The 288,358-nt window shown below is 43.3% G+C and overlaps 2 protein-coding genes and 1 long non-coding RNA gene across 12 annotated transcripts; 2 read left to right on the top strand and 1 right to left on the bottom strand.

Moving 5' to 3' along the window:
• Nucleotides 1-103,476: 103,476 nt before the first annotated feature.
• LOC140846843 (uncharacterized) lies at nt 103,477-108,116 on the top strand. Its single transcript, XR_012126325.1, has 2 exons — nt 103,477-106,429; nt 106,699-108,116. It is a non-coding gene; the product is annotated as an uncharacterized lncRNA (long non-coding RNA).
• LOC108398747 (uncharacterized) lies at nt 106,421-286,594 on the bottom strand. Of its 9 annotated transcripts, XM_073224823.1 has the most exons (18): nt 285,611-286,594; nt 284,313-284,423; nt 283,694-283,814; nt 283,141-283,243; nt 282,704-282,793; nt 250,110-250,238; nt 234,085-234,247; nt 168,807-169,055; nt 167,387-167,449; nt 163,296-163,385; nt 162,985-163,107; nt 160,325-161,000; nt 151,553-151,794; nt 140,854-140,919; nt 120,228-120,373; nt 118,859-118,967; nt 112,145-118,003; nt 106,421-107,177 (listed from the first exon to the last, which is right to left on the bottom strand). In XM_073224823.1, exons 12-16 carry the CDS (start codon nt 160,334-160,336, stop codon nt 118,885-118,887), a joined length of 549 nt encoding a protein of 182 aa, XP_073080924.1. In that variant the 5' UTR covers nt 160,337-161,000; nt 162,985-163,107; nt 163,296-163,385; nt 167,387-167,449; nt 168,807-169,055; nt 234,085-234,247; nt 250,110-250,238; nt 282,704-282,793; nt 283,141-283,243; nt 283,694-283,814; nt 284,313-284,423; nt 285,611-286,594; the 3' UTR covers nt 106,421-107,177; nt 112,145-118,003; nt 118,859-118,884. The 9 variants fall into 9 exon arrangements, with proteins under 9 accessions (XP_073080924.1, XP_073080923.1, XP_073080920.1 ...); XM_073224822.1 differs by lacking the exons at nt 106,421-107,177; nt 112,145-118,003 and having other exon boundaries at nt 118,269-118,967; nt 160,924-161,000; nt 285,611-286,593; XM_073224819.1 differs by lacking the exons at nt 106,421-107,177; nt 112,145-118,003; nt 118,859-118,967; ... (9 more) ...; nt 250,110-250,238; nt 285,611-286,594 and adding exons at nt 270,150-272,301; nt 272,471-277,290; nt 279,160-279,293 and having other exon boundaries at nt 284,313-285,112.
• IRAK1BP1 (interleukin 1 receptor associated kinase 1 binding protein 1) lies at nt 254,299-279,023 on the top strand. 2 transcript variants are annotated; one of them, XM_073224813.1, is made up of 4 exons: nt 254,299-254,619; nt 260,458-260,523; nt 278,326-278,456; nt 278,561-279,023. In XM_073224813.1, the coding sequence occupies exons 1-4, from the start codon at nt 254,305-254,307 to the stop codon at nt 278,829-278,831; spliced, it is 783 nt and encodes a 260-aa protein (XP_073080914.1). In that variant the 5' UTR covers nt 254,299-254,304; the 3' UTR covers nt 278,832-279,023. The 2 variants fall into 2 exon arrangements, with proteins under 2 accessions (XP_073080914.1, XP_073080915.1); XM_073224814.1 differs by having other exon boundaries at nt 278,568-278,820.
• Nucleotides 286,595-288,358: the final 1,764 nt, after the last annotated feature.

Below are 288,358 nucleotides of genomic sequence, written 5' to 3'. Positions count from 1 at the left end.
CACTACTCAGACACAAAGGCACAGCAAGGTTAATTAACTAAGCAGAATAAAGTTTAACAGGTACTTATTTTTTACTGAATTAACTATTACCAACTTGAGATTTAAATATGTACTTATATATTTATAGTATGTATTAAATATATATTTACATTACATATTTTATATTATATATATATTAATATAAACTTAATTATTATATATTTAATTAAATCTCTGGTAGTTAATTCAACAAAAAAATAAGTATTCCTTAAACCCTATACTACATAATTAAACTTGCTGGGTCTTTGTTCCCTTACTTTTAAGACTGAGATATTAAGTGTCCACTAATTGCATTATTTTGAAGTTTAAATGAAATTACACATGTACTACACCCAAAATTGCAGTTGATTCATATATAACAGTTCAAAATATGTTAGCTCTTATTTTCTTATTATATTAATGTCCATATGTTATCATATTTTCAGTCATCTTATTTTACTAGGTAATCGTTAATAGCTGTCTATCTACCTAGGTATATAAATCCATATTTATGTGTTATATTTTGCACAATGCAAATATACCCTACGTATAATTCTATTCATTGCTTAAAGGACTTACTGGAATGTTTTTCTTTGGAATATAGAGAAAAGTCTGTTTATTTTATTACTGATTCAAGAAGACTCAAGTTGAAGGGTAGAATCAAGTTAAAATGCCAGAAAGATACTAGACTATGACATTCCTGCCCCATCCAGAACAGCTCCTGAAATAGCATAATAATTTTCTCCTTCTTTGTTGATACAATCCTTTTAATAAACCCATCAGGTAATAGGAAGAGAAACAGATGCCATTTGGGAAGGAAACTGAAAGAAAGGACTTTTTTAAAAAAGCACTATGATCCTCCCTTCAAAGAGTATTTACGAGAGCTGTTGAAGGGAACGGAACCTTCTGTTCCTGGGGGAGGGCACATCGGGGAAGGTGCATGTGTGTATTTCAGGTTTGCATCGACCAAGGGCCCATTATTACCAGCAGAGCCGAGTCCTGCTGCAAACCACATGCTGCTATTTAGGGCACTTTGCTTGTGTGCTCGAGGCCTCGGACCCGTCGTTCACTCCTCAGGGAGGGAGAGCTTGGGGGCAAAGGAAGCTCAGGTCACAATGAACTCACGCTGCTGGTGGTCTGTGCGTAGGGCGGGGATGGGGTTGGGCAGGAGCTTGCTAGACGTGGAGACAGCAGTACGGTAAGCATTTCAGATTTATTCTTTTGTTAAATCTTCTGCAGGAAAATCTTCTATCCTTGGTCTTTAAAATCATCCTAAGTTGTCTGAGCATCAACTGAAATTAAGCAATAAAACTGACTTCCTGAGTTTATTCAGGCAAAATCAAAGTGGCTACTAATTTCCCCAGGTTATTTACTATGTCTTTGTGCAAAGAGCGCTAGGCAACTATAATAAATGAATGTGCAGCTGCCTGTTTAGAAGGAAGAGGGCACAACCACTGCTGCCTACTAATTACCAGCCCAGGAGTTTAATTAAGATCTAATTGCTCATTTTAGCACCATATTGCCTTAATTCTCCTGCCAAAGAGGTCGATCCACAGATAGAGGAAACAGTGGGTCAGTCATCCATCTGGCCCTGGAACGTACCTTTTGAGGGGCTGTCAGAACACACAATATGGATTTACTAATATATTTTCCTATTATCTTTAGAAATAACATATTTTTGGAATAGATTTCTTGTGTCTCCCAATGATTCCATTCAATCCTCATTTAGATGAATGAAACTCTCTTAGAAAACACCTATTTGTAAAATTTGGAAATGTGCCAATATAGTTAACTGTTGACCCCTTTGTTTAATTCCTGACTCAAGATGGTCACTGTTTCCTGATATTCAGGCAAAAAGGCAGTCCTGCAGCAGATGTTATCTTCTGGGATCACAGCACAAATCCATAGCATTTCAGTCTTTGCCGTTTTTCACCAGTAGGAAAAAACTCTCAGGGGGCACAAGAACTTTGCTGGAGTGAAAAAGAGTCTCCTGCCCCCCCACCTTATCCTGATTCTCATTCATAATGGTGATTTATTTTAACAGCATTACATGGGTGTGCGGGAGTGAGGGAATTCCATTACCTGCAGAACAGGCTGTGTACCTTCCTTCTTGGGAGAATTTAGTCTGAGATACATATTCATGGAAGCATACCACGTGTTAGGGATCTTGACAGGGAAGCATACCACGCGTTAGGGATCTTGACAGGGAAGCATACCACGCGTTAGGGATCTTGACAGGGAAGCATACCACGCGTTAGGGATCTTGACAGGGAAGCATACCACGTGTTAGGGATCTTGACAGGGAAGCATACCACGTGTTAGGGATCTTGACAGGGAAGCATACCACGCGTTAGGGATCTTGCACGCAGCTCTCACTACTGTCTCTGACTAGTGGAGGTGACCGGTAGTTACTAAGAGAACTTGTACAACAAGCAGCTATATTCTGTACTGGTTAGAGGGGGTAGAGGTGGCAGGTGTGGGTCATACGTCAAGATCACTAACAGGTGATGCTTCAATGCAGATATAAAAATTTATTAAAGAAGGAATTCAGCCACTTAGGTGGCCCACAGGGCGGGCCTAGCAATGGTCATACTCTACAGTCCTCATGCAATCCCATAAAAAGGAGAATTATTTAAATGGTTGGGTCAGGGCTTCAGTGAGATTTCTAAATCCAAACATTATATTCATCAAAGTAAAAAAAAAAAAAACATGTGCATTAAAATTTTTATTTTGCCAAAACTCAAATCAAGTCATGCCAGATGATGGAGTTTGCTGTATATCATTTATAAATATCCGGAAGAAAAAATTGGAGATCAGGAAATTTGTGATTTCCAGGCTTTCCCATACAACTTTGTATGGAAAAAATCAATTAAGTTAATGAGGGTTAAGAAAAGCATAAGAAGAATTTGCAATCAAAGACCTTTCTGTAAAATTGCAAATAGTGGTGACTATAGCCCAGAGTCAGAAGACCGCTTTTTCTTTTATCAGTAACAGAAGCATCAACGAGTCCAGTCTTTAAAAACAGGTTGACGTCTGTGGGCTTTGTAGCATATAATTCTGTTTCACGCCTACTAAGGGCTTATGTTAGAAAGTCCCAAACAGCTCAGATAAATTAGACACATTAGGACAGATTTATACTGTGGTAATACTCTATCCCCAACCTCAGTGGCGTAGAATATAGAGTCTATTTCCAGACGTGTAAAGGGAACTGCAGGCTTGGAGCTCTCCCAGGTGCTGAACTCAGCGTGGCGGCTCAGACGCTAGGGCTCTCCGTTGACATGTGACCTTGACTCTTACCCTCAAGGGTAAGAGCAGAACTGGAGCACTGGGAGGGGTCTTATTCCCACCACAGAGAGGAAGTGGCACTGCTTCAGCTCACCTCTCATTGGCCGGAACAGCCACAGTCCCTTCTCACAGCAAAGGGACTGGAAAACGTAGGGGATAGACGGGATCTTAGGGGAGCATCAGTGTCTCTGTTGACCTAGGTCATTGGACATTTTAAGAACCAGCTTTGAGAAAGAGCAGAAGCTTTCCAATATTATCTTTCCCAAAGATTAATTACCAGATTTTGTGATGTATGGTAAGATTTGATTATGTAGGACTTACATTGTTGGCAGAAAACCAGAAAGAAAAAAAGGAGTGTAGTCAGACTTAAAAATCAGGCTCAACAGTTCTATTCCGGTCTTTACTGCCTCCCCCCTCTTAGCTGATTCTTCCTGTGTTCAGCCTCCACCGGAAGCGGCAGACCTAACGCTCCGAATGGGGGAGAAAGCGCCGCCCCCTCCGCCTCTGCCCTCTGCCGGCCCGGCCGCTCCCTCCCTCTCTCCCCCCCTCTACCCAAAGACTCCAGGCTCTCTTAAAGACAAAAATAATACATGCCATGATTTTCTCCTTCTGTCACTCTTTTACTTAAAATTTGCTTCCGCCTCATCACATTAAGAATGAGATGCTTCCTGTCATTCACAGGGCGACACTTTTTGTTCAGGTTTCCTAACTGGGAAATACAGAAAACAATCCTCAAATTGAGGGGAACATTTTTTTCTCTTCAATTTTCTCTTTAGATTAGAGAGTGATTCCAGTTGTTTCAGAATTCCCTGGCTGTATTTCATATTCACTGATGAGGTCACTGATCTGTGATTGACCCTAAGTGGGAACAACGTAAAATCACTTAGTAATAATAGTAATAATATAGCTATGGACAAGTGTGAAAGCATTAGACTAAGGTTATAAAAATGACACCAGTATTTTCTGACTTTACTTTTACTTCTGGGGTACAAGGTTATTCCTTTAACATTCCAGTGCAAGAAGCTGATGTACAATTCATGATTCTGACAGGCTTCACAGTGAACTATCAGTTTTCTCTAAAACAAACTCTGTTTCATGCTAACAAAATTGTATTTACTTTCACTGTGACTGGCAATCAACTCAAGATGTAAATGTCTCCTTTCATTAGATACCATAGGTTGATAATTTTTAATTTTTAATTATGACATCGAAAGAGTAAAGTATAGTCTAAGTGATAGATTTTCAAATATATGAAAAGACCTTCCCTATTCTCCATAGATCAGTCTCCATAGTGGACTGACTAGTAGTTCCCAAAAGATAAGTCTACCTAGAACTCAAGAATATGACTTTATTTGGAAAGCGTTTTTGCAGAATCAGCATCTCGAGACAAAGACACCCTGGATTGTGGTGGGCCCTGAGTCCAGCGGCAGGTGTATAGGAGAGGACATGGAGTCACACATGCATAGGGGGTCACATGGGGGCGGAGGCGGTCGGAGCCAGGCTACCACAGCAAGGACCGCTTGGTGCCACCCACCACCGGAGGCGGCAAGGCAGGATCCCTGGAGCACTGCAGGGGGTGCATCCTGCCAGCACTTGAATTTTGGACTGCTGGCCTCCAGAACTATGAAAAAATGAATTTCTGTTGCTTTAAGCCATGCAGAACACGGCAGTATGACAGCCCTGAGAGACTAACGAAGTCCCCTACAGATTCTGACCTTCAGAACGCATCTTCGCAGCTGACTGCGTGAGAAAGCTGTGCTTTATTATAAACACACATTTGGGAGGCTTGGCCAGAGCCGAGGAGTTAAAGAACAGCAGCATATGGCCTGGGCCTCGAACCCCTGGATGATTCAAAATGTTTTTCTGTCATGTATTTTTTATTAAAATAATGATGACAATTTTTAAATTTTATGCTAAAACCCCTTCTTTTCTCCTTATTAAACAAATGAATCCTCTTTGGGAAAGTGGAAAAACAAAAGAACAAAGAACAGAATACCAAAGTTCCATCACAGCAGTGGTTTGGAAATTAATTTTATAAATAAGATTAAAAAATGCAGCAAGGTGCATGTGCAAAACCACTCTCCCCATGATTTGAGGCCTATTTGATGGGAAACCACACAAGAAAATTCCTCACATTATGGTGAACTTCACTGCATCACATTTTTATCTCCCTGAGTATCTTTAAAGCCTTTGTAGAAATAAGAAGAAACAAGCTATGACCTTCTCTTAGAGAAACTTCTCCCACTCTTTGAAAAACAGAGCAGACAGCCACTAAAATATGACCCGCACTTATATGGTCAGGAAAACGCCGCCAGCCCGCGTTCCTCTGAGATGAGCTGAGGACGGATTTTCTAGGACCGCCTGGGGCCCGCGCCCTTGGCCGTGGGGGGAGCAGCCGCCCGCTACTCCCCTGACACCGGAGCTTCACCACGGACACTGGCGAGGCCTGGGGCTCGCGGACTTGCGTCTGAGCACCTCCGAGAGGTCGGTCCACCTGGCAGACGGGCCTGAAATCTCCCAGGAGCTTCTCCCCAGTGAGGACTGTGAACTGAAAGGGGCTCCAGCCGGGCGGGCGCACGACGAGCTTTTATTTTTAGCCATTAGGTTCAAGGTCCTTCAGAAACTTCCAGATTCTTTCACCATGAAATTCCAAAGAAGCTTTTTATGTGCTTTCAGAACGCATCGCAGATGAGAAACAGGAAAGCAACAGGCGGCAGGAGGGGCCGTCACTCACTCTGCGGTTACCCCCAAAAGGCTCCGGGCAGCTGCCGCGGGAGGGACGCACAGAACTGAGAAGCCACACCCCAGGCAGGAGTGGACACGTGCACGTTTCACATACAGATTATAGTGTTGTTAGGCAATAGCCTGAAAAGCATTTAAAGTATCTTAAAGTAAGACCATCGCAGTTAACTCTATGAAAAGTTTTTTAGAAAGTGACTATGAACCTATTTATTAGGAACATAGTTACCTTGTCATCCTTCCTTAACTTAGATAAATGGAATATAAAGAAAACCCATTAAAATTAGCTTGTTATTCAAAGTTACACTGAAAGACGAATTGTGGGCCATTAGTCACATATGACATCTCCCACTGTGCCGCAGAAAACCCCGTGTAATGTGTGGTGCTCATTCATTATCCCCTAAGAGCGTCACTTCAGGGGAACGGAAGGTCGGGGTCATTTCAGGTACTTGTAACACTGAGTAGTTGGGTGGAAGGTCCATATTGTCCCCAAATGAAACTGATACCAAGAGATTCAGTGAAGTTCAATTCTGAAGTGTCTTCTCTACTCTCCAGCATGGTGGCACTTTCCTGGTCTCTCAGTGTGATCTCGGGGGTGTTTGCCTTTCAGCCTCCAGAGTATGAATGACTGCATGGCAGCAGTGGCACCTGAGCGCTGGTCATGACTGGAGCAGGGACCCTGGCGATCACTGTCTCAACCTTAAAGCCATGGTTGGGCTATGCTGCTGACTCTGAACAGCTCGTGTAAAGCCTGTCCCAGTGTCCCCATCCTCAGAGTGGCTGGCCCACTTCACAGAAGGGTCCTGAGACTCCCACAGCAACGGGGCGTCACAGGGGGGAGCAGGAAAGCACAGGTAAGGGGCCCCTAGAGGAGAGGACGGGCCATCGATTCCAGAGTCTTTCAGGAAAGGAGCACCTGTGGAACAGGTATAATAACTTTTTAATTATTAAAAAGTGGCTGGATTTGTAGGAGGAAGGTAAGGATAGGAAATCATATGTGTTTCTCTAAACTCAGCTCTATTAAATCATATTCCCGTTACTTACCAGCTAACTGACTGTGGACAAATCACTCAACTCCTCTAAGACAGTTTTTCCTTACCCACAAAGTGACAGGTGACATATAAAGGGTGACGGTGGAAATATCAGTTCTTGGCACATGTTAAGCTCTATTTAAGTTCCTTCCATTTTGAAGCCATGTCAGGATCTGCAAGATGCGCGCACGTCGCTGCCTGTCTGTTACTGGGAACCCTGAGGGCATCTTAAACGCGGGGAGCAGGCAGGTTGACTGAACCTGTGACGCAAAGCGTTTTTCCCTTATTTCAGAGAAGTATTGGGAGGAAGTATGAAGGAGTGCATATCATTGCCAAGTTCTTTTTAAAAAAATAGCTCTGAAAAAATTCACAGAATTTTCCTATAAATAGGACACATCGGAGAATCATGTTGTGAAGATTAAAAGCATGACAGCGGAGCACCGAAGGCATATCGCTCTTGGTTTCTGTGATTAAAGGGAAAAACACTGCGTGGCCCCCAAAATTAATTTAGGGTGCCTTCTATGCCCTCAGGCATACGACAGAGTAAAGTGAGGTTGCCCACTTTAAAAATAGCAGCCGTTCTTGACTTCAATTTCTTCATGCTGGCTGCAATTTAGCTGTTTTTCCTTTAAGAGCTGTTCTAATTCAGGGAATTAATAAGCTTAGTATTTAAACCTGCCTGCCTTATAAATTCTGTTGCAGCTTTGTAGCGAATGTAGAACGCTAGCAAGATCTCTAAAAAAGAAGTTGAGAATTTCAGAGAGATGAAACCTTACATGGCACCTTATTTTTGAATTTTAAAATATTAAATCATCAGAAGAGATCTAATTTCCATTTTAATTCAACCTATCAATCTTTCTAAATTATATTTTTATATATGTTATACATACATATACATATATATATATAACAAAAATATATGTTTTGTATTGCATTGATATGTATTAGCACATCATGGTGCTAATGAGATTCTGATTCTTTAAAAGATAATTTCACTTTTCACATGTAATACATGTCAAAAAGAAAAAAGAAAAGATTGCAAAATCGGACTTCCATTCTTTAATTTATTCAGCAAGCATTTGCTGAATGGCTTCTCTTTGCAAGTCCCTCACCTATGCAAAAAACCTTACCATCTTATGGAAAAGCCATTAAATAAAGAGATAATAAAGCAATGAAAACATGACCGTCACAGGGAAGTGCCTCTGTCACGGGGCCGGAACCCTCGGCCAGGGAGGGAGGACCGGTGGGCGTCCAGAGACGGCTCCCCGGGCTCCGCGCTGCTCCCTGGCCACGGTGGGGAGGATGCTGCAGAGAGGGAGTCAGAGCAGCGTTTGCCCAAAGCAGGAGGCGTTAGGAAGCCGGGCTGGGCTGGAATACGAGCTAAGGGGTGGGAACGGCCGGCACCCAGGCCTCCTGGGAGGACCCTGGTCAAGCCTGCGTTGAATCCCTGGTGGGTGAGGGTCCCGGGTTCACTGTCGGGGGAGGTGCGCTGCAGAGACAAGACGGGCCCACACCCGCCCGTCCCTGCAGCTTGTATTCCCAGCGCCCACGCGCATCGGCCAGGAGAGGATCCTGGCACAGTGTGTTGGAAGGACAGAGAAGAGAATGAGACCCCCACCTACGACCCCTCAACTTAGCAAGATCCCTTTAACTGTGGGGACGACGGGAAGGAAAAGAAGATAGAGGCTGGAGGGGGATGGGAAAGAAGAGCAGCAGGTGGGGCGGGTGAGGGGAGGGGGCCGGTGGGTCTGCGGGCAGGACAGTGTCTGGAGCCCTGGACAGTCCCTCCGAGACCCCCCGTGTGCCACGCGGCGCCGAGCGGTCAGGCCCCGGAGCCGCAGGCAGCCACACCGACTGGGGGACGTGGTCGCTGTCGCACTGCAGACAGGACCCCAGGACTGAGATGTCCCAGGAGGGGGCAGTGACCCAGAAGGGGCTGAGGTTTCACCCACGAGATCATTAGGTTGAATTAAAGAAAATTAAGTTGATTCTGAGATTCGATATTTAATGATCATTGTATCGCTATCAGGATTTTGGGCTTAATCTGGGAGGTATAGAGGATTTACCAGCTTTAGTGTCACAGCTCTTGACAGAAGATCGTGATGGAGGCACGGTGAGAGGTTAGGCGGTGAGCACGGGTCCCTGTGAGCGGAGAGCTACGCTCCTTGTTGTCCACTAACGGGCCTTTACAAGTATCTTCCTGAGGTTGTTATTTTAATAAAACGATTTCAAGATTTGGAATCCTGAGCCCTGAGAGGCAGATCCTTACCCAGGGATTCTACTAAGAAGTGGATCTTGCAGTAAAGTCACCCTGGCCGGCCTAATTCCCTCGTGGCCGTGGGAGCAGTGAGAGAGGATGACCCTTCATTCACTCACACAGGCCCCTTTCCAGCACCGCACAGAGTGTGCGGGTGGGGCTGTGGGATCGTGTCAGGCTGTAGGCGAAGCCGCAGGGGGACAAAGAGGGAGGCGTCTTCATATCCACCGCTGGGATCTGACGTTCAAGCTAAGGTCCCACCCAAGTCCCAAGGTTAACAAATACGCAGCGGGACCTCAAACAGAAGGCCAGGAGGATAAGCACCCTACGATTACCACACAGGTGACTGATTCTTAATAACATAGAACTGAATTAATGTACTTCCTCCCTCAAATATTTATATGTCAGGTACTTTTCTAGGAATTAAGAAAACAAAAATCTCTGCTCTCATTCAGGCTTATGTTAAACTGGGAGAAACCAATAATAAACACATCACGTGGTAGGAAAGGTTCTGGAGAAAAACAGCGCAGGCAAGAAGGTAGAGTGCGGGAATGGGGCAGGGGTGCAGCTGCATTACGGCCGGGGTGGGCAGGGAGCGGTGCAGAAGGGAGAGCAGGCCGTAAAGACCCCAGGACAGCTTCAGGCCACCGGAAAACCAGTCTAAGCATCGTGCGCAGGTCCAGGCCGTCACACTGGGGGGACAGCAAGGGGACCGCGTGCACAGCCCAGACAGCAGTAGGATTTGAGCTGAAGGAGGTAACGAGGTGACCGGGTAAGGCCTTGGGGCCCAGTGAGGGCTCTGACCTTCACCCCGCAGGAGCAGGAAGCCCTGGTGTACAAAGGGTGCTGTCTTAATTTTAAAGCATCACTGTGAGACAGCGACAGGAACCCAGGTTAATCCCCACAGCACAGCCTCGCCCTTAATCCCAGCAAACCAACATTAACTCAGATGGCGGAGACCCTGCAGCCACAGGGCTGGGGTGGCGATCGGGCACCTGGCCTTAGGCATGTTTGTGATTTCCATCAGGCAGCCAAGTGCACGTGTCTCCTAGGCTGTTGGGTAACTGGAGTTCGGGGAGAAATCTGAAATGGGGATAAAAAGTGGGGCACCATTTGCACCGAGACAGTATTTAACGCCATTAAACTGGATGAGATCCCTTAGGGAGGAAGTTCACTTAAGGAAGAGAAGTGAGCTTCCAGGCACGCTAAGGGGTGGAAAGATGGAAAGAATCAGTAAAGGATGCAAGAGAGATGCACCAGTTACCGAAGAGGAAAACTAAATAGGTCAGTGTTCTTGGAGCGAGCTGACGAAAGCGTGGGGAGCATCGATCATGCCAAACGCTGCTGACAAGTCAAATGACTGAGGGCTTAGAATCGCACTGGAAAGTTTATTTGTGATCTAGACGATAAACGTATTGGCGGGTGGAAGCTAAAGCCCGAGGAGAGGACGTTTAAAAGAGGCCGGGAAGAGAGAAATCGTAAACACTCAGGAAACCAATGTGAGGGGTTCAGGGTTAAGAGAAGGTCATTCATATTCTGATTCTATGTTGCCAACACCTAAAATGTTGCAGGGTGGTGGGACTGACTGTGAGTGAGGGGAACGTCTCCACGGGCAGAATGGGACCCAGGACTCAGTGAAGGGCTGCCCAGTGCTACGCACAGCCAGCCTGCCCAAAGTGACACAGGGAGGGCAGAGGAGAAGGTCCCAGAGGCAGGAGGGTAGTTGGCTTGGAGGTGAGGCTGGGGGACGTTTCTCCCAAGGGCTTCTGTTTTCTCTGTAGAAAAGGCAGTAGTGTCATCTACTGAAAACAGGCGTGGGTCAGGAAGGACAGGGCTTTCACGTAAGCGAAAGGGTGACGGAGTGCGCTGCAGCTCCAGGCCCGCAGGCGGGAGTGAGGGGGCCAGCGGCTGTGTGCTCCTCCCCAGGAAAGCACCACAGAGGTTGGGTGTGCAGATCTGAGGTTTGGACCAGAGCGAAAAATGAGCTGAGGATAGGCAATGGGGTTCTTTTAATGATGAACCACAGAATGTACCTGGTAAAGAGGAAACTGCCAAAGAGAAATTGCTCCGGACTGAGATGGTCTAGGAGGACATCAGTCAGGACTCTTGCCATGGGGCAAGAGGTTGAGCTCAGCTCCCTGAGACGGGGGGTGGGATCCCAGGCTCCGGAGTGAGCCCGCGGGAATGTGCCAGGACACTGTGGGTGGGGCTGGTCAAAGGCACGTGTCTGGCACACTGAGTCACTCCTAAATTGGCGAATGTTTTTCTTTGTGGTTAAGCCATCTGTGTTTAACCAACCTAGGCTGGTCTCCTCCCACTGGAGATGGGGTGCCATTTTCCTCATGATCACATTTCAGAGATGGCAGCCAGGTCCTTACCCGGTCCTAAAACTGGTTAAGAGGCTGGGAGAGGATTTATGTACCTTTCAAAGAATTTGCAGTGAGAGATTTCTTAGGGAAATGGTGTAAGGAAAAGGAGGTCAGGGGCCGATCGTCAGGAAGAAGCCTGTCTGAAGATGAGTCGAGGTGAGGGGGGTGTTAGGGATGGTGATCAGCCGTGAGTGAAGAAGGTGCCCAGAGACGTGGAGGTAACACTGGGGTAGATGGATCACAGGTCTATTCTGCCAATTAACAACAGGTGTTGGCATTCTGGCAGGAGTTAGTAGGCAGCACAGGTCTTGGGGGCAGTGATACTACTTCCAACCAATGAAAGTGAGCTTTTCTGCTCCAAGAAGGAAAAGAGATGGTATGTCAGGGGCAGCCCTGGGTTGTGTGTAAGGCAATCTCACATGTGTTCCTATCGCCCCCTTTATCCTTCAGTGAATCCTTTGAGGCAAGCAAGCAAATTGAGCTTGTAACGCATGCCATGCTAAGTAAAGCTCAAGAAAGAGGGAAGAAAATCACCCTTTGGGGCACACATGCTGTGTATGAACAGATGTAGATATTTTCTTATGGTTCATCTCATTCGGTTTTCACAACTCTTAGAATTAAGTCCATGTTTATGGATGAAGAAAGTAAATCTGACACAGTTTTCAAATAGTTGCCTAACAGATTAATCCAACTCAGGTTTCTTTGTTTTAATGAATACCTCTTATCAGCAGTGCCACCGTGGAATCTGTCACTGTAACTGGGAGGCAGATGCTTTACTATAAAAAGACCAATAAACTTGGTCATTGACAACTTTCTTTTCTCTGGTGTGCTACTTCCATATTAAACTCTTCCAAATACACATTTTTCTTAATAAGTAATTTATGTCAGAGACAACCATTGTGTAGATTATTTTTCACTCCAGGAAGGGTTACTGCCCACATCCGGTAGAGATTTTAATACTAGCATAATGAATACTGATTTCCAACTGCTAGAGAGAATAGAATACCTAAGTAGCAGGTTTGTGAAAATACCCTTTTACTTAAAGCCCCACGTTTTAGTAAAATTGGCTACTCTGATATGCAACTTACCTCCACTTAAGGCATTTTCCCAGCCATTTCTAAAGATGGTGTATGTAGGTTACTCTCATTTTATGACAACTCTCTGAATCCACTGGAAAGATGTAGAGGAAAAAAAATGCATCTAGCCTGAACTTAAGTAGTAATTCTTTTGAAGCAAACACTGCATTCTCCATCTGAATTTTACAGCAATTGTCAATTCAAAGTGGTCCATTGGTATGATTATTATTTACAGGATTCTGATATTAGATTTGGAAATATTAATAAGTCTGTTTATATTAACTACAAATCTGTTTTAAGGCTTTTCCTTCAATATCAAATACCTCTCCAATTCAAATCACTCTGTGTTTTTATAGGTACTGTCTAAATATAATAGATGAATCATGTTAAAAAATCAAATTGGTTGACTCTATTGATTACTAGAGCATGAAAAAATATCAATGGCATGGTGGGCTCTAGAGAATTACTAAAATAAAGTGAATTCATATTGAAACACCCTAAAATCACATTCATTAAATTATGCACAAGCCCACTGTTTCAGTTTAAAGTGTGCAGTGAGTAATTTTCATGCTGTGAAGATTGCTGGACTTTCGGATGTGGTAGCCAGGCCTTAACGCTCTCCAGAAAAACGCTCTGAATTGCACGGATCCAGCCCAGGCGTTTAGGGACAGGAAAGCACTACACTTGCACACACCAGCTGACGCCCTCCGGCCCTGGACGCCTGTTCTGACCTCCTGGGCCCAAGAACTCCGTCCTCCCCGCTTGGACCAGAGTGCGGAGCAGCCAGCGGCCGGCATCTAGCGGGGCTCATCCCACGTGGACACTGCATCAGCTGCCACATTTGTCCTCGCTTCACTTCCTCTCTTTCAGAAAAGTGCATCACCACCACTCTGTGGGGATTTCATAAAAATCTGAAATGATCTTTGCCGAGTGCAAAGCGCCTGGAGGATGAGCAGCACGCCGAGTCCCCAAGGAGCCACAAAGGGACTTCATACCGTTATAGCTTTTTACTGACTGATGTTGATTTTTAGCTCTGTTTCCAAAAGTAATTATTTTTGCTTATGAGTTTATCCGTAATAGGAGCATTTACATAATATCAGCCTGACTGATCCGGAACCGCATCTCTCGGAATCATCCGCCCTGCACGGTTCCGGCTGGATCCGGCCCAGGAGAAGAGTGCGTGGGATCCGCACGGGGAGGCGGGGCGGGCCTCCTGCGGGCCTCCCTCCCTCCAGGCCATCCTCGTCGGAGGCAGGGCAAGTCACGCGTGGAGGCGCCGAGGGTCCAGGTCATCCTCACGCGAATTCCCTTCCCTGAACTCGCCTCACCTTCCAACTGTCGACCCTGCTGAACAGCAAGCAGCCTCCCAGGCCCTGGACGCGCCGGCTGTGAACCCACAGGGGCAATGACCCCGCACAGGCGACAGCTTTGCCCAGACCTCTACACCGACCCCCGCTGCCTCTGACCCCGGGGGCTGGGTGTTCTTTGTTCCCAGCCGCCCTGGAAGCTTTCACATGGCCCCCGTGCCGGTGCTGCAGGGCACCTGCCTGACGACTTACAATGACTGCGAAATAACCCTCCAGCCCCCTTCCGTGGGCCGCAGCTGTGTGCCCTCTATTCCCTGTAGTGAGTCCCTGACTGCCCGGTAGAGCGTTCTGTGTCCTTGCGACGCCTGACGGGTCTGTGGGGACATCCCCACTGCACTCAGCGGTACTTTGCTGCTGTTGTTTTTACCGGTGAGGTCGGTCCACACCGACCGCAGCCACTCAGCTCCGCCCCCTGCCTCCCTCCCCCCTGCGGCCTCTCTGCGTCTCTGCACCGCTACGCGAGCACCGTGAAGCCAGACTGGGTGCGTCCTGCTCCCCAGCGTGCCTCCTGCGCCTGCCATGTATCACCTTCGTCTCTCCTGCGACGATGAATTCTCATTAAATGACTTGAATTAGTGCTATAAAAAATGAAGTGATTTAATAATCAAATTCTTAAGACGATCTGTTTTCCTAATGAACATTCTGATGAAGTGTTTGAATCTGAGTTCCCCACAAGCTCCATCAGCCTCCTGGTAGTTAAATGTAACCCAGTGCTGTGTGAACAGAACACAATTTGCCTTCATTTACAAAAATATTCATTGCCTTCTTAAAATAATCAATAATGTGATTTTGTAAATAATCATAAGTCTGAATATTATATATACAAGACAAAATTTAAGCTGTCACTATGACTACAAATTACATTTGCTCTGTTTTCTTCGGAAAATGTCTGGCTTTCTTAAAATCCTTACTCTGTAGGTAATATAATAACCAGAAATAATATAATATTAACTGACTTTTAGGAAAACTTTAAGTCAGGAAAAGCATTTAATTTGGATGTTGCACTTATTAAATGAAAAAGCCTGGAACATGGATTCTTTTACCCTAAAATGTCACTTTGTGTATGCCCAAATGGTTTTTTAAAAAAAGCAATTTGTTATTTTCCAGAGGATTTAACGTTATCTTCAAGAAAGAACATCAGACAGAGTGTTACCTTTTTCTTGAGGCCAGGGGTGCTGACCTAAGAATTAGTAAGAACTTTAGCAGAAATGGGCACAATGGAAAGAATCCTAAAATTCTCAGGACAGTTTATCAATAACCCTTGTTTGTTAATGGTTATTATGGTGGTTCAGAGATACATATAAAGAGAGTGAGAGACTTATGGAATTGGTTCATGCTACTGCGGGTGCTGGTGAATCTGCTGGCAGGCTGGACACTCAGGGAAGACGTCTATGTTACAGTCTCGACACAGAATCTCTTGTTGGAGGAAGCTCAGATTTTGCTCTTGAGGTATCATCTGGTCGCATAAGATCTGCCCACATTCAGTAGGGTAGTCCCCTCTTCTTGAAGTCTACTGATTATGAATGTTAATCACATCTACACAATGCGTGCAAAACAATATCTAAACTATGTTGAACAAACTACTGGGCACCACAGTCTAGTCAAACTCACACATAAAACCAACTCATCTCTCTTGTAACTCATCTCTATCACGTGGCAGTAGCCACATATCAGGTGCTTGAACCAATGAAGTCAGCTAAAGATGAAGCAGTTCCCCAAACTCCTTATCTTCTTCCTGGCCTGCTCCAGTGCTGCCTCCGGGTCACCCTGCATCCCTGAGGGTCATTCAGCACTCCGGCTCCAGCCCTTCCTCCGACCCTCTGGGGTTCGTTCCTCTCGCCTCTGGATTCTCCTCGTAGTGGATCACATCACACTGACCACGGGGCCACTATCCCGACTTCAATAATCTGAACACCAAGGGAGTGGATGAGGTTCTGACTCTAAATGAAATGTGACATCTCCTGTCATCTTACTTGCAATTCTCACTGGGAACTAAAAAGAATGAAGACTTAAGACATGATTTCATATAACCTGGCTGCAACCCAGCATCTGCCCCTTCCTGTGGATGGACTTTTACAGCAGCTTCACTCATGAGGCAACCAAGATGTCCTTCAGCAGGGGAATGAAAAAACTCTGTCAGTATTTCAAAAAGTAGAGTATTACTTGGCACTAAAAAAAGAAATGAGCTCCAATCCTCAAAAAGACATGGGGACAATTTAAATGCATGTTACCAAGTGAAAGAAGCCAATCTGGAAAGGCTACAGACTGTACATGACATTCTGGACATTCTGGAAGAGGCTGACTGTGGAGATGCTACAGAACTCAGGGGCCGCCAGGGCCTGAGTGGGGGTCACACAAGCAGAGCACAGAGGGAACACCATCTGTGTGGGACCAGGATGGGAACAAGCCATCACACATTTGCCCAAACCCACAGAATGTGAGCCCCCCAGAGCGACCCTGGTGTGACCCGTGAGCACCGGTGATGGTGATGTGTCGGCGCGGGCTCATCAGTTCTAATCAGCGTCCCCCTCTGCCGGGCATGCTGCTCATGGGGGAGACTGTGCATGTTGGGGAGTGGGCAGAGAATATGGGAAATCTCTGTACTGTCCTCTCAGTTCCTCTGAAACCAGTAAGCCTTTTAGAAAGTGCCCGAGCAGGTTGCTGTCTGCCTGTCCGCCGAGATGCTTGCCCACATCAGCCTCCCCTGTTTCCGCATCACATTAATACCATTTCTTCCTCAGGGATTTTGCCAATCGCTGCCCCCTCTGTTTGGCATGCTCTTTTCCAGAATTCTAACCTTTTTTTCCTTCTAATCATTCGCATCTCATAAAATTCCGCAAATATGCCTCTGTCTAAAGGACTCCTTCCCTCCCAGACTGGTCGCTCATATTCCATGAACTCACTGGATGCACTGCTGGGTCTCTGCAAGTATTCTATTCATTTCCACTTGTCTGTCACCCCCCATCCCACCCTCTAGCCACAGTGATTATCAGTGAGCTGTGAGATTTTATCTTACTCACCACCTTCCCCTGTGGCCTAGGCAATGCTTGTTAACTAGAAGGTGTTTAAAAATATTGGTTGAATGAATCATCCGGCCAAGATTTCATTCTTGAAAAGCGGGAATATGGTATTAGCCAGTTTCAAATGGGGAATGAATAGAATGGACCACAAATGCCCCAAATTCCCACTGAATGTGGAGGAATTTTTGAGGAATATTAAAAATAATCATTCTCTGCCTCATTTTAATTTAATTAAAAATAGATCTTTGTGACCTGTAGGCTTATTTTGCTAATAATTTGAAACCTTTCATACAACTGTTAGAACTTGGAGCCAAGCCTACAGAAAATAATGATGTAGGCAAAATATATACGATTTGCCTTAAATTCCTCTTTGGTACCATTTTCTTATCTCCCTAGAACCACTCATCTTTTCACTCCAGTTCCCCTTGTTTTTATCGTAAGTGTTCTTTTCAGCAGTAGGAAATTCATCTAAAAAGTCCCTATATATACTCTTGACTTTGGAGTGTTTTTCCCTGTAGGAGAATAGGAAAGTGTTCCCCCTGGAGCATTACATGTTTATTTTTATTGTATATATTGTGTGTAACTGAAAGTAAAGTTTTAATTAGGTTTTATAAATATTATAAAATTATTCTTTATAAGACCTCTTCTGTGCCTATATGCCATTTAATGCCATAATGAATTCCTCTACTATTCAGAGATCACTGGAAGCTTTTACTGAGAGATTTGAAGCTGACCAGTTGGGAATCTAGGTATTAGACATTTCCTGTTAGGCAACGAGGTAGGGTGGCTGGCAAGGAAGGTGGAAAACAATTAGTAGGTACATGAAAACACTCGGCCCTTGACTAGAGCGGAATAGATTGAAGTTGACAATGCTGAGTGGTAAAATCACAAAGAAATGAAAATTTGGAAAGAGGAAAGGTATGGAACATATGTGCTTAAATATCCATAATGTCCATAGTTTATAAGTATTCACTAAAGTTCCAGGGGAGAGGCTTCCTAGAAACCTGGTGACCCCATGAGGGAGCACAGCATTCAGGGGACATGTCAGGGATGAGAGTGCCACCATCTCTTTTTTTACTTTCCTTTTTTATTTTGTTTTAAATCTGAAAATGCAGCGTTACAGTCAGTGTAGTGAGGGCCTCTCCTCCTCCGCGCTCACAGAGCGGCACATTTGCATTTTGAAAAACAATTACACAGAGAGGAGCCCAGAGACCCCTTGGCAGCACCCCTAGAGCAGGAACAGTGCAGCACTGACATTTAAGGCCGGAAACCACCGTGCGGACCCCACAGACCCATGGTCGCCAGCCGAGCCTGCTCTTCACAGCTGTGACCACTGGCTCTCACCCACCAACGAGGACTCTCCATGTTTAAAATGCAGCCCCCGTGATTCTAGCCACCAGGTTGGTTTGGAACCACTGTTCTAAATAAATGTTCGTAGTTTAGAGATTAAAACACCTGAGGAGTTACCTGATTTGGGTAAGAGACTTAGAACTGCTGACATCAGAACAGAGGATTACATACTAGACTCTGATTCTAACACGTGGGGTATTTGATGTGGCCTATCAGTCAGAAGTGCACGGATGGGGCAACCTGGTCCACGTGAGGGTGATGTTGGTCCTAAATCTGACCTATCTTGTGCTCCATCCAAGAGAGAATAGTCTGTCAAGCGTCCCAGTGTGGAGTCCTGGGTGTTGATCACCTAAAAAGGAGCTTCACCATCTAGTCCCTGGGACGGATGTTGTGGGATGGCATTTTGTGCTAGACTTCAAGTCAGTTATGTTCTGATAAATTTCAAGGTCTTTCCACTTTCTGGAACCTGCAGAACAGGAATGAATCTGGCCTTTTCCATCTGTCCTTTTGTGGTGCCTTTGTTCTGCATCAACATAGGTTCCAAAGTCCTAGGATTTCATTCTCACATTCTCCTTTTCAAAGGGACACTGACAGGAAATGAGATTCTTTATGCCAACACATCTTGAAAATCAAATGGCTTGGCCTCTGCCCTGCGCTGTTCAATCCAGAACAGAAATTGAGCAAATGCCACATAGATTCTCTGGACTTGGCTGTTGATACCCAGCTAAGGCTAAAGTCAGAAGCCACTGAACGACCCCTCTTTGGGGTCGGCACTCTAACCCAAGTCACTGCAGACAGTGCGGCAGTGCACCGGCCGGGGCTGCATTCCATGCCTCCCATGGTCCATCTGGTTTACTCAAGTCCATCCTGCTAGATCTTACTTAATAACAATGGTAAAGTAAAGTAGAATTCAATAGAGCCTAAAAGAACTTCAAGGATTGAAGAGATAAAGCAATATAAACCTTCCGAGTGCATGAATTCCCCTGTTCAGCTGAAAAGATGTTGAAGCAGTCTCTATCTGTTGTTTAAAAATACCCTCAAGTGTAAATTATGGGGCTGTTATAACACTTTTTCATTAAGAAGTTTTACTTCGGTATATGTACACACACACACACACACACACACACACACACACCCCTTCTTTCGTCAACGAGCAAGGCAGGCAGGTGAGTCTGGGGACCACCAGAGGAGGGCATGGGACAGCGCCGGGCAGGTCTCCCAGGGGGAGGGGCAGGACAAACGTCAGCGAGGATGGTGGGAGACAAGGGTCCCCAGGACGCCCGGGGTCTGGGCAGCCTCAGGCAAAGGAGCCCCAGGGCCCTCGCGGTCAGGAGGGACTCACACAAACGCCCACGTTTATTGACTCAGCTGATGGTTACTGAGCGCCTGCCATGCGCTGCTGCCAGGGACACGGGGGCCACCAAGGTCTCTGCTCTGATGGAGGCAGCCCCGTGGTGGAAGAGAAACATGCACAAATTAATCAAAATGTGAAGAAGGAAGAAGGGGAAAAATAAATCCATCTGTAATTTTAGAGATGCTCCCATGATGCTGAAGTGACCCCAGCCGGAAGGGCAGCGCCCTGGGGGGCTGCCCCGCGCGGAGGAAACTGCACTGCCGCCCAGCAGATGGTCCCCTCGCCCCGTCCCAGGCTGTGACCTCCCTGCTGCCAGAGGCACCACGGCCGGGACAGGGGTGCGCAGCGTTCGTCCTTGGCCATCTTGGGCGGTAAGCGCGGGGTCTGCGAGGTACATCGGGGCTGCGGGGCCTAAGGGGGTTCGTTCGCTGCATTGCTCTGACTGCTCCAGCCCACGAATAAACCAGAATTGGTTTACAGTGTTCAAGTCACCGGGCCTTTAGGCTGTTTTGCCCTGACGACTGCACGGATAAGGCTGCTAGGGTGTCCTGAGCCCTCCCCGCTGGTGCCCGCGCGTGTGAGTGTTGGGGGACACGTACGCGGGGAAGAGGATGGCGGAGCCGCTGGGCATCCCACCCACGGCAGGGTCAGTGGCTCCAGCACCCCGATAAATCCATTGTCCGTAGCAACTGGACATGCAGATGCTTTCAGTGTAGGGGAAGGGTCAACAGCGATTGTGTAATTCACAAAAGTTTGGACGACCTCAGAAAAGAGCGCAGGCAAGTCACGGTAATTTGTATGTTTTGATGAACAATATGCTCTTCTTTTTAGATGAAGGGCTTATTCTAGGAACGGGGAAAAAAACTCAACAAAAGCCGCCTTCCTCTGCGAGCAGGCCTCCACCTGTCAGCTGCCCGACCCCTGACCTCTCACCTCGCCTGGTCAGCAGCCCCGGGCGCGGTTTCCGAGGCACGTGGGCCGCGGCTAGGTGAGTTGGCTTCTCATCTTGCCAGTGCCACAGACAATTAATATACTATTTTCCTTATTTTTTTAACCTCTTCAGGACTTGGTTTACCCATAAATAAAATGAGAAGGTTTGACTAGAGTATCACTAAGTTCATTTCAACTCTAAAGTAACTTTAATATGATTTTTTAATATAGCATTCATATTCTCTCACTAATCCTACATGTAGTCTGCATTGAATTTTACAGGAATTAGTAAGTGGTAAATATTTGCAACTATGTTGAGTGTAACAAATTATCCGGTATGTTATTAGAAAAGCTCCAAGTTGTTTCTGTTAATTTTCCAGCTTGGATAATTATTCTTCATTTAGAGGACGGATTTTCATCTGCACATTCACCACTAATTCCATTATTGCCATCTTAATAAATCAGATTTACAGCCGGCGACGGCTGCTTTCAGGCGTTCATTTAAAGGGGTGACACACAGAGAACACACCCCGATCTGCGGCTAGGAGGCTAGGAGACACGCCGTGGTATCACGCTCCCTAGAGGCACCAGTGCTTAGGTATTTGCTATGAAAAAGAACTCCAATAATTTCAAAATGTTCTGTGACTGCAGGAACTGGAGCAGGAGCAGAGACAAAATTAAAATGCTACGTGAGATCCGAGAACTAGTTCACCCGAGGTGTCTGCTGCTGTTCACGTGCTTTTAGGCAGTAATGTCACGTTCACTATCTGCTTTGACTGGGTTTGACACCGGCCCTCGGACACTGAATGCACCCTTCAGATGTGACACAATAACGCAGAGTCTAGACAAAGTGAATGTATTTTAGAATAAAGAAAATATATATTTTCTATCCTCAGATCTTCATAAGGGAGTCATGAAGTCAGTCCCTCAATGACTGAGTGCCAACCTATAAATGTCTGCTTTTTGGAATCAGATAAAAGGATTTTCAGTCAATTTTCTCATTATTTTTTAATCTGAGGAAAAAAATATTAATTTAATGCATAATAAATGTCTTATAAGTATATCTCAATGTATAATAAATATCTCATCTAATGTATGCAATGTATATTGTATTGGTACCAGCACATATACACATATCTATCAAAATATATGTTCTATTAAAATATGAGAAACAAAACTATATTTTAGAGGCAGAATTTGTTAGAGAAACCCAAGAAATGCTCCATTGCCTTAATGCACATTAATGGTGAACGACCACCTTCCCATCCCAGAGCTGTTTGTGTGAGTCTCTTTGGGTCCCCAGATATGCAGCTAGAATGATACTCTATTTTAATGATGATTATGACAGTCTTTTTTTTTTAACTCCACTGATCCTAATTTCTTGAAGTCCTGGCTGCCTCTAGACAGCAAAATCATGGCTGGTCATTATTTCTTGGGCATAAAAGGTAAAAAAAAAAAAAACACTGTGGAAGTGGTGGGAGAGGAAAAGCAGGCGGCAGCAGCATCTCCTTGGCGGGCACGGGGGTGGGGGGGAGGGGGAGGTGGGGGGAGGGCTGGCAGCGCCTCAGGGACAGCTGAGGTTTGTGCGCTTGTCTTACTCCCTGCAGGGGCTGGGCGAGCAGCCCCGTGCTGCAGGCCAGCTGTCTCACGACGAAGGCGTCTCACACCCCTGTGGCAACAGAGCCTGCCAGCCAGTCCCGTTTGGCTCAGACTTTACTGCCCGGCAACAGTACTTTCCAAACAAACACAGAACTGAACCAAATTATTGTTATTTTCTTTTTTGACAGAAGTGTTCGACATGAAAGGGAAGCATTTCAGCCAAATTGAAAGTTATCAAAACACATAGTGATGTCCAGGAGGGAAAAGTAGAGAAGTAAAACCAAGACCAAAATGGCTTTTGAAGTTTTGTATGTTTCTGAACTGCTACAGAAAGAAAAGGCTAGAACAATGAGATCAAACTTGAACAGTGGAAAGAATAGGAGAAATAGCTCATACATGAAGAAAGTCAAGTGGTATCAATGGGGTCATAAGCTGAGATGTCAAAAAACATGTGTGGAAAAGATTCACAGGTACTTGATGCATTTGAAATTAAGAGCAAATTCAGTATGAAGAGGGGATCTCTTGGCTTCTGTGTGATACAAAAGACTCCTAAGTGACCTTTAGGCTTAAGAATCAAATAAAACTCGTAAATGACGTGCAGTGAGGGGGTGGTGTTACATGTGACACGTGCAAATAGACTATGATAGCCTGTTCTAGAAGTGGAACGTTGACCTCATGTGAAGATATATTGGTGACAGGAGACAGCTAGGTTTGTCTTTAGACATTCTGCTATTTCCAGGAGTCCTGTGAAGTTCTGGGGGTGGACAGGTTCTGCAGAAAGGACTAATTCCTTAAAACAAGGTCTCCCTTAAGCTTCATGACGGTTGGTTCTGTTGACAAAATAGAAATCTTTAAGATCCTTCTCTAGGAGGCCTCCCCAGAAAGCACCACCTACTGACTTTGCCCCCTCTCAAGTCTGAGAACTCAACACTCTTTAATCATGATCCCTCAGGAGTAACTCCAAGTTTTGCAAGGCCTGAAGCTTACACATTTGGGAGGGAGCGCTTTAAGGGAAAGAATGCACAATTATCAACGCGAAATGAAGTATAGGACCTCACGATAAAAGAGCTGTCCTGAGGTCTTACAGATACGCTTCATTAAACTCCGAGGTAAGTCAGCCCCATGGTGTAGCTCAAGGAAGCTAGATCCTTTACTCACTGTTACTATAAAAGGCGATGCAATGGAGCAAAATGCTATCCCAGAATTGTAGCTAACCCCTCAAAGCCAAGGGCAGGGGATGATAAATTCCCTAAATGCTGAGTTTCTAGATGCATTTGTGGAGCTTTACTAAGTTGGAGCCCCAGCGGCCAGGCCTCTCTGCCACTTTATCTCACACCCAAGTCTAACTTTCACAAGACTAGGACGGAGATGTATTACGGAGGTTCTTGGATGAAATTTACAGGACCAGAGAGTTCTGTGGGCTTCCTCACCACCCAGCCCGAGTGGAGGGGGATCCCAAAGGTTGGAGAGTCAGGAATCTTCTGTCCTGGCCTGGTCTGGCCTGTGCGTTACTGGAGGTGAGCACGGGCTTCCGAGGAGAGGCCCGTGTGTGTCCTCAGGAACTGGAGGCGTGAACGCAGACAGGGGTCACGTAGAACCGTCTTCGTCAGCAGCTGAAGGAGCTGCTCCATCGCTGCTCAGCAGGGCAAAGACACATGAGTTTTGGTGGCCCAGGAAGACTAGACTTTTTAATGCCTGAAAATGAAGGGTTTCAGTTTCTACTAAAGTGACCGTAAGGGTTCATCAAACATAAGGAAGGTCATAGATAAGGAAGGTCATAGTGAGAGAAAGATTGAATTCCTTCTTGTTTACACTCTGCGGAGTTCCCAGCATTCAACGAATTACACTTCCTTAGAAGTCACGTATTGATAAGTTATCTTACAATAGACTGGTAAATTCTTTGGAGGGAATTAAGTTTATGCTTGTTTATATTTCCTGTAGCAGTTGACACGCTGCCTCCAATATTGTGTGTGTTCCATAAACACTGTTACCTACTTACCTGCACTCCATTCACTGCTGACTGGGTGCCAAGGGGCTGAGGGGCAGTGTGAAGAGGACTGACTGGGCACAGACGCCCAGCTCATTTCCTGCGTCTAGTACCACTTGGCTAAAATGAAGACTCTTTCCCAGTTCCGAGAAGCCAGGATTTGCTCTGTTCCTTTCAGGCATTTTTACAGTCCTTAGCACAAGGGCTGCTCGCTCACAACACATCGACTGCTGCATAAGCAGCTCCCTGTGGAGTCTTGGCAGAACAGGAAAATGCCAGATTTCATAGACTTTCCCTGCATCTGACTCCTAGACACTGACTCTAAGCTGTTGTTGAGGAAGTTATGTCCCAGCTTTGAAATATCAGCTATCAGTTTTCCTAGAGTAACTTTCCTTACGTTTGATGACCCTTTAGGTCACTTTGTAGAAACTCTGAAATGTGACAGGATCTGTCATTTGAACCAATTCCTCGGCTTTCTCACCTAATGTGATTTCCTTTAATAATAGTTCAGTATTGTTTTGAGATGTTCAGCACATTTTAAAGCAAAATTTCAATGTCTTTATAATACCATTAAATTAAAATCATAAGAATCCCTGAACACATCAAAAGAAGGAGCTCAAACATCTGCAAAACATGACCTCAGGACATACTATTTAGTGAAGCCTGAGGGTCCCTTAGCCCCCGGACAGTTTTACCTAAATGTCTATCCCAAACCCTGCCATTTCCACCTATCTTTTAGAGTCTAATAGATTATACTTCTCATCAAAGCTGTACAGCCAATGTTTGGAATAGACTATTGGAACCCTAATAAATAATAACCACAGGAAATCTTACGTTATTTCTGGTACAGACACACTTCTGTGGAGACTGATTCACTCAGGGTCTGGTGACTCACATATAAACTGTGAAGAGGGTGCTCGCTTGGGCCTTTAAACAAAGGAATTCCCTGCACTTGAATGAGAACTTACTTTGGATACCCCCAAATTTAAGAAATCATAACTTCTTAGAACCAAAGCTGGTAATAATTTATAAAATATTTATAGACAACATTTTCTGCATTTGGGCCTCATTATATTCATCCCACTGAATTTTGCCGCCGAGTAGACTTAATCCTCCTGGCTCTTAGGTCCTGGGGCTTTGTGTTTGGGACGCGCTCACACCGAGTACGGCCCTGGCTCAGCTAGGCACGTCAGCTGAGAAGTGCATCTTCTGCCAAATGTCTAAGATCTTGTCTTCTGGCGGGTGATTGATATTGGCATCTTCTTAAAAATGGGGAAAAACTGGGAAAAATTTCTCCAGATTCAGATTACCAGTAAAGCCAGAGGCTTAACTCTCTAAGTACGTTCCTGCTCGATCAGCCCATCACACCGGCCAGCCACCGGACGTCTACTCTTCTCTTTCGGAAAACGGTGTAGCCAGTCTGGCTGGACAGAGCAGAGCCTTCCTTGCGCAGAGAGCCTTTGACTTGTCTGTCCCTATACTTCCCCTCCCTCCCGGTGTGAGAGCTTCTCTAGGGCATTTAAGCCCAGGGCCGCGGGGCTTCACAGGCCCTCAGAGGAGCCATCCCTCTGTTCCCCGTGGAAACTGGGGTCTCCCTCTTTTGTGTCCTTCCCGCCAATCCTGTCTCATCACTGAATGAAAGCTCTGAATGGCCAGGGCCCAGAGTCCTGAGCGCACACTCTCGTGCCCCTGGGGGTGCCCCCGGGGCATACTTTTCTCAAGGGAGGGGCACCAGGACCCTGTTTCTCCTGCCCCTCAGCACCCTTCCTCCAGGACGGGTCTTCCTTCACTTCCAAAATTCAGCAGTCATCCAATTAGATTTTGCAATGAGATATTTTGTATTAAAATAGTGCAACAAATACTAAACGTCTATAAAGAACGATCAGGATGTAGGTGACTAATGTTTAAGTAGCACTAAGGGGAGTAACATCTAAAACTTTCCACAATCCATTGAAGGTCAACTGTCTGAATATAAGATTATAAGCCTGTTTATATCTAACCTCTCATTTTTGGCATCTTCACGGAATGAAGGATGAGGAATCTATGGTTTTCCTCGAGAAGAGGTTATTTGAAGTCTCAATACATGAGATAGGGCTGCAAAGATACTCATCTATCATTACCGGAGTAACGCACCAGCTTTAAGATGATCACTTTGTCAAGTCCGCAAACTACAAAGGCTCCCTGACTTACGATGATTTGACTTGACAGCTTTTCAGTTTTATAATGGTGGGAAAGCGGTAAGCGTTCAGTGGAAAATGTACTTTGAACTTGGAATTTTGACCTTCTGTCTGTCTGACTAGGTGCAGGGGGAGCCGCTCTCCCGAGCTGGGTGGGGCAGCGAGCGCAGCGCCCGCCCGCCTCGCCCGCACTCAGGACCACCTGCGGTCTCTCCGCCGTCCCGTGTGGCGCTGTCCCCGCAGCATTCAGTTAGGGACCCGCGACAGTCAGCACTTGACTGGGGAACAGGCTCCGCGCGGGATGCCGCCCAGCTGCAGGCTGCACTGCGACGTGCGGTAGGTGGGGTGTATCGAATGCGCCTCCGACTTACGGTGGGTTTATCGGGGCGTGACCCCCCTGTAAGCGGAGGAAGACCTGCAGTGTTCACGCCCCTTGGGTTTGCACAGAGGCTGTCTCAACCTAGTGCAACGGCACACTCAGAAAGAACAGCCTCCTGTTGTCCACCCAGAGACTTGCTCCTGTTCTGCTAGAGACGGTGACCAGGCTTCTTAAGGCCAAACCTGTACCCAAGGTTCCCCCGAGCCACCAGCAGCTTATGGGTGCAGCCCTGTGATTTTCAGGGGTGCAGTCTTAGGACACACGGGAGCTATTCATCAACAATCGGTCAGTCGTTTCTCCTGACAGTAAATACTACATATGCTTCTTTTCAAAACCCAGGAAATGGACAGTCTTCAACAGTATGATAATCACAATGCTGCATCACGTCCACATTAATGTGCAAAGTGTAACAGTGCAGCCTAAGAATGAGGGAAAAGACGCAGGAGGTCCCGCCTAGACAGCCACCCGGGCCCCGAGAGCCAGAGGCAGCAGGTCACGCAGATGCCCATGCTCACTTCCAGCAGACGGACACAAGGACTGCCTCTAACAGAGGAACAGAAGTCAGGCTGGACGGTGAGGATGACTCCAAAACGCAACATAAACCGAAACGCAAGCACGTTAATGCGCATCTGGGGGTCGCGTCACCAGGGATGGCTCCTGCCCCGCTCCCCACCCTTCCCTGGCATGGAGCCCGGCTCCTCCCCTCAGGTGGGTGAGTCGGGGGGAGCTGGGAGGACCTGCCCGGCGACCCTTAGGACCTGCCCGGCGAGGAGGCCGCTCTCACTCTCCTTACAATCGCGCTGGTCGCAATAGTGTGGAACAACTGAAAACACTGTTTTTGTTATTACCCTGTCTTTAATATGGCTCCACATTTTACATGACTTGAAGCCTGAGAATAAAAATGAACCAAAAATTTTCAAAATTGTTTTGAAGAGCCATCAAAAAATGAGAGCTGACCGAGGAAGCCTAGCTTGCCTCCATGACTGGAGGATATTCTTATCAATAGAGAAGATGCCTTCCAACCACAGAATTCCTTTCCTATACTGTGTGTATGTATGTGTGTATATATATCTCAGTGCATCATTAAAATTACCCTGATATTAAACTAAGGTACACTTGAATATCAGGCATGAACCTGTGTTTTAAGAAAAAAAAGTAGCAAACAGTACACCAGTAATTGTTGAAACATGCTAAACACACTGATTCTCGTAATAACTCTGTGAGATAAGGACTATTATCTCCACTTGGTAGGTGAGAAAACTGAGACACAAAGATAGAACATCAAGTCACAGTTTGACGCCAGCCTTGAATCTGCCTCCAAAGTCCATAACTGCTAAAATAAATTCATTCCGTTATAAAATACATTGAGGCATGAATAAAAAAGAACCAGTGTAGGCTGACGCTCTGAATAGACTTGTAGATAGTGTGTGACACATCTCTGAGTACAGATCGCTCACTAGATTTAAAAAGAATAGTGATGCCAGTCACTCCCAACTGACTAGAATGACCACGTGGAAAAGCTCTTCGCAGAGTGAATGAACGAGGGATGCGAAATGAACTAAGGCGGCTTCACTCTTTCTACTTTATACATAAGATCTTACAGACACCAAGGGGCAAAGACCTGCTCCTTCTCTTTTCTCATTGTAGAAGGAGCCCGTGAGTACAATCCTATTCATTACTGCATGTATTTTCATATCAGATCTGTTCTTCATAGAAGAAAGGGTAGAACTTACTGTCCATTAAATTCTGGGATGACAAATATATATTCAAAATTTTATGCTTTTATTTTTGTTAATTTTAAGCTGCTATGACAGACCACAAAATAAATGAAGCAATACAAAAAATGTTATTGTATCAAGAATGCATATTTACATTGTTTAAAAACTGTGCAAATTTGGAAACAATAACTAGATTAATTTTTATCTAGAAATATTTCATTAGATAATCTGAATATCAAAGGCAGTGATAAATTGATTAATTTGTTTTCTAAGATATAAATGCACATTCTTACTAAAACAGAACACTCAAAAAATAATGTTCTGACAAACAGTTCTGATTCCTAATATTAATACTGATTAGCTGACTTTGTAAAACACTATTTCTTTACTCAAGGTTTTCAATATGAGGTGGGGAGTGAGACAATTATCTTAGGAAATGCAGAAAATGTCAGTGTTGCATTTAATATACTGGAAAAGCTCTTTTTAGAAAAATGATGCATGTCCTATGTTTTAGAGTTATCCTGCTTATCCACCTGATTCATTTGACTTTTGTTTTTCCTATATTTGATTCTGTTTTTATAATTATTATAAATATTCTCTATTTTGAGACATTGTTATCATACCTTCCTTTTCTTTCTTTCAGCATAGTTTTCTTTAGTTTTTAAAACAATGTATATACTGGTGTCTATAGGCATCTGACCTCTGACCTCTCTGTCCTCAAAGGTGATTTCTGGTGGTTTTCCCTGGATGCGTCACACTTGGCTGCTTATTTGCATCGTCTGAAAACTAGACATTTTAAGACAATAGCAACCTGGGACCGCTGTCCCTCCCCGCGCTCCCTGGGCCACATTTGCTTGTCTGCTCAGCGACTTGGAAGGAGCAGCTCCGACTCCAGCCCTTGCAGCCCGCAGCGTCGGCCGCTGCAGGAGTTCTGGGCCCGGTGGTGGGGGCCCTGAGCCTGATTCTCTGATGAACCTGCACTTGGTGTACAGTTCAGCTTGCTACTCTGAGAGAGCTGCCAGCTTCCTCTTATTTACCAAAATTTCATTGTTTTCCAGGCTACTTCTACGCTTGACCTTCCCCACACTCTGAATAAAGTCAGTTGCCTTGAAGAGAGCTTTGGGGCTGTTTCTGCGGCCTGCCCGGGACCCTGGGAAAAGCCGCAGAGCCGCTTCTTAGGGGCTGGAGACAAGGACCGGGGCCCACGTCTTCCAGGGATACCCCAGCTGAGCCGTGGGAGGAGGACGCTAGGGGCATAGCCCCTGATCTTCTCCGCTGTGGCCCCAGCAGGCCTCCCTGCCCTGCAGAAGAGCTGCAGTAAGACGGACCCGGGCCCAGTACACGGTGCCTCCCACACTTCAGTTAAGGTTTCCACCTACGCATTGGGGTTGTGCAGGGGAGGAGTGCCCCAGACTAGACTCCCGGGGCTGGTGCCTGGAATAGATCTTCCACAGCACGAAGGGTGTGGGGAAGGCAGGGAAGGAGGAACCTTGGTATTCTCTCCCTTCTGAGCAGATACTGCACCACCGGACTGGGAGCTGGGAGAGGGGAGCCCCACCTTCTTGGGCTCACCCCCTCCGAGTGGAGCTTCATCATGCTGAGTGGGCACCACAGATGCCACAGGTTTTCACCATCCTTGCTCAGACTTAGTAGGTGTTCCTGAATAAATGTATCTTTGTTCCCTAAGGATGTTTTCCAGGTATCTGGATGCATGGATGGATGAAGAGACAGATAGATGATTTTTATCAGAATAAAAGACTCCTTCATAAAGATAACGTACTTTGATGAGTGTTGGGAGATGAAATTAGTGCTCACTAATTTATTAAAAAAATAATTAAAAAGCAAACTGACCAAATAATTTATTCTGTTTTACAAAGCTTTACAAACTGAAAGAGTGAACTGCATTTTATGGCAACTCTTTACTAGCCTCTGCCAAAAATCTGTCCCATCACAAATGAAATGCCACTTGTCCAGCCGCCCGGAGGGGCACTCCTCAGCACCAGCATCTTAGAAGGAGCCACTCAGGGCAGGGCCAAGCATGGGTGGAACCGCTTGAAGTGCAAAACAGAGCGTCTATACATGTGTCAGCGCAGATCTAGGGGAGCAGGATAGTAAGGCCCCCTTTCGGCAGGAAGGTATCTGTGTCTGGGTGTCAGTATTTCCATAGGAGCCTGGAGTCAGACACACTGACAAAAACTGAACATGTTCTCCGAGATATTTTAAGAGCAAGTACATAATATCTGAGATCCTTAAATAAAAGGCTCTGTGTGCAACCCAGCCTGGTAAACTGTGGGCATTCCCCACTGTTTGCTGCTCAGATTTTACATTTTCAAGCAGGTTCATCTTTCAGGCTCCAGTTTAGGGCCAGTGGAAGAACTGGCACTCATGTGCCTGCGCCAGGGACCGCCTCAAACATTCAGCTGCCTTCTCTGAGGTTGTGCGCATGTGTGCATGTGCGTGTGCCTGTGTGAGTGCGTGTGCCTGTGTGCCTGTGTGTGTGTGCACGTGTGCACGTTTGCATTTTCACTAGTTTGTCTATATGTCCAGCTGGGGATTTCTCTTTATTCATCATGCTTCTAAGTATGTTTCTTCATTCTGAATAAAAAGTCTTTCATCAATTCTGTAAAATTCTTACCATCTCCTCTTCTTCATTCTAATTTCTCCTCCGAAGCTGAACACTCTATTATCTACAGCTCATCTCCAGATCTTATATCCATACTCCACTGCATGTTTCATTCTGGGTGACCTTCTCAGCTCTGTACCTTAGTTTATTTCTGCCTCTTCATCTGAGGTTAATCTGCTCTTTAACCCATCACTGAGCTTCCACCTTTAAGAATTTTATTTTTCATTTCCAGTTATATTGAGTCATTTTTCAAATCTGCCTTTTCTTTTTCACTTATCTTTAAGGCCATTATCCTCACTTTTCTCTCTAGTCATATTACCTCAAGTTATTGGGGTATCAATTCTCTTGTTATTGCATCTCTTAGATCTAAAAATTCATCAAATTGTTCATTTTTTAATTAGAATTTGGGGGCTTGCACTTGTGTTTACCAAGACTGTAAGCACAAATAGTTCAATCATTAAAAATTTAAAACCAACAACACAACCCCTGGTCCACTAAGGGACTGACAGCCGACGGGCTAGGCTTCCCCTGACCGCTAAGCCACGAGTGGCTCCGCTGTGCCGGATCTGAATTCTGACAGCCTTTGAGAATGTGCCGAAAGCAATAGCTCTTTTCTGTGCACATGCACAATCCAACAGAAAGAATTCAGGAGTATTCTAGGGACGCCGGTGGGGTCTGGGGGAGTCCATGACTATGGACAGTAAAGAACATTAGTCCATTTGCCTAATTGCACCACAATATCTGTGGTTAAGGAGTTTGCTTCTAAGGGAGGAATTAAGCTTTTAATTACTTTAATGTTTTATAATACATCCAAAAGGGGGGACCATTTTCAGAGATTTATAATTTGCAAAGACATTAAGGTGTGGAATTTAAAGGTGACCCCAAATATCAAAGGTCAGAAGCAGAGAGGCATGAAAATATTTTAAAACCCAAGTCTCGTTCAAGCTATAAAATTCATCCTCAATTTATATTAATGATATGATATTGGAGCTTTCATGGTAAAAAATAAATAATAAAATAAGAAAATGAGGAGATACTTTTCAGATCTTTTATCTGTCATTTCACATCTACTTGTCCATTCATATCCTACCATTATTTTTGAGTTCCTGCTCTTACATGGAAGGCATGCAATCATAAAACATCAGATTCTATGCTAAGACTGAATACAATCTTACTGAGTAGAAAAGCTTAGAGGTATTTATAACCATTGAAATAATAAAATAACATGTATGATTTCTAAGTTCTGTACTAAGTTCCTTTTATGCAACATATTTGCTAATCCTTAAAACAAGCCTAAGAGATACCTTCCCAGATATGACAGATGAGAAATCCAGGGAGAGAGGTTGACTTGCCCATGGATTCCAGATGGAAGGCTTTGGACTGAACACAGGCAGGGTGACCCTGGGGGTGGTCTTGAGACAGTAAAGGACCCTGCCCTCTTTGTATTTGCATTCACCCCTGACCCCAACCGCAAACGCCTGGGCACTCCGTAAAGGAGAGCTAGGCCATATGCCTCCCAAGTGGCACGCCTTACGGAACGGGGAGGGAGGGCGCTGCCCACAGAAGGAAGACGCGCATTCTGTCGGCTGCGCCTGCGCGTCCAGCCGCCTGGAACCCTCCGCCCATGTCACCCTTTTCCACTGACATCTAAAAGCCCTCCCCCACCTCTTCTAGCACAGCCGGTGTGAGCGCTCTTCCCTCTGGGCTCCAGAACAAGGACCGATAGAGCCTCGTGCAAAGCAAAGTGAAGCCCGACGCGGATTCTTCCTGCAGGCGCGGCTGAGGACCCGAGGGTGGTAACAGTTTGAGGGGAGGTTTTCTGGAACAGGTAACACCGTACCTGAGACTTGAAGAATGTGTAACATTTTGTGCAAACTGGGACTGGGGAGGAATGAAAGCCTACAAGTGAGAAAAAAGTCATGGCACATTTGGAAATTTCAAAATGATTCAACCTAGCTTCTCCAGATATGCAAGGTGAGGGATAGCAGGCACAGACCCCAGAGATCCGGGGGTCATGAAAGAAATCCTGAGCCTTGATGATGGGGTCGTTTAAATGCAAAGTGGAATCACACATGGACTTTATTTGGGGAGCGACATAATCAGAGCTTGGACAACAGATTAGAGGGAAGTCAGATAAATTTAGATGTCCTGGCAATAATCCAAGTGGGAGACAATATTGATTTAAATCCAGGTGGTCACTGTGCGGAAAAAGCTAAGCCAATCTGAGAACAAAAGAAGATGGATTGAACAAGACTTCTAATTTCTTGGATGCTGGAGTGGAAGAAAAGTACACAGTTGTGGCAGATGCTCAGTGTTCGGGCCTGAACAACCTGGAGAATGGCCGTGTCATTAACGAGGGACGGAACACCAGCAGAGGGCTGCATTTCTGAGGAATCTGGTGCTGTTTTCTGCATCGCGAACACACTGATTTAGATGAGTGGTCAGCTCGGGGAGGGCTGTGCGGTAGGGATCTGGGGAGGGAAGAGACGGGATTTGAAACGCAGACTGGAGACGCTGCAAACCAGAGACAGCAGAGCAGATGGATGAGATTGCAACAATGAGGCCTGAAATGAGATGCAAATTAGGCCCAGGACAGACACAGGGAGTAAAACACTTTGAAGGACAAAATGTGGAGAAGAGCCTGAAAAAAATGGGCTGAAAACAGAATATGGAAAACAGAGTTTCAGATCTGTTACTGCAACAACAAATGAACAACTAAAATGAGCAAAACTGAGAAGAGTTCTACTTTCTCTTATTCGTCATGAAAGCCAGTCGGGTGTTAACTGTTGCTCCAAGAGCACGCCACCCAAATCGCTACTGGCAGAGATGGGCTTAGGGAATAGGAGCAACCAGCTAAGGCGATGCTTTATTTCTTTCTGTGAAATAATTCTCCACTGAAAAGAGAAAACAGAAGCAAGCAGTGGGCTCCCCAAGAGAGAGGCACCGCGTCCACCTGCTGGACTGGGAGGCAGGCGCAGAGGGTCCGGAACAGGTGCAGCCTCAGAATACAAGGTGGGGCCTCCAAGCCTCAGGGGCAGTAGCACTTGTTATGACTTTAAAAAGTCAATTATTGACCCCTAATTCTGATCTTTATCTTCTTATGGGTCAGTGAACAGCTGTAAATCTGTGCTTAACAAAGAGCTCTTTCACTCTTAGAAAGCTGATATCAAAAAGCAAATTTATAGCAACTCCTGCTCACGTTTCCTTGGGGAGGGAGGCTGGAGTCTCCGGGTGCCTCTCTGCTTCCTCATTCACAGCTTCTTTTTCCCACATGGCTACACATTTTTCAAATAAATATTTGCACATCTGTTCCTTAGATAGCCAAAATAAGGAACCAACTGGCTAACGTGGGCTTTTAATATTTGGTAATTAAGACTTGATAAAAATGCTGTATTTTATCATAACCACTAATATAACAAATAATTATGCAGAAATTTGGAAATCTACAATTCTCTAAAACTAACTTGTGAGTTTAATTAAATTCCAACAGGTTTTAATGATTATTCAAGGCTAAGAGATTTACAAAACCCAAGAAGACAGCTTCAGACCACTTAGATGCTCTGAGAGGGCGAAGGCACTGAGGACAGAAGCACGGCTGCTGAGCCCGGCCATGCAGACCACGCCAGAGATTGTCCTCAGCCGAAGCAAGGACCGTGGTAGGAGGCAGGACTCGGGCCCCAGGGATTCGAGGTGAGTGGATCTGATCGGAGTCATTGCTAATGGCTGTCACTTTGGAGAAGTCTGCAGAGAGGTCATGCAAGGGCATATTGAAGACAGAATTCCTGAGGCATGTTTATGGGCTAATGGGCATAAGACCAGTGATTCAGGTGAAATTCTGTGAATTGTGCCACAAAAAATGTTTTCCCACTATTTACATATCCTTAAATACAGACATATTCATTTCTGTTAGTTACCAATGAACAATGTCTGTAGAGGCCCCGGTGGTCTTTCTCAGATTTTACCAAGATGCTGATTAAATTCCACAGTTACATGTACAGCTGGAGACGAAGTTGTCATCCACAGCTCCTGGACCCGTTCCCAGGGTCACTCCTCTGTCCATCCAACATTCATCCATTCAGCACATGCTTTGGTAGGTTCCCTGTGTGCAAGAAGTTAAACTAGGGCAGTCTTTCCACTGAGATACCTGAAGTCTGATCTCCTATCTCTCTACCTTCTTCTATTATGCTCTTAACTAATTCAGAATGTGAAAATAAACTACTAAACAGCAACGAAACACCATCTCTTGGGTGAATGTGTGAGTTCTTATGCCTTCTCCTTTGCTTCCACAGGCAGAAATTATAACAAAACAATAACTAGGTTAGAATAGAAATTTAACTTGTGAATAAAGCTAAGAGACAAAGCACAAACTGTGAAAAATGTTTATAACATATGGCACAATATGTGATATTCTTAAAAGATTTGAAAAATCAATTGGAAAAGAAAGATTCCCAGAATGGAAAAATGGATAAACAGGAACTTCTCCCCAAAATTCAAAAGCAGATGGTAATAAGATACATGTCCAACTCCTTACTAATCACAGATTAAACCATATGAGAAAAACATTTGTTTCCTTTTATATTGTCAATGATTAGAAAGAATATTAATACCCAGTATTGGTAAAATATTTAGAAACTGCCTCTTTCCTTTAATGCTAAGGAGAGGATCAACTGGAACAACCTCTTTGGAGGACACTGTTGAAAGCGTGTATTAAACATCACAATGTGAATTCTTTTGAACTCACTAATATCACTACTTAAGATGTTTTCTTAGGGAATTCATCAAAATTCTGTGCAGATGAGTTATGAATAGAAAAGTTCAGAGCTATGTTATTTATATTTGCAAAAAAACCTGGAAATACCTAAATGTCCTTCTTATAACAAGGAATTGGTTTAAGAGATTCTATTGTATGTTGATAATGGAATACTATACAACAATTTAAATTATCTCATAAAGGATATTGACACAAATATGCATGTTATATTCATTGGCGATATCATGCATTTAAGATACAGAGAGGTGTGTGTGTGTGTGTGGCACATTTGTACACAGATATGACACATGTATTTATATGCATATGGAGAAAGGGATTAATGACAATGATAACATTTTATGGATTTAAGTGGTATGATTACTGAGTTTTGACATTCTTCAAGATTTTATGCATTGAGCACATCATACCTTTGTAAAGTATGTGAAAGACTTCTCCACTGAAAAGAGAAAACAGAAGCAAGCAGGTGGGCTCCCTGAGAGAGAGACACCGCGTTCACCCACAGGACTAGGATTAGAATATAGACAACAGTTTGTATTGATATCACCAAACCTGCTGAGAGACCAGATCTGAGTTATTCCACCAGAAACAGAAATGATATAGATGTGATGTGAAAGAGATGCTATTGCTACAATGACAGTCATATTACAGTATGCAAATTTGTCAAACCAACGTCCTACTCCATAAATTTATACAATGTTATATGCCAGATGTATTTAAAAAGAAGGATCACCAAAACACAAAACCAGCAACAGCAAAGTGTTAACGCAGAAGGGGGCACTCTGTTCAGACTTGCCCCACTGCGGGATGGGTGCCAGGGGCAGGAAGGGGCCAGAGGGCTGCCACAGGACGAGCACCTGAGATGCCACCGAAGGAGCAGGCAGGCCGCCTCCCGTATGTGCACTAATCTCGGGTTAGAAAGAAACAAACGGGGGTCTGCCTCTAAGTGGGAGCAGTAAGTGCAGGGGCTTGGATCACAGAGACAAAGTAGGGCCGGCTGCTTCCAGTTGGTGACACCCACTGGGACGGGACAGACTGGGACCTAGAAGACGACACCCAAGAATCCATCTCACAATGTGGCCTGGCCCTCGGTCATGGGAAGGTAAAATATGCAGGTACCCCAGCTTTTACTATATGATGTTGAAAGAACAGAATAATAGGAAATCTTTTCCAACAGCCACCAAAACATAGGACAGTGTGGACGTACACCACACCAGGCACGGGAATGCAGCAGTGTGGTCACACTCTTTCCAAACTATGGTTAAAACTATATGCAATACCCTAAACTCCCAGTAAAACTTTTTCACAAAATTTGATGTAGTGATTATAAAATAAAAAGAAACTAAGATATAATGTGGGGGGTGGGGAAAGGGGAGGGCTTTGCAACACAGAGAAGACAAGAAGTGATTCTACAACATCTTACTATGCTGATGGACAGTGACTGTAATGGGGTTTGTGGGGGGTACTTGGGGTAGGGGAGAGCCTAGTAAACATAATGTTCTTCAAAAAAATAAAAATTAAAAAAATAAATAAATAAATAAGAACTGTGGAGGAGACCAGGATAAATAAGATGGTCCCTGGCTTCAATAAATAGCATGAATAGGAGACAAGTAGGTGAGAAGAAAGGAAAAAAACATACAACACTGTAATATAAATGCCTAGAAAGCTGCACAAGTGAATTCTACAGGCTTTTGCAAAGGTCGAATAAGGGAAGGGTTTCTGGAGAAGCAGCCTTTCAGAGTTGCTTGAAAAGACGGGTAGGATTTTTACTGGGAGCAATGGGGGCTCAGAATCCAACCGGAGGGAAAGTGTGCGGGAAGAAATGGAGGTGAGAAGGTAAGGGACTTATTTACCCGACGGCAAGGAACCTGGTGGAGCAGGAAAGCATCGCGAGCAACGAGGCCAGAAGTCGGGACCAGAATCTGGGGGCCTTACATTCGAGCTGTTTGGCAGGTGAGAGGAACAGGTCTTTGAACAAGAAACAGGCTGGAGTAGAGTTCCAGAAATAAAATGTATTATCACTTTAAGAAAAAAGAAACTAAGAACAACAAAGATAATTTTTAGGGGAAAAAAGAGAGAGATAGCTTTGCTTTACCAGAAGAAAAAACATGTTATGTAACTATAGTAATTAAAGCAGAATAATAGTGAAATATTATCAAGGCATGATTGAGGGTGTCCATGTAAACATGGGAATTTATTATATATTAAAAATGCATTTCAAAGCAATGAGGAAATTAGTGACTCTTTAGTACTTATCATAGTAAGAATGTTCTGTTCATGGACTCCCCACATCACCCTGGGCGCGCCTCCATGGAACAGGGTTTCTGAGCATTGCTAAGCATATCTTCTTGAATTATACACTTAGGAATTAAGAAAATAACACTGAGTTCACTGATTCACTGATCACACTGTCACATGCACTCAGTTTCATTCCTACCTGATCATTCAGTCCTATAAACTCCCGCTCCGTCTGGTGGAGGACAGCGGTGTCTGTATTCCAGAAGTCAGAGCCATCTCCGATCCGGAGTCCCGTCCACAAGTGCTCCTAAGGTATTTCCCTCCCTCCACTGCAGCACTGTTTCGGAAGATGGTCCCAAGTAGATCTGGGCAAGACTCAAAGGAAGACTACGGGTTCCTGCTGCTCAGTCCTTTGTGACAGGGCAGTGTGTCCGTTACTGTGGACTAAGGTCTGGACGTGAGTGAGGGCCATGCCTCCCTAGCTCAGAACTGACTTTTCCAGGTACAGAGAGAGACACGGTCTTGGAAGGGTGTCTACTGACTTTAGTTCTGGCATCCTCTCCTAGAGCTGCTTCTGGGTCAGAACCTTTGGCCTCTGCTCTGCTGCCACCTTCTCTTTGGTGAAGGGCACACCCGTCACTTGGCCTCTGACACTCTGATGTCTCATTTCCACCAAACCAGAGCCCACTGCAACGACAACAATCTCAGCCCTGTGCACTCAGCGCTCGGCCACTGTGATGAGCACCAGGCACGTGGTCCCTGCTGTCCCACTTACCCCACCCCTTCCTTCAGGAAGCACTCAGCATCTGTGGCTTTCTGCACACTAACTCACCACACTTATGTGCTGCATGCAAGTCCCTCCTTCCCTTCAGCCCAGGTGTGAGAGACTTCCACAACGGCGCGTGTCCTTTGCTCACTGGTGAATCCCAAGTGCTGGAATATTTCTAGACTATGGCTGCATCCAACAGATGTAAACTAATGACTAAAAGAATAGGTGAACACATACCTCAGCATACTGACAGCGGAAGGGTTCTCTGTGCCATCTCAATAGCACAGTTACACATGGGTGAGAGTCTCTCGTGACAAAGCCCCTCCATCAATCCTGTCTCCCTAAGGCCCCTTGCAAAGAATCACTGGTATTACATACTCTTTCAAGCTTCAGTGTGCCAGCATCGCCTCTAAGTTTTAGTCGTTAAACAACATAAATTTATTCCCTCTCAAATGCTCCACACCCTACATTAGGAAGCTGTCTGTGCAGTAAGGGACTGATTCTGCCCAAAGAATGGACTGGCTCCTGGGAGGTCATCTCTAAGCCTCGGAACGTCCTGCTTGGTAAGTGTCTTTGTGGACTTGGAGGCCCTGGACCGAGTGACCAGATAGTGATTTAAGATGGAGACCTTGGGCCTCGAGGTGTGGGCCTCTGCAGAGGCTAGACACCAAGGTCAGACATGTGGGCAGTCCACCATGCTTCTGAAGGTGTTTTTCTTCTCTTAATATTTAAGGCTTTGGAAAATCGTCTTTTGTGAATACATACCAACTGTGTCAGCTTTATGTGAACATCTTTAATGGGGTCCTTGTGTTTTCTGTTCAAATCACTCCTGGATATGTGTGTGTCTCTCTCCTTTGCACCTTGGGGCCAGGCAACTACCTGGAGGCCCAGGCACTTCCAGCAGATGGGGTTCACCCCTGAAACAGGGTGGAGCAGACAGCTCCCGGAGGCGGCCTCATTGGCAGGGGAGGGCCTCTTCACGGACCTGCCTCCATGCACCTCATTCCTGCCCCCTGCCTGACCCATCGGCTGGGCCCTGCTGCCTGGCAGACCCGTTTCCATTCCCTGCAGAGCTGACCTATGACCTGACTCTGCTCTTCTGCAACGACAACCCTCCCCTGCCCTGTCTGGGCAATTTCACCAGAATTTTCCTCCTCCGTGGTACAGCCCGCACAAACATGCAGTCCACTCCCAATCCACACGAAATGCCTCCTCCCAGCCCGCCTGAGGCTTGTGTCCCTCAAATGGGAAAATCAGAGTCAGAGCGGGTGTCCAGATAAACGACGCCTCTGGCTCTTCAACAAGAGACGCACCCGCAGTGACACGGGCACGCGTTTCTCCAAGGGAAGTGGGCGCCGTCTAGGAAGGATCGGCTAGTAAGTATGTCATTTGCTTATTTCACTTTTTAGAGCTTATTGTCCAGAGATGGTAGGCTTTGGCCAGACCCAGCCAAAGCTCTCAGACAAACACCAAAGCATGTGAAAACAGACGTGATGGTGATGTCTCGGAATATGAACTAACACTGAGAAAGAAAAACGAGACCACACAGCAAAACGCAAGCGGCACCCGACACCTACGAGCCTGTCAGATGCCCACGGCTCACCCACCTTCCCCCGCTGGGTGCAAGCGGCCTCAGCGCACAGCCTCAGACAAGCTCACTCTGAGGTCACCACAAAGTGAGGTATAAACAGTCTCTCACTTGGGCTCTGCTATCAGCGCATGTGAAACATCCCCCCTTTCCGTTGACACGAGTGACGGCTGCTCTTTATCAGTTACAGCTTCGCCCTTTAGCCCAGATAAGATCACTGACTTACCCGATCATAGAGCCACCTCAGCGTCCTGACAGCACCTGACCCAGGACGGAGACCCGCTTCCCTGGACTCTCCCCCGACTTACTCAGCAATCAGCCCCTGAATCCTAGAGTGACCCCTTTCTAACCTCCTGGTGCGGTGTTCACGGTTGCCCACGGGGTGTGTCTCCTTCACTGCAAGGCTAGTAGGGCCACCTGTTCAACAGGCGTGTTCCTGGTGGTCCTGGGCTGAAGGGCACTGATGCCATGGAACAGAAAAGAGTAGCTAAAATTCATGATTTTGGTTGATAACAGACATATCAATAAGATGTTACTGTGGTAACTAAATTAAAAAATATTTCACATATTGTATTGTTATTATTCTTACCTTTTCATGAGACACAATAATATATAAAAGGACCACAATGTAAGTATTATAAAAGGGAAAGTTAATCAGTCCCAAACCTCATTCCACCAATTATTTATAATTTTCCTTTGCTGCGCAGTAGCCCATATCCATATTCACGTATAAATTTAACTCTGTTATGCCTGACTTAGGTGAATGCACGTCAACATCTTCGAGAGAGTTGATCATATGTTCTTTATGAATTAAAACTCAGGAATTTTACTGTAATAGGTAAAATCTAATTGAGTCTAGATGCCTACATTGAACCCCACTTTCAGAGATTCTTTAATTTGGGTTCTTTAGAAAGACAATATGAAATCAGTTGCAATTAAAGACAGAATGACAGCAGTGTATGAATAATCCAATGTAAAGATGTGTAAGTTTCAATGAGTGACAGCAGACTGTTGATGCTAATTTCCAAATCCCTCTCATTAATGTCATAGTGAGAACTTTTGGCCAAAGGTGGCAGGGAAGTGTCTCCACTCGGCCTGAGCCGCTCCTCTGTGTGCCCACGTGGTGCCCTCCCCGTGTGCATGCAGGTGCTGTTTCCCTCTTTTACAGCCTTTATTAGTATTTTCAGAAAATCACCTGTCTCTGAATCTGCAACTGCACGGAGTGCCTCTAAAGGGCAGATAATCTTTTTGTCAATTGTAATCCTAAGGAGGTTTACCTCCCTTCAAAAATGCCCACCCCTGGGGCTTTTCTTTACAGCCCTAGAAATACCCAGCGTCGGAGTATCGACTTACGTCTGCTCCTTGGGTTTGAATCCCAGAATCACCTCCCCAGACACGCTTACAGACAAGTCAGCCTCAGTACTGACGGTCCTAGTGGCCCTTTGGTGACATATCACACCTTCACTTCCTTAAAATTTCTTCTTTAATAAAGAGTCAAAATGTCACCCAGTTTTTCAGCTCCATTTGAAATCCTTTGCATGGAGAAAATGAGTATTTGATAAAGTTCTCTAACAAACCCTCCTCCGATTAGAGGGCAATGTGTTTTTCCAAGTGGGCCCTGCCACCAGGTGTGCCCTCCGCAGGCTCCTGCGGGGCTGCTTGAAGCCGCCGCCTCGCTTCGGACACACCCCAGACGCCTTCTGTTCACCCAGATTCATTGTAACTCCTTCCCCCTGGCGTCTCCCGTTCACCTCTGGGAGTCAAGTTCGAGAGGCCCCTGGGCGCCGGCGAGGCCGGGAGGCTGTGCAGGACCCTGTGACCGTCACCGAGCGGGGCAGCCAGCACGCCCCCGCCTTCTGCCCGGCGGGCTCAGGGCCGGTTCCGGTGGGCGAGGCAGGGCCCGGGCTGCCACTTGTTTCAATCACATTTCCTGACTGTTCGGAGACCATGAAAGAAAACTCGGTTGGCAGATGTGGATAAATCTTGACATTGATTATCAGTTGTGTGCCTGGGACTTCCTTTTATAAGTCTCCTGAAAAGTCGAACACTGATCTTTCCAGCTAACTTGATTTTTGGTACATTGTCATCAATCAGTCACACAGATAATTGGCTTTTGCTTTTATAACAGTTCTAATATTCATGCGACTTTGAGGATGTCTTAGCCCACTTTTGTTCTGGCTTCTTTGCTCAACACCCAATAACGCGGCAAGACTCTAAGGCATAATTGTAAGAAGCTTAAAGTGAAAACTTCTCTAAACTAAAACACTGACAAAATTTTAAATCATAATAGGCACTTCATTATTTAAATATATGCCACATTAATAATACATTTTTTAAAAGTATCTGCCTGTAATGAGTATACACATACACAAATGCAGATTCTTTCATACATCAGCAACTACCTCTAATAGATGTTGTCCTCAAAAACTAACATTAACCAACAAATGTTCTGAAAGCCCTTGGAAGATTGAGTAGGTCTATATATTGTCCTTGTTCAAATCAAAACCTCATTTCACAGAAACTGTTATTTCTGTCATTTGCAGAATACTAATAAATTTTCCAAGGGCCTTTGGTAGCAAGGAGTTGCAAATCATTTTCTCATTATTTTAAACAAATCAAATTTCTAATTATGAAAATAGGATATACACAATTACATGACAGAAAAATCTGGTAGTTTGGGTAGAATTGGTATTTCATAAAAAGCCTTCAAGACTTTTTTTATACCATTAACTATGAGTAAGTAGTAAATTTGTAGGGGAACTGAGTCCAGATAAACTGGGGAGAGGAAATCTGATCATCTGGATTTTAGTTTCTCAAGGAAATGAGAAACACAGATAGGCATTTACCCTTGGAAAAATTTTATAGCAACTGGGAAAATGAGTTACCCCCATACTTTATTCCATTTATTCCCTAAATCTATGTAGTAAAAGTGTGTGCAATAGCTGTTAATGTGTAAATCCCATACATTTCACAGCCCAGTTCAATGTAGATGTTCCTTTATCCAGACTTACTAATATAGCTGCAGCTCCTTATACTGGTCATTGGGAAATCCAGGCTTCATAAGCCGAGGAAGAGAGACAGCAACACAGACGTACCTTAGACTAGATCCATGGATAGACACACACTGTGGCATGTCAACCACAGGCGAGCTCAAGATCAGAGGCACACAGAATTATTTCCTCTGCCCTTTGCCAAAATATACCTGCAGGTGTAGAGGCCATGGCCAGGCCACTCCAAAATGTGCCACGATGAGCTACTGATTACTTTGAATTAAAGCCATTGAAGAAACAGCTGGTGCAGGAGGGTTAGTTTGTGACCCCCCACCTCCACCCCTAAACCTCCCAGGAAACAGGCCCCTCGCTGCACCTGCACAAAGTCGTCCTTATCACCAGAGTCAGGAAATTGAGAGCTGAGAAGCCTGCATACACAAATCTTGCTACTTTTCACTAATTTACTGCCCCAGCCCAAATGTTCTTTAGAATCCCTTATGAACTAAAGCTCCCAAACAGAAGTTTTCTTTATCCCATCAATTCCACACAGATTTATTGTCTTTTGGTCTAGAATGTATAAAAGCTGCGTACCCCGGTCATTTCTTTAGGTCTGAATCAGATTATTAGGCCTCTATGTCCATGTAATTGAACTCTGCTTTTTGTTTTGTTAACCTGTCTCATATCAGTTTGTGTCTTGGAGAGCTAGAAGAACCTTGAAGGGTACAAGAAAATTTTTCCTTCCCAATACAGGAAATTTGGGTGAGGAGGTTGAAAACAGATAGAATAAGGTATGAAATGCACAATGGAGCAGACCGGGAGCCAAGATGGCGGCGTGAGTAGGACAGTGGGAATCTCCTCCCAAAAACATATATATTTTTGAAAATACAACAAATACAACTAATCCTAAAAGAGAGACCAGAAGACACAGGACAACAGCCAGACTACATCTACACCTGCGAGAACCCAGCACCTCGCGAAGGGGGTAAGATACAAACCCCGGCCCGGCGGGACCCAAGTGCCCTTCCCCCCGGCTCCCGGTGGGAGGAGAGGAGTCAGAGTGGGAGGGAGAGGGAGCCCAGGACTGCTGAGCACCCAGCCCCAGCCATCCGGACCAGAGCGCAGACACAGTGCATGTGTGGGGCCATGGATACCAGGGAAACAGGGGGGCAGGACCGGTGAGTGGATACCTGAGGCTGACGCCGGAGAACAAAGAAACGGGAGTGGCCATGTTTTTTTCCCCTCCTTTTTTTTTTTTTTTTTGTTGGCAAGTGTTTTTTGGAAGTCTTAAAGGGACAGGGACCCCCAAAACTAGGGAAACAGGGCAGCAAGACTGGTGAGCGGGTGCCTGAGACCAGCACCTGAGGACAAAGAAAATCGTGCATTTTTCTTTTTTTTTTTATTATTTATTTAATTTTTTTTTCTTTTGTTGTTGCTGTTGTTGTTTTGGTTTGGCGAGTGCTTTTTGGAAGTCTTAAAGGGGCAGGACAGGACACTTAGCCCAGAGGCAGGGAATCTGGGGATCTCTGGGCACTCTAACCCCCAGGGCAGCAGGGAGCACGGAGGCCCCTTACAGAGATAAACAGCGTCCCAGCCGCTCCCCCTCCAACGGGGCTCCACCATTTTGGAGGAGCAGCCCCAGCCAGGTCACGCCCACAGCAACAGCGGAGATAAACTCCATAGCAAACGGGCAGGTAGCAGAAGCCCTGTCTGCGCACAGCTGCCCAGCACAAGCCACTAGAGGTCGCTATTCTCCCAGGAGAGGAAGGCCACAAACCAACAAGAAGGGAAGCTCTTCCAGCTGTCACTAGTACCAGCTCTGCAAACTATCTCTATCACCATGAAAAGGCAAAACTACAGGCAGACAAAGATCACAGAGTCAACACCTGAGAAGGAGACAGACCTAACCAGTCTTCCTGAAAAAGAATTCAAAATAAAAATCATAAACATGCTGACAGAGATGCAGAGAAATATGCAAGAGCAATGGGATGAGATGCAGAGAAATATTCAAGAGCAATGGGATGAAGTCCAGAGGGAGATCACAGATGTCAGGAAGGAGATCACAGAAATGAAACAAACCCTGGAAGGATTTATAAGCAGAATGGATAAGATGCAAGAGGCCATTGAAGGAATAGAAACCAGAGAACAGGAACGCATAGAAGCTGACATAGAGAGAGATAAAAGGATCTCCAGGAATGAAACAACACTAAGAGAACTATGTGACCAATCCAAAAGGAACAATATCTCTATTATAGGGGTATCAGAAGAAGAAGAGAGAGGAAAAGGGATAGAAAGTGTCTTTGCTGAAAACTTCCCCAAACTGGGGAAGGAAATAATCAAATAGACCATGGAAATACACAGAACCCCAAACAGAAAGGATCCAAGGGGGACAACACCAAGACACATAATAATTAAAATGGCAAGGATCAAGGACAAGGAAAGAGTTTTAAAGGCAGCTAGAGAGAAAAAGGTCACCTGTAAAGGAAAACCCATCAGGCTATCATCAGACTTCTCGACAGAAACCCTACAGGCCAGAAGAGAATGGCATGATGTATTTAATGCAATGAAACAGAAGGGCCTTGAACCAAGGATACTGTATCCAGCACGACTATCATTTAAATATGATGGCGGGATTAAACAATTCTCAGACAAGCAAAAGCTGAGGGAATTTGCTTCCCACAAACCACCTCTACAGGGCATCTTACAGGGACTGCTCTAGATGGGAGCACTCCTAGAAAGAGCGCAGAACAAAACACCCAACATATGAAGAATGGAGGAGGAGGAATAAGAAGGGAGAGAAGAAAAGAATCTCCACACAGTGTATATAACAGCTCAATAAGCGAGCTAAGTGAGGCAGTAAGATACTAAAGAGGCTAACCTTGAACCTTTGGTAACCACGAATCTAAAGCCTGCAATGGCAATAAGTACACATCTCTCAATAGTCACCCTAAATGTAAATGGACTAAATGCACCAATCAAAAGACACAGAGTAATAGAATGGATAAAAAAGCAAGACCCATCTATATGCTGCTTACAAGAAACTCACCTTAAACCCAAAGACAAGCACAGACTAAAAGTCAAGGGATGGAAAAACATATTTCAGGCAAACAACAGCAAGAAGAAAGCAGGGGTTGCAGTACTAATATCAGACAAAATAGACTTCAAAACAAAGAAAGTAACAAGAGATAAAGAAGGACACTACATAATGATAAAGGGCTCAGTCCAACAAGAGGATATAACCATTCTAAATATATATGCACCCAACACAGGAGCACCAGCATTTGTGAAACAAATACTAACAGAACTAAAGAGGGAAATAGACTGCAATGCATTCATCTTAGGAGACTTCAACCCACCACTCACCCCAAAGGATAGATCCACCGGGCAGAAAATAAGTAAGGACACAGAGGCACTGAACAACACACTAGAACAGATGGACTGAATAGACATCTACAGAACTCTACATCCAAAAGCAACAGGATACACATTCTTCTCAAGTGCACATGGAACATTCTCCAGAATAGACCACATACTAGCCCACAAAAAGAGCCTCAGTAAATTCCAAAATATTGAAATTCTACCAACCAATTTTTCAGACCACAAAGGTATAAAACTAGAAATAAATTCTACAAGGAAAACAAAAAGGCTCACAAACACATGGAGGCTTAACAACATGCTTCTAAATAATCAATGGATCAACGAACAAATCAAAATAGAGACCAAGGAATATATAGAAACAAACGACAACAACAACACAAAGCCCCAACTTCTGTGGGACGCAGCGAAAGCAGTCTTAAGAGGAAAGTATATAGCGATCCAGGCCCACTTGAAGAAGGAAGAACAATCCCAAATGAATAGTCTAACATCACAATTATCAAAACTGGAAAAAGAAGAACAAATGAGGCCTAAAGTCAGCAGAAGGAGGGACATAATAAAGATCAGAGAAGAAATAAACAAAATTGAGAAGAATAAAACAATAGCAAAAATCAACGAAACCAAGAGCTGGTTCTTTGAGAAAATAAACAAAATAGATAAGCCTCTAGCCAAACTTATTAAGAGAAAAAGAGAATCAACACAAATCAACAGAATCAGAAATGAGAATGGAAAAATCACGACAGAGTCCACAGAAATACAAAGAATTATTAAAGACTACTATGAAAACCTATATGCCAACAAGCTGGAAAACCTAGAAGAAATGGACAACTTCCTAGAAAAATACAACCTCCCAAGACTGACCAAGGAAGAAACACAAAAGTTAAACAAACCAATTACAAGCAAAGAAATTGAAACGGTAATCAAAAAACTACCCAAGAACAAAACCCCGGGACTGGACGGATTTACCTCGGAATTTTATCAGACACACAGAGAAGACATAATACCCATTCTCCTTAAAGTGTTCCAAAAAATAGAAGAGGAGGGAATACTCCCAAACTCATTCTATGAAGCCAACATCACCCTAATACCAAAAGCAGGCAAAGACCCCACCAAAAAAGAGAATTACAGACCAATATCCCTGATGAATGTAGATGCAAAAATACTCAATAAAATATTAGCAAACAGAATTCAACAGTATATCAAAAGGATCATACACCATGACCAAGTGGGATTCATCCCAGGGATGCAAGGATGGGACAACATTCGAAAATCCATCAACATCATCCACCACAACAAAAAGAAAGACAAAAACCACATAATCATCTCCATAGATGCTGAAAAAGCATTTGACAAAATTCAACATCTATTCATGATAAAAACTCTCAGCAAAATGGAAATAGAGGGCAAGTACCTCAACATAATAAAGGCCATATATGATAAACCCACAGCCAGCATTATACTGAACAGCGAGAAGCTGAAAGCTTTTCCTCTGAGATCAGGAACTAGACAGGGATGCCCACTCTCCCCACTGTTATTCAACATAATACTGGAGGTCCTAGCCACGGCAATCAGACAAAACAAAGAAATACAAGGAATCCAGATTGGTAAAGAAGAAGTTAAACTGTCACTATTTGCAGATGATATGATATTGTACATAAAAAACCCTAAAGACTCCACTCCAAAACTACTAGAACTGATATCGGAATACAGCAAAGTTGCAGGGTACAAAATTAACACACAGAAATCTGTAGCTTTCCTATACACTAACAATGAACCAATAGAAAGAGAAATCAGGAAAACAATTCCATTCACAATTGCATCAAAAAGAATAAAATACCTAGGAATAAACCTAACCAAAGAAGTGAAAGACCTATACTCTGAAAACTACAAGTCACTCTTAAGAGAAATTAAAGGGAACACTAACAAATGGAAACTCATCCCATGCTCATGGCTAGGAAGACTTAATATCGTCAAAATGGCCATCCTGGCCAAAGTAATATACAGATTTGATGCAATCCCTATCAAATTACCAGCAACATTCTTCAATGAACTGGAACAAATAACTCAAAAATTCATATGGAAACACCAAAGACCCCAAATAGCCAAAGCAATCCTGAGAAAGAAGAATAAAGTAGGGGGGATCTCACTTCCCAACTTCAAACTCTACTGTAAAGCCATAGTAATCAAGACAATTTGGTACTGGCACAAGAACAGAGCCACAGACCAGTGGAACAGATTAGAGACTCCAGAAATTAACCCAAACATATATGGTCAATTAATATTTGATAAAGGAGCCATGGACATACAATGGCAAAATGACAATCTCTTCAACAGATGGTGCTGGCAAAACTGGACAGCTACATGTAGGAGAATGAAACTGGACCATTGTCTAACCCCATATACAAAGGTAAACTCAAAATGGATCAAAGACCTGAATGTAAGTCATGAAACCATTAAACTCTTGGAAAAAACATAGGCAAAAACCTCTTAGACATAAACATGAGTGCCCTCTTCTTGAACATATTTCCCCAGGCAAGGAAAACAACAGCAAAAATGAACAAGTGGGACTATATTAAGCTGAAAAGCTTCTGTACAGCAAAAGACACCATCAATAGAACAAAAAGGAACCCTACAGTATGGGAGAATATATTTGTAAATGACAGATCCGATAAAGGCTTGACGTCCAAAATATATAAAGAGCTCACATGCCTTAACAAACAAAAATCAAATAATCCAATTAAAAAATGGGCAGAGGAACTGAACAGACAGTTCTCCAAAAAAGAAATACAGATGGCCAACAGGCACATGAAAAGATGCTCCACATCGCTAGTTATCAGAGAAATGCAAATTAAAACTACAATGAGGTATCACCTCACACCAGTGAGGTGGCCATCCAAAGGATGGCTGCCATCCAAAAGACAAACAACAACAAATGTTGGAGAGGCTGTGGAGAAAGGGGAACCCTCCTACACTGCTGGTGGGAGTGTAAATTAGTTCAACCATTGTGGAAAGCAGTATGGAGGTTCATCAAAATGCTCAAAACAGACTTACCATTTGACCCAAGAATTCCACTCCTAGGAATTTACCCTAAGAACACAGCAATCAAGTTTGAGAAAGACAGATGCACCCCTATGTTAATCGCAGCACTATTTACAATAGCCAAGAATTGAAAGCAACCTAAATGTCCATTGGTAGATTAATGGATAAAGAAGATGTGGTACATATACACAATGGAATACTACTCAGCCATAAGAAGAAAACAAATCCTACCATTTGCAGCAACATGGATGGAACTAGAGGGTATTATGCTCAGTGAAATAAGCCAAGCGGAGAAAGAGAAATACCAAATGATTTCACTCATCTGTGGAGTATAAAACAAAGGAAAAACTGAAGGAACAAAACAGCGCAGACTCACAGAACCCAAGAATGGACTAACTGGTACCAAAGGGAAAGGGACTGGTTAGGATGGGTGGGTATGGAGGGATAAGGGTGGGGAAGGAGAAGGGGGGTGTTAAGATTAGCATGCATAATGGGGGGGGTGAGAGAAAGGGGAGGGCTGTACAACAGAGAGGACAAGTAGTGATTCTACAGCATTTTGCTATGCTGATAGACAGTGACTGTAAAGGGGTTTATAGGGGGGACCTGGTATAGGGGAGAGCCTAGTAAACATAGTATTCTTCATGTAAGGGTACATTAATGATAAAAAAAAAAGAAAGAAAGAAAGAAAAGGGGGATTACTCCCTGATAGAATAAAACTAACTGTAAATCAATGATTAATGCATGCTTTAAATATCCTTAATTTTGATCACTTAAAGGGTGTCAGATGATCAGCTATGGAGGTACATTTTTCTGATAATATTCCTTTCTCTTAAAAAAGAAAAAAGCAGTTCCTGTGTGGTGACCTCCAATGAGTTCTACACAATGGTATAAAGGGCATATCAAAGTGTGGGCAAAGGGTCTTTTTGTGTTTATACAGAGGATCAAAGCCTAATTGGGCTACCCAGAAAATGAACTAAGATACGATATGAAGAACTTCCAACATCAGCACTCTCTGGAAGAGTCATACCAGAAGATGATCATCAAAAAACCTTAACAAAGATCCAGGCAATGCTGCAGTTGTAGCTGCAGTCATCCCACCGGTTCCTGGTCTTGCCATGGGAATGAAGAAGGAGATATCTAAGCTGGCCTGTGCATACAGTAAAACAACAAATTTGACTGGATCTATATTGTTGGAACTCAACCAAGAATTAGAAGAAGTCCAAGTTGTAGCACTCCAAAATCTTGCAACTATAGACTATCTACTGTTAAAAGAACATATGGAATGTGAACAGTCCCCAGGAATGGGTTGTTTTAATTTGTCTGATTTCTCTCAGACTGTTCAGGTTCAGTTGGACAATATCCACCATATCATAGATAAATTTCACAAATGCCTAGGATGCCTAACTGGTTTTCTTGGCTTCTCTGGAGATGGCTGGTAATTATAGGTCTGCTTTGGTTATGTAACTGTATTCCTATTATGTTAATGTGTGTGTGCAATGTAATTAGTAGTTTAAAACCTATACATGCTGAAGTTACTCTACAAGAAGATATGTCAAAGAAATAATCAATCTTCCCATGTTTTCTTTCCTCTGCTACTTCTATAGCTTTTCTTCTTCCTTCCTAATTACAACCCTTAAACAGAATTCGTGCCTCATATCGAATTTATCGTGTATCATAATTCTTCCAAGTGGTAAAGATACCTCAAGACAAATGATGGGCATAGAAGCCACAGGGCATAAATCTGCAAAGAAGTAAAAAGCTAACCTTTTCAAAGAATATTGCTTCTCTCTCACTTACCAACTTTACATTTCCCTGTATGGCCCCAGAAGATGACTGGTTAGCCAGAGACGGGTAAGATTCCTCAAGGGAGGAACAACCTAAGACAGGCACAGTCGCAGGGGGTCCATCAGGTGAGAAATTGGGAATCAACAGAGGTGAGGCTTAGAACCTCACTCCCCCTGTTTTGAGAGAAATCTTCTGCATCCGTGGATGTTTTGCCACCCTTGTGTAGCTTGGATTAATACTTAGTCTATAGGCACACACATGATCATCTACATTTGCCCTCTTACAGCACTAAACTATGTTTTCTACCTTTATCTTGCATCTACCTACCACTTCAATATTTTATTAAAAATAATAATAGTAAGGGAGAAATGTGGGATTCACATATAAATCAAGTATGAAAATCATATTCATATTTGACCTGATGGTTTATAGTTCATAATGCGTGATCAAAACCAAAAGTTTCTGTGATGGCTGCCCTTGTACTGTTCACCATGTAACTTATTCACTATGTAAGAATTTGTTCACCATGTAAGAACTTGTTCGTTAGGCTTCAGAAGATTGGAGACTGACGAGAATTAGGCTTCGGGTGGATTAATGATTGTGCATTGAGTCCCCTATACAGAATTTTATTGTTGTTAACAACCATCTGATCAATAAATATGAGAGACACCCTGTCAAAAAAAAAAAAAAGAAATGCACAATGGAATTGCTAAATACAAATATTTCTATCACTCTCTACAGAAAAAATGGTCTTGGTAACTGATATAGGTTGTTACCTGCCCCCAGATATTTAGGGTTTCTTCGTATCTCAAGTGTCTGATGCACCCTAGATATGAGGCAATGCCTCCAGAGACTAATAGAATCACAAGGCTGGAAGAGACTTCTGTACTTTTTGACATATTCCAAAGCAAAAAGGGCCACTTTAAAATGATTGCTGTATATTGTTCTCTTGAAGATTTTTACAGATTATCATGTTTTGCCCTCAGTTGAATTTCAACGCCCAAATGTGGTTAACCCAAAATGTGTGTCAGAAACTTATACTTTCTCTGCTTGTGTTGAGTTTTTTTTTTACCATTTTGAGTTAAGATAGGAATAAAAAGATGATTATTTCCAAGTATAGTTAATGGACACAGCATTTCAGTTCTACTGCCTTATTTGATTCTTTCTGATTTGATAAAACTGATAGAAGATTTTTGAAACAAAATCTTTTTTTCTAATGGTAGCATAACTTATTTGTTGTAAATGCACATGCAGTAGAAATCAGTAATTAATAAAATTAAATACATATTTTTGAGTTCCTTTGTTCCAAACACTGTTAGGCACTTTTCTGATACTTGATTTAGAGTCTGGAAAGATAGACAAAAATCCATCAGCAATCACCAAACATAGTCAAATAAACAAATGTGGTAAGTATTGATTAAAATAGTAAAATCTAAAAAAGAATCAAACAATAACAATTTTAGCCCTAAGGGCTGGAGCTGTTGAGGATGCAGGTACTCGTTCATGAATGATGAGAACTGGTCTCAGAGGAAGGGCATCTAGTGCTGGAAAAATCCTCCAGGCAGTAATCAAACCAGACACGTGTGCCCTAAAGGCAGATCCCGGAGTCCCTGCCGCCGCCAAGCAGCCTGCTGCTCATGGAAGACAAGCTTTCTACTCCCAACTCCCAAAGCTGTGATGCCTCCACAAAACGGAACAGAACAGCCATAAACGTCAGCCTGGCATCTAGAAATGAACGTCCTTACATTTCATACACTAATCAGTGCTGAATAAAGAAACTGGCTGATCCCGAATAAACTGGCATCAATGTGCAGTTAGGTAAGTGCACCCAGCCACTGAGCATGATAAAGGTGGGACAGAAAATACCTGAACTAAGATTTCAGATATTCTCAGCAAAGGGTTTATAAACATCCTAGAAAAGAGGAATCGTGGACAAATTATTTTGCATTGCTGTGCATTATATATTATCAATAATCTATGTATCTAAACTAAGTGACAAAAGGGACTCTAATCCTTCAGGCGTTGTCACCCTTTCCTCGGTGTACCCTTTCCAGAGTGGCCTTTTCCCTGACCCCAGGAGTACAGACACCTCCACCCTGGACCCGGGCCAAGGGCCACACTACAGCGGGCAGGGTGGTGACCTGGCCCTGTGTTTGGACGCGTCGTGGGGCACACAGCTGCCACAGCGGCCCCGGGTCACGGCTCACCTCTGGACCTTGTCCGAGTGAGAAATTGTCCTCATTGTCTTTGAGCCACTGTTAGCTTGACTTTTCTGCCTCATACAGCCAAATATAATCCTCATTAATAAAATGTGTTCACGCGTATATACACAGATTAATATTTGTTCATGTATGTAGACAATTCTGTAACTATTTTTAATATATATATGTTTTGTTGATGTTCTTAGTGTGCTACAAATAGGAGCATAATTCCACTAGGTAAATCCAACCAGCATTTGCCATCAACACTGGTTGGGAGAAGATGGATTAAGTAAGCAGTGGTTCCCTATGACTAGGCTGGAATGACCCCCTGCTCACAACCCTGTGCTCTAGGGGACCCCGCAGAACACAAAGACACACACGTCCACACGTTCAAGTCAAGGACACAAACTTCCGCCCAGGGGTGTCTGCACCCCAGGAGGCCATGCTGCCCCGAGGACCCTCAACATTCCTCTTCTGGTCGACACTGGAACATTTCTCAACGTCTCTTGCCCTGTGCCCTCAAAATAAAAGGCGACTCTCAAACATCACGAATGTTCGTGAGGAACCCTACTGCGGAGCTAGGAGGGTCTAAGCGGCAGAGTGTTTAGGTGGTGGGGAAAAATACTTAATTCAGCATCAGTTCAACAGTTTCTTGCAAAACAATATTCCATTTCCCAGTTGTGCTAAGGGGTGTTTTCGTGTTTCTTTTCTATTCAGGAGTCTGCTCGCTTAAAGAACTAAAAATTCCCTCAGGTTTGGATAAACTGTCTTGACATCAGTTCTTCTCATTGCAACTAAATGGATATTGAGCACTCGAAATGGAAATAATTTTATTAAAATATTTAAAAATTTAAATAAATTTTTACATTAAGCTTTTGTATTTATTTAAATCATGTCTTTTAAAGATCAGTGTTTATTAAGGTGGAACTATTTCCATTCAGCAGAAATTAATAATTTTTAATATTATCAGCAAAATAACTCTTTTGAAAGCACATATAGTCTTAATTTTTGGATTTCTACATGTACTTTTATTTGCAAGACTAATGAAAAATACCTAAACATTTACACTTTAAATACAACTTCATTTTACCTCTTTTCAACATTTTCAGTAGAAAGATGGAAATAAAAATCGCCTGTACCAAACAGCTGACAATTTGCTGTTTTTCTAGTGTTCCTTTATAAGACCACTGTACACCTTTTTATTCTACTCTTTTCCCTTTATATCTGAGAACACTTTCTTACACTAATATTCATCAAGATCATTATTCTTAATGGCCACACCCAGGAATAGATTTACCACAGTTTATTACTATTTGTTGTTGGATAATTTTCCATTTTTAAATGAAAATGAATATTGCACAGGCCCCCCTCACATGTGCACACACGTAGGCACCTACATGCACCGTATCTGCTGATCATGTAACGCCGGTGGCGTTCGCCAGCCACAGTCGCACACACAGACCTCCCAGGGGCCAGACTCCCCGCTAAGCTTTGCGTGTTCTCCTACCTGCTCTTCACGCAATCCTTTGGGGTAAGTACTAGTTGTAGTTCCACTTTGTAAATGAGAAAACTGAGGGCGAGGGATTTCACGTCAGAGTCACCAAGTCACAGAATCGTAAGCTTTGAAATGCAAGTCCAGGAGGCCAGTACCAGGGCTTAGTCCCCTACACGCGGTGTCCGCAGTGTCTGCGCAAATCCGTACGGGCTAGTTTCCCCGGTGCGAATCCTTAGGAGTGGAACTGCCACGTCAGCCTCAGGCAGCCGGACCGCACGGCCTCACACTGTCAGGGGAGCAGAGTGCAGGCGAGCACACCGGGGCACCACGCCAGGGCACCACGTTTCACAGGCAATAATGGAGTGGAGGAGACAGGAAATGAGAGAGGACACGGGACAGGGAGGTGAGTGACACAGCGTGGGTCTCAGGAAATGAGAAATGTCAGGGAGCGAGTAGATGAAAAAGCAGTTTTAAGGATCAGCCGTCCAGGCCCCCCTCAGCAGCCCCCTCCAGCCGACTCCTGACAAGCGGTTCCCGGTCCAGAGCTCTCCCCACTTAGCTGAAACCAAGGGGAGATAAAAACATCAGTGCAAAGTAAGAAAGGATCAAAACAACTAAAATTAGGAGATCTTCAAAGACAGATGACACGACACAACGACCACTGTCATTCTAGATAAAGATCTTACTACTTTTTCTTTGCTTTTTTTAACAATCACCCACCCACTTCATTGATGCTCGTCTCTACAGTAAAACAGAGGACGTGGTTTTCAGAGAAGGCATTGGCAGAAAAGTGGGCATAAAGTACATTTTAGAAGCGCTTCCATGGTCTGAAGACAGAGATGAGATCCGACTCCGCTACAGTCTGCGCACTGCGACCGGAGGCGGGCAGTCAGGTCTGCGCCATTCTGCACCAACAGGGCTGGACAGAGACTCAGGCCGCACGGCAGGGCAGGGCCCCTTCATGCCGCGGGACACAGAAAACCTTGCTAGGACTTACTGAGCCTTTTGGGTGAAGAAAGCCCATTTTCTTAAGTGTTTAAAATGTCAGCAATTTAGCACAAACTACAATGTTGCAGTATAATGTTATAAGATAAACTCGTTTTCTTGGCAGATTTTCATTTCTGTCCCTTAAGGAGCCCCTGGGGACAGCAACGAAGCTCTGACAGGGAGGCTGGCGGTGTGAGAGCATGGCCGCTGCCAGGCTGTCCCTGGGCATTTGTTCTGGACACAAGGGCGAGAACAGAGCCAGAAAGGGCTTTGGAAACCCGTGGTTGGGGCAGAAGAGAGAAGAAATGAGGGGACTGGCCCGGGAGAGTCACTTTCTGTGAATCAAGGGAGACATTCAAAAGGAGACTTTGTTAAGTCCTGCTGAGGGAGACAAGATGAGACTCCTTTTCCTCCTGTCCTTACGGAACCTCCAGGGAAATAACTGCCTCTTTCTAATGCACATCGAATTGGATCTAGTCTCCGAACTGCTTTGAAGTGCAAAGCCACCTTTAAGACAGGACCAGAGAATGAAGAGAAGCAGCTGCCAGGGCCAGTCCCTTCCGGGCTGCATATGTCTGACAGAGTTGAGCTTATCTCCTTGCTACTGCAGACCAGGTTTCCATTTCAGCCATAGTAGAAACTTTAAATATCATGACTTTGCACAGTTTGCCTGGATAGATTTTCAAAAACAGGAACTAACACAGGGGCACCATTACATAACTAACTTCTGTGTTTACTTTAATAAAACTAAGGATTTTCATTTCTTAAATTCTTCCAGGATTTTCAAGGCCCAGGTTTTCTGTAATGTATCTTTTTAGGAAACACACAATAATTTAATGTATTCTGCTCGCCATGTTTATAGTGTCCAACTATTTCCCTTTTGTGGAAAATGTTTAATGTATCCTAAGTTGAATTATGGTAGATTCATTCTGTATTTTGTTCTGAGACATACTTAAACTTTTATTCTCATCAGTCTAGACTGTCAGGCATTTCATGACTGTCTGAGCACAAAGGGAAAAAAATGTCCTAGTTATTTGACACACTCTTGGCCCTACCATATTTTTGCACCTATTTGTTTCAGTAATGAAATCAATCTGCTATGCCTTAACCAACATAACTTCATAAAAAAAGCATTAGTCATGGTTTGACATTTTGCACAGGTTTTCAAACATTCTTTTATGTTTTGAACTGGTCATGTTAATCATTATTAAAAAACAAGGACTATGATATTGGTATGGAAAACTTAGGTTTATTAAGTACAAAAATATCAGTTTCATCGTAATTTCACTACACAAGTTTTCAAGGAACAGAGAATAACATCAAAAGCTACGGAGGTGTTCAGGTAGCTGGAGGCTGAGGCTGACGCCCTCCTGGCAGTGCGAACGCTGGGGGCCTGATGTGGAGTGGTGAGGTGACAGCCGGCTGGAGAAGGCGCACAACCAATGGGACAGCGGCGTGAGGTCAGCAGTAGAAAGCAGCAGAGAGGAGGGTGCGCCCTGGGGTCTGTGCCGACAAAGGGGGCACTCGTGGCGGCGAGTGCCACTGGACGCGCTGATTTAACGCTGACCTGGAAACCCAGTTCTGTTGCGTCCACAATGATTAACCAGTGCTCAGCCTCACGCTGAGATTCCAATGTCACCCCTGCTGATGCCAGTAAACTACGGAGAGGGTAGGTCTGGTGACAGGGGAGGCAGAGCCAGAGGGAGGGAACTCCCAAAGCAGTGCGGGACTGGGGGATTCGTGGTGGCGCCTGGAGGGACTGGGGCCGTGGTTTCCAACGGGGGCTACATTTTAGAATCACCTGCAATCACCTGGGCCATGCACAAGATAAACTGAACCTAAAACGTTGAGATGGGATGCAGCAATTACATTTTTTTTTTAAAAGCTCCTCACTGGGCAGTGAGGACAGGGACCTGGAGGCTCGCTGGCGTGGAGCGCGGATGTAGTAGGGGAAGGGGAGGCCTGCGGGGGCTCAACTTCCGACGGGGAGATTGCACAGCAGGACAAGGATTGATGAGCTGTTCTTATGGCCTCTTCATCCGCTGCCCACCTCTACGTGTGGATAGGTTTCCAATCAAAACAGCCATAGGTACGCATGGACCCTTGTTTTTGACATTTCCATTTTTAAATAGAGGAAAATACATTGGAAACCACAAAATTATGCTATCTGATAAACATTTCTCCTCCAAACTGGGTGTCTCATCAGTAGGTGCTCGATAATGTGGCCTGTTTATGCTGCTCATTTTTGATGTTCTTAAAAACCAAGAGTAACATTTGATCCTATTAAGTTAGAGAAAATATATAGGATTCTTTTAAATTAGTTCTCATTTCTTCAATGTAAAGGAAATATCTGTATAAAAAAGTATCTTGGTTTGCAAAAAATGTCCTGTAATAATATTTGTTTTGAATTAGATCTGTCTCAAAGTTCCTCTTAGAATCAGATCCCTACCAACTTCAGGTGACCCCCCCAGAGTGTGAATCAGGACAGGGCAGCAGCTGGGGCCCCTCAGCCCAAGGGGGTGGGGATGGGGTCCAAAGCCCGAGACGTGGGTGCCTGGGAATCTCCGGCATCTGTCTTGAGCTTATAGGAGTTAAACCATCTCCTGCTGTGGTTGTTACCGAGATCTGCTGTGCATTTACAGACATTTCCCCGTTTATCCTCCCATACTTCCTCTCCCTTCCCAGCCCAGGGGTCTCGCTTTCTGCTTCCTTCTCTCCAGCTGCTCCCGGTGAGACACGGGGTGACCTGCATTGTGAATGGGCCCGAGCTTCCTCTCCAGCCTCAGCCACTTGACCCCTTCCACTGCACATGCTGGGAGAGCAGGGGCTTCACCGTCCTGCGTGGCTCCCTCCTGGGTCACAGCCCTGACACAGGACCTCAGTGTAAACCAGCTGGTGCAGGAGGCAAGGGAGGCCACCTCCCATCTCGCTGCAGAAGCGGCCTCAGTGTCGAGAGCTGGGTCCCTCGGCAGACCAGCACATTCCGTATCTGAGAAAGCCTTCAGCTCTGGTCACCCTCATCTGAACTTCTTTTTTGTTACTTTATATTAAAGAACTGAAGCTTTAAGCACTCAGGAAGCCAACTCCATCCTTCGCAGACATGCATCAGCTGTCAAGGCAATGAAGCCGCAGCTCAGCGAACAGCCCTGTCTGTGGTCCAGCCAGCCTCCCCACGCTCACAGAGAATGAGCGCCGCTCATGTTGGTCAGGTCTACTCAGCACTGGTCTGAGCATCCTCGGGACTGGAAACTGGTCACAAATAATGACAGCCCCTTACAGAAGGGAATGAAGCAGGTGAGGGTGTCACTCCTGCAGTGGGCCCCAGGGTCTTTGCCCTACCTGCAGCATGCCCCACTTCTTCCCTAAAAACCTGCATTCAAAACAGCCAAAAATGAAAGTTAAAGAAAAACACATGTCTTTCCTCTCTTCAACTGCTCAACTCTCTTGGGGCAAATGAGAGGCAAGCCCAGGCCCTGCCCAGATGGCAGAACGAGCCAGCAGAAGCCGCCTCTTGTGTTCATGTCGGGTTCATGCTTTGGTGTTTGAGCCCAGGTCCCTGAGCATTTATGGACACAGCCAAGGAGAAACAGACACTACCCCAAGCAAAAGATATCTGGGGATAAAAAGTCAAAAGTTAAGCAAACACGCACACTTGTCTGCCCTTGTTACTATAGCACAGTCAGGAAATGGACGCGTTACTTTGGTTATGAACCTGAGAGAAGTTCAACAAGGCTTCACCATAGTAATGGGATTTGTTTTTCCTGAGGCAGAGGAGCATATTGAGCAAAATTATACCTTTTATTGGCAATGAGAAAAGCATTTAAGGATCAAAAATATTATAACCATATGCCCTTTAGCCAAAATTTCACTGTTGATACACTGACATGAAATCTTAATGCTGCCCACCCATTGATTCCCAAAGTCACCAAGAATTGAAAGAGGTGCCTGTTTGTCACACTTGTGGAATCGAGGATCTTAATGGGAATGGACAAAGCTTTGAAAACCTAATATCTCATGATTTTTAAAAGTTCACTTATGCCTGCTTAGCTCTTTGTCTCATTGTAAGACACAACCAAGCCACACACAGGAAGATCTGAACAGAATCAGGAACATCGGTGCTTAGTGTTTGGAAGGTTGTCCTTTACCTTTAGACTGAATTCAGGTTTACAACTCAGAGATTATTTATGAATTTTAGCTTTAATGTATTCGTCAGAAGTGTGCACCTATGATACCTCTTAATTTATGCACAATAATTACAGTCAACATTTACATGAAGCTTTCCATCTTCAAAGCCCATTACGCACATTGGGAAAATCATCATCTCAACACCCCTACGAGGAAGGAAACATTGTTATCTGTGTTTTACAGATAGGCAAACTGAAAGAGACAAGTCCTCCACGGGCACAATTAGAAGGAGCTTTAACTTGATGTGTGTGGTAGTTATGATGTATTTATATTCTGCTTTAGAATTTATGAAACTGAGAGAGCATGAAACTATTACCTTGAAAATGTCCTATACCTGATCCTCAATACTTGCTGCAAACGTACACACATATTCTCCAAATACAGCATGAAGTTTAAAAACCAGTTTGAGATGATGTATCTATATGCCAATCCAATTCCTTATTGTGTCCAGCCAGGTTCTCAGCTGCGCAAAGAGAAGGTTACTCATAAGCAGTGAGGCCTGTTGACAAGGGTCTCGCTTTTTGCACTTAGTCTACCAACTGTTAACATGTTCTTCTTGGTGTGTTTTTATGGGAAACTGAAGATGTTCGATGTTTTAAGAGCTCTCCTACCGAGACCCACTCACAAAGCATTTATATTGACGTCGACAAAGGACTATACAGCTTATATATAGTCCTCTGTAGTCTTACTATGACCTAAAGCACGTAAACACAGCTGCTTTCCAGCCCTGTTTGCTTATCAACATGGGATGCTCACAGACGTGGGGATGTTTAATCCATTGTTGTGACGCCGACACATGGATTTATGTTAAGATGCTGCGATTCACTGAAATGGCTGTTTTCAGAAATGTGGCTTTGGAGCCCAGACGGACATTAAATTGCAAGAACAGATCCCCCCTGACTTAAGAGCGGCTCCAATAAAGAGGTCCTCCTGCCGGTTTTATCAGAGTGCTGTCCCCAGGGAACACCTTTGAGGGGCACAGGAAACAGGCCAGGGCGGAGGCGGGGCTGAAATGGGGCGCAGGGGGGTGGAGACCGAGCATGGTGTGGCCTGGGGCTGGGGCGGCCCTCGGGAGCTGCTCTGGCCCAGAGCGCTAAGGCTTCCAGTCCCGGGGTCCCGGGTGCCCCTGGACAGAAGGTACCCCGGGTGGGACAGCCTCCCCCAGCTGCAGGGGAGCCCCCAGGCTGGGGCGGGGTCGGAGCTGAGCTGCCGGCGCCCGCCGGTGCCCACTGGTGCCCACCGCAGTGATGCGCGCGCTGCAGGGTAGGGGGCCGCCTCTGCTCAGACCCCCGCACTCGAAGGCAAAGCCGGTGCTCCAGCCCGACGCTCATCAGGCCCCGAGGGGGGCTGGGCGAGGAAGTGGGGATGAGGCGTGGACACGGGGGGACGGGGCACCGGAACTGTCCTGCGCACACCGGGCTGGACCCGCTCCGCCGCGGGGAGGGCACAGGTCACATGCCACCCGAGGGGCCCCCCACCCCGGGGCTGCGGGCCCAGCGGGCTGGAGCTGGAGCGAGTCCTTCCGCGACAGGTTCCCTGGGGGAAAATCCCACAAGGAGAAAAGCAAACCAAGCGTCAGGATCAAGCCGCACGGAGCACAGGGAGAGCCAGATGGAGCAGGGGGTCCTGGGGCTGCGACGCCGGAGGAGGCCCCCACGTGCCCATCGCTCCCCCTGTAGGCTTCACCCGGAATACGTGCCACCGGCGGCCCGGGAAGGAAGGCAGGTTGGAGCGCGCTCGTCCGAGAGCTCCGGGGGCGGGAGGGAGGCCGGATCGAGAGCCGCACGCCCTGTTTTACGGACGTTTCTCCGTCTGCCATCAAGTCTGCGGATAGATGCGGATGCCTGGGTAACATAAAGATAAATGACTCCGTTCCTTGGTCTCCCACAGGAGACGAAACTTCCCCATCCCACTGATAAGCCTTCTGCCATTTTCAAGCAGAATATTGACCATGAAGTCAGCAGAGAGGTTTCTGCGTTTGATTTTCTCAGAAATGTTAGACCTTTTAAGTTGCTTTGATAGAGTGAATGCTCTGAAGCTCAGTACAAAGAAAGCAATTGCTCAAAGAAGGCTTGAACTAAAGGATCAGTTTCAAGGTGTGTGTAAACGAGCTCCTGATGGTTTAAAGGGGTTGTTCCATTGGACCCGTTACAGGCTCTTACAGGGCTCAGAGAATTTCCTAAAGTAGGAAAGTATTTCAAACACTAGCTCCCATTAAACTGATGTAATTTTATTCAGTGCATCCGACCTCTGAGCTTGACAACGGCTCTTTGTAAGTAGAAGCTTAAAATGCCATCTGAGGCCTAAAACACGCGGTGTGTGGGTGTTACAAGAGCCCTGCGTCTCTGTGATGCGATCACTCTAGGGGGCCATCACTACCCGCAGGGACTTTGATCTGCGACGCGCTGTTCCTGGCAGGTTTCAGAAGGGCCTTCAGCACACTCAGACGTGAAGTTGATGTGTGCTCTTTGTGGAGAGTTTAGTGGACAGCAGACTGCGGTCAAAGGTCCTGCCCAGTGTGCCCCAGTTGGCCCTCTGGTTTCAAGCCTTACTCAGGAGCCTGAAACTGTAAGAGCCAGAGGACATTCCAGTTTGCAGGACCAGTGGGGCACATACAGTGGACCACAGATGCTAAGAATGAACTAAGGTGGCCGATGATGATTCGAAGATGCAGCAGGTTGGAGGAGTAGTGGATGCAAACTTTAAAGCAACATTCAGTAAAATGCTTATGCAAGTTTTGCTTTCTCCGTGATAACAAATCCTTGTCATGCAGTGAAAAACGATCCAGAGTCATACAATTTCCCAGCTGGAAGAGGCCTTCCCGAGGGTTTGTGCTCTTTGCTAATGCAGCAGCTGAAGTGCACGGCAGTAAACCAACCTGCCAGGGCAGCTCAGCTTTTGAAGGCTGGCTTGGAACTAGAAGCAGGTTTTCTAGAGCCATCCAGTCAGCGTAGCTCAGCGCTCCCCAGCCCCAGACCTGGGCCCTCACGGAAGAACTGCCTGGGAGGCTGTGACTACAAGGGAAGTAAGTCTTCAAGTTTGCTTTCTCTGAATCCCAGTCATGTGAATTTACTGGGATTGAAACATTATAAGCTGAGCAAGAATATACAGAGTTTATGATTTCTTACTGAAGAACGGATGCTCTTACTGGGGAAGGTCTCTGGAGTAAGCTCTCCCGCCGGATCCTCCTCTGTCCTCTCCCTGCAGCAGACGGGGAAGAGTCCACAATTCCCTGACATTCACGGTGTCACAAGCCAGGTCACGTCCCCTGCCGTGAGTCTGAGGGGGCTGTGCTGCCCCGGCACCGTGCTGGGCTGGGCTCTACCTCAGGCAGCTTCTCGCTCGGTCTCAGAGGCCTGAACCATTGCATAAGGGGGAACAACTCGACTCTATCAGCTGGCAGGGTTTCTGTGATAAGTGCCGCACACCAGCGGCCTCAACAGCAGGGACTCACTGTCTCACAGCTCTGCAGGAGGGAAGTCCCTGGTCAAGGTGCTGCCACGTCACTTCGATCGAGGGCCCTGAGGGGGAGTCTGCTCCCAGCCTCTCTCCTCAGCCTGTAGGCGGCTGTCTTCCCCGTGTCTCTGCACATCGTCTTCCCTGTGTGCTTCTCTGTGTCTGTATTTCCCCTTCTTTCAAGCACAGCAGCCATATTGGATTAGGGCCCATCCGAAAGATCTCATTTCAACTTCATTGAGAGATTCTTGTTTATGAAGATCCTATCTCCAAAAAAGGTTACATTCTGAGGTATTGGGAGTAATTAGGGCTTCAACATATGGATTTGGGGGACATTAAACCCACACAAAACCCGTAACAGCAGCTAAAGAGAGGTGCGATGGGGAGAGAGGACCAGCCTGAGCTCCACCTCTCCTCCCCCTCACCAGGGCTCCAGGGACACGAGAGGAAGACTTTCGGGGCCCTTCACACCTCAGCAGCCAGTGACAACCGCCAAGGGGCCCCGCCAGTACCATTCGGCGGCAGAATTGCCCTGAAATCCCAATACACAGAAGCCACAAGACGCAGCAAAATTCTTGTTGTCTTCTGTATGCCGTGTTTCTGGAGAAGTCGGTCACTGAATATATGAATGGCACACACCTCTGAGAGTCACCTCTCCACATGTCAGTAAACCTTTCAAAAGCCATTGTACAGAATCCTGGCAGCGACTGAACATGACTTCAGTGACAAGCCATCTCGGCCATCCGTGGCTGTGCTATGTATGAATAATTCCTGGACAGCTAGCTTTGTCCTAACAAGACTACTTTGCTAACACAGGAATGAAAAGAAGGTATTGATTTGATTCTCATCTTATCTATTATTTCTGCCCTGATGTGAGGAGTGTAAGTGGTCCGTGCCTGACCCAGTCACCAAGGAAGACACACACCCCGGCAGGAGCCTGGACAGCCAGGCACTGCTCTGCCATGACCAGCTAGGTGACAGCACACAAGTCGTCCAGCCTGCCGAGTCTTCACTTCCTCAGCGGTAAGAGGAATGACTGTATACTCTTTGCACCCGCTTCCAGGCTGACTCTGGCGTGCTGTGTTACCTGTCCGTGTTCCAGGAAGCAGAGCCAAGCTCTGGGGGAACCACACTAAGGGCGTGTCTGCGGTTCTCGGCACGACCAGAACGTGCGCAGGACCAGCTCTACTGGGAGCTCTGCCTAAACTCTACTGCAGTTTAGACTTTACAGTGAAGAAGTCCACACACTCAATAACCTGGCGTACTAGGACACTGTTTCCTAAACTACACATTTTGACATCTTCTCTTCTATAACTTCTCCGTGTAAGTGATGCTGAAAACTCCATTTGCATTTCACCAAATCACTTAGAACTCTTCAGAGATGAGCTTAAGTTGTGATTTTAGAAAACAAACTTGTAGCTAGTCAACAGTTAGGCCTCTTTTGATTCAAAAGACAGAAAACAATTCACACTGGCCTAATGAAAGGACTTCACTGGTTTAAGTGACAGAATGGTTCAGCGGGTGGGTTGGCTCCAGGCAAGGAGGGTTTCCGGGCTCAGATGCCATGCTGTCCAGACCCTGACCCCAGCCTGATCCCCTTCGTGTGGCTTCTTTCCCTGGGTCCACACGGTGGCAGGGAGGCGGCAAGGAGCTTCAGGCTTACATCCTTCCAGGCTCAAGACAGCAGGGAAGATGAAATATCTCTCCTCCAATATTTCCACAAACAAGTTTCCTTGCATCTCGCTGCCCTGGAGTCCCTCGCATGCCCGTTCCTACACCAGTCGCTGCACCTAGAGAACTGCATGCTCAGAGCAGATGGGCCTGATCTATACCCTCACCCGGGGAGCAGCTGGGGAGCCCTACCTGGGGCACCTGGCCTGACGCTGGGCGGCGACGACTGTGCAGAGCAACATCGGGGCGTCACAGCAGGAGGTAGGAGACTAGTTGGCAGCTCTGCCAGCATGGCATGGCCACTAAACCTTGGCCCGGGTGCCATGCAAAGGGGCACTGCAGGACGGGAGGCATCATGGAGGAGGCAGGGCTGGTCAGCCCATCTCCTGAGAGCCTGCTGTGCGTCCAACAGGGAGGTAGCGCCGAGGACAGGTGGGTGCGCTTGGTTGTGGGGATATATGGATGAGGCAGAAGCACTTGGATTTGGCACAGAAATGACAACATGAAAGAACTAAGAGAGACCACCTGCCCAAGACTGTCGCATGTGCCTTAAGATGGCACGTTTCTGTAATGCCACCACAGTCAGAATATAGGACCATTCCATCGGCCCAAAGCCCTCCCTGGTGCTTCCCTTTCACAGTCACACACCCCCTCCACTCCTACGTGTGTGTCAAAATTCATAGAACCATGCATCAGAAAGTCCAGTTTACTCAATATTAATTGAAAACAAAAAATAAATGCAAGACTGTCCTCCCCTACAAAAGCCAATAGCATTTTTCTAGACTCCACATCACATGTACTAAAATCAGAACCTTTGGCTTTGAGCCCAGACATCTGCATTTAAAAAGTAATTCTTGCCATGACAGGAGCCCTGACATCCACAGACACGGTCCATCTCCCTGCCGGCCTCCTCGAAGCACGGTGAGATCGCTGTGTGCAGGAGGGCTGGTTTTGTTTCCTTGAAGACGTCATCTGGCCCCGTTCAGACATGAGCTGGTGGTGACCATGCTCACCTGAGGGAAGCCACACGGGTGGTCACAGCGTGGCTGGATCTGCCCAGAACCGTCCTGCCCAGACGCCCGCTTCTGGGGGCCTCCCGTCAGGGCGATCAAACGGGTCTGCGGCGCGGCCCTCCCAGCACAGGCCCTGTTTCCTGAGTCGGGGCCTGTCCTGGGGCTTCTGTTTGTGTTTTCCTGCTGCACCGTCCGGGGCTTCCCGAGAGAACAACCTGGAAAAGATGCTGGAGCTCCGCCTGCCCGAGGGCTGTCCGTCCCTCCACTTGTTCGGTGATTTGGCCTTTGTACAAAATTCAAGGATGAAAATAATTTCCCTCCAGACCTGGAGTGCGTTCTCCACCGTCCTCCAGGACGTGCTGTGGCTTCTGCTTGGCACCCTTATTTTCTCCGCTTTCCAAAGGCCACCTGTTTTCTCCTCTGAGAGGTTCAGCCTCCGTCCTCGCCTCTGAGGTCACTCGGACGTTCCCCGGTGACGTGCCCAGCGGTGGGCCCTCACCCGTGCGCTCACCATGCCCCCTTGGCCCATGCACCCTCCTGCCGCCCTGGCAGCTGCCCTGACACGGTTCCCTTGCTGACTTCTGTCTGTTTCCTATGCTCCCCTTTTTGGAACCTCATGTAGTTTGGTGTCAGGACATTTTACTGATCCTCTGAAGTGCCATCTTTCCTCCTTCTGTGCCCTCCTCGGCCGCCGTCCACCCTGGCAAAGCTGGACTACAGCGTCCCTCAGCCTGCGTCACCCACCAATGTCCCTCCAAATGTTGTGATTGGTTTCCTGTTGCCTTTGTAAGACATTCCTCACACGTAGTAACCTGAAACAACACAAATTTACTGTCTCGCAGTGCGGGAGCTCAGAAGGCCAGCTCACGTCTCACAGAACTGAAATCAGGGGGCAGCAGGGATCCCGTCCTCTGGAGGGAAACCCACTTCCTGACGTCTCCCACCTTCTAGAGGCCGCCGGGACCCCTTCCTGCATCTCCAAGGCCGGCAGTGCTGAGTCTCTCTCTCTCTCTCTCTCTCTCTCTCTCTCTCTCTGCACAAACGTATGAAGGTTCTTTGCTTTTCAGGCGCCACGTGGTCAGACGGGGCGGCCTCGATATCCCAGAATCGTCCCCCCAGCCGGGATCCGTAGGGCAGCGCACCTCTGCCGAGTGGGCTGCAGACACGCCCCTGTGCGGGGCCGGGGTGCGGCGGGCACTGCAGATGTTGTTCCGCCTGTGCCGGCGCGTCCACTAGAAACTTACTGGACTCGCCTCCCCCCTGGTAGTCCTCTTCTGTTTTCTTCACGTCTGTTGTCTGGTGAACCGTTTCACATTATTTTATGATCATTTTCCCATGGTTCTGGGAGGGAGAGGAGGTAACCAGGTGAACGTGATTGGCGTCTTGGATCAGAAGCCTCCCCGGGGGTGTCTGCTGTCCACCGCATTTAAAAGCCACTGTTACCGAGGCTCTTGAGCACACGGACAAGAAAATGAAACTTTTTGAAAATGTATTTTCATAACTATGTGCATTATGCTTTGTTTTGTTCTCTGAATTTAAACTTTATTACAAATGGAGTCACTTTATTGAAGCTACTTAATTATAAGTAATACTGTTCCTTGAGCACAAGTCTTATCAAGTCTTCTGGTATATTTTGAAGTATTGTGAACACATTTTCATTTGAATGTTGACATACTGTATGTGTGTGTGTGTGTGTGTGTGTGGTGTGTGTGTGTGTAGATCTGTGTGTATGTGTTTAGGGGAGGTCATATGATATAGTGGTACCGATTATTTTGCTTGAAATACAAATATGTCTTTCAAAATAACTTTTAAATTTAGAGGGAAATAGGGTTTGTCATATAATAGTCCAACCTTAGAGTTTAATGATTTTAAGTTTTAAAATGATGCATTTTAAATTTGTTAGAAATACTGAATTTTCTGCAGTTCACTCAAACTTCAAAGGACTCTACTATCCTTACCAGATGCCATTATTTTAAAAATTGTATTCCATAGTACCCTAGATCCATGAGATTTGATAGCTCTTAAGAAAAAGTGTGTCCTATGGGCAAATAATTTGGGAAAATGACTCATTTTACTATACTTTTCCCCTGAATATTTACAAAGCACATTAAAATAAATTATATAGCAAAGCAAAACAAACACATTTTAAAAAACCTTTGATCAGCCTATAATATTCTAAATATACTTTTTTCAGTTTGAGGATCATCCCTTAACAGCTCCTGTGAAACTATCTCAGAAATGTAGTTTGAAAATGCTGTTACAGCCGTTGCCTCTAATTGTTTTGTGCTAAATAACTTGACTTTATCAAATACAAATGCAATCCAGGGAAAGATGACTGGGGCACAGTTCACAGCCAGAAGGGGACTGGAACCCGCGTGGAGGCACAGGGCGAGCTCGTCTGCCATCCTGTGCCTGGCCCGTCCCCAGCTGACACTCACGGGATGGCTTCAGTTCCCAGAGCTGTGCGTCTAAACGCTGGGCATGGACCTCCACAAGCTTTCCAGGGTCACTCTGTGGCCGAAGCACATTTTCCCTCTTCCTTCCTTGTATTCTAAGGAATGCTGGGATAGCATCGCGGTGTAAGAGCGGAGGAATGCGATGGGGCACAGAATGCTCTCCAGTTTGACCCTCACGTGCCAACAGCCCTCCTTTAGCTCAGCAAGAGTGCCAGCAGCCTCTCTCCCAGGCCACGTGGTGGAAATGGTTCATAAGCAGTGGCTTTTGTGTTTATTTGCACCTCTCATTATTTCAGAAAATACTTCATGAGATTTGCAAAAATACCTGTATTTTAACAAGATATTAACATGCATGTTATTTGTGGCCTACTATGCACCTTGATGGACCATGGTTTAGTGATGTATTTTCCAGAAACCAAATTGCACACATGGAATCTTGTCACTTAACAGGAGTCACACATCCAGTGGAAAAAATCAAATCAATTGCTTAAGAGAATTACAACTATTCTTTAAACTATAGGAAGGCGGAGTTTTATCCTGGGGGCTTTGTAAAAGGAACACTCCATGAGTTAGTTAACAGCATTCTCACAAGTCAACAAATGTCTTAGGGATCTTATAACACTATCAATGAAAGCTGATCTTACCACACTAGACATAAAAAAACAATTCTTTGTGCATGTGTGCAGGAAGGAGGTCGGGCTGTAGCTCAGTGCTAATTAGATGTCCAGCTCTTGGCTGACCCTGAAGAGGGCCAACAAATTCTGCTGAAGGTGGCAATTATTCCTCAAAGGGAACATGTATAAAGAGCACAGAGGAATGGTTCTCCTGTTCATGCAGGGCTCACACTAGGATCTGTTTCAGATCATTCCGCTCTGCTGCCTTTGAGCCTATACTCATAGGAACAGAAAAATGACGTTAACTAGCCAGGGTGTGATCTGAACCCTGAGCTGACTCCTCAGCTTCAGCCCATATTTCCTAGTCGCAGTTCTAAAGAGCACAAAGCAGGTTGTCACATGTCTCTAAAATGCGTAGAGATTTACCCACCAGGCTTAGCTCTATCGCCAACAGATGTAATTTTCCTGCAGGGTGGGAAGTCACACGCAAGAAGCCGAGAGGCGGGCTGGTTGAACACCCTGACGCAGCTCAGAGAGCGAGCCAGCGGCGGAGCTGGGACCTGAACCCGTGTCTGTCTGACTTCACACTCATGATCTTAGCCCTTGCGATGCGCTCAGAGATCCCACAGGGCTTGACCTCTGCACCTTTCCTCACAACAGAAGACTGGGAAAGGCACCGCAGAGAGAAGGAGCCTTCACACCTCCACAGCCAATCACTGCGGAGGCTCAGATGTTCAAACCCGCTCTGACACCGCAGGGTCACAAAGCGTCCTCTGCGTCTTATGAGCTGGTCTCTGCGTTGCGCTTCCAGGACAGCTCATCTGAGGCACCTTCTGAATCCCCGGGACGCTGGATTTTGCAGGAAGACCTGACCCTCCCTCTCACCGTGTTGCTCTCAGGTGGCATGTGTGACCCCCAGGCCCTCAGCCTTCTCCAGAGACAGGAGGCCTTGAGCTACTTCCATCTTTCTTTGTGCATTTTTTTTGTGTGGGTGATAAAGGATCAGGGTGGCTCTGCACCCTCCTCTGCCCCTCCGGTCCCCCTGGCATTCTCAGTGAGATGTCAGCGGAAAATCATACTCCTGCAATGGTGGGCACATAATTGAAATTCAGTGCAGCAGGGAGAAAATCAGATCGGGAGGCCTGTTTCCCTGCAGGCTCCTGATTAGGGTTTTGGCCCTGGGTCTGTACCGGTCAAGACGGGAGGAATTAGAAGACAGGAATGGGCTCTCTGAAGTGTTCGGGACTGAAATGACGACACCCCAAATCTGCACATCCGAGGCGGCCTGCCTGCCTCCACACATCCCTCAGCGCTGCTGCCCTTCTGATGTTCTTTTTGATGTCAGCCCTCCTTCAAAGCATCTGCAGCAAAAACATTCGAGGGTCAGACATACAGTGCTCAGAGGGATGTGAGAGCTTCTCAGGCACCCTTTTGTACCTCCGCGCAGGCGGATGCCCCCGCATCACCTTCACGCCGTTTCTCGCCTGATTTCCTCGGGCATACATGCTCACAGGAGGGAAGACTATCTACCCTTTTTTTGTGGGAAATTTGGCTTTAAAAGAACACATTCTCTTCAGACAAGCACAGGTCTGACATTAGCAAGAAAGAGGAAGTCTAATTTTCTCATTCATTGACTACAGCATAGACTGGAGCCCAAGCTTAAAATGTTTCTGAATGTTTTGAGGAAGGTAAAAAATAAAAAGAGACACTGTCAATCTTCTCTGCACCTGCATGTGATGCCCTGGTATAGTCAGAGATCTCTATAAAGAGAAAAGGGACTGGGAAGGGAAGAGGGTGGCATAAACTGGGAAGTTTGTAAAAACCTACGGAGTACAAGTAAAGTATCAATTCCTGCTTCCTAAATTGAAATTTCTGTTTTTTCCTTTTTTTTTTTTTTGGATACAATTAAGCTCCATAAAGAGAATGATAAATAACATGCAAAAGAAGGCAGTTTTTAATAAAGGGAAAATACTGTGTACCAGAGGCAGATATAAAGTTAATAAAAAATAATAACATTTTTATGTACTTAATATTCCTGTGTACTATAAATATGTATATATGATGCAATATATAATGGAAGGCAGTAATACGTAAAAAGACTTCTGACATTTGCATAATTTTTAGCTTATATTGCAAAGTCAGGAATCAAGAATCTGATAGGCAGCTCCCTGAAATCACTCAGGAGGTGGTATGGCAGCTGGGACATCTTAGAAGCACAATGTCCAACATTCAGTTTAAAAACTACCAGTAATACCAAGAAGCAGGACAAAGAGAAAAGCCAGATAATGGAAACAGAAATGAATTCAGATAATCCATGTACTGAAGTTACTAGACACAGGCTTTGAGATGACTGTGGTTAATACGTCACAGAGAAAAACATAATGAGCTGAAATAATTCACTGCAAAAACCAAAATATGTAGAGGAGAATAAACTAGAAATTCTAAAACTTAAAAATAAATCGATAGGATTTAAAAAGTCAATTCAGGGATTTATCACAGAAGATCAGACATAGCTGGAAAATAATTAGTAAGCATGAATATATGTCAATAGAAAACATTCCAGCTGAAACATAGAAGGTAAAATAATGGAAAATATGTAAAAAAGGATGAAGGCTAATATGTGGCACAATGAAAAGGTCATTAGAAAAAGGTCATACATATAGCTGGAGTTGCAGAAGTGAGAGAGAGCTCAAGGGAAGAAGCATTATTTGAAGACACAGTGGACCAAAATTCTTCAAAATGGACAGAAATAATTAGGGCATCAATTTAAGAAGGATGGGGAACCCTAAGCAAGATGAATAAAAAGAAAATCATACTTAGATATATCATAATAAAAATGTTTAAAAAATAAAATCTTACAAGCCACCAGATAACAACAAATCAGAGCAAAAACAAGACCGATGGCAACCAAGGAAACGGCGGCCAGCACACAGCAGAAGGGCGCCTTTAGTGAACGAAAACCACCAGCCACCTAAATGCTACACCCTGTGAAACCGTCCTTCCAGAAATAATGCGATCGAAATCTGAAATACATCGAAGAAACATCAAGGGGAAGTTTTTCACTAGAAAAAGTAATCTTAAATCAAGAGCAGAAATGCAGGCAAAATGAAAGAATCCCAGGAAGTATAAACACGTGGGTAAATGTAAAAGATCACTTACTGTTTAAAGACCAGCAGTGAACCTCCCAGGCACGAGTGTGTATGTAGGGCTGAAACACATGGAACATCATAGAAGACAAGAGAATAAATGCAGCTTACAGTCTAAAGGTCTAAGCATTGTCATAAAATAGAAAATACCAGATTATAGTCAACATTAGAAACCCAAGGATGAATGCTACCTATAATCTCTGGGATAACCATTACGAGGATCAGCAAAGAACACAGAACTAGAAAGATAGAACCGGTGTAAATGGAATAATACGAATCCTGGAGCACCACTGATTCCAGCCACACTGGAGTGACGAGTATCAGCTCCGCCCCATCTACCATGAACCACACGTACAGCTGCACCGGAACATACACCACTGTGCCAGGCGTCTGGATGACAAGCAGCACAGGGCTGTCAATTTTGAAAGACGGAAAGTGCACAGTATTAGCTCTGTTCACCCAGGATTTCTCCCTAGATTATTTCCAAATACGGCCCAGGAAAACACAGTCCAAACAGGTATCACTGAGAGGGAGAAACTAATCTTGTTTGGGGTGAAGCAGGTGGAGGTTGGGGGACACAGTAACATAGAAGAGGGATCCGTTAAGAAGAAATCCCAAAAGTTTTCAGCAAGGTTTCCTTAAGTCCTTCTTTTCTCCTCCAAGCTACAGGTGTGCAAGGCGACAGATGCGAACTAACACTTCACCAAACTGTGTACCCAACAACCAGTATGCGCTTATACATGCTCAGTCTCGTTAGCCATCAAGGAGTGACTCACGTTGCTGTTTCGGAGAAACTTCCAGCCCATAACGAGCAGTGAAGCTCTGACCACCCTCCACTCTAGTTTTACAGGGTCACTAGGGCCTTGTCCCGGAACAGGGCCTCACTAAAGGGAGGGAAAGAGGAAGAGGGGAGAGAATGGGGAAGGGGGCACAGGGAGTTCATGTAAGGCTCTTATCACTATGTTCATTCTTCCTTCTACCACTACCCATGAGGACCAGAGGCAGGTACTGGGTCAGGCACCAGGGACCCCGGGAAATGCCTGGGGGTGCGGTTCTCAGGCGGCGGGCACCCCGTGCAGCTGGTCACCGAGCTGCCACCTCCTGAACTCCCCCTAAGGCTCTGCCCACCAGCCTTCCAAAAGGGAGCCGCATGAACATCTCAGGCGCAGGGCTGCTCCCCCAAAGCACCGAGCTTTCCTGGCATCTTTCGGTCAAGTCTTGATCTTGCCTTTCCTTTTCTTTCCCTGAAGATCTGCAAGCCGGGGGACCGCCACCATCAGCTTTACCGGATGGCCTCACATTCCCGTGCACCCTGTCCCACCGCACTCGGTGTCAGAAAGCCGGTTCCCCGGTACTGCGAGCCAGGCACAGACGAAACTGCAGAGTGTTTAAGTCTATCTCCGGTGCCCTCCAGTCCCGTTTCAGGCTCTCTGTCCTCCACTGGGTCACAGCTGTGACGGGTCTCCTCACATCGCTCTGTCTTCCATCTCCCAACAGAACCTCACGAGGCTGCTGTATTTTCATCCCCATTTTAAGTCACCAAGCAGGAAGAAGGCAAGGAATAGCCCCGGGACACATCTTGAATCCGAGCTTCAAGCCCCGGTGTGGTCTGACCCTAGCGCTTTGCTGAGGTGACCTGCCCCTTCCATCTGGCCGCTCCCCTCCTGGCGCTCCCCTGGCCTGCTGCCCAGATGCCATCGATGCCCTACAAGGCACTTTCCTACCTTGACCTCTGAGCTAAAATCCAAATTCACCTAACATGCACTATGCCAAGCAACTGGCGGCACACCAAGCCCTGTGAGAACCACTTCCGGGCACAGGAACCAGTCTCTGCAGACGTCATCTGAGGGTTCAGGGGAAGCCTGGGGCTCTCTAACGTGAGCAGGACTTTGGGTTTACGGTGCACAGAGCTCGGCCCTCAAGGTTGCTGTGCAGATGTGACACTGGCCTCTGTGAGGTGACCCGACTGCACGGAGGACCCTCCTGCTTTGCACCCATCTCCCTCCTCTATCACAATTCCCTGCACATGCATGAGCTGCAGAAATTTTCAAAAGCCTCTACTGAGTGCCAGATGCCGCAGCGACATTTCCAGGCACTACAGCTTTACCCTGCCGCACCCTCGAGCCCTTTCTCTTCAGATGGCAGCTTTCAGATAGAGCTCCCAGGGGCAGACAGTCCCCCGCCATGCCTGCACCGTCAGCCCAGCCCCACTCACACATCTGCTTTGTGTTTGCTCACAGCACCAAGGCCTGGGGGCAAGCCATCCCGACCTCACGCTGCAACACTGCGAATTATCAAATGTCCTTTTCTGGTGGGGCCACTTTGTCTCACTGACACATTTTGACATTAGGTGATCAATGCTGTTGATTTCTGAAGCATATGTTTACAACGAAGGAATTAGAATTATTCATATATTCATGAAGATATAGGCTTTATAAAGTAGAATAACTCCCTGCACTACAAATTATGGTAATTATTCTAACTATAAAGAAAAACATGTAGTATTATTCCCCAAAACTGTCATGACAATTTAACTTTGTTTGTTATTTATTCACTCTTTAAGGAAAGGCACGTAATAGGGTGCATCAAAAAAATTCAAGCTCTGTCAGATTTCAAGTGGATGGTGTTGTCATACAGGGAAGTAGTCTTCTTAGTTTAAGACCATCAATTTAAAACACAAAATTTACTGTTAGACAACAGAGATTTACAGTGGTTTCATCAGAGAGATCTGCATATTTATCACTTCCTGAGGAGGAAAACATCTCATCTCATGTGAACGTGTGGGCTGGGGTCCCCGGGATCATGCCGCATGGCTCCAAAATATAAATAATTCTTTACAATTTCATGAGAGGTGAATTAATAGTAGAAAACATGATTTTTTCACAAGGAAACAGCAACCAAATAAGGATAAATTTTTCTGCGGTAGCAAACACTGTATGTGTGCATGCTTGCATATATCTTTGTGAGGGGTTTTTAGCTCATTATAGGTAGAATATCATGACTGTTTACTTTAGGTTCTAGAGATTTCTGCCAAGCAGAGGACCGTGGGGACCTTTCTATAGTTTATTTTAAGCATATCAGGATGTCGTTTTCAATGAAAGATATAGATACATATCCTTCCAAAATACATACATATCTCTGCAAACTCTGGGCTAAATTATTAGTTCCTTAAACTTTGACACATTTTAATCTTAGAGCAAATACAGTCTTTAATTAGAAAAGGAACTCTTCTCATATCGTATTTTAATTCCCTTTAAATATGATGGTCTCACATCACCTGTGGAGCGTCCTCAATTCAGCAACTCTTTCACCTACCCAGGGAAGGAGAATCTCGTGACTAGTTTCTGAATTCTGGAAGTTTCCACGACAAAAACAAATCATCTGCACATTTTATAACCAGATCCTGGCTTGTTATTTTTGTTCCTGTCACACTACTTGCAGTGGCTGTCTTTAATTTTTTAAATTAAAAGAAGAAGTACAAGGTTGGACATACAGTAGTCAGTGTATTTCAGCTGTGTAGGGTCCAGTTCTTTACCAGATGTCACGTCCATCCAGGTCACCCAGTGGCAGCCCTCTCTAGAATGTGTCAATCACTAAAAATATAATAGATATATTCACTGATGACCACTGTGATTAAATGCTATCAAAACAAAGAGGCTTTTATGAAACACACAAAAAAACACTGTTATAAAGAAAAAAAGAAATATGAATACACACACAGGAGGTCACAGAGGAAACATTTCAGTAAATCACCCTAACTTCTAATCTGGCTGAAGACCTTATATAAGAACCTCTTATAGGAAATAAAGTCGAATCCATGGAGAGGGTCAAAGATTCCATGAGATGCCCAAATTTGTCTCCTAAGTTCTGAAACAAACACTGAGGATCATCAGACTGGAAGATCCACTTGGCTAAGGTCTGGAAAAGCCAGCAGAGCTGCCTGGTGGTATCTGATGAAACTGAAACACTTACCAACATCTTCCATGAGATGATTCATCACAGTAAAGACAAAATGGCCACAGTATTAAACACTGATAGATAAAATATTCAAGGATAACAAAATATATCCTCATCCATAGCTAACATAATTCTGGAAAAGAGTGTAAAGGTACAGCATAGACTGAAACCCTGTTGGAGAAACACTTGAACATTTCAACTGAATTTTATATATTACTATCCCTCTGGGTGGTGTATATGTAAAAATTATAATATGCGTATATATGTAAAAATTATAATATGCTTATTTTCTGGAGGGTTGAAACATTCCCTTATTAAAACAGCCACCATGCAGATCGTAGTTAAAAGATACTGGATATCCCATTCCCCACGTGGAGCATCCTAACCAACCTCTCTGGTACAAGGGGACCATCTTCCCAGCACAGCTGCCCATGAGCTGTGCAAGCGTCTTCCCTTGCTCACTGTCTTTGTTACCGTGAAACCTTGGATTGATTCTGCAGTGTCTTTTCATCCCATAGATATTTCTGTTTTTCTCACTGTTGTTTGATATCTGTTGTCTGTAATTGTAAATGCTTGTATGTAGTCTCTGTTCAGATAGATGATTCAACAAAAACTCAAAGGCGAAAGCAGAATATAATCATGCTGATCAATAACCAAGCCAAAAATCGTACCTCCGCGAATAAACCTCACCGTAGAGAAGGTCCATAAACAAAGCCCATCTTCAAGGAGACTCAACCGCAGGGGAGCAGGTCTGATGACTGTGGTCTCACTCCAGCGGGCCGCGGGAGAGCCCAAAGTGTGCCGTGAATGAAAGACCCCCTGCGCTCTGGAGGATGCCTGACCTTCTGCTGCCAGGGTCGTAAGAGCAGCAGGAACCCGTTTGTAACTTGCTTGTTAAATGAATGACAGCCCTCTAAGTCATTATAAAAATTAAACACTTGTGCCAATTTTAAATGTGCTTAATCAACCACTTAAGACTCAGTTCAGGAAACATGGTTATTCCAGGCGATCGAACAACACAACCCTTCCCTTTTGGAAGGAAGACTCATTCCGGGGAGTGTGATTTTGAGCACCGGCCGTCAGCGTCTCACCCGAACAACCGCTCGTTACGTAAGGATGAGTCGCCCCTGCCTCTGACCCGCAGGGAAGTTAAGCGCTGACCGGCGTGCTTCCCAGGCGCCGTGTAGGGCTGACATGCTGCTCTGCTCAGACAGACAGCGCCTGACCAGCAGCCCCCCGCCCGAGAGAGCACCCGGTTCGGGGGTGTTTGTGTGAGACGCTGAACGGGGGCTTAGTCCTTTACAGGATATGGGTACATTTGTCAAAAGTCTACACAAAAATCTATGATTTTTATTATTTGTTAATTATACCTCAATTAAGAAGAAGAAAAAGTATTGGAAATAAAATTGCATAACCAAAATGAGGCAGGTGTTTAGAGTGGAGATGGAACTTGGAACCTATTTGGCCTCCCTCACACCCACATCGGCGGCCCCACATGGCCCCAAAATGCTATCAGTGATCCTCAGAACTTAGTTTGAAAACAGCTGCTATATACATGACAACTCAAGTAGGAAGTGGAAAACATGCTTTCAAATTCTCAAGTAATGGTAATTCCACTGATCTGGAGAGGCTTCACAAGCATGAACTGAAATGCTAGACAACACAGACGTGAAAGCGGGGAAGGGGCCCGAAGGCAGGGGCCCTGAGACATTTCTCACATCATCTGCACGTTAAAAATTCAAGGGTACCTGCTAAGCTGACCACATAAAACATATACGGTCTATTCCAGCAGAGGAAAGGAGAACAAGGGCGGTCTGGCGAGTCTCAGCCAAGGCGGGAAAGACGGAAGAGAAGCGACCGCACATCCCCGGGGCGCAGAGCCCGCCTGCAGCCTGCGCCCTCCTCGCTTCCCCGACGCTGCACATGGGCTGCCTGGGTCCGCGTGCCCGGGGCCCCTGCGCCAGGGAAACGGGCAGAGGCTACACATTTGGGCATTTATTTCAGAAAGCCAGTTTTTAAACACTTCCTGGCATACCTCTGTGCACAGTAAGTAGAAAACACAACTATTCACACTGAAAATAACAGCAGGAACATGGCTTAGTAACTGTAATATCTACTCAGACTGGCTCTGTATCCAAAAAAGCATTTTTGAGGGAATCGTTTAATAATAAAAGGAAGAATTCATGAAAGGCTGTAGCAGTCTTAAGTCTCTGCAGTGAACTACAGTTTTAGATACCTAGAATTTTATTTAAGTCTTGCAGACTGCTCTATCTAGCACGCAATTTGGAATGCTGGGAATTCAGAATTTTGATTTTGTTTGTGATAAAAAAAAAGCATTTGACCAATAGCCTTTGATGATCAGGGTAGAAAGGATGGACTGGCCACACAGAAAGTGAGACACAAGTGGCTTCACATGAGAAAACACTGTCAAAGGAAAGCTGCAACAAGACAGACGTGAGCATGACTCAGTCAAATGCTGTGTGACTTTTAGCTCTTAAGGAGTAGGAAATAAGTAAGCCCAACTGTCTACGGCTGTATCAGGTGGACAGGGCATAATAACAGCACACCTAAGGAAGTGCCGCTCACACGGTGCTGCGTCTGACATACACACAGGAGGTGTCTGACATACACACAGTAGGTGTCTGAAATGTTCCTTATGGACAGGGAGATAACAAACTTTGAGAGAAGGACGCCTGTTTTATTCCAGGTGCCATGTAGATGAGCATCATTCGGGAGCCCCAAACCATTACACTAACAGTCTATTTCAATCTGGTCCAAATGTGTACCAGTATATTTGTGCATTTCTTGTAATCTTAAAATCTCCATATTAGTAAAACAAATTTTTTAAATAAGTTAAAGAACATAAGAATCAAGGTAGTTAATCCATCACTAACTGTGAGTTCACAGCAAATATTTACCCCAAGTCCTATTTTAAATAGAACATTAAAACAGCTAGCTCTCTGAAATAAGCACTTCAGAATTAATTTAGTTATATCTGTGTGTCTCAGGTGCATGAGATATTGTGTATCCTTATTGTAACTTTCATCATGTGTGATCTACGCTGAATTCCATTACAAAGGGAACACTATTCACGCAACACCATTTTTCAAAGAAAAGAAGAGGTGAATCTGAACCCTGCCATTCTGACAAAAACAATTGTTTTTGAGACCCTCCTACTAGAGTCTGCAGTGAGGCAAAGAAGTAGAAATGATCTCTGACAATATTAATATTTTATTTGGAAATATTTGTCCTCAGTACCAGAAACATCTCTAACTCTAAGATTCCCTCTGTGCAGTTTTACAATAATTTAATGAAACCTAATGATGTATTAGAGAGGGTAGGAAAGCAAAGATATCCTCTATTGTATTCTATGCTGCCTTTAAAGCTACCAGTATCCTATCAAGTAGTCAAAGCTGAATTGGATCTCTAATAGGAATTTTTCTCCTGTTAACAAAAGCAATTGTTTAGTGTTTCCATTTAAATGTGGAACAAATCAGTGACACCATACAGCAAGGAGGAAGGACATGCTCACAAAGACACAGCTTTAAGTGACAGAAACCCGGTCTTGAGAGCCACGTGCACCAGCATGCGGGACGGGAGATGCCTCTGGCCATGCACCCACAGACGGGACGCTGCCCGCACTTGGTGTTGGACAGACATCTGAGATCTGCTCTAAACACCCTGACCTGGCCTGGATCCAGAATGTACCCATCACTCACTGCTCACTGTCAGGCAAGCCACTCTGCTGCTCCGAGCTTCTCCACGGAAACTGGGAGTTAATAAAACAAAAGGTGCCCAGAGGATTTCCCCAAAATGTGTTCCACAGAATACTAACTTCTTGTGGCATAAATAAATGCCAGGTGAAAACTACGTCCAACATTATGATTAAGAAATGTTAGTTTAAGCCTGTTTTATTTATTCCTGGGCTTCTCAAAGACTTCAGTATTCCAATATGACCTTTTAAGCCCCAAGAACACAGTACAGGAAGCAGCAGTTCCCAAACATACTTAATAAGGAACTTTTGTGTAACAGCCCTGAGTGGGCTAGCATTTTTCACAGCAGGCTTTAGGAATGTGCTGTAAGGAATTGTTCCTACCCATCTGAGAAGAGGAAAGCCTGTGGGATTAAGAACTCTTATTCCCGTAAAAGGGATTGTTTTCCTAAAATGGTGAAGCCAAATGCATGAATGCAATGAACATAAAATTTGCGGCTGTAACAGAAGCCCTAAGAGAACCCAGCAGGTAGCAGACTCGATGCAAGTCAGATTATCCCTGAGGAATCAAGGGACAAAGCAAGTTGTTGAATTTGTTTTTCTAGAATAACTCTGCAAATCCCAAGCATCTTGGGCTTGATTACTATGGCGATAGGCTGGCCATGAACCTAAGTTATACTGAAATCAATTCTTCTGGACATACGGCTAAGCTCTAAATGTACCAGCAGCTGATAAAAAATAAAATCTTGCTGCAACCCAGTTTAAATATATATATATACAGTTTGATTATCAAGCCATAGAGAGCAAAGTTTAATAGTCGATTCAGAAAGAAATAAATGTCACTAAAGTATAACTTCTGGCTCTGGGGAAAATCCTCTCCTTTCCTCCTCCCCCCAAAAAAGTATAGAACTACAAAAAAATACTGAAATCGTTTCAGGAATCTAGAAACTGATCAAACAATTTAACAATTTAAGAAGTTCTTATACAAGAAAAGCTAACAGAACTCCAAGTTGAGCCTGCAGCCTTGTTGACTGGACCAGCTCCCGCCATCCAGAATAGACCATATTCTAGGCCAGAGACAATTTTTGATAAATTTTAAAAGATTAAAATAATACAAAGTATATTTTCTACCCTTGATGGAATTAGAAATCAAAAGTATACAAACAAAAAAGGAAATTAACAAGTAACTGGAAATTAAACAATGTCCTAAATAACCATGAGTCAAAGAAGAAATGAAAAGGATAATTAGAAAATATTCTGAACTGAGTGAAAACAAAAATCCAACATATCAAAATTTCTGGGATGAAGCAAAGCCAGTGCTTGTATGGAGACTAAGAGCTTTAAACATTTATGTTAGGAAGAAAGAAAGATCTATTATAAGAAACTTGTAGAAGAGCAAATAAAATATGAAATAAACAGAGGAAAGATAGTAAGATTAGAGAAATTAAAGAATAAAGGAGAAACTAAGAGAAAATCAATGAAATCAAAAGTTGATTTCATGATAAGATTAAAAAAAGTATGAGATTAGGGAATTGCAAATTAAAACAACAATGAAATACCACCGCACACCTGTTAGAACGGCTAAAATCCAAAACACTGGCGACACAATATGCTGACAATAATGTGAAGCGACAGGAACTCTCATTTGCTGCTGGTGGGAATATAAAATGTCACTTAATACGTCACTCCCGAAGGCAGTTTGGCCGTGTCTCACACAGCTAAACATAGTCTTACCATACATATTGCGGCATAAACGACAGAATTTCCAGAATTTCCCCCCTGGCATTGGTTCATTTACATATCGATATGTGTTTACCACTGCAGAGCCTCCCGTCAATCTGGGGCAAGGGGAGGAGCTCTTCTCTCCTCCCCTCCAATCCTAGTACGTGATTGGTCTGGCGTCTGCCAGTCACCAAGGACCCGCCCATGGAGATCTTCCTGGAAGGGCCAGGCAGGAAGTAGAGAGCGGGCGGTGGCTGCAGAGCGGGAGCCGCCCCTGGAGGAGACCGTAGCAGGCCTAGCCAGGGAATTCGAGCAAACTGTGAGCAGTAAAAAAGGCCTTTCTCCCGACCCACCTTGGCCCTTGACTTATTTCGGTTTCAGCAATTTCAGGGGATTCACCCCAGACCAGGAGCACCCTTCCCGCCAGAGCTACACATACGATCTAACACTTACACTCCCAAGGGAGCTGAAGGTTCACGCCTGCCCAGAAGCCTGTACGCATGCTCCTAGCCGCGTCGTTCACGACTGAGTGGAATTGGGGGGAACCAAGAAACCCTCTGATAGGTGAATGGGTGTACAAATTCTGGTATAGCTGCACAATGGAAAATTATTCAGCAATATAAGAAATGAACTACCAAAACACAAAAGACATAGAAGAATTTTAATACAGATTGCTAAATGAACAAAGTCTGAAAAGACTACAGACGGTATGATTCCAATTATATGACATTCTGAAAAGGGCAAATCTGTGAAACGATTCTGTATGATGCTGATAGTATATGCATAACATTACGCAGCTGTCAAAAACCATAAAACATACAACACAGAGTGAACCCTAATGTAAACTGTGGGCTTTAGTTAATGTCAATGCATCAATATTAGTTCATCAATTATAAGGAATGTACCACAATTGCTGCATGATGCAATAATAAGAGAAAATTGTGAGTGTGGACACAGGGTACATGAGAACTCAATACTACCTCCTAATTTTCTTCTAAGTCTAAAAGAACTCTAAAAATTAAAGTCTATCAGTTAATGTAAAAAAAATTCACTGGCTTCTTCCATCATCAGCAAAAAAAAAATGATTATAGACCACGATCATGCTTCCCATTTCTCAAATGTCTAAGCCATTTGCTGGGTTTATCTAATCCCATAAATTAGTTGCTTCTCAGCTGAAAGATGCTATAGTCGTTCAGAGCAAGAGGACAGTTCTGACTGCAGCCGCCACCGCGACCCAAACACAGATGTCCCCGTACGAGCATTTTTATAAGATCACGCGTTCTGCCAAGTTGAGGATAGACTGGATTGAACCCATTCAATAGAGGGAGAGAAACGAAGCTGTGCTGCGACTGTCCAGGGGATACCGACAGCCTTCCTAGCATAGTGGTGGTGGCACAGAAGGAAAAAATAAACACGTGTGAAGTATGTAGGTTATATTCTATCACCTGGTATTTGATGGCACATGAAAATCAAAAAGGGGGGTTTCTAGAGTGATGGGTTCCTGGCCTGGGCTACGTGATGGACAGAATTAGCTTTCATAGTGGTCGTAAGGACTCTGAGATTCCTGGGAGATAGCCAAGTATAAATAACAGGAAATAGAGGTTTACAAGAACAGTAACACTGAGAGTTTCTTTACCTTTTATGTCAAGTATTCCATTTTCATCAAAGACCTAGAATCATGGTCTCATATATGCTCATCTTTTGATGCTTTAGGTCACATGAATCAAGCGTTTTAAGGGGAACATACAGGAAGTTTGAGGTGTATTGATGAATCCCACCTACTGGTTCTAACTGGGGATCATCCATAGAGAAGTCACATGAATGGGGGCAATCTGCTCAAGGAACATCCATTTGGAAGGTGTACCTCCACTTCCTTAGCTCGTTCCCGCTCTCTGTTCTATTTAACCATGGGAATGGCTTTTTGTAAACTAATTTTTTTTAACCCTGATCAATTTTTCTTTAATTCTCTGGTTAACATGCAAACTCAATATATCCTTCTGTTGAGCTGCACCAGCAGTTACTCACTGCTGACATGTGGCCCACTCCTGCTGGCTTCATACGTGTCCATGGAAGTAACTTCTTATAGAACAAGCTTGGTTACTGAGAAAAAACTATTTTCTCCCACCCACCAGGTGTTCAGTGAAATGATGTTTTGATGCACCTGCTACCAGGCAGATTTCTTAGAGAAATCATGCTTCTTTGCATTAAGAAAAGCAAAACCTCCCACCTTCCAATCAGACCTGGCTCAGTAAGTGTACTCAACTAAGCCCACAGGTATTTAGTCTCATATTTCAACATTTAAAGACTATAGGAGATGCCATCCAGCCAGAAACCTATTACCATCTTCTTTGAACACAGTTCTAATAGAAGTTGTTTCATTTCTCAAGAGACTGAAAATTTCCCCACCAAACCTTCAGGAGTCAGACTGATTAAAGATGGGGAATTTCCCTTATGTGAATCTCTCTATCCTCTCAGTTAAAACCAGGGACTCCCCAGAAATTTGAAACAACCTGTGTCAGGTGTTCTCTGTATAAGCGGAGTCAAGCAATGATCACGGTTCCCTACGTCACCTTCTTTCTCCTCCACCAGTTCTAAGTTTCGTCATCTCATTGCCCCCAGCACACATCCCGTGGGTAACCAGATGATCTACTGGGATTCTGAGAGCAAAATAGTAGAACTTCCATTTCTACTTAAATTTTTCTCATCTCTTTATGTTTGTGAAAGATTTTATAATGTACATAAGAACTCAGTAAAACATATATGGACACATATACTGGGAAATGGGGGGGGTTTCTTTTTTATACAAATACATATTTTTAAAAGTCTAGGGAGTGCTAGTCTAGGCTATTAAAATTGCCCTCCAGCCCCGTCTATAAATCACACTCCAACTCGACCATCTTTCACAGCTTCACTGGAGACGTGTGGAATCTCTAATCGCGGAGGTCTTTGTACAGCCGGTTCTGACACAGCGCCGGGGTCTGCAGCTTGAGGCCCCGAGCAGCCCGGCCCCCCTAAGCCCCAGCCTCAGCCCAGCCGTGCAGCCGCTCTCGGATGCCCTTCCGCCTGGTCAGACGTGTTCCTTCTACTCTGGGTATGTCCTCTGCTAGAAGTCTCCTGATACACACAGCCTACCCAGGTCCCAGTGCACAGAACTGAGATCTTTCTCCTGCCATTTGATTCCACAGCACAGCCGACTCTCCGAGCATTTACTCCCGAGTGCATTTGTGTGTGTGGCTGTCACTCTAAACTGTAAGCCTAGACATGGAAAGGCCACTTCTCAGTATCTTTTTATTTCCCAAGCACCTTGCTCAATGCCAGTTTACCTGGTTTTTAGAAAGTACTTTTTGAATTATTTCAACTTGAATCAACAGGTAATGCCAATAACATTCTTAGTGATAAAAAATATATCCTGCTAGTGACCTGCTTGTACGACGGGGCCTCTCTCTGCGGTGGCTGGGAATTCATACTGCTATTCACAGCTCTTCCCGTGCTCTTGGCCTTAGAAATAAGAATGTTTGAAGAGATTTCATGGACACTCAGGGGCATTTTTGAAAAAATGATCTTTGTGATGACCTTTGGAGCTATTATTTGAAGACTCCCTACTTAGTTTTTACATGTCTCAATTATTTTAACAGACGGATTGCCCTCAGGGACGTGATTGAGTCACACCATGTGAGTTCTGAGGCCCAAAAGACACCCCGAAGACAGTGCCATGCTTCAATGAGAAGGCAGGACCCATTTATTTACAGCCCTGGTCCTGCAAAGTCCTCCGGCAGCCCAGTTCCGCCTTTCACAGAGCCTCGCATAAGGGCGGGACACCGGAAGGTCCAGTAAAGCAGCTTAGAGATGCGACTTCCAAGGCCTCCCTGACGACATATTCCTGAGGTCAGAGGTCTCCGGAGGTGTCCACATAGAAAATAAAACACTAGTTGGACATAATCAAGTGTCTATAATACCTTTTTTTAGTAGCCAATTATTTGGTTTTCTCAATCTTTCAATACTTTACATTTTTACTGATGTAATAAAACTTTACTATTTCAATGATATTTTCATACATGGATAAATTTGCTTTTCATCTATAAGCCTTCACAATTCACATATTATCTACTTTTTAAGTGAATGCCATAGCATCTTAGATGATACACACACAGAATATTTCTTTTATGAGCAGTGGGCTGTCGTGACAATGCAGTTCATACTGTCCCCACATGCTGTCCGCCGCGCAGTGAACTGTGTGCACAGATTAGCCCATTTCATCTTCTGGCATTCCGTACAGTAACCAGCATTATGCCATATGCTATAATTAAGAAACTACCCTTTAGACATGCTGACAGATTTGCCCAAAATAGCTTGTAGCAGACACAGCTTTGATTCTAATAGAGACTGTCTGACTCCAGATCTGAGCAGCCTAATGACAGCATATTTGATTTTTTTATTTTCCTCAAATGTCAAGGTACATCATTGAGTTAATAAAGCAGAATTCCCTCTGGAATTCTCTCCCTTGCCAATATTAGGCTCAGGCCATTGGTTTGAACGTGTTTAAAATCACCCATGATGACACCAATATATTTTGTGTGAAACATTTTATTTTTAAGAACTTCTCCTTAGGATACATAAAATAACCACCAGCCTGCATTATTAGGCCTCTCTGCTCCATTTATTCATTATACTAGTCCATTACCTTGACCCCACTTCCTTTCTGGTGCACAGCCTACTCCAATTAATAGTACGTATAATCGGAGAACAGTCTTTCAGACCAGCTGTTGAGGTTAAAGAGAACAGCGACCGAAGGCAGGATAATAGGCACCAACAGGGAAAAAAAAACTAAATCTAAGCTCATGGTTTGGAAGAATCAATATTGTTAAAAAGTTCATGCTACTCAAAGCAGTCTACAGATTCAACATAATCCCTATCAAATTTGAATAGAATTCTTCACAGAAGTAGAGTAAAAAAATCATAAAATTTATATGGAACCACAAAGGACCCTGAATAGCCAAAGCGATACTGAGAAAGAAGAAGAAGGCTGACGCATCACACTCCCTGAGTTCAACCCACACCACAAAGTTACAGTGAGGCACTGGCGCAAAACAGACTCTAAGATCAATGGAACAAAGAACCCAGAAATAAACCCGCATTTTATGGCTAATTAATGTACAACAAAGGACGCAAGAACATGCAATGGGAAAAAAACAGTCTCTTCAACAAATGGTGCTGGGAAAATGGACAGCTACATGCCAAGAAAATGCAACTGGATCACTTTCTTACATCATATACAGAAATAACTCAAATGGATTAAAGATCTAAATATAAGACCTGAAATCATAAAATCCCTAAAAGAAAACATAGGCAGTAAACCCTTAGACATCAGCCTTAGCAATAATTTTATGGATATGTCTCACCAGGCAAGGGAAACAAAACAAGTGGGACTACATCAAACTAAAAGGCTTTTGTGCAGTGAAGGAAACCATCAATAAAATGAAAAGACAACCTACTGAATGGGGTTTTACTCTTATTCTTAGTCAGATCCCATTCAGTAGTAGTTACACAACAAGTAAAAAAAACCCAGTAATCTGATTAAAAATGGGCAGAAGACCAGAACAGGCATTTCCCAAAGAAGGCAGATGGCCAACAGACACATGAAAACACTTATTACTAATCAAAGCCACAAGTCACCACCTGACACCAGCCAGAGTGGCCATTATCCAAAAGACAAGAAATGACAAGTGTTGCTGTGGATGTGGGGAAAAGGAGCCCCTGCACGGTGGGTGGGAATGTGAATTGGTGCCGCCACTATGGGAAGCAGTGAGGATTCTCAGAAAACTAGCAACAGAAATACCATGCAACTTAATAATTCTATTTCTTGGTATTTACCTGAAGAAAACAAAAACACTGATCCAAAAAGATAAACGCACCTCCATGTTTATTACAGCGTTACTTACAACAGTCAAGATGCAGAAGGAAACTATGTGACCATCAATGGACAAATGGACAAAAATATGCCATATGCACACAATGGAATATTACTCAGCTATAAAAAGAATGAAATCTTTCCATTCATGACAATGCAGATGGACCTACAGGTTATTCTGGTAAGTGAAATAATACAGGCTGAAAAAGACAAATACCATGTGATTTTACTTATATGTGGGATCTAAAAAACCTAACAAATGAAGATACAAACAAACAAAATAGAAATAGACTCAGAAATACAGAGAACAAACTGGTGGTTGCCATAGGGGTGAAGGGTGGTTGGATGAATGAGCTGAACAGGTAAAGGGCATAAAGAAGTACAAACTCCCAGTTATAAAATAAATAAGCCACGGGGATGAAGCATAGCATAGGGAATATAGTCAATAGTGTTGTAATAACTGTACAGGGTGAGAGATGGCAATTGTACTTAAGTGTGGTGAGCATTTCATAACATATGTACTTGTTGAATTATTATGTTGTTCACATGTAATTAATACTGTATGTCAGCTGTACTTCAATTAAAAAAACAATTTCCCATGCATTCTGTCCTACATAGCTTAAAGCAAGAAGTCTGTTGTAATTCTTATCTTTCTTTGTGTCCATTTATACTTTTTTCTGTCATAATTTTCTTTTTACCTTTTTTTCCCAGCAGTTTTACTAAGGAGTATGTATGTGTGTGGATATGTCTGTGCTTCTGTGTGAGTTTCGTTGGGTTCTCTGAGCTTCGTGCATTTGACTTCCGTTGCCCTGCATCATTTTGTTAACGCTCTTATCTTTTCAAGTACTTTCTTTCCTATTATTTCTCCGCCCCCTTCTGAGAGACCATCACACTTACACTAGACCACATATTGTCCCCCATGCCTGGGAAATTCTTTTTTTTTTTAATACTGTTCACTCTTCTGGTCTCACTGTGACTTATTTCTATCAGTCTTTAAGCTTACGAGCTCTTCATTCTTCGTGGCCACTACACCGGCCAGTCCACATGCTGCTCCCTGGGCGGCCACGCACTCCCGCCTGAGGCCTTGGTGGGGAGAACTTCCCGGCCTCCCCAGACAGCTGACCGCTGCTGCTCTTTCTCAGTGACCGGCTTGCACTGGGGGCCACAGGGCTTCCTTGGAGGCGACAGGAGGTGCTTGTTCTCCAGCAAGAGGTAACCTTTGCTTTTACCCCTCCCCTGCAGATAGCGGATCTTTGCCTGGCTTCTATTCCCAGGATGCGTGAGGCTCCTGCTTCACATAATAGAAACGCTCAAGACATGAGCAAGATTTTGAGCCCATGCACCACTGAGGGGCCCTCTGTCCTGCTCTGTCCCCGATCTTTCCCATGAGTGCAGGGTGGAAGCCCTGAAAAGAGACGGTGAGGGAATGCACCCTCCCTCTGGTCCTGGGGTTCCCCGAGGTTCTGGACGCTCATCCTGGCCCAAACCTAACCTTTACTAATGCATAAAACTGCCTCTTACCTGCCCTCACAGTGGCTGTCTCTTCCTCCCCTGTCCGGCCACGGATGGAGCGTTTTATAAGTGCACCTCTACTCGGAAGGACCTGCCCCTCTTTGGCATTGAATCTAGTGGTCGCCTTGAGACTTTAGACTTGATCATCTCAAAAAGGTCATCATTTTGTGCATCAGCCTCTTCTTCCTGTTAAGGTGGGAGTAATCACATTCTTTGCAGCTTATACATCCTGAGTGGACAGAGCTCCTGGCTAAAGATCTTTTGAGGAGTTTCCAAATATGAGGACATGGTATACTGAGAAAGCTGAATGCAAAAGTAGATTTTAAAAAGGTAACTTGTTACGAATAAAACACACAAGTGTATCTTTTTTGGGTTATATCTTGCATTTGAAATTTATAGTTTTATATGTTGTATGTATCTCTAGTGATTATATCAAAAGCTCTTCTAAAAGTTAAGAAAACCCAAATAAATTTTAAAACCAATTTTACTTCATCTAAAGTACTTTACTTCGTAGTTACACTTCTGGTACAACTCATAATATTAGAAATTGAGTTTGCATTATGAAGGGACACCAGAGAATCAAGACTTAAATTTTTTAATTTAAGAATAATTTATCAAAACCCAGACTGTCCCCAGTACACTCTAAAATTTACCACATAGCCAGAAGGGAGATACAGCATCACACTTCCAAAATTACAAATGGAAAATAGGATAAACTCCATTATTACAAAGCTAGATTTATATAGCTAGAGCACACATTTTTAATGAAATATATTATTAAGGTAATAGAATTTGACAAGCTGAAGTTAGATCTGTAAACCCAGGATACCCACTCACTAGAGAAACAGTGAGAAACTTAAATAGCGGATGTATCAATGTCTCAAACAAGAACAAGCTCAAGGGGAGGAAGCCACAAGGCTGGAGGAATTCCAAGAAGCCTTTGTGGGGAACACTGCTCATTGGGGTCCCCCCTGAGTTGTCCTTACGGGAGGGCCAGGGCAGGGAAGTCCTGCACCTTTTGAAACCTCAGCGCAAGGACTGAAGCTCAGCTCTCCCAGCCGATCTCCTTGGGCACCTCAGGGGCGGGGCACAGCTGCACTAAAGTATTTTGTTGTATTACAAAAAAAGCCAATCTGAGACACAGGTGGATAGAAAATGTTAGAATGGTCCAAAGCCCCAATTTCCTGGAATTTTTCTTAAAGCTTCCAAATATCTGCACATCAACTTTGTAATACAGCTTTTCAGTGACATGCAAACAGCAGCATCAGCAGACCTGATGGCATCACCGTGTCACTGAATGTCCCTAATGCAGACTTTCCAAGACTGTGGGGAGGGAAATGGAAAATGTACATTCCTGCAACTTCTCTGCCAGCTCATGGGCTTCAGTAAGAGAGAACGCAGCTTCCCCGGACACGTGTTACGAAAACCCAGGCTTTCTTCTACCGTCAAGTTCCGACATCCTGAAAAGTGGAAACAGCTACCTTCTCTCATGGTTCAAGGCCATCACCAGGGTCCGTCCACTCCAGGAACCTGAAGACAGACCTCAGCCTCTCCCCTAAGGTTCTGCCGCTGATTGGGAGGGGGTGATCTCCTCTGCTCAGTTCCACTGTAAACACCCCCACAAACAGTGGCTGGTGATGCCAGACAATTGTTTGATCCCAAAAAAGTCAGATGGGGGATAACAGCCATGTAGTCATAGTGACACATAATGGCCCTTTTTGCATAAATGTGATACAGCCTCAAGCCTGGATTGGCTCCAAGCCTGAAGTTCTTGAGATGAGAACATGGTTGATAAGGATGGATCTAGAAGTCTTATGGCCACCATTTCATTTCTCAAGCCCTAGAAACTGTAGCTTTGTGTACACTGTCCAGTTAGGTCCTATTGACACTTCGGGTAAAGTGAAGGTACCCTGAGAAGAGGAGACATACTATGATTCAGCCCAATTTGAAATATTTTTTAATGCTTTGTCCACTAAGCCACCGAATCCATGCTATTTTGACATATCACTAAAGAGACTAGAAGTTTGGTTCTATGCTAAAATGTCAGCTCAAAGGTAAATAATGGCTTTTGAGTGACATATTTTCCTTTTTCTGAATTTAAGGAAGTGCTAAGAACAAATGGGGCAAAGCTGGTACAGTGAACCCACCATTCGTACTCTTTTAATTGCAGATGCGTAGTAGGAATACACAAAATAAGGAGGAGAAAAATCAAAAGAATTCTAGTAGAAGATAATCCGGAGATGGCATATAATACAAACTCAGTAAAGAGGATGAAGTGAAAGGCTTGCCAAATCTCAGGTTTAGCAGAGGGCAGCGGCCGCCTGACGTTTACTTACAGAGCATTAACGGAACCAAAGAGCCGCATGCCTGGGGCCTATGTCAGACCCCATGGCCTGAGGGGGGAAGCTGGGGGCACCTGCCTCTGACGGTGGGACCGGGGCTCCTGGGAGCATGTGGGCTGTAGAGACGCGAGGATAAACACAGGCACACGAAGAAATAAACCCTGCCTGGCTGCGTAACACGCTGGGTCCACAATGTACACACCGGAGAGAAACAAAATGATATGCCTGAATCTAGATGCTGATTCTTACACACAGCATGTTTTCCCACAAAATCACATGGGGGAAGGAGAGAGAGGGAGAAGGGAAGGTACAGATATAGGTAGGTATTGAGAGGGAGGAGAGAGAAAGGGCAGGCAGAGTGGGGGATAAAGAAGGGGGAGACTTCCTTCTAACCAAAACGAGCTGGCCAGCAAAACTTGTAATTGCTTGAAGAAAGATGCACACATCAATAAAAAAACAAATAAAATCAATAGCTAAAACATGAATTTACTCCATGTGAAGTTAATTCATAAAAATATTTGATAAACATTTTAAAGGAAATATCTTTAAGATGCTTTAAATTATAACATTCATAAAAATTTTTAAAGGAAATGTTAAACAAAGACCAAATAAAATGTGTATGAAATAAGTACTGGGATGTTAAAAGAATCTACTAGAGAGCTGTAGATGTGTAGATCTCATGTGAACAAGGCACTTCTGGGTTCTGAAGGGTGAGAAGCAGAAAGCTACAGCCCACAGCCACCACCAGCTGCCAGGAAGGCAATTTAGACCAACTTGAAATGTCCGTCCCAGTTAAGCCTGAGATGACTTAGACCAGGTATGAATGAGCTCAGGGACTGCCCGGCTGGACCGAACTATCAGTATTAGAAAGACAGTGAGAAACTTCTCTTTGTGTCTGGAAGATGGGCGTCAGTGATTCGAAACCACCGGCAAACTAAAGCCTCCAGTAAGCGGGAAGGTGGGCAGTGAACCCAGGGGCCTACAGGTCCGGCCAAGGAGAGACCCAGGCACAGTGATGAAATCACAGCTGGCCTCTGTCTGTCCGTGACAGACATGCGATGAGGGAGATGAGCTAACGAGAAAATTGTTCATCTGGCAAGCAGAATTTAGAAGAAATCCAGAAAATGGAGAGATACCGGATTACAAAATAAGACCATTTCATATTTTTAGGCTTTTCAGTTATGGTCTGAGAGAAAAGATCAAATTAAGCATGTGGCTATAAGGCCTTTAGCCAAGAACACAGAGGGATTTATGGGAGTGTTCAGTAAACCCTCACAGTTAGAGAAACAGTTTCTAAGAATGTTAAGATTATCTTAAAAATCAAACAACAACCTCATATAGGGCCCAAAGTAAATAGAAGTCTATTTTGAAAGATTTATGGATGTGTTTTTTGGGGCATAAGGGAAATCTCAATTAGATTCATAAATGGTCCAAAATCATTTTGAGGGCATTATAACAGTATCAAGTATAAGGAGTAGAGACAGTTCAAAATAAAAAGAAGCCCCAGGAATCCCAAATTTCCATAGTCAGGAAACAAGCTAACAATGTCTGTCAAGAATGACTGGGCCCTTACTGGGCTCACCTCCTTACCAGCAAAAGGAGGCTTTGATGACATGTACATGCTGGATTCAGAATCGCTACTGACCAGTGACTGCTGTCGGCCTCATTCCATTTCCCTCCTCTTTTGAGTGGGTGCATCTACTGCAGTTATTCTGTCCCTGTTACTATTGCGTATTGAGTGTATGGGGCCTGAATAACTTGTCCTTTTACTTTACAAGTCTCTAGATCAAGAGTGGCTGCATTAAAGAGCCCCATTTGAGGAATATCACCTGACCTGTTGCTGATAATGATGACATCAGATAAAATCGTGAGATTATAGGGAGGGGCTAAGTGCATTTTATGTATGGAAAATAAGAGCCATTTCGTGTAGATGGTGGGTGCTATAATAGTTTCCATGATGTCTGTTCCCCCTTATCACCCTTGTCTCTGTTCATACCCTTTTGAAATATCATTTTTCAGATTCTCCCATTAGTAGGTGGAACATATTTCACTGATTCTGGGCTGGCCTTGTCCCTTCTTTAACCAATGAACTGTGGGTAAAATTATGTTGTGCAAATTTGAAGTCCAGGTCTTAAGATACCTGGCAACTTCTGCTCTCAACCTTGTGGAATGATTCCCTCATCATATGCACAAGACAAACGCGCCTGCTGAAGAATGAGAGACTTCAAAGGGGAGGGAAAGGCACCCAGCCGACAGTCACCTTCAGTTGCTGGGCAGTTAAATGAGGTCATGCCAGATAAACTTCCCAGCTGAGCTGACAGCCTGCGTGAGTGAGTCCAGGCAGGAGCGGAAGGGTCGCCCAGTGAGTCACAGGCCATTCGGACTGGCTTGAGGTGATAGCTCATGTGGTTTTGATTTGCATTTCCCTGACGATTAGTGATGTGGGGCATCTTGTCATGTGCCTGTTGGCCATCTGTGTCTTCTTTGGAGAAATGTCTGTTCAGGTCCTCCACCCATTTTTTTAATCAGGTTATTTGTGGGGTTTTTGTTTTTTTTTGGTGTTAAGGCATATAAGTTCTTTATATATTTTGGATGTTTACCCTTTATCAGATGAGTCATTTATGAATATATCCTCCCATTCTGTAGGTTGCCTTTTTGTTCCGCTGATGATGTCCTTTGCTGTACAGAAGATTTTTAGTTGGATGTAGTCCCATTTGTTCATTTTTTGTGTCCCTTGCCCAGGGAGATTTGTTCAGGAAAAAATTGTTCATGCTTATGTTCAAGAGATTTTTGCCTGTTTTCTTCTAAGAGCTTTACAGTTTCAGACCTTACATTTAGGTCTTTAATCCACTTCGAGTTTACTTTTGTGTAGGGAGTTAGACAATGACCCAGTTTCATTCTCTTGCATGTATCTGTCCAGTTTTCCCAAAAACCAGTTATTGAACAGACTATCTTTTACCCATATATGTGTGGGTATATATCTGGGCTCTCTGTTCTGTTCCATTAATCTCTGGATCTGTTCTTGTGCCAGTACAGTACTGTTTTGATCACCACAGCTTTGTAGTAGAGTTTGAAGTTGGGGAGCATAGTACCCTCAGCTTTGTTTTTTTTTTTTCAGGATGGCTTTGGCTATTTAAGGTCTTTTGTGATTTTATATGAATTTTAGGATTGTTTTTTCTAGTTCATTGAAAAATGTTTTTGGTATTTTGATAGGGATTGCATTGAATCTGTAAATTGCTTTGGGCAGGATGGACATTCTGATCATGTTAATTCTTCCTGTCAATTAGCATGGGATAGATTTCCATTTATTGGGGTTTCCTGTAATTTCTCTCATGAGTACCTTATAGTTTTCAGAGTACAGACCTTTCACCTCCTTGGTTACATTTATTACTAGGTATTTTATTCTTTTGATGCAACTGTAAATGGAATTGTTTTCCTGATTTCCCTTTCTGCTAGTTCATTCTTAATATATAGGAATGCAAGAAATTTCTGTCTCCTTCAACTTTGCTGAATCCAGCTATTAGTTCTAGAAGTTTTTTGGTGGAATCTTTAGGGTTTCCTGTGTATCATATCATGTCATCTGCAAATAGTGACAGTTTGACTTCTTCCTTACCAATTTGGGTGACTTTTATCTCTCTTTTTTATCTGTTGTGGCTGTGCCCTCCAGTACTATGTTGAATAAAGGTGGTAAGAGTTGGACATCCTTGTCTTGTTCCTGATTTTAGAGGAAGGGTTTTCAGCTTTTCACTGTTGAATATCATGTTAACTGTGGCTTTGTCATACATGGCCTTTATTATTTATTAATACCTCTATACCCATTTGAGTAGCGCATTTTTACAATTATCTAATTCAGAGAGTCAGGAAGGACTAAAGATCAGCTCAAATCTATGTAACATGATGGCCTTAGTTCTTATATTTTCTGTCTTCATGCTGTAAAGCCACTGATCATAACTGCTTTAAATATATATTTAAATGAATAGAAGGATATCACCTAAAATCTGTCAAAAAACTATTAAGCTTAGTAAAGAATTCATATCCTTTTGACAGAAAGATAATATTACGTGAAAGTGGGCTGACATTTACATAGCTATTTAGGAGACCAATAAGCTTATAATCCAATCTAATTGAAAAAGGTAGCCAAAAAACAAAATTCAGATTACAATTTTCATTGATGTTTCATTTATTTCAAAAAGAATTTTCTGTTAAGGTCACGATATACTTTTATTTTGGATAATTAGAACCACATTATCTTAAAATATTAATATTTTACCTATGTGTCTAATTATTATACTATGTTATCAAGGACCTAATGGCTGTTCCAGTCTCTTACGAACAAACAGGAGGAAGTTAATATTCCTTCAGAAAAAGGGCAATGACCCTGAACAGATAATTCACTAAGTGCACATCTCTCCTCTCTTCTCTGAAATGCTCATTATAGTTATGATTGATTACCTGATAGCTTTTTGCACAAAATGTTAGCCACTAAATAAAGAAAATTTACTAAAAATGGCAACCTCTACAGTGGGCAACATTATAATCTCAGTGTTATAATCTCAGATTACTTATCAAACTGAATGTAAAAAATACAAAGCATATTTGTTTTTATTTCAAAATTATAGTTTTTGTACAGTCAAACTCATTTCAATCACTTGAAGAGGATGGTCATGGTCACTATGTAAGTTGGTAGTTAAAACTGATTGAAATGGAGAAATTGAAATCTTTCCTACCATTAATTTGCATTATCATGGCATAATAGATGATTAATATATAATGAGGTCACCAAGTAGCTTATGTAAATTAAAACATCAAGTTCAAATATTATCTCTTTAATGCCATTCTTCTGAAGTTTTATTCTGTAATTACTGCAATGTACATTCATCTCTAGTTTCATATCTCAACACAGCAGATCATAAACATAGATAAACTTAGTTTCCTGTTCTACTACTTTGGAACTTATCTCCTACTGCTTGGGACACCCTCAAGCTCTGATCACCAATGCTAAACACTGGGAAAAACAAACCAAAATCCAAAGTCCATTAACAGGCAACAATTTGCTCATTTGAACTGAAAGTACTTTAGTTTATTGTTTAGCAATAGAAATAATCAAGAATTTAATATGTAATATTATTAAAATCCTTTGTCTATCATCACGTATCACATATTTACTAAAAATAAAATTTATTCTTCTATACTATTTTTTTAATATGTTTCTGGCAGTATTTGACAATATCTTATTACAATGTATGAATGCACCCACAGCCTGCAAGTGGTTTGTTCAGGCATAAAATACACGAACAAATGAGGTCATCAAGGGATGCTCCTCGCCATTCAAATTAAGAGACTTTCTTCACTCCCAAGTATACCTAAAATTCTGTTTAGGGTTTTACACAAAATTGACAAATTTTGCTTTCAAAGCTGTTTGTCTCTCCTTTTGGCTAAAAATGGAAAAGACAAGACAAATACTGAGAAACAGGACACAGAAACAGACTAACTGGACAATCTGCTTCTGACAAGTGGATTCTAATCGGCTTCTTTAGGCTGTGGTGTACCCCCAGCTGGGCTGTACCACTGGAACACCGTGAGGCCCCCCATCTTCCTCTTGGGCACATATTCCAAACTGCAAGGAAGTAGCATTTATCTATTTAGCTTGTTAATCACCAGTGACATCTTTAGATTGGTGAATAAAGGAATGTATTTCTCTATGACCATAAAAAATCAGAGCTTTCGATCTTGTTTACTTGCCCGACATGTAAAAGCTCCTTCTCCTTCACCATTTTAGTCACAGCCACTCACCTTCTCTGACAACAGACTTCTGGTTTGGTCTATCATGGAAGTATCTCTTTTTTATCATTCATACCATAACTATTTAATTTTCTCTATTTCTGGTTACAAACTAGTTAATGATATTTAAACAGAGTTACAAATGCCCCTTCCCTAATTTCCTTTCTAATTTTCTAATATACTTTTACCTTAGGTTTCATACTTTCTGATGACTAAGAATGAAAAGGAGTCATCAAATACTGAATTTTTAAATATTACAACAGAGTTGGCAATATTTCAGCATGTAATTTGCCTACCTAACATTAGCCTATTAAGACACTATTTCCAAAGTGAAACATAATTAAGTTGGTACTGAGACATTCACATAAAGTTACTCCATTTTGGGAACCGCAGACAAAAATTCCATTGAGAGAACATTTAAATAATACATTTAGCACTTACTCCACAGCTAACAGCTGGTTCTTAACACCAGCAATTGGCTAATAACCCATTATGCTAATATTCACTTTCCCTTCAAAGTCAACACAGAAAAACATATTCTTTTATGAAATTGGTACTTTTACCATTTTTTCTATAGAGCCTAAAAGTTCTGTATATTACATTAAAAACCTCAAGGAAATTATTATCTTTTCTATTGACTGATTCCATTTTTAAGAATAGAGAACTATAATGCACCACACTGAGCATTTTCTCAACTCATTTCTCCTCACACTTGGAGGAAAGCTAACATTTTACAGTGAAAAACGTGTAATCTTTTATTCTTACTTCAAAATGTATTTATGTTCCTCTTAGCTAGAAAAATTTTACAGATACCTTATTTTAAAAGTACTATAAAGATTTTGATCTGATTTAAGAGTTATAGTGTAGGCTTTATTTCAAAAAACTGAGTATTTGTAAAATATGTTTTTAACTCTTTCAACTATATTTCTTTGTTCTAATGCAATAAGGTACCAGTTCCGAGCACCTGATCACATGAGCTACTGAAAACACACTCGGCACTTGGTGCCCATCTGCTTCATCTGCCTCCTCCAGCCTGTAATTCCGTAACGTTCACCGATCTTCCTTCCAAAGGCTGCCTACCAGCCGCTACCAAGTGTATCTCTGAATTGTGCAAACTGACTCTTGACGGGGTAGTGCCACAAAGCTGGTATCTGAGCATCACTTACAGTAATTAAATCACATTGCCTGGTGTTAAGTGTCACACAGGTAAGAGGAACTGGTGCTGCTGGGAACGTAATGGCTGTTCTAAGGATTAATTTTAAAATGCATCTGGCCATCCATTCGGGGGCCTCTGCATTTTGGAACTGGATAGCCACATGTAAGTGTGACAGCTCTAAAAGCTCTTGCTAGATTATCCTCCATGTGCCTGGAATTCACTTTAAGTGTAGAATCAAGCTCAGGCAGAGAAGTAACTCCAGACATTTCATTTACCCACTTAGGAGAAGGGTACCAAAGAGTCAGCAAGAATTAATGGAAAATCACAAAGTCAGAACCAGTCTGTTCCAGACTTCAAAATGTTGATTAGTTTTGGGCAAGTCACATGAGTATCTGAGATTTTATTTCCTTCTCTCTGAAACAAGAAGAGTGAACTATAAGGTACCCGAGTTCCCGTCGAAGTGTCCTTAATACACACTGTTAATTGGACAAGGAGGCCATTGGACGGATGTGGCTCTAGTGCTGTGGTGGCCCTGCATGACCAAACAAAGTCTAATAAATAAACTCTTAAATTTCTAATATGCCTTAGTTTATTTTTTAACAGCAATGGAATACTTGAGCAAGAAAGTTTTACAGAGCAAAAATCCATCTCACCAGGGAAAAATGCATATTAGTGTAACAGAGGAAGTAAATCAAAATAATGTCTTGTTGAATAGTGAGCAAAGCCTAAGACATCAACAAATAAGTCAACAACAAAAATTCAGTGTTCCTAAGAAATCCTCCCACTGACGCATGCAGGGGGACAAGTGCCTGTGACAGGCTCACCGGCAGCTTCTGCAGCAATTTGCAAATGTGCCATCACGGTGACTCTGTCCCTTGAGTTCCCACGTTACCCAGTCTGTCAGTCTGTCATAGCTGATAGGAAACAGATAGAAAGACCTACAGAAAGATAATGAATGGAGACTCTTTGAGCCACGGGTTGGTCATCTGCAGATGGAGCAAATAAGTCTTTGCTCTTGGAATACTGACACGAATCGAGTGGTTCTCCTGGCAAGGAGGCCGGTCTAGCATGGGCTTCACAGGGAGCCTGCGGGCCACGGCAGGAGGGGCTCAGCATTGGATGAATTCACACACCTGCACCTGAAGTTCTCTCTGTAAGTCCCCACCAGGCTCCTGCCAGCTCCTGCTCCTGACAATTCCAGTTTGGCTGCCTGATTCAAATCGGTTTTTCTTAAATAAACATAATTTTTGATATGCCTTGGTCTTTATCGTTCAACAGTTTGGTGTCTCCCCCAGTTAGAATGGGACCGTTTGATCATTTTCAGAGTTGTGCACACAAAGAAGCCAGATCATAGGACTATAGTAAGGTTGCTTCCCAGGGCGAGGGGACTAGCGGGCAGCCCCACCAGAAGGGTGTTGTCTGAGGGAGGCTGTTCATGTGGATAAGGTGCACAGGGTGAGTGTCTCTCCAGAGCCCAGAGAGTGGAGAAGATACAGCAGTCTGTGTCTTTGTTTACATGGCAAAATAAATGGCCTGCTAAGATGCTTAGAATTTTAGTTAAGATGGTAATACACACAATTGATACAAAAGCCTTGATTACATGGTGGTTTAGGAACATGTCTGTTCTTTAAAGAACCAAACAATTTGCCACATATCAGATCTCCCATGCCTCCCAGATAAAGGTCTTACTTAGAGAAAAATGGTTGTTTGAATAAAGAGAATTCATTTATTTCTGTTCTAGTGTAATAATAAAAATGAATCATTATATGTATGCATACATTTGTATCTTTTTAGACAAAAGCCATCAGTTTGATGCCTCCTTTCTCAGTTCAGATAAAAACCTAAGGATGTCTGAGGAATTCATGTAGTTTGTAAACATTTGCTTTTGGAGACAAATGATAGTAATTAAATAAAATGTGTTTTATTAATGAGCAATGTAATAACATTTAGGCATATGGCCTCAAAGGGCAAATCCCTCCATTTTGAAAAGACTTCACTATTTTACACCCTTAATGAAAGCCTTGATCATTTGTGATGTATTGTCACCAATTTATATTCAAGTTAAATCAATTAAGCATATTTTCTTAACTGATCAAATTGGAAGCAACTGTTGAGCAGACCCTTTCTAATATCGCACGTTATTTCTATCTCCTGTGGCGGAGCTGAGGGATCTTTCCCAGAAAACCACACTCCTCCCCGTGGCTGCTGAGCACACAGCTTACAGGAGCTCCCGAGGCAGGACGGCTGGGGGCCGAGACCGGCATCTAACAAGAGCTGCTGATTCTACGGGTCTGGAGACAACGCCCTGACCCCCTCAGCCTCCATCCGACTGACGCCCAGGAAGGGAGGCAGAGGTGGCAAGCGCCCTTTCCAGGCCGGCCACAGACACCAGGTGCCATTCTCTGCCCACATTCTCCCCTCTGGCTGAAGGTACCGGACTCAGAGCACAAAGAGGGTGGGCTCAACCCCGCAAGGTGGAAGGTGTCTGGGTCCCTGAGCGCCCCGTGAATACTGGCGTTAAGCTGCTACGGAACCTGAACGGAGCCCTTTTGCATACGGCCATGCAGAATGGGGATTATTTTTACACAACTCGTATTTCTTTAATTCCTGCTTTGAGGTGCCTGGAACAGGGACGCTTACAGCACCCCAGGAGCCAGGTGGCCAGTGGCAAGAACACTGCTCTGGAAGCAAGAAACCCAGTAAGACGTTTAGCAAATGCCACCTGCATTAACACCGAGGGAGCCCCGCGCCTGCAGCTCTGGGACGAGGCTGGGACACAAACGCCAGCCTGGTGGTGAGCTTTATTGGCCGTGATTAGCACCACAGAGGGAAGGGCTACCCTCCGGCAAACTGAGCAATCTGCAAGTTTAAGAGAAAAAGGGAAGTGAGTCCAGAAATCTGAAATCTTGCAGAGTCGAAAAACCAACTTCTTTTGGACCTCAGTCAGTATAAAATAAACTAAGAAAGGTTGACGCTAGGACTCAGCCTCGTAGCAAATGCTTCGTCCAAACACATCGCGCCCGAGCGCCGGGAGGGACGTCCACCCCCTTCCAGGGAGGGGAGCCCCGGGGAAAGAGGGCGGAAAGAGGAAATAAATCGTCTTAAGCCTCTCACACAACAGCAGCAAACAGGGCAGCTCGGAAGCCGGTGATCCAAATATCCAATCTGACTATAAGGGATCTTTCAAGAAATTATGTTGCCTAAGAAACCACACAAGCCTGGATAAAAACGGACAAACAAGAATTAGGTTACTTTGGCATTAACACAATCCTGGGGCCCCCAAACGGCACGAACAGGAAGGGGTGCGGTGCCCTGAAACAGCTGGGCACACTCCCCGTTACTTACTTCCCCTTTGGCCGGAGGAGCCTGGACACCGAAGGTCTCAGCGCGCCGGGCAGGGAGGGCCTTCCAGGAACCACGGTGGGGTTCTCACTGGCGCTGACTAGCAGGGTCTGCGCGGAGGGCCCGGAGGAGCCAGAGGGTCACCTGGGTGAGTCCTGACCTCCTGAAGGTCACCTGCTGCATACGGCCAATGAACGGTCCCGCGAACACGCCGCAGAAGCGGCGCTCCAGGCCCACGCGGCCCGGCCGCCCTGCAGGGCCTGCTGCCGGGCAGGTGTCCGAGCCTCACTGGGCTGATTCGGGAGAGCTGGGCCGGCTGAGAGCAGCATCGAACAAGCGCCCAGGTGCTGCGGGTCAGCAGACAAACCGCCGGTGCGGACGCAGGTTCCCAGAGACGACTCAGGCTGGTCGGCCGGCCTCCTGGGGGCCCCAGGGTTGTGTTCCTCCTCTTCACCCACCCACTCTTTTTTATTTCTACTCTCTTTTCCCCTTAACCTAACCTCCTGTCTTAGAAAGACTGCCAATGCACTGAATTAAAACGTGCATCTCAAAGTAATATTTCCAGGACTCCGGGAGAGTCCTCATGTTAAACATCCTACGGCGGCTGCAGCCTCTTTTACAGGGCTGCTGGGCACACAGCTGATGCCAAGCGATGAGCCTTCAGGGACCCCCTACTGCCTATTGATCAGACTCCAGACACTCCCAGCATTCCTGGAGGAAGCGAGGGTGGACTCACCAACCGAACATGGGCATGGTCCTTGTTATCATTTGCTCCTGAACATGACAGGACTCTAGGATGCCTTCAGGCGGACATATATATACCAACACACATGCAATACACTATATATAACAAATATACATATATACTCGTGTATGTGTACATATATATACTTAACTACAACATATGTACTTATACTTGTAATATATACACGTGTATATATTTAATATACATACAAACTTATATCACTAAGTAAATGTGTTTAGAATCTCTAATACATGCCAGTTTTTTCCTGTACTCTTCCCAAATTGCTTGTTTCAGTTGTCAACTTTAAAAAATACAATAGCCAGTTATTAGGCCAATGAAATGAGCTCATTTGGGAATAACAGAGGGACTGCGATTCAGGACCTGCAAGCTGAGGCAAGCCTCGGGCCAGGCCGCAGGACGCTGGGGGGAGCTGGGCCCCTGCAGGGGAAGGAGCAGCTCTCCCGGAGGAAGGCCCCCCGGAGGAGGGCAGGGTGGCAGCTGCCCCGGCCTGCAGCTGGCAGAGGGGACACCTCGGCCCCAGCAGGCAGGTGGCCAGGAGCTGCGCAGGCCCCCTCCCGCCCCGCTGCTGGGGTTCCTCCCCCGTTTCAGGTGAGGGTTCCCTTATTTTCACACAATACGGCCACATTTCTCTTTATTCTGTTTTCAGTGATGATGTTGATCAGGGGATATTCGTCCGCCTGAGACATCTTTCAAATACAGAAGGACTACACTTCTGAAGTATATTTTAAAAGTCTCTCAGGCTCAACATATAAAAAGCTCACAAAGTTCTAGACTGTGATAAATTTTGAAGCTTACTATAAGTATTAAAGGCCAAATTATTCATCCCAGCATGAGCGTTTAACTAAAATCTCAAGGACTAAAATGACTGGACTCTGAAATGTGCTGTCATTGTCAGAGATTGCTGGAGGTGTTTTAATGTATTTTCGAATTTTCACTATAATTTTGACCTTCCTAATTCAGATGTTTGTATTTCTATAATCCAGAGGTTTAAAGAAGTGCCCATAGTTCATCTTGTATGTGAGTCACCTGTTGTTGCATGTCAGTCCCCTGGGATGACCTATTTCCTTCCTGATCAAAGCTTAACAATTCACGTCTTCATTTCCCCCAGTCCCTTTCCATCACTCAGGCCCCACGTGCAGTCCCCAAGCCTCACATCCTGTACCTACTTCTCAGATTATCTTTACTCTGGCCAAGCCGCTCAGCCACTTTATCTCAGATTCATCTTTCTGTACTCCGTCCACGCCATGCATCCCTTAGGGAAGTTTTTCAGCCCGATTTCTTTCCACTTAGATTCATGGAAATTTTATTTCAATAACAAATTCCAGTCTCCTCTAACTAACTCTGCCTGTTATTTGTAGGGCAGATGTGGCTTGAAATTTGGGGTTCTCCCAAGTATTTTCTAGAAAGGTGATAACATACGTGGTGATTAGGTAAGACCCACAGAAAAGGGAAAGAAAAGGAACTAATCCACCACCCGGGTTCCTGGATGACAGGAATCTCATTGTACTCACCTTGGTAAGGCCAATGCCCAGAAGAGAGTAAGTAGGTAATAAATATTTTTAAAATTTTGTCACAAATTTAATCTATGCCATAAATAGTTATGAATATCAATTCAACAAGTACTGTACCAGCCATTTGGCAAAAAGGAGAAAAACGTGCACTCTTTGTACTCAAGGAGTTTGGTTTCCATGGGAATCTGGACAATAACTGTAATAACAAGCATGCTGCCCATCATGCAAGAGGAGGAGGCGCCTCGGGGAGCAGGTACGAGGCGCCCCGAGCTCTCGGACAGGCCACGGAAGACCAGAGGGATCATCCAGCTATGCCAGCGGCACCCTGGGTCTGGGGGCAGGAAGGGCGGAGGGTGCGGCCGGCTGGCAGGCTGAGGGGTCAGCCTGCAGCGCGAGGGAGTGGAGCTCGGAGAAGCCCAGTGGGCGAGGCGCCGCACCTTCCCTGCAGGCCAGGCTTCACTGGGAACCCTGAGGGCGTGCGATGGGCTTGACAGCGTCAGATGCCACCCCTGGGCACATGGGTCCTTCATGAAGGGCAGAGAGGAAGCCGCCGGAGAACGTGGAGAGGAATGGGCACATCGTACTGACCGGCTCACAGACGGGCCCCGCGTGGGGGCAGCATCTCCCCTTCACTTTGATCTGTTTTGCCCGTAGGTGACAACTTATTCATCCATAAATTCTGCTGTATGTATTCCAGCTGGGTGGAGAGTGAGGGACTCCTCGCAGTGGGACCAGCGGGAAGGGGGTGCGGCCAGGACTCCCGACGGCGGGCTGCCCGGGTGAGTGCTGAGAATGCGAGATTTCAGAATGAATCCGGGGCTGCAGCGCGGGAAAGGAAGAGTCAAGGCCGCTTTGAGGCTCAGGCCTGGTCACGGTGCCTCTCAGAGCCCATGTCACCTCCACCAACAACGCCTAAGTCCTGGGTCAAGAACCGTTTCCTTCCCACGGACGGCCTGGCACAGAGCTGGCCCCGATCGGGCCCGAGCGAGTGGCTGAGGACTGGCCTCTCAAGTGCAAAGAAAGGCCCCACTTGAATTCTGCATGCGTTGCACTCTTGGCTCAGAATTGTGCAGTTCAGTGAGACTATCCTGAAGCAAAACTTAAAAGTTAATGTGAACAGAAAATAGGTTAAGAGAAAAAACAGAACCCAATGTGTCAGAAATGAATAGAAAAGCTTTCCTTACCTGTGGTTGAGTTGAAGAAATGCAGAAGGGGACTTGGGTTACTTTATTAAAGTGTATTATCATTTATTTTTATGTCTTCTGAAACTACCACATTCATGCAATTTTGGGTTCCATTTAGTTAATTATCCTGTATGGGCACACTGTTTTCAATAAATAGCAAAAATTAGAAAATGACTCTCAGTGTGAGCAAATATCACCTGCAGAAATACCAGCACCCATGAGACATGTGAATTATTTTTTCAGGGTAACATTACTGGAGGACAGCCTGGAGCCGGTGTCTGGGGAGGGGGGTGTGCAGAGTGAATGAGCAAGAACCACAGAGGAGGTGGTCCAAAAGCTGCTGTCTAAACTGGCCCACTTGACCAGCCTGCGAGGTGAAGCTCTGCCCTGCGTCCTCTACGTACATCGCCCTCACTTATGTCTGGGGGCCCAGGGGCTTGTGGCCGATACATGAGTTCCTGGCGCGCCCACCCGTTCTGTCCCTGTAAGTTGAGAAATTGCTTACTGAGTCAATTACGTTATTTCCCAAGCCTGTCGAAGATGTTGATCTTATTAACGATTTCATGTCTTTGAAATTTTTGATCTGTTTACACTACAAATCAATATGGTTACTAATAGTTTGAGGAGATTTAATGAACATTTTATAGAACAATTCTGAAATATAGTTCAAGATTCACAAAAACAAAAAGACATAATCTCTGTGGCAGAGATGACTAACATACACCAAATTTTCATCCCTGGCTCTTTCCACAGCGAGAAAGCTGAAGCTGAGCCCGCGGCGGCTTCCCAGCGAGAGGTCGTGTGTCCGGGGCTCCCGGCAACCACGCGGGCTGCGCCATCCCATTCTCTTAAGGGAGCGAGAGCGAGATGTACACACACAACCTTCAGGTCAGTTTCGATCTGAAAGTCAATCCCGGGACGGCTCTCTTTGCTTCAGGCCAGAAGGCAGACTCAGGAAATGGGTGGTTTTGATGACCCGCAGGAGGGCAGAGGAAACCTCCTCAAAAGGCTTCAGGACGCAGAGCTGCCCTGGCTGGCTCGTCTCCTGAGAGACGATCACTTTCTACTGTATTCAAGCTATTGCATTTGGGGATTTTCTTTTTATGGCAATGCGACCTCTCTCTTGGCTAAGGCAAGTTCTTACCCAGGTCTTCCTCTGCTAGGAATGCAGCCTGAGGAAATCGTCTTACATTCAAAAGATAGCGCTGCTCTGTAACTTTCTTTTCTGAGCCCTAAAAAGAGAATAAGGAAATTTTAGTAAATTAAAAGCAAACAAAATTTGCAATTCTGAAGGGGGTTGCTCTATAAACACAAGAAAAGTAGAGAGCACCGCTGCTTTGAATACTCAGGGAATTTTAAAAGAATAAGAATGTATCATGTTCCAGATATTTGGCATAAGATATCTTTTTCATCTGAAATTATTCTGTGAGCTTTCCCCAGGTTCACCAATAAGGGACACTGATAAATGAGCACGTTCTGAGCAAAGCTGTTGGTAATCATGCCGGATGAGAAGGACAAGGAAGGACTGGGGACACTGAACTTGAAGAAATTATTTAAGCATAACTTGATAAATGTATCTAAATATTCCAGAACCACCTAGCCTAAGATGAATTAGGCTTGTTCTGAATTAATCAAGGACAGAACTAGGGCCAGTGATTGAAAGCCAAAACAAAATAAAACAAACCCCACAAATTTAAGTTCTAAAAAAAATGATTTTTTTCTAATGTGGTGGAACTTTTCTAGAATGAAGAGCAAAGATTCATCGGTGACGTCCAAAGGGAAGATGAACTACCCTTTGGTAGAAAGTATTCAAATGGAAGGACGGTCCCTAACAGCCCTTGTCATCCTGAAAATCTACGCTTCTTTGCTGATAAGACAAGCTTTTCTCCATCAACTTCAGTTACTACAACCTTGCCTGACTTGAGAATCTTACACAGAAAATTGTGTTTATGTCACTGCTTTGGCTTCCTCTGTACAGAAGCAGATGAGGCTGCTCACTCCCAGGCCCGAGATCAGGTCCGGGGCCTCACCGACACTCTATTAGGCTGCTTTCCCATTTCCAAAGTGATGCCCCTGTTACTGTCTAGTGCCTAGATTTTTACGCATGTTAAGCAAGGAAATCTAACTGCTTAGCATACATTGTATAAAATCAAGGAGCCTTGGTGTTATTATTATGTCCCATTCATTACACCTTTGTGTTTATTTTTACATGCAAACATCACATATGTGGTCTATTTGCAAAGCAGCTACCCATTTTGTTTTTAGAGAAATTTTAGGTTCACAGGAAAACTGAGGGAGAGGTGAGATTTCCCACTCCACGCACAGCCTCTCCCTCCACCAACATCCCCAACCAGACGGGACGCTGGATACAAGTGGTGAGCCTGGTCTCATCGTGATCAGCCAGAGGCCACAGGTCAGATTAGGGCTCACCACTGCCGGTGCGCATTCTGTGGGTTTGGACAAATGTATGATGACATGTACCCATCATTATGGGCTCATATAGACTATTTTCACTGTCCCCTCAAAGTCCTCTGTCCTCCACTTACTCATTTCCGTCTCCCCCAACTGCCTTTTCCAAAATATCATATTGTTGGAATTATACAGTACACAGCCTGTTCAGATTTGACTTATTTCCTTAGCCATATGCATTTAAGTTTCCACCATGTCCTTTCACGGACTGGGAGCCCATCTCTTCCCCGTGCTGAATCACATTCCCTGGTCTGGATAACCGAACTAGCTAGTTCACTCACCCACTGTCTACTGAAGGGCATCTTGGGTGTTTCCGAGTTTTGGCAATTTATGAAGAAAGCTGCTATAAACAGGTTTTTGTGTGCAAGTGACTTTTCGACTTATAAAAGCCGTCCTTTTCCTTTTTGCTCATTCCTGTCCCCCATTATGGTCTCAGAACAAAAGAACTTTACTCTATTTTTATCTCTATGGTTTTTCACATAATCCAAGTCTTTTGTCCCTTTGTACCTTGCAAGACAATCAAAAACTGCTTAGCTTCTCAGCTTCTGGCAAAAAAAGCTATTCCTCATTTATTTTGAAATTGACAGACAATGCTACTGGAAAGCAGCCCCAAACGCCAGGTTTCTCTCTCTCTCTTTTTTCTAAACAATCTGGGCTATGTACTTCAGGAAGAATTTTCTAAATTCGTACATACTTTCTCTTTTTCCCCATCAGGAGGTGGGCCTGCCTTTGCTGGACATTGAGGTTGGGGAATGCATATTTTTATTGCAAACTCAAGTCTGTATTCCCTTATCTTAATAACATAGTCCTTGGGAAATACCCACACATTTATTACTACCAAAGTTTTAGTTAAAACTTGCAAAGCTGATGATAATTCATATCTGTTAAGTGACCTAAGCTTTCAAGGTGCTTTTATATTTAGCACTGCTGCAATCCTCAAAAAAGCACATCTATAGCAAGTCAAACATCATTTTCTTCATTTTTTAGGAGAGGAATTAGAAAAACTGGGGATATTAAGTGACTTTCTCAAAGTCAAAGTTTGCTAAGTGTCTAGCAAAACTTAGTAGGACCACAGCAAAATATTCAGTCATGATCCCCACTGGAAGTTCTGCCCCACTGATGCCCGTGAATTACCAAGCCAGGCAGAAAAACCACTGGGAGGAAGTGATGACACCTGTCATACGGGGCTTTGAACTCTTCTGTGTTATAAAGTCAGTTCTGTCTACCCATCAATATTTTCAGCGTATTTTATTCACTAAATGTATCCTTCTCATACTTACACTTTACTATACTTAATGAGTTGTTTACAACAGAACACTACTTGCAAATAGTCTGTGTTTCTTTCAGATTATAATTATAAAAATTGATACTTGCTAAACACAACTATTTTTAGCAACATAGTCTCTAACATAGGTCAAATTCATGGCAGATATTTTATATAAAGTAGAAGCAAAAGGTGTGAAATTAAAATTCATTCTAATTTTGCAATCCATAAAGAATACCACAAACATTTTTACATGTCTTTCCTGTTAAAAGTACCTACAAATGATAGGATAATAATTGTTAACACTTGTGGAATGCTTGATAAGCGCTCAGCACAGTTCTGGGCGCTTTAATCATGTGAGTGCACACAACCTTCCCAAATGCTCTGTGGAAGGTACTGTCCGTATTCCCGTTTGGCAGACGAGGAAATGCAGGACCTGCTGGCTTGTAACCTGAGCAGGCGCACAGCTAAGTGTGGAGCAGTGGGACAAGGTCCCACTTTAGTCCATACTTTCAACCATTATATTAAGCCACCTGGATATAGGAATTCAAAGAAACAACAGAATGTTACGCCTGTTTCTCAACCTTATCCTGTCATATAACAATCTGTCATGATCGCACCCCACAGCGCTGAAGGACTCTGCCGTTAGGACCCCCTTGAAAGTTCCCTGAAGGCACCTTAGTCCTTCTTGCCGCACAGGTTTGCACATGGAACTCTCTGTCAGGAATGCTGTTTTATACTCAATAACAGAATAGCAATTGTCTGATGAAGAGATGACTGAAAAGTCGTAAATTATTTAATTCAATAACTAAATTAGTCAAGTTCCTTATTTAGAAACATGAAATCACTCAAATGATTTTTAGTGGGTAGATTTAGCCATAAAATTTTATTACTCTAATCTCAAATAATCCATGTGAATGCATGCTCTAAAAAAATGGTAATTCCTCCATCCTCATCCATTCTTTCCATAATAAAGAAAATAAATTTCATTTTTTATTTTATTGGTCACACCTGCAGGATTATAAACTAAAAGATACCTTGGTGTAAATGGTCTGATTTGAACCCAATAGGAGGGTTGTGTAATGCTAAATGTTTAAATATTTTGCATTCTTTTTAAATACAGTATTGCATAAAAAATTTAATTGGAATAGAAAGCAAAGCCTAGAAATATAACCATGCATATATGACCAATTAATTTACAACATAGGAGTCAATGATATATACTGGAGAAAGGATCTTTTCAATAAATGTTGTTAGAAAAACTGGACAAAAAGATACAAAAGAATGAAACTGGGCCCCTATCTTACTCCATACACAAAAATCAGTCTAAAATAGAGCAAAGGCTTGAATGTATGACCTGAAACTGTAAAACTCCTAGAAGAAAACAGGAGGAGTCACCTGACATTGGCCTTCTAAGTAAATTTTGGATTTGACACAAAAGCAAAAAAACAAAAGCAAAAATAAACAAGTGGGACGACATCAGACTAACAAGCCTGTACAGCAAAGGACACCATCGATCAAACAAGGCACAGGAGAAAACACGTGTGGCCTGCATAGTCAGTGAGGGCTTGATCTCCAAGGTACCCAACACAGCTCAGTACATACGCACGTACATACATACACACACATACATACACACACACACACATACACACATACATACAAATACACACACATACACACATACATACATACACACATACATACACACATACACACATACATACACACATACACATATACATACACACATACACACATACACACATACATACACACATACATATACACACAAATACATACACACACATACACACATACACACATACATACATACATACATACACACACATACACACATACACACACATACACACATACACACATACATACATACATACATACACACATACATACATATGCACATGCATACATATATACACATGTACATGAATATAAACATACACATACATACATACACACATACACATGTGCATAAATACAAACATACACACATACGTAAATACAAACATACACACATACACACACATATAAATACAAACATACATACATACATAAAATACAAACATACACACATACATACATACACATATACATAAATACAAACATACACACATACACACATAAGTAAATAAATAATAAATAAATAAGCCATTTAAAAAATGGACAAAGCAAATGAATGAATATTTTCCAAAGAAGACACAGATGGCCAACAGGCACATGAAAGGTGCCCCACATCGCTCGCCGTCAGGGAATCAAGTCCACCATGAGATGTCACCTCACACCAGTCAGAACGGCCACCATCCAAAAGGCAAGAGACAACAAGTGCTGGTGAGGATGCGGGGCAGCGGGGGCCTCCTATGCTGCTGTGAGCAGTACGGAGGTTCCTCAAAAAACTAAAAATAGAACTAAAAGAAGAAAAAGAAAAATGCTTAGAACTCCCACCTTTGCATCACCAGCGTTTCTCCCCGAAGCCTCCACCTCCGAATGTGCACCTGGCCGCGGACAGGGCGGTCCCCTGAAGCCGCGTGTCCAGGCCGGGACGCCCGGCCTGCGCCCCCTCCGGTCCTGCACAGCTTCCTCCGCTTCCTCAGCCCCCTGTTTCTGATCATTGAGGTCGCACGCCTTTGAGCCTCACTTGCTCCGTTTCTTTTGTCTGGAGTCCAGAATTCAGATTCTATGGTCAGAAAATTCGCAGGACCTGCATCTCCTTCCTGCTGATTGTCGCTCCCGGTAAGACGCGAGTCTGGCCGTCCCTCTGCGACGCTTAAGGCCTGTCCGTGGCCCCCTGTCTGACCCCGAGAAAAGCCGGGCGTCGTGGGACCTGGGCAGCCCGCACGCCCCTTTCACGGTCTCCGCGCCTCTGCGACTGTCTCGCGCCCGCCGACCCGGCCGGCGGTGCCCCCCGGTCCCCCCACAGCTGCCGGGCTTGCCTCTCCCCGGTGCTCTTCTCCTCGACGCCGGCTCGTCACCCTTCAGGTCCGCGGCCTGGCGTCCCCCGTCCCGTCAGGACTCTTCTGACCACAGAGAACTGCTGCCTTCCCACCTGCTGTTTCCCCCTTCTTCTACTCTCTTCTTTTTAGCATGTCCCATTTACTTACTTGGTTTGCAAGGATTTCTGACTGCTTTAGCCACTGATCCATCCCCAGCACGATGCATGTACGCAATAAACGTATGTTGAATAAACGTATTAGCAGTATTGATGAAGAGCTAAGAGCCTTTCTTAAAGATTGGGATCATTTCTTGATGAAATACTAGGAAAGGCCTCAAAGGACAAGCTGCTTTTGACCTGAGATTAGATGACAAGGTAGGTTTGGGTGTGAACATGCATGCTGCCCTGCAGGTGGGGCGACAGTATTAGCAAATGCGAAGATCCTGGTAAATAACAGATGCAACAAGAAAATTTTCATTCGATTTGGCTGGAGTGTAGATGGAATGAAGAGACTGGGTAGGTAACTCGGTGCATGTAAAATAAGCAGAGAGCCTGTCTAGGTCTTCGCAGGGAGCAGTGGGGAGGCTCTGCCCTCCCCTGAGCGATAGGCAGGGTCTGAGCGCACCGCGTTGTGTGTGTAACTTGCACTGTAAGTGACGTGGAGACGTGTGGCATCTCCATGCCATCCTCTCTCAGAATTCTGCTGGTGACAGTCTTTCTGCTTATCAGGCTGGCTCAGGGGAAATTGAATCAACAGACCTCATATCTTTTGAGGTGAACCAAACATTTTTTTCATGCATAGTTAGGGAATACAAATTTCAGTTCCAGATTCTCAAACTATACACTATTCTAAATAAGCCAAAAAAACAATTATAAACATATAGAAATGAAATGTTTCCTCCAAAGGAGTTTGACATATTACTATTTCACTAGAACTGCTTTTCTATTAGGACCTGAATTTAAGTTTGGGAAAAGCAATCAGTCAACTTATACAATGAGATATAAGAGGAAATTGTGAAGCAAGAAATTCCTCTCATGGGCAACAGTCTTTTCACTTCCCAATCTGCGCCTCTTTATTTCTGCCTGGCTCAAATAGCAAAATTCTAGCTTCAATTCTCCAGAAACCCTGAAGGCACTCTCTTCTAACAAGATCACTTTTTCCTGTGTATTCATCTTTCTCAGCTGTTATGAAATCAGATACCTTTCATTGCTTCCATTGCTGGATTTGACCTCTCACCATTTTTAAAAAAATAAGAGCTTAATAAAAAAATTATCAACACATAAGTAAAGTCAAAGAGAACACTGGTAATATGGTCAAATAAAATAAGGATATCAAATGGCAAGTGTTTCATAATAGTACTTCAGGACTGTACACGTGATTAGCTGAAGCTGTTTTGAGAATAGTTGGTTCATCAAAAAGTAATTTTCCTGGTATGCGCTGACATGCCATAAACAGTACATCATCAGATTAACAATAACTCCCATGATTAAAGGCATTCATAGGTACTATAAAATAACCACATATTCATTGAGCACAGTAGGCACTTTATGCAAATTACTGATGTAACCCCCACAACAGGCCTCCGAGCAGGATACACCATAACCCCCCGACTGAGGCAAAGCAAGTGGGACAGACCCGTGTTAGGTTGCGACCCGACATCACAGCGCGAATGAGGCGGCAGGGCCAGACCGCAGCAAAGGCCACTGACTGGTGCCAGCACACATTTTAACCATTCCACGATTCTGCCTACTTCCTGTAATATAGTTTCACCAATTATTAAAAAGTAAAAGTGAGAGCTAGAATTAGTGAAGCACCTATATGTCAGATATTCCCTCTAATCGTTGCAATAATCTTACAAATTAGGCGTTTTCCAGCAAAGCCTTAGAGGCCGATTGACTTGTCCAAGATCCATCACACTCCACGGACCACTGTCCTACTTTCCTTAAAAAGCATCAGAAGATCATCACAACCAGAAAACTCACTTCATTTATTTGGTGGAACACGAGCAAAATAAGAAAGCCACAGATAAAATATGTCCATTTTCTCCCCCATTTTCCAGGTCCAGCTCAAATGCCAGTTCCTTCCAGTCTCCCTCAGTTCCCTAACCCCCAAACTAACTGATCTTATATTTCAATTCAATCAAGGAGAAGCAAGCCTAGCAGACTGGGGGGCACACATGTGAATGGCTCAGCCAGTGTTCACAGTGGGGGTGAGCCCCACCACACCTTCCACTGGCAAGACCCATGCCCCTTGAACCCTGACTCCTCTTCTGCTTAGCAGCGGTATCTGCACTGTGCTGGACCCTCGCTGCCAGATCTTAAGCAATTAAGAGTCAAGGCTGTTTATCCTCATTCACTTATCTCCTATTTTATTCAGTACAGTGCCTGCCACATTGTATCTGCTTGACAGTGTCTAATCTGGGTTGTGATAAAGAGTTGATTATCTTATCTTTGATTAGCAATGATCTAATTTAGTAATCCTTCAATGCCTAGAATGAACAACTTGTATAGCTCAGAGTTATTTCTAGATACTTGGAATGACTTCACCTTATGGAATGACCTTATGAAAGAAAGAGCTTCACAGGTGAGGTGACAGATTTGCAAATATTAAATATGCCATTGCCTGATGCTCTCATCTCTATGTTGCTCCAGAATTATCTGAGCAAAGACCATGAGATAAGGATTAGCTTAGGCTATTCCAGTTACAATTGTATGACTGAAGTGTACAGAGCATGGGAAGAGGGTGGAAGATGAGATCAGAACTTCAAGGCTAGGATAAGGAATGTGGAATTTATTCTAATTGCAACAGGAAGCAAGTGGAGGATTTTAAACAGATTTATGCTTTAAAGGGATTTCAGCCTTTAAAAAGAACAAAATCCTTACATTTGCACAACATGGATGTATTTGGAAGACATTATGCCAAGTAAAATAAGCCAGACAGAAAGACAAATACTGTATCATCTCAATTATTCCTATTTTAGAAAAGTCAAATTCATATAAGCAAAGAGTGAGACGGTGACTGACAGGGGCTGTGGGAGGGGAAACAGGAGAAGCATCAAAGGGCATAAAGTCTGTTATTCACAATGAATAAATGTTAGAGATCTAATTTCACAGCACAGTGACTACAGTCAACAAGTGCAAGCGATGCACCTGAAGCTTATTAAGAGGGTGGCTCTTCGATGTTCTCCCTGAAAGGCAGGCAGGCAGCTGAGAGGTGATGGCCGTGTCATCAGCCTGACTGGCGATCACTACACAGTGTACACCTTATAGCAAATCATCACGTTGTACACCTTAAATATATACAATTCCTACTTGTCGATTATATCTCAGGAACAAGGATTTCTCTGGCTACTGCATGGAGGAGGTTCTCAAAGGACAGGACATGGCAGGACTCCCACTGTGCAGCGGGAGCAGGCAGGGGCTGTGGCGGGAGCCCGGGGCCCGGCCTTGGGAGGGGAGACCCCGGTCAAGGTTCAGAGCCCCGTGCACTGGCTCAGGCATGAGTGCAAAACGTGAGGCGCAGACACGGGGTTATCTTACTCTAAAGGTTATAACACATCCACGCCTCCATGTTCTCTCCATTGGTACCTTATTATTAACTTAAAGAAAAGATACAAGACTTTTAAACCTAGTGTTTCTTCTGGCTACTTCATTGCTTTATGATTTATCATTTTTGTCCCCCTAAAATCTAAATGCAGTTTTCGAGAGTATGATTATTCATTAAAAAGCAACAAAGAATGCATGGCTGGAGGCATGGAAATGAATAGGTGCCCTGAGAGACAATCTCTTCTCGAATCTGACCTTGGCAGCAGAAGCAGGGATACAGAATGGATGAGCCAATTACTTTAAACAAGACAGAAGCATGTAACCTGCTTCTTTTCTTTGTATAAATAACTTGCAACATTCCAGACTTCTACTTCATTGCAAATTTAATATAACCGCAGAAAGGTTTTGAAAATCATTTCAAGGAACATTTGCTTGCTACCATGCTTTTCCAAAAAAAAAAAATCATAATATAGATATTGGCTAGAATAAATGCCTCAAGGTATCCCTTTATCTTGGAGAAAGTGTGCAAACTTTAAAAATTAGAGATGAGACAGTATGACGGCAACTTGGCCCAGCAAGTTGTGGATGACAGGACCCCAGAAACCAGCATCTTTCCAATACAGAAGTATTGGAAAGTCCATTACTGATGGGGGATTCATTCAACAGGAATTGCTATTTTAGAAAAGAACTAGTGCCTGGGCCCCACTTCCAGAGATTCTGATTCAACATTTGAGATGAAACTCATGCATCAGTATTTAAAATTTATTTCTCTCAGATAATTTTAATGTATAAACCCAGTTGAGAACTGGGTCTGAGTGATGGGGGGGCGGGGGAAATAACATCTTGTTTCTTTTTTTTGTGCAATATCTTAAAACAGAAACCCATCCCCACTTCCCAAGTTAAAAGAGCCCCCTTGCTCTGACAGGAGTCAGGAAGGAGCTCCACACACGGAGAGCACAAAGCTTTCCCGTGTGTGTGTGTGTGTGTGTGTGTGTGTGTGTGTGTGTGTGTGTGTGTGTGTGTGAGCGTGCGTGTGCGGTTGCCTGCACAGGTATCAGATGAAAGAAGGACCCTCAGAACTTCGCAGCCGGGTGGAGACGAACATCTGACAAAAGTAAAATACAGTTTCTGTCGTGAATCAGGGGAAAGGGTGGGACTGAGTCACAGCAGGTCCTCACGAAACAACAGCAGACGGTTCACAAAGAGGAAGGCTGTGAAAACAGCGAGTGTAAGCTAAGCGTTCGTTTTTAAATATTTACCAAAAATGGACGCCTTGGTCACGTTAAGACATGCTTCCCTCAAGGCCTTCCCCTCTTACCTGCCTGTGTCCGGCTCCCGCCGCCTTACCAGCTGATGCCTGGAGCTCATTCATGGCCGAATTCAGTTACCAAGGAGCCAGTGGACGCTCGCCCTGCACAGCCCGCTCAGCCCCCGGGCTTCCTCCGAGCATAAGGGCCGCTCCCGGGCTTGGCCTCAGTGCCCGAGATGCCTGGATGCCTGGCCCGAAGGGAAGGCAGCCCCCGGGAAGCATCTCCGAGCGAGCGCGTCCTGGAGGCGGAAGAGCCCTGACACCTGTGAGCCCCAGGCCGCTGCTCCTGCTCAGGACAGACTCGGGCCGCGCCCCCTGCTCGCCCACGGTGCCCGCTGCGGTGCCCCCTGAACCGCTGGGAGGAGCCCGGGTCCAGATCACGGAGGCCCAGAACCACGAGCCGCCCCAGGGGCCGCGGAGAACCGCCGGATGCGGGCTGGAGCTGCCCTTCGTGCCGGCGACGGGGTGGTTGTGAGTCCAGGCGTCCCATGTTCACATGGGGACCCGAAGACGGCCTCTGGAGGGATGGAATGAACGAGTCACCGTTTATGATTCATTCTCTCTGCAACTTTTTACTGACTACCTACTAATATCAGGACGTAGTTTATGAATTTGGGAAGTATAAGCAACATAGGCACGAATCCCTGCTTTCCTGTAGTTTTTACTTAAGAAGAACAAACAAAAGAGCAGCCCTGTAAGCAAGTGCGCTGTATACGCAGACGGTAAGTACCGGGAGGAAAAGGTGAACGGAGAGCGGGGGGGGGGGGGGGGGGGGCCGGGGGGTGAGACTGTAACAGCGGGACGACGAGGAGCCCCCAGGAGGCCATGGTCCAGCCGCGGCGGGCGGAAAGGGGGACCCGTCCTCGGAGGGCGCCCGGCGGCCGCGTCGAGCAGCCTCTGCCTCGGGACTCTGCCTTCTCTGCAAGCGAACACGGCGACCCACGACCTGCCCGCGCCGCCGACCGCTTGGGTGCAGGGCGAGCGGGCGCGGAGGCCGCCACGTGCAGGAGGCGCTCCGAGGACCGAGCGGCCAGCCCGACGCCGCTCGGCGCCCCCCGAGCTTCCGCGTGACGGACGCCCCAGCCTCGCCCGGGCCCGAGCGGTCGGCGGGCCCCGCACAGGAGCGCCACTCGGAGGCGGGGGCCGTGCCCGCGGCCCTCGGGAGCCCGGGCGCTGAGACGGGGCCGAACGCCCTTCCTCCAGGCTGCCCGGGACCCCTCCCTCGGGGCACCCCGAGCCTCCTCTCGCCGGACGGCCCCTTCCTCCGAACGAGCTCCTACCAGGTCTGTTCTGCCTCTGGCACAAGGAGTCTGAGAATCAAATCCGCAAACACTGGCTAGAGGGCCCGTCCACCCGCCCTCCCCCAGGGCACCTGCTTCCTCCACGAAGTTCGGTGGGTCAGCGAGGGGAGCAGGGCTTCCGGAGAGCGGGTACTGACGGCTCTCGGGACTGCGACGGTCCAGCATGCGGTCTGCTCTGGTCTGCATAAATACAAATAATCTTACTTAATTCATCAAATGAGCAGTTACTGCCTGGAAGCCACGAATTCTGCTTAGTTCCCAGTACAGGCTTCTGAGACAGCAGGCGCCCCGTCCTTAGGGCTGCAGCCTCCCTGGGGAGGTGGCCACCCAAGGCTGCTGTGCCGACCACAGGATGCCGGACACACAGAGTACCTGCCCAGCAGAGTCTGTGGGTTTGGGGAGTGCTGGGGACTCCCAAGAGTTCAAGGGTGAGTGGGAGTGAGCCAGGCTACCAGGGGTGGGAAGGGCAGTGCTGAAGATTCACCAGAAGGTAGAGAAAATGGGTGGTAATAGTAGATAATAGATGATGGATAGATAGATAGATGATATAGATGATACATGATAGATTAGATAGATAGATAGATAGATAGATAGATAGATAGATAGATAGATAGATAGATAGATAGATAGATAGATAGATAGAGACAGAAAACTCTGGTTTCTTTAATATTGTTTGGCTGGCTTGGATGACCTAAAATTTCACAGGCAATAATACCTAGTTGAATTGGAACCACCCCTTCTAAGCAAGATAAGTATCACCGTGTGTGGCACCGTTTCCACAATGCTATTCTATTCTCCAACATAGAGTCCTTGAAGAAATAGGCCTGGGCTTTAGAGGATAAAATGTTGTGGCTAAAATACACTATTTTCCAGTGCAATTTGTTTATAACAGAGGCAGAGTTATAGCAAAAGCCATTTTCCCTACAAGGATAAATTGAAAAGTTCTACAGAGTTCAAATGTTGACTACACAGTGAACTGACTATTGAATTTTCAAATGCATTTTTGCTTGGAAGATATATTGACATCAAGTTCCCTTGAAAGAATATAATCATCCTCTTGAGATCTTTTTTTAATACAACCTATGTGATAGAGATTAAGCCATTTGTCCAAGACTTTTTATTTCTATCTTAAGTTTCCACTGAAAGTCGACCTCAGTCAGAACCTGTATCAAGTTGTAAAAAAAATATATCTGACAGCCTTGAGGATGTTTGAATTTGAAAAAAAAAGTATAAAATTGGATAATTCTACCTCATAAAAAGCATTATATGCATTTTAGGATCTTCAAATGTTCACTTCAATAGTAGTAATTATGCTACATTATCAATTGAATAGGCTCCACAAAAGAAATTGACCTATTAAATGAATAGATGTGTTGCTCAGAATTTAATATTTCAAGATTACTATAACAGTGTTTTGAAAAAAGAATATCCCTTTCTTACCTGAAGGTAAAACTCCACTGCTATCATAAATGCAGAAATCAGAAGTGGTTTCACTCATGCAACGGTGAGATGTGGAGCCTCTGAATCTGTCCTCACACTGAGCCGGCCGCACAGGACTGACATTTGGTTGCCTCTGTCCATACGCCCTGTCAACACAGTCAAGTCAACACACAATAAAGACGGAGCAAAACAGAAACGCCACTTCCACAATTACACGCTGAGCTACATGAGACGATGCCTTCTGCGCGAGGTCCTTGCCAGAACGCACACCGTCCGAGCGCCGGCAGAACGGGCTCTGCGGGTCCCCGCACAGCGCGCGTTCCTGGGGCTTCACTGTTGGACAGAGGGTGACACTCCTCTGCATTCACCTACTTTGATGTGAACAATCACATTTCCATCACTGTCTCTTCTTTCATGTTATCTGACCCTGTCCTGTGTTAATGCACAGATCCTTGAATATTAGGTAGATTTTTTTTAATGCATATTTTTGTAGAATAACAAAAAGGCTAAGTTATGAATGTGTGTGTGAGGTGTCCTTCCCTAAATCCTTAGCTGCGTCTCCCGTGTCGGCATAAAGCCCCCGAGTGTTCAAAGGAAGCATCCCGACGTCCAGCATGCGGGCGAGGCTGCCGCGCCCGCCAGTTTCTGCACTTTCAGTTTGTCTGGCGTTTCCCCTCCGGGTGCAACTCAGGACCGAGCCCTTCACTGTTCTGAGAACTGTGACTGACCGCTTATAAATATCTGCACAGGAGTCACGTAGCGATGTCACCGTGGGGCACGGTCCTGTACGGGAGGTGATCCACTCGGGCAAAGCTCACCAGGCTGGACGACAACCCCGGTTGCTGACCTTGCCTGCCCCCTGCCGCAGGGAGCGGCCACCGCAGCCAGACCGGATTCCCCGTGGACACCCCTCTCCCCCTACTTCCTCATCAGATTAAACATGTCTTTGCCAATTCTACCTCTGAATTTCTCTCAGATGCATCTACATCTCTGGATAACCCCATCATCACTTGGTTACAATTAGACTCATCTAAGATATTATAAATATTTTCCGACCTGTGGTAGCACAAGACTGGCTGCTGTTTCTGTGGAGGCGCTTTGTCATGCGCACGGTATTAGCCGTCTAGCGCTGCAGAATAAAAAACCCCACACTTCACGGCTTAAAACAGCATGTTCTCATCTCACAGGGCCCGTGGGTCAGAGTAGGTACGGCTTAGGTGAGTCGGAGGCTTCAGGGTCTCTCTAAATACTGACTTCAACATGTTTCATCTGCAAACCTGGGCAGGAACTTTTTCCAAACACGTCCTGTGGGCAGGATTTGTCCTGGCTGTGGGACTGAGCCCCTGCGGTCCTTGCCAGTCGCCGTCAGTGGCTACCCTCTCCATTAGGCAGCTTGCTTCATCACAGCCGACGAGGGACAAAGTCTGGTGGCAAGACTGAAGCCAGACTCTTACGTTAGTGATTCACAAGGTGAAATCCCATCATATTTGAGACGTACTGTCAGTTAGAAGCGAGCCTCAGGTCCTGCACAAGCGCGTGCACAGCAGGAGGCAAGGGCCGCTGGAGGCCACCTTAGAGTCAGTCCGCCACATTTGTCATCTCCTCCAGCTCCTTGAACTTCCCACAGGGACATACAATCTAGGTATGAATGTCTGCAGTCTATACACGTGCAGCTTCAATGAAAATCTCTGAGGCTCTGGGTGTAGCAAGGGAGCCTCTTCTGTGCTTCCTTAGGACCCTTTATTTCTGTGTCCCAGTGTATGATTGCCTATGTACCAAAGACTCGGCTGCCTATCCGTCGCCAGTGCGCCGCAGAGTTGGCCGTACAGCAGACATTCCGAGAATATTTCTTACATAAGTGAAGGAACGACTTCCTGAAACGCTCTGTGGCGTGACACTCACTCTGGTACTTACCCTCCTAAGTTTACGAGCCCCTCAGAATAGATCACCTCACTACATCGATTCAGTCGTTATCAATGAGTGGCTCAAAATTCCTATAAAATTTATTGTTTCTGCTTCTGCCACCTCTTGGACTAATGAGTATTAGTTAATAATTGCATGTATTTGCCATAGATTACCTAATTCCTGAGTCGGAGACACACTTATTTCCAGCATTCCACTATTCAGTAACTCACCTCCTTGCCATTCTCTCTACACCGCCCCAAGGGTGAAGGCCGCAGCCCGAGCCCTTGGCCGCCTCACCCTCTCCCGATGAAGGGGTTCCAGCCTCCCTGCCTCAGTCCCAGGGTGGGCTGGCCTTGCCTGGATTTTCTCCTATGGTATTAAATCTGATTAGGGCACAAAGAACAGAATTTTACGCAGGCACACGGTGGTTTTGTCCAAGGGGACACAAAGTTGTTAATGAAAAGGTAAGATATAAAAATAAAGAGGTGCAACTGTTTTAAGATATTTTATGATAACCTTGATAAATTAGTACCTGGAATGACTTTAAGGCTGAAATATTGGCTTAAATGAATTGTATGCTAAGGTTAAAACTTGTACCTTGTGGAGTCTTAGGACAGAGTTTGTGTTCTGTGAATTCCATGATAATTTTCTTAATTTCCATCTTTAATAAGACCACACTTCTCTGATCTTTCAATATGCACCACGTCTTTTTCAAAGCAGCTGATGCCTACCAGAATGATAGGAAGTTGGAAAATTAGACTAGAACCTGTCAGGATGGACCACAGATCCTTGCTGTGGCATTTTAACTTAATCCTACAGGCAGTGGGGGGACATTGCAAGTTTCTGTGGACAGGAACACCACGATGGGAGCTGAGTTCCCAAAAGGTGAAAAGAACACGCAGGGGCTGTCACCATGATCGCAGGGAGAAATGGAGTAGCTACGAATAATAATGACAGTGATAACAGTTAAGAAAAAAAGTACAAATATGATATATTTGGGATTAGGGCATTTATATTACCTTTTAGATTCTAAGCATGGATGACTAGAGATTCAGTAGTGCTGGCAGAGAACAAGGGAAGAAAGAAAGCAGGTTCCAAGGGCAGAGAATGGGATTCAAGGTGTGAATGGCAATTGGCTGTTGAAAATAAGTATCTCCTTACAAAGCTGGGCTGAGGATTAAATGACACGCTGCAGGTAGTGGATGCTCTGGCGCACAGTAATCTTAGATAAATGGTATCTGCTATTCAAGTTCCCAAAGTCATTTTCTGCACTCAACCAAGAACAAGCATTTTGCTTCATAGATTTTCATCAAAGTGAAATCCTAAATTTCAGAGTGATAAAATAAGTTATCGATGATCTTTTCATTATATGAATTTTCTCTCTAGGACCAGAATCCTAGCATTTTACGAAACTAGTAAGATCTGTTACACATTTTTAAACTATTTATTTATAAAAGAGTCAGAATAGCCCTAAAATTCATGAGAGAGAGAAAGCTTTATTTGAAAAAAATAAATTTTGAAATTTTGAAGTAACAGAAATATATTTGGGATGGTTCTGAAATAGTGAACAAGTAACCTAGGAGGCTCGGAAGACAAAAACATTAAAATTCACACCTTACAGGGGAACTTCCAGGTTTAACAAAGCAACATAATTTTCACTGCTACCTCCTCCTGAGGAAATCATACCTAACAGTAAGCAAAATAAGAAAAAGTTACAACATCCTGACAAACCAAGGACACAAAACCACAGATAGAATAAAATAAAGACAAGGCTCTTCTTTGCCAAGTCCAGGAGAGGTGTGATCCGTGACAGGGCCTGAGGAAAGGACGGGGTTACGGGGTGGGGTGGGGGGCACAGAGGCACCAGGCCAGCCAGAGGTGGCACTCTGACACGGGCAGACCTCAAACAGCGGATTTTCAAAGTTTCGTCTCCAAGCACAAATCAACAGAGGAAGGATACAAGGAAGAGCAAAGCAGACATTAATAAATTAGAAGAGAGAAAAATGGTCAAACTAATTAAAAGCCTAAGAATGTGTATATTGATTAGAAATAAAATTGATGAAATACTGTTCATTTCCTCATAGACATGAGAAGGAAAATAAATACACAAAATACAAAGTGACAACAGGCAAATAATGGCAGACCTAGAGAAAAATCAGAAAAATAAGTTGAGATCACAATGCTCAAATCTGTGCAAATGAGATTTAAAACATACGTTAAAATAATGATTTACAAGGGAAATATATAAATACCAAAATCATTCCCAAAAGATATAAGAAACTCTACACTATTTAATTAACATGGAGAAGAGAGGACTTTTTCACGGGACTACCCCATGAAAGGCTTTGCATATAGACTATTTTGCAACATAATTCTTAAAAAAAAAATTCGAAGATTTGATAACTCAGATCATCTCTGAATTGTCCCAGTGGAGAGATTTGGAGAAAAGCACCCTGCAATAATTGTGTTTTACATGGAGAAATCATTCTTTCTGAGTATGTAGCCGGGCAATGATGGCCACTATCACCAAAATGTCTGAACACTGTTCTGGAGGAACTAGCAAACAAAATTAGACAAAGAAGAAGTAAGAATTATAAAATTTGCAAAGAAGAACATAAAAGTCAGTGCTGTGCAGTTGATAATATTAAACATATAAAAAGTTCAAGAGAATCAACTATTACAAACAAGTCTGTAGGGCGATTATTCTCAAAACTAAAATATATAATACAGCATTCCTGTAGTCATCAACAGCCAGATAAAAACATATTGTGGAAGAAAATATCCCAACACAATAGTTACAAAACAACCACAAAAGAGAAAATTCCTAGAAATAAACATGCAGAATCTATATGAAGAAAACTTTTGACTCTATCAAGAGACCCAAAGAAGTTCTGAATAAATAGGAAGATACATTGTTTCTCTATATAAATTTTCAACATCCTATAAATACGTTATCCTGAAATGAACCTATGCATTTACCGTGAATAAAATAATATTACTACAGGATTGTTACAAGTAAATAAGGAGATCCTAAATTTCATTTGGAAAAATAGCATGAGAAATCATGCCAATTTAATTTTTAAAAAACTAACATGGAATTGGGAATTTCTGAAATTGAAAATTTTATAAAGCTACAGCAAAAAAAATAAAGGTCAGCTCTGGTAGATAAATAGGTAGGCAAATAATGGAATGAAGTAGACGTAGGCTGGCAAACTGAGTCTTCGCTCCGAGGTCCAGACAGGCCCACACTTGCTTTTTCCTGTGCAGGACACAGACCTGTACTTCCCGCCCCCGGTGTTCTGCCTTCTGCCTGGGCTCCTCCCCGAAAGGCCCTGGCCCAGCATGGCAGGGAGGAGGGCAACGCAGGGTGTACCCAGGTGCTCTCTCTGGATGGCCGCTGCCTCTGTCCCTGGCAGGCACTAGAACAGGGTCCTCAGTCTGTGTCTTTTAAAAGAATTGAACACTGAGACGGTCGTATGCAAGCAAGCCGTGTACTCTATCAGAGAAACGAGGAAGCCGGACCTTGGCGGACCAGGTGGGCTGCCCAGGAGAGCATCGGCCCTGAGAAGAATCAGGGTGGCTCCCCTTCCGGGGAGTGAGACCCTCATCATAGTCACTGGGTCGCCAGCACGAGCAGGGACAGTATCAGTCAGCACACGGGCAGCCGGGTCGCCCAGATGCCTATATGTGGCCATGTCATCCCTGTAGCATCAGCATGTAACATCTCCACCAGGGAGAGACAGTATATAGTGAGGAAAAGGCACCTATCAGACACCACATTTTCCTTATACGATGTCACAAGATGCTTGTGTGATCAGAGAGCGATATGGCAATAACCACTAACGGTGGAAGAGCACATGAGTGCCAGCAATCCTACTGCAAGGTTTACGCCTCCACTACAGCTGTGCATTGATTATCTGACCGAGGGCTCTCTAATCCTAGGACACGGCGGCTATAAAACTTGCTAAAACAATAGGTAGACGTGGAAAAGAGGACGTGTTGGAGCCTTAGAGGACTTAGGTGTGTGGGGTTGGACTGGCCTCCCCATTTTCTCTGCCTCCCTCACCTCCAGGATTTCAGGCCCCAGGACATCCCTGCGGCAGCCGTCCCATCAGGAGCCCTGGCTTCTGGGCCCACCACTGACTTCCTGCCTCACTGCCACGGCCGCAGGCATATCAGCCTCCTGCTGAGGCTAATCTCGGGGTTGCCGCATGGCTCCCTACTTGCTACCCTGTTCCCACTCCTGCACTGCAAACCCCACGTTAATACCTAGGGTGACTTCCACTGCCCTGCCCTGACCCCAGCTGGCCCTGCTGGCTGTGTAGGTCAGCAGAGGAGGGGCATGTCATCCAGAAAACTGTTGAGAAAACTGGAGAGACATTCGGGGGAAAATACTATAGGCCATCTCCTTGTTTTGGACCAAAACAAAATTGGGATGTCAAACATTTATATTCAAAATATTCCGCCAGTGTGCCACAAACTCAGACATGGAACAAGCGACGGGTAAATGAGATTATACAAAAATGAAAAGCAGTCACAACACAAAAGCAGGGCAAACAAAGTCAAACTATGAAATACATACTGACAATGTGCATTATAGCATTATAGATAATGGCTAATTAATATATAAAAACCTGAACCTCTGAGAATAATGAACAGTAAAGAAAAAATGAGCAAATGCATAACTGGACAGTTCACAGAAGGTAGTAGGTCTGAAATATCTGTAATACACAAAGAGATGTTAACTCTCACTTGTGAAAGGAGAAAGCCAACTTTAAACTACAGTGACTACCTGTCTGGTGGGAGATTCATAGCGCTGCAGGAGCGGGTGCCCTACTGTCCACAGTGGAGAGGAGCGGCCTGCTCAGAGAGCGATATGGCAATGACCACTAAGGGTGGAAGAGCACACGAGTGCCAGCAATCCTACTGCAAGGTTTACGCCTCCACTACAGCTGTGCATTTACAACTTTGTTATTAGGACACTTACTGAGGCATTATTAACAGTAGTAGGAGACTGAAAATAATCATGATTCTAATGGGGTACTGGTTAGGTAAACTATAGTGTGAACATACAATGAACTATCACATAGTCATTAAAAAGAGCAGTAGCTCTCCAAAATACATTAAGGTATGTGGTGCAATTCCTCTGTGTTAAGAATGTATACAGAGAGAGACACACAGGGCGATAGATGCATAAAGTATCTTTGAAAAGATTGTCAAAAACCATAGTGGATAAGAGAGCAACTAAGGCGCAGAGAGGGAGCCATTCAACTGAAAACTTTTTAAATCTCTTGATTCTTTCAACATTGTGCTTGTAGAACTTTAAGAATTTAAAAATACTAGTATTTCAAGTTGACTTTATTTTCATTTTAACTCAGTGAAGAAAACATGTAAGGATAAAAGGACTGGAAATAACTGAGATTTTACAAATGAAGATATTTCTTTGAGTCCTAATATGATTTTTGAAATGAAATTTTTTTCATTTCTGGTCAAAAAAGAAACAGTACTTTATTTTAAATATTCATCTGAACCCACATGAAATTCCTCTGTTCCTTGTTATTTCATCTTGTAATCTGTACTATGGGAGGTCTGCCCATGTGTGTCTAGCGGAGGCACACAGAGCCATTTCCAACATCGCCTCTAACTACCCAGATGCTGAGCAAAGCAGCCAGCCCACAGCCCCAGCCGGCTCCTACTTCGGGTCCGCAGTGAGTGCTTGGGTGGGACAAAGGCTTAGCCAGCACAGACTGCCCACCCACTGTGACCTACTATGCTCCAGGAGCTTTACCTTTGTGACCTCCAGCTCTTACACTTACTCGGGAACTCTCCGCATTTCCCTTGTGAGAGAACTGGCCCTCAGAGAAATCAGAGCACGTCCAGTGCCTCTCAGACGTGGCGAGTGCAGAGTGCAACCAGAGCTGACCCACGGAAGCCGATGTCCGTCCCACCACTTCACTCTCGGTCTCCATTTATGAGACTTCAATGCACACCATTCTATCTCCAGAACCCCCAGCTCACTGTCACTAAGCAAGCAGTTCCTCCCAGGACATTCCTTTCCTGTGCCAACCGAAGTCCTTGTAGACGTTCTGGAAAACAGGCACCTTTCTGTGGGTCAGGGAAAACCACAAAACACTAACCTGGACCAGAAGTTTCCCTGCACAGCTCCCCTCTTCTCATCTGTGTCCACTAACACAAAACACCACTGGCTCACCCAACCCAACCTCCTCTCTGCGCCCAAAGCCAGACCCTGGGGCTGACTCAGGACCACACTGTCAGTCGTCCAGCCTTTGCATTGTCTGTGCAGACCCACCAACTCAGATCCCTCCCCTCTGCCCTGTGACTATGCCCGCCTCTCATCAAAATTCAGTCTTACACCTTTCATCCATAATCCAGTACAAATAGTTCATAGTAACATATATCTGAGTCTTTCTATTTGCACTATTTGCACTCCAAAGGATTTCAGTAGATACTATTGTGGGACACGTGGTTTGGTTTGCTTGGGGCTGGACAGAACACAGCACCCTTAGTGCAGAACCTCTCAGCCTTCAAACTGCGTAGGCACACTGCCAAGAGGAGCCTACGCTGGGGCAGTGGGTCCCAGGCTTCCCAGCAAGCGTTCTCCAAAGCACCTGCGCTGAGGGGGACTTAGAACTGAGTCCTCCACACTCTTGCCCTTCAGGGTGGGGTGCTAAGGACACACAGTGTGGCTTCAGAACATGCTTTAGAGATTATTTGCCTATAGTAATGCAAATGCAAGCATCTTAAGACAAATGAGAAACTTGAGGCGTTAGCTAAAATATTGGGCAGTAAAACATCAGGTTTTGTACATGATGTTGAACCAGCCAGGAAAGCAGCCCCACATTTAAGGTCAGCTGCCTTTTCTCTTTCTCAGTCCACGTTCTCCCCGACCCAGCCTGTGTTTTCCTCAGAATAATTTTTCTATGCTCCCTGTTCCCAAGCAGGGAAAATAAGTAAGTAAATAAAACACTAACTTCTTATAAAGAAAAAGGAAGAAGGAAAACACATTGAAATCATGTAAGACACACTCAAACTGAGTTTCGAAGTGATTCAAACCACAGGGTAAGTGAAAATCAGAAGGGTGAATTTCACAAAAATATTATAATGTATTTCTAAATGTGGAGATATAACCTTGAATATCTTACACATGGAACTGGTAAAGGCAATTCTTAAAAAGATGAATCAAGGGCAGAGAAAAGCCTTATGGCTGGTAGAGCCACGTGAGCGGAGGCATCGACGCAGGGCGACCTTGGAAATGCTGAGTCGGCAGGTCCGGGGGTGGGCCTAGATTTCCCACTGCCTCTGTGCTTCTGCGCTGATGTGATAATCGGCCCGCACGCTTGGAAACAAGAGCGTGGAGCACGTGACCGACTCTGACTCCCGCTCAGAAGGGCCGGCTCATGAAAGTTCACCAATACGGACACACTTCCTACTGATCATGAATAGGCTGAACAACAAATGCGCCCCAGCGACCCATCCAGGATGCTTTTGCCGAAAAGTCGGTGCAGCATTTTGGAAAACTGCTCACTGCAAAATATCACCACTGAACTCCCTGTGGGCAGTTTTAGTTGACGTGCAGGAGAGACTGAAGATACGCAGGAGCTTCTGGTAATTAAGAACTGTGGGCTGCTGAGTGGGCCACCTGTTAGGGCCACCGGCCCAGAGCTGAAGAGTCCCTGGAAGAAAGCCCACGGTGAGGCGCGGCTTCAGGCGGTGCCTGATTCGGCGGTGGGCGTGCATCTCACTGGTTACCAGAAGATGCTGTCAGCGCAGCAAATACGACCGGCTCTGCCTCTCGCCCGGACCTCCTGTTCCTCTGACTTGCCTGTAAAGTGCCGCCAGCGGAGGTTGAGTGTAACAATTTTTCAGGTAGATTGCATAATGTTTTCATGTTGCTGACTTGCTCCCTTGTCGCCCATTTGAATCTACTTTTCATCCTCTTGAAGAATACACTTGATTTTAGAAGTATGTTGCCCTAAAGCTATGTTGCGTATGTCTTGGCAGATGCTTGTTCCAGACTGTTTAGGCAATTGTTAGGCTACAGCCAAGTGCATACACTTCTAATGCCATTGTGATCTCAGTGACTTAGAGTCACATTATCAAAACCTCTTACTCGGATTTACAGAATTCGTACCAGAATGACACTGATTAAGCAGCTGGGCCATTGAGCTGTTCTCAATTAAGGCAGCCACTTGCTCTCTTGCTAGGCGCCTAGGAAATGGCAGCTTCATCCCCCATTTGGCCATTTCACTGTTGCTTTTCCACCATGTCCCTTTAAAGTCATGCACCTAGAGGTAGCTCCACGTCATTTCCACAAGCTCCCACCAAGATGCTAGTCCCTGGCTGCCTCGGTCGGACTGCAAGTGGCTCGCTGAGACTGTGAGGTGAGAGTCCGCCACCTGCCCCCCGCGAGCTGGCCATCCCGGTGTGCTCGTTGCAGTGGGATTCGCTCTACCGAGACCCAGCCTGGAGGGACAGAGGGGCGGTGGCCCCCGTGTCCGCGTGGGCCTCGGCGAGTGACTCCGGTGCACGCACAGTGCTTGATCCCTGATCCCCCTGGTTCTGCTGAATTTGCCAAGAAGCTGACCTTTAAGCTTCAGACTGTTTGCCTCCATTCTACTGGCATGACAGAGGCGCACCCGTTTCTTCCGCCCACCAGGTGTTTAGAGCACCAGCAGTGTGACACTCACCGCCGTTTGCTCTCCCCCTGCACTCCCGAGTTTAGAAAAAGACAAAACCTCAGGATTCTGAAGTCACTGCCCAAGAAAACTGTAACTTCCAAGGTGGAGAGAATCGTAGACGTGATGAGCACAAGAAGATGCTTTTACTTTGCTTTGCTTTTTAAAATTATTCTTCCGCAGTGCCGTTTTTAAGCAGCTTTTCTATTCCTTATTCCATAAAGTCCTTTTTGCTACCAGGATGAGCATGGTGTTTTTCTTACAGTCAAGAAGAAACGAAGGAACAGTAACATTCTGTTCTCCTGAGACTTGGTGAACAAGGGGAAGGGGCACGAAGCACAGGCGTGTGAGTGGACGGGTGGCTGTTCGGGTGCCCGGCGCCCTCCCCTAGGTGCTCTTCGTGCCCAGAAAGGCTCTCTGGGAACCCGAGGGGCGGCATCGGGGGTAACAGTGCTGGTACCCACAACGTCACCGAGCATCTCGGGTGCTCCCCCGATCTACCTACCGCCCACGGGTCTCTCGGAGGCGGGTCCCAGGACTGCGGCGCCTCCCCATGGAGAAGCTGAGGCCCAGAGGCCGTGGGCGCAGCCACAGCGTTGCCCTCGGTCCCCCCGAGCCTGACGCCAGGCCCTGCCCGCCTCCCGTGCCGCCCGGGCATCGCCTGCGTTAGAGAGCCGCGCAGGGGCGGCTGCTGGCACATGCTGCTCGGGCGCCGTGCCCTGGCTGCCCGCCCCCCTGCCTGGTCGGCGTCTCGGACCCAGGGAGAGGGCGGCGGGGCTGCTCCCGACGGTGGCGGGTCCCGCGGAGGCCGCAGGGGAAGGAGGGGGGGACGAAGCTCCTCCCCGCGCGGCACAGGGCCCGGGAGCCTCCCACCGGACGGGACAACCAGCCCCTCCCGTCACGCCGCAGTCGGGAGCCTCGGCCCCGGGAGGCGCTGCGGGCCTGCGGGGGCTGGTGCGGTGCCTTCCCTGCCCCTCCGCAGTCCCCGGGCGCAGGGGCCCTCCTGCGATTCCAGCCCCTTCTGTTCCTCCCATATACCTGATTGCCAGCAAGCAGACCTTACAGAATTTATAAAGAGCCAAATAATAAGCATTATAGTTAAATTGCTTTACAAAGAATGGAATTTGAGAATTAAATGATGGCCAAAGCGCACAGAGAGTAGAAATGCACCTCCCAAAACCAGCAGGAAGAGCGCGCTGGTACCACAGGAAACTCAGGCATCCACTGAGCCCGCATCACGGAACACCTGCAAGGGGGTGCTGGGCGAGCGCTGTGGGTACGGGGCAATGAATAGGCCGTGGAGCCCACGGGCACCTTCTTAGAGTCTGGTGGTAAAATAAGGTGCTTGCATAATGAAAGTCAGATGAGACAGAAAGCAATGCTCATGGCGCGCTTCCCGCAGGCGTAGCGGCTCTTCTGTGATCCTAGGCACCAGGGACACAGGCCTGTTACAGGGTCACTGCGTGTCTGGATTTGCCAGAACAGTCCCAAGTCACGTCGCGAGTGTAATCATTAATTTTCCCTTTCATTCTCAAAAATGACCAAGCCAAGTGAGCTTTAATTACATGATCACCTTCATTTTAGTGCATGCCATTATCGCATTTTGTTGGTTTATGTAACTACTTCCCCACTGAAATGCCAATTCCTTGAGGGAAGTGACCGTATTTTTTATTTTATAAAACGCTTTGCCTCTAACACATGCCTGACATGTAATAGGCAATCAACGTAAAATAGCGAAAAAAGTACTATTCTCTATCTGAGGAAGAGACAGTGGACATGTATTTAAGGGAAAGGGGGATGTGAGGGGACAGGGTGGTATCTCAACTGGATCTTGAAGGAAGCCCAGAGGTAAGTCGGGGACAAGAAGACGCCCTGTGGGGGAAGGGAGGGCCAGCGACTCAGGCAGGGTGGGGACCTAGTGACGCAGGAACCGAGCTGCCACCAGGAGCTGAGAAAGGCAGTACTGCTTCCGAGCTCCTGGAGTGGGTTGAGGTCTCTGCTGCACCCCAAATATTCTGCTGTGGTCTTCAGGATCCCAGAAATTGCCTTGCTACTCATTACTTACCAGCAATAAGATACATATTTGCAATATGAACCCACACTTTTGACTTTTTAAATTGCTGCCGGAGGAATACAGAGCAGCCCAGCGCAGAATGACCGTGAAGGGCTGACTTGTACACTGCCTGGTAGGCCTGGCCTCACCCTGCGTGACCCTGGGCAAGTGACTGAGCCCACCTGACCCCAGCGTTACCGTGTGTGCTCCTAGGGATGCCCCGCAGCCTGTGAGCACTGGCAGAAAGCACGGGCGGGCACGTGTGAGCCATCAGCTCATGTCGCCATCATCAGCTTAGCAGTGGGCGAACAGACTGTCTCCCTGGTGCATGGGTGTGACCAGAGGACCGACCGCAGAGCCCTCCCCAGAAGGCAGGAGAGCGGGTAAGTGTGTGCGCCATGCCTCAGTCCACACTCCAAACGGGAACCGTCGTTTCCAGGTTTGTGTCACTGATCGCAGATGTTAAATATGGAAACGATGTCTGAATTCTTCAGGACCTACATTTCACAGCAGCAGGGAGCCAGGCTCATAAAAGCTTTTTCTTTCAGACATTTTTACTATACAGTGTATGACGTCAGTGACTGAGGCTGAGAATTTCTGAGATTTCCCAAAGACTTTTTCAGAGTAAAGGATGTTGGTAAGTTTAAGGAGAAAGAAGAGAAATGAGAGGAAAAAGAGAAAAGGAGGAGAGAAGGTGGGACGAGGAAGAAGAAGGATGAAGGACGGTCGCCAAGCAAGTAGATGTTCAGGGGAAGATCTTGTACTGCGTGCGGCTGTGTCTCCTTACCAGGAAGATCCCCACCCCATGCACTGCGCGCTCCCCATGCCGCCTGCTCGCGGGGGCTTCCGCTCCGTCCGGGGGGCCTGTCGCATCGCTGCTCTGGAAAACCCGTGACCGAGTTCAGTCTCTTTTCGTTTCCAGTTAAGGAAACGGAGGCCACAGTGCTCGACTGACTCTCCTAAGTTCCTGCAGTGGTTTTTTTACAGAAACGGACTTGCATCCTATATTCTTTACAATGTCACTTCATACCAGAAAGTCATAGCACGTAATTTGTTTAAACCTATTCCTTCTGGATACTCAGAAGTATTTGCTATAACATTAATGTGAATCTCTACTTTATTAACAACCGTACTCTGTTCTTATATTGCCAGTCACAGATATTCCTCCTCCGCCTGTCCACGTCGCCACACTAAACGCATCTTGGGCTTAGTGCCCACGCGCCATCCTGCTCTGGCTGGTGTGGCCCAGGCTGGCCCCGTCTTTGCAGCTGCCTCCCAATCGCCAGGGTGCAGCTCTTGATAGACCTGCTGTCAGCCTCTCTCCACTAACTTCCTGTCCTCTCACTGGACGCTCTCGTGTCCTGCAGGTGTTGCCAGCAGACAGAATAGTTTTTGACGTTTGTTTACATGATGGGCCACGGGTGTGCCTGCAACCTTTTAACACTGTCCCTGGATGTGTACCTGACTTCACACAACATCCAATGATGACCTCAGTTTCATCTGTCGCCCTTGTGAAGCATACAGGAAACATACAAAACTATGAGGTCATTTATTGACTCCTGAACTCTTAGAATCAGGATGGATTCTGAGATCATTTGGTTAGTGTCTCATTGAGTACTGGAATTTGTTTACCCACCTGGCCTAATAAACTTCCCACCCTCAAACAGTAATATCCAGTGATACAGACTCAGGTATTAGAAAGAAGCTCATTCCTTAATTAGAAAAAATTAGGTTAGAATTTTCATCTTCATGTCAGGTTGAAATATATATTCCTTTACTCCTTCCTGCCTTCTCTGGAGAAAAAAAAGTAAAACCATCTATCCTGGATTGGCATGTATTGAGTTTAAAAATGTTAAGTATAAAAATTCTAGCATGTTTATTGCAGTGGGTGAGTGCTTTTTAATCCCAATTGCTGTCTGGGGTTTTATTTTGCATAAAGGAGAGTTTTGAGTAATGGAGGAAGTGATCTCAGTTTCTTTAAAAATCTTTAACGTAAAGTAAAGCCTTCCAAGATCCATAACCCTCTGCTACATAGGTCAGTGATTTTTGGGATACTATGATTTTAAATCTCTGCTCCTACTTTTAACATTTGCCTTCACTAAACTAGTATCCCACAACATGACCAGGCCCTTCCCTTCCCCTCCACCCAAGGGTCTTGTTCTTGGGCCACCACTGAAGGACACGGAGGGAAGTGCACTACAGCATCAGGATTCAGATTCCTGACGGCTTCAAGGGTAATTCCAGAAGGTTTAAGAGACGGCTAAGTAATTACCTACTTAATGCAACACCTGTGTCTCTGAGCCTTATGGTCAGCCGGAGGGAGACTCATAATTTACTCAACTTTTTTCCAAGCCATTTATCCTGCTTTGGTTAAGAGATTAAGAGTGTAACTTGTGTGAAGCTGAAGCCCATCTCACTTCCATCTCTGATTCAGCCCAGGGACCATCTCCTGGGTTTTGTATATTATACTCATTTCATGCAGTTTCAAGTTCTCTTTCTGCTATTTTCTTTCTTGTTGTGTGTGCCCATGGGTATTTTAGAGGAAATTTGGAAGAATGGGCCTGTCTAGCCTGGCACCACACTAACCCAGAAATTCCCCATCACCCACCGCATGCCTTTCTCAGCAAACAAGCACGCACACAAACGCAGCTCCATCTGTTTAAAAAAATGCATCAGAATTCTTGCCAGGAATTTACAGAAATTTTAGAAACACAAAAACATAGAATGTCAGTTCTCGAAGAAATTCTAGAACTCATTTAGAATAATTACTTCATTTCATAGTTGATTCCAAGAGAGCTTAAGTGACTTATGCAATTTTATTTTCTTGAATTCACTTTTTTATTGTTTTCATGTACCTGGTCAACATTGACCCACTTCTCACCTTTTATTTTCTCTCAATGATTTTTCAAAACTTATCAATACTACCATCAACACTGCATCTCAAAATTATTTTAAAGTCCCAGGATTTAAACATACCCTATGTTCTCTAAAAATCTCTCACTTTTCTTGGATCTGCCAGTCCCGCTTACACAGCTCTTCTGAAGCTCACCCCTACTAGCAGAAGTAGTGAGATGTGGACGCTGCTGCCTGCCCCAGGAAGCAGACACAGCCCCCCTTTGTTGCCATTCCTGCGTCATGCAGTGCTGCTAAAGAAGGTATGTCAGCACGCGTGTATGTGCTGTGACCATCCTAACACGACTCTCATATGCTCATGTTACTCGTACGGTCATACCAGGGCAGTATTTCCTAAAGTGGACCACTGGTTGGTAAAAAGGATCTGAGAATCAGATTTCCCATGTCAAATAAATATGAGGATTACTCGTAGTATATACTTCTCTTAGATATAGGCACACTGCATGTTAGCATATGACGGATCAATGGAGTCCTGTCCTAAGATACTCCAAGTATGAAAGTACATATCCCCAGATTTCATGAAAACCCCTCTAGAAAGCACTATATATAGAATAGCAGATATTCTGTCCACATTTTTCTCATACTTCCTTTATATCTGAACTTACTAAAGAACTCACTTTACTCAGCCATAAAAAAGAAGGAAATCTCGCCATTTGCAACAACATGGATGTGCCTAGACGGTATTATGCTAAATGAAATAAGTCACTCAGAGAAAGGCAAATACCATATGTTTTCACTTATATGTAGAATCTAAAAAATCAAAACAGAAAAGACCCATAAATACTGACAGAAGACTCTCGGTTACCATAGCAAGGGGGCTTGGGGGATGGGTGAAAGAGGTGAAGGGTATAAAGGGGTACATACTTCAAAATTAAAATAAATCGGTGCTAGGAACAGAAATGGAACACAGCAGACATAACCAATAATACTCAAGTGCCTCGGTGTGATGGCAGGAGTAACACACTTACTGTCGTGAGCATTTAGTGATATACACAGGTATCGAGTCACTGTGTTGTACATCTGAAACCAACATAATATTGTGTATCAACTATATTCCAATTAAAAAAATAAGTGTTTGAAAAAAAAAAGAAATCACTTTGTAAGTTTACTTGTCTCTTTTAATACTTGGAAGTTTTTGGAAGTTGGTTTATAAAATTTTAATTTTGAATCCCCATTTTTATTTAGCTATAGTCTTTCTGCCTCTTATTTAACACCATAATTACAAACATATACTTTCCTCTCAATTTTATGAAATATATTTCATGATACCCTATGGATTATGTCTGATTCCACACAGAATAGATTTCTTTTACTAGGCAACATTAAGTTTAAAAAATGTTTGAATATCGTGAAGCCCCCTCTGCATATGGAATTTGGGCAAAACAATTTCACTCAAATTTTTGAATAGAAATAAGCATGTTTATTGTTACATTATTTAAAAGCACTCCAAGTAGTAAGTTAACATAAACTTTTATATGGCTTGGTCCCAAACCAAATTGAAACAATTTCTTTATGGCTATTATGGCTAAACATTGTCCAATAGAATATGAGGGATGCAAAAACATTTTTAAATGTACCCTGTTTTCACATCCTTTTTGTCTATTTGAAGAGATGCTGACTAAACATATATTATTAAATAGGAATAAATTACTTAACAATGCCAGAAAAATAAATGGAAAAATGCTACAGTCTACATAGTGATAGTTAAAGGAATTGAACAAGGCAATAATTTATATGGAAATTATAAAATTCCTTTTAATATCTAATAAAGATAACATAGATGACAAATGTTTAATTTTTGTTTATATGATGATAACTAAGTCAGCGGAATGCCATAGAGGCCTTAGCCTTCCCCACACCCAGAGAGGTGTCCTTAGCCCTGAACCCTTGTAAGGGTAAGTCTGTTGCATTTTAATTGGAATTTCTAGTCAATCTCAGGAACCTCTTTAAAGATTTGTTTCCATTGGTGTCCTTCTGAATGAGTCATTTAAAATACCGGTATTACCTAAATGGAAACTGTTTTTAAAATTTTCTCCTAAAAAGATTTAAAGAATAAAAATGAATTAGAAACTAAGAAATTTAGAACTGTGAAACAGAGAAAAGACTTAGCACAATCACAACGGTAACTTGCAGCTGCACAGACTGGCCCTTTGGTATTTTTATTTTCAGTTCATTTTTTGATACAATTGCTATTCTGGCAACATTCTTTGGAGTCAGAAGAATCCAGGGGCTGAACAACTACAGACAAATCATTAACTTCTTTAACCCACAATATCTATCTGTCAAATGAATATAACAATAGTGACTCATTTCTAATAATGTGATGACAACTAACTGATATAATTTAAGTCAAGTGCTCAGCAAACTCCTAACCAAAGGGTAACTGTCATGATCGTTTTAACACAGCAAAGATAATGCTGTAGCCACTGTATCTCTCAGTTGCAGCAATGCGTTTGACAAACTCTCTTATGATTCCTTTGTGGACAAAATGAAATGGGAGCTGAAAGCAAAAACGACTATGTGGACGGAGCTGACTGAGCAGCTGGGGCCCCAGAGCGCTGACCAGCGGGTCTTCACCCCTGGGGGTCGGGGGGTGAGCTGCAGGCTCCACCCCTGGCCCTTCCCTTTCATCACCGAAAACGCAGAGAAGCACAGGCCAGCTTTTACCTAATTCACACATTACCCGAAGCCGAGAGAAAGGAGTGACGTGGCATGGAAACACGTTCCCGCCAGAGTTCAGTAACAGGTGGCGAATAAATGTGGTAAGAGGAACAAAGTAGTAAGATTATTTATATTTAAAATGTTTATCATACACGTACAGCATAGGGAAGATCCTGACAGGAAAGAGACCTATAGTTTTTATTTAAGTTTGCAATTGGTATTACTTAGAGGAAGGTTACCTGAGGTGACAAACCGCTCCCGCCACCAACCTCATCGGCCTCACCGCGGGGGCTACCCTGCGCCCCCCAGTCCTGTGGATGCTACCACACAAAATGCACACCCCCAAGTCACCCTCCTCTCTACACAGAGCAGCCTGTGCCGTCTCTCCTTCCTCCACTTGTCTCTCAGATCTTGAAATTCTTCCACTGCATCCCTAGAACTCACAGTTACTATGAGAAAAGTCTGTTTTCTTAATCTGCCCAACTGAAACCTGCCTTTCCCTGAGGGACTTATTCCTCCTCACATGAAGGTTGTTTCTGTCTCATAATTTTGCAACCCTAGTCTTAACACTGTTTGTAGTTACCCATTTGCTCTCATGGGCAAAGACACCACAGTGTTACCGTGATCTCTGAGCCGTGGCCGGCTGTCGACTCCTGCGTCTCTCCCAGGAGAAGGTAAAGCCCCTGAGAGACAGTGTCATATTCAGGGACTTTTTCCTATTGAGAATTAAGCACAGTGTCTTGTACACCAAAAGACCTCATATATATCCGTTGAAACAAACAATAAATGAATAAATGTAACAATAAAGATATTTCAAATCAGTAGAATTTTGAAATGCATATTAGTTTTATCTAGAAATGTTTGTACAAGTATATTTAGTCATCTCACTGCAAAGATTTATGCCAGGGAAAACCCTAAGAAAACTTCTTCAGATAGGCTCAAGAAGATTTATGTAAGAAGACATTTATCACAGCAGAATAGAATGTGGAAAAAGCTAAATTCACAACTGAGAGAGTTTGGTATATTACTGCACATTTATAAAATGGAACACTGTGAAACCATTAAAGTCATGTTTGTGAAGAACAACAAGAAATGTTCATTGTCAACTCTATTAAAAAGTAGATGACTGTTAAACAAAGGAGGCTTTTCACCAACTTAAAAAAAATCTGAGCTCCATGTGGGGGAATTGTAAGCGATTTTCCTTGTTAACATACATTTTCCAACACTCCAGCTACGGCAAGTCTCCTCACTATTCAGATACTCAAGTTCCCGCCAGGTGACCAGCAGCACTGTCCTCACTACACAGGGACACAGCCCCGCGTCCTCCGAGGAGGGAGGGGGCCAGGGCCTCCTGCCCGCACATGAGCTGCTCCCTGGGCAGCCGCGAGGGGCTCCCCGGCGTCAGGGCCGAGCAGCACGGACAGGAATGCCAGCGGCGCACCCCCCCCCACCCCCCCGCAAGCCACGTGCCATGCCACTTGTTTCGCATGGCCTAAAATTACATCAATACTACATTTCCTAAGTGAAAACCGAATGAAAGCCTTGAGAGGCGGCCAGCAGGTCTAGACCTGCTTACGGATGTCTGGTGTGTCCTGCAGCATGAAGATGGACGGATGCCTCCCCGGGAACCAGCCGCGTGACACGCAGAAGAGCTTGAGTGCCTCCCACCCAGGCCCCTGTGCGAGTCCTCACTGACCGGAGCTTTGGGCGCTTCCCAGAGAACAGGGAGGTGAGATGGGTGGTCGCCCCACTCGACAGGGGAAAATCACATTCCCTTCCTCACCGTTGGGGTTCAGGGTATGACTTTATAGCAGCTATTTCTCATAATACCAGTCAAATCACATTTCTAAATACACCACTATAATAGAAATCTCTGCACAAAAAGAGTGTTTTCCAGCCTGAAATCCCTAAATTTTTAAGCCTTTCTATAAGAAATACCAATTACTATGCCAATAATATGTGAAATCCTTTAGAGAAGGCTAGGGTAGAGTCTGAAAATTTTATGTCAGTGTGTGTTCACTCACAGTGTGCAGTATGTGTATTATCTTTACAGAAATATTGGCTGCACATTTTTCAGTTACCCACATTTCTATGCAGCCATTAGTAGTCACACCATCTATGCAAGAATATGTGCCATTTTTTCAACATACACTTAATGCTCCATTGCTTATATTCTGTTCCCAAAACACTCCTTCTGGAGGAATGAAACTGCCGGTTTTTGGGCTAAGAAGGCATCTGCAGAGATCCCACTCTGCCACTTGGAAAACCTCCACGGGCGATCGATTCTGCCCTTGCTTGTGCCCTGGTGCCACAGCCTGTTCATCTCTATCACTGTCATTTAAGGAACATTTTGCTCGGTCACCTAAGGAACGGTAATCCATCTTTCGAGTCTTCATACCTGTCCCTGTGTCTCAGGCTCTGCACGGCGGCGATCTGAAGGGCGCTGTTGTGGAAGCCATTTTTCCTGCAATAATAAACGAGTTTTATATCACTGAGGAAAGCACACGTTAGCAGCCTGCACCTGGGGCTCGTCTTGGACCGCGTGGGGGCTGTTCCTTCATGAGGATCTCAAGCAGCTCCCAGACGCTCTGGTCCCTTCCTTCCGCACTGACAAAGCACCTCTGTGGTGCTTCAGCCTGACTGGGTGTCTTTGTATTCACACCGTGCTAGCTTCCTTCTCAGGGCTCAAGTCAGTATTTGAGTTCCTGTTTTTATATCTCTGATTCACTTCTAATAATTTTCACACATGCCTTTGCTGATTTGAAAGAGCAGATGAGCCCCACAGATAGGAGATCAGACCGAGAATGTGGCTCTGTGACCCTGAATTCACTGAGCATTCCTTCATTTCCTCACCCACTCTTGATAAGACTCGAATAAGTTGTACAGTTGTGCCCTATTGTTTTCACCCTGCTTAAAAAACCCTTAGTAAATATTGATAATTGAAGAAAATTCAAAATTCATGATGACAAAGATGCTTAATGCTATTTTCATCAATCAATTCCTATTTTAGCCTGGCACATACTCTTGGGAGATTTCTCGGAAGGTGTGACGGTGAATACGAAGTGACACAGAGCAAACAGTCTCTGTCCACACGGAAATCATCACCTACTGAGGTGACAGTCATGACGGACTGGAAATAACGCTGGTTCGGGAACATGGACAGTGACTTTCAGGCCCAGGTCCTTAGAGGGACTTCGAATGAGTAGCTCAGCCTCTAGGACACCTTTCCTGCCTGTCTCCCCAGACTCTGTGCGGATCAAATAACTACCAAAATCCTTCCCAGACGTGCTGTAGCTGCCAAATGGAAGGTACTGCTGAGGGGTGGAGCTACGACTTGCATGGCGACCTGAAGGATAGAAAGACTTGAAGCACATACTTAAGATATGATAGGAACTCTGCTCAGCACCTTACCGGTGCTTCCTTATTCCATCACCAGAGCGACCTGTCAAGGTAGGTGTGATGATTGTCCTGTTCAAGTATGAGAATATAATTCATAGAGGGTTTCTGTAAATTGCCCAAGGTCATGCTGCTGCTAAACGTGTGAAACCCGAACTCAGTGACACCAGAACCCGTGCAGAGCGCGAGACCAGCTCTCTTGCCGTCCGCCCGGCTGTGACCTCTCCTCCCTCCGCTTTGCTTCCTGCCCCCGACATCCCTTCCACCTTTCCTTCCTCTGACGTTCTTCTTCTTCCCTGTTTGCATTTTTCCTACAATACAACCATGTATTAAGGAACAATTAAGACATACAAAAATGGTAGAGAGGCTAGGAAATAAAACAAACATCACACTGTCCCCCAGCAGTCAGGAAGGAAGGCACTGCCGGTACCGGCGCAGCACGCTGAGATCCCTCCCCAACAGCATTATTGTCCCTTCCTGTGACTGTGTTAATTCAGTGTGCTGCTTGTAATTTTTGTACATTTCTTTATGTATTTATTTAATATGGGCACATGCTTAAACAACAGGTAGTATTGTTTTATTTACTTTTAAATTTATGAATTGAATCAACTTATAGATTTTTTTCATTCATATTGTGTGGGAAAGAGTTATCAATATTGATATGTTTAGCTCTTTTTCATTCTACTCTATTCCATATACTATTCAATTACATGAATTACCCAAAAGTTATTTATTCTCCAGTTTATGAACATTTATATTTAGATTGTTTCTGATTTGTTGCTATTAAAAATATGCTACCATAAGCACCTTTGTACACCTATCTGGTTGTAGAATTGCTGAATTATGGGCAACACACATTATCAACTCCATGAGTATAACCAGACTATGAACTAATTCATACCAACCCAGAAGCGTATAGGAATTCTAGTTGCTTTTCCATCTTTGTGAAGCACATGCTGTCATTCTACTTACGTTTTATCAGCTGTTAACTTGATGGTCAGGAAAGGGTATTTCAATGTGGCTACAATTTATACTCCCCTACTCATTAGTGATATTGAATTCCTTTCTTATATTTTTGCCATTTTTATTTCCTATTCTATAAACTGCCCGTTTTTCTATTTGGTTGTTGTTGTTCCCGTATTGCCTCATAGAAATTAAAGATATTTTCAAGATTCTAATGTTGACAGAATTTTTATTTTGATTGTATTTAAAATATATACCAATTTGTTGAAAACTGATACCTTTGCTACAGTGAGCATTTCTATCCATGAATATGGTATGGCTTTCAATAATTTACATCTTATTTTACAATAGAATTTTGAATTTTCTCCATAAAAATTATTCACAACTTTTGTTAAATGTATTTTAATTTATCCTTTTTTTTTTGGTATTTTAAATACTTTCCTAAACTATGTTTCCTAAAGGGGTATTTCTGAAATACATGAATATAATCAATGTGTGTATGTGTGTGTGTGTGTATGTGTCTGTTGATCCTGCATAAACAAATTTCTTGAGTTTTATCAAGTCCAAAAATTGCACTGGAGATTGTCAGGGGGTTACTGTGTGACACTCATATTGCCTTTATGAGGACAAGTTTGTTTCTTTCTTATTCTTGGAATTTTTTTTCTTTCCCTACATGCTGACTAGGACAAGTGTGATGGTGAAAAGATAAAGATAATAACTCTGATTTTTACACATTATTTTGACACCAATTTATCATAAATATCTCAACAAAGTGGGTATAGAGGGAACATACCTCAACATAATAGAGGCCATATAAGACAAACCCACAGCTAACATGAAACTCAATAGTGAAAAGCTAAAAGCTGTTCCTCTAAGATCAGAAAAAAGACAAGGACACCCACTCTCACCACTTTTTTTTAACATAGTATTGGAAGTCCTATCCAGAGCACATGAAAGGAAAAGAATTAAGAGACACCCAAATTGGAAAAATGAAGAAGTAAAATGGACACTATTTTCAGATTACATAATACTATTTAGAGAAAGCCCTAAAGACTCCACCAAATAATTGTTAGAACTAATAAAAAATATTCAGTAAACTTGCAGGATACAAAATCAATATATAAAATCTGTTGCATTTCCATACATGAATACTGAACTATCAGAAAGAAAAATTAAGAAAACAATCCCATTTACAATTGCATTTAAAAAAATTAAATAACTAGGAATAAATTAAAGCAAGAAGGTGAAACACCTATACTTAGAAAACTGTAAGACATTGATGAAAGAAACTGAAGGTGACAGAAATAAATGGCAAGATATCCTATATCCATGGACTGGAAGAATTACTATTGTTAAAATGTCCATATTAGCCAAGGCAAACTGCAGTTTCATTTCAATCCCTATCAAAATTCCAATAGTATTTTTCACAGAAATGGAGCAAATAATACTAAAATTTATATGGAACCACAAAAGATATATTCAGCCAAAGCAACCTTGAGAAAGAAGAACAAATCTGGCAACATTATGCTTTCTGATTTCAAACTATATCACAAAGCAACAGTAACCAAAATAGTATGGTACTGGCATAAAACAGACACATGCATCAACAGAACAGATTAAAGAGCCCAGAAATAAACCCACCCATATATGGCCAATGCATTTATGACAAAAGAATAAAGACTATACAATGGTGAAAGGACAGTGTCTTCAAGAAATAGTATTGGGAAAACTGGACAGCCAAATGCAAGAAAATAAAGCTGAACCACTATCTCACACATACACAAAATTTAACTCAAAATAGATTAAAGACTCGAATGTAAGACCTGAAACAATAAAAATTCTAGAAGAAAATACAGGCAGTAAGCTCCTTAATGTTGGTATTGTCAATGACTTTTTGGATCTGACTCCAAAAGCAAATTCAGTAAAAGCAAAATTAAACAAATGGGACTACATCAAACTAAAAAACTTCTGCAGAGCAAAAGAAATCAACAAAGGGCAAAGGCAGCCTGCTGATTGGGAGAAAATATTTCCAAACTAAATATTCAATAAGGGGTCATATCTAAAAACATTAAAATCTCACACAACTCTATAGCAAAAAAAAAAAAAAAAACTAACCTAAAAAGATGCTCCACATCACTAGTCATCAGAGAAATGCAAATCAAAATCACAATGAGATATCACATCTGTCAGAATGGCTATTGTCGAAAAGATAAGAAATAACAGGTGTTGGTGAAGATGTGGAGAAAAGGGAGCCCCCTACTCTGCTGGTGTTTACTTGTAGCCACTATACAAGACAGTATAGAGATTTCTCGAAATTTAGAAATAGAACTATCATGTGACCCCACTACCAGCAATTCCACTTCTGGGAATCTGTCTGAAGAAAATGGAATTCAAAAAATGTATGCACCCTCCCATGTTCACTAAAGCATTATTTACAATAGCCAAGATATGAAAAAACCTAAGTGTCCACTGAATGATAAGGAAGATGCGGTAAAAACACAATGGAATCCTAACCAGCCATAAAAAAAAGTGCAGTGTTGCCATCTACAGCAACACGGGTGGACCCAGAGGTACTCAGCTAAGTGAAATAAGTCAGATGGAGAAAGACAGACACCACATGATTTCTCTCAAACATGTGGAATCAAAAGAGAAAAAGAGAAAAAACAAAGCGACAAATAAAACCAAACCCAGTCTCACAAATATAGTGATCAGACCGGTGGTCAACAGAGGAGAGCGGGGGGACCAGGTGAAGGGCTGAGATCTCTGGCCACGAACAGGTGAGTCATGGGGACGTAGTGCACAGCACAGGGAGACAGTCAGTGATACTGTATCAGCTTTCCATGTGACAGATGGCGACATGGCTCACTGCGGTCGTGCCACAATGTACAACTGAAGCTGATAGAATACTGTACGTCAGTTCTATCTCAATAAAGAAGAAAAATAAATTTTAAAAAGTTAAAAAAAATAGCACTCTGGTTCAGAGTATGGATTTTGTATGGATTTTGCTTCTTTTAAATAAAACACCCTAGGGATGCCTTTCATTCCATCTCCCTTAGGGAAGATCATGTCCTCCAATATTCTGAAGATATTACCTCTAAGGAAACTGATAAAGCATAGACTATGGATTAAGTACAGATTCATAAAAATTCAGAGCTAGGAGGACCTATAAATTTATCTTGTCTACATTCTTACTATTCTATGTGCTTCCCAACTTTTCCCACTCGTTTCCTCTTAGCTTGGAGCCTGACCAGTTCTAGCTAATAGACTATGAATGCAAACGAGACATCCCTGCCGAGTTCTCAGGAGCAGTGTATCTCCTTCTCTCTTTTCCACCTACCAAACCATAGTGCGTCCAGCAACCGAGGCCCTGATGGACTTGCAGAGGGCCTTCACCAGCCAACTTGCATTGGAAAAGAACTATGAGCAGATAAAAAAATTTTTTTCTTTTGAACCCCTGAAACTCTGGGGTTTGTCTGCTGTGTCAGTTAACATTATTTAACTCAACACAGAGCACGAAACATGCCTCTAGTGTGATGAAACCTATAATACCTGACACTGACCTGAGGTCATAAGGCAAGGTAACCACTAACAGGAGCTGGAAGAGGGGCAATTAGGCTCTGTTTTGATAACGTCAGTAACATAGGAGAAAGACGATGTACTGCTGAACTTGTGGCTGTTAGAGGGGGTCATGGAGAGGACGTGACTCTGAGTGACCAGTGAGCCGACCTGGGCAACTGGAGGCTCCGCACCTCCTTGCCCATCTTTGGAACGTACGTTCTGCCCACAGCTCCCACAGTGGGCACTGCCCCAAGGACATGGCCCTGAGAGGGTAAGCTGGTGTTCAGATGAGGCCGTGTATGTGACTGACCCCAGATTAAGCCTCTGTAAACTCCTGAGATTCTGGTGGCTGGGCACAGAGGTCTACACGTCTTGCAGCCAAGACCAGCCTTGGAGGTAAGTCAGTTTGTTTCTTGAAGATGCCACTGACCAGTCTGGAGTGTTCTGCCTGTGTCCTTGGTCTCTTCAGGACCTCCTTGATTGGGGGCTAATTTCTGAACCACCAGTGGTTCCAAGGACATGATGCGCATTGCTTGTCATTGGTTGTGTTTGACAGTATATGACAAGGAGGTGGTCAGCGCAGGAAGAACCAGCCAGTCTGCAGGCAGAGGTCTGGGCTTTGCATGGTTAAAGATTCTGTTTTCAGACTCTGACAGTAAGAGAATGGATTAAAATTGGCTTTGAGAGACAAAAGCCAGGAGACCTTTTCTACTGGATAAAATGAAAGAAGAAAAAGATTAGATTATAGGTGTGGCAGATACAGAAGTTCCAGAAAAGCACACGATAGCTTCCAATATTTGGGGAGAGGCTCATGGAACAAGATAAAAAAGCAATAAAGCTGACTCCAGAATCATGACATGAAACTGACTGGAAGCAAATAAATTGGAAGCCTGCTGCATGTGCACAGAATGCTGAGCATGAGCCTGGACTTCCCAACACGTTGGGTCGTTCCAGATTAAACAAACAGATTAAACGAACAGATTTGGGCCCTCCAAATTATGGGGGAAAATGAGTTGAGAAAGCTTTTTACTGGGCACAGTTTCCAATCCTTATCTCAGATGAGCCAAGAATAGACAAGAGGGAAGACGCCAGAAGGCAGAGCCAGAGGGAAGAACAGACAGGATCTTCCAGAGCAGGACCAGAACCTCATCAAGAGCCTTCACCACCCACAACGGACGTGCTAAGATGCTGTCCAGGGGGACTGCAGACTCACCCACAGACCAGTGGCTGCCACCTGCCACCCAGTCTTCCTTTTCCCTGTGGGACTGTTTATTACAGTTGTCTTGTTCCTACCCCATTTTTTTGTACATTAGTGAAGACAGGGACTCATCTTTTTAGTTCATGTGTCTCCAGCTCAAGATGACTCACAGTGCAGCTGGATGCTTCTTGCAGATCACAGATTTGAATTTGATTCAGTAAACTGTAGGAACATTGGGCTGCCTCACTTGAAGAAGAATTGTGAGTTTTCTGTATGTGAGAAAAAGGAAAACTTATTTGGACTGTGCCAGAGATTGCCAGTCCTTACCAAATATTTCATATGTTTCCCTATTTTGGGGAAACAGTGGAAGAGCCGAGCAGCAGACTCGTGTTCCTACATAAACAACTAGAAAGGCCAAGTAAAACGCAGTGCCCTCTGCCAGACGGTGGCAAGGAGCTTCTGAGGCAAGAAAAACACAAGGGCTAAGACTGGAGGCAGAATATTGAAGAAGTAAGCCGGCTTCTGCAGCTACTTTTGTTTGAGATCTTTTGATGGTTCTTTGTATTGCAGGAGACAGAAAATGCAATGAAAACTCTGGTGGGACAGAGAAAGTGGAAGCAGACATTCAGACCGCTGCAAGCACATGGCTAGTATGGCCAAAACTGGGGCATCATGGGTCAGGAAGCCAGAAAACCTAAAAGCAAAAGCCTCTGAAAAGTAAATGATTCCTGAGGCAAAAATAAGAGTTTGTTTCCTACTAGGGAAAAAGTCACATGCACATACATCAAACTCCTATTTGCAAACCCAGCAGGGACAGGTGCGAGCACGGAGTGGACTGGGGTTCTTCAGGACTGCGCCCAAGTACCTAGCTGACGCACAGGATCGGCCACCAGTGTCTCTTCCCGGCAGAGGTGGGGGACTCTCTCTGGGGGAGAGAACATAATCTGAAACCTCAACAAAATTTTATCCACTATGTCTAGCATTAAAGAAAAAATTACTTAGCAAGACAAAAGTGGAGAGAAAACAGGCAATGGAGGTGGCACCCTGGGGACCCAGGTGTCTGTGGTCTCTGGGGGCCTGCAGGATAATTGACATGTTCAAGAAAATAAAGCAGAAATGGACAAAAGACGTGAAAATATGGACAATTTAACTAGCAAACTAAAATCTATGAGAAAGGATCAACTTGGAATGCAATAGGAAAGACACATACCTAATTTAAAATCTCACTAGGCAGGTTTGACAGAAAGATTAGACAAAGCCACAAGACAGGGTTAGTGGGTTCAGCAGGTCAGCACAACACATGCATGTGTGTGTCTGTATTTCCTCTGGGGCTAACTCGGGCCGTGTGTCTCTGGGGAGGGCAGTCAGCACCCTGAGCCCCTCGTCCTTCCATGACAGCTCCAGGGATGTACCCACAAAGGATGGAGGCTCCTTCAACCTGGGCCACTGAGTGACTGTGTCCATCAGGTCTCCCCACACCCCTGCAGGCCTAAGGGAGACATAAGACAGAAGAAGGGAATAATTCTTATAGTGTTAAGTCATTGAAAATTTGCTACGGTTTTTGTTTTCCTGCAGTGGAAGTCATTAAGGCTTAACTTAGTGAATATGCCTGTGTTTCTATAGAAAGTTAGTACATGAAATCTGATGATTCTGCCAAATTGTTTTTCTCAGTAAATCACATCGCCTCCCAAGTCTAGAGCTATGGGCTGAACCAGCCAAGTTGCCCAGAATATTCAATGACCAGCCATCCAGAAGTCAAGACTGGTTGCACTGTTTTTCTTATTTAACTTGTACGCTAAATCACACTTTTTGTTGGCTTGGATTAGAAAAAGCTTTTGTTAGTGAAAGATTTTATAAATTCTCTATTCTTGGGCTCCATCACAATGCAGCAAAGTCTTGCTTGGCCCTTGATTCTGATCATGACAACCTTACTAAAATTAACCACTACCCAAGCAAACTGGTATCTCCATACAAGTCAAGCTCTGTTGATACATATATTTATGGGTACAAAATAAGAAATTTATCCATAGTTGGTCCATGAGGATTACTTTTTGTCATCAACGATATGCAATATTAAAATAAATATGCATTGTTTTGGTAAAATATTAGCAGGTATTCTATTTAAAAAGTTAAGGTCCCTCCTTCAGAAGATGCCAAAGGATGTGAAAGACAAGTTAGATCTTCAGAATGTAAATCAGAGGCCCTTGTTGGATTTACTGTATTTAAAAGTCATCTGAGATCAGGGTGTTTGAGTAGAAATCTAAGGCAGGATAACATAGCGAACTGACATTCACTGAACATAGTGAATATAGGTAGAGTCTAGGTGCTTCAGCTCAAATTCTGTCTCTGACAATAACTAGTACAATCTTTTTATGTCCTATTGTCCCCATTTCTCAGCATGGAGCTAATAGTACTGACTCATAGGATCCTAAGGATTGAATATGACCTGCGGTAAATGTGCAGTAGTTGGGTGCCAGGATTGGCAGCTGCACCACAGGGCAGGTGTATGTAAAAAAACTCGGAACCTCAGGACCACATAGTCAAGTAAGGTCACGCAAGAAAGGAGAAGCCTCCAGGGCCACAGTAAGTGACGGAAGTTACATACATGCAAGTGGCAGCTGAGAATGGAAAGATCCTGTGTTAGAGGTCCGGTGTGCAGATGACGTGCAGATGATGGCCACCCCCTCCCCGCCAGGGCAGCTGTCTGCCCACTGAGTGGGAAGGCACCTTAAAGCTCTCTTACTTCCAGTCAAGTCACGGACAGTGGCAAAATTCAGACAGAAGGAAAAAGAATAACAAAATACCTCAAAATAATTTTTGTGATGAAATGTATGTCAACCTTATCTATTCTTTATTTTCAGTAAATAACTATTGAATGTCTGCTATGTACTAGGAACTCTTCTAGGCACCTAAGATTAACATTGGCAAACAAAACAAAACCACTTGCCTACGTTAGAAGCCATAAGCCGTCTGTTATTGTGACAGTGTCCCAGGCCAGCTCTGATCTAGTAGGAGTGGGGCTTCCACAGGGCACAGCAGAACCTGAGGACACTGGGGCCCAGTTTGCAGGCCAGCTATCCTGGTCTTCTCCCTAGCTTACCAGGATTTACATTCTTCTCATGTATAAAACACTCATTTTTTTCCCAAGGCCCCCAAAATTCTCATTTCCTTAAAGCATCAGTCAAAGCCCCAAATCCAACATCTACACCAAGTCCAGGTGCAAATGGCACTCCTCGGACCCAGTTCTGAGCTCTCAGTAGGAACACCTGTGAACTAGAGCGATGAGTTACCTGTCCACCACACCCGCAACATGAAATACTCGGATAGCTAAAGGACAACCACTATAAATTCTCCCATGGAAAAAGAAGGACCATTCCGGGCCCGTTCGAGTCGCTGGCCCACAGCGATTCTGAAATCCCACACAGCACACGTGGCCAGTTCCTTCATTAGGACTAAAATCCAGCTCATGATTCTCCAGTTCCTTATTCTGAATTCTGGCCCTTATTTGAGCCTCTCCAGTCATGCTTTCTTTTCCAGGAAAGGTAGGTGGCTTCAGATGAGGAGTTTTATCAGTTTGCTTCCTCTGTGTGGAATGACTGTGATCCAAATCCCTCTTTTTATTCTGTACTGTCCCGGTCCCTTACTGATCAAGCTGGCAGTGTTTCTGTCTTTATGTCTCCTGAAATTTCTTTGGTCCCTTATGAATCCTACTGAGGTTCATCTCATTAGACAAACGCCACACCCATAAGCCTCTTCAACATAACATGTTTCCTATCTTTTGGCTTAGGCTGAGGCTATGAGAATAAAACTTTATTTAACTGAATGGTTCTCTGAGTTACCACCCTATATCTTTCTCAGGTGTCAACAAAGGATTTTTTTAATCACATCTGTGGCTTTATTTTTAAATCATAATTTCCTGGCTTAAAATAAGCATTTACTCTCTCCCCCAGTTTCTGTGGGTCAGCATTTGGGGACGACTGACCTGCGTGATTCTAGGGAAGTGTCTTTCACGTGGCTGTGGTCAAACAGGAGCCAGAGATGCAGGCATTGCCAGTGACGGGAGCTGGAAATCTGCACGTCAGGTGCATCACTCACGTGGCTGGCCAGGCGTTTCTGGTGTTTCTGGTTGTTGGTCAGAGGCTTTAATCCATCCCCATGTGCCCCTTTCCACAAAGTTGCTTGAGTCTCATGATAAGACAGATCACTTTCTCCAGAGTAAATGGTCTGAGAAAGGACAAGGTAGAAATTGAAATATTTTTATGACCTATTCTTGGGGGTCATACAAAGCAACTTCCCTGGTATTCCATGTGTCACACAGACCACCCATGATTCAAAGGGGGTGAGCAGTTCACCAAGACACAGAAGGCCAGGAGACGAGGCGGCCAGTGTAGAACCTCGTTCCCACACTGCCTTTTAGGGAGAGGAAATGGGTATTGAACACTAAATATCCTAAGTAAACGGTATGGTCAAAGACGTTAAATACTATGAATAAGAAGAAAAAAAGATCAGGGTTAGGGGATGGGGAGAGCAGTTTTCAGTAATTAGTAAGATGGTGCAGGCTACACTGACAATGTCTCAGTTTTGTAAAGACTTGAAGAAAGTGATGTAATGCTTAGATTCTAATAATATACTACCATGTTTCATGTATTTCAGAGTATCATATTTTCAATTGCTGAATCAATTTAATGTATTAAGAAAACATATTTTTTGTTATGTCTAAGGCCATCTGTGTTCTTACAAAGTTTGTACACAAAGCTGATAAAAGCCTCTTTCCAAGGATTTGCTGTTCACAGACCTTGTATAAGAGGATTACAAGTTAATAGTAAAAGGATTTACAGTAATTCTTAGTGATTTGTTATTTATTTGTGAATTCCTAACCCTTCTTAAAAGCCATTGAGCTATTCCTCTTACTTAAAAAACAGTATCTAATATTTGATGCATCCAGAGAGTATATGTAAGATATATGTAACCGTTGAAGCAGAACAATAAAGCGAACACACACGATCCACCATTAAACTAGAGATGGGAGTATTATCTCTCTTTTTTGAAGCTACTTTTTGCTCCTCCTTAATCCTATCCTGTCTTACTGTCTGCAAACGTAATTGTTATGATTAACTTTCAGTTCATCATTCTGTTTTTTAAAACACTTTAACCATATATGTATCACTAAAATGTTATATATTCAACTTGCTTATTTTTGAGCTTATAAAAATGATGTATTGCATGTAGCATCTGAAATTATTTTTCTTACAGCATTTTGTTTCTAAGATTCACTTGTTGCATATACTGTTCTTCACTCAACGTAATCCATGTACAATATTCTGTTGTGTGGGTCCAGCATAATTTATTTATGCTTTCTCTGGTCAATAAGTTCTTAGTTCTGGTCATTTTTGCAATTTAAAATAATGATGGTATCTTACTACATTGATGGACACTGACTGTAATAGGGTTTGTGGTGGGGACTTGATAATAGAGGGAATGTAGTAACTACAATGTGGCTCATGTGAAGCCTTCATAAGATTGTATATCAATGATACATTAATTTTTTTTTAAAAGTTGTTTTGGGGCCAAAAAAAAAAAAGATGTTAAAAATTCTCAGACAGGCTTTTCTAGGATAGGGATGAAGTAGGTCAAGACACTATTTACAGCAACCATAAAAATATATACCTAGGAATACAGTTAAAAACAATTTGTAAGACCTTTCTCTAGACAAATTTAAAACCTATTAAGACAAATAGAAGACAAATGGAGATGTGTACCATGTTCAGCAAATGACATAACGTTTCAAATTCTTTAAATTTATAGATTAATTGCAATTTTAATAAAAATCTTACACAGTTTCAAAGAATCTTCACCAGCTGATTATAAAATGAATATGAATGGACAAAAGCTAAGAACAGCTCAGAAAACGGTAATGAAGAAGACAAGTAATGCTTCAAACTTGTCCCAATAAAGTTCAAAACCATCTGATTTTCACTATGTGTAACAGTGATTCTTTTCCTTAAGCAGATGTACCCTTCTGGGAAAAAAATCCATATCAAATGCATGTGACATCTTAGCCTCATTGTGTATCAAAATTGCAATAACTATTAAAAACTTCTGTCAGCATGTAAATTAATTTTCCCTCAATGGGACCAAATAACTACAGAGTAAAGGTATTGAACTAATTATCTGCATGAATTTTAATGATTGTCACCAGGGATATTTGTTTAGTTTACAATGGTAATTGACTGATGGTATTCTGATAATGCCCCATAGAGTTTTCAGAATCTGTGCTCTGAGGGGACTGTCAGTTTCAAACTGTGTGAACCTGGGAGATCTAAATGCCTTCGATCACATTCCTGGAGAACGCAGGAACAAGAACAAAGCCTAAACTTTCTATAAAACGATGCTGGGCCCAGTGGGAGCTCCATCACTTCACCTGACTCCGTGCTTTCATCTCCTCCCACCGCAATTGGTCAGGGTTTGTAAAGAAATGTTTTGATTTCTCCTCTGGCCAGGCACAAACTCAGTGTGGCCACTTAATAAAAACAATGAGAGGCACCAGTCTGTGATAAACAAAACCCGCAATCACAAGACAGCTTTTGGATATATATAAATACACATACATGATCATGACATGTCCTGGGCCGGCTGACGAAAGGGAGAACACACCAAAACCTCAGCACCCGACTTAGTGCATCACCCACTTTGTATTTTACAATTTCTGGTATTAATATTGCTTTTCTTCCTTCAAAAATGTTACTCTTTTATTTAACTTACTTCCGCTAGGAGGCCTTACCTAACCCACAAGGAACTCACTGCGCTCTCTCTGTAGGGTGCTCGGGTCCTACCCAGTACACACGCCTATCAGAGTCTCTGCAGTCCCTTCTTCTGCCCACCTGTTCAATAACTATTTTTCCTTAGAGACTGTAATCCCATGTAACACAGAAAGAATCCTACCCACCCATGTGCACCGCCTATGGGAAGGTGGGGGGCCTTCCTCGCGAGGAACGGCAGATCTCTGAGCTTTATTCCCACCACCACGCCAACCGCACTGCTTCCTTCAATGATCAATCCTTCCACAGCTTTCCCTAGTTTTACTTAAAGACCTTTTGAGTATCATTTTGCAGGAAATCACTACATGGTCTTTGGCTCACACCTGTTTTCAGTGTTTATCCATGTACATCTACTTGGTGTTTCCTGGGTGTTATGCATGGTGCTAGGTACTAGGTGTGCAAATGTGAAGTAGACACAGTGTGCCCTACAGAGTTCAGACCAGTCAGACAGAACACAAAAACTAGACATTACCCACGAGGCACTACGTGCTGTAATACAGACAGGGACAGAGTGATCTGGAACGGTATTTAATGGCTGGTTCTGGCAACTTGAGGAGAGGTTCAAGGAAAGGGGGATGTTTGAGCTTAACAAGTCGACACATTTTAGGAGGAATGTGTGCAAAGACATATAGTCAAGTGAATAAGGAGCTGCTCTCTGTGTCTGGAACGCAGATATCTGATGCAGCGAGGAGGGAGGCTGGGAAGTTGGCCAGAGGAACAGAGCAGACCTTAGAGGCAGGGGTAAGAAGTGTCCATTTTATCTGTGGCACATGAATATAGGTGGAATCTTAGACAAGGCAGACACATAATCAGACTTAGCTATAGGAATGCCATGCTGCTACAGAATGAGGGTGGGTCTGGAGGTGAGATAAGTTTATGGTAGAAAGCTTTTTACATCTTCTAGAGAAAAGATGAGATGACCTTTCAAATTGTGGAGGCTCTGTGGGGTGCAAAGATTAATTTGATTTTTGATGTTAACAAGATAGACCCCAGCAAGCCCAGGACACGGGGGGTCAGTAGATGCAGGGGCCAAGGGTAATTCCCTCTTACTTCTCTGGGACGCTGAAAACGAGAAGAACCTCCCTAGGTCTAGGTGACACTGAGAGTGTCCAGGTGTCACAGGGGCAGGCGTGTCTGATGGGTGAATGTATCTGGAATTCAAGAGTAAAGCTGGGAGCGTCTGGCTAGAAGTGGTCTGCTCGGAACTGGAAACTGAACCATGAGAGCAGATGGGATCGCCCAGGGTTCATAAGGAAAGGAAAAATTAAAGTAAAAAAAACAGACTTGAGCCATCTACCAAAACATGAGCAGCGGGCAGGGGAGAGAGCTGGGTGAAGATCCCAGAAAGACAGGCCTCATGGCGACCAGGCCCCTGAGGGCACGGCCATGCCACCCAGAGCCGCAGGCGCCATGGGCCAAGGGGTGAGGAGGGTGACGAGGGTGAGGAGGACCCCCGGGGGGCTGCACGCGCTGGTCGGGCTGGAGCCAGACCACATTCCAGGCACGGAGACAAACCTTTTTTTAATACAAGTGACGCTGAAAGGAAAGAGATAAAGGGCTGCTGTCTGAGGCTGACTGTCGGTGCCTGGGAAGGAGCTGCGGGGCCGGGGAAGCTGCTGGTGGGGAGGAGAGAGATGGCGGGTAAGTGCTGTGTTCGTAGTGGAAGCTCAGAGTCTGTGTGTCGGTGCCCAACGCCACTTGGTCGTGCACAGCAAAAAAAAGTATTATCTTGCAGTTCTGGAGGTCAGAGGTCGGACACGGGTTTGATGGGACCCGAGAACAGGACGCCAGGAGGGCCGCACACCCTCCCGGGGGCCCTGGGGCTGAGCCCCCATGCCCGCCTCCAAACTGCGGAGGCATCTGCCGCCCTGTGGCTGACCCTCCGTCCCCCTCCGTCCACAGAGCCAGGGGCACGGCCCCCCAAGGCCTCTGTCCGGCTCTGTCCCTCCTTCTCCGCTACTCCCACCGTCAGGCCTTCACGTCGCCTCTGGCTCCAACCTCTCACCTCCCTCTCGTGATACAAGGACGCTTGTGAATAAACTGGGCCAACCCAGATAAGCCAGGTCAATCTCCTTATTTCAAGGTCTTGAACTCGATCCCATCTGCAAAGCTAGGGAGCATCAGGTCATCGTGAAGCCCACGGGCTCAGCAGGGGGACGCGTCCAGCGACTCCGCAGAGGCCGGGAACCGAGTCGCAGGAAAGGGACCGGCAGCCCCACGGGGCGGCGGCATCAGGAGCGAGGCCGCAGCTGGGGATGGAGGCCGTGGGCGAGGCCCTGGGGGTGGGGTGCGGCATCAGCGACCCGCTGGGCCCGGTGTCCTGCTCGGTCAGGTTCCTTCTCCCCTGATTCTGGAATTTCATAAACATGTATTTAATGTAAAAAATGTGTGTCTGTGGCAGTGGCAGTTCCCAAGTCCTGGAAACGCAGAATTCTTGCTATCGCAGTGACAGATCCATAGCCGTCCACATTCAGCCTACCAAGCGTGCTGGTGAGCAGAGCGACTGGTGGAGACTGGAACTTACAAAGTGGAATCAGGATAATTAATTAAGATAATTAAGAATTAGGATAATTAATAAATCCATCCTCATTCTTCTAGCACATCATATGGATTCAATTTTTTTTAAATCTGATTTGGACACGCTGATTAATTTTACTTTAAGTTATTTAACAAAGTTGAAAGCTAATCAGCAAATAGGGTTTTCCCACTGGTAGAGATTAAAAAATATAATTTACTACATGATTATTTGGTAATTACTTTGTCATCAGATATCTTTTATGAGAAATTCAACTCTATCTATGATGTAATCTGTTCCATTTAGTTTAACTCCAGGTCTCATTATTCCATCTGATCAGTTATAATTCCTTAAAATATTATGCCAATTTCATTAGCAGGTCAAAACCTGTCAGTCAACATTCTAGAAAGCATTTCATTATTGAGCATTTCACTTCAAAATTTCCCTAACTAGAAATACGCTGGCAAACCCTTCATCAAGTATGAAATGCCCTTGTAATGATTTGAGGATTTTTCCTTAAAATATTACATTAAATTTTGTTTATTTAAATAGCCTGCTCTTTGCCTAGGTTTCTGTTCTTGGCCTCATTTACACAGAAGACCAGGTGGATCTAGTGAATATTAAATACGTCAGGCCACTTAGCAAATCCGATGCATGTCAAAATCACATAAAGAATTTTACAAAAGTAGAGATGGGAAGGCGGCAGGCGGATGTTTGGAGAGGAGGGATTCCACAGCCCCGGTCAGGACGGGTATCACAGCGCGGGCAGTGGGGAGGGACCGGGGCCGGGGTCCAGAAGGGAGCACGACCCCACACCCAGGGCGCCCTCTAAGGCAGCCCTGAGCCCGAAGGACGGCCACAGGAATGGCGAGATTACAGAGGAGAAGGCCAAATGTGGGCGACAGGGAGAAGAGGTGCCCTGACCTTCTCACAGAGCTGTTCTGGAAGCTTCAGAGGGGAAAATCTGGAGAAGTCAGCATGCCCCGCACGCCCGGGTGTTTGCATCGCTCATCATGTCAGAGCCCCTTCCTCCCCTGGGGCTCTGGGCTTCGCTTGGAAGGTCCTGGGAGCTCACGCCTGCCCCCATCCCCTCCTTCGGAGGGGGAAACCGTCCCCGCTTCCGCAGTGGGCTAGCAGATTTTTATTCGGTACTCCCTTAAAAAACGTGATCTACTTATCATCTCTTTAAAATGAAAGCTATTTAAGAAAAATTTTGTCTTGTTTAAATATTTACATATATAACCCCAATACCATGCTCTAAGCTATTGCCTTTTATAGAATAAATGAGGTGCCAGTACTTGTAAATTTTTTTTTTTTTTTGAGAGGGCATCTCTCATATTTATTGATCAAATGGTTGTTAACAACAATAAAATTCAGTATAGGGGGGTCAATGCTCAATGTACAATCATTAATCCATCTCAAGCCTAATTCTCGTCAGTCTCCAATCTTCTGAAGCATAACGAACAAGTTCTTAATTGGTGAACGAATTCTTACATAGTGAATAAATTCTTACATGGTGAACAGTACAAGGGCATGCATCACAGAAACTTTCGGTTTTGATCATGCAATATGACCTATAAACCATCAGGTCAAATATGAATATTCATTTGATTTTTGTACTTGATTTATATGTTGATCCCACATTTCTCCTATTATTATTATTATTTTTATTTTTAATAAAATGCTGAAGTGGTAGGTAGATGCAAGATAAAGGTAGAAAACATAGTTTAGTGCTGTAAGAAGGCAAATGTAGATGATCAGATGATCAGGTGTGTGCCTATGGACTAAGTATTAATCCAGGCTAGACAAGGGCAGCAAGACATCCACGGATGCAGAAGATTTCTCTCAAAGCAGGGGGGGTGAGGTTCTGAGCCTCACCTCTGTTGATCCCCAAATTCTCACCTGATGGCCCCCCTGCGACTGTGCCTGTCTTAGGTTGTTCCTCCCTTGAGGAATCTTACCCGTCTCTGGCTAACCAGTCATCTTCCGGGGCCATACAGGGAAATGTAAAGTTGGTAAGTGAGAGAGAAGCCATATTGTTTGCAAAGGTTAGCTTTTTACTTCTTTGCAGATTTATGCCCTGTGGCTTCTATGCCCAGCACTTGTCTCGAGGTATCTTTACCACCTGGAGGAATTATGATACTCGGTAAATTCGATATGAGGCACGAATTCTATTTAAGGGTTGTAATTAGGAAGGAAGAAGAAAAGCTATAGATGTAGCATATGAAGGAAACTTGGGAGGATTGATTATTTCTTTGACATATCTTCTTGAATAGTACCTTAAGTATGTATAGGTTTTAAACTACTAACTAATTTGCACACACATATTAACATAATAGGAATACGGTGACATAAACAAAGCAAATCTATAATTACCAGCCATCTCCAGTGAAGCCAAGAAAACCATTTAGGCACCCTAGGCATTTGTGAAAATTTATCTATGATATGATGGATATTGTCCAACTGCCAGTACTTGTAAATTTTTAAAAGGGAGAAGAGAGACATTTCTCATTTCTTCTGCCATTCTACTCATATGAATTAGTAACGAAATAAATAAAATTTTTAAATGCACTATAATATTCAATATTTAATTGTGACATGCATTATTTTTACTGTTAAAGAATGAATGAAAATATACCAAAATTAGTTATATCTAAAGCTCCTTTCAGTTTCTCATTAACTTTCCATGCTACAGAATTTTCTATCTTGTCCCTTCTTACATGTTTACCCCTGAGAGTAACCCATTAAGTAACTATGACATTAGTAGTTTGAAACTGATGGGGGACAGTTAAAGAAAAAGACATGGAGATATCTGAACTGTTAGTCAGCAACTAATTCGTCACACAGCAAACTGCCTCGTAATGTCTAACTGCCAGAAATGCGTGTTTCAGAGAACGTCAGCACAGGATGATCACTGTTGACACAGTGAACAAGAGAAGGGACGCCTGCTCACACTGAAGTGCCCTTCTCAGAGAAAAAATAATGCCTTTGGTATGTCTGAATGTAAATATCTGCTACCGCAATTCATCCACTGGTGAAAACATTTCTCCCCATCAAACCCAAGTAGGCCGCCTGGAGTGGCCCCCAAATGCAGCGAGACGCCACCACAGCCCCACGAATGTACAGCATGACAGACGGTTCACTCACCTGTGCATACATTAGACATGAAAAATTTCAAGAAGTTATAATAAAACAGTGAGCTGCATTGTGATTTAACTAGGTTCATATTAAAAAACTAGATAAATTCAGAAAGTTATGTTAACATCTCAAATGAATTTCTTATTTTCCCGATCATCATTGGATTCCTTTGACTAGCTTCTCCATCAATGTATTTAAAATAGAATAAACAACAATTCGATGAGTTTTGATGAGTATTTTCAGAAACACCTATTTCTAAAATGAGTTTAGAGAATCTGATCACCTTAAAGTCCATGCGAACGTCTGTAATATGACCTCACGTTTAAAGGTCGGAGATTCGATGACAAAGGTCTTCATATTCCGGATGGTCGTTTTGCCAATTCACTGCGCGATTCAGCAATAGCGCTAATGTCGAATATTTAACATAACTACTTACTTTAGCCTAAAATAAAGCGAGCTAATTTACAATTCCAACTTCATCCTAGACTGGGTAGGTGTGAACATGAGTCATTTTCAAAGCTTTTCTTATGCCCTGGTCTCATTGTAGATCCCAAGGGAATGGAAGTCAAAACCCTTGTATTTCTGTATTCCTCACCCTCTCTGTTTAGATGCAATGCTCTCTTTCTCTCTTGAGATAGTCCTAGAAATGATATAAAGATGAAATAATAGTTTTCCTTCTATCCCCATAGCTACTTATATTCTGAACCCAGAGAAACAGGACAGTTTTCACAGTAATTCTGAGTTTTTCCAAACTTCTTTTAAACTCTGAAGAGAATGGCCAATAATAAACTCAGTGACTGTGGCAGCCAACTTAACTTACCTAATCTTCAATGATCAACTTGACAAATATTTTCAGTACATTTAATGGAGTAATTATGGTACCTTCTTTTTTGGGGGCATTTACAAGCCAGTGCATTCAGCAATCATTTTCATTTTTCTTTCCAAGATGCTTGGTTATTCTATAGGAAGAAACAACCCCAAAAAAAGGCTCATTAGTGTATGAATTTCCTTTGAAATTTTTATTGCTTTTACCATTATTTCTCTTAACTATGGGTCCAAGTATGGAATTACCCACTCATCAATATATTAGGCAAAATTCAACCTAACTGGTACACTGAGAGTAATATACAATCTGTTGGATTAAATAATTGAAACTTCTTGAATACAAATAACAGTTAATTATCTTGCTACAAATGAGCACAAAACACACTTCCCATTATAAACAGAAAATGGAAAGAATGTGGCTTTAGAGTCAGCTAGGTGACTTTGGGGAGTTTACTTCATTTTTGTGAACACCAGTTTGTTCATCTTTAAAATGGGGATAAAATGTCTACCTAGGACAGGATGAAAATGTACCTAGAGCCCACACAAGAGCATGTTCCACGGATGCACACAGAGGGGGAGCAGGGAAAGGAGAGGGTTTTATTTTGCAGCTGTTATTATCTGAAGCAAATGACCCCAAATGGCCCCATTCCCTCCCGTCAGCCTCCCGCATTCGCCCTCCTGCCACTGCTCGGCCCTCCCCACGTAACCGCGGGGTCTCTCCAAACGCTTGGACCCTCTCTGGATTTGTAGACTCTTGACTTATCAAAAGTTTGGTAGACTCTAAGGTAACGTTTCCATGCACAAATGCAGGCCACCAGAATCGTCAGGCTGGCTTCGCCTCCTCTCCACATCTGGTTTAGGCCCAGTATTTGGGGTGCAATAATTGACAATATGAGCCAAGTCCACTTCCCTGGGAGAGGTCGTAATGGTCACACACAGTATAATGCTTTATGTTCTGGATTCTCTTTGCAGCAAGGAGTAGATTTCCTCTACAAAAGCATTTTGGATGCTGCCCCTTAGATGGACATTACTTTCAGGTGTTTAGACTACAGATATTTGCTCACAGACTCAAATAGACACAAGCTCAGCCTTACAAGGTCCATTCTTTTCCATGCTTGGGGACACCATGCAGGCCTAGATTCTAAAAAATACAATGCCCTAAGTTCCCCGTCAGGAAGCAGTCTGTGAGATATAAATGTGGGTGCGGGAAGTCTGTCCATCAGGACTCTGGGGACCAACACCTCTGAGGAGAGGGCAGGAGCCAGGGTTGCAGAGAGAGAGGCCAAATCAGGACGCACCTGTACTAAAGGACTCAGCTGGGTTCACGTGGAGACCTGGGGGCAGACCAGCCCTTAGGAGGAGAGCGGGCAGGCGCCAGGCCCCTTGTCCCGCATGACCCGCCCCTGGCAGTGGGTCACGCCCCTGGGGAGGCTGCTCCCGCATGTCCAGGCCGCCGAGCAGCTGGAGGCCCCCACACCCGGCCGCTCGGACACGAGTGCTTCATCCCACAGAGACGTCTGGGAGGCATCCTGCAAAATTCACTTCCTACTGCTCAACAGCCATTATTTGCTTTTAGGGCTTCAGAATGAAGTATTTTGTAGAAATTGAAGAAAAAGCACGTGGATGAAGTTGACAGTCTTTGTCATAGTAATAGTTCAGTATCTTTGTTAGGTGAAAATAGGAAAATCCCATAGGAGGAATTCGTTCCTTAATCGGCACCACAGTTGAGGTTTCGGAAATCAACCTGCAAATATAACTTCTGACAGCAGAGCGGCAGCACCGAGGCGGGTGGGTCTCACGGAGCCGAAGACGGGAAATGCCTCACACCCCAGGTGCCTGAGAGAAGGAGACACTCCGCCTTCCAGGAACCGGGAAGCCCAAGGCCGTCGTGTGCGCTGGGCCGCGTCCCGGTGCTCGCGTGGGCACCCGCAGGCCTCGTCGCTGACAGCCCTTCTGCGCGGTTTCCCAGGGGACCCTCCTGCATGCCAGCCCAGTAGGATATTCAGGGAAAGGACCTCTGGGTCAAATAGGTCTGAGAAACGCATCCTAAAATCTTCCTGGGCCAGGGCTTGTTAAGGTATTTAAGTCTCAAGAAGTCAACCTGCCTGCTCATCTTACCTCATCAGTTCCCAGTTTACATGATCACGCCACCCTTTTGCATACAAAGTTCATTCCATTCTAAGGAAATCGTGTCCTAGAGCTTCCACGCTGGGGCATCCTGATCCACGTAATGTAAACTGTCTTATGGGAAAAAAAATGGTTCGATTAATAAATAGGCTGTTTCGCCAGCACAGAATAAATACACACTCTTGTGAATATTTCTACTGACATTTCTCTGGTAAAGATGGGCAGGAAGCAATGGCAGCCTCCACACCGACCCAATGGCTCCTCTGTCGGCAAGTCACGTAGCCACGTGCTCCTCTTCTTACCTGTTCAAAATAATCCCGGAATCCAGCACCATTCATTCACTTTCCACATGTGCCGACACTTGAGTCCCCAGAACGTCTGTGCGTGTATCACTGCAGAGAAGTCAGGAAGGAAGCCAGTCAGCACGAACCCACAACTCCTTTGGTGGCCTGGGCAGAGAAGAAGGCCCCTGGAGGAAGCCGGGCGTCCCGGGTTCATGAAAAGCATCCATCGCAGCTTCACCCCTAGCTGGGTGACCTCGCCCAGCGGCCACTCCGCTGACCTCAGGCTGCATATGTCATATGGAGGTGACATCATCTGTCTGGGAAGTTGTTTCAGGGAGTGAATGAAGTAACACTTGTACAGGAGAATCAGCTCAAGGGGATCTTGCTTAACAAACAGTACCCCTCCTGACCTGGCCCATTATTATTCCTTAAAGTGATTCAGGGGCACTAAGGGACATACTTCCAATAATCACTTTTCTTCAGATTTTCTAAACTCTGATCCTATCTATAGTTTAGGCAAGAAACAAACAAGACACTGAAAGGGAAAATGGGAGCATAGCTGGAATCTGAAACATGGAAACATGAAAGTGGGAGGCTCAGAGACTAGAAAAGGCAAAAAGCATGCGGATTTTATCTCCCTGCCTGAGGCTGTCCTTCACCTTCTGTCTCTTGAAGGTCTTCATAAAGGAGACTGTATTTTAACTACTTAAAATTTTTGACATTTTTCTAACAGTTTGGACATTTTATGAGAAATGGTCAGTTAATCACAGCAAACTTTTACTCCCTGGCAATGGACAATGAATGACTCATTGAATGGTCTGAAGGCTGGGCACTGCCAGCCCCGGTGATCCCAAAGTGAACAAATTAGAAGTTAAAAAGCCACTACTTCTCACAAGCCACACTGGAAAAAATCAACAACTTTGGAAACATGCTGTTTGCAAAGGTTGATGTAAGCCCAAAACTGATGCAGCACACGGAAGGCAATTCGGTAACAGCTAACAAAATTTGAAATGTATCCTTTTCAATCCAGCAATACCATTTTTGCAATTTATGCTATAGAAATAATCTCTCATGTTTCACTGCGCACACTGCCGCTCACTGCAGACGCCCAACAGCAGACACAATGTCTAGCAGTTGGGAGCTATTTAAATGGTCTGGTACATCTATAAAATACTACTCATCATTTGCTATACCTGTTTTCATGAAAAAAGCAAGTTCCAGAATAAGCGTGTATTTGAAGCAGATGGTGGCCAAGACGGCCTCCTCATTCCCCTCAGCCTGGCCCCACCCCGGGCCGCTTCCTGGCTTCCCCCTTAAAGAGCATTTACTTTACAAAACTTGTACCTGCAAATTCTTTTTCTGTCCCGTTGGGATGTAAATCTTTTAAAAATCCCACTCTGCCAGGTTTATAACCCAGAACTATCCCAAAGATGGGCCCGTCTCTCTGAAAGCACCCAGGTGCGAGGCCCCACCGCCCAGCCTCTGTGGAAGGGCAGGAGGGGACATCTAGGAACGCGAGGGGCTCCGATTTACAAACCGGCCTCCTGTTGTGGAGATAAGAGAAGGTTTCATCTTCCCTTGGCTGAGGACCCCTGGCAAGTGGGGGTGCCTACGACTTCCTGGCCCAGGGCTTGAAAGCCCTCCTCCCCCTTTTTTCTGTGGAGTCGAGCTCAGACTGAGCCTCGGCCTCTCCCCGCTGCCCTGGCCCTGAACTCGGTCGGTGCCTGTGCAGCTCTGCCACATTTTTGGCCTCTGGTCATGGTCACTGGTAATAGGGTAACTGGATCAAGAGGGAGACTTACTTTTCACTGAATATCTTTTTGTACTTTTTGACATTTTTACCATGTGCGTGATTAACTATTCAAAATACTTCAATCAAACAACTGTAAAAGCTCCCGAGGCAGCCACAGCCTATGGAAATATGCGGTTAGCCTGAGTTTCACACAACTAGCTTCACCTTTGAAATACTCAAGCACAATACTTTAAAAGGAAAAGAAAACTTCCAGTTAAACAATGTGAACTTTATACAAACTGAAACTGAACTGGCATGTGCCCTTAATTCCCTCAAGTGTTGTTAATACAGAGAAAATGCTTTAGTTTAACTGCATGAAAATTACAGTGAACTCTTACATGAAAATTTACAATACTTTCTGGAGATGCCTGATGTACAGTTATTCCGTATCTATAGCCAATTCGGGTCACTCTAGGCTCAACCTAAACTTCAACTCCTGAAGCCCTCAAGCTATAAGCCAGTATTGATCGAGCTGGTCGCTTTGTGATGACTGCATTCAAAGCAGAGTAAGAGGGGATAAGCACTCCTACTACGCTGGTTACTCCGTGTAATCCATTTTTTTTCAGTGACATGTTCTTCTTTCCAAGGAAAGTTCTGAAATCTACAGTAAGGAAGAAAGCCATCGATATTCATTGTCAGAAATGTTAGCCATGGTTTTAAAACTCAGGTCCTTTCCTTACTTTTATAAGGCAGAAGAAATTTGAGTTTTACTTTTTTTGATCATTTTAACACTGCTCTCACAGGAGGGTGGCATTTTTTTCTTGAATCTATTTTTGGGAAATCTCTTCCTGCTTCTCATTATATTAACTTAAGAAAAAGGGGGATAGGACAATTAAAAATTACTTTTAAATGTAAGTCAAAGGAAGTAAAGAGAGAGACATCCTTGGAATACAACCCTTACTGCTCAACGTGCACAGCTGGGAAATCCTTCATGGTGAGCGACATTCAATTGTTTTCACCATCAGGAATTGACCAAAACTGAGAGAAAACCAAGCTGCCAACTGGAATCTGTGCTACCTCTGGGGCTTCGTCCTCTACAGCTTCCCACAAAGCCACATGGCATAAAGGATGCTCCATGGATCACAGCACTGCCATCACCTGGGGGCTGTTCAGAATGAGACTCTTGGGCCCCACCCCAAACTTCTTAATCAATATTTGCCTTTTAACAAGACCCCCGGGTGATTGTGAGTGAAAAGTGATAGTCCAAATCTGCATGTCCTCTTGCTGCCTAGCAAACATTAGCTGTGACAGAGACTTGAGAGCTTTTAGACCAAAGCAGCAGCCAACCTCTAGCCTCCCTGACCACAGCCTCTCCCTTCCGTCCCAACTGGCACATCATTACCGAAAATGGCCTGTCCAAATATTGCCCGTGTCGCACTCCTGATAACTATGACAACAAGTGCATTTGAAGTGTTTTTCAACTTACAAGCAACTTCAGGTAAACTGCGTGGGTTAATTCTCATAATAATACTATGAAATAGTTCCAGATGAAATGAATCCTCAACAAAGCAGCAAACGTGCCTGAACTCAATCATGAAGCAAGCAGTCGAGTCGGGCCTGCTGCCCGGCCTGGTCCATCGCATCCCACCTGCCTCCCTCACCTCATGCCGGCTCAGCCCCCAGCCCTGATCCTCAGTGATGCTCCATCACATACTAAAGGAAGCCCAGCCTGCGGACAGAACCTGGCCCCCCTGACCGCCCCCACCCCCTCTGTCAGGATGGACCCTTTGAGAGGGCCCCACAACCCAGATGTACACACCCAGCCTTCTCCGTTCACGTGTCCCTTTCTGAAAAACTAACACCATTCCAATTCTTAGAAATTATACAAGAAGGAGTGTAAATCATAAAATGTTCTGATTACTCATCACAAGTATTTTCAGGCCTTTCAACATTTAGGAAATATGGATATGCACTGAGAAAATCTTAAATAACAGCACTAAGTCCCTTTAGGACATTGTCCTAGTCTGTTTAGGCCACTCCAGCAAAATACCAAACAACAGAATTCATTTCTCCCAGTTCTGGAGGCTGGAGGTCCAGAAGCAGTGCCAGCAGTCAGGTGAGGGTCCTCTCTGGGGTCACACACCCGCCATGCCCTCACGGAGTGGAAGGGGCTGGGAGCTCGGTGGGGCCTCTTTCACAAGGGCGCTGATCTCACGTGGGGTCACCCTCATGACCTAATCGGCAACTGAAGGTCCCCACTTCTTAATACCATCACCTTTGGGAGTTAGGACTTCAGCATATGACTTTGAGGGAATACATTCAGGCCATAGAAAATGCCAAACAAATTAATTATACATTATTTGAAAAAGGCATTTACCATTTCTCTGTGGTCATGACTTTGCCATCTATGAGCCAGATGTAAAAACAGGAAAACTAAACACTGCAAGAGAAATAGAAAAAGAAAATAAAAATCAGTATTATTAAAATAGAAAAATAGATAAAAGGCATTCCTTTCTCTAGCTATGATAGAGTAACAGTCTGAACTAACTTACCATCATAAACAACTACGAAACTAGACAAATTACATGAAACAACTGATTTAGGACAAAAAGCTGCACAGAGCTATGATCCTGCCTAAGAGGGGAAGGAGTGCACTCCACAGCCACCCCCACCTTTCTCCCTGGGGCACAGTCAGGACTCCAAACACAGGGAGAGGGTCACCATCAGGAACTGACCAAAACTGAGAGAAAACCAAGAGCATAGGAGTCTCACTGACTTAAGGAGACAGAAACAATATTTTAAAGAATGGCTACGGTTTTTTGAATTTTGATGAAAAATGGAGACTCACAGATTCAAAAAACCCAATGAATTCCAAGCAGAAAAACACAAAGAAAAACATACCAAAGCAAATAATTACCAACTTGATGAAACCCAGTGATAAACAGAAAATCTTAAGAGCAGCCAGAGAAAAGAGCCACTATAAGAAGAAATAAAAAGAATGGCATCAGACTTCTCACGAGAAAACACGAAGAGGGAACACATGGAGCAACACACTCAGTATTGAACGGAAAGACCGTCGACCTAGATTTTATAGCGTAAAAAATACTTTCAAAACTGAGAATAAAGATTTCTGACTGTTGGAGAAGGTGGTTAAAGACCAAGAAGGACTAGTATGAGCAACATGGTTCTGGATCAGGCAGAGACGACAGCAAGAACTCATGTCCTCTCAGTGTAGACAGTCAGATAAACAGCAATAATACTGGACGTGGGTGTATTCATGGTTCGGTCTACTTAGGTGTGTTTCCTAGGTCTGTGTGCTGGGAAGGCCGAGAACAAATGGCGCCCCATTAGCACCGTGCACATCCAGAACCAGATATCGATCTTTCATACCATCTATGGTACTAATAACAATCGTAACAGTTAGGCAGGGCTCCGTGAGAAGTGTGGGCATCAGTGCTCAAGATGAGGGTGGGTACAACATGCACTCCCCTAGACAGCGCTGGGGAGTCGGAAATGCTGAAAGACCACAATGGCAGGGGTATGTCAAAGGGACACAGAGCCACCGGAAGGAGCCCCGGTGTCCAAACTGGAACAATTTGAACAGCAAAATAACTAAAGTTCACACTGATGGAGTTTAGTTTCCCTGCACACATTCTTGAGTGTCAGTTGTTTTCAGTGACTTGCTTCTGAAGAGTGGAGTGTGGAAAGAAGCCAAAAATATAATTTTAGAGTAGAGAAATCTTGTAAACACTACGTAAGGCAAATTATCAGGGTTAGTTCAAGCTGGTAGTGTGTACCTTCAGATGAAGAAATGAGAATGGTCCTTCACCTCCGCCATCTTTCTCCCCATCTCATCACCTCACTTAATTTGTGAGACAAACTCAGGCGAAGCCCAAGTCAAGGTGCGATCTACAAAACGCCCAACCCGTGTTCCTCGAAGGGCAGAGGGCGTCACAGCCAAGGGCAGCCGGGAGAATTCTGCTGGCCAGAAGGATCTAAGGGTGTATCACAGCCCACAGATGTGATGTGGTGTTCCGGGTGGAATTCTGGAGCAACACAACGACATTTGATAAAACTGGTGAAATAAATAAACAAACACTACGTAAAGTATGAAGCTTAGTTAATAGTCATGAACCACTGCTGTTTCTTTAATTGTGTCAAATGTTCCACAGTAATTAAGGTATTAGTAACGGGGAGACTGGGTGAGGGGTGCACAGGACTCTATTGTCTTTGCAATATTTGTGCAAACCTAAACCTATTCTTAAATAAAGACTTGTATAATTTTTTTAAAGATAGAAAAATAAACATTTTTTCAGACAGAGCAAAGTTGAGAGAATTTGCCACCAACAGACCTGCCCTGTAAAAATGTTAGACAAACTTGTTCAGGCAAAATGAAAATGATACTAGATAGAAATTCAAAACTATGTGAAGAAGTAACAGTGCTGAGAGTGATACATATGTGTGTAAAGAAAATGGTGTACTTTTTATCCATTTTAAGTTATTTATATAGCAAGTTATTGTGTAACACAATTTATTGTGGGTTTTAACACATGTAAAGGTAAAACATGGACAATAGCACAAAGGACAGAACAGAGAAAATACAGGTGTGCTATTGGGGGCTTCTCATATAATGTATGAGGAAATACAACATTTAAAAAGAGTTGTATCTAATAAACCAATGAATTAGGTAAGACAGATTTAAGCAGAGATAGGACCTAAGTCTCTGGCGCCCAAGCTGGGACTCTCCAACCATTATGAAACCCCATCACCATACATTAGGATGTACTAGAGAAGAAAAATTATAAAATCTGTTTAAAAAAGTAGTGATTCAGAGCCAGGAGCCAAGATGGCGGCGTGAGTAGAGCAGTGGAAATCTCCTCCCAAAAACACATAGAGCTATGAAAATATAACAAAGAAAAATCTTCCTAAAATAGAGACCACAGGACACAGGACAACATCCAGACCACATCCACACCTGCAAGAACCCAGCGCCTTGTGAAGGGGGTAAGATACAAGCCCCAGCCCGGCGGGACCCGAGCGCCCCTCCCCCCGGCTCCCGGCGGGTGGAGAGAAACCGGAGCGGTTTTTTTTTTTTTTTTTTTGGCGAGCGCTTTTTGGAAGCCTTAGAGGGACGGGCCCCCGTTGCTGGGGAGGCAGGGTGGCGGGACCGGTGAGGAGGTGCCTGGGAACGGCGCCAGAGGACAAAGAATATCCCGCGTTTCTCCCTGCGAGACCTGGGGGCGGGTGCCTGAGACCAGTGCCTGAGGACGGAGGAGGTCGCGCGTTTTTCCCCCTTTTTTTTTTTTCTCTTTTTGGCGAGCGCTTTTTGGAAGCCTTGAAGGGACGGGGACCCCAGTGCTAGGGAGGCACGGTGGCGGGACTGGTGAGCGGGTGGCTGGGACCGGCGCCTGAGGACAAAGAATATCCCCCGTTTTTCCCTGCGGGACCGGTGGGCGGGTGCCTGAGACCGGCACTTGAGGACAGAGGAAATCGCGCGTTTTTCCCCTTTTTTTTTTCTCTTTTCTGCGAGTGCTTTTTGGAAGCCTAAAAGGGACAGGGACCCCGGTGCTAGGGAGGCAGGGCGGCGGGACTGGTGAGCGGGTGCCTGGGACCGGCACCTGAGGACAAAGAATATCCCGCATTTTTCCCTGTGGGACCGGTGGGTGGGTGCCTGAGACCAGCACCCGAGGACGGAAGAAATCGCGCGTTTTTCCCCTTTTTTTTCTCTCTTTTTGCCGAGTGCTTTTTGGAAGCCTTGAAGGGACAGGGACCCCGGTGCTAGGGAGGCAGGGCGGCGGGACTGGTGAGCGGGTGCGTGGGACCAGTGCCTGAGGACAAAGAATATTGAGCGTTCCTTCCCTGCGGGACCGGTGGGTGGGTGCCTTTTGGAAGCCTTGAAAGGACAGGGACCCTGGTGCTAGGGAGACAGGGCAGCAGGACCAGTGAGCGGGTGCCTGGGACCGGCACCTGAGGACAAAAAAAAAAAAAAAAAAATCGCTTGTTTTTTCCTTTTTTTTCCTTTTTTTTTTTCTCTTTGTTTCTGTTCCCTCTCTCATTGTTGCTGCTGTTGTTTTGGTTTGGAGAGTGCTTTTTGGAAATCTTAAAGGGGCAGGACAGGTCACTTAGACCAGAAGCAGGGAATCTGGGGATCTCTGGGCACTCTAACCCCCTGGGCAGCAGGGAGCACAGAGGCCCCTTACGGAGATAAATAGTCTCCTGGCTGCTCCCCCTCCAACGGGGCTCCACCATTTTGGAGGAACAGCCCCAGCCAGGCCAAGCCCACAGCAACAGCGGAGATAAACCCCAAAGCAACTGGGCAGGAAGCAGAAGCCCTGTCTGCGCACAGCTGCCCAGCACAAGCCACTAGAGGTCGCTATTCTCCCAGGAAAAGGCTACAAACCAACAAGAAGGGAAGCTCTTCCAGCGGTCACTTGTACCAGCTCTGCAAACTATCTCTATCACCATGAAAAGGCAAAACTACAGGCAGACAAAGATCACAGAGACAACACCTGAGAAGGAGACAGACCTAACTAGTCTTCCTGAAAAAGAATTCAAAATAAAAATCATGAACATGCTGACAGAGATGCAGAAAAAAATGCAAGAGCAATGGGATGAGATGCAGAGAAAAATGCAAGAGCAGTGGGATGAAGTCCGGAAGGAGATCACAGATGTCAGGAAAGAGATCACAGAAGTGAAACAATCCCTGGAAGGATTTGTAAGCAGAATGGATAAGATGCAAGAGGCCATTGAAGGAATAGAAGCCAGAGAACAGGAACGTATAGAAGCTGACATAGAGAGAGATAAAAGGATCTCCAGGAATGAAACAACACTAAGAGAAATATGTGACCAATACAAAAGGAAAAACATTCGTATTATAGGGATACCAGAAGAGGAAGAAAGAGGAAAAGGGATAGAAAGTGTCTTTGAAGAAATAATTGCTGAAAACTTCCCCAAACTGGGGGAGGAAATAATCGAACAGACCATGGAATTATACAGAACCCCCAACAGAAAGGATCCAAAGAGGACAACACCAAGACACATAATAATTAAAATGGCAAGGATCAAGGACAAGGAAAGAGTTTTAAAGGCAGCTAGAGAGAAAAAGGTCACCTATAAAGGAAAACCAATCAGGCTAACATCAGACTTCTCAACAGAAACCCTACAGGCCAGAAGAGAATGGCATGATATACTTAATGCAATGAAACAGAAGGGCCTTGAACCAAGGATACTGTATCCAGCACGACTATCATTTAAATATGATGGTGGGATCAAACAATTCCCAGACAAGCAAAAGCTGAGGGAATTTGCTTCCCACAAACCACCTCTACAGGGCATCCTACAGGGACTGCTCTAGATGGGAGCACCCCTAAAAAGAGCACAGAACAAAACACACAACATATGAAGAATGGAGGAGGAGGAATAAGAAGGGAGACAAGAAAAGACTCTCCAGACAGTGTATATAACAGCTCAATAAGCGAGCTAAGTTAGGGAGTAAGATACTAAAGAAGCTAACCTTGAACCTTTGGTAACCACAAATCTAAAGCCTGCAATGGCAATAAGTACATATCTTTCAATAGTCACCCTAAATGTAAATGGACTTAATGCACCAATCAAAAGACATAGAGTAATAGAATGGATAAAAAAGCAAGACCCATCTATATGCTGCTTACAAGAAACTCACATTAAACCCAAAGATAAGCATAGACTAAAAGTCAAGGGATGGAAAAACATATTTCAGGCAAACAACAGTGAGAAGAAAGCAGGGGTTGCAGTACTAATATCAGACAAAATAGACTTCAAAACAAAGAAAGTAACAAGAGATAAAGAAGGCCACTACATAATGATAAAGGGCTTAGTCCAACAAGAGGATATAACCATTCTAAATATATATGCACCCAATACAGGAGCACCAGCATATGTGAAGCAAATACTAACAGAACTAAAGAGGGAAATAGACTGCAATGCATTCATTGTAGGAGACTTCAACACACCACTCACCCCAAAGGATAGATCCACCGGGCAGAAAATAAGTAAAGACACATAGGCACTGAACAACACACTAGAACAGATGGACCTAATAGACATCTATAGAACTTTACATCCAAAAGCAACAGGATATACATTCTTCTCAAGTGCACATGGAACATTCTCCAGAATAGACCACATACTAGCTCACAAAAAGAGCCTCAGTAAATTCCACAATATTGAAATTCTACCAACCAATTTTTCAGACCACAAAGGTATGAAAGTAGAAATAAATTCTACAAAGAAAACAAAAAGGCTCACAAACACATGGAGGCTTAACAACATGCTACTAAATAATCAATGGATCAATGAACAAATCAAAATAGAGATCAAGGAATATATAGAAACAAATGACAACAACAACACTAAGCCCCAACTTCTGTGGGATGCAGCGAAAGCAGTCTTAAGAGGAAAGTATATAGCAATCCAGGCACACTTGAAGAAGGAAGAACAATCCCAAATGAATAGTCTAACATCACAACTATTAAAACTGGAAAAAGAAGAACAAATGAGGCCTAAAGTCAGCAGAAGGAGGGACATAATAAAGATCAGAGAAGAAATAAACAAAATTGAGAAGAATAAAACAATAGCAAAAATCAACGAAACCAAGAGCTGGTTCTTTGAGAAAATAAACAAAATAGATAAGCCTCTAGCCCAACTTATTAAGAGAAAAAGAGAGTCAACACAAATCAACATAATCAGAAATGAGAATGGAAACATCACGACAGACTCCACAGAAATACAAAGAATTATTAAAGACTACTATGAAAACCTATATGCCAACAAGCTGGAAAACCTAGAAGAAATGGACAACTTCCTAGAAAAATACAACCTCCCAAGACTGACCAAGGAAGAAACACAAAAGTTAAACAAACCAATTACAAGCAAAGAAATTGAAACAGTAATCAAAAAACTACCCAAGAACAAAACCCCAGGGCCGGACGGATTTACCTCGGAATTTTATCAGACACACAGAGAAGACATAATACCCATTCTCCTTAAAGTGTTCCACAAAATAGAAGAAGAGGGAATACTCCCAAATTCATTCTATGAAGCCAACATCACCCTAATACCAAAACCAGGAAAAGACCCCACCAAAAAAGAAAATTACAGACCAATATCCCTGATCAATGTAGATGCAAAAATACTCAATAAAATATTAGCAAACAGAATTCAACAGTATATCAAAAGGATCATACACCATGACCAAGTGGGGTTCATCCCAGGGATGCAAGGATGGTACAACATTCGAAAATCCATCAACATCATCCACCACATCAACAAAAAGAAAGACAAAAACCACATGATCATCTCCATAGATGCTGAAAAAGCATTTGACAAAATTCAACATCCATTCATGATAAAAACTCTCAGCAAAATGGGAATAGAGGGCAAGTACCTCAACATAATAAAGGCCATATATGATAAACCCACAGCCAGCATTATACTGAACAGCGAGAAGCTGAAAGCATTTCCACTGAGATCGGGAACCAGACAGGGATGCCCACTCTCCCCACTGTTATTTAACATAGTACTGGAGGTCCTAGCCACGGCAATCAGACAAAACAAAGAAATACAAGGAATCCAGATTGGTAAAGAAGAAGTTAAACTGTCACTATTTGCAGATGATATGATACTGTACATAAAAAACCCTAAAGACTCCACTCCAAAACTACTAGAACTGATATCGGAATACAGCAAAGTTGCAGGATACAAAATCAACACACAGAAATCTGTAGCTTTCCTATACACTAACAACGATTCAATAGAAAGAGAAATCAGGAAAACAATTCCATTCACCATTGCATCAAAAAGAATAAAATACCTAGGAATAAACCTAACCAAGGAAGTGAAAGACTTATACTCTGAAAACTACAAGTCACTCTTAAGAGAAATTAAAGGGGACACTAATAAATGGAAACTCATCCCATGCTCATGGCTAGGAAGAATTAATATCGTCAAAATGGCCATCCTGCCGAAAACAATATACAAATTTGATGCAATCCCTCTCAAATTACCAGCAACATTCTTCAATGAATTGGAACAAATAATTCAAAAATTCATATGGAAACACCAAAGACCCCGAATAGCCAAAGCAATCCTGAAAAAGAAGAATAAAGTAGGGGGGATCTCACTCCCCAACTTCAAGCTCTACTACAAAGCCATAGTAATCAAGACAATTTGGTACTGGCACAAGAACAGAGCCACAGACCAGTGGAACAGATTAGAGACCCCAGAAATTAACCCAAACATATATGGTCAATTAATATTTGATAAAGGAGCCATGGACATACAATGGCAAAATGACAGTCTCTTCAACAGATGGTGCTGGCAAAACTGGACAGCTACATGTAGGAGAATGAAACTGGACCATTGTCTAACCCCATATACAAAGGTAAACTCAAAATGGATCAAAGACCTGAATGTAAGTCACGAAACCATTAAACTCTTGGAAAAAAACATAGGCAAAAACCTCTTAGATATAAACATGAGTGATCTCTTCTTGAACATATCTCCCCGGGCAAGGAAAACAACAGCAAAAATGAGCAAGTGGGACTACATTAAGCTGAAAAGCTTCTGTACAGCGAAAGACACCATCAATAGAACAAAAAGGAACCCTACAGTATGGGAGAATATATTTGAAAATGACAGATCTGATAAAGGCTTGACGTCCAGAATATATAAAGAGCTCACACGCCTCAACAAACAAAAAACAAATAACCCAATTAAAAAATGGGCAGAGGAACTGAACAGACAGTTCTCCAAAAAAGAAATACAGATGGCCAAGAGACACATGAAAAGATGCTCCACATCGCTAATTATCAGAGAAATGCAAATTAAAACTACAATGAGGTATCACCTCACACCAGTAAGGATAGCTGCCATCCAAAAGACAAACAACAACAAATGTTGGCGAGGCTGTGGAGAAAGGGGAACCCTCCTACACTGCTGGTGGGAATGTAAATTAGTTCAACCATTGTGGAAAGCAGTATGGAGGTGCATCAAAATGCTCAAAACAGACCTACCATTTGACCCAGGAATTCCACTCCTAGGAATTTACCCTAAGAACGCAGCAATCAAGTTTGAGAAAGACAGATGCACTCCTATGTTTATCGCAGCACTATTTACAATAGCCAAGAATTGGAAGCAACCTAAATGTCCATCTGTAGATGAATGGATAAAGAAGATGTGGTACATATACACAATGGAATACTACTCAGCCATAAGAAGTGGAAAAATCCAACCATTTGCAGCAACATGGATGGAGCTGGAGGGTATTATGCTCAGTGAAATAAGCCAAGCGGAGAAAGAGAAATACCAAATGATTTCACTCATCTGAGGAGTATAGGAACAAAGGAAAAACTGAAGGAACAAAACAGCAGCAGAATTACAGAACCCAAAAATGGACTAACAGGTACCAAAGGGAAAGGAACTGGGGAGGATGGGTGGGCAGGGAGGGATAAGGGGGGGGAAGAAGAAGGGGGGTATTAAGATTAGCATGCATGGGGGGGAGGGAGAAAGGGGAGGGTGGGCTGCACAACACAGAGAGGACAAGTAGTGACTCTACCACATTTTGCTAAGCTGATGGACAGTAACCGTAATGTGGTTGTTAGGGGGGACCTGATATAGGGGAGAGCATAGTAAACATAGTATTCTTCAGGTAAGTGTAGATTAAAAATTTAAAAAAAAAAAGAAAGAAAGAAAGAAAAGGGGGATTACTCCTTAACAGGATAAAACTATTGGTAAATCAAAGATCAACGCATGCTTTAAATATCCTTAATGTTGATCACTTAAAGGGTGTCAGATGATCAGCTATGGAGGTACTCTTTTCTGATAATATTCCTTTCTCTTAATTAAAAAAAAAAAAAAAAAAAAAAAGCAGTTACTGTGTACTGACCTCCAATGAGTTCTGCACAGTGGTATAGAGGGCATGTCAAAGTGTGGGCAAAGGGTCTGTTTGTTTCTACGCAGAAGATCAAGGCCTAGCTTGGATACCCAGAAAATGAACTAAGATACGATATGAGGAGGAGCTTCCGGCATCAGCACTCTCTGGAGGACTCGTGCCGGGGGATGATCATCAAAAAGCCTCCACAGGGATCCGGACGATGCTGCGGTTGTGGCTGCATCCAGCCCACCATCTCCTGGACTTGCCATAAGAAGGAGGAGGGAGATGTCTAGGCTGGCATATGCATACAGTGAGACAACGAATTTGACTGGATCTGTACTGTTGGAACTCAACCAGGAGTTGGGAGGGGTGCAAGTTGTAGCACCCCAAAATCTCATGACTATAGACTATCTATGGTTAAAAGAACATATGGGATGTGAACAGATCCCAGAAATGGGCTGCTTTAATTTGTCTGATGGTTCAAGTACAGTTGGACAATATCCATCATATCATAGATAAATTTTCACAAATGCCTAGGGTGCCTAAATGGTTTTCTTGGCTTCACTGGAGATGGCTGGTAATTATAGATTTGCTTTGTTTATGTCACCGTATTCCTATTATGTTAATATGTGTGTGCAAATTAGTTAGTAGTTTAAAACCTATACATACTTAAGGTACTATACAAGAAGATATGTCAAAGAAATAATCAATCCTCCCAAGTTTCCTTCATATGCTACATCTATAGCTTTTCTTCTTCCTTCCTAATTACAAACCTTAAATAGAATTCGTGCCTCATATCGAATTTACCGAGTATCATAATTCCTCCAGGTGGTAAAGATACCTCGAGACAAGTGCTGGGCATAGAAGCCACAGGGCATAAATCTGCAAAGAAGTAAAAAGCTAACCTTTGCAAACAATATGGCTTCTCTCTCACTTACCAACTTTACATTTCCCTGTATGGCCCCGGAAGATGACTGGTTAGCCAGAGACGGGTAAGATTCCTCAAGGGAGGAACAACCTAAGACAGGCACAGTCGCAGGGGGGCCATCAGGTGAGAATTTGGGGATCAACAGAGGTGAGGCTCAGAACCTCACCCCCCCTGCTTTGAGAGAAATCTTCTGCATCCGTGGATGTCTTGCTGCCCTTGTCTAGCCTGGATTAATACTTAGTCCATAGGCACACACCTGATCATCTGATCATCTATATTTGCCTTCTTACAGCACTAAACTATGTTTTCTACCTTTATCTTGCATCTACCTACCACTTCAGCATTTTATTAAAAATAAAAATAATAATAATAATAGGAGAAATGTGGGATCAACATATAAATCAAGTACAAAAATCAAATGAATATTCATATTTGACCTGATGGTTTATAGGTCATATTGCATGATCAAAACCGAAAGTTTCTGTGATGAATGCCCTTGTACTGTTCACCATGTAAGAATTTATTCACTCTGTAAGAATTCGTTCACCATGTAAGAACTTGTTCGTTATGCTTCAGAAGATTGGAGACTGACGAGAATTAGGCTTGAGATGGATTAATGATTGTACATTGAGCATTGACCCCCCTATACTGAATTTTATTGTTGTTAACAACCATTTGATCAATAAATATGAGAGATGCCCTCTCAAAAAAAAAAAAAAAAAAAAATTAAAACAGCCAGTAGAGTGCTTAGGGAAACTTTACAGAACAGTTTGATAATATGCATCAAAAAGAACGCATACACTTTGACCCAACATGTCACTTCTAAGAATGTATTATAGGGAAGTAAATAAGAATATAAATAAAACTTATGGCAAAGATATTCACCAAAGTCATTAAAAAAAAAAGAAAATTTAGAGACAATCCAAATGTCCAACAATCAGTAATTAGTTGAATAAATTATATTACTTTTTAAAAAAAAAAAAAAAAAAAAAAAAAGTAGTGATTCAGATCACATCAAGGCTGGAAAGGAAGGCAATGTCTGAGGTTTCTCTAACCGCCTTCATGGTTCAGTACCTTCTTGCCTAGACTGGCTAAGAACCAAAATCAGGATAACCGCTGGTCTACTTTTTAACCACCCTTTTAGCACAGCTTTAAGAAAAGTAATGGCTTTAATGTTATTTGCAGATATGAGGCCAAAGGTTATTTTTAAGACCATATTATTCACATAGTCTTAATAAAGATTTCTTACTTTGGAGATCATGGCTAGAAAGGATGAACCAAAATAAATCTGCCAATTGTTATTGATGAGAAAAGACAGAACTGCATGTCTCATTTTGCTCTGAAGAGTGTCTTGGTGACTGACAGGAAGCCCTATTGTTTACATATTGTAAGTCAAATTCGGTTTTTAAAAGGCTGCCTGATGAGCCATAAGGAACAGAAAAATTTGAAAAACATACTATTTGCTGGAAGAGATTAGATTCAGAGTGGCCTTTGTTTCACTGTCTTTATTCAGAACAATTCTATTTTGTTTCCAGGTTTTGTCTGTGGAGCAAGATAAGGATATATTACCTTATTTCAGGTATTTAAATATTAAATATAGGAATGTCATTACATTGTCAGAATTATACTGAGGAATCAGAACATTTTAAGATGTGTCAGAATATACAGGCAGTAATTTTCTAACATATGTAATATTTAGAATTCATTTAAAATAAGTTTTAAATGCTAAATTTTAATATTTTCTTTTAAAACACTTTTTCACAGTGGATTTATTCAGTTTTTCCTACATAAAGTTTATAGAAAACCCAGACACTTAGTTTAAGAACAGCAAATTCTCATAGCAATGAAATACAGATCTCAAATTATTTAGCATTTTGAGTGGAATACAAGAGAATGGAAAATATTTCCTATAAAGTAAAAATTGTATAAGTCTGGTAATAATTAAGAATGCATTTCCTCATTAACCTCAACCATTTAATCAATATGCATCCCACTGCTACTGCACATATTTCAAATTTCCTCTTTTTTAAAGTTCTGCTACCTAATATATCACCTCAATTCTGCTTCATATTACAACAATTTTTAAAATCCAGAGCAATAACTGTCACACTAGGAAGGCTTGCTAACAATGCAGGTCACTGGAGTCTCCAAAGGGCTCTGTGTCTGGTCCTAAAAGCCCAGGAACCGATTTTCAGTAATTCAGCACAGAATGATTGCCTAGTGGCTAGGCGCTGTTTAAGGCTTTTGGGGACATAGCAGTAACCAAAACAAAGATCATGCTCCCATCAGGCTTGCCTTCCAGAAGGGGAAGATTTACAATAAACAACACAAGAACAATAAATGTAATAAAGAACATGTCAGCAGTGAATCCTATAGAGAAATAAATCAGGGTAAAGGGACTGAGTGGGCTGCATAAGGAGACACAGCAAGAGAGACACAAAGGGTGGGAAGGAGGGCAGCAGAGCCAGGAAAAGGGGAAAGTCCCAGACCCTGTACGAGGCAGGGCTGACCGCACAGGGCAGCATGGAGGGAATGGGGGTCAGCATGTATTTTGCTGGGCCAGATCACGTAGGTCTTTGAAGGTCACAGTAGAGACTTCAGATGTTAATCCAAGTGAATAAGAAGCAGATGGAAATTTGTATGGGCCATGAATTTGGGTTAATCCCTTCCCTTTGCAAGGGTGCTAACAAAGACACCATCGGGAGCAACTGTCCCAATCTAGGCGAATGGGAACGGAGGCATCAGCTAAGATCGGCCACAGATATACTTAGGATGCAGAACAGAGAGGTTTGCTGGGGTGTCAGGACGTGACACGAAGGTCTGTGGCCAGAGCAGAGGTAGACACGAGCTGGCATCCGGTGACCCTGGCAGACTACAGAGGAGCTGGTGGGGGGGTGGGGGGAAGGGACGCAGTCGGAAGTGTTATCCTTCAGGTTAAGTTTGAGGACACGCTCCTGAATGCTCACCTGGAAGTGACAGAGGCGTTTCGTGAGCCTGACTGACACCTTAGGACGAGATGGAGATCGCAGATGGATATGCCGGAGCCACCAGCACCTCACTGGTACTCAACGCACAGCAAGGCCTGGAGGCCGGAAGATGAGAACAGTAGCCCAAGAAGGGAGACAGACAAGCCCTCCTCCATGGTAACCACCTGTCACTTCTCAGTGTCTATGAGTCTACTGCTATTTTGTTCATTTTGTTTTGTTTTGCTTTTAGATTTCACATATAAGTGAAATCATATGGGACTATATCAAACTAACCTGCTAAAATTTTGAAGTGTGCAATACCTTATTGTCAGCTATGGGCACTCTGCTGTTCAGATCATTGAAACTCACCCACCTTGTGTCACTGTCACTTTACACCCATGAACAACAACTTCCCACCCCTCTCCCCACATCCCCAGGAGAACGGTGGCCACCACCTACTGTCTCACTATGTGCGCTCGCCTATTCGGGTGGCTTCTGTAAAAGGAATGTGCAGGATCTGCCCTTCTGGGACTGATTTAACCCGCTCAGCACCATGTCTTCCAGGCCCATCCATGTTATTGTAAGTGGTAGGATCCCCTTCTTTCCAAAGGCTGGATGAACCCCGCTGTGCATGCACACCACATTTCCTTTACCCACGCATCTTGTTGACAGACATTTGGGCTGTTCCCATATTTTGGCTACTGTGAACAATGTTGCCATCAACACAGCAGGGCAGGAATGTCCTCAAGACCCTGATCTCACTTCTTTTGGGTGTGTACCCAGAAGTGAGGCTGCCGGATCATATGACAGCTCTATTCTGATTTTTAAAGAACCTCTCCACTGTTCTCCATATGGCTGCACCATTTTACATTCTCATCAACACTACACAGGGTTCCACCTCCCCCACAGCCTCATCGACAAGTGTTTTCTTTCTCTCCTTCCTTCCTTCTTTCTGTCTCTGCCCTTTCTTTCTTTCTTTTGGTAACAGTCATCCTGGCAGGCGTGAGGCGAGACCTCACTGTGGCTTTGATTTGCATTTCCCTCACAGCTAGTGGTGCTGAACATCTTTTCAAATGCCTGTTGGCATCTATACATCTTCTTTGGAGAAATGTCTGCTCAAGTCCTTTTCCCATTTTTAATCAGATTATTTGTTTTTTTGTTTTTGTTGCTGTTTTGTGCTATTGAGTTGTACGAGTTTCTTGAGTATTTTGGAAATTAACCCCTTACCAGATGTATGGTTTGCGAATGTTTTCCCCCATTCTGCAGTGTTTTTCATGGCGTCGATTGTCCCTGCCGCTGCGCGGGAGCTCTGGGTTTGGTGTCGTCCATTCGTCGATTCCTGCTTCCGTCCCTGGGCAGGTGTCATGTGCACAGAGTCACTGTTAACACCGAATCAGGAAGCTTTTCCCCATTCTCTTCTAGCAGTTTTACGGTTTCAGGGCCCATGTTTCAGTCTTCCATCCATTTTCGGTTCATTCCTGACCAGCTCCTTCAGCCGGACCTCAGCTGGAAGTCCTCCCCTTTCCAGAGTGACCAGACTGGCCAGACAGGCCCCAGATTCTCTCTCTCCTCGTCCCCTGCTCACTGTGCAGACCAGTAAACACGTGGTATCAGAAGACGAATAACAGGAGATTCAGTTGTTTAATACTAAAATAAGGCCTTTGTCTCCAGCGTACATTTGGATCATGTCCATGAAACCAGCCAAGTAAATTTTCACGCTATCGAGTCACCATACCCAGTTTCCAGGGTGACAAAAAATAAAGGTATTTTCTACTCTTGTTGGTCTCCAAACTGATTTTAAGACATAGCATATTTATGACACCAAAAATATTTCAGTTTTCTATGACAATTTAACAAATTTTTTATTAATAAAGATATCAGCTATTCTAAATTTAGATTTTTTCTGTGTTTACTCCCACTAACTGAGAAAGTATGCTTGTTATTGAATTAAACCCTGTACATATTATCTTAAAGGTCAGTTACAGAAACGTCATATGGAAATAGACAGGAACCCTGAAAGCCACAGTCCACTCGGAATACACCTCGGAAACCATTCCATGGGCTGGTCACGCTCTCCTGAACCGTGTCATCATCGGAATTTGGTAGGACAGAGGTTTAGAATTTGAGTTAGAAAGTTTATATTTTAAGCCAATAGGATATGTTTACACAAAGGTTTTTCTCATTCCAGCTGTTGAACTATTTCCACATTGTAGGCACGACTTGGCGTCTGTATTCAGATAAAACCACACTTCCAAAGCTAATCTCAGAAATTTAGTTGTAGTGCCATCTGTCACAGCTCAGATAACAGCTCTTATCATCTGGAAAGACAGGATTTATCTGCGGGGTGGGTCAGGGTTGGGGGGCCACGTTGGACACGCCAGCATTTACATCATTTACAGGAGAGTTAAAGTAAAAGTGGCTATCAAACCCCCTACCCGACTGAGTATGTATTTGGTGCTTCAAAGCGCTGCCCCTGTCCTGGGTGACGGTGGGGACCCAGGATGGAGGAAGCCGCGGCGGGCGCCCCCGGGGAGCGGGCGGGGGGCGAGGGGAAGAGCGGGTCAGCTGAAGAGGTACCGGTCCTGACGCTGAACGCACGCTCCGGCCCTTGTGAGAATTTTAAATTCTAGCTGCCATAACCAGTATAAGCGTGAACAGAGAAAAATATTCAGTCTGCAAACCTAAAAGTCAAAAAAAAAATAAGAAGGAAGGAGACTGAAGCTCCGGGGAGCCGCCAATTATGGAAGCCGATGCGCGGTCGGGGCGATGCTGGCAGGTGAGGTCCCGACGTCCTGCCCTGCGCACGAGTCCCGGGACCTCGCGCAGGCGCACTGGACGCCAGTTAGAAGTGTGACGCGGAGGGTTGAAGGCGAAAGTCGGTCCCTAGACTTAGGAAACAATCGTCTCCGTCAGTCCACATTCAGATCGAAATGAGAGGGAGCCTGAGGGTAGAAGCCTTTTATTTCCAGTTCTGATGACTGTTTTCTTTGTCCAGGGATAGCCAAACAATGTAACAAAGGAGATAAAATAAGTTGGAGCTTGAACAAACACACAGCAGAAGCCCGGAAAACGAGGAGGCTAAGAAAAGGTCTGTAGGCTTTAAAGAAGACTTGTAGTTACCAGGGGGCAATGCGTTGAAGACAAGCACCTCACAAACACTGCTTTTGCCTTTTGAGTAAAACGCAGCCTGAGAAACACGTGGTCAGAGCCATTTAAAAAGAGGCCTCGAGCACCATATTCCTTCCCGCCAAAATCTGTGACAAACTCCATCCGTTCCGCACTTGTTTTCATCCCTGGGACCGCATTCTGGACTGCTGACGGTGACCTCGGTTTGTTATGTCTGAAAGGCCCCCGTGGCTTTCTGTGTCCCGGCTTCCTGTGCGGTTTCAGCTGTGCTGCCTGCACTGCTCATCTCACTGGTTGCCTTGTTGATGACTTTCCAACTTAATTCTCAGGCCTAAGAAACCCCAGACTCAGTGGATCTGGCCCAAGGCTTCTGACAAAGGAAAGGAACAGGAATTTAAAAATATTATATTTGAGAGAAGGCAACAGGAGCGCTGCGTGCATTTGGGAAGAAGAGAGCTCAGCAAGGGGTCTGCACTCACCTACTCGGCCACCAATAGGTTGACCGTATATTTCTTATCCAAACTGGGACACTTCTGAGAATAAAAAGAAGCACCAATGAAACAGGATGCCAGACAGGATATATAAACAGAAACTTCTAGAAAACTTCTAGAAACTTCAGAAACTGGGAAGGTATGGTCAGCCTAACTCTAAATGAACCTTAGACCACACCAGTGATTTGCAGAAATAAAAACCAAGGTCAGGTCAGGGAAGGGACTGCAGAGAGTAAACCCTCTGTTATTGTCAAGGAAGCCAGACATGGCCTTACACAGAGTCTGCATGACTGTGGAACTGCACATATTTGCATAACTAAAACTTCCTTCAAATACTTGGGAGTCACACAACTGCCCGAGGGTTAAGGCTGCAGCTAAGAAAAATACAGTGAATTCCAAGAATGTGATCCGAGACCCTGAGACACAGCTCACTGACACATGAATTCAACCACAGATTATACATTATACATTATAAAGATACATTTTTATACCAAGATAGCCATATCCTTCATAAATCCATTACATTTTGTACAATAAAACATAAATGGAAATTTGACTTTAGAAGTTATGAGAGGCATCACTAACAGTGGAAGACTTGTGGTATTTTAAAATTTCCCTTTCACCAGTTCTAAATTATGGATGGGCTGTGTCTACTGGCAAGACCGACAAATCATAACATTTCCTGTAAGCCAGACGTTAAAGTAATACAGAAAAGTGGACACATCCGTGATGATTCCTGAAGCTGTGGTAAGGAGAAGGGCTGGACTCTCAGGACCCAAGCTTCCTGCCATTGCTGTCCTTTCCATAATACCTGTAGACTGTTCTTCGGTTTTCTTCTGACATTCAGCTAAATCTGAAAACTAGATTATAGAACTCCTGAAAGGCATTTCAAATTTGTCAAAATGGTTTTGTTTTTAAAATTTTCCCCTAAAATAAAGCTCACTTTTGCTGAAACTTCACTTTTAAGACAAGCCACAGGCTATCATCGCATCATCAAAGACACATGGGAGGGAATCCTCCTCTTATTCTCTGGCCCCATGAATGTAATTTTGGTGTCATGTCTAAATTAGGAAAAATTCCCTTCTACCTGATAATCAGACTCATTTTTACTCCCTACATTAAGAATTCATTTGGAGCATCTCCTCTTATGTTCCTGCCTTTTTCACCCCATTTAACAGATAGAATGCAATGTCATTTAAGTAAACCTAACTCGCAATCCAAGCGTCCTCACTAAGATGTGTTAGGAGCTCAATACTGAGTCCCCACAGCCTTGCATCTCAGCCTGACATTCTCCTTGTGGCTCAAATCTGAAGGCTTAGAAACACCATTAACCATTCTCTCTCCTTTATCTTTCATGTCTAATAAGCCTCAAGTCTCTTTGAGGGAATATTTAAATGTGTTTTCCTTGTCATTTCTTCTCCTGCGATACTGAAATCTTCCTTGTTCTAAGCCACATCAGAAGGTCTTGTAAATGTAGACATCCTATTTCATTCTTCGTGGGGAATGATATTTCCTGAGACAGACACTTGCTCAATATGGACTCTATCTGGGTTTGTGCCCTAGGACCATGCTCTATTGTTAAAGAAAATGGAAGTATTTTTGTGTATTTCTTTGACTCATCTCTGATTTGAGAGAACAAAAGGAAAAGGGCAGTGGGACGAAGGGCGGAGCTAAGGAAGAGTCAGCCTTACACGCGCCAAGACGACTCTGTCCCCTTCTCCGGAGGCCACAGGAGGGAGGCTTAAGCCCAGGGTGCTTCGTGCTCACTCATAATCTAAGGCAGATAGTCAGGAAGAAAGAGTGACTCTGGAAATAATCCACTGAGCAACTATAATGGAGTCCAAAATTGTTTTGAAATTTTGTTTCCCTCTATTCTTTCCAAGTGATATATGTTGCCAATAGGATCAGTGTTCGTAAAAGGAATTTAGTAACTATTCTAATGAGGCATTAATTATGCAAGACTGGAAGTCTCTCATATGTACTCCCTAGGAATGTTGACCGTCTCCTCTCACATTCATCCGTCAGGGAATACTTGTAGTCACCTGCTCTGCGTGGGACACTGTCGGACATCACGTCGGCAGTGATGAATGATACAGACATGAAATCTAGTGAGGGAAAGAGCTAATAAGCACCTAAACATGCAAACAATTATGAGCACAAACTAAGGAGAATACTAAACATCAGTTTAGCAAGCCAGAATGGACAGGACTACGCTGAGGATGTGCCACTTAAAGTGGGAATGGGAGGGTTTGCAAGGTGAGCAACCCCAACAGCAAAAAGCGGCTTTGCGCCGCTGCTGGGACGGGAGCGGGCGTGGGTGGTGAGCGGAAAGGAGGCTGATGAAGCCTGTGCACAGTGAGCAGGTGGACAAGGGAGAGGAGGCGGGAGAGGTTGTCAGGAAGCTGTTCTCCAGAGTTTTTTTAATACTTAAAAAAAATAGGAATATATTATGTTAATGTGTGTACGCAATTTAATTAGTAGTTCAAAACCTACACATGCTTAAGTTACTCTACAAGAAGATATGTCAAAGAAATAATCAATCCTCCCATGTTTTCTTCCGTCTGCTACCTCCATAGTTTTTCTTCTTCCTTCCTAATTACAACCCTTAAATAGAATTTGTGCCTCATATCGAATTTACTGAGTATCATAATTCCTCCAAGTGGTAAAGACACCTCAAGACAAATGCTGGGCATAGAAGCCACAGGGCATAAATCTGCAAAGAAGTAAAAAGCTAACCTTTTCAAAGAATATGGCTTCTCTCTCACTTACCAACTTTACATTTCCCTGTATGGCCCCGGAAGACGACTGGTTAGCCAGAGACGGGTAAGATTCCTCAAGGGAGGAACAACCTAAGACAGGCACAGTCGCAGGGGGGCCATCAGGTGAGAAATTGGGGATCAACAGAGGTGAGGCTTAGAACCTCACCCCCCCTGTTTTGAGAGAAATCTTCTGCATCCGTGGATGTTTTATTGCCCTTGTCTAGCTTGGATTAATACTTAGTCTATAGGCACACACCTGATCATCTACATTTGCCCTCTTACCGCACTAAACTATGTTTTCTACCTTTATCTTGCATCTACCTACCACTTCATATTTTATTAAAAATAATAATAATAATAATAATAATAATAATAATAATAATAATAATAAGGGAGAAATGTGGGATTCACATATAAATCAAGTATAAAAATCAAACGAATATTCATATTTGACCTGATTGTTTATAGTTCATAATGCGTGATCAAAACCGAAAGTTTCTGTGATGAATGCCCTTGTTCTGTTCACCATGTAAGAACTTATTCACTATGTAAGAATTGTTCACCATGTAAGAACTTGTTCGTTATGCTTCAGAAGATTGGAGACTGTTGAGAATTAGGCTTGGGGTTGATTAATGATTGTGCATTGAGTCCCCTATACAGAATTTTATTGTAGTTAACAACCATTTGATCAATAAATATGAGAGATGCCCTCTCAAGAAAAAATAGGAATAAAATTGACATACAATATCATATTGGCTTCAGATATACAACACAGTGACTCAATAATTATAAATGTTACTGCATGCTGAATGGTGAATGTAGTTCCCCTCTCACCAGATGAAGATCACACTATAATTGGCTATATTCTCTATGTTTTACTTCCATTCCCATGACTAATTTATTTTACAATATGCAGTTTGTACGTCTTTACACCCTTCACTTATTTCACCCATTCCCTAACCACATCCCCATGGTAATTATCAGTCTGTTGTCCATATTTATGGGTCTATTTTTATTCTTTGTTTTGTTTTTAGATTCCACATATAACGGAAATCATATGGTATTTGTCTTTCTCTGACTGGCTTATTTCACTTAAAACGATACCCTGTAGGTCCATCCATGTTGTCACAAATGGCAGGATTTTCTTTTTTATGGCTAAGTATTATTCCATGTGTATATGTACCATTTCTTATTTAATTATTTAGCCATTCATCTCTTGATGGGATTTTGGGTTGCTTCAATATCTTGGCTATTGTAAATGATCTTGCAATGAACAAAGGTCTTTTCAAATTTGTGATTTTGTTCTCTTCAAGTAAATTCCCAGAATTGGAACTGCTGGGTCAAATGGTACATCTATTTTTAGTTTTTTTGAGGAAAATCTATACTGTTTTCCATACTGGCTACACAAATTTACATTCCCACCAGCAGTGTAGGGGGCTCCCTTTTCCCCACATCCTCACCAACCCTTGTCATTTCCGGTCTTTTGAATAGTGGCCGTTCTGGCCAGTGTGCAGTGATGCCCCATCGTGCTTTTGGTCGGCATGCCTCCTGATGAGTGATGTGAAGCATCTTGTTATGTGCCTGTGGGCCACCTGTGTCTTCTTTGGAAAAAGTCTATTCAGGTCCTCTGCCCATCTTTTAATTGAATTATTTGGGGTTTTTTGGTGTTATGTTGTATGAGTTCTTTATATATTTTGGATATTAGCCCCTTATCAGCTATATCATTTGCAAATATATTCTCCATATGGTAGATGGCCTTTGGTTTTGTTGATGGTGTCCTTTGCTGTGCAGAAGCTTTTTAGTCTGATGTAGTCCCTATTTGTTTATATTTGCTTTTGTTTCTCTGGTCCAGGGAGATATATCCAGAAAGAAGTTTCTCATGTTGATGTTCATGAGATTCTTGCCTATGTTTTCTTCTAAGTTTTATGCTTTCATGTTTTATATTTAGGCCTTTAATCCATTTAGAGTCTAATTTTGTGTATGGTATAAGATAGTAATCCAGTTTCATTCTCTTACAAGTAGCTGTCAAGTTTTCCCAACACAAGTTACTGAAGAGCTATCTTTTCCCCCATTGTATATCCATGACTCCTTTATATGCATGGGTTTATATCTAGAGTCTGTATTCTGTTCCATTGATCTGTGGGTCTTTTCTTGTGCCAGTACCACACTGTTTTGATACTGTAACTTTGTAGTATAGCTTGAAATCAGGGAGCGTGATACACCACTTTTGCTCATCTTGATCAGGATTGTTTTGAGTATTTGGGGTCTTTTGGGTTCCCATATAAATTTTAGGATTATTTGCTCTAGTTCCATGAAAAATGCCATTGGTATTTTGATAGCAATTGTATTGAGTCTGTGTATTGCTTTAGGCATTAGGGCCATTTTGACAATATTAATTCTTCCTATTCATGAGATAGATTTCCATTCATTTACGTCTGTCAATTCTCTCATCAGTGTCGTACAGTCTTCAGGGTACAGATCTTTCTCCCCCTTGGTTAGGTTCATTCCTAAGTATTTTATTCTTTCTGATGCAACTGTACATGGAATGGTTTTCTGGGTCACTCTTTCTGCTAGTTTGTTATTAGTATATAGGAATGTAACCAATCTCAGTATATTGATTTGTATCCTGCCACTTTGATGAATCCATTTAATAGCTCTAATAGTTTTTTGGTGGAGTCTTTAGGGTTTTCCATGTATAGTATCATGTAATCTACAAATAGTGCAGTTTTACTCCTTCCTTACCAATATGGATGCCTTTTATTTCTTATTCTCTGAATTCTGTGGCTAAGACTTCTGCTACTCTGTTGAATACAAGTAGTGAGAGTGGACATTCTTGTCTTTTTCTTGATCTTAGAGAAAAAGCTTTCAGCTTTTCACCATTTAGTATGATGTTAACTGTGGATTTACTGTATATGCCCTTTATTATGTGGAGGTATGTTTCCTCCATACCCACCTTGTTAAGAGTTTTTATCATGAATGGATAGTGAATTTTGTCAAATGTGCTTTTAGCATCTATTGAGATAGCACATGGTTTTTAGCCTTCCTTCAGTTAACGTGGTGTATCACATTGATTGATTTGCATATATTGAACCTTCCTTGCATTGCTGGAATAAATCCCACTTAGTCGTGATGAATGAGCCTCTTGTATTTTTTTTAATTCAGTTTGCTAATATTTTTTGAATAATATTTCATCCATGTTCCTCAGGGATATTTGTCTGTAGTTTTCATTTTTTGTAGTTTTTGGTTTGGGTGTTAGAGTAATGCTGACATTATACAATGATTTCATTGGTATTTCATAGGCATGAAATACCCTCTCTTTTATTTTTTGGAATACTTTAAGAAGTCTAGGTATTAGCTTGCCTTTAAATGTTTGGTAGAATTTACCCATGAAGACATTTGATCCTGGAATTTTGTTTGTTGGGTGTTTTGTGATCAAATTCAATTTTGTTACTAGTAATTGGTCAAGATTTTCTGTTTCTTCCTGGGACCATTTTGAAGATTGTATGCTTCTAGGAGTTTATCCATTTCTTGTATGCTGTCCAATTTAAGGGCTTATAATTTTTCATTGAATTCTCTTTTAAGTCTTTGAATTTCTGTGGCATAAATTGTAACTTCTCCTTTTTCATTCCTGATTATGTTTATTTGCATACTATCTCTTTTTTTCTTGATAAGTCTGGCTAAAGGTTTACCTATATTGGTTATCTTATTGAAGAACCAGCTCTTGAAATCATAGATCTTTTCTGTTGTTTTCATATTCCCTATTTTATTTCTTTCTGCTCTGATATTTATTATGTCCCTCCTTCTACTAATATTGGACTTTGTATGTTCTTTTTCCAGTTCCTTTAGTTGTAGGTTTGGTTGTTTGAGATTATTCTTGTTTTTTGTGGTAGGCCTGTATTGCTACAAACTTTCCTCTTAGAATCACTTTCCTGTCATATTTTGAAATGTTGTTTCTGTTTTCTTTTGTCTCCATGTATTGTTTGATTTCCTCTCTGCTCTGTTCCTTGATCTGTTGATTATTTAGAAGCATGTTGTTTAGCCTCCATGTGTTCATGTTTTTTCCAGTTTTTTTCCTTATAATTGACCTTTAGTTTCATACCATTGTGGCCTTAAAGACAACTGATACAATTTCAATCTTAAATTTGTTGAGACTTGTTTGGGTCCTTATATATGATCTATTTCGGAGAACATACCATGTACACTTGAGAAGAAATATGTATTCTGTTGCTTTTGGGTAGAATGTTCTGTATATATCTGCTAAGTTCATCTGGTCTAATGTGTCATTCAATGCCTCTATTCCATTTTTTATTTTCTGTCTGGATGATCTATCTATTGATGTAAGTGGGGTATTAATTCCCCAACTGTTGTGTTGCTGTCAATTTCTCCTTTTAGGTCTGTTCATAGTTGTTTTATACATTTAAGTGCTCCTATGTTGGGTGCATATATTCATGACTGTTAAATCCTCTTGTTGGAGTGATCTCTTTATCATTATGTAATGTCCTTCTTTATCTTTTATTGCTTTATTTGTTTTGAAGTCCATTTATCTGATGTAAGTATTGCAACTCCAGCTTTTTTTTCATCCTTATTTGCATTGTGTATCTTTTTCCATCCCTTTGGTTTCAGCCTGTATGTCTGAAGTGACTTTCTTATAGGAAGGAAATAGATGGGTCTTGTTTTTGTAACCAGTCACCCTATGTCTTTTGATCAGAGCACTTAGGCCATTTACATCTAAAGTAATTATTGATATGTATGTATTTAATGCCATTTTGTTAAATTTTTCCTGATTGTTTTTGTTTTTCTCTGATTCTTTCTTCCTCTCTTGCTCTCTTCTCTTGTATTTTATGACTTTCTTTGGTGTTATGGTTGTGTTCGCTTCTCTTTCATTTTTGTGTATCTATATCTAATTCTGGTTTCTGGTTATCATGGGGTTCTCATATGACTTCCTATGAATATGAGGATCAGTAATAAGCTGAAGGTCACTTAAGTTCACAATCATTCTAATAGCACATTTCTTACTCCCTTTCCTCCCCATTTTATGTATATAGTATCTTCTTTTACACCTTTTTATTTAATGATGCCCTTGCCTAATTTTTAGATGTAATTGCTTTTTCTACTTTTGTCTTTTGACCTTCATACTAACTTTTAAGTAACTGATCTACAACCTCTGCTGTATGTTTGTTTTACCAGTTGAAGTTCTTCCCTTTCTTTCCAGTTGTTTCCAAATCTCTGCTCTGGTAAATAATGCTGTTATGAACATGGCAGTGCAGAGATCTTTTTGAGTTAGTGTTTTTATTTCCTTTTGCTATATCCCCAGAAGTGGGATTGCAGGATCATATGGTAGTTTCCACTTTAATTTTGGAGGACCCTCAAAAACCATAGCTTTAAATTTTGAGGATCTAGTGTTTTCCATTATGGCTATGCCAGCTAACAATCCCACCAACAGTGCACAAAGGTTCCCTTGTCTCCACATCCTCACCAGCATTTGTCATCGCTTGTCTTTTTGATGATGGCCATTTTAACAGGCATGAGGTGATATCTCATTGTGGTTTTAATTTGCATTTCCCTAATGACTAGTGATGTCTATTGAGCTCTTTTCAGGTAGTTTTGGCCATTTGTATGTCTTCTTTGGGAAAATGTCTATTCAGGACTTCTGCCCATTTTTTAATGGAATTAATTTTTTTTTGTTTTTTGTTGTTGTTGTGTGAGTTCTTTATATATTTTGTATATCAATGCCTGTCCAGATATATGGTTTTCAAATATTTATTCCTATTCTGTAGCTATCTAATTTACTTTGTTGCTTGTTTCTTTTGCTATGAAGAAGCCTTTTAGTTTGATGTAACCCCCCCCATTTTTTTATTTTGTTGCAACTTTTTAATTTTGTTCCCAGCAACTCTGGGAAGTCTGGTTGACATTGACATGAGAGATCTGTTGGTATAATATTCAAAAGCTCATTGCAGGGACCCATGTCAAGGAACTTTGTTCCTATATTTTCTTGTAAGAGTTTCATGGTTTCAGATCTTACATTTAAGTCTTTAACCCATTTTAAGTTAATTTTTATAAATGATGTAAAACACATGCCCAGTTTTATTCTTCTACATGTGAACATCTCATTATCTACTTCTCTCGCTGTTTTCATTGGTAGGATTAATATGAATTACATAGTCAGCCTTTGTTGAAAATGAAGATTCTGATGTTTTTAATTTTTTATGACTTATAAATGCTTGATGACTTAGTTTTATTCAGAAAGTCCATTTTCCATTATATTTGAGGGAGTATAAAAATATCATTATTCAATTATCTGCTCAAGTTCCTTTTTTTATTCAGTAAAATAAACCATGTTTTTAACAGAGTATTTTGTCATCTTATTTTACTAGAGTTTAATTCTGTTTTATTCTCTGTTCCCATCTGTTAAACTCTCAGTCTCCATGGCATCAGTGTACTCTCCCGATCCTAGGATAATCATCATATCTATGAAATTCCAACGATCGAGATAGTTGTAAGAGTGTCAGATTCTGAAGTACTTTAGAGCATGACAGTCCCAGATGTGTCATTATCCACTGGTAGAAAAATTCCTACTGGATTTTGTATTGCTTCCATATGAACTTTTTATTTCTCCTGTTTCACTTTATATATAATACCCATACATTTTTCTTTGTCCTGATATATTTTTGACATTTACTCTCTTTCATTTATTTTCTGAAATATATCAGCAACCCTCAAATGTCATTTTATCATGCATTTGTAATCTTTGCCTTATCTCAAGAAATTGAGATCTTTAAAAGGAGAAGTATATTATCAAGAAAATTTCATTTTGATTAAAGCTTATATTTAAAGACATGGGTGTTCCTTCATGAAGTACTAAAATAATGCAAGTAGAGTTAACTTAGTATTATCATTCACTATCCACAGCCACCATAAAAAACGCCTTCAAAGGTACCGCTTAGATGTTATATTATGTTAAATCCAGAAAGGAATTCTTAAGTCGTCAACAACTCTGACATATCCTCCCTTTAGCTGGTTATTAATCCATTCTCACATCAGACTTGACATTGACACGAGAGATGACAAACCAGCTGTGATCATTTACTGCAGCTTCTGAATTAAAAGTAATAACAGGCTGTAGAGACAGAGAGAACACGTTCCATCTAAAGATTAAGAGGTATTATTTTTAAAAAACTGAATACCCCCAACACTTAAGAGATTATCTTGTTTGAAGATTGCTTAACTGAACCATGTACGGCAGCACAAGCTCACGGCGTCCGATGCACCACCTATGCCCTGGCTGGTTTCTCATGCTTCTTTAAGCCTCTCAGTTCCATTACCCAATGTAGTCTTCACTTGTCTAACAAACGCATTCCTTCTTGGAGTTTCTGGGCCAATTCCAGTACTTAAAGATCTGTTTTACTTATTAGAGAGAGCAAAATTAATTGATTGATTTACTATTTACTGTAATACCAAATTATAGCACAATTTCCCTGTTCATGATTGAGTTTACATCAGCGTTAGCTAAATTTTCAGCATCAATGAACTGCAACTGGTTTGTTCTTAGTGATATTTGCCCCCAAAATTAACTGCAAGTCCACCACAAGGGGACGGTCAGCTGGAATCACGAATGGACTGGTTTGGCTGTATTTCATTCCTAAATTTCCCCAAGGAATGTATTATTTGTAGACAAATATCTCTTTTTGAGCCACATGGATCCTTTGTCATTTTCATCCACAGAAATTATGAGAAGAGGGGCAGCAATTTCTACAATGGTGGCATGGCCTCCAAGAGTATTTCAGGTAGTTTAAAGAAGCATCAAAATATTTCTCCCAGTTCTGAGATTAGAATGAATTTCAATAAACTTCAATAGTTGAACATATGATATTAAAGTTTAGGCTAAGTTTAACTTATTAAGCAATTTTGCCTGGGTGTCCTATTATTATTTTAGAAGAGATTGACATATTTTGGCTATTTATTATACTTTCTTAAATTCGGGGTATGTTTTAATCTCTTACATTAAAAATGTATGCAAAAATAAGGGAGCATGCCCTTTCTGAGTGAGACTCATTGTGCGTAGAACCATTGATAAATATGTTTCAAAAACATCCACTTCATAATAGCACAATATTTTAATCCTTCTCCATCAGTTGAGGAAAACTGAATAGTCATTTCTGATATCTCTCTAGGCAGTGGTTCTCAAGAACGGTGGGTGCTTTTGTACCACTCAGGGAATGATTTCCAGGGTCTGAAGGTATTTTTGGTTGACACAAGTGAAATTAAGATGCGACTTAGAGACCAGGGATGCTGCTAAACAGACAGTAAGGCACAGGGCAGCCCAGCCACATGCCATCAGTGCTGAGGCTGAAACCCTGCTCTAGGCTCCGCAGCATAAGTTGAACAGATTGAAGATGACCAATGAACTGCTGAAGGCTGTTTATAAGCTCTGATGCCTTACGCAGAGGTTGATACATGGAACTAAGAGGCCATCCAATGGGGTACAATCTAATGAGTTGTCAGTGTAGTATATGGAGAAGGGGAAGGAAACATGTTTTCACCATTTGAGCCCAGCAGATTGTACCCTCTCAGTAGCCCAATATTAACAGATTTTTGGGTAGAGAGAAAGATCTAAAGTGGCAGAACGATATTGTAACCAAAATCTGTCTGTGAGGCCAGCGACTCTGGGAAGTCTGGTTGCTATAGTTTGTTCTTTGGGTGTTTTCATTCAAAGGTGTTCCCTGCATATGGTGATTGAACAATTTTTCTTGTCCTTATTTCCTTCCTTAGTAGTTTAAAAGTACAACTCAAAATTAAAAATTCTGTTCAACAGGTTCACTACCAAGTCTTACACATACGTGGGGGAAACACAGTGGAGACCCTGGAACTGAAGTGATCGTCATAGTAGTTTTTACAGATAAAAATGTTAAAAATAGTTTCAAACAAGGAAGTGAGTATAAAACCTTCTTCTCTTTCCCCACCTTTTCTGGGAACAATCGTGCTACCAATGGGGAAGCAGGAGACGCTCCGGCTACCGACCCAGAGCGAAGTGTCTTTCTGCCTGGAGTGGTGCTGGCCTATCCTCCGTATTTACACAGCTGGGTACCTGTCTCTGAAATCCAATTCTCCTGATGGGAAAATCCTTGATCCCTGAGCCCAGTCTTGTTTGTGTTTACTGGTTAACAGTTCCTTTCCTGACTGGATTTACTTGCTAAGATCTTAGGAGTTGCTTTGACCTCAGCTTACTTGTTCTTATCTTCTTCCATATGCGTGAACCGATCTTTCTGTGGACCCAGTCTTTATGTTCACATCTGCAGTGGCCTTCCCTCGGCACCTATGCTTACTCTCATGCTGTTACACACTTAGTACCTCAGGCACCCTGCCCTTGGGTTGCACTGGATCTCTCGCCAATGGAAGGTTTACTGAAGTTTATCAGGGACTGTGTCACAAAAAAGCATCATATAAATTACAAATAGTAGGGCTGCTACAAGCCATAGTTTCTGGTCACGATAATTCAACTAATTCAAGTTAGAAACAATTTAGAAAAACAGATTAATCTTTCAACAAAACAAGACACCAAGAATTCAGTAAAATATCCCACCCCACATGGCCAGTACTTGGCATGGAGCATTCCTGTGCCGCACGCAGGCAAGAGGATTAATTCATAGCCAAGACTGAGGGGCTTCTGGTCCCTCCCGACCAGAGAGCCCATGGGGGAAACCGAGAGTGGCCTTGAGCAGCCCCTCGCCCTCTCACCCATGATTCAAGGCCCCACCCACTGCGGAAAGAGTCATTCAGCCCCATCTGACCAGAAGAGCAGCAGCAACTCCTAGAAGCCATGTGGTTCAGTGCCACTCAAGCCAAGAGGTGGGCAGGCAGAGCCGATAGCTTGCAAAGCAGGGAATTTGGGGTGTGGGATGGTGTGAGGTACGACAACAAAGAGCTTCACCAACTTCAGAGCTCTTCTCCCACTGTGCCCAAGCAGGGAATCTCATTCACAGTCCCACTCAGCACGAAACACAGCCGTCAGCCTGTCCAGCCAGGGGAGCTGACCAGAGCACATGGGGGGCTGCATGGCCCACTCAATAGCCCTGCATACAGTGGCACCTGAACAGAGAGCACAGCCTGTGGCTTCTCCATCTGCAGAGCAGGTGACCTCACCTGCCCAGAGAATCTAGTGAATTCTGAACCGACTGGAGTCCCCAAACAATGAGGTTTACAGGCCCTGGGCCCTGTTCTGCTGCCTGCCAAGGCAGGGAAGCCAATTCATAGCCTCATTTATGACCGAATATAGTACACAGCCCCAAACATCTAGTTACCTGAGCAGAGAGTCCAGGCAAATATGGAGCCTATTCTACATCTTCACCTGTGTAGGAACCCGAGCCAGCGGCCTATGCAACCGACCTCAGCCAGTGGCACAGCCCCCGTCCCCATCCTCAGAGCTCAAGCAGTCACCTCGCCCAAGAACAGACCATGATTGGCTCCATTCGCCCGAGGGCTTCACCAGCAGACACACCCAGAAGCACAGACTGAGCCACCTCCTGAGGAACTGCCTCTTTCACAGCAGACTGGTAAAGCCTGGAAGAGGAGCCCAATCACTCAGAAACGAAGATGTCCATGTAAAGAATCAAGGATCATGGAAGCAGATGAATATGACACCACCAAAGGAAACGAATAAAAGCAACAATAACCAGATCCTACAGAAATTGACAACTATGAACTGTCAAACAATGTAGAATAATCCAATTAAGGAAGCTTAGTGAACTACGAGAAAACACTAACAACCAGATCAAATTAAGAAAACTACACATGAACAAAGTGAGAAATTCAAAAAGGAAACAGCAACCTAAAAAAGTTTTTTGAAAAGCCAAACCAGAAATCCTGGAATTGAAACACACAATAACTGAACTGAAGAATTCAATAGAGAATTTCTGTATGACTCAATCACACAGAAGAATCAGTGACCTGGAAGAAAGGACATTGGAAATAACCAAGAGCACAATGAAAAAGACTGAATAAAGCCTATAGGCAATGAAAAGAAACAATATTGTATTATTGACATTCCAGGAGAAGACGCAGAGGACCGACTGATGCCTTACGCAGAGGTTGACACATGGAACTAAGAAGCCATCCAACGGGGTACAATCTAGTGAGTCGTCGGTGTAGTGTATGGAGGAGGGGAAGGAAACATGTTTTCACCATTTGAGCCCAGCAGATTGTACCCTCTCAGTAGCCCAATATTAACAGATTTTTGGGTAGAGAGAAAGATCTAAAGTGGCAGAACGATACTGTAACTGAAATCTGACTGTGAGGCCAGTGAAATGATGACTTTCAGCAATAATGAATTTCAGCAATAATGACTGAAAATTTCCCAAACCTAGGGAGAGAACTGTACATCCCATTCCATGAGGCCCAAAGGACCCTAAATAGTTTAAACCTGAATCGGACTACATCAAAAGAGAGAAGTTCATATCAGGGAACATCTGTAAGATTATTGGTAGATTTCTCAAATTTCAGGCTAGAAGAGAATGGGATGACATATTCAAAATATTGACAGAAAATAACTGTCAACCAAGAATTCTATACTTAGCAAAACTATCCTTTAGAAATGGAGGGAAAAAGATTCCCAAATAAACAAAACAGAGGGAGTTCCTTATCACCAGACCTGCCTTACAAGAAATGCTAATGGGAATTCTTTGACTGGAAATAAAAGAATGCTAATTAACATAAAAACACAGAAAGGTAGTGTAAATCTCATGGTGGTGATAAATAGTCATAGTTAGATTCTGCAATATGGTCATGGTGGTACATAGTTCACTTCCAACTCTAAAAGTTGTAAAAAGTGTAGTAAAAATAATAACTACAATACTTGTTATTAGGTATACAATAAAAACATAAGAATTGTAACAACAATAAACTAAAATGTGAGGGAGGAAAAGTAAAAGTATAAAGTTTACAAAGTTAAGTTGTTAGCAGTTTTAAACAGGATGCTATAAAGTAAAATCTTTTATGTAAGCCTCATAATGACCACAAGGGCAAATCTGTAATAATCACACAAAAGAATATTAAAGAAGTCAGAGCATACTTATACTAAAAGACATCAAAACACACAAAAAAGGACAGCAGGATAAGAAACAAGGAAAAACAAGTCTGCAGAACAACTAGAAAAAAAAGAACAAAATGGCAATGGTAAGTCCTTATCTATCAATAATTACTTTAAACATAACATATAGGTGAGCTCGTATGTATATAGGCTCTCATAGCAGCAATAATAATGAGAATAACTTTCTCTAATAATGAGAATACATTTTTTTTTTAAAAAACTTCTGATTTTAATGAGGGAGTTCAATGAAGAGACATTCTGGATATACTATTGTTAATATCCCTTCCCACAAAGCAGCTAAAACCATCATAAATGTTTTATCCAAGTCTATGACTCAAAATACTTGTTTATGAAAGTAAATGTATCGCAGGAGGTGAGGCAGCAACTCCACCCAGCACCCTGACCCATGCGCATTGGGAAGCCACCCTCCACATAGCACGTGATAACGCCTGGAACTGCCCTTGAGGAAGGTCTCCTTCTGGACTGTGCAGAGATTAGGTTATACACTGAACCACGAAATTCAGTTTTTCATATCCTAATATGCATAAAACTAGACTGTAGGTTCTGTTGGGCATAGGCTTCATTTATTCTCAGTAATTATTTCTCTATGACAGAGTATCATGTATTAGCTACAGCTGGACAGAAACAACAATAAATGACCGCAAAAGGTGATTACTGAATGTCATTCAACTCTTTAAAAACTCAGACGAAGAATCTGTCTCACAAGCCACCAAATCGCAGTGAATGTCCCAAACATGGGCTTTGTGTGGCCACAGTGTAACTTTCACTACCTGTTCTAAGGACATATAAGCCACTCTACAGAGAGGCCTTGTTCCTGGACTACAGAAAATATAAAAAGACCCATTGTCATTTCCTTGGTGTTCTTCACATACAAATAATCACTTATCCTTAACTTTACCATTTTATTTTAAAGACATGTCAATAATCTTTCTTAGACTTAATAAAACTACTTTATAGTAACTACAAAAGCTTAGAAGAATGTTTCTATTTGATAAGTTTTCCTCAAGTTCAACTTTCGTTTAACTATTGAAATTTCTTTTTTCTTATTATCTAACGTATATTAAGGAAGGAAATTTAGAATTTTAGCTGCTACAGAAGGCTCTATTGGAGCTTTGATTCTAAAATGAGGCAATTCTGAAAATGATATCAATTATGAATTGATAAAAAATACATAGACAGCAATACAGAGGTACCTATAAATATCAAGAACTGAGATGACTTTATAAATGAACCAGGGAAAAAGCATTCTGAGACAACAGAGTCTCAAAACAGAGGCACAGAATAAAGAAACAATTCTCCACTTCACTGACATCTCACAAATTTGAGCCGAGAAAACCCCCAAACCTGTGAATGTAATAAGAAAGTGCTAAAAATTGCATTCACAATCTCTTAAAATATAAATGGAAGGAGGTGTACTCAGTACAGTGCATTTCAGAATAGAAATTATAAAATAGATAATTAAGAAAGAGGAATTTTAGAACAGAGGAAAAGAGCATTTCTTAAAATCAAAAGCTAATTACTCAGTATCTAAATGTATTAATGTGTACAATAATATAGCTTATTAGGTTTTTCGAAATTCATTAAAAAGGCAATTTGAATTGTTTTTGGTTAAATCATCTGAATTAACAAACCATTCAGGAAATCAGCTATTAATTTATATATTTTTATGTTAACCCCAAACAACATCCTTCTGGGGTATATGCAGTTTAATTCAGCTCTGCACACTGTGAGTCACGACTAAGTAGGAAGGAGGAAATCAGCTTTCAAACTCCCTCTAAGCCGTCCTGCCTGACAGCAGCCGGTGCCACGCGTGACAAGTGAACAGTGTCAGAATATTTCCAGATACAAAAGCAGACAGATCTTAAGAATCCAGACATCCTTCTAGTTTGAGTTAAAACGGCGAACAGGTCCAGCTGCCGGCTCCCGGATGAAGGCCGCTGAACAGACTCGCATAGGGTTTTCACTTCCTTCTGAAACTTGATTAAAACTTCAGTGAAGAGTCTTTTAAGATGGAAGCAAACAGAATGAGAGAAGAGACCAGGGCAACTGTTGTAGAAGCTGGAAGGCAAATAGAAAAAAACTATCGGCACATTGAGAAAGCGGAATCTCAAACACGCAGCATAAAAAGTTCAAGCAGCAATCGGATTTAAACAGATGCCTAAACACCTGGGGAACTGGCAGAATGAGAGATTTTGGAAATGGATTAAATTAGCACTAAAAAGCAAAAGAATTGTTTGAAAACCTGTTTAAAAAGCATTAAGACCCAGATCTTCTCTAACTGAAAACCTCTAGGTTATTGTTTCTCTTCAGCACTGGTAGAGAGCTTTAGGCATATTTTTTGACAGCTTTATGGAGATACAATTCACATATCATACAATTTGCCCATTTAAACAGTTAAAGGATTTATAGTATATCCACTGAGTGGTACAACTGCAATCACAATTATAGGACATTTTCATCACCCCAAAAAGAAATCTCATGCCCATTAATTATTGCCCTCCAGTTCTCCCAGCTCTAAGAAATAATTAATCAAATTAATTAAAATTCATTAAATTTTAAATTAAGTATATTTTAATTAATTAAGATTAATTAAACTTTCTTTTTCTATGGATTTATCTAACTTCGACAATGAATATGTATTAATTAAGACAATATTTGTCCTTTAATGGAGCTGCTTTCGCTTAGCATAATGCTTTAAAGCCCCTCCATGTGGTAGCGGGCACTACTCCCTTCCCTTGTATGGCCAAGTAGCATTCCACTGTACGTAACACCACATTTTCTTCATGTATTTTTCCACTGTGGACATTTGGGTTGTTTTCACTTTTTTACTATTATGGATAATGTTGCTATGAACATGTGTGTACAAGTTTTTGTGCAGATGTATGTTTATTTCCTGGGGTATATGCCTAGGAGTGGAATTTCTGTGACATATGGTGATTCTATGTTTAGCCTTTTAAGGAACTAACAGAATGTTTTCAAAAGTAGATGCACCCTTTTTCATTCCCACCAACAATGCATGAGATTTCAAATGTCACAAAGACTTGCCTTCCCAGTTAGCCTTCCTTACAGGTGTGAAGTGGTATCTCATTGTGGTTCTTGTTTGCATTTTAGAGGGTACTCATATTTTTGAGTAGTACTAAAAGTCTCCTGCCCTGGGAGATTTCACACATACAGACAAAGTAAGTAAAAATGTATATGTTAATATAGAATGCTTCATTCTAGTCTCTCACCGTGCTCTGAAAACTCTGGCAGTTACATATATATGATCCAGGCAGATGAATGGAAAAAAATCTTTGTCCACTCTGAGCAGCTCAGTGGAAAGAATCTAAGATACAGACATCAAGCATTTCCCGAACAGATATTCAAAAATAAAGTTCAAAATTGGTAAGCCCCACCGAGAGCTTCCAATCAATCTCTTACTGCTATAACCTTAAATGTGAGCTATCAGTCAAGGATTTCCAGACATTTTAAGAAAGCCTACAAAACCACAGACAGAAACCCACCAAACAATTCGTATTAAAAGAAAAAAATAACTTCGTAAGAAGAAAACTTAAAAAATAGTAACAATAAATCTTTACTACATTAATATCCTGAGAGAAATAAGTTATTGCACCCATAGACCAGCATAAGATGATACATAAAGGAACAGTCAGAAAACAAAAAGTAATAGCTTTCAGGGTTACAAATAGAAGAGTAGACACGAAAAACACAGTAGATAGCTTGGAAGAAGGAATTTTGAACATTTCCTAGTATTCCTAAATGCCAAAATGCAAGAAAATGGGAAATCAAAGAGTAAAGTAAAAAATAGTAGAAAGCCCTCAGTGCACTCAATATCCAAATAACAGATGTTCCAAAAAGAAAGAACTGAGAAAATAGAGGGAGAAACCAATTAAATCATTCAAGACATTTCCAAAGTACAGAACGACATGAGTGCCCAGTTTGAGAGACTCCAGAAAGCACCCAGGGTATAAAAACGGACTGCCTCACAGGCATGGCATCATGAGATCTCAGAACCCACAAACAGAGAGAAGATCCTTCAAGATTCCAGAAAAAACATGCAAAGATGGGTTTCTGGAGGTGACATGGAGACAGTGAAAAGAACATCGTAAGTTTTTATGTTCTCCTCCAATCCCCTCAAACAAAAAAATACAAAAAGAACAATTAAAAGGAACTTGAAGAAATAAAAATAGCCAGTGATATCTTCAATAAAACTAAATGATAAGAAACGCTCATGAACATTCAGGTGGGGCCACAGCACCAAGACCAGCTCAGGTCTTCCAGCAGCAGCGGCCATGCAGTGTCATCAGTGAGAGATGGAATGCGGGTGGATGCTACGAGCCACAGGACACGAGAGACACCAGTGAACACTTATCCCCATGAGGAGAAGACCACAGAAACACTGAGTAGAACCTTACATGAACAAATTTAGAACAACCAATGAACTGCGAAGAAGTCCTAGGGTCCAAAAAAGAGGTCAGTGCGCATCACTAAGGACATCTCTAAGGGGGACGAAAGAAACTCAAATGATGCGGAAGAGGCCAGTGCACTAGCGGGGTGCAAAAACATCCAACAAGTCTTGCCTTCTAGAAGAAAAGGTGCACTTGAAGTAAAAGTGCAGAAATAGAAACCATATTGGAAGAACACTGGACTCCCAGGGAGAGAGAAAGTTCAGATAACGTGTGGCAGAAGGAACCAGTGAGGCGTAGAGTGCTGTGACAGCCAAGTAGGAGGCTCAGTAGGAGCTTACCACCCGAAAGGCAGGGTTGGTGGGGCTCTGGACAGTGCAGGGGTACAGACAGGAGACCCATCCGGTTGGATCAGGTCGAGCCCCAAGAGATGTACAAGTGGCTGAAACACATAGACAGGCAGGTAGATTAGATGATTGATAGATAGATAGATAGATAGATAGATAGATAGATAGATAGATAGATAGATAGATAGATAGATAGATAGATAGATAGATGGATGGATGGATGGATGGATGGATGGATGGATGGATGGATGGATGGATGGATGGATGGATGGATGGATAGATGGATGGATAGATAGACAGATGGATAGATATATATATAGAGAGAGAGAGAGAGAAATAGATAGATAGATAGATAGATAGGTAGATAGATAGATGGATAGAGAGAGAGAGAGAGAGAGAGAGAGAGAGAGAGATAGGCAGACAGACAGACAGACTAGATAGACAGGGAAGCTCTTAAACTGTGAGGAGGAAGAGCCACCACGGCCTGACCATATTTCCCAAATAGACACGCCCTCCTAATATTCCAGAAAACGCTATCTCATTTAAACATGGGAAACAAACATTACAATCAAACCCCATATAAAGATATTATAAAATTAAAGATGAAAATAATCCAAATGATGTTCCAGCAGATAATGAAAACCACTAAGACAAATACAGCTACAGAGAAAATGTAAGTAGTATATTATTTCAAAAAGGGATAAAAGAAATTAAGAAAATTATCAAAGCTCCTACCAAGAATAGCATAAGTCAAAATTAGAACATCTCAGATGAAATGACTAAACAGGAGATTATACATTTTTTAAAGTTAACAGAACTCATGAATAAATGAGAAGAAAATGAAGTAAATTGGAAATAAAGATTAAATTTGAAGAAACATAAGAATATATAAATATAAACAAAGCAAATGAAGTAGAGGAAAGAAGAGAGAAAAAGTGACCATAATGAAACAAATAAAGATACATACAATTTTCAAGAAACTGAAAGATACAGAAGACAAAGCGAGCTCAAGTTGGTGTAACTGAAATACCTAAAGAAAAACAAAAAACACATATTAAAAGACAATATGAAGAATTTTTTCTGGAGAAAAACTCTTGTATCTACATTTTTAATAGGCACGATAAGCACTTGGAAACTACCACCTACAGTTGTCAACACCAACTCATATGCAGTAAAATTATTGGACTTTTCAGATATTGTGGGAGAAACATTGAAACAAAAACACAAGGTCACAAATAAGGGGGAAAATGTCAGATTGGTCTCAGATTTTTCAACAACATTTTATAACCACAGAAAATAGAGCATATCTCCAAATCTGACCCCCCTTACATCTTCCTTTTCCCCAAATCCTTCCCTTATGCCCAGAGTTCTAGGCAGCCTATCAGTAGAATCTAGTTTTGTTCTCTCCCCCAACCTCCCGTGGAAATTCGACTGCTGCACTGCCTCTCTCCAGTCCCTCCTGAGTGGGGCCCGGGGGCCTTCCTTGCCCCCGATGGTGTGGGGCTGGGTGTCCTCTTTACTCCTCACTGCTGCTTCCAGACCATTGATTCACCTCCCGCTAAATCCCCAGGCTCCTGCGAAGCTCATTCCCTGTCTACACCATCACATAGTGAGCTGAATACCGCCCCCCCACCCTGACAGTCACATACCTTGCACAGCAAAGGCTTTGCAGATATGAGAAAAGTGATAGTCTCCCAATACACCCTCAAGCCCCTCGCCACATTCTCCCTCCACCACACCCTCTTGAGGACCCTCCTGACCCAGTGGGGTGAAATCTCTGACCAGTCTGCACTGGCATGTGAGCAACTGAATAGAGCCAGGGAACAGACACTAAAACTTGCTGACTGCTGAAAATTTAAATTCACAACTACTATCCCCCAGCAGACCTTTAGGGTTGGCTGGAATTCCAGTCATATTTCCTTTTATTTAATCATCCATCCCTACATGTCTATTTCAATGCACAAAAAAGAGAATCCTATAAGGGCAGGTGATTTGTCTGTTTTTCTTACTGACATATCCAAAGAAATTTAAATGGTGACTGGTACATAATAGGCATGTCTATGATTTGCTGACTAAATAAATTTTATATCTTCTTCCTTCTCAAACTCCAATAGTTCTTCTATCCTCCTAATTTTCAGGTAATGATTCTTCTTACTTTACCAAGAAAGTAAAAGCAATCAGGGAAGAAGGCCAAAGGGGACAAAAACAATTTAAAGTAGAAGGAAAGTCTTTCAGGTAAATGGTGCTGGAAAAACTGGACATGCATTTGCAAAGAAAAGTAGAAAGAAAAGAAAGAAGCTTATACCTCATACCATAAAAATATTAACATGAATGGATCACAGACTTAGAGAAAACATGTAACAAAAACTTCTAGAAGAAAATATAAGAGAAAGGAATTTGATATGGGTTTAGGCAAAGATTTCTTAGATATAGCACCAAAAACATAATCCATGAAGGGAAAAAATCAATAAACTGGACTTCATCAAAATGAAAAGCATTTACTTTGTGAAGATTTTGTTAAAAGAATAAAAAGACAAGCCACAGACTGGAAGGAAATATTTTTTTATCACATTTCTGACTAAGGACTTGTATCTAGAATATATAAAAAACTTTATAAACTCAGTAATAAGAAAATAAACAACCCATTTTTTAAATGAGCAGAAAAGCTAAACAGACACTTCACCAAAGAAGATATATAGATGGGAAATATGCATATTGAAGGACATTTACCATCATTAGACATTAGTGAAATAAAAATTGAAAACACAGTGAAAAATCATTGCTTATCTACTAAAATGTCTAAAAGAAATCTGACAATACCAAGTGCTGATGAGGATATGGAGCAACAGAGGTGCTCATTACTGTTGGTTTTACTTTGGAAAACAATACAGCAGTTTTTTATTAAGGTAAACTTAAGTTAAATGCCTACTGTAAGGTCCAGCAATTCCGTGCCTAGGTATTTATCAAAAATAAAAGAGAACTTATGAATACACAGAAATCTGTATACAGATGTTTATACAAACTTTGTTTGTATTGACAAAAAGTGGAACAACCTACATGTCTCCAGCCAGTGAAAGGAGAGCAAACTGTGGTACATTCATATGATGGACCCCCCAGCTGCAGAAAGGACCCAAGTACAGCACATGCTACAGCGTGGCTCACCCTCCCAGGCATCGTTCTAGGTGCAAGGAGTTGGACCCAAAAGGCTACAGACTGTGTGACTCCATTTTTATGATGTCTTGGAAAAGGCAACACTCTAGGAATGGAGAAAAGATCAGTGGGGTCCAGGGACTGGAAGTGGGAGAGGCGGTGACCACAGGGGGCCTTACAGAAGCATTTCTGGGTATATCAGGCTGGTGATAAGGCACACAAGACTTGATGCGTTCATTAAAGCCTCAGAACTGCATACAAGTAGTGAATTTTAGAGTATGTAAGTTTGAAAATAAAAGAAAATGAGAAATATTCCCTCACACTTCCACCACCAGATCCAATCACTGACACACTTGTGCGCCCAGCCATCCCGCCTTCTCGGACATCAGTTGGAGAAGCCCTTTTCCTGCCCTTGGACTGGGATTCACACGCCTGCTTCAGTCCTTCAGACCTGAGCTAAATCACGCCACTGGCTTCCGCCGGCCTCCGGCTCATAGACAGCAGGTTGCAGGGCTTTTCAGCCTCAATGGTGACACTGCAAAACGACTCTGAATTTAAAAAGCAGGGCGCAGAGGAGTGACATCAGCACGACGACCGAAAAGGACATCCCTTGTGCATGTCCCTCCTCAACAATATGTCATCCATCCGTGGACAAACGTGCCTTGCGGACGCTGCGGGTCCAGCACCGCACACTGTGGGGCAGGCGGGGCCTCACCCACCCTGTGTGGACCCTGTGGTGCCCAAGAATTAGCCCCAGCCCATCAGCCTGGTCTGGGGACCCCTGGACAAGCACACCAGTCTGGATGCACCAGGGGGTGGGAGGGGCCGTCTGACCTTGTCTGCACCCCCTGCCCCCAAGGCAGCCCAGCTCCTGTCGAGACAGACGCTCTTGGCCCACAGTGGCCCCCCAGGGGAAGCACGCGTGTGTGGCGAGCACCGGGCTTCCCCACCAGGCTGGACGCTGCTACCCAAGAGGCCCATTTCCCCTCTCCCCATCCAGGGTGCAGTGTCAAGAGCTACCCAACTCAGGGGCAGGAAGAGCCTGGGAGAGGGGCGGATAGGACTCTCCGGGGGTGCTAAAGGGAGGGGGACCCTATAGCCTTGTCATGGGCCCATCAAGAAGCCTGCCTAGAAGCAGCTGGGAACGCTGCACCCATGGACCCCCCAAATGCCCACAGCACGCCTAGCGCTCCACACACCTTGCCCCCGCACCCGCCCACCCCGTGGTGGCTCCCTTGGGGATGCTCCCCATGGCAGCGAGCGTGAGCCAGCCGAGAAAGCAGGCCCAGAACTGCAGGCCGGGGACAGACCACCACAAGCTCTAGCGTCGCTCCTGTGGTCAAAGGAGGCTGCGAGCGCTCCGCCTGGAGTGCGGTAGGACCCAGAGACGCCAGGGCCTGAGCGCGCTGCCCCTCGCCCCAGCCGAGCCGTGCGCGCACTCCGACAGTTTAGCTCAGCCCCCTTCAAACACCTCCTTCCGCTGGCCTCCAGGACAGCCGCTCTGTCCCCCTGACCCCCTGCTCACGGTCCCGGTTCACTGCCTTGTTATTCATTTATTCAGTCAATATATATGCACCTTCCCTGGACACCAGACACTGTTCTAGGTGCTGGAACTACAGCAACAGACAAAACGACAAAAATTCCCGATTTTAGGGAGCTTACATTCTAGTGACATGAAATTTGTTTATCAAGCAATCAAATGATATTTTTAGTCACTGAATATTATCTATTAGAAGAACCATGGTTTGTAAGTGTCACTCTCACATTGTACTTTTGAACAAGAACACTAATTACCCCCAAAGCACGGCAAAGTGGCCACCACAGCAGCCTTCTAAGTCAGACCATTAGTTTTGACACCCTTTCTGCTAGAGTACTAATTAGTGAGCATTTGTGTAACAGCGAAGAAACACGCTACCAGAAAAAAACCCTTTCTATTTAAGTTTAAATACTGAAATTGTTATAGTTGAGTATTTCAATTTTATTAATAAAAATAGCCTGAGAATACCCTTTCCTTGGCTTGAGTTATGTTAGAGCAGCAGACAAGAATCCCCACCTTCCTCCCATGGAAATGAATACAGGGACAAATACACGTTTATTTATACGTGCTTTTTCCTTTTAAACCTTCATAAGGCCCTTCCTACTATGCGCCAGGCACTGGTATGTCCACAAACCCTCGTGAAACCCATGCAGGAGCTTTACTGTTCCCATCCTATCGATGAGAATGGTAAAACTTTGAACATGCAGGTAACGTGCTGAAGATGCCACACCTGGTGAGTGGCAGAACTGGGACCAAAATCCAGGTCTGCTGAATTCAAACACCAAGTTTAGTCTACCACACATGCTGTCCAGTCACACCTGTGTATGTGTTTTATTTTGTAAAATGGTGCAGGAAGAGAAAAATGGCCTCTGGCACAGAATGAGCTGGACTGAATGCCCTTCCTTTTCCCATCTGTGCCCTTGACGCCCCCTTTCCGGCGACATCCCTTAGCTCTGCAGCACGTCAGCACTGCCCAGGAAAATGCAGGAAGGCTGAAGGTGAGAAATGAGGTTCTCCTGTACCGTTAAACACTCTCACCGTCACGCCGCTTCCTGGCAGATACAAAGAGGCTTCTCTGTGACATCCTCACACTGCCGGGACTGCCGCGAGCTCGGTCTCAGCGACAAACGCCAAAGTTAATCACCCGTTTGCCTGGCCTTTCCTTTGAAGACATTGATCGAGCGGTGTTGACAGAGCTGTGAGAAAATACCAGGCTCCAGGAACCGCTGAGCTGGCTTCGAACCAGCCATTTTTTGAGCACAAGGCAACGGCTTGACGGACACCTGTTATTTTTCTTTGGCACTAACTGTCCTCTTCAATTTGAGGCCATGTGTGTTTTGGCCACAGGTGTAGATTCATAAACGCTCATCATGAAGTTCATGAGTGGTGATGGAAAAAGCAGACTTGCATGCTAACAATAATATTATTTAAATACCGAAGTCAACGAACCACTCACTGTAGGACTTGGGAGACAGAAGCTCATTCATGCTGTTATTTAAACGATGAAGCAGAATGCCTTTAAATTTCTTGACGTTCTTTAACATCTTGAGTTTACTAGAAATCATCGCATAGATTATTCTCCATGTAATGTTATGGCTAGAGTTTCAAATGCTTTTTAAAGCCATATTTTTCTATACTGCTAAACTGCTCTTTTCCCTTTTCTATACATATGAGGGATGGCATGTGGTCCCACAGCCTGCACGGAGAACGCGGTCATGCCAGGAAGCCAGAGCCTTTAGAAGGTGGGTGGTTTACACGGGGCTCACGGGGAGAGGGGAGCCTCTCCAAGGTGCACACACCAGAAAGCACAGCGCAGGGCCTGGCTGGATGCCTGCTCCGCGAAGATCCTCCCTGGCTCCCAGACATATGCCTTTCCTATTTGCTTAAGAAAACTTTTAGAATGTGACAATCGCGTTGAAAATATTGCTTAGGGTCTAAAAAAGGTGGTAACCCATGAATAGCAGGGTTATAATATTTCTGTATCAGGAGAGTCCCGGATGGTAAAAGTTGAGGGCATATAGTATTAGGAAGAAAAAGAACAGAGTATGTCCTTTGTATTCACGGCACAGAGCCACTCCCAGTGGGAAGGTGGGGCACGCAGCTCATGCACCCCCTTTCCGGCTGACCCGTGCCGTCACACAAACCCAGCTTCCAAACCATTTAATGATGAAAATTTAAGTAATAACTTGGCCCCAATTTTCTGTAGGAAGCATCTGTGCTTGCTTGTTGGCACAGCAGAATCTGCCCCATTCTAGCCACCATGCTGACAGGCCGCCTTCCGGGGAGCTGGGGCTGCTCGCACGCATGAGCACCTCTGTGACCTAGACTGAGAGGAGCAGATGAAAGAAGATGCTGACATGGAGTTTAACACTTAAAAAAAGCTCTATAAATGTTATGTATAATCATTTCCATGAATTTTAAAGGATACCATTGAATGGTTATAAGCCAAACAGTGACCACATCCAGTTACATTTTTAAAACTGCTACATGAAGAATGGCACAAAGGTCACTTAACAATGTGCTCTTAGAGTTCATTTAGAAGAAAGTAATATTCTAGCACTATTCAAGAAAAATAATGAGAAGATATATGTCTTATGTGACATTAAAATTATTCTAAATTTTAAAGTAGATACACATATTGAAATACATACTTTCTATTTTTTATTTTGTTTTGAAACAAATTGCACTTGCTTATGTTACTTAATATTTCCTATAGATAAATCCATTTCAATATATAACTACCTCACTCTTACATAGTATACAATTCAATTAATCACATTTTATAATAAATTTCATTTAAAAGATATTAAAAAGTAGCATGCACACAAAAAATTATTATGCTATCATGCCAGATATAAAACCTGAAGGAGAGAATTTTGTCTCTGCTGTGGTGATATGACCCTGTCCACACCAACCCTCTGGATCCCACTGAGAGCAATCATAAACTCTGGGAAAAATATAAAAAGCAACTATGTGAGGACTCTAAGGAGCAAAGAAATGCAGGTATACTGTGAAAGGCCAGACTTGGAGAGGCGACCAGAATGTCTCTCCTCCCTTATTTGGTGGGAAGGACAGTACCGACAATTAAATTTAAAAAATAGTGACATACTTGTCCATCAGGAAAACAAAATAAAGACATTTTCTAAAAAAGAAAATTTGTCTCCAGCAGAGCTGCCCTCCCAGCAGTGGCAAAGGGAACCCTGGACAAGACAGCTGCAGAGGTGCCCGGATTTCAGTCTCCTGCAGATGCACCACATCAAGGGCAATACATGAAGCCAATTCCTTGGAGAGAAATCCGGAAGCAACACAAGTGACTCTTACACGTCAGGTGACGCAGAAAATACCCACATAAAACTGGCAGGAAAGGCTGAGCAGCGCTGAAAACCTAATCCCAGCAGTGAAACACTGACCCTGACCCGTCCCAAAGCCTCGGCCCTCCCCCCGCTAGTGGCCGCGCTCCGAGGAGGGGGCCGTGGCTGTTCACCTGATGCACAGAAACTAAGAAAGTCGAAGCAAATGAAGAGATAGGGGGATGTGTTCCAAACAAAAGAACAAGATAAATCTCAAGAAATCCATCTTGACAAAACAAAGAGAAGTGACTTTCCCGATAGGGAATCAGAATAGTGTCACAAAGCTGCTCACTGAGCATTAGTGAAGAAACCACAAGACGAAACTGGAAAATATTTTAATTGAATAATAATGAATACAGCATGCCGATTTGGGAATGTAGCTAAAGCCCCCGGTAGAATGCTTATTTTTAAAAAAATGAAATAAACGAGTGTCTAAGACAGTGTCTTATGGCTCCATCTCAACTGTCAAAGGAAGAGTAAAATGTATCCAAAGTAATTAGAGGGAAGGAAATAATAAAGGTAAAAGCAGAAATGATAAAAATAGAAAACAGACAATAGAGAAAATCAGCAAAGCTAAAATCTAGTTCTTTGCAGACATCAACATAGTTAATTAACCAGTAGTTAAACTGTTAAAAAAAAAGATAAAGATAAAAATTTTTGTTTCAAAAAAAGAGAACACTGCCCAAATCATTTTGCATGGCCAGCCAAACTCAAATATCAAATCTAACGGAGACGTCACACGAAAAAGTGCAGACCATTATCTCTTTTGAACATAGACACAAAAATCCTTAAGTAAACAGCAGCAAATCCAATCCGTCAATATGTGCAAATATACACATATAACCAAGTAAGGTTTCTACCGTGAATGAAAATTTAGCTTAACACTCATAATTTTGTCAATGTAATTCACCATATTAGCATAATAAAGATAAATAATAAAACCATTTCAATAGATGAAAAGATTAAATTCCATACCCAATCATAATAAAAATGCTTAACCAACTATAAATAGCAAGAAACTGCCTCATTCTGGTAGAAGGCATATAAAGCATCTACAACAAATATAATAATGGTAAAAGATGAAAAATTTGCTCCTGGTGCCCCTTGTTTGTACAGGAAAAAGGTAAAGATGCTCACATTTACCATTTCTTGTAAATTTCCTAGAAATTTCAAAGAAGAAAAAAGAACAATGAAAAAAGAAAAGACACAAAGAACAAAGGAAAATGCACACTGTCCCTGAGTCTCTTTGTTGTATACATAGAAGAATCCAAAAACTACAAAAGCAATTGATAAAATTAATGTTCCGTTTGAAAGAGTGCAAGATGCTGATAAATAAAAAAATAATTTGCATATTTTTCTAGCAGGAAAAAAAGGCAATCAGTCTCATTTGCAATACATATGACATAAAACACCTCAGGACAAATCTAGGAGCCTAAAACTTTAGTGAGAACTACAAAATGTTACTGAGAAAAATTTAAAGAGATCTAAGTAAATGAAGAGATACACCATGTTCATGGATTGAAAAACTCAGTGTATGTCAGTTCTTCCCAGATTGATTTAGTTTAAATACATTCTCAGTAAAATAATCCAGCAGGCATAGTAGGATGATTGTAAATTTGTATGGAAATGCATAATTTCTAAATAAAGAATGCCTTAAAGGGAGAACAAAGTTGGAGCACCCACCCTACATGACTTCAGCTCAGTTATCAAGACAGTTTGGTATTGGTGAAAGGGTACAGACGAAGATCAGCGGAACACAGTAGAGAGCAGAGAAATAAAGCCAAACGGTCTGCTCGAACAGTGCCAAGGCAATCCAACAGTGGAAAGAAAACGCTATCAGTTGTCCTCAAATATCTGATCTTTAGTTGGTGGTGCACGCTTATGAATGAGGGACCGTGTTTCTGGGACCGTAACTGGTATGGGGACCTTGTCTTCCGCCTTGGAATGCTCCGGCTGTCCAACAGGCCTCCGTCTGAGTGGAGGGATGAATGTTGCCCCTGTGTATCTGAGGGGAGTATGCCTATAGCGGGGAGCGGCAAGGGACAGGGAAACTCCAGGCCTGAAATAAAGAGGCGCTTGCTCAGGGTGGGCATGCAGGGCAACTTGAACTGTTCCCCTGCTGAGATGTCTTTTCTCTCTACTTCTCCCTTAGACCAAAGCATTCACTCTAGGACACGCTGGCTCATGCAGGGAGAACTCCCAGGCATGCGGACCAAGCGCCAGGAACCGCAGGCGTGGATCACTCAACCGAACACAGCACTTGCCTGTGTTATGTGTCAACTGGAAGCTTGAAATATCCCTGGAATTGCTTCTCTTTCCTGCAATAGTTTTCCCAATTGTTTTGGGCTGTGTTTTTCTCTTTTTTTGCTTCTTTGAGATCCAATGACATTTCTTATTTTCAGGAATTCCAACCAATATCTTATCTGCTGATATCTTCCTTTCTTTTACATCAGTGCTGCTATAGGTTAATTATTTTTAAATAAATTTTCTCAAGTTTAAGGGTTTTAGGTGAGGAGGGATGCAAACATATCAGCTCAGTCTACCATTACTGCAGATAAAATAATTTTTTGATTGATTTCCAAAGTTTATAAGAGTGAAATATGTGCTTTCATTCAATAGTTAGGCATGAAAACAAATTAAATTTGTAAAAATTGTTACAAAAAGCACATGAGGCATATGAGCAATGCAATTTCATAATAGATATAAATACATTTTAAACATTCATACTTTTTAAATATAAGTATTAAAAATACATTTTAAACATTCCCTTATAGGAATCTATATAAAAAAAGATCCCTGAGCAAGGATTTACTGAAGCATTATTTATGAATACAAAAGAAAGATACATCCAGGCTATCTGACATAAGAACAGTGGTTGAATAACAGTGACACATCTACACATTAAAATTAGTATATAGAAAGAAAAATTCCAAAACTCAAAAATATCTTACATTAGTGGAAATATTCATAATACAACTGACAACAATCTAAAATGTTTTGCACAGTACTATGTCAATTTTTCTCATGTATTAACTATGTGTACTTAATTCTTAATTCTTAAAGGATTTGAAGGAAAATGTACCTGGTATCTGGTTGTTATATTACTTTATTGGATATTGTTTCTTCTATGAATCTTAAAATTTATTTTATTTTCCAACTTTGCAACACAAGCACATATTATTATAACCAAAAAAAAAAATCCACAAGCATATAAAGACCCTTTTTAAAAAAGGTGAGTTTCTTTTTAAAGTATTTTTAATAATTGGCAAAAAAAAAAACTCATTTTCCAAGCTTCCCCAAATTAACCAAGTTCTGGGCTCTATTTATTGTTTTACTTACAATGAAAACTATTCAATATCTCATGGTCCAAATTCTATTAAGTATTTTCTGGTTAGTTTTGTTTAGTTATGATGATGCCTGTTATTATTTCTGGGGCAGGGAGCCAGGACTTCTTCCAAGATATCCCAAAGCCACTGAGAAGTGTTGGTACAAAGCAAGTCCACCTCGTAGATCGATAATGACGGAGCCCCCTGGTACCATGATCGAGTGCTATGCTTTTCAACTTCCTGCTTTACTAATGAGCTTTGGAAACTTAAAACTGAAGGCCTTAGAACTGTGGACCTTTGTGACTTCTCTTGTCTGTCATGAATGATTGAGTGGCTTATTAAGACAATTAAGTCTGGACCTCTAACTAATCATTTTTACTGCGACACATACCCTATTAGACATCACCAGATCTTGTGGGGCTTTTTTAATTCAAAGTTCCAGCTGAAGTATGATGAGCAGCAAGAAGCCACGTAATTAATTCTCAAGGACCAGCTCACGTAAACGCCATCTCTTTCCCTTCCTCCCTCCTTCCGTCTCTCTCCTGTGGGAATCCGGGTACGGACAAAAAGTTGTGGCAAGAACTTCATTTCCTCTTCTTCTTTAAGATGATTAAGTCAAGCTTGATCTGTGTTTCTAGACAAGAGCCACGCCTCACCCACTTGCTTTCCAACAGCCTCAGCTTCAGCGCCTCCCAGGGGAGGCTCCCCCGAGCCCCCACCTGCCATCACCGTCACATGCACGCAGTCATCTATTTGGTTATGTGCATCAGGGCTACCTTCCTCAATGAACTGCTGGCTTCATGAACCCAGGAACCCTACCTACCTTGTACCCCACTGAGCTTATAGTGTGTAGCTCAGTGTCTAACATATGGCCAGGTGCATAGTAAAAATTTCACAGGTGAGTTCATTACAAGTCATCTTTTCACTCTTACCACAGTTTAGTCAAATATAGAGACATCACAAAAAACAGGTTTTACTCAACCTTTGGCTTTTGAAATGCTTTTGAATGTTTTTTCTGATTCCATGTGCTGCACAGAGGAACATAACTGGAAGAGCACTGGCCCGGCGTCTGAGGCCCGGCTCCAGGGCTGGCTGCCGTTTCTTAGACGTGAGATCCTGCCTGCTCGGTTAAACTCTCTGAGCCATAATTTCCTGATCTACAAATTGAAAATAATAATACTTCCCCTGAATGCTTCACACAGTTATTGGAAGGATCAGGACAGAATTAATGTGAAATTACAAACTCTAAAGTAATAACAAAAAGTAAAAGGCTGTCATTCTAACAGCTCTTACATACGGAGGCTCTTTGCTTTTCACTGACTGCCTCTCAACACATGCACAAAAATACTCCTGGTGAAAATAAACACCATTATAGTACTCTGTAAAGGCCCACCTCATTATTACATGACTGAATGAACCATTGATCCATACCTAGATGAAAGAAGTGATTACAGAAAAAGCATAATATAGTATAGAGTTTACATCAAGCTTTGAGTAATGTTTCTGAAGCCAGAACAAGAAATTCCACTGTGCTTTTATGCAGAGAAGTTTCAAGGGAAATAGCGAAATTGAACCTCACCAGGAGAGAAGCACTCTCCATTTCTCTCCTCCCTCCCTCCCTCTCTCCCTCTCTCTCTAGTCTCAGAGGTCTCAGAATTGTAGGTACGGTTGTTGAATCATCAAGCAATGGGTTCTGGCCAACAGACACATAAGCTTAAAACCTAAATGTCACCACAGCTAACACCATACTCGATGATGAAAGGCTGAAAGCTTTTCCTCTAAGATCAAGAACAAGACAAGGATGCCCATTCTCACCACTCCTATTCAACATAACACTGGAGGTCCTAGCCAGAACAATCAGGCAAGAAAAAGAAATAAAAATCTTCCAAATCAGAAAGGAAGAGGTAGAACCGTCTCTGTTTGCAGAAGACATGATCTTATATAGAGAGAATCCCCAAGTATCCATCAAAAACTGTTGCAACTAGTGAACAAGTTTAGTAAAGTAGCAGGACACAAAATGAACATACAAAAATCAGTTGCATTTCTATATGCTAACAAAGAACTATCTGAAAAATAAATGAAAAAAACATTTCCACTTAAATAGCATCAATCCAAATAAAACATTTAGGAATAAATTTAACCAAGGAGGTGAAAGATCTATATATGAAAACTATAAAACACTGAGGAAAAACATTGAAGAAGACACAAATAAATGGAAACACAAATAAATATTCCTATTGTGTTCACAGATAGGAAGAATTAATAATGTTAAAGAGACCATACTTCCAAAAGCCATCTCCAGCTTCAGTACAACCACTGTAAAAATTGCAATGGCAATTTTTATAGAAATAGAAAAGAATTCTAAAAGTTGTATGGAACCATAAATGACATGGCATAGACAAAGCAATTTAAAAAAAAATTGGACTCATCACACTTCCTGATTTTACAGAACACTATAAAACCATAGTAATTCGAACAGTATGGTACTGGCATAAAAAACCACATGGTCCAATGGAATAATATCAAGAGCCCAGAAATAAACCCACGCTTATATAGTTATCTAATATTGGACAAGGGAAACAAGAACACTCAATGGGGAAAAGACAGTCTCTTCACAAAGTGCTATTGGAAATACTCAGTATTCATAAGAAAAAAATGAAACTATATTCCTATCTTATGCCACTCACCAAAATTAGCTTGAAATGAATTATAATAGAAGACCTGAAACCACGAAATTCCTAGAGGACAACAAGGGGAAAAGCTCCTTGGCACTGGTCTTGGCAACGATTGTTTGGATTCAACACCAAAAGCACAAGCAACTAAAACAGAAGCAAACAAGCAGGACCACCGCCAATAGAAGCTTCCACACTGCGGGGACACAGCCAGCAGCAGGAGAAGGCAGCCCGTGGGGCGGGAGAAGATTTTCAGACTGTGGAACTGATAAGGGGTTAACATCGAATATGTACAAGGAACTCATAAGACTTAATAGCAAAAAACAAATAATTAATTAAAAAATGGGCAAAAGATCTGAATAGACATTTTTCCAAAGACATATAAAGGCCAACAGGCACATGAAAAGATGCTCAGCATGGCTAATTATCAGGGAAATGCAAATCAAAACCACAATGAGATGTCACCTCACCCTCGTTAGATCCGCTGTTATCAAGTAGATAAAGGATAATGAGTGTCGGGGAGGATGTGGAGGAAAGGGCCCCTCCTGCACTGCTGGTGGGAAGGAGACTGAAGCAGCCACTCTGGAAAGCAGTCCGAGGTGCCTCCAAAACCAAAAGCGGATCTACCCTATGAACCAGCAATCCCACTTCTGGGTCTATACGCAAAGGAAACAAAATCACGAGGCTCCACCTGCACCCCCATGTTCACTGCAGCATTACTCACAATAACCAAGAAATGGAAACAGCCTGAGTACCCATCAATGGATAAATGGATAAAGAAAATGCAGTGCATTTATACTATAGAATAGTATTCAGCCATAAAAAAAGAAGGAAATCTTGTCACTTGTGACAATGAACCTTGAGGGGTGTGCTATGTGAAATAACTCAGGCAGAAAAGGACAAATACGGTGTAATCTCATTTATATGTGGAATCTGAAAAAACCAAACTCATAGAAATAGAGTGGATTGGCTGACGTCAGGGGCAGATGGCTGAGGATGGGAAAAATGGGTGAACTTGATCAACAGAGTACAAGTTTCCAGTTATAAGATGAATTAAGTCCTGAGGGTCTAACATGCACCCTGGTGGGTGTAGTTGACCTTACTTTACTGCATACTTGAAACTTGCCGAGAGTAAATCCTCAAAGTTCTCACCACACACCACAAACAAAATGGTAACTGAGTGTGGTAATAGTGGATGTATTATCTAACTTATTGTGGTAATCAATTAATAATATGTATGTATATCAAGTCATAATGTAGTGCACATTAAAATTACACAATGTTACACACAATTGTATCTCATAAAGCTGCAACAAATACTAAATGTCAGCACTGAGAGAGTCAATCCATCATTTAAAGGGTGGACTTCATTCATCTAATAGACAGAGAATGATGTATAAAATTAGAATTTCAATTTATAAATAGAAATATAATTGGCCTGCCTCCTTAAACACTCACATCAGCATAGCCAGCTGTCTCCCAAAGGCAGATCCTCAAAAAAAGTCAGTCTTTAATGGAAAGAGTCCTTGGTGAGAAGAGAAGCCAACGAAAGTGGATCGTGTAATTCACGTGATGCCTGCACACGGGGCCACACAGTGAAGCGGCCGGTCGGCGTGTCCTTCCTGTGTCTGGGGTGGGCCTATCTGTTCCTCTGGGCCGGCTCTTCCTGGTCTTACTGCTGAGTGGTGTCCCCACCCACCACTGTCTTTCCTTTAGCTTCATCTAGGTGTTCAGGCGGGCCTGACTCCAACCCTGCCGGGGTGCTTTCTCAGATGACTACACATCTCTTCTCTGATCCACTATTGATTTTATGATTTAATTTTCAAAGGACAGTCTTATTCCCCCTATTTACAAGCTCTTAGGTACTTGGAAGCTGCCCCCAAGCACCACTTTCTATAAAACAAAAGAAAACCTTTAGGCAAATATGAGCTGAGTTGTCTAGTGTTCAAAACACATTGAATTATTAAGCCAGAACTCAACTACAGAGGGAAAAAAACATTTAAAGAGATGTCTGGCCAAAATTGTATTAAAACAGGACTAGAGAAGATCTCAGAGGATTTGTTTTGATAAATGATTCAACCAGATGTTAGGGAACAGGGAGTAGCTTTTCACTTCAGTTGTTAGTGCATGTAACAAAGTAACAAAATAAATGAAAAATCATTTTCTTACAGCTTATTAATTCACATTGGGATTGATTTCCATTCACAATTCACTGTTATTAGTCTTCACTGATATCTGACTGTTCACTTAGAGCACCACCTTTATAAATGAAGTATCATTAATTTGAATAACAATACAAAAGCATTGAAAATAAACTTGTATTACAATTGTCTCATGAATAAGACTTTTGATAGAGTCAAAAACTGTATACAAAAGAATATAGGCAATGATACAACGCAAATGCCTACAAACCTAGTGACTGGGATAAGATGTCAAAAGGAGTTTAGGACTGCAGAATTCAAGAAGCAAGTTTTTATTTTGTTATGAATTTTCAAAGATTACACTTAGTGGAGGTTAGGATGAGAAGCACTGGAATGCCACATCAATGTGATTCAGCTTATTGCCATGAAAGCAGATTGGACATCTGTATTACGAGTCTCTCTTTTCCAGAAAAATGTGCTTACATTTTTGATAGGTATCCCCAAAGGACAAATGCCGGAGAAAACTAGAGCAATGTAGGAAAGAGAAGGGACGCTCCTCTGCCTCTGCCGCAGGCTGTGCGGGTCCTGGCAGCGTTCTCGCCGGCCCGGGTGGTCGCCCTCAGCGGGACTGCCTTTGTGCTGTTGTAATTCAAGCCCATCTCACTATTTATTTATGCCCAGCTTCACCCCCAAACAGGTTTATGTTTGCTTTTGCACCACTTTGAATGTGTAGAAAGCAAGCATGCAAACGTCCAAGACTTTCACCTTAAGGGGAGTGTGACTTCTCAGCATCTTTGTAGCATAGTTTTCAACCCAAGTGAAGCCAAAACTTTCCCACTTTCAAATCTATGAACGTGGGGTGGAGAGGGGAATGGAGGTAGCTATCAAATACAAACCCCTAATCCCCAGATGTTTTATCCTTGAAATAAAGCATATTTCTGAACCATTCACCCCACCACCTCTCAGCTTCTGATAATGAAATACAACCCATCGTTTACTAGTCACCCATGTGTCAGCATTATGGGTGAAAAAAGTCCCACAGATGAATTTCAGATTACAGGCTCTCTGAGATCCTTGATTCTATTATTTCAATCAAACCTTTTAAAAACATTTGTCTCATTTTTGGTGCTATGGTTTAGGACACAAAATAAAGGTGCTCTTTAGCCTCAAGGAGCTCACAGTCTATGGAGAAGCACTGATGCTCGTCCACCCAAACGGCTGCAGTACTAGAGATGATGCATTGGCGAGGAAGGCTACGAGCACCCACTGGACACTTACTGACCAGACAACTCCTGGGAGGGGTTTGCATGACTACCTACCCGGTGGAGCGGGTGATGATCTTATGTTTGTAGCTGAAGCCACAAAGAGAGAGATTAGGTGATTCGACAGAGGCCACACAGCAAGTAAGTCTGATCCCTGAGGCTGCTTTCTCTCTCACTGCTAAACTGTATCCCTCTCTAACAAAGATGCCACAAGATGTGTAAACAAAATGCCAGGACGTCTGGGCAGGGCAGCGGTGTCACGGATGGGAATGCACGAGGGGAGGCGTCGTGCAGGAAGTGATGACTAGGCTGGGTCTGGACACTGAAAGGGAACTCCAGAGCAAATGCTCCCCCGAAGAAATGCGCAGGGCATGTCAAAGGCTAGCAGAACCATTCCGGGGGTGCCGAGGGCAGGGTCCAGCACAAGGGGTGTTGCGAGAAAGAGACCTTGTGAAGGAAAGGCACAGACAATCGGTTCAAGGCCCTGAAAACAGCATTAAGGAGTTTGTACTTTGTTTTTTAAATGATAGGAAGCATTTAATGTTTATATTTGTAAGGAAGATGCCTCTGCGTGTATGAGGGGGTCAGAAGTGACAGCTTGCAGGGGGAAAACTTTGGAAACAAGGAAATGAGGAGGCTAATGCAATTAATACAAGATAGGTAATCTTTAAAAAGAGAAGAAAACATGAGAGATATTCATGGGGGACTCAAGGGATCTCAAGGAGATTGGATAGAGAAGGAGAATAATGTCAGGAGTTACTCTGACCTTTCTGTCCCACATGACCAAGAGAACCATCAGCGCAGGATAAGGAGGAGCTGGCTTAGGGGACAGGAGCACAAAAGTCAAGGAAGAAAATGGATTTAGGTATGGATGTACTGAGTTTGACTTACCAGGACACCCACAAGGAGAGTCTAGTAGCAGTTGGACACTGGGAGAATCACATCTGACACAGTGACACCTTGAAGACAGGTAACTCCCAGAAAATGAGCATGTAGCAGAAGAAATCACCAAGTCTTGTTGAATGCCTACATCTAAGAGGAGAGGGGGAGAGAGAAGCTGGGGTGAGCAGAGTGTCGGGAACAGGAGTCAGGGCGGTGGAAGGCAGCTCACACGCATCAAGGGACTTTCTGGAAGTACACCATCAACAGGGCTTAATGTACCAGGGACAGTCCGTGAGAGGGTGACGGAGAAGAGACAGACTCAGGAAACATTCTCGTGATGTCACAGCGCAACAGCAGAAAGCCTTGCCCCATCAAGGCGGCGCAGGCGGAGGTCGGGTAGGGAGCCAGAGATGCCAGGAAAACAACCGACTTCACTTGCTCATTCCTTCCCCTGAAATACCCTCAGACGTCTCCAGTCCTCTGGCCCATTTCTGGGTTTGTTTTCTTCCTCTGCCTGGACCTAGGCCTGAACTGTGACTCTTCACCACCATACCTGAGACCCTGGCCCTCATCTGCCCCCAGGGTCCCCAACAAATCCTGCCCTGATTACCTAAAATCCTGGGAAGACTGTTCCCTCACTCCAGATTCCAGATTGTCTGAAACAAATGGGGAAAAATGTGTCATCAGCTAGGGAGGATCCTTTAAAAGTTTATGTTTTTAACAAAAGCAGGGTATAAATACTGCCCAAAATCTGTTTACTTATCCCTAGCTGAATAAAAGTCAACACGTGGCCAAATTCATTACCAGCTTCCTTATTTCAAACATTTTTCTAAGCTCGTTTCCTCAGCAAAAGTTGGGCATAGTAATGGTTTTTCACAGGTGACTATATACTAGACTTGATACACACCAATCACTTTGCCTAATTCATGACATGTAATAGGAACTCAATCACTAGTAGCTGCAATGAATATAATAAATATTAGGTAGATCGTTCACTAAGTATGTGTTCCAATGATTTTTATTCTCCTAATGTACTTATCCTTTGCTCTCATACAAAGAGCATTCACTTAAGTATTTATTGAGCACCTATTCCATTCCAGACACACACTAGGTGTGAGGTCCAAACAAGACAGCAAGTGTGTAATGGGTGTCATCTCATGGAGTTTGTAGTCGAGAGGTGCTGATGGATATTAAACAGCTAAAGAAATACTCAGAATAAAGTGATTTCAGAAAGCAGCAGACATCGTGAAGAATATAATCAGGTTGATAGAGTAAGAATGAGTGGGGAGCAGGCAGGGGTGATCATAAATTCATAGATGAGAGCCTTAAATACACCCTTCCACTCAGTTCCTCCACACCGCAAATTTTCTGCCAAATCCACCCACCCTGTCACAGCTTCCTGTCTGCAGGAGGAAGACCCACTTCTGCTCCTGATTCAAAGCCAGTCCCTGCTGAGTCCGTGCTTCCAGTGCTTAATATTCTGCCATGCCCACCCAGTACCCTCTAAATTTATTGCAGACAGCGATGGCATCTGCTTTTCCCCAAGCAACTAAGAATAGGTGACACTCCACACAAAAAGCTGGAAATGTTTTGAAAGACTGTTATTTTTCACGCACCAGTATTTTCGCTGTGCAGTAATGATCCGTTGGCTCTAGCCGACAGCACTGTCTCCGACCCGGCTCTGTCCCCTTTGCTGGCCGAGACAGCCTTTTAATTAGGTTGCCTGACTGCCAAATACCAGTCCGCTATGCTGGTTCTCCTTCATGGGTTCAAAATAATCAGGCAGGTGTTGTGTAAATCGTACAGGGTGACATGCCATCATGATCAGCTGCTAATTAATTGCAGATTCTCTTGCTCTGTGATGTGGCCGCACACTCTCAAATGAAAAGCCATAACCATCACACATGTTGTGTTTGTTAAAGTACTTCATGATTAATAGCAAAGATGGGATCATTTTTAAGTGCTTTCATCCAAGTATTAGCAAATAGTCTGTTGTCTAGAAACTATTGTTGATTTTACTTTTTAACTCCAAGAAGCCAGTGATTGTTTCTCGGCAACATATGAATATACAGGGAGGGAAATACCCACCTGAGAGAGAACTCCATATACTATTAAAGGTGACACATTTTAAAGAGGAGGCAATAAATATGTTTTTAATAACTAAAATATCACCCAACAACTCCTGAGTTCTTTCTAGGCACCAAGTTCTTAACATATATGTGCCCTTGAACCCTTACAACAACTGGACGACGTCGCAGGACCACGACGTAGGTGAGGAGCGCTTTGTGCCTACAGACGGCTCCCCGTGTGCGAGGGCTTGAGATGAGCTCTGCGAGACCATCAGCCCTGGCTAAGTGGGCTTTACTGTGGAGAGGGGGAGGGTCTGCACCCAGAAGGCGTGGCCCCCCCACCGCCCTTTACCCCATGAGGCACGCCCGCAGGCCCCTCTGCTCAGCTGCCCCTGCGGGTCCGCGCCCCTTACCCTGGCAGGGCTTGTAGGGGACAGCAGCTGTGTCCGGGGGACATGATCAGACCGTGTCCTGCGCACAGTCTGGTTTCATGGGACTTACTGGACAGCCAGCACCAGGCCCTAGGGACCTGGAGGCCCGTGCGGCGCCCCAGCCTCTCCCGCCGCAGAGGGACGCCGCCCCAAGAGCAGCTGCTCCCGCTGACAGGAGGGGAGGCCAGGCACTCTGTCCAGGTGGCCCAGAGTGAACAGCCCACGGTCACGTTTTGGATCATTTTATTCACTGAACCACAGAAATTAAGTTTTAGAGAAATTAAATTACTTACTCAGGATCAGGAGACAGTTGAGTGATGGCCCTGGACTGTCAAGAGAAACAGGCTTCCTAGAATGGTGAGTCTGCGAAACTATTTTTTGGAGTAAGATAGTCAAAAACTGGAAGTGTTTACTATCAACAGATCTGCAGTAAAGACACACAAGACGGGCTCCAGGAAGAAGCAAAGCGACAGCGAAAGGAAGTCGAGATGCAAGAGGAAACGCTGGCTGAGTGGCCGGGAAGGTAGCCGGTCCTCGGTGCCAGGGAACCAGGAGCTGAGAGGAGACAGTGTTTGACGCGGGGGGTGAGAAAGGCACCGGGGGTGCACAGCGATGCCACAGAGACCAGGAGACGGGGTGGGGCTTATATTCTATGGCCCGCGCTTCTTCGGGAGACGGATTTTGATATAATATTTACATTCAGATACGTATGATGATAGTTCAAAAATAACTATTTAAAAAGAGAAACAGGTATGATTACGAAATAGAAGAGGGAAACGCAATTAAAAAACAAAGCCTATCGAAAATTTAAAACAGCAAGAATGAGTAAAAAGAAACTAAAGAGGTGGAATAAAGTGTGAATCATGAAAATGACAAAGCATGCACAGATGCGTCACAATCGAGCACAACGAAGAGAACAGCCTCACCAGCCGGGGATCCCCGGTGCCTTTACTGCAGCTGCGTGCACTGCACAGGGGGCACACCGTCCCTGCGGGGCCGCGCGGAGGGAGCCCCGCGCGCTGGAGGCTCAGGCGGCGTTCGCCCGCCCCCACCCAGCCCCTCGGCCCCCGTCCAGCCCCACGGCAGGGGACAGGGGGCTCCGGCCTCTCTTCCCCGCTTAGAAGGACACCATTCCCATGGCGGGGCCCCACCCTCACGACCTCACCCAAACCTAATTAATTCCAAGGCGTCAGCCCCAATGACTATCGCACTGGGGGCTGGAGCTCCAACCCAGATTCTGGGGACACAAACATTTCACCCGTGACACACACACGACACTTCAGCACGTAAAAGGACAGAAGCTCATCTTTTAAAAACCAGGCCACGACTAGGCCCAGTAACACTGCGGTCACTATTCAAATACCATCTAATGCAGATTTTAAGGCAGCGTCACCAGGACTCAATAGGGACACACCATTATAAGAGGTTCAGTTTAATAGGAAGATAGTATAGTTCTAAAATTCAACATAGATGAAGGTCTAAGAAAATAATATATATAAAGCAAAAACTGATAGACATACAGAAGGAAGAGGACAGACCCACGATCCCGGCGCGAGGCCCGCTCGCCTCCCCGCTGATGACCGACACAGGCATGCACCTGACCCACGCGGTCAGAGGCGAGGACAGCGGTGAGGCCCTGCCACAGCCACAGCGGGCTGGCGCGGAGGGGCCGCGGGAGGGCACAGACGGGCGGGGCACGGGGGCGGACCCATCGCACCCCGCGGGGGGCGCCCTGCTGAGCCGAGCGCGGGTCTGCACCGAGGATACGGGAAGAACTTTTCAATGGAATGAGCGACTGAACTTCAAACTAAGGTTTGACTGGATTTGTCACTAGAAATATACCCAAGGGAGATGGGAAAAGCTGCAAGATGCTTCCTAGGCGTCTCCCGGAGACAGGCGGGAGTGTTAGGGCTTTACAGGGAGAAAGGGGCACCGGGTCCTGGCTGTGCCGCCCCACGTCCAGCTCCTCTGGTTAAACATCAATCAGCAGCAGACGATTCCCTGGAGGCAGGACGGGGCGGCCCCGGGGCAGCACCACGCGGAGGCGGAGGGGGGAGGCGGGGCAGCCCCGCCAGAGTGGGGGGCAGGGGGCAGACAGCGCCCGTCGCAGGGCGTCGCAGGCCCCAGGGGCACAGACCCACGTCTAAGCCGCGCGCACACACAAGCACACGCGCACACACACGCACACGCAAGCACACACACCGCAATGAGCGGAAAGCAGTGGGCGTTGAAGAGCTTTAAGCAGCGCGGTGGTGACCTACCGGCTCTGCCTCGGAGAAGCCGCGGGGACAGTGGGTGGGGGATGCACTGCGGGCGGGGCTGGACAAAGGCCGCGATGCTGGGGACGCGAAGAAGGGGTCCTCGGGCGCCCACAGGCGGCCAGTCCGCCCCTCGTTGGGGAGCAGACACCTGACGTGTCCCTTGGCTGGCGGGCCTGTCACTGTCCCAGGAGGGAGAAAACAGGGGTAAAAAGACGTGTTTGGGAGGAGGTTCCCATCGAAGACCCACTGAGGCAGTGGAGGGGCCGTCGCGGGGACCTTTCCCTTCAGCTGTTCCTCAAGGCTCGTGCCAATGCTGGTCCTGGGAAACACATTCCCCTGTTTTGAGCAAGTCAATCAGAACACACATCTAAGTTTGAGCAAGTGACGTTTACATCCTGATCAAGTCAGCAGACGGACTTATTAATCTGAGGTCAAAGCAGGAGATAAACATTCGGAGTACACTGGAAAACAAATTATTTAAAGAATGGGATTGGCTTAGATCGCCATGAGACGCCATGTCAGAGAGAGGATCACTCGCTTAGCCTAGAGGATGTTGACAGATGAGGCGCAGTTAGAAGCTTGAAAAGGCACTTTGGTGGCTGCCTGCCTCCTCCCCTGCGGCTGCCATGACAACACGCTCAGGCCGGCCTGCCAGAGGGCATCACATGCACAGGGCTACCAAGCCTACCTGCAGGGGCAGGAAGGTCGCACCAGCCAGCGGCCTGCTGACAGCCCCTCATGGGAGCTGCCTGACCTGGAGCAGAGCTGCCCGGCTGCCCCCACTGCACACCACAGCCCCAGCCAGGGAGCACCCCCCACACACGGGGTACATGAGTGCATACTGTGCCCTCAGGGGTTTCAGCTGCATGCTGCACAGCATTACAGTGATAACAGGCACCTGATACCCTGCCTTCTATGTATTAACAGAAGAGATTAACATTGGCCCCCATTCCTGCTCTGAAGGAATGGGCAGGTGTATTAAAGGCGGGAGGAAGCTCTTCTCAGGAACCATCTTCACAGCTGCCAGCATGAGAGTGACTGGCACAGGGTCTGCAGGGTGCACAGAGGAACCCAGCATTTGCAAACTGGAGGAGTGGCCCCTCTTGCCCTTCATCCCGCAGCTTACAGCTCCCTAGCGCAGAGGTTTCATGCATGAAAATCATTTTATGGGCAGTTTCCTAGGTGTGACTGACCTAATAAGGTACTGAAGTCTAATCTGATATTTTAAACATTGGTGTTTTTCTGCTTCTTCACAATTATCCATATACCGGTGTCCACAGTCTTCAACAGGGTTGAAACAGAATATTGATAAAAGTCTGAAAATGACTTTGGAGAAGGCTGTTTTCATTTCCCCCAGACAGAAGAGATTTCCTATTGACACGTGCAGCTGGGCTGCGGCATAAATCCTTATCTCTCTCGCTTTCGTTTCATATTCTGCTCTATGGCAGAGAAAATGGAGATCTAAAATGCAATTTTTCCCTACAGGTAGCATTTTATGTACTATTTATTAAACCTACATTGTGTGTCAGGTGTCTAAAAGAACACATAAAAATGGCCTCTTTTCAATCACCTCTCAGTGTAATTCTTGTAACTTCCAGAGGCTGAAAGGCCCAAGCAACAGAATTCACAAGAAGTGTCATTTTTGCTGCTAGGCAACATGAACCTGCTCACAGAGGCATTTTTCTGTAGCCTCTCCTTGCTGCACTATATTTTATTTCCTTTCTAATGGAACATTCCCTGACGGTCCACTCCCATCCCACCATTGTAAGGGAGAAAAACCCAGCCCTTGGCTTTTGTTCCCCTTACAAATAGATGAGGCTCCCTGCCTATCTGTTTAATAAAAGGACATGAAAACTCATTCTCCTCAAAATATTTCCACCACTAACCTGCTACAGAGTCTAAAATTCCAACTTGTAGTGTTACTCCTTTGTATTAAGAAGTTTAATTGGAATGATTCTGCTAAAATGCAACCAATACTTGGAAAAGGCAATATAATCTATACAGTATTGAGCAGGAAATAAACAGTCATATCTCCTCCATTCTTCCCTGAGCTAATATTGTTAGATATACAAAGAGGTCAATGACAGCAGACATCTGTCTTCTTGGTGCAAGCTGGGGAATCAAATACTGAATGTACACACCAAACAGGAAGTGACCACTTCCACCAGGAGGGGTTCAGACAATTTCCATTGATGCAGCCCCTGCAGCGGACAGTGCAAATCATGGTAGGACAGAAAATGCAGCCACTAGTGAGACAAGGAAGAGCAAGACAAAGGGAACTTGGGCTCCAGAAAAAAACCGCAGGGCCAAGCGAGTCATCAAATCTCTTTCTACATCAACAGGGAATTTAGCTGCCTAAAACTCTCAACCACATCAACAAGAGCAAAACCTCTTTTAGCATGAATTTAATCACTGACAGAATCAGAGTCTGAGAGCTGACTGCGAATAGCAAGAAACCTAAAATGAGAAATGACACAAACTCAGCGCGAGCATCATGGAGCAAACGACTAGGGAGCACCCCAGAATGGCCAGAAGGTCACAAGACGGAGACAGCACGCTGGAGCAGACCATCTCTCAGGTCATATCTAAGGTGTCTGAAAGATGGTATCACAACTGAACTATGTGCTTTTTAAATTAATGCACGTCAAAATGAGCTTAAGTTAATGTTTAGTACTCATTTCAGAGACTCAGTACTATACAAACTTTGGTTGTCTTTGTAAAGTTCTTGGTTTCTAAATTCCACCAGATCTTTACTATTAAAACATCAGCATAAAGACAGACCTGTTGACACTACAAGTTCAAAAGAGAACAGGAAACAGAAATGCAAACTCCATCTCCAACTACAATATGATAAAGGACTGCCAAGTCCAGCAACAGGTAAATTGGAATGTGGGAAGCTCTCAAGAAAGGACTTCTGTGTCTGCAAATCTCAGACCAAGTTGAAAAATCAGTAGTTCAAAATTTATGGTTCAGAAGTGGCATCAGAGGAGAACAGGACTCAAAAATCCCTCACTTTCACGCAAAGCAGTGTCATGAGGAGGCAGGGGGAGAACCACACTTAACACGCGCTTCTCTGAAGTTACTCGGCTTTGAGGGCTGATGTGAAATAAAGGTTAACAGGAGGCATATACACTACAGCCCATCTTATAAGCAGCGTAAGAAGAACTTCCTGATCTGGGGGAAATTCAATCCATCTAAAGATATGTAACAACTAAGTAAGAGCCGGCACAAAATTGGTAGGAATATTAATAGAAAAATAGAGGAAAAGAGCATTAAAAAGAAATGACAGATGAAGAATATCCACATTAATATTGTCACACAGTAGATGAGGAATATAACCAAATATAAACCATGGATATAAAGCAGTAAAACAAATGTCCATAAAGTACGACTTCAAAACAGAATATGCAAGATCAAGGCAGGCAGTGAAACAGCAAAATTGTAAAAGGTAAGTTCACATATGCACAAAAACAATGAGAAAGAAAAACTTGGAGGAGGGGCTTGTGGGATGCAATTGGGTCCTTAGGGTGGGCCTAAAAGCCGCCAGAGAGTTAGCTCACAACCCTTTCCTCCACGCAAGGGCGCAGTGGCAGGTCAGCAGTCGCAGCCCTGACGATTCCTCACCAGGAGCTGACTTGGGGATTCCTGTCTCCAGAACCGGGAGAAGTACGCCTCTGTTTCTCATAGGCCACCCAGTCTACTGTACTTTGTTTAGCAGCCTACGAGGACGAAGACATGCCCTCCAGGAGGTAACACTGGCTTCAAATATGTGCACGTGGAATTCCAAAAACTAAAGCCATTCAAGTATCATTCCCCTCCTTTTCCAAGCCTATCTCTCCAGCCAATCCGAGATTCTCATCACTTCTAAAAACACCTCAAGTTTTCCCATAGTTGTGCCTTTTCTACACAGAAATATCTGATGCCCTTAGCTGTGTTTGTCCAAATTTAACCACGTCCCCAGAGTCCCTGAGAAATGAAACCTTTTCTAAAAAGCCTTCCCTGATCACGCCTGCTCTGTGTTCTATAATTTTGATTATTCAAATATTGCATTACAATACTATTTACCTTGATACCTGACTTCTTAGACACCTCCCTAAATTTTGCATCTGAGGCAAGTGGCTCGCTGACCTAACTCTATTCCCAGCCCTCTGACAGCTTAATCAGGCAGATGGTGGCCTCGGAACCCAGGCTGTCTGCCACTGTCAGCAGGATGCTGGATTTTGCGTGGGTTAGGAAAGAACTGAACTAGACAGACTACTGAATTCTCAGGCAAAAGACCTCCATATCAGACCTGAAACCATAAAACTCCTAGAAGAAAATATAGGCAATAAACTCTTAAACATCAACATTAGAAGTTCTTTTCTCGGTATGTCTCCCCAGGCAAGAGACACAAAAGCAAAAATAAACAAGTGGGACTACATTAAACTAAAAAGCTTCTGCATAGCAAAAGAAATTCTCAACAAAAAACAACACACCTTAATATGGGAGAATACATTTGCAAATGATGTATCTGATAAGGGGTTAATATACAAAATACATAAAGAACTCATAGAAACTCAACACCAAAAAAAAACAAATAACCTGATTATAAAATAGGCAGAGGACCTGAATAAACATTTTTCCAAAGAAGACATACAGATGGCCAACAGCACATGAAAAGATGCTGCACATCACTAATCATCAGGAAATGCAGATCAAACCATATGAGATACCACCTCACGCCAGTTAGAACGGCCACCATCCAAAAGACAAGAGATAACAAGTGTTGCTGAGGAAGTGGGGAAGAAGGAACCCCCTGAACTGTTGGTGGGAATGTCAGTTGGTGCAGCCACTGTGGAAAGCAGTATGGAGGTTCCTCAAAATCTAAAAATAGAAATGCCATTTGACCCAGTAATTCCACTCCAGGAGTTTACCCAAAGAAAACAAAATTTCTGATTTGAAAAGATATATTCCCCCCTTCCATGTTTACTGTCACATTATTTACAATAGCCAAAATATGGAAGCAACCAAACTGTCCATTAGTAGATGGCTAAAGATGTGGTTCCTATAAAATGAAATATTATTCAGTTGTAAAAAAGAAAGAAATCTTGCCATTTGCGAGAACATGAATACACCTAGAAGGTATTATGATAAGCCAAGTAAGCCAGGCAGATAAAGACAAATACCGTATGATTTCACTTACATCTGGAATCTAAAAACAAAACAGAATGAACAAAATAGTAGTAGACCCATAGATACCAAGAAGGGACTGGTGGTTACCAAGGGGGAGGGGCTGGGGTGGGTCGGGGAGAGTGCAAGGGGATAAAGAGGCACCAGATCTCAATCATAATATAGTCGCTGGGATGAAAGTACAGCATAGAGAATATAGTCAATGGTTCTGTAACATCCTCCTATGTTGACAGATCAAATAATGTGTATGACTGTCAAATCACTATGCTATAGACTTGAAAGCAATATAATATTGTATGTCAACTCTACTTCAATAAAAAATAATAATGAAAAAAACAAATAGGATAAATTATAAAATAATTTATAACATATAATTATAATACTATAATTACTTTTTAATAATTATAATTTAGTCACAGGGATAGAAGTACAGCACAGAGAATATAGCTCATAATATTGTATATTACCACATTATGCATAACATGGTAACTACACTCCTCATGGGGAGCATTTAGTAACACATATAATTGATAAATCATTAAGTTGTCCTCCTGAAACCAATACACTATTGTATGTCAACTATATTCCAATAAAAATACTCTCAGGCAAAGCCCCAGCTCTAATGCTGAAGGAGCGGGCAGGCCAAATCCTTCAGACATCAAGCCAAGAGGGAAGAAAGATGCATGTCATCAGGAACGCTGGGCTTAAAAGCGTAAGAGGGGACTAGGATCGCCCCTAAGGCAGTGGGACATGCGCTCTGGGCCGTCCCACTTTCCTCCCAGGCCCCCAGATGGTAAGCTGGGGCTGGGGCTCCACTACGCCCTGCCCTGGAAAGGAATGGTTCAACACTTCCGGGAGCCTGCATTAACACATGGCCTCTGTCAGTAAATATAATAGTGGGTACCTGTAGAAGACATGATTGATAAGATGGGAGGATCCTTTCTAGGGTTTTTTTTGGAGGGGGGGAGGGAACATTGTTCATTTGGGGGATTTTTTCCAATATCTGTTTGGCCCTTCACATCTCTGCACGTGTGAGGGACATTCAGGTCCTTTGCAATTTCCCAACCCAAAATTACCGTTATAATTGATAAGATACCCAACAAAACGCAGTGTAGTGAAACTGAAGCCCTCAGGTGATCCCTGCAGGCCTTTAATGATACATCAGGAAAGAGATACCCAACGTTAGATTCTGAATCCAAGCCATCATTGTTTTAGGCCTCCTGACCTCCATCACCAGACTGAGCAAATGGCCAGTCACGGAAAATACTGAGCCACAAATGATAAGAAAACAAGTCTCCTCACATGTTATTATTTGTGGTTTGTTCATTTATTCCTTAGCAACAGAGAAAATCTACTGATGAACTTTTCTTAAGTCCCCCTTTGGCACTGATTTTGGAAATGCAAACTGTCATGACCTCAGTGGTTTCGGCGATTCTTTAACGACCAGGTTGACCCACCACCCTCTGTCCTTGTAGAAGTCCAGTCCCCTCTGCTGGTGTTTCTGAAGATTTTCAGAGCCCATCATTTACCATCTTTCACTGAAAAATATTAGTATGATAATTTCCACTTCACCTACCTCCCTAAAAATAATATTTCTACACCCAAATGTCTATCGGTTGCATAAAGGATAACCTGCATATACTCAGAACATGGAATATCACACAACCATGAGAAGGAACAGACACAACTCCATGCAGCAACTTGGACAACTCAAAAACATCCGGTTGGGGAACAAACAACGGAGGGAACATACAGTGTGATTCTGTTCATTAAAAATTCAAAACATACCACGGTCATCTTCGATGGCGGTCACGCCTGACAGAGACGTCACGTCTGGAAGGGGGCAGGTGGGGTCTTCTGGAGAGATGATAATGTTCTGTTCCTGGATGTAAGTTCTGGTTACATGGGTTCACTACTTTGTGCAAATGCACTGAAATTTGCTCTGTATATGCTATACATCAATAGAAAGCTTTGTGAAAATAATATAATGTTGTTACCAACAAACCACTGCTTAAATATATAACATCATTTTTAAAATGAAAGACACTTAGAAAATTAGGTGTTCTGCATTATTTACAATAGCCAAGTTATGGAAGCAACCTAAGTGTCAGTCAATAGATGAATGGGTAAAGAAGAGGTGGTACATATACACAATGTAATATTACTCAGACATAAAAAAAAAGAAATCCTGCCATTTGTGACAACATGGATGGATTTAGAGGGTACCAGGCTCAGTAAAATAAGCCAGGAGGAGAAAGACAAATACTGTATGATTTCACTTATTTGTGGAATCTAAGAGAGAAACAAAACAAAATGAACAAAATAGCAGTAGACCCAGAGACACAAAGTGACTGGTGACTCCCATGGGGAGGGGGTGAGGTGGGGGTACAGAGACTGAAGGGGATAAAGGGGCACAAAACTTCTCAATCATAATATGAGCAGGTCATGGGGGTGGTAGCACAGCATGGATAATATAGCCAATGATTCTGTAACATCTTCATATGTGGACATATAGTAACTGCACTAGCTGGGCTGAGGATTTAATAATATGGGTAAACTGTTAAACCACTGTGTTGTATACTTGAAACCAACATAAGATTGTATATAAACTATACTTCAATAAAAAAATAAAAACAAAAAGTAGAGTCACCTTAAAAAAAAAGAAAATCAGGTATTCCAAACATCACTCTTAAACTATTTCTCTATCTCTCTCCCCATATATGTATATAGCATTAAAATCTATTCTTAGAAATAAAAATATATATAACTCCAATTCTAATTCTTTATCTCCGGTAGAATTTTTTTGTTAGCTATAAATAAATAAATACATGCACCTAACTACATAGTTCATTCTTGCACCTACTTTCTGTTCAGGAATCTATAACTGAAAACATGCAAAGCCAAGTTCACTTTCTCCCCCAAAACTTACCCCTCACCCCCACTTCTCTTTCTCAACAATGGCATCACCATCCACTCATTTGCCCAAGGCAGAACATGGCATCATTTTACTTTCTAAATTTTCCTTACTGCCCAATCAGCAATACTATTTCCTACCACTTTGCCATCATTTTAGTCCATTCTCCTGCATTCCCCACTTCCCTGCCTTATTTCAGTACTTCATTAATTTTGTAGTGGATCCTGAGATCAATCCCTCCCAGGCCTCTCGCCTCAGCCCTCTGCCCTCTGCGGCCCCTTCAGAGCACTACCCAAGCCACACAGACGACCCAGTTTCCTTGCTATGCAGCCACATTTCAACCTAACTTGAAGCTGTTTCACAAGGACTCATCACCCATATTCTGAAACAGTTGGCTTGAAATGTTCTCCCCTCAAAAAACTTTCTTCCAAAAAACAAAGATCTTCCAGTCCTGATATTATGAAAATAATATATAAATTCAACCACAGTTTCTCAAGGCATCTGTGGTAAGAAATTTGTGGTGACAAAATGCCCTAGATACCATAAAACAATAGGACCGTGGCTTTCTGGCTCATTGTGACAATCCTCATGTCCTCAGCAAGAGCCCCTCCTCCTGTGGGAAAGGGGGAGCCACTGAAGCCAGGCTCGTGCTGCTGCCTTGGGGTCAAGAATAAAAAGAGACGACTCCGATAAATAAAATCAGAACTGAAAGATACAACCACCACTACGGAAATACACATGATTAAAGGAGACTACAATGAACAATTACATGCCGACAAATTGAGCAACCCCAAAGAAATGGATGAATTCCTAGTGACACAATCTGTAAGGAGTGAACCAGGAAGAAACAGAGACTCTGTACCGGCTCATCAGTACTAACGAAACTGAATCAGTGACCAAAAAACTCCCGACAAAGTCCTGGAGCAGATAGCTTTGCAGATGAATTCCACCAAAGATTTAAAAAAGAGTTAATAGTACCCTCAAACTAATATCCAAATATATCAAGAAATACAACTTGATATACAACTCATACAACTTGATAACCAAAATAAAATTCTGATACAAAGATGGGCAAAGGAATTGAACAGACATTTCTTCAAAGAAGGCACACAAATGCCCAACAGGTACTTGAGAAGGTGCTCAACATCGCTGGTCATCAGGGAAATGCAAATCAAAGCCACAGTGAGGCATCACCTCACACCAGTCAGAATGGCCACCATGCAAAAGACTAGAAATAACAAGTGTTGGTGAGGAAGTGGAGAAAAGGGAGCCCTCCTACACTGCTGGTGGGAATGTAAACTGGTTCAGCCACTATGGAAAGGATTATGGAGATTCCTCAAAAAAACTAGTAATAGAAATGCCATATGACCTAGTATTTCTACTTCTGGGAATTGCCTTAAGAAAATGAAATCATTTCTGAAAGACATATGCACCCCTATGTTTATTGCTGCATTATTTACAATAGCCAAGAAATGGAAACTATCTGTGTCCATCCGTAGGTGAATGGATAAAGAGGTGGTACATATACACAATGGAATATTACTCAGCCATAAAAAAGAAAGAAACCCTGCCTTTTACAACAAAATGGATGGGGCTAGAGGGTATTATGCTCAGTGAAATGAGCCAGGTAGAGAAAGACAAATACCACAAATGATTTCCCTTATCTGTGGAATCTAAAAACAAGGCAAAACAAAATAAACAAAATAGCAGTAGACTCTTAGACACTGAGAAGTGACTGTGGTTATCATGGAGGAGGGGCTGGGGTAAGTGCGTAGGGAGTGTGATGGGGATAAAAGGCCACAAACATTCTCAATCATAATATAAGTTGGTCATGGGGATGGTAGTACAGCATGGAGAATATAGCTAATGATTCTTCCTATGTTGACAGATAGTAACTGCACTGTGTGGGGGGGTGAGGATTTAATAATGTGGGTAACTGTTGAACCATTGTGTTTATACTTGAAACCAATATTAGATTGTATATCAATGATACTTTAATTTAAAAAAAGAATACAGAAGTTACTTCAGAAAAGCTAAGTACAAAAATTTGAAAATTTCCCAATTTTCTTCACTCTTTAGCAATATACAATCATTGTGGGCCATCTTCACGTGTGGGTTTCTCAAATACAGAGAGGCACAGAGTAATACATACATCCTTTTTGGAAACAGCAACACAGAGTTTACTGCCATCTAACTGCACACTGGAAAACCTAGTTCATCTCAGATTAATTTTCTAAGATTTAAAATAATGATAGTCTTAAAGAATAATCCAATCCAATATTCCTTGCGATAAAAACAATAAACAAATAATCTCTGGAAATATGCCCTTTTAATGGCATTTACAGTGGGCAACAAAATAGGTATATTTTTAAGATGCTAAAATATTCTAAATCTTGGTTTACTATGTTAAGTCATAGATTCACAAAACTAAGCAAACTAGTTTTCAGACAGCTAGGCGCAGAAACAAGAATTAAAACGTAACACTGGGTATGACTCAGAAATGTATGTGAACTAGAAATTAGAAGCTTTCTTCTTTCCATTAAGAAAGGGGATGGGTAGTCAAGGAAAATTATATATGTGAGAACTCTAACAATCCGAAATAGCTGTTACATAAGTGTGTTTATTATACTTCACTGGCCAACTCGTTGGAATGTGTCCCTCTGAGAGGAAACATTTCTAATGTCCTACTGCCCTCTTACGTAAGGTCTTGTCACTGCACAATATAAAAAGAGGAATATAAGGAAAAACAAGAACACTCTCTGGAAGCTGTGTACCAACCTACATTTCTCACATAAAAATTAAATATCTATTGCTCCATTCCCTGCCTATTTACAATAGGATTTTTTACAGTTTGGTCATTGAACAAATTATTTATAAACTTATTATTTTGATAATGTCTATCATCCCCTATGTATAGCCCATGTAATGTAAAATGCTATGTAGCATTATATAGTATTCAGATGGTTAAGAATTGCAAAAGCTGGAGATTTAAATCTGTATCAATAAAGCAGAAACAAAGCACAGTTCTGTTCTTTAAAGCAACATAAGTCAACAGATCTTCTTGAAGTTTATCCTAAAACTAGCCAAGTCATAAGCTGTCAAATTTATATAGCAGAATTTTGATTCAATGTTTCATTATAAACAAACACCAGCATTTTAATCTAAAAATCACAATGAAAATGGTTGAATCTTTGTTACTTTTTCTAAGAATTCTAATCACTCTTTTTTAACATGTCACTAACCAATTACTAGTCAAAAGGTCATGTAACTCAATGCAGCAGCTTTCTGGAACAGTTTCATCAGGAGACTCTCCCATTCTCATTTGACTGTCTAATACCAACATTCCAACTGTTAGAGAAATGTATCAATTCAGAATGTGCTCATCCACAAGAAGAAAAAAAATGCAAACCTACCATGCCTTAAACAAATAAAAGTTTGTCTGTACAAGCAGGAGTGTGTTCCTTTGATTGTATTTATCAACAATGTTATCATTCACTAAGGTTCTTTCCAGCTTTCCATTCCACCATCCTTGGGACATTGAACATTGTCTTCATCTTGTCACTTCATGGTCACAAAAGGGTTGCTGTAGGTCCAGACAATAAATCCGAGTCAAGATTGGACCAAAGGGAAAAAGAGCACACCAGATGTATCTGTCCCCAAACCACCGTTACTAGACTCACAGTCAGAACTGTATCATCAGGACTCTATTACTTGGTCATTTCCAGCTGCAAGGGAAGCCAGGGAAAAGAGCACGTCATTCAGCAGTCACTGTAAACAAAAGTTGCAAGCCACAAGGGAGGAATGGATACTGGGAAGAAACTAACAGTATCTGCCATAGGAATGAGATTAACATTGACCTATAATTAAGATTCGGGGCCCAGATGGTGGGTTATGTGAAGGAGGAAGCATCCTCTCTTTCCAAACATGTTAAAATGTTAGGAAAAAAACAGATAGCTGAACTTGAAGCAAGTAAAGGAAATCTTCCAATGCCGCAGACAAAACCAGTCATGATTCTTGGCAGCCAAAGTCTGGATTCCACAGAGGTCAGCGAGATGAACGTCGGGAGGCGACGTGGGGACGACAGACCTGAGGTTCGGGCGCGGGCTGGCGGTGGCCTGGACAGGGCGCCTGGCCGGAACTCCTGCCACCACCGTAAGGGCGCGTACAGATGTGGACGGTGGACACCAGACCTGCGCCAAGCTAGTGTTTTGTAAGAGGTCAGGAACATCGGGCCTGCACTGCCTGCAGCGTGAAGCCTGAGCTCTCACACGCTGCACCCAGAATGAGCCCCAGGGGAGCTCAGGGGGCGGCTTAGATCAGGCTGACTCCGCAGAGCCCTGCAGATGCGACCCTACGTCTCCTCAGAGGAGCACCTTCCAGCCCACAGCACACGGAAGACACTGCTGCAGAAGATGAAGGGGCTGGCAAATAAGGAAAATGAGGCAAAGAAATGCCATGAGGGGCACAACAAATAGGAGAAATGATCCCCAGGATCCACAGTACCAAAGGGTCTTTTCCAAATCTGATCTTTGTCAGACTCTTTCAACTTTAATAATTAAGACCTATAAATATAATTCATCCTGGGTCCTGGTGAGTCAGGAAAGGGGAATAAGAACAAATGTTCAAGAAACAGAAGACTTGACGTGCTCCTTCCCGCCCATGACGCCAGAATGAGGTTACATATTCACATGACATTCAAAGAAAACATGAAAAGGCCAAAGGACACAGAGTTAATTATAAGAACCAATCAATATAAAATGACTGAATGACTGAACTGTAGAGAGCCAGAGGCCATAACAGAAAATAGTGAAGACACAGGCCCTGGTCAGGAGTCCCAACGCCCCCCGGGGTGAGAGTGGCACACCGGATGGCAGCGCCGGCTAAGGACGTATTCTCAACGGGGGGACGTTCAGCTGCATTTTGAAAGATCTGGAGGGTCAGGGAAGAAACACACGTTTTCAAAGTACTGCAAACTCATCTCTCTGCATTCCCAGACTTGTGTCCAGTTCTGATTACACAAATTTAAATGAGTTTTAGAGCAACTGGAAATACCCAAAAGATGTTAAAGTTTGTCCAGTAGGTGGAATACCAGTCTTAGGAGCAAAGATTAAATGGATTTGTTTCATTTCCCACAGAAGATACATGAACAATCTGTTTAAATTCTTTCTTCAAAATGTTTTAGGAGGAAATGAGTTACTGTTCTCAGTGAGGAAAAGAGATAAAAACTGGAAAAGGAATGACACACAAAAAAGAAGAATCCATGACTTTCAAAATAATAAAGCCAGAAATAAGCTGTCTGATACACTAGATGCTATTAAGAAAAAGCCGAACATCATTGAATTTGGGAGAATTTCACTTTCTTCTTCGTACCTTGTTGGGTTGCCTAAGTGTGTACTATCTTTTAACATGAAAGAATATCAAAAAGTAAAAATGGAAATGCTAAGTTATACAGTCCAGACATCATTTGCCTGAAAAAGGAGAATAGAAAGGATGTGGAATTGTCTGTAGGTCTTTTAATCAAGAAGGAAAAAGCCCTTACATAAATTATGTTCTGTGTCAATATGTTTTTATAGAATATTAATTACTCTTAATACAAAAATAGGAGTATCAATATATCTAATATGTTCCTTATATCTAAGTGATAATTATTAAGATCTTAACTGTTCAGTCACTTGACGGCTCTAACTGCTCAGCAACAATTATGGATGGTAGACAAGGTGGAAAGTGGAAGGTTCCTCATCCAAAATAAAAACATTCAAAAGAAAAAATCTTATCAAGATTAAAAACCACATGTACTGATCATTTCAGGAAAAAAGAAGGAGGAAATGGAAAAATCATAACAATCACCCTACCTACTCATTTTCCAGGTCTTTAATTTCCTGTACACAGAAAAGTATGACCATAAACATAAAGGGACAGATTCTAAACAATGACCAGGTTCCGCTTCATTATGTAGTAGGCCTATAAAAATTGATCGGTGAAGTTAGAAAGAGACATAAAAACAGAATTCTTCCACTCATAGCAATAGGCCATATAAAAACTGGACAAAATGCAATCATAATGACATATTAAAACTTCTTGCTAAGAACAATGACACTCAAAGGAATACATAAGTGTAACAGATCAATTTTCATTCTGTTTTCTTAAGATAAAAGTAACTATACAAGTCACTGTTAAACCAACCTTGATTACCAAGTCAATTTAAATCTAATTAAGCCTAAAGCCAGTAAGGCTCCCTGGTTTCCTGGAGCCTGGGGGGGGGGGGGGGGGATTAACAGCACAGCCCAAGTCATTTCTCCAGCTCTGTGTTTTGCATAGTTGGCTTGAGCTTCCTAAACTTCATTCAGGGCACTGAATCCAGAGAACTGAGCTGAGGAAATTCTACTTGGATGCCAAGCCGCTCACAGCGCTAAGGGGCCGAGACACTGAAATTCAGAGGTGGGGAGCAGGTAAAGTGGGGAGCAGGTAAATGCTGGGCCGCAAAGAGGAAAATGCATCAGCGAAATCAGCGTCCCTCCACCTGGCTGCAAACTTGAATCTCCTGGGGAGTCTTTTAAAAAGGCATCAGAGAAATTAAATCAGAATCTCTAGAGATGTAGTCCATGTCTCTCTCTCACTCTTTTTTTTTTTTTTTTGTAATTCACCAGATATACAGAAAAGCACCGTGTGGATGTCGTCGAGCAAACAGCACTCCCCAGGCTGACTGCATCCAAGGCAGGTAAGTGTGTTCCAGACCGAGGGGCGGCTCCAAAGGGAATCAGAACACAAATATGATGATTTCTGTAATCCCAGAAAACAGATGAAAATTTATAGCAGTGAAGGTGCCAAGAAATTATCTGAGGGACTGAATGCTGAGATACTGAAAGAAACCAAAGCAAAAGCTCTCCTGGCGCCCTCCCTCCTCTAAGGCCATGAGGACAAACAGCCAGGAAAGCCAGGCAGAGGTGCGACAAAGCTCCAGCACGGCTCCTCTGCACTAGGGCAGGGAAAGGGTGGGTTGCCCAGAATCAGCACATCTGTCGGTGTCTGGGTATTGTCACCAATCTCAAAGAAAAAAGCCTTGGAATAAACTATAAAAACAAATTTGTAAATTCATCCAAATTCAGGACATCTGGAAACCCTAAGTCTACTTGCCAATAAGACATTTTATAGCCTAAACAATTTTGAAGGATATTTTAGTGACCTTGAACTTCCACAAAAAGTCATCTCAACTTTCTGATCAGCCTCACAACCACAAAACCGGACTGGATCACCAGCAAGAAATTTAAATGAACCATTATGGGTGCAGATATAAAAAATTTATTTCAGATAAACACAAAGGTTTAGGGAAAAGCAAACGTGTATACCTGCTGTTTGGCTGAAACAAGGTCATTAAAAACACAACTGAAGTCTGTGCTCTTGCTCTCCCACCACCTGTCAGACTCCTACCGGCACTCTCTGAATGAATGAACCTAGGTCTTGTCCCACATTGGGAGTTTGTCATTTCCCTGAATGTTTCTATGATTTAACCATACATGTATATATCTCCAAACAATAAACACTTAGGTGTCCTTCATGTTAAAATTTTGTAAGAATAGTACTGTAAAATTTTAATGCATACATTTGCTTTTATATTCAATAGTGTATTGCATGGTTTATCTACTTTTTTTATTGAAGCACCATTGATATACAGTCTTATATTGGTTTCAAATATACATCACAGTGGTTCAACAGTTACCCACATTGTTAAATCCTCACCCCCACTAGTGCAGTTACCTGTCAACATAGGAAGATGTTACGGAATCATTGGCTTTATTCTCCTGCTGCACTACCATCCCCATGACCAACTTATATTATGATTGAGAATCTTTGTGCCCCTTCATCTCCCTCACCCTCCCCACCCACCCCAAACCTTCCCCCATGGTAACCATCAGTCCTTTCTCAGTGTCTATGAATCTACGACTGTTCTGTTCCTTCTGTTTTGCTTTGTTTTTATATTACACAAATGAATGAAATCATATGGTATTTGTCTTTCTCTGCCTGGCTCATTTCACCAAGCATAATCCCCTTAGATCCATCCATGTTGTTGCAAATGGCAAGATTTCTTTTTTTATTGCTGAATAATATTCCGTTGTGTATATGTACCACCTCTTCTTTATCCATTCATCTGTTGATGGACACTTAGGTTGCTTCCATATCTTAGCTATTGTAATAATGTGGCAACAAACATAGGGTGCATACATCTTTTCGAATCAGGGATTTTGTTTTCATCATGTAAATTCCTAGAAGTGGAATTACTAGGTCGTATGGTATTTCTATTTTTAGTTTTTTGAGGAACCCCTCTTCTGCTTCCCACAGCAGTGTCACCAACTGACATTCCCACCCACAGTTAGGAGGGCTCTCTTTTCTCCACATCCTCACCAGCACTTGTTATTTCTTGTCTTTTGGATAGTGGCCATTCTGACTGGTTTGAGGGGATATCTCAGATAGTTTAATTTGCATTTCCCTAATTATTAGTGATGTGGAGCATCTTTTCATGCACCTGTAGGCCATCTGTATTTCTTCTTTGGAGAAGTGTCTGTTCAGGTCCTCTGCCCACTTTTAAATTGGGTTAATTGTTTTTTCAGTATTGAGGCATATAAGTTCTTTATACTTTTTGGATGTTAACCCCTTATTGAATGAGTCATTTGGGAATGTATTCTCCCATACTGTAGGTTACCTTTTTGTGTCCTTTGATGTACAGAAGCTTTTTAGTTTGATGTCATCCCACTTGTTAGTTTGATGTCATCCCACTTGTTCATTTAATTCTTATTTTGTTTCCCTTGCCCAAATGGCTTATCCACATTTACAGACATAATTCATTTTAACTGTTATATAGCACTTTTATGATACCACAACTGCTCCACTGTTACCCTACCAACATACTGAAATACATATTCTCAGCAAGACCCCTGAATAGGGCAGGAGTTCCTCTAGACAGTGCTTCTCAAACTTTAATGTGCATATAAATCACTTGAGGAGCTTCTTAAAAATGCAGGTTCTGACTTAGCAAGGCTGAGACTGGGTCTGATATCCTACAATTCTAACAAGTTGTCGAGGTGTGATTTAGGTTACACTGTCCAGTATGATAGTCAGTGCCCACCGGTGGCTATTTAACTTTAAATACAACCAAATAAAATAAAAAGTGCAGCTCCTCACTCACACCGACCGCATTCCAAGAGCTCGACAGTTATGGGGCAGCTCAGAGAGCAGCGGCACTACTGGAGAGCTGGACTGTCGCGCAGCTCCGGGGCCGCGCTGCTCCACGTGCCGCCGCGAGTGGGCAGCACCCGGGAGCTCGCGGAAGTGCGGGCTCTCGGGCTCCTCCTCGGGCTCTTGGCGGGCGACTCATCTCTCCCGTGAAGCACAGCAGGAGCGCCGCTCTATGGCTCCTCCTGCCTAGGGGTGAGATCGCAGGGCTCAAGGACGTGCGTGTCCGCAGCTTTAGCCGCCACGGGTCCGTCCATTAGCGCCCTCACCGCGGTCCGGAAGGGCCCCACTGCCCCGCTCCACAGTCCTCCCAATACTGGCAGCCGCCAGGCACCACCATTTTTGCCAGTGTAATAGTAGGAAGGCATTTCTCTATTGCTTTACTTTGCCATTTCCTGCTTAGCAGTGAGACGGAGCGACTTTTCATATGGTCATTAGCCATTCAGATTTTCTCTGGTGAGGATGTGCACAAAAGTATCCTTCATACACTATTGTGAAAACACCAATTTGAAGAGATATGTGCACCCCTGTATTTATCACATTATTTACAATATTCAACATATAGAAACAACCAGAGCGTCCACTGATGGATGAAGAAGTAAGAACGACATGGTGGACACTTACATTGAAATTCTATTCAGCCATAAAAAAAGGATGAAATCTTGCCGGTAGTGGCAAATGGATGGACTTTGAGGGCATCATGGTAAATGGCCCAAGTCAGAGAAAGACAAATACATGATTTCACATGTATGTGGAATCTAAAAAACTTAATTCCTGTGCTTTTATTGAAACAAGGATAGATGTGCATTTCAATATGTAGTAATAGATTTCTCAAGTCCATATTTTATACAAAGAAGTTAAATTTCCTTTGAAAACTGAGACTAGGAGTCACAAGTTTTTCCTAAATAAAAACAAACTTTTCATTGCCATCTAGACTTCGGGGTCACTGTATTTCAGGTTCTTGCATGGCTTCCCTAGCACATAAGCTCAAAATGTTAGTTTTCCTGTAAGAGTTATAAATATTTTTATTATCAGTGTATGAATGTCGAGTACACAACTCTACACACATCAACCATCCCGATAACTCCCAGGAAGGGCCTTCCACACCCAGAGCGTCACAGACCTGGGGGTGGAGCTGCGAAGAAGCCTCCATTCTGTCCCCCCAGACAAGCAAAGCGACCACCTCCTGAACCTGGTGAGATGAGTGCATGTCTATCCTCCCAGGACAATGAGAATAACACGATCCTCTGTCTTCAGATAAAATGTGACCTTTGAAGATCTTTTTCAGGAGTAGTGAAAGGTTCTGTTATGATCTGTCCACTCTTGAGCTGCCTTGTATGGGGGCCACTCTAAGGCCACTGAACACTGGTCTAAATCCAAGTGTGCTGTCAGTGTGAAATATACACGATTCCAAAGAATCAGCATGAAAAAAATAATGTAAATAGTACTGATTACACATTGAGATTATAATATTTTGGATATACTTGGTTATACAATAAATTATTAAAATTAATTTCACCTTTTTAAAAGCCTTTTAAGTATAACCACTAGAAAATTTTTAATTATGTATATGGCTTGCATTATGTTTCGATTGAACAGCATAGATGCAGTCTCTCTCTCCTGGATTCTAAATGGTACACAATTATAGGTATAAAATATAAGACAAGGGTATCACGTTATACAGGATAAAATTCACAGGTCAGCAAATAAATTGAATATGTGATGTCAGAATCTATAGATGGATGCTAGCTAGTTTTATTTTACTGTGTTGACTTGTCTCACAATATATACAAATATCTAGTCGTTATATTGTACACCTGAAACTAATGTCAATTTAACCCCCCAAAAAAATCTGTAACTAAATGAATGAGCATCCATACCTCTCTGGGGAACCTGAGGGCTGACAATGGGTCTGACTGTGAGGGCAGCAGCAGGAAGTCGCACCCGCCTGCTCAGCCCAGTCGGCATGCTCCCCAGGGGCTCCCTGGTCGCCGTGATGCCTGGACACTTAATGCTCATACATGTCAAGAACAATGGTGACAATAACAGTCATTTACTGAACACTTAGTTTATGCTGATCCAGGCAGGGAAGTCTGTAAGCTCACAGACAAGAAAGCCGTCTAGAAGGATGGCAGCTCTGGCAGGAAAAAGGGCAGATGCAATGAAGCTCGGCATTCGCTGTTTCTTCTCTTTGTCTTCATTCATTATACCTCAGAAGGGCTTCCACGTCGTCAGTTGGTATTCCTGACTCCGCAAAATTTTATGAACACGTTTCAGGGAGAACTAGTTTGCTTGCCTTTTCAGTTATGTTGCTATTCTTAGAATGTTATCCATGTAACTTTATGTCCCCTTAGGACAATCTTTTACTGCTCTCACAATGTATGATATTTCCTAAACTTAATGTGACTTATGCATGTTTTCTACAAGTATTGAAGAAAAAAGCTTACACGTCTTAACTCCATCCTCGTGGGGACGTGACCTGAGGTGGATTCTGCCCCTTAACTGGGTGGCAGCGATGCAGACCCGCGGTCCTCCCCCATGCTCTGTGGGGCCCGTGTACGAATCTGCTCCATCAGAGCGGTCCTGCTCCCTCGCCCACAGACACCCCCGAGGTCAAGGCTGTGTCGGTCTCCAAAGGCCATCAGGGCTCTGCAAGGACCCTGAAAGTCAAGTGCTTACTCGGGTTCTTACACACGCAAGCACTGCAGTGCATCCCTTCGATGTCCCCCAACTTCCCCGGGAGTCCAGTCATCTGATCTGTCAGCTGGAGCCTCACCCTCCCTTTGGGAGAGGCTGGGTGAGCAATCGTGCAGCCCTGACCTTGTGCACTGCCTTCTCCGGGTCAGCTATGGCTGCTGCCTCTGCTGGACTCTCCATCTCACACAGTGGTAGCTTCTTTCCCTGACTTCCCCCAAACCACACGGGATGTGAGGTCATGAGTTGTTTGACTGCTGCAAGGCCAACACGCAATGCTGTGAACCGGGTTTCTATGGTCTCTGAAGTTCTTGGCACCATATCACCAAGGAATTGTTCTATCTTCTGCCACAGAATCCAGCCTTACATTTACGCTGCAGGGCCTCTTCTCTGACTCGGCCCCTTGCCTTTCTCCCCGGCTCTACTCCCCCACGTGTAAGCTCACTTCTTTGTGCAGAATGTTCAGTCCTATCTTTGTACTGCAAAGACCTCACTCTCAAGGCCTCACCTCCACACTCATGGAAGTCAGTCAAGGCATTTTCCTAAACAAAGACAGTTCCCTAAGTAGAACTCTAATACCAGTGGTTAATAATATTTTCTGAAATACCTATATACATGTATTTCACTTTAAAAATAAAGCAACCAAGCCTCAGAAAGGATAGTTTTCACAGTTCACATATCTTGACAATGCATGCCATTTTATTCTAAATACCTTTGTCTTTTTAAAACACAATGCTGTTTTCTTTTTTAATCAACAAAGTATATTTTTAGAGCAGTCTTGACACAGCAAAATCCAGTGGAAAGAACAGAGAGTTCCTATATATCCACACCCCAAAACCATCTCCCAGCTATCCACACCCTACATCACATGGCATGTGGGTCACAGTCAGTGAACCTGTGCTGACACCCCACACCCAGTCAGAGCCCACGGCTTATACCACGCCCACTCCTGCCTTTTTATGTTTGAAGGGTGCAGACTGGGATATAATGACATGTGTCCCCTACTGTATCATGCAGAACAGCTGCACTGCCCTGAACCCTCGGGGCTCATCCCTCCCTCCAGCCCCAGCAACCACCAATCCTTTTACTGTCTCCATAATTCCACCTTCCTCAGAATGTGATATAGTTGAAATCATACAGTATGTGGTTTTTTCAGATTGGCTTCCTTAACTTAGGAATGTGCATTTAAGGTTTCTCCATGTTTTCTAGTGGCTTGATAGCTCATTTCTTTTTAATGTTGAATAATACCCCATTTTCTGGATGTGTCACAGCTGACTTACCATTCACCTACTGAAGGACATCTCAGTTGCTCCCAAGTGTCGGAAATTATAAGTAAGCTGCTATAAACATGTCTGTGCAGGCTTTAGTGTGCACGTGAGTCTTGAATTCCTCTGGTCAAACACAATTACAGTGCTACTGCTGGGTCATACATTAAGAGTATTTCTTGTTTGGGAAGAAAGGGCCAAACTGTCCCCCAAAGCAGCTGTGCCGTTTTGCATTCCCATCAACAGTGACTGAGAGTTTCTGTTACTCCACATCCTTATCAGCATTTGTTGCTCTCAGAGGTTTTTATTATTTTAGCCATTCTAATAGGTGTGGAGTGCTATCGCATGGTTGCTTAATTTGCAATTCCCTAGAAACCTATGATGCTGAACATGTCTTCACATCCTTACCTGCCTTTATATCTTTGGTGAGGCATCTGCTCAGACAATGCTAGTTTTTAAAGTGAGAATTTTGTAACATCCATCATTGTTATATTGTCACTGACCCTGCTCATACAATTAAAAAGAAGCTACTCCCATTCTCTTATTTTACAATTAAGAAAACTGAGTCAGTAGAGTTGGAAACTGAATCATGAAAGAGCTACAAAGTCAGAGAAGCAGGCCGGGCCAGTGAGAGGACGGGGCAGTGGCTGAGGTGTGCAGGGGAGAAGCGGCAGAGAAGGAAGCAGAGCAGGACCAGTACGCTCCGGAGTCAGGGAGGCCAGAGGGGAGGCAGGTGCTTTGGTTTGTTATTTCGAAAAAGAGCTTTGCCAGCAGCAAGAGGCCTGTATGAACAGCGCGTGATCATTGATCGCTGGAGGCAAAAGAGAGCCTTCAATGGCTTGTGACTCATAACCTGGGACGCAGGACTTTAGAAACATTCTTCTTTCTTCTAGTTTGTCCATCTGCTAAATGAGACTGTGTTTCTTATAGTTTCCAAATTCTGTTTTATTTCCTACAGTATTTTCTCTTTTATCAAATTTTAGAGTATCATCTTTTTTCTCTGATAGTTTTGATAATTTACTTAGCATCTGTCTCACTGTGGCCAGTTAGATCTTTAATGATTCACCACTTAAACAAGATGTTACAACAATTCTTTAAAAATATTTAAATATTTGTGAGCAGTATTCATAAGTAGCCCTCTCTTATTTATTGCAATTTCACCAGGGTGTTACAGTATAAACTCGACCATTTTTTCTGCATAAACTCAAGAAATTAAGTAAGATACCCTCCCTGAGTCATTTATGGATCTGCAATGTCCTATTAGTTTGGCTACTACTAGAATTTGGAATTAAATCATTTCTGGAGGTTAACATACTATTGGCAAAGCTACCTCTAATCCACTGCTTTCAAAAGGAATTAACACCAAGAAGCAGTCTTTACCCAACTGAGAGAGTTACAGCTTCAATTACAAGCAAACTGTCAAATATTTCTTATTCTCTTGGATACAAATAGTATGAATCAGTCGAGATATAACTACAATACATCTTATAATTACAATATATGATTATATTACACATGTAGATAACTGATATCATCACAATTCATCTTGTATGGAATTACAATATAAGCAATTAAGATGCTAAGAAGTTAAATTATGCAAATATGTGAAAACCAAGAAAAATAAGCCAGATAATATCAAAGAAAACTAGTGATGTGAAATGAATTAGAGAGAAAATGAGAGAAGTGAGAAAATATTTAAGCCAGATGCTTACCTGGAGATCTGCCGTGCCCAAGAGGTCAGTCAAGTATGTACACGGTCAGGCGGTTTCCAGTCCAGCAGCAAATGCTGGACGCCCAGCCTGACAAGATGATGTGGTGGGCGGCAGAGCACATCTGTTTACCTAGGAGAAGAGAATGCACTTGAGAACATTTTCTCATGACTAATGGGTAATGTCAGGGTGAAGACGTGATCACTAGACTTGGGAGCTCTGTGCAAGGAAGGCATGAGACACAAGTCAATGACTGGCGGAAGTGACGACGCGGCACCCCCTGCGCTCACCATCCCGCTCTACCTGATCATTTAAGGGACCAGAAAATAAACATCTGCAACACAAACCTGGATATAACAAGGCAAGAAGGAGAGCTCCAGTGTCTAGGGTATTTGTGAGATAAGGTAGGATATTATCTCCCTTCATTTCTGGAAAGCCTGAATCCAATTACTTTTTCTCAATAAAAAAACACTACAGACATTATTAACAAGTGTTTATCTCCTTCTCCCTTCTCTATTCTCTCACTGATCCCTTAACCTTTTGTCATCCTATTTCTGGTGAAACACTAACATTCTTGTAAATCGTATATTCCATAGACCTATCTCCATCAATTTTTGCCAAATGATACCTATCTGTATCATCTGATATTAGTAATCAACTTTCCCTTTTTGAAAAATGTCACATCCTGCGGGCGTAGATGTTGCTCCACAGCATCCTACTACCTTGACCTTCCTCCCACCTCTTTAAGCCTCCTTTTCTGCCTTTGATTTCATTTCTTACACATTTTCCATACATAACTAACACAAAGTATTACAACAAAATCTAAAGTAATTCAGTCTCTCTAACCTCTTTCTGAACAAATCAAGAACCTTGAGATGCTTTAACCAAATGCAATGAATGTCTCTCCTCCTCTTTTGTTACTATAACCTAGAGTTTTTTTAGTTTCAGTTTTTGTTGACTACCCAAAAACAACATGAAATCATTTCCAGTAAGTAATTAAATTAAGTGTCTGGATATATGCTGTCAATTTCTGCAACTGTTGTTTCTTCTATGCAATGCCTTCCTTTGTACTTATTTATTTCAGAGGCATCTTCTATAATAGTTTAGTGAGAGTGCAGGTGGTGAACTCCCTTAAGTCTTTGTGTGTCTGAAAATATATCTATTTTTTCCTCATTCTTGATGGATGGTTTGATACACATTTCTTGGTTAATTTTTCTTTTTCCCTCAGCGTTTAGAATGTATTGCTCCACTCTGTCCTGACATCTTTTGTGAGATGTTTGGAATTGTCCGTCATGAGCTGGATCCTGTCAGGCACTCCAAATCTGAAGCAGGTAGCCCAGCAGAAATCAACCAAAAGGTGCAAATAATGTATCTGGGACACCAAGCATGAGCAAGACCAGAGGAAACAGGCCAGCTACGTGAGCAGGTGACCCAGACCCCCATGCCCCCCACCAAGGTTGAGCCAGAACAGCATTCGCAGCTTGCACCAGTGGTGATATGGGGGTCCCTATAAGAACAGTGAGAGGGGGAGGAATGGGCCCAAGCTCTTGTGAACAGGTTTACGGGTAGGCTGGCTCCACAAGCAGGTTCCAGTCAGAAACGGAAATCAGCTGCATGCCAGAATCACTCAGGGTGTCCTTGAATGGCAGTGGAGAGAAAAATTTTCTGAAAAGGTGAAGCCCTGTGGTATGCACCCAATGACCCACTTTTGTGTGGTACTCTGTAAATACCTTAAGGCTGAAAGCAACACAAGTCAGCTTTGAATTCTAGTGTTAAGATGACACTCAGTCAAGTTACTTAGGCAAAAAAATAAATAAAAGGGAGTGGGATTTTACAAGGATACAGGAATATTTTACAGAACTCCAGGCAGAAACGAAACCAGGCCTAAGGAAAAGTTCTAGCAACAGAGACGGGCACTGCATCGGGCCTCCGCCTCCACGTCGCCTCTGGACCTCTCCGAACGTGTGATCTCCTCTTCCTCTCATGTGCTCTATACATTTCCTGCTTCTGTACTAGAAATGGTGTACTAGAAACTTATCTCAAAGTTTTATATGTATATGTGAATGTATGTCATGATCCACCATCTGAGAAACTGAATTTTTAAAATGTGGTGTAAACTTAGATTCCCATGTCTAGAAACAAACAAAAACCTCTAACTGGTCCAGTTTGAATCATGTGCCAATTCTGAGTCCAGTCAAACTGTATAAAGTACAGAGTTATCTTGCTTTAAATGCTGCGCTAGGCTTGGCCGTGACTCTGAGGGAGAGCCAGGCCACTGGGAGCTGAGCTGAGCAGACACACCTGTCACCCTCGTTCCTTCTCCCAGGTATCCAGGCTGGAAACCGCCATCAGCTTGAGCTTCTCCTCCCCTTTTGTTTACTATATAGCTCTGTCATCAAGAACTCTTCCATTCTTTTTTAAAAAATTACTTTCATCTATTCCATCTCCATTTCCTCTGCCTTATTTTTTGCCAAAATCACAGCTCAAAAAAAAGGATATTTCACTATAGTTAAATTTATATTTCTTCAACTACTGGTGAGAATAAACATTTTTCACTTTTTCCTTCATCTTACACACTGTTAGTATTTCTGCTTTATTGTTATGTCTTATAGACTGAATCATGCTGCCCATGTCCCAGCTCGTATGTTGAAGCACTAACTCCAAATGTGTTTAAAGATACATTTAAAGAGGAAACTAAGATTAAACGAGGCCATAAGGGTAGTGCTCTCAACCAGGACAACTGATGCTCCTGTAAGAGGAACACCAGGGATGCCGCCCGTAGGAAGGCCCTGCGAGGACAGTGAGGCGGTTGTGGGCAGGCAAGGGAGACACCCAACGTCAGCACCTTGACCTTGAACCTCCAGCCCCCAGAACCAAGAGAAAGTAAACGTGTGCCAAGCCACCAGCCTGCGGCATTTGGTTAGGGCAGCCCTAGCCCACTAAGTCTGTCTCTGCAACCCTTACCCACTTTCCTTTCATTCTCTCCTGGTAAGAGCTCTCTAAACATTAAGGCTATTAGCCTTTTATACAAAATAAATGTTACAGATTTTTTTCCCAATTTATTTTCCCCCCTCGCCTTTTGTTTTTATAGACAAGTTTTTTTAGTACAAATTTTTCAGTCCTTTTCTTATAGTTGCTGCTTTTGAAACTGTGCTTAGAAAGTGCCTCTCATTCCCAGTTATATTTATACTGACCTATGCCTTCTTCCAATTATTTTTCTGATGTAACATACAGATAAATTCCTTTCCAAACAGCTAACTACTATCCCTTAACAACTTACTCATTTTCGTATCTATTTGAAACCTAGTTTTATATCCTAAACGCTTATATGCACTTAAGACTCCTGTTGCGTTTACTTATGACATTCATACATTCAATAATTAATTTTGCAGGTCATATTGTTCCACATTTATCACTAGGGAAAGAAGAGTTTCCACCAAATTCAAGAAACTATTTTGAGTCTATCAACTTAAAAAAAACTATTGGGAAAAAGTTTTTAAATCAAAACACCGTGATTGTTCTCAGCTAACAATAAACACCAAAATACATAAAATTACTTAAACAAGGTAATGAGCCAAATGGAGGGCACATGAAAACCATCTTAAACCATCTGATTTAAAGTATCTTAAAAGAAAAAAAATGATAAACTACATGAGGGTTGTGTATGGGCTTTTCAGGCTTCTTTTAGACGGTAATCGTGCCTTTGAATCGGCTGCTCGAATTCCTTTTTATTTCCTCACGGGACGGGAGGGCCGGACACGCTCACGGCTCGGCGGCGGCAGGAAGGCCCACGCGGCGGGTCGGCGGGGCCGGGGCCGGGCTCCCCCTGAACGCGGGGCGCGCACGCGAGCCCACGGCCGTTCCGGGCCCTTCGGGGGCGAGAGCGGCCAGAGCGCCGGCCGCCGCTGTTGGCTCGCGGTCCCGGCTCGGCCCCGGGACCCAGGCCCCGCCGGCGAGGGCGCCGCGGCACCAACCCCGCTGCGCACGAGGTGGCGGCGCCAGAACTGCACGCGGGGACGGCGGGGCGCCCACGACCACCTCGGCCGACAGCCGAGAGCGGCGACGCTGCGCCTCCGCCACAGACCCCGCGCGCGCCCGTCCCGGCGTCCTCCGCGCCGCGCGCACGCGCCCTGACGCGCCTTGGCCCGTGCGGCCGCCGTCCAGTCTGAGGCGCTGGGGGAACCCGGCCGCCGCCGGCATGTCGCTGCAGCAGGCCCCTCAGTCCCGGGTGTTCGTGGAACTGGTTCCCTGGGCCGACCGGGGCCGGGAGAACCACCCGGTCTCGGCCGCAGAGACGCTGCCCGGCCTCCGCTGCCCGCCGTCCTCGGCGGCGGCCCCCACTGCGCCCCGCGAGGTGCACGTCACCGGCAGCGCGGAGGTGTCTGCGGGCCCCGACCGGGCGCGGGTGGCCGTACGGCTGAGCAGCACCAAGGCGGCTGCGGCCGAGGCCCGGCGGAGCGTGGGCCGCCGCCTGGACTACGTCACGCAGAGCCTACGGCGGCAGGGCGTGCAGGTGGGCGCGCGGGCGGGGCGGGGGCGCGGAGGGGGCGGGGCGCGCGGGCGGGGCGGGGCGGGGCGGGGCGGGCCGGGCCGGGCGGGGGCGCGGAGGGGGGTCCCCGGCCCGGGTCCGCGCCTGCGCTCCTCGGAGGCGGGCTCAGTGGCGGCCGCTGTGACTGGTGAGATAAAAAATCGAGGGAAGCTTTGTCTGCCGACGCTTGCTGCAGTAGCGATTTTTAACCTTGACGTGAGGAGCTGTTAAACGGGAAACGTCAGATACAAACGCTCACTTTTTGTTTTATTCTCACCACGGAATCCGCAAGTAAAAAGCACAGCCAGACGCGCAGAGCTTTGCCGGGAGTGGCCCTTCGGTATTTTTCAAACACTAACGGGGGTTGGGGTGGAAGGGTGTTGCATCCATTTCAGTAAAAGATTTCTCAAAACTTTTTAGTTTAAACTTAAAAAAAATAATCAAGCCAGCATAGTGTAGATGCCGCATTTATGAAACACCTGACCTGACGAGAGATGTCCATGAAGCAAATCAGTAATTAAACCTTATCATTAGCCTACTTAGGAAAAGAAAAATGAAAGAACCAGCCTATTTAATCCGCACAACAGCCCTATTAGGCAGACCTTAATAGCCTTATTTGCAGATTTTAAAGAGGTTAAGCAATGATCTGAACTTTAGCCGGGGTAGTATTTTAAGTCCTGTACTCCTGACACTTAGATGTGATTTGCCTCTATGACAGGCTCCATAGAATGAAAGGAAATTAGAAACGACAGAATGGGTCAACTACCAGAATTCCCTCATTTTACAGAGTAGGACTCGACATGCCAGAATTGTGGTTTATCCAGGGTAACACTGAACTCATGAAAGTGCTTCCAGTCTATTAGAAATGACCCTCAAAAAAGCAAGTCCTTAATGAGAAAATCATTTGTACTGCATTTAAAGAGAGTTATTTTAGAAGTTATTTGAAAAAGATACTGTAAAGGATTTTAGTCTAGAAGAATTCAAATGCTAATAACAATGTGAATAAAATGAGTTAAGGTGTAAAAAACATTTCTGCAAAAAGTTGCTGTCCTGTTTGAATAATACAACAAATTCTTAAGCTATTTACATAAAATGTACACTGAGCACTCATGGCTATAACTTCTACATGAAACAAAATGAATTGCTACATTCAACTTATAGTGGTTAAATTAAGATTTAGTGTTCAAGGCAACACATGAAAGGTTCGTAATCTCTCAATTATCTATGATGGAGGAAAACAGGCATGTAGATAATTTGTTCAGTAGAAAATACAAAAAAATCATTTATACTACTTTTCAGGACAAATAATGAGTCTTCACAAAATCTTTAGTTCATTTTAAACTTTGTGATCTTGGGTTTATATGTATCAGTCCCCTGCTGAAAGGGCTCCTTACATTCCTTGTTTAATAGATGGACCCTAGCTAGCATATCCGGGTGTCTCTCTACCCTCATTTATTAGCTGACTCCTGTTATTTCCCATTTAAGAACAAGCCCCTGCTCACCTTGGCATTCCTTTCCCAACATGATACTACACCCTGCAATACCACACTCCACTCCCATTTGTAATAAAACTTAATAAAACTCTGTATTATAATTGTTTTACTTGTCTCTCCTCATTATTATAAACCTCTGGAGAGCAAGACCATTTTGTGCTTGTTTGCTCTGCATTCATGGGATATTCTTTACACATGTTATATAACATAATGTATACTTAGAAAATAGTTCTTGAATGACTAAAAAGAAAATGAAGCACTAAGTGAATAAACTATTAGTTCAACTATATTACAGATTATGCATAGTTTTTCCCAAATTTTCATATGTGAAAGTATAACCCTCATTTTAGTATTGTTTTCATAGAAAAATGTTTTAAAATTCTAAGCAGTATTTACTCAACCATCCAACATTTACTAAGCATCCCCTATCACTGTTCATTTTTAAATAGCACTTAATATACTGTGTAATTGTTTTCTGGTTTGTGTCCCCTCCCCATAGGCTGTAAGCTCCAAGATTTGCATACTTTTAATTATATTTTTTCAGTAAGTGTATAATGGATGCTTCAAGCATGTTGCTAGGCACCAGAAATAGAACATGAGTAAAACTTAAGCACTGTGGTGAGCAGTCTCCTACAGAATTGACTGATACACAGTATGTGTCGTGATGAGACGTACACATGATGCAACGGAGTTAAGAAACGAAGTACTGTTTATTTTACTTGAGGAATTCTGGAAGGATTTCATAGTGGAAGTGACAAATCTTAAACAATGGCTGAAGGGAGAGCCTTGCAGTCTCACCAGAGTGCAACAGGTGAGAATGTCCAGAGCACTTTATGCAGATGCAGTGCCTTATGGCTAGGACACAGGGGTACGGGGCCTGGGGAATGCAGAGGGGAACCCAGACTGCGGAGCACAGAAGAAGGCCCTGTGTCATCATGAACAGACACTTCACCAAAAAGGATGGCAGATCAACACATGAAAAGAGTATGTATTTTCTCAACACATTATTTGTTCTTAGGGAAATGCAAATTACAACCACAAGGAGATACACTATGCACCTATTAGAATGGCTAAATTCCATTATCACTCATGATAACAAATACTGGCAAAGATAGCAACAGAAATATTCGTTCCTTGTGATGAGACTGAAAAATGGCGCAACTACTTGCAATGCCACCTTGCAGTTTATTATGGAGTTAAACATAGTCTCACTGAAGGAACCATTAACTCACACAAAAGAATGGAAAGCTTACATTCACATAAAAATTTGCACATGGATGTTTATAGTGGTTTTATTCATCTATCACTAAACTGGGAAGCAACCAAGATGTCATCAGCAGGGAATTGGGTAAACTAGTACATCCATGCATTGGAATACTATTCAGCAATAAAAAAGTAGAAGCTTTTGATTCTCAGAACAGCATGATGAATCTTAGATGTATGTAATAAGTGAAAGTTAATCCAGATCCAGAAGGTATGTATTTCATGATCTATTCATGTGACATTGAGGAAAAGCCAAAAAGCTACAGGGTTGTGGTACTAGGTAGGTGAATACATAAATGTGCATTTGTCAAAACCCACAGAGCTGAAAAGCACAAAGACTGAAGATTAATGTATGCAAATTTTGAAAAAAGAATCAGTCCTGGACAGAATCCAGACTGTGAAAAGTGAACCTAACTGTTTTACAAATGAATGTAACTGCAATGAACACGGGGTTCGGGAGTGAGGAATCTCCTAAGTAACTTTTGGAAAATGATGTTTCAGCTGGAAACTAAGGATACAGATGAAAGATACATAAACACTATAGTTGGTAAATTTGTTTTCCAAGGGGATACTAGTTAACAATTCTGAAACTACTTTATATGTGTACTAACCTTGAATATGAGAGTGGTTGGTGGGTGATGAGGGCCAAGTCTCTCACTATTGGAGAGGGAAGTCACTGATAAGGGAAGGTCATAGAGGGAACTCTGTGGTTCAGAACTAAGTCGGAAACATCGCTATGAACTCATGTTTGGCTTAGTATATATTGAGATGGATAGACATAGAAACAGTTGTAGGTGTATGTGTATACACGAGTTTGTACACACACATCTTTTACCAGACTGCCCACTAAGTGGGCCTACAGGGAGTGACTCCAGTGGAATGAGCGTAGAACCCAGACCATAGTTCCAAATACCAATTCAAAGAAAGGGCTAGGCAAGAAACTACAACATAAGGCAGAAAGTAAGGAAGTATTCAAAAAATAAAAGGACGGGGGTACGTCAAAGGGATATGGGAGACAACCTGAAAGAAATCCCAACAGCTAGAGCTAGAACAATTCGAGCAGCAACATCAATAACATAGCATTTATTGAATGAATGTGGGCTGGACTTAGTAACTTGCCTTTGATGAATAAAGCATGGAAAGGGAAAAATGGTGACTACACTGGGGGACCTTGGCAGACACGGCCTTAACCACGTGATCAAGGTCGATGTCCTGAGCGATGTCCTGATGTCACGCACCTGCTGACATGTCGTGATGGGAATGGCGCCTCACCTTGCTGAAGTTCCTCCCGAAACCTAGCATCCTGGTCTGGCACAGGAAGTTCAGAGAAACCCAGATTGAGGGCCTTCCTTTAAAATACCTGACCAAAACTTTCAAGGTTTATATTGTGCAGAAAAGTTCTAAAAAATTTTTTGACCTGAAAATCTGAACTGAAATTCCAGTTATAGCTCTGATGTCTGCCACTCTCATGAAAATATTGAGTTTTTTAATGATAAAGGTTATACCTGCTCATTGTAGAAAATTTAGAATATAGGTTAATATAAAACAGTACTGTATATATTATTTGTCATCAGCTCTTTCACTTAATGTGAAACATCTGTCATTTAATATTTTATAATATAAACACATCTTTTCTTGGATGTCTTCATATTTACCCACTTCATAAATATATATCAAACCTCTGATTGAAAAATTTTTGGAGAAATAATTTCAGGAGAGGTAGCTGGAAAGATAGTATCTTTTATTGCTACACTTAACAGTGTTATTGTTTTTATAAAAATCACGTGCTAATTAAAGAAAATCTAATACTGAGAGAAAAGAACAAGAAGTAATGTCTCCAAATCCCATGTTAATATTTCAGTAAACATTTTACTAAATCATCTGTCAATGCATATAAATCTATCTAGATCCATGTATAATAGAGACCTTTTCATAAATGAAATTATGTTCTACATTGCTGTTCTGTAACCTACTTTTAAGAGACTTTTTATCTTAGAATAATTTTAAATTTACAGGTAGGTTGCTGAGATAGTAGAGTGAGTTCCCATATCCTCTGCATAAAGTAAACCTCTTGAAATTAGTGTTATCTTAAAATTCAAGTGCAGCTAAATCCCCTATGAAATAGCTTACAATTAAATCATTATTGGGCATAATAATCCTTATATTTATTTGGCATCTATTTTGGAAGATACAAAAGAATAGTAAACTGTAGGTCTGCCTGTCCCCAAGGAGAGCAGGTGAAGAGTTTATTTCACTAAATTTGAAAATCTTCTTGAAAAATGCATAAGAAATTTAACTTTTGCATCAGAATGATGTATCCAGAGGATCAAAAAGCATTACTGTTACTTTTCTAAAAACAAACTAGTCTGGGTCAGTATTTCGGGAAACATCAGTTTTATTCAGGTGGCAATTAACTGCTACTTGCCCCTTGGTATTCTATAGCATGTACATTTGCTGAGTGCCTTCTCTGTCAAGCACATTATATAAACGTTTCATTAAATTCTCAAAACAATTCTATATAGTATACATGTATTAGCTTAATTTCATAAATGCAGAAACTAAGATTGAAAGTGGTTGAGTGCCTTGCCCAAAGTTGCATATGATGGGTATTCAAACTATAGGTATTCAAACTATAGGTATTCAATTACTTGTAAACTGAACATTTTTAAAACCCTAACACTCCTGTAACATTCACAATGCTTTATCTACAAATAATTCATATATATATATATATATAATTCCATATATACATATAAATTCCATATATATATATGTATACACACACACACACACACACACACACTGCACCATAAGTGCATAATTTCTATACAAGCTAATATGAAAATTACTATAAATGAAATGACAATTATGAAATTTTCAACAAATATCTGTAGGCTTCTGAATTTATGTTATTTTCCGGAAAGTTTTAGAACATTAGGCAAACCAGTTCTTTCTGCAGTTTTTGTCATTCTAATTTTAGTCAAGTTGAGGTTTCCACTGCGCGTTTCGTGCACTATATGCCACAGCCAAACATTTAGTGATCATACTCTTGCACTCTTTGTTTCAGGCAGAAGATGTAACTGTGATGAAAGATTCTAGAAGAGTGGAAAACGCTTATCACGTGGAAGCAGAGGTATGCACTGAGCTGACTGGGAGCGGCTTGGCTGGGGGACAGCGCGAATTCATTTTTATTACTGAATCTAAATGTACAGGAGAGACGCTTCTCATGTATTGAGAAAGATTATTTTTCACAAAATCGTTCGAGTTAACATCTGTGATATTTTAAAATAAATTTAATGAGATTTATTTAAAAGAAATCATTTTAATATCAACAATACTTCAGTTAAAAAAGTGAAAAAAAATCATTTTGAAATGGAATAAAAATAACAAGGGGGAAGTAGCAGTTAATTGCCACCTGAATAAAATTTTAGTAGTTTTGTCACTTAGCAGTAAATACAGGAAAGAAATTTCTTCTCCTCAGATAAAAACCTAATTAAGAAAGTCATAAGAATTGAAACACTTTTCAACATTCTTTTGCTTCACATTGCAATTTTATTAAGTTATGGTTAAGGGTATTTAAAAATAAAAACTCAAACTTTGCATAAATTAAAGAGCAAAATATTTTCTGGGCGCTAACATTTAAATGTCCTGAGTAATGTCTGCAACTGCCAGTACCCCACTTCCCCTTAAAGGTGTTCTGGTCAGGGTGTATGAAGCCAAACTGCGTCACCCTGGTAGTCACAGGACTGCTCTGCTTCCGGGTCCAAGTGTCTTGGACTATGCGCTTGTTCAGTCCATGCACCTGCTTGCCACAGGACACCGACAAGAACAGGTTAGAGTGGAATCTTGTTTATTTAGCCAGAAAATCTTTGACTTTAGAGATGGGAAATACTTAAAGGAATCACCTACCTGTCAGGCAGGTGACACCTTTCTAATTTTAAGGGTGTGACTTTAGGCCCAGATCCTCTCAAAGACTGTATTACAAGGCTTCGAATGGGAGTCAGAATCCTGGCTTCTTACCTTTTAAGAGAGTGCAGTACATGCACTGTCACCCCAATGCTACTTCAATAGTTCTGTGATTTCTCCACTTAAAATTTAACTTTCTCAAAGAATTTTTTAATTACATGTGATGATTTTAGGGTTCCATTTGGCAAAAGCTTTTTTGTTGTAGTGGAGACCAGAATGCACTTTTCAAACCAGGATGAGGGGCAGTCAAGGAAGATTCCCTGCTGGAGAGGCCAGAGCTGGGGGTCGTTCTGGCTCCCCTCCGGGAGTTACTGCCTGTTAGGACCCAGGTAACAGGGACTGGCTTGGGTTATCTCGGTTAGTGGGGTTTTTTATGAGGGTGCACCAGAAAGTAAGGAGGGAAGGAACAGTCCTAGCGAACGCACAGGCTTCTGGGAGACTGGAACCGCCTGCAGACCGAGCTGTTCCAGGGACTGACCGTGCAGGTGCAGAGCTGCTCGTTCTGTGCAAGGCAAGACTGAACGGGCTTGGCCGAACCCTGCTCCTCTTCCTTCTGCCAGCCTTGCCTTTTTAATGTCTTACATGCCAATTTCTTGAGAGAATCTGGTTATATTTTGTGCTGGACCCCATCACACAGTCCAGTGCCCTTAGGTCAGCATCAGGGGTCGGCAGAGACCATGTGGTGGAGTCAAGGTACCAAGTATGTCAACCTGCATAAGGACCGGTGTGCGGCTTCATGGCTGTGGATGGAGCCAACACCAAAAGCTGATGTCTAACATACACCAACATTCACGGATAGTTAAATATATAGAATAAGATTAGATGGTACAACACTGCTTTTCACAGGATACCTGAAAGTTCAAGCCTGAAAGGCATTTTAGAGATATTTATCTAACATCCCACCTACCTGCAGCTTCTCCTTATTTTAAGGGTAAGAATACTGACAGTTAAAAATGATCTAAGTGGCTTTTTAAGGACGCGTAAATGGTTGTGGGGGGGGGGAGGCAGTTGGATTAAAACCTTGGCTTTGCGATCCCTGTGTCTCTGCTCTCGCCACATCTCGTGTTTCCCCATCATAACCTCAGTGTCAGGAAGGATTTTAAAAGCCTGGGATATAAGAGGCATTCAGAAGTGTTCACTGAACAAAGTAGTCTGACCACTCATGCAGTTTTCCCCACCTTTCCTCATGTTTGCCACATGTCAGGTGTTTTCCATACAGTGTATCAACCTAATTTGTTTTAACTCTTCATTTTTGTGGTGAAAACATTTTATACATGTATCGGCATGAATATAAAAGGCCCATTCCACTTTCAGGCATCTAATCAATACAAAATTTTCTAACATTGAACCAGAACTGACTCACTAGGTCTCGTCCCCTGTAAGCAGTGTAGGTCTCCGAGAACAAGACGAGGCTGGTGATTCTTGTGAGTTTCATGCTTGAAGGTCAGTATCATACTGATGCTTCTTTTTCTTCTCCAAGGATAAGAATCCTCAGTTTCTGTGACCACTTCTTATAAGAAACTATCTGGCTAGCCATTCCCTCCTAAAGCATCCACAACCGCTGTGCCCTCCTTTGGCTGCATTAGCTTCTCATGACGCACCAGAAGCCTGCGTCTCATCGTCCCTGCTGGTGAGCTGCCTTCGCGATCGGTGCTGACATCTACACGGGTCTCTGTCATGATGCTTCCAAGTCATATTCCTCCTGTCACACTTGGTCATTGCAGTTTCAAAATGAAGTATGGGGGTCTGTATTTCTCGCTGACCGGTATTCCCGTCCTGTTAGAATCTTGTTGGATCTTGATTTTATTAAGCATGCTTTACATTTAGTCCTGCCATCTTTATGTCCCCTGCTGATTTGGTCATGACTGTGCCCCTCTGTGCAATTAGTTAAATATTAATAAATAAAATTATTTTTAAATTAATGTTAATTAAAAGTAATGCAGTAAAAATACTGAGTAGGAGAAGTCAATTATGAACCTAACTAATAGTATTTCCATGAATGAAGACTATATGTCAGCATATCCTAAGACTTGTCTATGTATCCAGGTAAAATATGAACCCCTTTGGCTACAGTATCTATCTGATAACCTATCAAGCAGGAAGTCAAGTTTAGTGTATTATGATGCATTCTCAATGCTCCCAAATTTCCATGCTCAGTAGATTGGCCTTTGGATAGAAGGAATTTTGCAGTGGTTCAGAAGGTACAGATCAGAAGAAGGGTACAGAAGGGTATGCAGTTGGTGAACTTCACTGTCAGGAATAAAAGCAAAGCTGAAGTCAGATGGATTTTCTACTTAACATCTGTCCCATCACGAAACTCAGTAATCTGAGTCTGAATATATGATTTCAAGGCCCTCAAAAGATTTCTAGTCTTAAATTCCTGTGTACTTATTTTGCTATTCCCTGAATGCCTTTCTGGAGGAGCATTAAAAATGAGAAGCCCAGGGCGGAGCCAAGATGGCGGCGTGAGAAGGACAGTGGGAATCTCCTCCCAAAAACATATATTTTTGAAAATACAACAAATACAACTAATCCTAAAAGAGAGACCAGAAGACACAGGACAACAGCCAGACTACACCCACACCTGCAAGAACCCAGCACCTGGTGAAAGGGGTGAGATACAAGCCCCAGTCCGGGGGGACCTGAGGCCCCTCCCCCCAGCTCCCAGAGGGAGGAGAGGAGTCAGCAGGGAGGGGGAGGGAGCCCAGGACTGCTGAACACCCAGCCCCAGCCATCTGCACCAGAGCGCAGACTCAGTGCGTGCGTGGGGTGCTGGAAACTAGGAAACAGGGCAGCAAGACCTGTGAGCGAGTCCCTGAGGCCGGCGCCCCTGTGACAAAGAAAAGCAAGTGCTTTTTGAAAGTCTAAAAGGGACAGGGACCCCACAGCTGGACGGAAGCATCCCGGGTCACAGTCCAGCAGCTGGAAATTCCAGGGAACTCCAGGCACACTAACCCCCTGGGCAACAGCTCTGAGACCCCTCACGGAGGTAAACAGCCAAACAGCCCCCAGTCCATTACCCCTCTGGGGCCCCACCATAGCAGAGCAGCAGCCTGAGGCTGGCCATGCCCTCAGCAAGGGAGCTTCTTCCATACCAGCCGGGCAAGATACAGAGACCCAGTCTGCATGCAATTGCCCAACACAAGCCACTAGGGGTCGCGGTTGTCCCAGTAACGAAAGGCCAGGAGCAAGTGGAAAGAGCCTTGACTCTCCCAGCTGACAGATGAGTCAATAGCTCACCAGTGCACCTATCAACATGAAAAGGCAAAAAAATTTGATCCAGACAAGACTAACCCAGACAGCTTCGACATCTTCTACATCTTCCCCTGAGAAGGAACCTGGGGAGATAGATTTAACCAATATTCCTGAAAAAGAATTTGAAACAAAAGTCATAACCATGCTGACGTACTTGCAGAGAAATATGCAAGAACTAAGGAGGGAGAATACAGAAATAAAACAAGCTCTGGAAGGACTTCAAAACAGAATGGACGAGATGCAAGAAACCATTAATGGACTAGAAAACAGAGAACAGGAACGCAGAGAAGCCGATGCAGAGAGAGATAAAAGGATCTCCAGGAATGAAAGAATTTTAAGAGAACTGTGTGACCAATCGAACCGGAACAATATCCACATTATAGGGGTACCAGAAGAAGAAGAGAGAGAAAAAGAGATAGAAAGTGTCTTTGAAGAAATAATTGCTGAAAACTTCCCCAAACTAGGGGAGGAAATGGCCTCTCAGACCACAGAGGTACACAGAACTCCCATGACAAGGGATCCAAGGAGGACAACACCAAGACACATAATAATTAAAATGGCAAAGATCAAAGACAAGGACAAAGTATTAAAGGCAGCCAGAGAGAAAAAAAAGGTCACCTACAAAGGAAAACCCATCAGGCTATCATCAGACTTCTCAACAGAAACCCTACAGGTCAGAAGAGAATGGCATGATATACTTAACGCAATGAAACAGAAGGGCCTCGAAACAAGAATACTATATACACCACGATTATCATTTAAATATGAAGGAGGGATTAAACAATTCCCAGACAAGCAAAAGTTGAGGGAATTTGCCTCCCACAAACCACCTCTACAGGGCATCTTACAGGGACTACTCTAGATGGGAGCAATCCTAAAAACAGCACAGAACAGAAAACTCAACATAAGAAGAAGGGAGGAGGAGGAATAAGAAGGGAGAGAAATAAAGAATCATCAGACTGTGTTTATAATAGCTCAATAAGCGAGTTAAATTAGACAGTAAGATAGTAAAGAAGTTAACCTTGAACCTTTGGTAACCACAAACTTAAAGCCTGCAATGGCAATAGGTACATACCTTTCAATAATCACCCTAAATGTAAATGGACTGAATGCACCAATCAAAAGACACAGAGTAATAGAATGGATAAAAATATCAAGACCCATCTATATGCTGCTTACAAGAGACTCACCTCAAACCCAAAGACATGCACAGACTTAAAGTCAAGGGATGGAAAAAGATATTTCATGCAAACAACAGAGAGAAAAAAGCAGGTGTTGCAATACTAGTATCAGACAAAATAGACTTCAAAACAAAGAAAGTAACAAAAGATAAAGAAGGACACTACATAATGATAAAGGGCTCAGTCCAACACGAGGATATAACCATTATAAATATATATGCACCCAACACAGGAGCACCAACATATGTGAAACAAATACTAACAGAATTAAAGGAGGAAATAGAATGCAATGCATTCATTCTAGGAGACTTCAACACACCACTCACTCCAAAGGACAGATCCACCAGACAGAAAATAAGTAAGGACACACAGGCACTGAACAACACACTAGAACAGATGGACCTAACAGACATCTACAGAAATCTACATCCAAAATCAACAGGACACACATTCTTCTCAAGTGCACATGGAACATTCTCCAGAATAGACCACATACTAGGCCACAAAAAGAGCCTCTGTAAATTCCAAAAGATTGAAATCCTACCAACCAACTTTTCAGACCACAAAGGCATAAAAATAGAAATAAATTGTACAAAGAAAGCAAAAAGGCTCACAAACACATGGAGGCTTAACAACACGCTCCTAAATAATCAATGGATCAATGACCAAATCAAAATGGAGATCCAGCAATATATGGAAACAAACGACAACAACAACACAAAGCCCCAACTACTGTGGGATACAGCAAAAGCAGTCTTAAGAGGAAAGTATATAGCAATCCAGGCATATTTAAAGAAGGAAGAACAATCCCAAATGAATGGTCTAATGTCACAATTATCAAAATTGGAAAAAGAAGAACAAATGAGGCCTAAGGTCAGCAAAAGGAGGGACATAATAAAGATCAGAGAAGAAATAAATAAAATTGAGAAGAATAAAACAATCAATGAAACCAAGAGCTGGTTCTTTGAGAAAATAAACAAATAGATAAGCCTCTAGCCAGACTTATTAAGAGGAAAAGAGAGTCAACACACATCAACAGAATCAGAAACAAGAAAGGAAAAATCACGACGGACCACACAGAAATACAAGGAATTATTAGAGAATACTATGAAAACCTATATGCTAACAAGCTGGAAAACCTAGAAGAAATGGACAACTTCCTAGAAAAATACAACCTTCCAAGACTGACCCAGAAACAAACAGAAAATCTAAACAGACCAATTACCAGCAATGAAACTGAAGCAGTAATCAAAAACTACCAAAGAACAAAACCCCCGGGCCAGATGGATTTACCTCAGAAATTTATCAGACATACAGAGAAGATATAATACCCATTTTCCTTAAAGATTTCCAAAAAATAGAAGAGGAGGGAATACTCCCAAACTCATTCTATGAAGCCAACATCACCCTAATACCAAAACCAGGCAAAGACCCCACCAAAAAAGAAAACTACAGACCAATATCCCTGATGAATGTAGATGCAAAAATACTCAACAAAATACTAGCAAACCGAATTCAAGAATACATCAAAAGGATCATACACCATGACCAAGTGGGATTCATCCCAGGGATGCAAGGATAGAACAACATTCGAAAATCCATCAACGTCATCCACCATATCAACAAAAAGAAAGGCAAAAACCACATGATCATCGCCATAGATGCTGAAAAAGCATTAGATAAAATTCAACATGCATTCATGATAAAAACTCTCAACAAAATGGGTATAGAGGGCAAGTACCTCAACATAATAAAGGCCATTATGATAAACCCACAGCCAACATCATACTGAACAGCGAGAAGCTGAAAGCTTTTCCTCTGAGATGGGGAACAAGACAGGGATGCCCACTCTCCCCACTGTTATTCAACATAGTACTGGAGGTCCTAGCCACCGCAATCAGACAAAACAAAGAGATACAAGGAATCCAGATTGGTAAAGAAGTTAAACTGTCACTATTTGCAGATGACATGATATTGTACATAAAAAACCCTAAAGACTCCACTCCAAAACTACTAGAGCTAATATCGGAATTCAGCAAAGTTGCAGGATACAAAATTAACACCCAGAAATCTGTGGCTTTCCTATACACTAACAATGAACCAATAGTAAGAGAAATCAGGAAAACAATTCCATTCACAATAGCATCAAGAAGAATAAAATACCTAGGAATAAACCTAACCAAGGAAGTGAAAGACCTATACCCTGAAAATTATACGACACTCTTAAGAGAAATTAAAGGGGACACTAACAAATGGAAACTCATCCCATGCTCTTGGCTGGGAAGAATTAATATCATCAAAATGGCCATCCTACCCAAAGCAATATACAGATTCGATGCAATCCCTATCAAATTACCAACAGCTTTCTTCAATGAACTGGAACAAATAGTTCAAAAATTCATATGGAAACACCAAAGACCCCGAATAGCCAAAGCAATCGTGAGAAGGAAGAATAAAGTGGGGGGGATCTCACTCCCCAACTTCAAGCTCTACTACAAAGCCACAGTAATCAAGACAATTTGGTACTGGCACAAGAACAGAGCCACAGACCAATGGAATAGAATAGAGACTCCAAACATTAACCCAAACATATATGGTCAACTAATATTCGATAAAGGGGCCAGGGACATACAGTGGGGTAATGACAGTCTCTTCAACAGATGGTGCTGGCAAAACTGGACAGCTACAAGTAAGAGAATGAAACTGGATCACTGTCTAACCCCATACACAAAAGTGAATTCGAAATGGATCAAAGACCTGAATGTAAGTCATGAAACCATAAAACTCTTAGAAAAAAACATAGGCAAAAATCTCTTAGACATAAACATGAGTGACCTCTTCTTGAACATATCTCCCCAGGCAAGGGAAACAAATGCAAAAATGAACAAATGGGACTATATCAAGCTGAAAAGCTTCTGTACAGCAAAGGACACCATCAGTAGAACAAAAAGGTACCCTACAGTATGGGAGAATATATTCGTAAATGACAGATCCGATAAAGGGTTGACATCCAAAATATATAAAGAGCTCACACACCTCAACAAACAAAAAGCAAATAAGCCAATTAAAAAATGGGCAGAGGAGCTGAATAGACAGTTCTCTAAAGAACTAATTCAGATGGCCAACAGACACATGAAAAGATGCTCCACATCACTTGTCATCAGCGAAATGCAAATTAAAACCACAATGAGATATCATCTCACACCAGTAAGGATGGCTGCCATCCAAAAGACAAACAACAACAAATGTTGGTGAGGCTGTGGAGAAAGGGGAACCCTCCTACACTGCTGGTGGGAATGTAAATTAGTTCAACCATTGTGGAAAGCAGTATGGAGGTTCCTCAAAATGCTCAAAATAGACATACCATTTGACCCAGAATTCCACTTCTAGGAATTTACCCTAAGAATGCAGCACTCCAGTTTGAAAAAGACAGATGCACCCCTATGTTTATCGCTGCACTATTTACAATAGCCAAGATATGGAAGCAATCTAAATGTCCATCAGTAGGTGAATGGATAAAGAAGATGTGGTACATATACACAATGGAATATTACGCAGCCCTAAGAAAAAAACAAATCCTACCATTCGCAACAACATGGATGGAGCTAGAGGGTATTATGCTCAGTGAAATAAGCCAGGCGGAGAAAGACAAGTACCAAATGATCTCACTCATATGTGGAGTATAAGAACAAAGAAAAACTGAAGGAACAAAACAGCAGCAGAAACACAGAACCCAAGAATGGACTAATAGTTACCAAAGGGAAAGGGACTGGGGAGGGTGGGTGGGAAGGGAGGGATACAGGTGGGGAAAAAAGAAAGGGGGCATTACGATTAGCATGTATAGTGGGGGGGGGGCACGGGGAGGGCTGTGCAACACAGAGAAGACAAGTCCTGATTTTACAGCATCTTACTATATTGATGGACAGTGACTGTGAATGGGGATGTGGGGGGGACTTGGGGAAGGGGGGAGCCTAGTAAACATAATGTCCTTCATGTAATTGTTGATTAATGATACCAAAATAAAATTTAAAAAAAAATGAGAAGCCCCATATTCTTATTTCCAGAGACAGGGACAAGGAAGCCAGGAGACTAAAGGGAAGGAAAAGCTAGCTGTGGCTGCATCAGAGAGAAAAGACGTGCAAAGTGGGCTTTTTTTCTTTCCTCATCTTCTACAGACTAATTTTTAAAATAATCTGTTCTAGAATCTTGCTTGGAATTAAAAGGTGTCCAGCCCACTAGACTGTAGCTGGTTCAGTTTTATCCACTTGCTTTCTCCAAAAATTAGAACTACAAGTATTTTTGAAGAAGCTTTTGGCCTGTTTCTTTATGGTAATTGAGAGTAACAATAATTCAGAAGTCTCATGAACAGAACATCTTTTAATAAGCTGAGATTAGATTTATCCAGGAGACAAATTCATTGAAGCACTTGAAACCTCACCAGTTTGGGATTCAGTTTCTCATTTAGTATTGAAATTGCCAAAGTCCGGGAGATTCTTCTTAATCAAAGTGATGATAACATCAATCTGTTTTATAATTTAATACAGCTAGCACAGAGTAGTGTGTAAATCTGTGTGTGTATATATACATTTGTAATCACAATATTTTACCTTGATGAAACATAAAAAGGGCACTCTGAATATGATACATGAATCCTCAAAATTTTATCTTTAATTAGCAGTCAAAAATTTTTATCCTGAACACCTCTCTTTAAAAATTGTGATGCAACATCTGCAGGCTCCAATAAAGCGATTGCTTCATTCACTTGGCTTTCTGTCTGTCTGTAAATTGCTGAGTTTAAAGGAGAAGTTCAGAGCATATTGGCAGGCTTAAAAAAGGAGTTCTTGAACTGTTAGGAAACGCAGAATATAGTTTTATCCTACCAAATTTACTTCTTGTTAAATTTTAACACAAATACTCCATAAACTATCATTTCCCCATGGTTTGGGACAGGGACAAAGAGCTGATAATTCTGTTGACAGTGTCTATGTACTTCTAAAAGCTACATCTGCTGACTTTTTAGCCATGGTAATGACAAGAGGGATGCAGGACAGGGGAAGTCTTGTTTGAGCAGCTGTTGGGCTGATCTCAGCAGACAGCTTTCCTGTTATTTATGGAAACAGCAAGCAGGCACCACATATTTACCCTGATTCCCTGGAAATAGGTTTGCCTCAAATGACTTGGGGTGAGAGGAAATGGGGAGGAAAGAACTAGCATCTTTCTTGCCACCTGCTCAGTTTTCACATCCTTCCTTATGTCCTTTTCCTTAGCAAAGAATACCAAGATGCCTTAAAGATGTTGCATGTTTCCTAGGAAAGCAGGTATATTTCTATAAATTTTTTTAGCATACTTAGGAGTAAACACCAGTTTTTAACGAGGACTTTTCTTCCTGCTTTTAAATTAATTCCTCTTCCATTTTAATCTCATGTGACACCTACCAGTATCGCCATTTTGAAGAGCTATTTGGTAAAAAGAACTACCGCTATCTACAGTCTATCTGACATTTTGTTCAGGCACTGCTTTATGGCAGGGGATCTATAAGGCTACTCCGTGCAGTTTCATGAAATTCAAAAGACAGTCATCAGCAGATAGTTCTGACTCCTATTAAGTCAAAGTACCATTTGAGTCACTTTTTTTCTCTTTACCTTCTTTCCTAAAATCTTAACAGGGTTGGGGATCTACAGTCAGTCAATGTTCAGGAAAAATAAGTATTGTAGTATAGTGTAAAGTTGGTTATTGTAAGTTTTATAACCACTCCAATTGATCGTGCTACCCTAATATAAAGGTAGACTGCAGCTGCAGCTGTCAAGGGCCCATTACTGCCATTGCTGATTTGCCAGAAAAATGCCTGGAAGGGCCCCACTTCAAGAATGAATTTTAAGAAAATTTAAACTGTATTCTAAAATAATAATAAGCATGTGTCATTTCAGACTATTCCTGAAATATGTATTTAACAATGTATAGTGAAAATAAAAAACTGAATTAGTTAGGGAACAAACCTAAGATGCTCTAACAAATGACCCAAAACACACACTGGCTGGAACAAGATCCGAGTTCCTCTCCGCACACACCGAGAGGTGGCCGGCCGGCCAGCCCGGTGCCAGGTGAGCTCGGGCCCCGCCGGCGGCTCCTGGCTGTTGCGCCCACGGTGCTGCGGTTCTCGCAGCCACACCACGTCTGCCTCCCGACCAGGGGGAGAGGAGAAGGGCGGCGGGACAGAGCCCGCTCCCCCCCAGGGACTGACGCGTCAGGCCGCGTCCATCACTTTAGTCAGAACCCAGCCGCGTCCAGTTCACGGGACACTTGGAAATGCAGTCGGTGGCCGACGCCCGGCTGCCCCTCGGGAGTTCTGTCACTGAGGAGGAAAGGGGCCGCGTCCTGGTGCCGGTGTCGGCGAGCAGGGCGGTTTCCGGGGAGCTCCCCGGCCTGCAGACGGGGCCTTCTCACCGTGTCCGCGCGTGGTGGAGAGAAAGCTTGCAGGTTCTCTGCTCTCCTCCTAGGAAGCCGCTGATCTGTTGGACCAGAGCCCAGTCCTATGACTGCGTTTGACCTTAATTACCTCCGTAAAGGCCCCATCTCCAGAGACAGTCACACTGGGGGGTGGGGCTTCAACATGTGAATTTTGGGGAGATCCATTCAGTCCATAATAGTGCACCAATTAGGATTCTCTGTCGAACTGACCTGTTCAGGGGTTAGACCTAGAATCTTGGTTTCGTTTGCATCCTGGCATATGGAATTACACAGCTACCGGTTATACAGACCTGTAATAAATAATTCAATTTACTGTATCTCCAGATCACCCTGTGTTCTAGATTGGAAGAAACTGGAAGTCCTACATTACATATATGTGTCAGTGGTAGTAAAAAGTATATGTCAAATTTTATATTTTGAGGAAATTTATGGTGTCTTCGGTGCAAATCTAAGTAAAAGTTTTTACTTTGTTATTTTTCAGAAATGCCCATCATGCAGCTCAGTTTTTTTCCTCATGAACATTCAGCTTTCCCATTATTTCAATCTCGTGGATAAAAACAGAATGCAAACAGTTTTGTAAAGCTAATCAGCAGAGATTTTAAGAAATTATTGTTTTAAGATACCTATTAGAGTAGACATCAGAATGATTTTTAAAAATAAAATAGATTTCAAGGGTACCTACAGAGTAAGGAATTGCTTTTGTTGACACTTAGCACTCGTTATGCTCAATCACTTCAATCTCCATGCAGAGAAACTGCTTTTTGAACTCTCAAATTCAGTTAGCGTGCAGCTTCCACAGAGGCACTGTAAATCCTGCCGTGCCTCATTCTGCAGAGCCGGACACACTCCTTGTGTGGGACTGAGAGCCGGCCAGGACAGCTGGGATCTGTAGGGCGGTGCCCTGGGGAGCAGGGGCTACACAGAATTCCTCAGAGAACTACAGAGGGAGCCTCCCGAGCAGTCAGCCAAACGCTGGAGTAGGGCACCAGTCAGACCGGAAAATCTCACAACTCCTGGGGCATGAGGTGGGGTGTACAGAAGGGTCTTGCCTCACTGGGCTGGAGGGGAGTAATTAGCCCTAGATTGAACATCATTCCAGTCCCACCTAACACAACTTAAAAGCAAACCCAGAGAGATCAGTTCCCAAGTTAACTGAGTCCTACAACAAATAAAGAATATTTATAGAAATACAAAAATATCCAACATCCAGTAAATTCAAAAAGAATTATCAGGCATGCAAAATACCAGAGAAGTAAAACCCATAATATGGAGAAAAATTAATTCAAACCAACCCAGAACTGATACAGATGTTAGAATTAACAGACAAGATCATTGAAGTTGTTATAAAATTGACATTGATACAAATTAATGTAACATAAACTAAAATTATTATAACTTGTATTTCATATGTTCAGAAGTTAAGTAGAGACATGGAGGATCTTAAAAGACCCAAATTGAACTGCTGGAGATGAAAACTACAATATGCGAGATGTACACTGAAGAGTATTAACAGCAAATGGGACAATGAACGAGGCAAGCTTAGTGGACTTGAAGACAGTGCCGGGAGCGCCACCCAGAGCGAGACGCAGAGGCACCCGAGGCAGTGATACAGGAGCTCCCGGGGCCCATGCGCGCATGACTGCAGTCCCGACGGACAGAAGCGTGGGGTACAACAGAAATATCTGAAGAAATAATGGCCTCAAATTTCTGAACTTGATGATATTTATAAACACACAAATCTAAAAAGTTCAACTAACCCTAAGCACGAGAAGTATGAAAGCTCTGCCAGTGCATATTATAATCACATGGCTAAGACCAGTGCTAAATCTTAACAAGCTGGAGGAAAAAAGACACACACCAAGGAACAACAATAAGATAGTTTTCTTGTTGAAAACAATGGGAACAAGAAGCCAGGTGGAGCAACATTTCAGTACTAAAAGAAAAATAATTGTCAGCCTGTATCCAGCAAAAACACTGCTCGAATCAAAGGCCAATGGCAGAGTTTCTCAGAAAGCTGCCAGAACCTGTAGACCTGCACTGCAAGAAACTGCTTATAAATCTGCACAGAAGAAGATGGTGACTATGTAGGTGAACACGTATTTTCTCTTATCATCTCTGTATCTCTATATCAAGAAAATTATATAAAGGTAATTGACTGTTTAAACGAATATAATGATGAACTGCACAGATCATAACATATGTGAAAGTAAGACCTACAACGGCAGCAGCGTGGAGGCCAAGAAGGGAGGAGGATGGTACTGCGATGTTCTGTGCGGGGCGGCGCCTCCTGAGGGGGCACAGAGCAGCCCCGAGGCAACACCGCAGTGACAAAAGGGAGGCACGTCAAATAAGCCAATGAAGCATATCAGACAGAATATAAAAATATACTCAATCCAAGAAAAAAGCAGAGGAAGAGGAACACAAAGTATGAAACAAATAGAAAATAGCAAGATCAGAGGCTTAGACTTAAGCATATCAATAATCACATTATAAATGTTCTCAATACCTCCATTAAAAGGCCGCCTGAAACACTGCAGAAAAGGCACGTCACGTGCCAGCTGCGTGAGGTACACACGCCTGAGACACAGACCCTGGGTGGTCAGAGGGACAGGAGGCCTTGCGTTTCCTCCTCTGCAGTAGGAAGGGGGAGCCACCACCAATCCTATCAAAAAGTGAAGAGCTGAACAAACCGAAAAAGCACTCACTCTTTTCGGATCTGTAAGAGAGGTGAGGACACAGGGCAAGTAGCTGCCCCCCAATCAGAGTGGGGGGTTCAAATGCAGTGCGTCGCGGCTACCAGAGCAGAGAGACTTCAGAAACCACCTCGGGAACCAGGGCCCAGGGAGGAAGACCTGAACTGTCGTGCGGCCCATTCCCGGGGCACCCAGGGGTGACTGAGAATCGGGACTCTAGGGGACCCAGCCATGGAGGGACCCCCTTCTGTGGGACTCGCTCCCCTGAGCTCCGCCAGGCTTCCACAGCAAACATGGGAGGAGACATCCCCACGATGTCTGGCAGAGGGAGGGAAAAGGAGCCACTGCGCTATTTGCCGGAACACAGTTCTTAGCAGAGTCGGCGCTCGGGAGAAACGAGTCCGCCGGAGCGTGACTGCTGCTGTATTGCCGGGTCCACCGGGCCCGAGGGAAGAACGTACGCACCCCAGCCGTCCTCTCCCGTGTGAGGAGGGCTGGGGGGGCAGAGGGAACACCCGAGAAACGCCTGGGAAGTTGAGTCTGGAGGCACTGGCCCTCCTAGAACAGCCGGAGTCCAGGACAATGGGGCGCCTCCCTCCCCAGCCGCACCACCGCGCGACTGCCGTCCCTTCACCTGCCGCATGTCCACCTACCAAGAACACCGCGAGGCCACCGAAAGGCAAAAGCACGATTCGGAGACGCAGCATGACGTGGCAGGGATGTGGGAAAACACGTCAGGCAGAATTTGAAATAACTGTGATCACTGTGCCCTGGATAAGTGGACATCATGCAGAAACAGACGGACAACATAAGCAGAGACGGGAAGCCCGGGAGAGAGCCAAGGAGGAGCGCTGGGGAGAAGGGCGCGCGGCACCGACGGACCCCCCGAGGGCACCCAGCTGAGGAAGCAGTGTCTGCGCTTGAGGGCATCTCGGCAAAAAGAAAAAAATCAGAAACTGAGGAAAACAATATCCAAGGACTGTGGGACTGCAGCAGGCATGACAGACACATAATGGGGTCACCAGAGGAGGAGAAAGCAAGGGACAGAAGAAATCCTTGACACAGTGGTAACGGAGACTTTCCCAAAATTCACGTCAGACGCCGATCCACACGCCAGGAAACTCGAAAACCGAACAGGGTGAATGCCAAGTGACTATAGCCAGGCGTGCATCACCCTCGATGTACAGAAGAGCAGAGGCGAGGAGGGAGCGGGAAAGTCAGAGGCGAGCGCCTCAGCTCTGGAGGGGCAGACAAGGGCCAGAGCCCCTGCGGAGCCCCCCTCGGAGCCGTGCACGCAGAGGGGGGAGTGGAAGACCTCGGGCGTAAGGAGAAAGGGACACAGCGACCGGGAATTCTGCACCCTGTGAAATCATCCTCCAAAAGTGAAGGAGAAATGGACTTTCTCAGGCAAACAAAAAAGGGAATTCGTTGCCATTAGGCCAGCCTTGCAATATGTCAGAAAGAAGTTCTTCAGAGAGAAGGAATACATGAATGTAAAATAAAAACCTTATTTTTCTTACTCTAAACTGATCTAACAGATAAGTTTTCAAAGTAATGGCAACAGTGTACTCAAGTGTGGGTGCTTGTGTGTATTTCTAATGTATACTTACATGTGCTATCATGTAAGTGACATGAGTGACAGGAATGATACAGCAACTAACACAAAGGTCCTAGGAAAATCCCCCAAATATTAGGTATTTAAATAGATAGTTTTCAGAAGCCCATGAGTTCAAAGTAGAAATTGAAAGAGAAAAATTAGAAAGTACATAAATTTAAGGGGGAAATAATACCAATGCTATACAAACTTTTCCAGAAAATGAAAAAGAGGGAATACTTCCTCATTCATTATGTGGGGCCAGCAGATAACAAAACCAGCAGGGGAAAAAAACATGACAAAGAAAACTATAGACCAATATCCATCATAAACGTTGTGCAAAAATTAGAAACAATTTTAGCAAATCAAATCCAAATAAAGGATAATATATAATGACCAAGTATAGTTCATCCCAGGAATGAAATGTTGACTAACATCAAACCTTAGTTTATCATATTAACAAAGGAAAAAAATCCCATATGATCATCTCAGTAGCTGCAGAAAAAGCATTTAACAAAATCCAACATGCATTCTTCATAAAAATTCTCAGCAAATTAAGAATAGTAAGGAACTTCCTCAAACTGATAATCAATGAAAAATCTACAGCTGACATACATAATGATGGAACACTGAACGCTCTGAGCCTGAGATTAGGAACAAGACAAAACGCCAGATCCCAGGGCTTCCATCCACATGCACAGAAGCTCGAACCGGCAGGCAGTCAGGAGGAAACGGCCACCAGACTGGAAAGTAGGAAGAAAAATGTCTTTATTCAGGGACAATGTGACCTTGCATGTAGACAGTCAGATGGACCTAAAAAAAGCTATTAGAATAAACATCAAAAAATCTGTTTTTAAAAATGTGACAGCCCTGTATGCTGAAAACTATAAAACATTGCTAAAAAATATTAAAGACCTAAATAAAAGGAGAAACAAACCTTCTTTGTGATTTGGAAGATTCACTGTCATTAAGAGGTCTGTTCTTCCTTACCTTATCTATATATAGATTCATTGCAATTCCAATAAAAATCCCAGTCAGCTTTCTTAAAAAACAGATTGACAAGCTGATTGTAAAATACATTACTTAGTTATTATTGAAATCAGATAGAATACTAGTCCTCACTAATAACATTTAGGCCTAAAGGCATTGTAATAAGATGACTCAGGAGATCGCCTCACCCCTCTTTTTCTCTTCACTGTCCAGCCTACTCTCCTGGTTCTGTATTTTTTGTTTTATATATATATATATATGCTCCCTTAAGGTCAAGAGGGTTGGTCTGCTTCCATAAAAAGTGTTAAGACTGCAGTTACAAAGCACTGCAGAATATAAGGGATGCTCCCACCTATTTAAAGGCAGAGGACATAGTGCAGCAGCCGAGCCTCCCCTGGGCGTAAGGTTGGGGAGAAGCGCCGCAGCTCAGGGCCAGCTGTGAAGTGCGGTGCGATTCCTGCTACTCAGGAAGAAAGGCAAAGATTCGACTAAGGAGCCATGGAAAATGTATTAGGGTTAGAATTCAGCCCAACAGTGAAGCTGAAGGGGAAACCCAATTCGTTCAGAGACTGTCCCTTTACTGGTTTAAAATGAAATTTTAAATATTCAATATTAGATAAATTATAAGATTCATAAGCAAAAATAAATCTAATAAAATAACTTAGTTTAAGTATGAAGTGGACTTATCTGTTACATGTAAAACGACCCTGTAATTTAACTGTACATTTTCAACTCACATAATAATGCATCAGGCATGAAAATAATTTCAGGTGTCATTTCATTTCCAGGTCTGCATTACATTTACTGAATTTGGGAAAATGCAAAATATCTGTAACTTCCTTGTTGAAAAGCTAGACAGCTCTGTTGTCATCAGCCAGCCCCAGTTCTATCATACTCCAGGTTCTGTTGAGAACCTTCGGTAAGTTAAGTACATCTTTTAACTAAATTATCAATTAGGCAACAGTATGCAGTGCTGCAGTTCATTCCATGTCATACTGATAATCTCTGCATCTAACTCTTGAGACGGCAGGCCTGTCTTGTCGCTGTCGAGAATGCACAGCGCAAAGCTCAAGAAGTCTGTAACCTCGTCGGCCAAACGCTAGGAATGCCTTTATTGATCAAGGAGGAAGAGACCAGAGAATGGGAAGGCCACACAGACGAGCATCAGCCATCCGGACTCTCACACTCACTGACTGCACACCAGAAAGTCCAAAGTGCAACCATACATGCTGCTTCAAAAGTGTTTATGGCTTTTGAAGTAAAGGGGAAAGAGAAAAAAAAAAGGCATCTCTGAAATTCCAGCCAAAATGTACTGTATCTGTTTTTACACTTTTAGAATGTTTGCTTTGTCCTGAACATAAATATATTGTATATAAAATGTTTCTCCCCCCAAAAAATATGTTTACTTTCTATTTTAAGAACTTACGGGAAGTACTCTGGAAATAAATGTCATATGTGCACACTTGCATACTGACAATTCATACAAGTGCGTGTGTGAGTAATTTTTATATTTCCCCCACAGGAGGGAATGCCCAAACAGTCATTGGCATGATTCCTAACACTAACAGAGGATGAACTGATGAGCAACGCATAACTTCTGAGAAAAGGGTGATGGAGCTTACTAGGAAAATGTTTCGATGCAAAAATAAATGGCAGCACACAGGCATCCCTCTTCACCAGGGCTCTCTGATCATGCCAGACTCCCCGCACTCTCCACGCGGACAGAATGCAAGCCATAGGAGCAGTTTAAAATTTCCTAGTGGAATCAATTTAAAAAAGTAAAAAGTAGGCAGCTGAAACTAATTTTAGTGTTTTACTTAACCTAGTATATCCAAAATATTATCATTTCAGCATATAATCAATATTTAAAAAACAGGTAATGGATAGTTTGCTTTTTGTACTAAGTCTTCCAAATCCAGTGTATATTTTATATTACATCACATCTCAGTTCATACTCTAACTTTCATTAGAAATACTTGATCTGTGTTTGTTTCCTAAAATATAGTTGAAAAACTAAGATTCACATATCCACATTGTCCTAAACATGCTTTAAAAAATCTAGTAATTAAGTATCAGTTTTTAAATTAAAAATTTTTTTTATTTAAAATTCAGTTCCTTGGTTGGTCACATTTCAGATGTAGGCACACCTCAGAGAGATCACAGGATTTGTTCCAGACCACAACAATAAAGCAATTATCACCATGAAGGAATTTTTTGGTTGCCCAGAGTATATAGAATTTGTGTTTACACTACACTGTAGCCTATTAAGTGCAATGGCTTTATGTCTAAAACAATGTACACACCTTAATTCAGAAACACTATTGCTAAAAAATGCTAACCATATCTGAGCTTTCAGTAAGTTGTAATCACTTATCACAGATCAAACACAAATACAGTAATAGTGAAAAATAACTTGCTCTATGCAGGCTTGCCATAAACCTTCAATTTGTAAAAAACACAGTATCTGTAGGGCACAATAAAGTGGAGTGTGTTAACATAAAGTATGCCTGCACTCCCAGACAGCCAAGTCCCTTGTGGGTGGTCACCAGTGCCCCTCAGAATGAACAAATGCTGGCTTAGGGCTTCTATAATAACGGTGAAAAATCAGAAAGATTAAGCAGAAACATTTTTTGCTATGCCAAGTTTAAGGTTTATCAGGGTTTCATGTGCTCAATACAATTAGTAAGACAGTATGAGTGAACCAAAAACTGGAATTAGTTTCTCCACTAAGGTGAAAAGCCCAGGTGAGGAGAAAGTGCTAACGTGAATGATCCTGAGGCAATTCTGTGCTCCCTGAATCAAACAAACGTCCTCCTAATACCATGTTACTTACCGTCTATCACTTGTCCCCCTCCCCTTTCCCCTACAAACAGTTGTGGACAAAGATTCAAAAACAGGTATACTTCACACATGCATTAGCTTTTACATTGATCACACTAATTACGTCCTAATTACTTTTTATCTGTCTCTAAGCAAGACTATGAACTTCTCAAAAACAGGGTTATGTCTTACTAAACGTTGCTTTTCCCAGTATCTGGCTAGTAAAAGGCTAGGAAAAGGAGAAGCTAGCTGTCAAGTAGTTCGCCTTATTCTCAAATCAGGGAGCGGGAGAAGGGAAAGGTGACTGCGGAGCGCCGATTCCAGAGTGTATGTGCAAGCTGTTTTTTGTGCATTTTATCTCTAGTAAGCATGCTTTTCTCTCCAAAGCTTAGCTTTCTCAGAAAAGAAGTCTGTGGCTGTGCAACATACATTTTTTTGTCTGAACCAGTTTTTCTTGAATTGTCTTAGAGTCTACGTTCATTTTCAACTCACCAGTCAGCATTAAGTACATATGCATGCCCTGATTTCCTGTCACACGGGTGTCACCACGCCACCACGCTCCTCGCAGAAGCCCTGACGCCCACTCAGGGAGAGCTGCTCTTGGAACTCTGACGGCAACCACTGTGAAACTCCATCTAACACCTTCAGTTAACTTATGACTTTCAATAAACAGATGCTCAAATTGAATGTTTCCACTAGCATTAATTTTATTTGTAAAGCCTATTTTAGAAAATCATGATTGTACTTGATAACAATAGTGAATTTGTACCTCATATAAAAAGTTTTTACTGCTTTTTCCTTTTACTGAGTCATATTTCCTTAATTCCATTTAAGAAGAACTAGTATAATCAATAGGTCAATGCAAACACAAGTAAGTAAATAGCATCAAAAGATTTTTTCTTAGTTTATGCTAAATTAATGATGAAAAGTCTAAGGTGGTACATTCTATATTGGAGTTGGGGGTAAAGTGTAATTAATTCAAAGTTGGCTGTCAAGCAAATAAGAGACAAAATGGTTTTTAATATACAAATGTTTCAGTATCTCAGTGCCTGCAAAGCAGGCATAACTTCATGTTCATTGTACCTAAAACGATAAAGATGCAGCAATACAGACTGAAAATGTGCCACCAAGAAACCAGTATGAGTGTGCCGCTGTGGAACCTTCAAAAAACTGATTTTCTATTTGAAGAATGATTATATTGGTTTCATTCTGTAGGAAATGTTGAGATTTCATAGTATCCCAAAATGTTATTACTACTGAGCATTACATTCATTTAAAATGCCGAGAATTATGAATGCCCTCCCCTCTCCCTGCCCGTGTCCCATTACAGATCGCACCATGAGCGCACCCTCTCTGGCCACAGTCAAGCAGCCCAGAAGCCTGCGCCTAAGTGCCCTGTTTGGAGTCTGCAGTATCCCAGGGCAGACAGCTTCTAGGTCTTGCCACAAGGAGGGGAATTATCCTGGACAGGTTTTCATAACTAATTTGGAAAAACGTGGATTACATGTTTAAAAACTATTATCAAATCTTAGTAACTGTGATAGAAACTCAGGTTTGTTACCTACATCATTATTCTTTTATCATACTCTGTCCAAAATGTATCCCCCTTTCTGGCCAACCCTAAAATAATCTGGGACAAATATTGGAATAAATTTTGTTACCTAACTATTCCTTACAGTTTTTCTCACTCTGTTTTTGTAGAAAAATCTGATGGAAATGTCAAAAATAAAATATTTTTATTTTCAAGATTTGAAATGAACTTTTGGAAAATCTTAAATTTGTAGACTCCGTTAAACCATTCTGTTTACTAGATGTCTGTGGTCAGTTGTATGCCTATGCCAGTAATTATTTTCAGACCACTTTTCACTCCCAGGTGGTCTTGATGCTTCTAAATTTATGGCTTTACACTGTTATCTGAAAAATTACATAAACATGTATATGTAAGGATTCAGATACATAGATATGTAATTTACCAAAATAAAGGGATTACGCCTTTGGCGTACCTCCATTAGTACTAACACTATAGTTTAAAGAAAATGAATCTGTCTCCTCTTTTTAAATAGGAAGTAATTATCCCTCCTTTTAGCTCCCTAGTCTTTAAAGTATTTATGCAGGAATAACATGGACTTAATAAGTATACTGTTATAACTTAATAATATTAAGTAACTACTAGAAGCCTGGCAAATCTTCCAGATGGTCAGAAAAGACCTTTCCTAACTTCTTTATTTTATACACAGTATCTTAATTCAAAATATATTTGCAAAATATGTATGTGCAAATCAGGAATCAGATTAGGACTCAAAAGGCAAAAGTTGAAAGCAGACGTATCATATAATCGTATCCTACCTTGTCTTTAATAGCCAATTCTTCATGTGAGCCATCCATGCCTGCGCTCCCTGGTAGAAGCATATAAAGCCATCCCAACAGTCAGAAAGCCTTCAAAATAAATAAAATGCCTATTAGAACAACAAATGGCATTATACATATTAATATACAGGCAATGATGTGGCTTTAATATAGCTAGCTATCATCTCTAAGGAATTGTCTTTCCTCCAACCGCATTGATGTTATCTGTATAAAGGTAAGAAAAAATAGACCTGTCTCATGAAACAAAAGTATTGTAAACACAATAGTAGAGTCTTGGGGTAAAAAAATCCAGATATGGGAACCAAAAAACTGACCACATCCTCTTCCTCAGTCCTCACTGATACGACACAAGGTGTCCATTTGAAATAGCAAGAACAATTCTGATTTCTTTCCCCTTGGTAAGGATAAATACATACCAACAGAGCTGAAAGCAAGACTTTATGTATGCTGAAATAAACTGCCCTCTGATATATGGAGGCTGAATATTCCTTTTTCTGAATAATATGGTCTCTTTTCCAACTGTATAGGGAAATGACAAATGAAAGTCGACAAAGAACAGACTAATATTCCTTTTCCTACATCCTCAGTCTTGATTCATTTTTCTTAAGATAAAGCTAGACTTTATTATCTAAGGTTACTATATGACCATTTGCCCTCCAAAATTGTTTTGAGCCCTCATTTGCCCACCAGTTGCTCGAGCTAGTTTTTTTTTGTTATCATTAATATACAATCACATGAGCAACATTGTGGTTACTAGATTCCCCCCATTATCAAGTCCCCACCATGTACCCCTTTACAGTCACTGTCCATCAGCTTAGTAAGATGCTGTAGAATCACTACTTGTCTCCTCTGTGCTGTACTGCCTTCCCCGTGCCCCCCCCCCATACTGTGTGTGCTAATCGCAATGCCCCTTATTCCCCTTCTCCCTCCGCTCCCACCCACCCTCCCCAGTCCCTTTCCCTTTGGTACCTGTTAGTCCATTCTTGGGTTCTGTGATTCTGCTGCTGTTTTGTTCCTTCGGTTTTCCTTTGTTCTTATGCTCCACAGATGAGTGAAATCATTTGGTACTTGTCTTTCTCCGTTGCTCAAGCTAGTTTTTAAAAAGGGTTAAGAAGAGTCCTTATTTGTTCTTAAAGCTAATTTTGATTTCTAAGTACTCAAATCAGTCAAACAGTGTTGTTGAAAAGCATTGTATAATCTCAGTAAGTAGCTGTAGGGTTATAATTCACTAAACCACCCTCCCCGCCCCCATGAAAGAGGAAAGGAGGGAAGATTTAATTACAGAGTTTCCACTACAGAAGGAACAGAATGTATACGGCCCTTGGATAAGCTTTTTCCCAAATACTTGCACAATGTTTACATCATTGGGTTAGGGGATTTGTTACTAGACTTCACTTTTCAACATAAATGGTAAAATGTGCATATATTTAGATCTTTCATTAGCCAAAAGCCACTAAGTTGATACCATTATTTTCTGTCCCTGCAATCCCAAAATACTATCTTCAATGATGTGCAAAGGTCTCTCCTGAAACTTGGTAGCTATTTTTTCAAGGATGACATAAAGGACAGAATCACAATACAGAACAACCTTTTATATTCCCTGAAGACTGAGCTGGTAGAGCTGCCAGAAAGACAGAGCTGCAAACCACCAGCATGCCTTCTGCAGAATCTCCACGGCGGTAAGCCGTCCAAGATGCACCTAAAATACATCCGGCAAAAAGAAACATGCCTGGAGGTTGGCATGTTTCTCTTTCCCTGAAATGTAAAGATTTCGGCCCAGCGCACCCGCTATGGCTGCGCAAGTGTGTTTGTTCTAAGGCACACCAGGGGTCCCGGCTGCTGGAAGCACCACGTAAGAGCCCTGCGCTTGGACGCGCTCCCCGACTTCCCGATTCCAAGCCCAAGGGCCCTAAGACCCCCGAACCCACGGCTGCAGCCCTAACGGCGCTGCCGAGCCCCGCAGCCCGCTGCAGCGCCAACAGAAAGCGGCCCCGAGGCTGAGGAAGCAACCATGGGCGGCCGCGCTGGTGTGCGGGCAGCCGCATCCCGACGCGAACGAGCACCCCGGGGCCGCGGACACCGGGAAGCCTGCGCGCTGAGCGGCCGACGGGGCCCCGGGACAGCGAGGGGGACGGGTGCAGAGGCACGGGAAGTGGCACCGCGGGACGCAGACGGGCTCCGGCGGCCGAGTGAACCAGCCAGACCATCCGCGCGGACACGCGGCTCCCGCCGCAGGGCCGCCCGCCTCCAGCCCGCAACGCCCGGGAAGCCAGAGCCAGGGCGCCGCCGCCGCCAGCGCGCGCACCGCCCCTGGAGGAGGAGGTGGGGCCCGATGAGGGGCGGGGCATACATGGGGGCGGAGCCCGGGAGGAGGGGAGGGGCAAGGGGAGGGGCAAGGGGAGGGGCGGGGACCGCCAGGGGCGAACAGGGCACCCCGCAGGGACCCCCCAAAACAGGGGGCCGCTCCGCGCCGGCCCCTCACGTCAGGGCAGTGGAGGCGGCGGCCGCCGTCCAGGCCGCGGTCCGCGGAGGCCGGGGCCCGTGCGTCCCCGGGCGCGGGTCTGAGGCGCCCAGAGCGGGGGTCGGTGCGGCGGCCCGGCCGGAGCCCACCCGGCCCGCGCTGCGCAGGCCTCCGCCTCGTCCCCGCCCCGCGCCCGCACTCCTGGGCCGACGCCCGCTCTGGGCGGATCCGGTCGTCCCGGCGCCCGTAGGGGGAGCGGCCGCGGAGCCCTGCCGTCCTGGCCGGCGACGGGGCCGGCGTCCGGCGTGGAGGTGGCCGACAGCGAGGGAGTCGGCCGGCCAGCTCCGGGCTGCACGGCGGCGGGACGCCGGCGTCCGGGGCCTGCCCGCGGGAAGGGAGCGGGGCTGGGAGAGGCGCCGTCTCACCGCTGCGCAGCTTCGCGGCTTTCCCCGCGGGTGTGGGCGTCCGCCAGCGCCGGCGCCACGCAGGCGGCGTCAGGTGGGCCGTGGGCGCGTCCTGCCGGCCCGAACTCGCGGCTGAGCAGCCCGCGAGCGGGGAGCGCCCCCCACCGCCGTGGAGCCGCGGCGCGGGCTGCTCCTCGGGGCCCCGCCTCGTCCCTCCCGGGCGCCCGCCCGAAGGGGCTGAAGTGCCGCTCGGAGCACCGCGCCCTGTGAGTGCACTAATCGCGGCGGCCAGGGTGACAGTGCGGTCAGTGGATGGAGGACGCGCGTGCCGTGCAGAATAGCCCGGCTACCAGAGGGAAACGCTGCCAGGCGGACGCCGGGTGCTGCCGAGCCCGCAGACGTAACCCCGAAGGAGCGCCGGGCGGGCGGGGGCGGCGCAGACGCCCCGCTGGGAGGTGGGCAAGCTCTGGCCCCACCCCCGGCCTGGTGACGTGCCTAGTGGCCCTGTATGTGCAGTGAAACTGGCCAAGAGTGGATCTTAAGTGTTCTCACCACACCAACAAAAGTTACTTTGTGAAGGGGTGTGTGCATTAGACTGACTGTGGTGGTCATTTCACAACACGCCATCAAACCATCCGGTTGTACACCTTAAACTACAGTTTCTGTCAGCTGGACCTTCATAAAATTGGGGTGGGGAGATAGAGTTTAGACCAAAAAGTGATGAGAATGGACTAATCAACGCTTATTTAAATGAAACATTTTCTGTAGCAATATTTCAACTATTTCTGCCAAAGGAGGTAAAAAATTGGCATTTGGAAAAATACTGGTATTAGGTAAGAGAGTAAAATAGGGAGAAGCAAATAGCAAGTGAAGCAGATTATATACTCATTACTGTTGATACTTTTTAGCTGCTCCTAAGTAATTACAAGATGACAGAATTTAGAACCGTTTGTAATCATTACATTATACTAAGCCAAAATGCTTGAGTCATATGAAGTGTTCCAAAATAAAATCTCATTTGTGATAATAGATCCTGTAAACATTGCTCTAAATTAAAAGAAACTTCAACTAGGGATCAACAAATATATTTATGAACTAGCAACTGGGTAATTTTAATAACAAAATTATTAACAAGAATTAGGAAAAGGTTAACAGACTCTTCTTTTAAAGTCAACTGAAATCAATCTTTGAAAGATAAGGCATTATCTGAGTTTTTCAAATCCTAGATATCAGAAAATAATTATGGCAAGGAAGTACAAGGAAGCCCTGCATACTGGCCTTTTATACTGAGACCCAACCTTGGAAATAACTGCCTTCACAGCCAATATTATAAATCATATGTAGACACTACTCATTAATCCAGTCAACTCATCTGGGGGTGAAAGGCATTTTATTAATCTCTGGGTTTTAGTTCCTCTAACATGACGTGGGTATGTAACTGTGCTCAAAAGGTAGTGTGCAGTGTGAGCTACTCTATGTAAAGAATGTAGAAGTGTGTGGCACGTAGTGTTTAGTACAAAATAGCTACCATCATTACTATCAGTTTGAACTGGCACTTGAGAACATGTGGTCTGCATGTAAGTGAAAAAGAGTCAGAAAATAAACGGTCAGAGGTGGTTAGAAGAGTCAGGATTTGTTCATTCAATGGCGTGTCTGGAAAGGCAGCAAAGGAGAAGCTTGCTTTTGCAGTGTTTAGCAAGTTGATGTATTAATTGTGGTTTGGTGTCGAGTGAATATCACTTTATTTTGTAAAACAATGACTACTCTGCCCACTATGAAAACTTGAGTCATCACTCAGTTGGTTCCTTAATAGTAATAGAGAAATACATTCCAGACAATTTCAAGTGGTCCAGACAGTAAGAGTGGGTGGCTGGCTAAAGTTAAAGAGGAAAGGGATGGGAATTAGCAAAATTTAGTGACTCATGAAAAAACTGGGACCTCAAAGTCTTTAGAATACAACTCCAACTAGGAGCAAAGAGCCTGCTATGTCTGTTACTCCTGTGGCATAAATATGGCTTACATGGCTTTAATAGGGTTGTCTTTGTATCATGAGGACAGAACAGCAGGAAGCTGGTGGAATTTCTTGCACACTAATCTAGGTTTGGGGTTTCAGCTGAGTATATGACATCCTTTCATATGACTTAAGATTTTGGTTAAAGACCCCAGATTAAGTTAAATTACACATTAACTTGTAGATTTGGGGCAGTATAGTCAGAAATCATTTCTGTTCAGTGGAAAAGGTAAGAACAAAGTCAGGTATTGCTCTATAAAACACTAACCAGTTTTGCACGTAATCCAGCAACCTTACCTTCCTGTGAATGGGCCATACTTTCTTCGTGTGCCTCAACTTTTTGGTGAAGACTGATCGTTTTGAATATATGGCAGCTGGAAATCAGATTCTTCTCCCCGTCTGCAGGGTTCCTGTCGGTGCCCCTAGTGTGCTGTAGCTGCTGGAGTTTCCTGAACTGTGTTGTAAAGACTGTATTCTTTGCAGTGTGTGGCCCCTAAAGCCTGTGTTCCATTAGTTTAGGGATGGTTTAGTGTTTGGACGAATTCCCGTGGACACTGGGCATGCCCTCCCCTGCCAGCACACCTCTCTGGTCCTCCCAGATTGGCTCAGGTCAAGGTTTGGGCAGCCTTTTTACGACTGACTGCCGTAGCCCTTCCGTCCTGCTTGTGAGGAGCCCAAAGGTCAGACAGAGGTGAAGGCTCAGCATCTTCTCAGCTGTTTCCTGAGCGTGTGTCTAGCCCTGGGCAGGCACGTGGCCG

Source organism: Manis javanica, chromosome 16 (genome assembly GCF_040802235.1).
Source record: "Manis javanica isolate MJ-LG chromosome 16, MJ_LKY, whole genome shotgun sequence".
Lineage (NCBI taxonomy): Eukaryota > Metazoa > Chordata > Mammalia > Pholidota > Manidae > Manis > Manis javanica.
Note: the sequence above shows the minus strand (reverse complement) of the source record. Positions and strands in the feature narration are given on the sequence as shown.

Excerpts from the sequence above, each read along its gene's own strand:
- IRAK1BP1 (XM_073224813.1), top strand. The coding sequence starts at position 254,305 with ATGTCGCTGCAGCAGGCCCCTCAGTCCCGGGTGTTCGTGGAACTGGTT. Across the intron at positions 254,620-260,457 it reads TACGGCGGCAGGGCGTGCAG|GCAGAAGATGTAACTGTGAT; the intron begins GTGGGCGCGCGG and ends TCTTTGTTTCAG. Across the intron at positions 260,524-278,325 it reads CTTATCACGTGGAAGCAGAG|GTCTGCATTACATTTACTGA; the intron begins GTATGCACTGAG and ends TTTCATTTCCAG.
- LOC108398747 (XM_073224815.1), bottom strand. The coding sequence starts at position 285,072 with ATGCCCCGCCCCTCATCGGGCCCCACCTCCTCCTCCAGGGGCGGTGCG.